This window comes from Glycine max, chromosome 13, assembly GCF_000004515.6.
Source record: "Glycine max cultivar Williams 82 chromosome 13, Glycine_max_v4.0, whole genome shotgun sequence".
Lineage (NCBI taxonomy): Eukaryota > Viridiplantae > Streptophyta > Magnoliopsida > Fabales > Fabaceae > Glycine > Glycine max.
Window position 1 is genome coordinate 28,234,439 of NC_038249.2, and position 242,798 is coordinate 28,477,236.

A 242,798-nucleotide genomic window follows, 5' to 3' on the forward strand; every position below is an offset into this window, starting at 1 on the left:
TTTCCCTGTTTCCTTCTGCAGGATTACGGCTAGTTCTTGCTGTGCTCTATTCCGCTGGTGGAAAGAAAAGCTGTTTGTACTTGGCTTTTTTTGTTGTTGGTCATAGCCTTGCAGTGCCTTTGCCACTGATACACTTAAAATGAGCAAACGTACAAGATTGAATAAATGTGCAGGTGTTATTTTATTTCAAGTTCTTCGGATACTGTGGTTGACGTGAACAAGGCTACAAGGCATGATAGCATCTTCGACTGTCACGAGACTCTCGCCACTGTGAAAAAGTTTCATCTTAATTTGAGGATTTTTCTGGCTTTGGATGGCCCTTGTTCCTAGCACCTTCTCCACCATATGATGAACTTGCTTATGAAAAAACCATATGATGAACTTATTTTATTCTAGTTTCAACAAATTTTGATATCTCTTACTTTTAATTTTAAGACGTGTTTCATAATTTTGAAGTTTTAAATAAATTTTCATTGTTAGAGTGTGTTTTTATCTTATAAAACCAATTAGGTAAAAATTGTTCCCTACAAATTGGACAAGCATAAGGGAACTGGACATCGCAAACAATTAGGTTTAATAACAATAATTAAAATAAATTTTAATGTCATCTTAAAATGTGATTTTAATTCTAATTCAATTATATAAAATTGACTTGTAAGGTACAGATTATCTTCATTGGTATATTTTATTTGAACACTTTTGTTAACTTCACACTATTCTTTTGAATTATCAACTTGTGAACTTGAATTTGTTGAATGGATTTGATTTGATAAATAAAAAATTGCTTTAAAATGAGTTTAAAATTATGTAAATAATCTTTCAAAACTTTTCTTTTAAAAGTGAGTTTAAAATAAAATTTATTTATTTTTACTTAATGCAAAAGTTGCAATTTATCACATATACTCAAATTTGAGTTCAGAGACAAAATCAATTTTAAACTAACAAACATATTGGTACAATTTACATCCTTTCAACATGATTCTAAAGATATAAACGTGTTTTCAAACATGCATGATTTTTAAACAAAGAAATTTTAATAAAAATACAGTCCAATTCAACATAAGGTGTAGTAGGCAAAGAAAAGAGAATTGCTTGGGGCACCCGGCAAATTTCCTAAATGTTGAAAATATGGGAATTTTTTGTTATAAATAGCTGTAGGATTTTTTTATTTCTGCAACGTCACTTTTTTTCCATAAAATTTTTGTAAGTCAATGTGCATTGCTTCCGTTAAGGACTGTTTGGAAGTGTATTTGTTCTCCGGTGGTGTACATGCGTTGGTGAGGAGTATACGGTGGATTTTGGTCGATTTTCGTTGCCGGAGAAGAAGAGGTACGCAAAAAAGTTACGGATTGGCGATCCGTATGAATCACCAATCCGTATGAACACATACGAATTGCCAATCCGTATGGATCATACGAATCACCAATCCGTATGACTGTTTGTTTCTCCTAAAAATGTCATACTTTCTTCTACAAATTAGGTCGTGAGAAAATGTGTAATTTATTACAGTGTCTACTTGTCTCATATATATATAGATGGTTTTCACTAAGATTGCTTCAATTTTTTTTAAAAAAATACAGATGCGTGCACAAGGTTTTTGTGGAGTGTTGTCAACTACACCAATGTGGTGTCAAACTTTATGTTGCATCAGAATGTGTTGTCAAGTCTGACAATGTCGTGTCACGCTTTATCTGACTACGCATGCATCTGATAATGTGTTGTCAATTCTAACAACGATGTATCATACATGCGTAATTATTTTTAATTGTTTCATTTAATTTATGTATTAACGCAACAATTAAGTAATAATTTATGATAAACAGATCACAACAGTTTATATCAGATAATGATTAAATTTAAATAAACAAGTGTTAGTGTCCATAATTAAATATATATACAAAAATTTAAAAAGCACAAAATAAATAAATTCCCAAAAATTATAAACTGAAAAACTACAAAGTCAAAGTAAAATATTATCCGTTCGTATGCCGCCTTCGCCTGGATCTATCGGCTACAGTTGGCTGGCCAGTGTAGCGTCTTGCGATGCCCACACATTCTTCAACAACAGTGTAGGCTAATGTTCCTTCAGTCAAAATCCTCAGGTTCAGTAGTTTGTTCAACCTATCAGCAATTGCTGCAAAGTCCTCCTAGTAATTGAAATCAAACAAACATAACAATGGTTAATAATCAAATAATAAACAAAGCAAAAAAATAAAAAATAAAAAATATTACCACCGCATGTCCAAAATCATGTTGATCAATGTGTGCCTCAGTAGGTGCCGCTGCCGCCATCGGTTGCTGATACATATGTGCGTCAACAAATTCTTCATATTGCTGAATCGATGGTACTCTAAGAGGATCCCCTGGCTGTGGCAGATAGATGAATGGGTGCGAGATCACGTAAAACCAACCCAGATAATCTGGCGAACAATGGCCAGACACTGCACATAATTACCCAACAGGTGCAATGTGCTCACCAAATTGCATTCATCTATCATCAATTTCTGCAGTAGACAGCGAAGACACAGCAGGGTGTGGTGGAATAGTCTGGATGTAGCCGAACTGTTGTACAACCCTCTCCGGTCGGTGGATGACCGTCAAGGGGCCCCATATGAGATGGCCAGAAAACAATGAGATGACCTCAAATTCTCTAAATGAATGGTGGTCACCGTACGGAATCCAGCACACCGCGTCAAGGGTCAGTCTATCCAGACGCCTCCGATACGTGGCCACAAGCAGTGCCTTGCCAGATGTCCAACGAAAATGCTCGTAAATCAAATACTACATATTTTTTACAAACATATTTATTAAAATACACGACAACATATAATAAAAAACTTCAATTTAAAATTTTTCGTCAAATCTTAACTAACCTGTAACAGAGTGATATATCCTGCAAGCTGCCTCGCCGTGCTCTTCGACGCATCATTTAAATTATCATACATGTGCACAAGTGCAGCAACACCCCAAGCGTAACCCGCACTCTGCGTCAGGTCACGCAATGCATCCAAGAATACCAGGTGCACGTGTGTGGCACTCTTGTCAGCAAATAGTGTGCATCCAAGGAGATGCAACAAATACGCTCGCGCTGCTACAATCCACTCACATGCCTCAATCTTCAGCTCATACAACTCGCACAGTCACGATAGTCGCACATAAGACCCGTGACAGTCAATGGTCTCAGCTCTAGCATCTGCAGCACTGACCTCGAGTAACTCCACCAACATCTCGACTGCTCGAAGTTGTGGAACGCCCCTACAACAGGCAAGGTGATAGTCACCTCTCTGACGAGCAAATGGAAACTGCTTGTTTCCTTATGCCAGCGTTCCACAAAAGCAGACATTAGTCCATGATCGGCTGTATCTAGGGAATAAGCAATCAAAGGATCAAAGGACTCAGTCCATTGGCCACCACAAGGCCTTCAATCTCTACGGCAGACCTCCCGAACTTAGCCATCTTCCTTCCATGGGAAGATAACTTCAACTTAGGACGTTCTTGGAAACAATATTACGAATGATGTAAACAAATAATTAACTACTCAACTATGTTCTTTATGTTTTTTAAAAATTACATACCTCTCCATTCCACACACTAAAAGCAATGTGATTTTGAAAATCACTCAGAACTGATGTGTCATGGGGTCCGCCTAGAAAACCCTCAATATCAGTAACACCTTCTTCAATAGGTGCTTTTAGCTGCTCATTGACCAATTCCTCTTTGGTCGTAGGAGGGTCCTCCAAAACAATTTGTCTCTATCTACGAGCTGATGTAGTAGGCCTTCGTCGCTGGGGGACATCATCGTCACTCTCGTCTCTCCTCCCCAACACCTTTCCTATTGTGCGCCTTAGAGCGCGACCAAGACCTCTAGTTCTAACCATTATTTGCATAATAATTATCCTATTATTTATATTAAATGGCCCAGACTTTAATAAACGATTCCAATCATTTTTAATTTTCACATCAAAATTACTTTTTATAACTAATTTTAATTAATTTAAATATAGTGTTATTTTCCAAATCTTAGGTAATCTCATCTTAGTTTTAATTTGAAAAATCTAATATAATCTTATTCTTAATTTAGGAAATATAATCTAATCTTAGTCTTAAATATAAGGTTAGACAATATTAAAAAATATAAAATATATTAAAAAAAATAAAAAAAACCCAATGATCCGTATGGGTTTTTGTCGGCACACCGCCATTTTTTTTGGCAAGGCTACCAAATAAACCAGCAACAGTAGAAACATACACCAAAAAACAATGAAAACACAACAATATCATCACGCAACAATGAAAACACAATAATATCACCAAACGCCATTTTGTCGACAAAACTCCATTTTTTTCGACAAACATACACCAAAAAACAATGAAAACATGGCAATATCACCAAAAAAACAAATACATAGAGTATCATCATGCAACATACGAAGAAGAAGAGACGGGAGGATCACTAACCTTGAAGAAGAAGCGGCACCAACAACAACGATCTCACAACGGAGGAAGACAAGCGATGCTCACACCAAGAACACAAACGCTGCTCACCGGAAGTGGAACAAGCAGCAACAAGCATCGCGCTCACAAGAAGACGAAGAAGCAAATGCAAAGTGGAAGAGAAACAGCACCAACAAAAGAAGAGAAGATGAAGCAAATGAGCACATACGAAAAGTTAGCCTTTTATATAATTAAGGTGAAGGACATTTATGCCCTTTCACCACACCTGCTGGGTGCTCCAGCAAAAACGTTGGGTGCACCAAGTAACACTCCAAAGAAGATACACATGCTTGCTGAAGCCCATTTAATGGTTTAGAGTAAATCCACCATCCAGTGCACTTTTAACTCATAGCAGCAAAAAATAAAAGTAGATGTTGCAGACAAAGACTACCCCACAATGTCCTAGAGAAATTTATGCCACCGATTCCAAACAAACATATATTATTTTATGAGTTTAGTAAAATAATTTTATATTATTATTTAATTATAAATCATTATTAATATGACTTTTAAAATAATTATCATAAAATTCAATAATTTTATCATACATGATGAGTTGTGATTGAATGATGTTATAAAACTTTTAGTATATAATCATTTTTTTCTTCTTTTATAGGTGTAAAGTTTTGATTAGATAAAAGAACCCCATCTTATAAGGTTAAAGAAGAACACAAACTATACCAAGAATTTATAATAAAGTAAAAAATTCCTTAAAAAAAAGAATTTAACAATAAAATTAAACATATTGTCTATTGACAAAAAATCTAAAAATTGAACCCAAGTTACAACTAGTATGAGCAAAAGACTCGACTAGATCTATCAAGTCTAGTTGCATTCTAAACAAACACTGAAACTAACATTACCCCGATTCTTATTATTCAAAACATGTTTTTTAAACAACAAACGAAGGTTTTGTGCCATGCGAAAATTCTTTCAATCAGAAATTTATGTTATGCATACAATATGCGTGTGTCATCTAGAAACTTTTTAGGGCATTAAGGGTTGCTGCACAAATCCTTTGTGATTTTTGTTGCCACTCTACACATTATGCAAACTGCATAGATCATAGGTGAAGATGCGATACGTAATAGTATAATCATGAAAGCTTCATCACATGTTTAATTAATTATGTGATTTTTTATTTTGAAATTCTATCACCGCGTACGACTTTTTCATTTGATTAAAAAAACTTATGTATACTTTAAAGTTGCATGGTTTCCTTTTATTTAAAATCTAAGTTGTTTTAATTTATGAAAGGATATTGATTTTTTTATAAGTGTTTATGGAAAAATTTATCCGAAAATTACATAAAGGGTTTCATTTCACATGGAGCAAATGTGGTTGGGATGGAGAAAACAATGCATCACAAAATGATGAAACACAAACATTTAGATTCGTTAAGGTTCCTATATTCCGCTTGACAAAATGTTAGAAAGACAATGCCATTGCTTGCCAGGAAATTCAATTAGTTATTTAGGAAGGACATATCAGTAACAGAAATAGGATAATTATTACGCGCTAATTAGAAATTTTAGTGAGCCAATACTAAAAAAAAAAATGTTTTCATGAAGATGACGTTCAAAAAGTACTTGAAGATTGATCTGAGTCAGTTTTGTGAATCCTTGCCAAAACAATCCAAAGAAAAAGGAAGGTTTTCTTTTAGAATCATTTGCTATGAAAAGAGTAAAAGAGTATGTAACTACCGTGTAACAAAGTCGTGAAATTAATTGATGATAAATCATTTAAATTATCGTCAAAAGAATGTTTTTAACTATTTGTTATTTTTTTATAACTTAAATATATAGATAATGATGAAACAAAAGTAGTTTGAGATCATTCAAAAATAATTTTTTTGAGCTAGTTTTCAAATCAAAATAAATTTAAAATTAAAGTAAGATTAAAATGATATTTCAAATGGATGAAAAATAAAAAAAAATAAATTAAATGCTCAATATATGTATTAGAATGAAACATGTGTCTCACTGCAGAAAGTGATAATAACAGTCCTACTTAAAAACATTGTTATTTAAAAAAAACACTAGTTCAGTAAAAAAAAAAAAAAAAAACTAGTTAAAAAGATCTTGTTGAAGAATAATTTCTACAAATATTATCATTCAAAATAGTTATTCTCATTTTATACAATGATGATGTTCCAATTCTCTTTGCTTCATTAAAAAAATGTCTTGTTTGTTTCACAATAAATGTTTAAAACTTTAAAATATATAACTAATTTTCAATAATTAAAATTTTCAAACATAACCAATTATCAATAAATTATTTAATATCTTGCCTTAAATATTTATAAAAAATATCTTTAGAGTTGAACTGTAATATTTTGTGAATATAAAAAGAAGTTGAATATTTTTTTTTGAACATATTTGAAGTTGAATATAAAATATTTAATACCTTAAGTGTTAAAGCAATATTTTTAAATGAATTATATTAATAAATTAAATATTAAATACATTAGAAACATTTAATATTTTTCATTTAGTTATTTATATTTTATTTTCTCAATCAATATTGTAAATATATGCTTAGAATTAAATGTTTCATAATTAATTTTATTTATATTTTTGTTATTATATTATATTATATGTGTGATGTATCCATCAATATGGTTAATGATAAATATTTATCAGAAAACTTATCACCTTTACTTAAATTTTTCCTCTTAACTAACATTTATTTTTATGTTGGCATCTCTCCATTACAATATTATTTATTATATTTCAAACTTGTTCTTTTTTGTCAATTGTAAAATTTGTTATATAGATAATATGTAATTCTTGATAGTATAATGTGATATAAAAAAAAGTTAGTAAAGTTTGTTGTACAAATAATATTTCTTGGTAAAATAAGGTGATAGAAGAATTTCTTGGTAATATAATGTGGTAGAAAAAAAGAGAGAGATGAAACTTGATTATATTTTTGATCCATTTTACGTATGTAATTTGGATCCTTGCTTTCCAATTGTTGGAATTATGTCCTTTTAAGTATGATAATTCTACTATTTTGATCCTTCAATCTATTTTTTTTAGTATTTAACAAATTTTATTATTATTATTATTATTCTTTAATCTCAATAGAACTTTACTGTTCAGATATGGAGAAGAGAAACTATATATATATGAGAAACTTAGTCTTCTTATAACGGATTTTCATTATTTCCTAACAGACGAATAATGACATTTATTCATTTGAGTTTAGATCATCTAATTTAGTTTTCTTAATTTGATCACATAAAATAAAATTCATTAATGATACATGACTAATATAATTGTCTTATAATATTAGTGCACATCAATCAATTATTAGAATAAAAATTTTGATATATATATATATATACACGAATTAATTATATTTTTTAGAATTTCTAGTATTAAAATTATGAAAGGCCAGAAGTGTAATTAAGTTGCGTCACCACACATATATTTTGATAGAGAAAATAAAAATAAAAGATTTTTTAAAATTAAGACAGAGGACAAGAGATGTATGTCTCACGTAATATTTCTCATTTTCCTTTTTAGTTTAAGTTTGATAGAGTTAAAAAAATAATTTAAATTTAAGAATAATAACGTAGATCTCACCTAATTTTACTTATCATTTGATTAATTTTTCACAATCTTTCTTTCGTTTATATCAAGAGCATTAGCAAACACACCCGTAATCACATGTAGCGATGTACATGAACCTAGAAAAAATACACACGTGGATGTTTATCTACAGGGATGCAGCTTCTGGGAATATGTTGACCGAGTCCGTGACGCAAATCTTGTCACTACAGTTACTGTGACGCAGGAGATTGCGCAACAGCCGTTGACGTTAGAGTCTTTGCCTTTCATTTATTATTTTTATATTTCCCGCTTACTTCCCAGTTTCCACACTCCTAAAAAAACCCTGTTTTCTTTTTCTCCTCTTCCTCACACCATGCACCAAACAAGCCCCAACGGCACACGTCACGCACCGCCTCCCGCCGGAGCAAGCGGCGGACCCAGTGGGGCTGACCACGCCAACGTGGTCAAAATGGTTTCGGAGAATCCCGTGATTGTGGTCGGGGCACGTGGGTGCTGCATGTGTCACGTGGTACAGAAGTTGTTGCAAGGCCAAGGAGTGAACCCTCCCGTGTACGAGGTTGACGAGGGGGACCAAGCTGACTTGGCCCGGGAGCTTTCGCGGAATATTATCGGTGGCAGCGATGATAATAGCGGTGAAACGATGCAGTTTCCGGCGGTGTTCGTGGGCGGAAAGTTTTTCGGAGGGCTGGAGAGACTAATGGCCACCCATATCTCAGGTGAATTGGTTCCTATTCTGAAAGATGCTGGAGCCTTGTGGCTTTGACTATAGTCACTAATTTCATCAATTTTTTTTTTTATTTTTTTGCGTACAACGACGACAGTAGATTTAAATTTAAAATTCCGTACAAATTATTACTTAAATCATCCATCTCTAGACCGATCATAGTGGGTTTAATTTGCCTCTCAAATTTGAACATTTCATCACATTTTTAATTATGATAGTTAATTAGTCAAGTTCTCTTTATCATGATTATTGTTGCTAGCATTTTTTAATTTTTGGAGTGCGAAACTTATATTCAAATTTTTTAGATAAATTGAAATAATCTTGCGCGAGGTAATATATGTGTTTAGTGGTTGAATTTGTTGTAGTTTAATTAATAGCTTCGAATTTTGAATATATAACTAACTTAAAATTTCAAATATCTAGAGAATTTTTTTTTGCCATATAGTTACGAATGAGAACAAAATTATCTTAACAAAGAATACATTAACTTTCTATAAAGTAAAATCACTATACAAAAACAAAATTTTGTGAAACAAACTATTGTTTTATTTAAACATGAAAGTCAGTTTTTAAAAAGCAAATGCCAAATAATATTAACCGTTTCTTAATGGTCAACAATATTCTCTAACTCCTGAATGCATATTATTATTTACCCCACACTTCTTTTTAGAGTTGTTGAGAGTTTTCATGTATAAAGTGCAACGTATTCGTAGTTAAACATTGTCTCTATCTCTGCAATGCAAGGTAACATTAGGTTTTTTTTGCCCAGATAGAGTATATCTTTTGACCAGATAGAGGATGTTGAAACCATAGTTATGTTAATAGTATAATTATAAAAGTATTTATGCGTAAAGTGCAAGTAACGGTGAAAATTTTCTTCAAAAAAAGAAAGTTGACAGTGAAAAAGGTGATTACTAGCTAAGAGAAAATCCACGATACTATTATCAATTTATTTATTTTTTATTTAAGAAGACCATATGCATAATATATATGTTGTTTTTGTAGTTTAGAAAAGTTGATAATCACGTTATCGACTTAATTATTTCTAATTTGTTGAATTTTAAAAATCCATGGTAACATTATCAATTTTTTTTTGTTTGAAAATAGACAATGATATTGGCAAGCCCGAAAATTTATCTAGATGACAATTTTAGTCCCTGACTTTAATTACGTGTGATTTAATTTAGAACCGAAATTATTCAAACTCATGTTATATTCTCTTTCAGCTAAGCTGGCAGGGAGAATACTTTGCATGCAATCATCTTCTAAGGGAAACAGAACATGTATTTTAGGCATCAGTTTTATTGATCGAAAACTAGAAATTAACCATCAATGCTGTATTATCAATTACCCATGCCATTCTTCCAAAAGAAAGAGTGAACAGCCAAATTCTAAAAAGAGTACTCAACAAAAATTTAGGAAACTTGAAAAGAAAATAAAAAATTGTAAAAAAACAACAAAAGTATTGTGGATGTAGAAAAAAAATTCTTAGAAGAAAAGACCTCCTAAAAATGATTAAATCATAGATATTCTACACCTATAATATAAAGTAACAATGTGAAACTATTTCCCCAAACATCATGTAAATCCAATTGTTTCTTTCCACTCGATCTGTTTGGTGCTGATGATTTTGCGTGGAGGGGCAAAGACAATGTGTGTGAGAGAGTTTGATTGAGATGGTTTATGAAAGAGCTGCTTTTTGTTTCATGGGTTCCACAATAAAAAATTTCTCCCTTGTGTATCTCTTTCATGGGGGAGAAATTATACGTTGGTCAATATTGTAGTCTTGGTCGATACTGATATGACACATGACACATAACAAACTTAAAAGAACCAATTAACTTAAAAAAACTCTCGTCGCTTTGCCATTGTTGTACCAAGAAGTAATTTTGATATAATCAATTTAATCACATATTATGTTTACGATTGATATATATTTAAATGACTACATCGAAACTCGAGTCCCTAGCCTTTCAGAATTATGATTCATCGTCTCGTTCCTCTTCGTTCTCAAGTAATGTTCAGCAACATTGATTCGTCCAAATCAATCTCCCTCCGAATCAATTCCTCATCGAAATAACTGTCATTCTGTCAAGGAGAGGCATTTAGCGAATCAGTGTGGTACTGTCTAAATCCTCTAACCGATTTAAATATTCGATGAGAATATCACATAAACTGATAATTGGAATCTACATCTATAGGTTCAACAATGTCAATTATAATCTTCAATTTGTGGTTGCTATGTGACGATCACCAAAAATCTGGACAATGTAATGATTGTGAGACCAATTGACGATTAGTAGAAAGGCAAGTAACTTTCCGACCACGTGAAAGAGTTTAAATTTCTAACGACGGGATAACCACGCAATTATTTTTGGAAATTTGATATAATCGTAAACTGATTTGTAAAAGATACATGGTTAGTGTCATTAATTATATCATATATTAATTTTGTAAAGATATATGGAACAAATTGATTATATCAAAATTTAAAGTTCAAATTACATCCCATAAAAAAAAGTTAAATTTAGATTTTAAAGATATGTCTATGAGATGTGACGTTGCTATTGGCAGAGAGGACAACTGACCGACATGTTGTTTCGGACATATAGTATTTCTTTCACTTGAGTAAAATGCTTCATACATTTTGACCTTTATGTCCTGTTGGATTTCTCTTGGCATGCATGAATCTTAGCTCCATGTGAATAATTGATTTTTTAAATTGTACAGTGAAGTATTTACGTAAATCCAAACTGACTAAAATTGATTCAAACTATTTGGGTGGAGTCATTTATCTATTTTGGTCAAAATCGAACTAATTCGATAAAAATTATTCATATTCGGGTTGAGTCACGAGTTTAAATCTATAAATTCGTTGATCTGATTCGTGAATCGTAATTAAAATGTAAATTTTATTATATATATATATATTAAAAACTAAAAAAATAATTTGACAATCAAGGAAGGTATGATAATGCATTATTTCCTTTAGTGCTTTTAATAAAATAGTAACAATCTAATAAGTTGGGACATAAATCCACCTCGTCACCGTAAGAAACCAAGAACATGTTGCTTCCTTTCCTCCTCTTCTATTCTTTAACTCTAGGGTTACAAAGTTTCCCTTTCATACTTGTCGACAGTCATGTGGTCTTGATAGAGTGACACTGTGCCACCACACAACATTGTCGCGCCCAAGTCTATGTTTTCGCAGATATGCAAATAAAGATATATACTGTGCTTTGCAAGTGGTATTAGAGTCTGCCTCCTTTAATCAAGAGCAGACTCTAATACCACTTGCAAAGATGATAATTATTGATGAACTTGTCTTTATGTTTGTTGAAAATGAAGGCTTTAAGAAGTTCATGGGATATGTTCAACCTAAATTTAAAATTCCTTCTCGTGTCACTATTGTTAGATATTGCATGCACGTGTTTAATGATGAAAATGAGAAGTTGAAACACGTGTTGTCTGCAAATAAAAAAAATGATTTCACTTACTATGAATACTTGAACGTCAATTCAAAATATGAATTACATGTGTGTGATAGTTCATTACATTGATGAAGGGTAGGAGTTGAATAAAAAATATTAAAATTTTGTTTGGTTTCTGACCACAGAGGTGAAACCATAGGGATAACCCTAGAGAATTGTTTAAAAGAATGGGGAATTTCAAAACTTTATTGTGTAACAGTGGATAATGCAAGTGCTAATAACTTGACTATTTCATATTTTAGCTAGAGCATTAAGTGTTTGAAATTGAAATACTTTGTTGAATGGAGAGTTCATGCATATGCGATGTTCTGCTCATATTTTGAATTTAATTGTTAGTGGTGGATTGAAAGAAATTGACCTATCCATTAGAAAAATAAGAGTTGCATGTAAGTTTGTGAAGTCTTCTCTAAGTAGATTTGCAAGTTTTAAAAGGTGTGATGAAGAAGTAAGTGTATCCACTAAGGCCATGTTAATACTTGATGTACCAACCAGGTGGAACTCTACTTATTTGATGTTAGATGTTGTTGAAAAATATGAGCATCATTTTATCACTATGAGTATGTTGAGGCTGCATATGTGTTAAATCTCATATATAGTGAAGGGAAAGAATATCCCAAAGAGATTGATGGGCAACGTGTTCGTGCTTTATTAGTTTTTTGAAGACTTTCTATGATGCTACTTTTTCTTTTTCTGGGTCATTGCAATGTTACTGCTAACACTTTCTTTAAGAAGCTGGTTAGTATTCAAAAATCACAAAATAAATGGAGGCATAGTGATGACTTAGTAATGATACAAAGGATAACAACAAATGTGCAGTTAAAGTTTAACAAATATTGAGAAAGTGGTGGAATTAACTACCTTTTGCTTGATGTTGTTTTTCTTGATCCTCATTACGAATGTGAGTACATTCAATTTTTGTTTTAATCATATGTGTGGTGTTGAAAAGAGCATAAACATGATGAAAAAATTGAAAGACCTTATTCACAAATTGATTCAACAATATGTACTAAAACATTTCATTTCTCATTTTAGTAGCAATTTAGCCCATTCTAGTACAGTGGCTTCAAACATGACCTCACAACATAATGATGACAAATGTGGTAAGGGTGATGATTAGGATGATAAATTTAGAATGAAAATGAAGAAATGAAGGATAATGTTGAAGATGACCACGCTGAGTTTGACATTTTGAATTAGTGGAAATTGAAATCATCCAAATATTATATTTTTTCCTGTATGGCTAGAAAGATATTGACTATTCCTGTATCTACTGTATCATCTTCTGAGTCTGCATTTAGTACAAGAGTAGAATTCTAGATTCATTTTGTAATTTCTTGAGTTCTACTACTGTTGACGCTCTCATTTGTGCCCAAAATTGACTTAAATTTACTAAGCAAAAATGTTAATGACTTGCAAGTTAAAATAAATGAAGCGAAAAAGATTGAATCAGGTGTGTCATCTCTTATTTCATTTTTTATATTTGTATAAAATATCAATTAATTTACATGCTAATAGGGTTGTGCTTAAATTTTTAGAGTTGTTTGATTTAACTTTAAATACTGCAAGTATTAGGACTCCAAGTGTTGGGATTATTAGTGTTGAAACTTCTTAAGGTATTACTTTAGGTACATTGTTATTTGTTTCACCTTTTTTCATATTTTTTTTTACCATATTTATAATATTAATGAATCATATTTTATTGATTTGTTTCAACAAATGTGGGTGTAGCAAATCTAATTGAAATAAATTAGTTTATAAGAAATAATTATGTTTCAGATTATTATAGTAAATTTCGTTGAAGAATTTTTTGTTTTGATTTGTATTAGTCTATTTTAGAATATTATGTTGATGGTGTTAAATAAATCAATTTTACTATTTTCAGACATTTGATAATATTGTATTAATTGTATTGGATATTTGAAAGAATCGTGATATAAAATGTAGTTTTAAGGAAAAAAAATCAAATTTAAATGAATAATTCGTTAGTTCAAATCGAACCAAACCGCTCATGAGTTGAGTTAGATTTAAAAAATATTATTAAAACCGAACCGATCAAATTTGATTAAATTGAGTCCTAAATTTATAAAATTGATTCGAATTCACCCGCCAACACCCTACATGTGGGAGTTTCAATAATCGATCATTTGACTTATATTAGTTGATTATAGGTAGGAAATTAAAAGACTATATATTGTCAAATTAATCAATAAAATTAACACTGGGATAAATGTGTGTTCCTATTTTGCTAAGACTGCAAGAGTAATTTTCACACATTTTTTAAACTTCTTCTTTTTATTTCATTAAAATTAACCAGACAACTTTATCATTTTATTTTCATCCTATTTTCCTTTTCTTTAATTATTTTTCTTCTATTTTTATCTAATTTATTTCTCTGCTCACAACCAAATAATCGGTTCAAGATCAGTTGAGTTTTTCAAATTGTGATGATGATCGATACGGATGACCTAATTGCTTCATAAATATTTTCTAATCGGCGATGTTAAAAATAGAAAAAAAAACAAACTAACATGGTCTATTTAAATATTTATATATTTTAATTAGTGATAATTAGAGTAAATGAACCCTTTTAATAATTTGCCAATTCTCAACTGGGTCACATCTTGTGGCAAGTTTAGTGATTAATATTTTTTTTTTCGTTTTTCTGTTAAAAAAAAAGAGATGTCTTTCTTAAGGAGAAATATTTATCTAAATTCATTGTACTCAGTTTCAATTCATACAAAAAGTGTATAGAACAGAGGATTAACATATAAGGTGGGGATTAAATTAATTTAAGAATAAATTTTGATAAATTTGCTTCACTTAATAACTTTTTACATATATTAAATTTTAATAATTTAACTATTAATATATTTTTTTAACTATACTATGCAAAATATTTATCGACTTTGTTAATAGAATCTAATTAAGTACTTTTAATAGGATTTTTTTTATCAATTTTTTTCCATATATAAAACTTGAATACAAAATCTTATTTAAAAATATTAAACTGAATTTCATTCAAACTAATAACTTGTTAGTAACTATTAATATTTGATATTACATCTCAATGGTCATACACGTAGAATTTAGACAAATTGGATATTTGTAGTAAGCTAATCTCATGGTTGACATTTACTTATATTTTATAAAGATATACAATAAATTAATTTTATTTAATGAATTATTAAATAGTTTTGAAATTTTACACTTTATCTATTTAATAAGAACTTTTAATTTCATAGTTGGATTGTTGAAGTTTTAAATAAAAACTATGAATCATTGGTAAGGTTTTGAATTATCTAATACTAGAGTTTTTTATTGCATGTGGAATTCACTTTTCTCTTTTCATACTATTTTTAATATTTGATGACATTTTTTTTCTTCAAATTAATTTGGTTTCATAGTTTTCACTTTTATGTGTTTCAAATAAAACAAGATTCACGTATTAAATCAGTAAAAAGAGATTTAAAATTGTGTCTAAATTGAAAATGATTACTATTTTGTAAGGATGATATAATTTTAAATTTGAGAGGGTGTTTAACAAGATTTCTGAAAAGTTTATAAGTTAGTTGACCAAAATAAATATTTTTAAAAATAAAAGACTAAAACAAATCTTAATTTAAAAAGATAAAAACTAAATATATGTTTTAGTCTTTTATTTTAAGATAAAACTTTCGTTAAAATTTAGGTTGTTTATCTTGATTTGATGTCATTCAATATTTAGAAAATTCAATTATGCAAATGGGACAGTCTAAACTTTATATTATATATTTTATTAAATAAATATCAAATATTATATTTACTTCGTCAAGTAGTTTAAACGTTAATTATAAAAAATAAAAAATAATGTATTTACTGATAGTATGAATATTTTTTTATACTTTAATTATAAATTATTATTTACAACAATTATTTTAAAAAGATATTTAAATATAACTTTTGATTGGTTATAGCATAAAAAAATATTTTGAAGCTAAATATCTACTAAATAATTTAAATTGATAAAAAAGTTACCCAAACACGAAATGAGGGAGGTTGAAGTTAAGCTTAAACCCGTTAACCTTTTATTTTTTATTTTTAAATGCTTTGCTTTATGACCACGGTGTGGTCCTGCGGAAACAAATAGAGGGAGAAATGAAGAAACAAAGCATACTCTCTCTTTTTCTCTGTTATCCTTCCTTTTGTTTTCCCTCCCCAATTTTAAAAAGCCTCGAAAGAAAAAAAAAGTTTTTTTTCTTCTAATTTATTAAATCAGAGACGAATCTGACTCCGTTAACTTCCAATATAAAAGAATTCTTCCGCTAAATAATTACTCCCCACGCATTTCAAAGATATCATTATACAATAATTAACAATTAAAAAAAATAAAATTTGTGAAAACCCAGACATAAAGAGAAGAAGCACTGAACTGAAAAGGAGAAAGAGGGAAACAAAAAAGCCAACTCCGAGAAAACAGCGAAAGATGCTCAAGTATTTCAACCGAGGCAGGGACAGCCCCGCCGCCGACGCGTCACCGCCTTCCCCCGCGGCGGCGACGCCGTCGTACTCGTCATCGTCGGCGTCTCCGGTGACTGGCCCCGCGAGGCCCATTCGCCTGGTATACTGCGACGAGAAGGGAAAGTTCCGGATGGATCCGGAAGCCGTCGCGACGCTCCAACTCGTCAAGGAGCCCATCGGCGTCGTCTCCGTCTGCGGCCGCGCGCGCCAGGGCAAGAGTTTTATCCTCAACCAGGTGATTTTCGCAATTGGAATGAAATTTTCTTCGCAGTTGGGTTTGGTAATTAGGGTTTTGTTACGTGGATGGTTTGTTCAGTGGTAATTATTAGTGTCTATGCCACAGTGTGGCTTTCTGTGATCAATGTGTCTGGTTTTGATTAATTTTGGGACAACCGTTTTTTTTTTGTTGTTGTGAAGTTTTTGCTCAGTGTGATTTTTGTTATAACATGGTTTGAATGCGAGATTCGAAACCTAATTGGAAGGTTTGGGGACGGTTCTTGACTGTCTAATAGGCTAGTGGTAAAGTGGCTTTGTGATGTTGAGAGTGTCTGATCGTTTGCTTATCTGTGTTTAACAATTAGTTTGTGGATTATTATTGTTTTCATTTAGTTTAAGTTGAAAATTTGGGTGCCAAATTCTGTTGCTAATTTCTAGCACTTGTGGAAGACAAGTGCTTTGGGGCTTCTTTTTGTTCCATTTACTTGATACTTGATTGAGTCACCGAGAAATTTATTTTACTGTAACTATTAGTTTTTGTCTCAATATGAGATGTAACTTTTCCGCTTTCTGCAAGTATTGAAATACAATTACTAAATAAGTGAGACTTTGTTAAATTGTTATTATAATCTGTATTGTGTCTTATGTTTTTTGTATTTCAGCTCTTAGGAAAGAGTAGTGGATTTCAAGTAGCATCAACACATCGGCCTTGTACCAAAGGGCTTTGGTTGTGGAGTGCACCTTTGAAGAAGACTGCTCTTGATGGAACAGAGTACAGTCTCCTGCTATTAGACAGTGAAGGAATAGATGCTTATGATCAAACGGTCAGTTTTCCAAATGTTAAGATATATGCTTATTTTCTTGTGTACAAGTATGTAGTCAATTTCTAATCATTGCTATCTTGTCTTGCTCTGCAATTTGTTTTATTATACAGGGCACATACAGCACCCAGATATTCTCACTGGCAGTTCTTTTGTCTAGCATGTTCATTTATAACCAGGTTGGCACAACCTTACTTATATGTGTTTCTTGGGTTTTAGATGTCATGATCAATTTGCGAGTTTGTTATAGAGCAATGCGTGAAACTTTATTCCTTCTTCTCCTCCCAGCTTTTGTGAATTTCTTGCTGCAATTGGAACACTGATGCTATTTTTTTTGCTCAGATGGGTGGTATCGATGAGGCTTCCCTTGATCGTCTTTCTCTTGTCACCCAAATGACAAAGCACATTCGTGTTAGAGCATCTGGAGGAAAGACTTCTGCGTCTGAACTAGGACAGTTTTCCCCAATTTTTGTTTGGCTGTTAAGGGTAGGTTGTGTACAATCGCACGTGTTGGGCAAAAATATATGTCATAATTGTAGTGATGGTATCTTAGCATACTTTGACTGTATTGTATAGTCTCATTTTTTAACTTCATTTATCAATCCTCTTGCTTGCAGGACTTTTATTTAGACCTAACAGAAGATAACAGAAAAATAACACCCCGTGATTATCTGGAAATTGCCTTGAGGCCAGTCCAAGGGAGTGGAAAAGATATAAAGGCTAAAAATGAGGTATTAATTTGCTCCCTATTTTAGTACATCCAAGAAGAAATTGAGATATATCAATAATGTGAGAATGTTAGGATCTTATTAATTAGGTTTAATAGTCTCATGTGTTTGGCCTTCAGTGGTAGTTTACTCATTCCACTTGCATGACTTGTCTTGTCTTCTCTTTATAGTTCCCTTTTTTAATAACATTATCAAATAGGGAAGATCAAAGGAATATGAGTGACAAGAGATTGGCAAGTATACAAAATCGTACATTGTAAAGAGTGTTGTCTTAGGTGGTTTATCTCTATTTGAGTTAAGAAATAGGATTACGCACAATTATGAATGGCAAATAAAAAAAATAAACGAAACAATTAAAAAATCACAGAATTTTAAAGAAAGATTGTAATGCAGACATTACCTCTTTCAAAATTACATTTAGAGCCTCTCCAATGCCTGAATATTTGACGATTTTGAAGTTCTTTACTGAGTTGTACAAATTTTGATTAATTAAGATCGGTTCTGATTGCCAATTTGATTTGCTTTAATAATAAGTCCTAAAAAAAATCTGAGCACAACACATCAAACTCTGTAAAATTGACTACTGAATATGGAATATTTGATACGTTCTTGGACCTTGAAAGTAATTTCTTCACTTTGATCATTTAGGATATTAGTAATCTTCTACTCTTGAACCTATGCTACAAATTCCATCAATTTGGCATTCTTCTAATTTGAAATGTTGTCCAACAAGAATACAATATTTTTTGTGCTCTGATTGCTTTCTGCAGCTACATTTTTCTTTTACTTCCTGTCATCATGAGTTGCAAACATTTTTGAAAATACATTTTGCAAGCTTTTATGACACATTAAAAAGTGGAAAATATGAACTTCATTTTCTATCTGGATTCATTAATTTTTTGACAAAATTATACTATAGATTCGAGATTCCATTCGGGCTTTATTCCCAGACAGGGAATGTTTCACTCTTGTGAGACCTTTGAACAACGAAAATGATCTACAGCGACTGGACCAGATATCAGTAAGTAACCTATCACAGCTGGCATATTCTTTTGTAGTCATTTTGTTGTCTCTTAACTTTTTTGATATTTTATCTTAAATATGCAGATGGATAAATTAAGAACTGGATTTCGAGAGGGCCTTGATTCTTTGACAAAGTTTGTTTTCGAGAGAACAAGGCCAAAACAAGTTGGTGCAACTATGATGACTGGACCTGTATTGGTCGGTATAACTGAATCTTATCTGAAAGCACTCAACGAAGGTGCCGTGCCTACAATTTCTTCCTCATGGCAGGTTAATCTTAAATCTTTAAATTATGATTCTGACTAGAGTGACAGAAGAACGGATTTAACTGTAAAGAATTCTTTGGACATATTTAAGATTTTGGGTTTGGCCATGCGGTAATAAAATGTCATTTTAGTGGATTGTTGCAATTGCATAATATAATTTTTAGCCATCCAATGTTTTATTTTGCTTTTTACTTCCCTTAAATTATGCTTGAGAGTATTATTTTTTAAAGATTTAGCCTACCAAGGTAATAAGATGACTGATAAAACGCTGATTATTGATGTTACTTGTCGTAATTGGCAGTATCCGGAGGTGGATGTTCAATTAGCAGTTGAAGGAAATTTCTTTTTATTAATTGTTCTAAATTGTATGCTGCTTTGATTCCCTTTTAACGTGAATGATTACTTTTTTCTGACACTTGAAGTTATTTTTCTGTTTATATCTACAAGAATGTCTTTTGTTGTTCTTGCCAAGTATACTTTATCTATTAATGAAAGGAGAAACTTGGCATTATGCAGGTTTTTTGTCAAATAGTTGCTAGAATATGGGAATGAAATTTGATAATTTTATAGCATGCCATTTATTCTTCTTGACTTTTTTGTTTGCTCAGTACTGGTTTTATTTTGTTTGCTTGCAGAGTGTCGAAGAAGCTGAGTGTCACCGGGCATATGATTCTGCTACTGATGTTTATATGTCTTCTTTTGACCGCTCAACGCCACCTGAGGAAGTGAGTAATCTATTCTATCTGCTTGAAGTAAATTATGATTATAATTCTTTTCCTTTCTGATTGCTATGCTTGCAGGTTGCTTTGAGGGAAGCACATGAACAAGCAAAACAAAAGTCAATGGCTGCTTTTAATGCTATTGCCATAGGAGTTGGTTCAGCCAGGAAGACATATGAGGGGCTCCTTCTTAAATTCTTCAAAAAGGCATTTGAGGTATTGTATATTTTAATTGAGTGGGATTGACTGATAAAAGTTAATGTGAAAAAGTATGTGCATATGCCAGTAAGTATAAAAGCATAATTATTTGTTGGCTTAGGTGTCTTTCCCCCGCTTTTTGGTTGGGTTGATAGCCTGGTAGTAGTTTGTTGGTGGCAGTTTATAGTCATATTACTTGAAATGGAGTTTTTTTTTTGTTATTATTTGGTGCATGTGTTCACCTTTAATGTCATTTGCTTATAAGTACTTGGAGGATTTTGTACGATAATTGTAAGATAATTTTGCCTCTTCTGATATATTTTTTTATGCCTCTGGTCTAGTTGAGAGAACCATCTAACTTATATGCTTTAGTATGTCATGCTTGATGTTATTAACGTTTTTGGTTAACAGGATTATAGGAAAGATGCATTCATGGAAGCAGATCTGCAGTGCTCAAATGCTATACAGTCTATGGAAAAAAGGCTGAGGGCAGCTTGTAATGCTTCTGATGCAAAGATTGATAATGTTGCTAAGGTAATTGTTGTGACCCCCCCCCCTCTTCCCCTCCCATGTGAGAGCAGAATATCTTAATTATTTCCAATCAAAATTACTTCCCTCAAACCCATACCAAACAAGTCCTTTAGAGAGTACATGGTCCTCCCCTGTGCCAAAATCAAGGTGGCTTTATTGGAATGATAAGATTCTTTAATGTCTGTTTGATGCAGGTTCTTGATGCTCTTTTATCTGAATATGAAAAAACTATTCAAGGTCCAGGGAAATGGCAAAGACTTGCTGTTTTCTTACAACAAAGGTTTGTGAAGATATCTTTTTGCAAAGTTTTCTTTGTGTGTGGGGTCTTTTTTGTGACTTTTCTAAATTAATTTTCATGTTGCTGTCAATAGTTTTGAAGGCCCTGTGCTTGACCTTGTCAAGAGGCTAATAGCTACCATCGAATCAGAGAAGAGGTCTCATGCTTTACAATATCGGTCTATTGAAGAAAAAGTGGACCTTCTGACAAAACGGCTGGAAGCCACTGAAGGTGAAAAATCCAACTACATTAAGCGATATGAGGATGCCATCAATGATAAGAAGAAACTCATGGATGAATATAAGAATCGCATAACTGACCTGCAAGCTAATCGTCGCTCACTGGATGAGAGGTACTCTAGTTTATTGAAAACACTAGACTCTACCAAGCAGGATTCCATGGATTGGAAAAGAAAATATGAGCAAGTCTTATCGAGGCAGAAAGCTGAAGAAGATCAAGCTAGTTCTGAAATAGCAGCCCTCAAGTCCCGGAGTGGTGCTGCTGAAGCAAGGTTGGCAGCAGCAAAGGAACAAGCTCAGTCTGCTCAAGAGGAGGCAGAGGAGTGGAAGCGGAAGTATGATATCGCCCGTAGAGAAGCACAATCTGCTTTACAGAAAGCAGCTAATGTGCAGGAGCGCACAAACAAGCAGACACAATTGAGGGAAGATGCTTTAAGAGAAGAATTTTCTGGAACTTTGGCTGAAAAAGTGAGCTCACTCTCCTTCCTGATTTTCCTGCTCATTTCTTTTATAAATATCTTTCACTTAGTTTTGCTATTACTTAAAGATCTGTAATGGTTTTAAACTTGGGTTCTTATTTGTTCCTCCTTCCTAACTATGCAGGAAGATGAAATAAAAGAGAAAACTGCAAAAATTGAGCATGCTGAGAAGTGTTTAACAACCCTGAATTTAGAGTTGAAGGTGAGACTCTTGGCTTCTAAGAAGTTCTCCACAGAGCATTATTATCAAGTGCTCTCAGCAAGACAAGATTTATATTATGCATGTGTATAATGAATTCTGTTTTATATTCTCGATATATATTGTATTATTGTTTATTTCTTATTTTATTTTGTCTTTTATAGTGGTCATGCACTTGGGTGGAGGCCTGAACTAATACATGGTTCCTGCTTTGTAGCTTTTCTGTCTTTTCTCCCTTATGATTTCTTGTCTCGTGTTGCATCTTCACTTAGTTGTTTGGCTGGGAATTATAGATGGTTGTTAAGACTTTAGGATTCTAAACTCAATTTTATGAAGTGCCGTGGTGGAATTTTTTAACTGGAATTGGTTGAAACAATTTACCCACCATTCAGAAGGAATTGTTTTAATGCCTCAAGTCAATTTGAATTCTCTTCATTTTTTTTGTCTACTATAATTTTTTTTGCTCAGCAAAAATCAATATTATATATGATATCCAGTACTAGGTGTACTGAAAAAACAAAGATAAAAGCAATACAAATATTATAATATGCATTGTCTACTATAATATTATATGCATGCTCTGTCCTTTTGGGACTAAGTGCTGCATCTGACCTTGCAGGCTGCTGAATCAAAGATAAGGAGTTATGATACAGAAATATCCTCACTGAGGATTGAAATTAAAGAGTTGACTGAGAAGTTGAAAGCTGAAAATGCTAAGGCTCAATCATACGAAAGGGAAGCAATAGTATTTCAGCAGGAGAAGAACCATCTAGAACAGAAGTATCATACCGAGTTCAAAAGATTTGATGAGGTCCAGGAAAGGTGTAAAACTGCTGAAAAAGAAGCTGCAAGGGCTACTGAAGTGGCTGATAAAGCGCGGGCTGAAGCAGGCATGGCCCAGAAGGAGAGGAGTGAGATGCAGAGACTGGCAATGGAAAGACTGGCACAGATTGAGAGGGCTGAGAGGAGAATTGAAAATTTGGGGAGGGAGAAAGATAATCTGGAAGCTGAATTACGGAGAGTAAGGGATTCAGAGAAGGATGCACTTACCAGAGCTGTGAAACTAGAGGAGAAGGTGCAACAGAGAGAGAAGGATTTAGAAGCCCTTTTGGATAAAGATAAGACACACCGGCGAAATAGTGCCCAGATTCTCGAACAGCTTCTGGAAACAGAACGCGAAGCACATGCACAGGCGAATAACCGGGCGGAGGCTCTCTCTCTACAGTTACAATCTGCACAAGCCAAAATTGATTCTCTCCATCAAGAGCTGACTAAATTTCGACTGAATGAAACTGCATTGGACAGTAAACTAAACACTGCTTCCCATGGTAAACGTATGAGGGTAGATGACAACATTGGTGATGACATGGATGTAAGTCCCAGAATTGTAAAGGGAACCAAGAGAACAAGGAGTACATACTCACAACCAGAAGATGGTGGTTCCATCTTTGAGGGTGCTGAAGAAAATCTTAGTCAGCGAACAAGTGAGGAGGATTATAGAAAGTTTACCGTACAAAGGCTTAAGCAAGAGCTGACAAAGCTCAACTATGGTGATCAGCTGCTTCGGTTGAAGAATCCCAACAAGAAAGAGATCATTGCTCTGTATGAGAAATGTGTTCTTCAGAAGTCATAGCAAATTTTGAAAAGCACTTGTATTGGCATGGTGCATGTTGTTTCCCCATCTGGGTTGGTCTAAATCTCATTCATTCCATGGTTGCTGACATAGAGACTAGAAATAATGTGTGATAGTAACTTTCTGAGTGATTTTACATTTGGGGTGTGTTTTGCTTGAGTTTACTAGCAATGGTTACATGCAGGCCATAGAAAATTTTGATGGCCCGGTCTTTTATTTGTTGATTGCTTGAGTTGTATTTAATACATCTGTATAGTTTTATTTTTTGTATTAACATTGTTTGCATATTAGATGAGCTAAATTTAGATTTTTATTTTATTTTTGTGAGCTAAATTTGGCTTCTGTGTGCCTAACTTTATGAAATGATTGTTTCTGAAGTAAAGATTGAAAATGCTCAACTGACGCTTTATGGACTAATTTTTTGTATTAATTTTTTCTGTGTGACTAATTTTTTCTGTGTGCCTAATTTTTTGTGTGACTAATTTTTTCTGTGTGACTAATTTTTTCTGTGTGCCTAATTTTTTGTATTAACATTTGCGTTTCGCTTTATGGAATGCCGTCTATTTTTTATTTTTTTTTATCAGAATGAATTAGAGTAAAGAAACAATTAGAGGGGTTCTTAATTTGAATTGAATTTTAGTTTTGAAAAGAATAATTATCACATACAATCATTTTATTTTTCATAATTCATTTTTTCAATCAATTTGGTTTATAATCTATATTTGATTCAATGATTTGAGAAATTATTAAACATAGATATTAAACCAAATTAAACCAAATATAGTTTATAAATTTTCTCCTACAAACTTTTAAATAAAAGTTATACACAACTAAAATGTTAATGGTCTTAGAAAATTGTAAGCACCAACTTTGAACAATGAGTTCAAAAGAAGTATTATATAGTACAAATGATACTCTGAAACTACATATGAAACCAAAGTCTGGACTATCTACCACAAATCCACAATATGAAACCTACATTTCTTAAAAAAAAAGCACTATCAACTACCGAGCAAATAAATGCATAAAACTAATTTATAGTTAAAGAAACCTAACATATTAAACTAAACAATAACACCAAACCAAGTTAATTCAAATTTGTCCACATTTCTATTGAGCTATCGTATTACGTTAAATTTAATATATTACATGTCTATACTCAAAAAATTATTAATATTAATTGTATTATTTATTTCTTGTAAATGAAAAAAAACAGCTATGGCCTTTGCTTTTAGCTCCTATTAATTACCACTATATAATTGTAGATTTTAAAATATTCTTAAGATAAAAGTTATTTTATAATTCATCATCAAAGAATCTGATTCTGATGAACCGGATTATTCTTTTGCACCCCAGCAAAGAAATCCTGTGTAATGTGGTAAAAAAAATTGCATCAACAATTTGTCAAAGAATCTGATTCCTTCACCATTTGTTTTTCTCTATTCATACAATGACTGGATTAATTAATTTCTTTGTTGGTATTGCAATACATGTATGTGGCATTAATTAATATGATACTTATGATTATTTTTCAGAGGCTCGGCCAAAGAGAGCAAGTAGCTAGTCATCGGCAGGCTCGTTTCTATATGCATTCGAAATTTAGAATAACTCAGTATAAATTGCCATAGTCAATTAAGCTTCCACGAAATATAGGTGCCATGCTAGTTTTCTATTCAAACAGAGGAGGCACTTGCATTTTGTGGTTCTAAACAGTAATTAATGTTGGTTTTTATATGCATGGATAGTTAATATTATTTCCATTGTGATTGGCAGAAATAGATATGAGTTGTTGAAAACATCTAATGGAGTGAAACTGCAACAGAATGAGAAGGCATTGTCAGACAGCATAGAATCCAGTGACACTGCAGGGCATGATACTAACCATGTTCCAAAAGAAGAGAATGGTCTAACCATTCCCTTGCATAACAAAATGTAGCAACAATGTTAGTTTAGAATTTTTTATACTACTACTTCTACTTCTGGTCCTATATAAAAAACAAAGTACTATTGTTTTTGCCCTAATTATAAGAAACGTAGGACTATAACTTATAGGACTACTTTATTGCTACATTTTAACCCATACCATCTCTTAATGAAAGTGAATGTATTTATTAAGCTATAAAAAAGATATACTCATTGGTTGAAAAATTATCTTTTGAAAAATAATTCCCTCTTAAACCCTTTAATGTTATGGATAGTTTTAAAATAAAATTAAAATTTATGACAAATTAATCAATCTAACTACTTTTATTGATTTTGATGAATTAGATAATTATTTCTTGTATATACGACTAGAGGTAGTATATTGTAACTGAAAAATTATGAATTCAAAATTTGACTTGAGAGTTATATTTTGATAATATTTTTTTGACAATGAATTTAATTCAGAATTTGACTCGAGATTCTCATATTACTTGTTGGTTGGGAGAAACTTGAGAGTACTTTGCACTTAGTAGTGATTGCAGATTGTTGAATGTGTGTATCAACAGTTGCCTATCATGAGTGTTTAGGACTGTTTATTTTATTTTCAGTTATTGCTTTTTATGATTCCTTTCAGTTACAATAGTTGTTATGTTAGTGGTTATTGTTTAAGAAGTCAGTTATTGTTTTTATAATTTCGTTCAGTTACAAAAATCTCTATTTAAACAAATTATTATTCAATAAAATGTGTGCATTCATCTCCTTTTATTCTGTGAGTTAAGTTTTTTTTCCAACAGATTAGTATCAAGAACCTTCTTCTTAAGAGGGACCTGTGAGTGAACCGAGTGAAACCCACCACAAAAAGCCAAAATACCTTGCTTCAATTCATCAAAAAGATGGATTCTGAAACACCGTACACAGCACTAGCACCACCTGTGTTTGATGGTGATAATTATCAAATCTGGGAAGCAAGAATGGAGGCAAATGATCTCTGGGAAGCGGTTGAGGAAGACTACGAAGTTCTTCCTTTACCAACCAATCCAACGATGGCTCAGATAAAAAATCAAAAGGAGAGGAAAACAAGAAAGTCAAAGGCAAGAGCTTCTTTATTTGCTGTTGTCTCAAAAGAAATTTTCACTAGAATAATGACCATCAAATCAACATATGAAATATGGAGTTTCCTCAAGAATGAATATGAAGGAGATGAAAAGATTAAGGGAATGCAAGCCCTGAATCTGGTTAGAGAATTTGAGATGCAGAAAATGAAGGAGTCTGAAACAATTAAAGAGTATGCTAACAAGCTTCTTAGCATTGCCAACAAAGTAAGATTGCTTGGTTCTGAATTTCCTGATTCAAGAATAGTTGAAAAAATACTGGTGACTGTCCCTGAAAGATTTGAGGCTACTATTACAACCTTGGAGAATACTAAGGATTTGTCAAAACTTACCTTGGCATAACTTGTAAATGCTTTGCAAGCCCAAGAGCAAAGAAGAAGAATGAGGGCTGATGATTCTGTGGAAGGAGCATTGCAAGCTAAATTACAAATTAACCAAGGAGAGAAAAGCAAGTGGAAGAAATACAAGAAGAAGAATTTCAACAAACAAGAAGCAGCGGCTAACACTAGCAACAAAAGTGGAGATAACAACAAAGGATTTCCTCCTTGCAAGCACTGTGGCAGAATGAGTCATCCTCCTTTCAAATGTTGGAGAAGACCCGATGTTAAGTGTGAAAAGTGCAACAAGTTGGGGCATCATGTGAGAATTTGCCAAATCAATCTTCAACAAAAGAAAGAGGCTCAAGTTGCAGATCAACAAGAGGAAGAGCAATTGTTTGTAGCAACTTGTTTTACAAGCAGTAGCTCAATTGAATGTTGGCTAGTGGATAGTGGTTGTACCAACCACATGACCCACGATCAAGAGCTTTTCAGAGAGTTGGACATTTCACAAGTATCAAAAGTTAGAATCGGAAATGGTGATCTTATCACTGTTGAAGGAAAGGGAACTGTAGCCATTGAAAGTTGCACAGGTACAAAATTAATTTATGACGTTTTGTATGTACCTGAGATTGATTAAAACTTGCTAAGTGTGGGACAATTGGTTGAGAAGGGGTTTAAAGTCATCTTTGAAAATAAGCATTGTTTGATTAAAGATGTCAATGACAAGGAAATTTCCAGTATCAAAAAGAGAGGTAAAAGTTTCTCATTTGATCCACTGAAGGAGGAGCAAGCAGCCTATCCAGCCACTGTAAACAGTACAGAGGCTTGGCCAAAAGGTTAGGCCATTTTCATCATGCAGTTGTGCTGAACATGCAACGCAAGGAGTTGGTTCATGGCTTACCTCACTTAGATTCTAAATTACCAAGTTGTGAAGCATGTCAATATGGCAAGCAAGCAAGATTACCCTTCAAACAATCAACCTAGAGAGCAACAGAGAAGCTGTAGTTGATTCACACAGATTTGGTCGGACCTCACAGGACTGCTTCGCTTAAAAAGAGTAAATATTACATCATCTTTATAGATGATTTCACCAGAATGTGCTTGATTTATTTTCTCAAGTCTAAGTCAGAGGTTGCAGGTGTATTTTGGAGATTTAAGCATTGGATTGAAAAACAAAGTGGCTGCATGATTCAAGCTTTGAGGTCTGATAATGGCAAGGAGTACACTTCAGCATAATTCACCATGTTTTGTGAGAAAACAGACATTGAGCATCAATTAACAGCTCCTTACACCCCTCAACAAAATGGGGTTAGTGAAAGAAAGAATCAGACGATAATGGAAATGGTCAGATGTATGCTTCATGAGAAAGGGTTACCTAAGGAATATTGGGCAAAAGCTGCAAACACTGTAGTATTCTTGCTAAATCAACTTCCCACCAAAGCAGTAAATAGGATGACTCCTTTTGAGACTTGGTATGGTTATAAACCTTCCTTGAAAAATTTTAAAGTATTTGGATGCTTGTGTTTTACTTATGTGTCACAGATTAAGAGAGACAAGCTAGACAAAAAAGCTAAACCTGATATCTTTGTGGGATATAGTTCAGTATCTAAAGCTTATATAGTTTTCCAACCTCACACAAGGAAAATTCTGTTAAGCAGGGATGTGTACTTCATGGACAATGAGAAATGGAGCTGGAATGATACTGAAAAGATGCCGATAGCTGACCCTTTGCAAAATCAAGATGAGTTAATTGACGATGCACCTGTGAGAGGCACTAGATTGCTCTCAGATATTTATGAAAGATGCAATGTAGCAGTTCTAGAACCTGCAGGATATTGGGATGCAAAGTAGGATCCAAAATGGAGTGCTGCAATGCAGGAGGAGGAGGAGCTTGTCATGATTGATAAAAATCAGACTTGGGAACTCGTTGAAAGGCCTGAACACAGAAAAGTCATAGGTGTGAAGTGGGTGTTTAGAACAAAGCTGAATGCAGATGGCTCAATCAACAAACATAAAGCAAGGTTAGTAGTAAAGGGGTATGCTCAAATTTTTGGAGTAGATTTCTTTGATACTTTTGCTCCAGTTGCAAGGCAAGATACCATTAGGATGTTGCTAGCTATTGCAGCACAGAAGGGATGGAAAATCTGCCAACTTGATGTCAAGTCAGCTTTCTTAAATGGATTTCTAGAGGAAGAAATCTATGTTGAGCAACCTGAAGGTTTCCTTATGAAAGGACATAAGGACAAAGTCTATCTATTAAAGAAGGTTTTGTATGGTTTGAAACAGGCCCCAAGAGCCTGGTACAACAGGATTGATGAGTACTTATCAAAACTAGGCTTTGTTAAAAGTCTTAGTGAATCCACTTTATACATCAAAAAGGTGATCAAGCTAACTTCATTGTGATCTCTTTGTATGTTGATGATCTCTTAGTCATTGGCAACAATGTTGAACTTATTCAGCAGTTCAACGATGATATGATGCAAGTCTTTGAGATGACAGACCTAGGAGAAATGTCCTATTTCCTTGGTATGGAGGTTAAGCATATTGAAGGTGATATGCAAAGGAGATCCTGAAGAAATTCAACATGGAGAGCTGTAAAGGCATGAACACTCCTATGTGTCAAAAGGAGAAGTTATGCAAGGATGATGGTTCAGAACAAGTGGAAGAAGCACTCTACAGAAGCTTAATTGGTTGCTTAATGTATCTCATAGCAACAAGACCGGATATCTTGTATGCTGTAAATGTACTTTCAAGATTCATGAATTGTGCTAAAGAATCTCATTTTAAAGCAGCAAAAAGAGTGTTTAGGTATGTCAAGGAGACTTTAAATTATGGAATGAAGTTCAGTCAATCACAAGATTTCAAATTGCAAGGCTATTCTAATAGTGATTGGGCAGGGTCTTTAGATGACATGAAAAACACCTCAGGCTATTGTTTTAGTTTTGGATCAGGGATGTTCTTTTGGAGTTCCCAAAAACAAGAAATTGTCACACAGTCAATCGCTGAAGCAGAATTTATAGTAACCACAACAGCTGTTAATCAAGCCTTATGGCTAAGGAAAATGCTAACTGGTTTGCCCTTGGAGCAAGATACAACTACTAAAGTAATGGTGGACAATCAGGTAGCCATAGCCATCTTTAAAAATCCAGTTTTTCATGGAAAAATAAAGCATTTTAGCATCAAATTATTTTTTCTTAGAGATGTACAGAGGGATGGTGCAGTGTGCTTAAAGTACTACAAGACTGAAGACCAGCTGTCAGATATCTTCACCAAAGCTCTTCCGAGAAGCAGACTTGAGTTACTGAGAGAGAAACTTGGACTTGCCAACCACTGATACAAGGAGGAGTGTTGAACATGTGTATCAGTAGTTGCCTATCATGAGTGTTTAGGACTGTTTATTTTATTTTCAGTCATTGCTTTTTATGATTCCTTTCAGTTACAATAGTTGTTATGTTAGTGGTTATTGTTTAGGAAGTCAGTTATTGCTTTTATAATTCCGTTCAATTACAAAAATCTCTATTTAAACAGATTATTATTCAATAAAATGTGTGCATTCATCTCCCTTCATTTTGTGAGTTAAGTTTTTTTTCCAACACAGATTATCATATACTATGGATGATGTAGAATATAAGTGTCATAACTGAAGATGATTACTAGTCCCTAATAGAAGCTCTATATCCGGTTAATCTAATTTGTTTTTTGCTTCTAGTAAATGTTAGCAATGACTTGAGGAAGGTTTATATGGTCCCTTAATGCATGGCCAAGATTTCCGTTGCAGCTGCTATATGATTGATACTCAAAATTCTTTTCAGGTGTAATAATAACCTTAAAATGCTAAATTTGTCCTATATATGATGATGAGGGAAGCTCGTTTGATACAAATGAATGACTTACTAATCTACATGACATTTCAATGTTGGGGCTATTTGTCTTTGTAGCACATACTTTTTATTCTCTTGCACATTTGTAATTGTGCTGAGGATAGAATGTGAAGAGTAAAATTAGGAGAGAAAATCGTCTATGCTCTGACAATGTAGAGAGTTTTTATACTATCATCCAAATTGCTATGTATGATAAGTTTATTGACTTTTACGAAAATTAGTTAAAAGTCATATCTGTCATAACTTCTGATTGGTTGACCATATAAAAGTCTCCCATCAGTGCACAAAAATTAAACTCAAATTACTAGTAGAGCATACTATGCATTCCTAGTAGTTTAAAAAATGCCAAAAGAACAACAGTAGCCAAGATAACAGGTATAGCAACTAACTTAGAAATTCGTCCCTTGTCCTTCCTTATCATCAGCCCTTCAATGATGGGGTAGTTGACCGTAATTATAAAAACTGCTAGGAAAAGCTGCACAAACATTTTGTCACAATCACCCACCAATAACACTCTGTAGACTCCTCCAAAGAAGCAAGATATGTTGATAGTGATGAGGGCAAGCATTGGCACTACAAAGATATTTGATGCTTGGAAGTCATATTTATCCATTTGATATAGCACAGTCTGTTCATCATTCCCTAATTTATTAGTTGGCAAGAAACTAGCTTCTCTTATGCCAACTTTCTTTAGTAGTGCATCCAAACATCCATATAGATGGCAAGTAACTGATTTCATCATCCATATCCTCTGCTCATTTATCCACTTTTTGAGTGTTCCACCAGTTAAGAAGACTTCAAGTAAATGTTTTAGAAGAGCTGATAGAAAGATGAATGAAAAGATAATGAAAAATGGGTCTGAAACCTGTTAAGAAAAAAAGAAAAAGTAAAAAAGTTTCAGCATTATACAAGAATGTGAGATTGAAGGGAAAATGGTGGTAAGTGAGATAGATCATTATTGTTGTTACCTTAGGGTACAAGGGTATTCCATTTAGTAGACAGAGCTGAGGGATAGTAGCAAAACACCAAAGAGGGAAACAATAAAGAGGGAAATATGTGAGCCATGCTAAACATAGACTCTGGAGAAGTGGCATCTTTGAAAGCCCATATGTAAGGGGGCAAAACCTATTTATACCATTTTCAAACAAACCACTGTACCATCTAGTGCCTTGGATTAGTACATCATTCAAATTTGTTGTAGCTGAACCTAGAAACTGTGGCCTAGATGGTTCACAGAAAACTGAAGTCCATCCATTACAATTCAAGATAAATCCAGTGAGGTAGTCTTCTACTACACTAACATACGAGAAACCAACCTGCAACCGTTCGAAAAATATGCACATTTTTTTTACTACAAGAATTTTGATGTAATAACTGATTTAGGAAACAAGTCTATTTACCTCTTGGCCCCATTTAGTGCCAATTTCATAGTTACAAGAAGCCAAAAAGTGAGGTTCTTCTAGTAATGCATATTTCTGACCAGATACCAAATCACTTGTGTAGTTTTGATTAAGTGATCTGATGAATTCGTTAGATGAACCAAAGTATTCTTTAAGTTGCAGCAGATCAGTTCCTAACATTCAAAACACGAAACAATAAAAATTATGGTAGCCTTGACTCAACATAAGAGCATTGTTCATTTGTAAATGTCATTAAAATCTTGTGTTTTGGAAGCAACTAGATAGATAATAGTGTTTAATACCTTTCCTTGCGAAGTTTCCAAACAGTGATACCCTTTTTATATAAAAGCCTGTACCTGAAATCACTGGTCCCATAAGCCCATCCATACCTTGCCATTGTAGCTGAAATTGTCCATATAAATTTAGTTATACCAAAGAAAACATTGCAGCATCTTATACAATGGGGGACATGAAAAAATTCTAAAGGCATGTTTTGATGTCCTTACTGTAAATATTGATCTTAGTTGACTATCATAGATGTCATTCTTGCTAATGTTGTGAAATTTCTGAGGAAATTGAACAAAAGCCAAGGAGGAGGATATCTTTGGATCGAGGTGAAAACACATGGCATATCGAGCTGAAGTTGGATCATTACAGAACATGTCACAGTCTAGAACTAGAATGTATGGAGAATTACTCATCACGGAAGAGACGCGAAGCTGTGAGATTATTAAGTAAGATGGGAAAGCATTATTACATTTATTGTGTTGTTGAAGAAATTTTTGTTTATACATGTTTGGCAGATAAGAGAAAAGTATATTCATACAAGGACATTGAGTGCTCCAGCCTTGAAATGGTGGGGATGAGAAGGCTTTTTCTCGCGAGAAACATAAACAAGGAGAGGCATTTTGACATCATCTACATCATCAATGATAGTTTCTTGCATCACCTGTAAAAATAAGATTAATTAACCAAATTGCTTAGATGTATTGTTTCTCTTGGCAGTGAATTAGCACATAAGTTGAAAATCCACATCAGTTTTGATTGATTTTATTGCCATATATATAATAGTAACTTATTGAGAACACTAGCAGTTCAAAGAAGATTATGCCTATCATGTTTAATTATTCTCTATCAAACAAGATAGAGAAGAATAACGTGTATCAAGCCAGATTAGATAAGTTAGAGGAATAAAGATGGTTTATAACCACGAATTCTGTTTCCTCTAGTCAAGTTGGTCCAATCCAATGCTTAAGCCAAAATGTCAAATGCTAAAACTATACTGCATGCACTAGTGATAATATATAGCCAAACGCTATTATACCTCAATGACAGAAGGGTAATCTCTGGAAAAGGTTCTATCTTTTCTGAAAGTCTTTATCTCCTCTTTAAAAGCCTCGTACTTTTCCTGCATATAGTTATGCTACTATAATAATGTCCGTAAGATTTTATTACTTTTTTTTATCTATACAAATATATTACTTTATTAATTTTTAATTTTTATAAATAAAAAAATTGTTTGTGATCCTTGTAAGTTGTAATATTCAAACTTTTTTGTTGGTTTGAATGCACAGTTTGTAGAAACTTTTTACTGTAAGAGGAACTAAAAAAAATGAAAATTTTAATTTGATGGATTGAAAAAGATAGACAAAAAAAAATAATATTAAGCCTTTGAATAACCGGAAAAATCAATGAAACCAAGTTCCCTCATATGGTCAAAACCTTGATCTTTTGCTTATCTTCCATGTACACACTACTCCTTGCAAAATCACCATCATCATTATCCTTCAAAGCAGAAAAGTAAGCCTTGGGACACCTGAAGATATAAGATGGGTTGAATGGTTAAGGGAGAAGAGAAGGAGAAAAAGTTCATGGGGTTGATCCTCTGCTAACAAAAAAAATGAACAACTAACATTTGTGAATAAAAAAAAAAAGCCTTAGGGCACCTGTTCTTTATTTTGTGCCTTCTACAAAATGGAAGCCACCACCTAGCAAACTTCCAAGCCTCCCTCACTCCATGAAGAATCAATGGAGACCCTCCATCATCCGAAACATACACATGAAGTTTCTGAGGAGGGTAATCCAGTGCCATGGCTGATAAAACTGTGTTCATCACATCCAAAGTTGGTTCCTTAGTTGCATCAGCAGTGCATATGAACACATCAATAGCAGGAAGCTTGTGATCCTCCGGCAATCGTTCCGGGAAGACGGACCGCGAAACGGGACGCCAACGAAAAGCTTGATCAAGGATCCAAATGAAGGAGAGAATGATCTCTGAAGCAAAAACAAGTAACCATGGTAATAACAAGTGGCTTTCTCTTGTTTCTGAGGGTTGGAAAAAAAAGCATAGTCTGTAATAGAACAAGAAGGCTAGTGCAGTGGAGTGGAGTAACATGTGTAACCTATTGATGATAACTAACAGGTTTTGGACATAGATGGTATTCAGAGGAAGGGTCTCCATTTCTTCACCTGCATAAGATTAATTTGTCTACTCTAGTTCCCTTGACTCTCCTTTTGTTATAGTTCTATTCTATGTTTGTCTATATAATATTTGAGGCTTCTTTCTGTCAATTTTAAGGGCATATTTGTGTCAATTCCTAGAAAAATAATATTCCTACTTGCTCATCTCTATTTTTTTATCGTATATTATAGGATAAGAAGATAAGAAAAGTTGCTAAAACAGTCTTACGTGAATTAAAAAGGTTTTGAGTTGAGAGACAAGAAATCTTGGTGGTGGGATGAAAAGGTTCAAGAAAAGGTTAAAAATAAAAGAGAATGTTTCAAAATCTTAAAAGCGCACAATAATGCTAAAAACTGGTTAAGGTATTGGAATGCTAAGAATGAGATACGAAAGGTGGTGCATGAAATATGATCTAAAGTATTTGAAGAGTTTTACCAGGACCTAGAGACAAGAAAGGAGAACATAAGATATATAAGCTTGCGAAATATAGAGAAAAGAAGACAAGGGATTTGGATCAAGTGCATTATGGATAAAATAGAAAAAGTTTCGGTCACGGATAAGAATGTCAAAGAAAGGTGGGACAATTATTTTTATAAGTTTTTTTATGATTGACAAGGTTCGAGTACTAATGTGGAGAGGCTAGAAACTCAAGAGGAGGAAAGAAATTTGGGTTATTACGGCTGAGTTCTAATTGGAGAGGTTAAAGAAGCCCTTAAAAGGATTGATAAGGCCATAAGGGTAAAGCTTTTGGTCTGGTATCTCATGAGTCATAAGACAAATCATGTTCCTGGATTGTTTTGAAATTACGTATACGTAAATTAATACTAAGTTTAAAAGTTTGTGTTTGAAATGTCAACATACAAAATGCGTTAAATTTACTCAATGTATCAGACAATAGCATATAAACAATGAAATTTGTAGCATTTAACTGGATTTTAAATATGTACCATTGTAAAAATATGATGACAAAATATGCAATATTAGGAAAATATGACAAAATATGCAACATCGTGAAATTTAAGAAACAAAATGTGAGAAAAATGATAAACAGATTTAGGAGACAATTGAATGTGGGATAAAATTTGAAATTTGGAAGCAAAATTAGCAAGTGGGGGCAAAATTCACAATCAAGCTAATCTTTCGGGACAAAAATTATAATTAAACCTTTTATATTTAAAAGAAAAATCAGCTTCGGCACTTAAGTTTGTCCTCGATCGTTTTTACAACATTACAAATTGTCCCATATTTTTATGGTCAACCAACGAATTTAACACATGATGAAAGGTTGGAATTTGTCACTTTTTTAAACTTTGAGAGTAAAATTCGCAAAAGTAAATAAGAGGAAACAAAAATCACAACAAAATCAAAATTCGAGGGCAAAAATTTTCAAGTAAGCCAAAACAAAATATATGATGCTTACGGATTGGTAAGCCAAATCAAAACAAAATAAAAAAAATTCGGGACAAAATGGCTAAATTTTCTTCCTGTACCCAACATTTTTTCTAATACACCCCGCAATAAAAGAAAAAACTCAAAAATATTCTTACATATGACGCATATGTATTGATAATCTATATGAAGCTTACTGTATTAGACGTTCTAATCAACAGAGTTAATAAATTAATTATGTTAAAAAATAATTAGCATCGATATATATACCACTAAATTTCTAATGTATATTTAATATACATATAAGTTTACATAATAAATTTTGTAATAATTAATTTTGATCTAATAATATTTTTTACATATATAAATTTTAAATATAAGTTTACATATAAATTTAATAAAAATTTATATATGTATAAAAATATATTATTAAATCAAAATTAATTATTTCAAAATTTATTATGTAAACTTATATGTATATTAAATATACATTAGAAATTTTAGTGTTATATATATTGATGTTAATTATTTTTTAACATAATTGGTCTATTAGACCAGTTGGTTAGAGTGTCATGTTAGACCTGTATGAGTTATTAATTTTAAATTATTTCATAAAATATATTGTTATTAATTTGTATGGTCCATATGAATTACATATTGACCATATAGAAGAAGAAGTAAAAAATGATAAAATTAGAATTTTTTAAAATATGTTAGGTGTAAAAAAAATTTATTGGGTGAAGGAAAAATAACAAAAAATGACATGGAAACTTTGTTGTTGTTACTTATTATCATTATCAGACCCGCCCAAACTTGAATTTGAAAATTCACTAATTTAGACCAATTGCAACACGCAGCGGAGCTCAAAAGTAAATGATTAACATAGTATATTTATAAAGTATGATAAATCACTTCACTTTCAAGAGCATATATTATTATATTTATAAAGTATGATAAAGACGACGATTCGATCACTCCCCTTTCAACTCTTTAAATTGGCTCATTGTCACTTGTTAGACTAGAACCAGATTCATTTTTCATAGACAAACAACATATTCTTATCCAGAGAAGACATATGGTACATAAACTTAGTTTATGGCTTGAAATCGAACACGTTTACCTGCCAGCATAGGGATACTTCGTTTTTTAAAACGGTTCTATTTTTATTGGATTAAGGCACTCCCCTTTCATCTCTTTAAATTGGCTCCTACACAAACAACATATTCTTATCCAAAAATATTCCTACATGCTTTCTTCTTCCTTTTAAGTTTATTTTTTTTACAGTAATGCATTCATTTGTTCATTTTCGTCGAGGTTAAAGTGTTACGGAGGTACGTTAGTAAGTGATGATTGTAGTGATGTTTGATTTGATTCTTAACAGAGGTACGTTATTGTTATTTTTATTTTATTTTATGCGTAAAATATGGATTAAAGAATTCGTAAGTTATATAAAACTTACAATTGTTAATCCGTATAACTCAAACGGATTATTTAATTCATATAACTCATACAGATTGTCAATCAGTATGAGTTATACGGATTTATAATATTATTTTTAATTAAAAGAAATATTTATTCTTTAAAATTTTATTAAATTATAAAGATGTTAATATGATTTTTATAAAAATTAATGAGTACACAAAAATATTTGTTTATTTGAAATGTAATTAGAATTATTATTTAAATATTTTTAAATAAGTGTAGCTTAATAATTAATTTGTAAGTATTTGTTTTTATATTTTGGAAATGGTATTAATTATAAAATAATTTACACTTATAATTTATTTTAGTTGTTGTGGTCTAAAATTGATTATTTTTTGTGGTTATAATTTCATGAATTATAATTAAGTTGAATAATATAATCTATTTTAGTACATATGGTTAGGTTAAAATTTTTTAATCTATTATATGGTTATCAATTTTAAGTAGAAAAAGTTGATGTTATTGGTTTTTGATATATAGAGTTATCAATTTTAATATTTTATAATATTATATGCAGTAAAAAATTGCTTATGGTTTTGTGTGATAGTATATATATGGTGCGGTTAAGGATCGTTTGTTTGTGATTGAAATTTTTGAATGTCTTGTTAAGATGGACGAAAATCAATGAATATATAATAATATAATGTTTAAAGAAGTTGATATAAATAAACAAAATGAAGACGAAACTGGTGTGAATGAAGAACATGTTGATTGTTTTGGTCTAGACATTGTCATCATCAGGCAAAACAGTGTCCAACTCCCTATATTAGTAGAATGCAGTAGCACAAAAATTTGATGATGTTAAACGTAAACTATGTTGATTTAAGTGAAGAGAGAAGATTTAGTTGTTTATGTAATTGTCATGTACTACAATAATATACAGTTGTTTCATTGGAAATTCATATAATTATGTATTATACTTTATGTTCAAACGGTTTAGGATTACTATAATACCTAGGGTTTAGTGTTACGTCACCATATTAGGGTTAACTTACGTGAAAACCAAGGTTAATGGTACGTCACCAATTAGGGTTGAGTGGTACATAAAAAAGGATGGGTTTTATCGACTAGGGTTTAGTGTTACGTTACCAGTTACAATTTAGGGTTAATTCGAAACTTATTAAAAATTTTGTTACGTGTGGAATATAGGGTTTATGGTTTAATTCACGACCTATGATATAAGCAGTTCGATAGTAATATAAAAAAGATTTCAAATAAAATTGGTAAAATAAAAATATTGTTAAATAAAATAAAATGATAAACATTGTCTACACATTTCCTAAAAAATTCTAAATGTTTTCATGCGTCTTCCATGTGCTGCCTTCGTCGTGACCGCACATATACATTGTGATCCGCAGTCACACCTCTAGCAATCCTTAGGCAATTTTCTATGACATTGTATGTTTATGTGTTTTCAGTCACTATCCTTAGGTTGAACAATCGTTCCAACTTTTCAGTTATTGCTTGGCAAACCTCTTATGACATTCACAACAACGGATAAGGTTTATACATATTACATGTTTAAATAAAATGAAATTCAGAGTTAAACGGATATATATGTTACCACTGGATGTCAAAGCTGCTCCACATGAAAAGGTTCATGTGTAGGTGCTTCCTCCATCACTGTTGCCGCCACAAGGTATTGAGAAATATCTAGTTCCATATATGTTTCATCTTGCACGACAAGTGGATGTCTGACTGGATCCCTAGGTTGTGCCAGCCTCATGAAGGGATGTGAAATCATGTAGAACCAGTCAATGTATTCTGATGCACACTGTCCAGGCACAACACAAATCTGACCTACCGGTGCAAGGTACTCAAAGAAGTGCATCCATCTGTTTTCAATATTTTCTAAGCATAATCTTGAACCTAGAGAGTGTAGAAGAATAGTCTGAATATACCCAAACTGCTGCACAACCCTCTCTGGTCGGTGTATGACAACAACAGGATCCCATCGGATATGTCCAAAAAACAAAGAAATCAGCTCAAACTCTTTAACCACACGGTGATCACTGTAAGGCATCCAACAAATACCATCAGACGTCAATCGATCTAGACACTTCTGATACATCGACACTGGTAATGTCTTCCCAAAGGTCCAACGGTAGGCACGTGGTTTCCTTTCATGATAATCCTCAGCAATAATAGCCTCAGCAACAGATGAAAAATGCTTATAAATCCAACACTACACATATTTTCAAAACAAAAAATAAATAAATCATACAATAGTCAGCATCAAAGAACAAAAAAAATTAATTATAATTATATGTAATAATGTGATATATTCGACAAGTTGTCTGTCGCTGCTCTTAGACGCATTATTCAAATTTTAGTACATATGCACTAAGACGATAGCTCCCCATGCGTAGCTTCCACTCTGGGTGAAGTCTCAAAAGGCATCTAAGAACATCACATGCATGTGTGTTGCACTCTTGTTAGCAAAAAGAGTGCAACCTAGCAAATGCAACAGATAAACCCGAGCTGCTATAGTCCAGTGTGCGACATCACATTTGCTATGATAAATGTCTCGTGCCCATGATAGTCATACATATGCCCCATGACACTGTATTGTCTCAGCTCTCGCTTCATATGCACTCACTTCAAGTAATTCCACTAACAGTAACAACCTTTGTCAACATAAAGAGTCTCAAAGCTATGGAGGCGCATGTGATAGGGAGATGAAGCAAAGAGGCCACATCATCGAGGGTGATGGTCACCTCTCCTACAGGAAGATGGAAACTGCTCCTTTCCTTATGCCACCTCTCTGCAAAAGCCGATATAAGTCCTCGATCGCCAGTGTTCAAGAAACATGCTATCAGAGGACTTAATCCCGTGGAAGCAACTAACCCTTCAATCTTTGCAACAGGCTTCCCAAATTTCTGAACCTTCCTTCCATGGGAGGATAACTTCAATTCAGGACGTTTCGGAAAAAAAATAACAATAATAACAAATACTTATTAAAATATAATTTATTTAAAAATATAAATACCTCTTTAGTTCAAACAATGACTACAACATGTTCAACATAGCGAGTTAGAACTGATGTATCATATGGCTCGCTTGGAAAACCCTGGACATCAACAACTAATCCTTGAGGTTGTTGGAAGACCTCGTCGGCTGCGTCATCCACGTGATGAACATCCTTAGCAACAGGGACGACTTCATCTGAATCGCGATTATCTTCTCTCCTCAAGGTTCTTCCTATAACACTGCCTAATGTCTGACTGAAACCTCTGGTTCTAATCATGATCTGCACATTTAAACCATTATAGTATTTTATGTTAAATTTCAAACAATACTTCAATCAATTACTATTTAATAAATAATAAATAAATAAATTCTTTTTTTTTATATATTTTCAAAATTTATTTTTAATTAATTTTATGTAATCAAAATAACTTCTTTATTAAAAAGCAACTTAAAAAATCACTACAATTAATTAATTAAATAAAATAAGAAAAAATATGTCTCCTTGCATATTTTTTTACAAAAAAACTAATATATAATAATTATAAATATATTTATAATTAAAAAAACAATAACTATTTCAAAACAAAAATGAAAATAATCTATTCTTTATTTAAATAGATTAAATATTTAAAAACAACATTCTAAATAATATATTTATAATTAAAAAAATATAACTATTTAAAAACACAATTCAAAATAATATATTTTAATTAAAAAATATCTATTTCAAAACATAATTCAAAATAATCTATTTTTAATTAAAAATAACTATTTCAAAAAAATAATTAAAATAATATATTTATAATTAATAAACAACAACTATTTCAAAACAAAAATCATAATAATATATTTATAATTAAAAAAAATAGCTATTTTAAAAAAATTTATATTTACAATTAAAAAAACAATAACTATTTAAAAACATAATTAAAAATAATATATTTTTATTTTAAAAATAAAACATATAAATTAGGTAATCTGTGTGACTTATACGAACACCTAGCATCACCCAAACTTAGTTTATGGCTTGAAATGAAACACACTAAAGTCATAGTAATTATGTATATGAACTTAACATCACACTTTAATTCGCTCAGATTTATGGGTTTTACTTTCACTTATATGATGTTCAACCTTCTCATTCATATATGACATGAGACTTCATTTCAGACTTGTACTCTAACAATCTCTCTCCCTCAAATGTGAGTCTCATCCACATGATAGTCTCTTCCTCGAGTAAAAATCATTTTCATCTACAAGTATTTCTATGGTGACCATTAGAGTCTCATATTTTACTTTTATGGTTGCTCATAGTGCATTGATGTAAATCTTTCTGATGTTTACCTTCTTCAGTTTCACAACAGAACTCAATCAGTCAATGTTGTCTTTCCTTGCGGTTGCATTATTTGAACCCAAAGATAATATTGCATGTAGTTTATTATCATTTATTTATTTATTATCTTTTTTATACATACATATATTAAAGATATACTAAAAAGAAACTTTTTGTTGTCCCTAAATTATATATATAAAATTTATATAAGACATGAAAAATGGCATAGTACGCTGCTAGTGTGTTATTTTGTTACAAACATTTAGCATCGTCACTTGATAGGTCTCTTTAAAGTAAACTAGCCTATGAGAAAAATAAGTATAGGTGTATTTTCATACTTTAATGACTTAATTGTATTTTTAGTTTCATGTGTATCATGATTATAAAATTGTATAATCATGATTTTTTAGATTCTAATTACATTAATCGAGTCTTTCAAGTTTTCTTTTTCCATGTATATCATTGCAATTGATAATTTAAATTTTCTACCGTGACTTCAAGCGGTGAACCAATGAGATGGTACTTGCAGAAGAAAATGCTCTAATGTTCAAGGTAGTTTAAATAATTAAATCCTAATAGAATATGTCACTTATTGAGATGGACGTACTAAGCTTGAGGTTATATAAAGTTAGGGTAAGAATGAGTTATAGTTGTGTGATAGGAGCATATGATTTCATTTCCTTCCTAATGGAATTTGTTTAAAGTGGATCCTGGGCACTCATGACATTAGGCCAAAATATTCCAAAATCAACATGGAGGTTTTGATCTTCTAGTTGGATTCAGGCAAATCCATATTAGAAGGAGACCATATCCCAAATGCCCTAGAGTTCTTGTTTGGATTTATTCTTATGGGGCTTATGTAGAACAAATTCCACCAACTTGGTACTTTCTTTTCAAGAGATGCTAAGGTGATTTTTCTTATGGGGCTTATGTAGAACAAATTCCACCAACTTGGTACTTTCTTTTTAAGAGGTGCTAAGGTGATTTTTCTTATGGGGCTTATGTAGAACAAATTCCACCAACTTGGTACTTTCTTTTCAAGAGGCACTAAGGTGATTTTTTTGGACGGATCAACTCTAACCAATTGAATTAATAGACCAATTATATTATAAAATAAATAATGTTGTTATATAACACTAAAATTTCTAATGTATAATTAATGTGCATAAATTTAAATAATAAATTTTTTGACAATTAATTTTAATAAAACTCATACGAATTATTTAATCCGTATATTTTCTATAAATAAAAAATATTTACTATTAACAAAATTAATTTATTAATAAGTTAAAAAAACATTTTTTGATTTTTTTTAAAAAAAAAAACACTTACGTATCACCTAATCCATATGAGTTAATGTCATACGAATCACGTAATCCGTATAAGGTATACGGATTATATAATCGTAAAAATAAAAAATACTTAAGGGCATTTTTTGAATTTTGTTTTAATGTTGGGTGCACAAGCAATATGCCTTGTGCACCTAGCAAAGCCCAATGTATCATCGTGCGATAGGAAGATACCCACGTTGTGTTAGACTCATGAAGGGATGAAATATCATGTAGAACCACTCCATGTAGTCTGCTGCACACCGTCCAGGAGCAACACAAATCTGACCCACCATTGCAAGATATTCAGAGAAGTGCATCCATTTATCGTCAATCTTCTTTACAGATAAAAATGGAACAACAGAGGTTAGAGGAATGGTCTTCACATAATCAAACTGTTGCACAATCCTCTTTGGTCGGTGTATGACAATAGATTGACCCATCTGATTTGTCCGCAAAATAATGAGATCAACTGAAATTTTTTGAATGTACAGTGGTCACCATAAGGGATTTAGGACACAACATCAAATGTTAATCTATCCAACCACTTACATACGTCGACATTAGTAATGTCTTCCCAGACATCGAACGACAAGCACATGGTTTTCTCTCATGATAATCTTCAACAACAATACAAGAAGCAACAGTAGCACGTGGTTTCCAACATTGCACATATTTAAAAACAAAAAATTTAAAATAATACTCAATATAAACTACAAAGATGTAGCAACGATGTCATATCATCGAGGGTGATAGTGACCTCTCCCACGGGAAGATAAAAACTATTAGTTTTCTTATGCCACTTCTCTACAAAAGCAAATATAAGTCCCTTATCACTAGTGTCCAAGGAACATGCAATCAGAAGACTTAATTTTGTGACAGCCACTATGCCTTCAATCTCTTGATCAAACCCTCCAAATTTCTCTATCTTCTTTCCATGGGAGGACAACTTCTACTCAGGACATTCTTGAAAATTAAAATTTAAATCATTTCAACTTAAATAAAAAAATAGTTATGAAAATATTATATATTTTTTGAAAAATACTTCTCCATTCCAAACTGTGACTGCCACATGATGAACACATTCCGTCAAAAGTTGTGTATCATGGGACTTGCCTGGAAAACCCTGGGCATTAACAACTACATCATCAGCAACTGGCTCTCGAGGCTGCTCATGAACCTTATCAGCTGCATGATCCACATGCTCAACATCTTGAGCAATAGGTGCAAATGTTGTCAGCCTTCGCTGCTAAGGGGCTTCATCCGCATCACCACTAACTTATGTCCCTAAGACTCTTCTTATAATCCTGCCTAAAGTTCGACGCAATCCTCTGGTTCTAATCATAATATGCACATTTAAACAATAATAACAATTAATGTCATCATTCAAATAATACTTGAATCAATTACTATTTAATAATTCATAAATAAATATTTATTATTTTTTAAATAAATTTTTTATTACTTTTATATATTCATAAATGAATGTATAAATTATTTTTTAAAATTTATAAACTTCACATCACTAATTCTAGTAAACTTAAATTAATGACCAAAATTTAAGTACAATTTTTGTTCTTTATTTTTAATAAATGACTATTTCATTTTTTTAGAAATTAGTATTTCAATACTTTTAAATATTTATAAACAAATGAAAAAATTTTAATTTTATACTTCGAAATACTATTTATATAAATATTAGTGTAATAATATATATACAACTATATCAATAAAGAGATTTGTACTTTATAAATTTTGATTTTCTTGTTAAACTAAATTGTGAAATATATACTAATAAAAATTTGAAATTTAAGATATTTAAATTTTTTTTATAAAAAAACCATTTTAAATAGCAAATATAATTAAATTACTTATATTTTTTAAAATAAATAAATAAAAATAATATTTATACATTCATTTTTAAATAAACAAAATTCTTAAATTATTTACTTGTTGAATAAATTATTTACTAAAAACCAACTTCAAAAAACAAATATAATTAATTAGATAAAAACACATAAAAAAATATTCAACAATATTTATTTATTAAAAAGCATTTTATCAACAAAAATATTAATTTTTTTAATTGAAAATAATTTATTCAATTATTATTTTACTAAATATTAATTTAAAAATATAAAAGGGAAATCCTAATAAATCATACAAATTAACAATTTGTATAAATTATACAAATTGTTAATCCATATTTTTCATACGCATTGCTAATTGTTAATCCATATTTTTCATACGCATTACTAATTCGTATGAGTTATATGGATTGTTAATCGGTATATTCGACATGGATTGCTAATCTATATGCAATATATGGCATTCCAATCCTTCAAATGTAGCATTCACACAACATGAAAATGAAGATGAAGACACTCATGGCAACGACAACGATGGATAGTGGCGGCAATGATCGGATGCACCAACAACAGGGTGTTGGTGGAGCAAGAAGAGGAAGCGAAAACAAAGAAGGGGGCGCACCATCAGGGTGGAGGGTGAGGGAGAGGAGAAGAGAGAGGTTTTAAATTTTTAAGTGAATGACATTTTTGTCACTTCACTTAAATTGCTAGGTGCACAAGCATTTTTGCTAGGTGCATGAAGCAATTGCCTTCTTTGTTTTAGTGTGTGATTCAAGCTCTTCTTTGGGAAAAAAGAATTTGGTTGCAAGTGGTTTTTAAAACATGATTCAAAAGTATTAAGGTATTCTAGAGAATTTTTAAATTAAATTTATCTCGAAAAGTATAAGACACTAATAAATTGGTCTTGAAAAAATGAAAAATCCAAATTTATTCCCTGAATATGTAAAAAGTAGGATCATTAGTTTAAACCTATAAAACTAAAAATCAAATTCATAAGATCATTTTTCTTAGTTTTGAAAATAAATATAAAACTGTTTCAAAATTAAGTTAAAAATCAATTCAATTTCATTTTTACCGAAACACATTTTATTTTGAAAATTTCATTTGAAAGCCAATAATAAAGAACCCACAGCCACCCCAAATGGGGCCTAAGATGCTTCACCAAGTTTTAAAATAGATTTCATAATATAACAGAATTCAAAATGCTTCATATAGGTTCAGAAAATAAATATAAAATAGAAATCAAAGGATTCTACAAGTTAAGACTTAAGGACTTTTTAAGGGGCTCCGTTAATAATGACAAAATAGAATTGAAAACTCAAGTTCATGACTTTATAAGCCATAAAAAAATAATGAGTATAATTTTGCATACTCCACTAAATCACGTTGCATAAGCACTGGACTAAAATTTCATACTGGAGTCTCTCAGGTCTCAACAGCAATTATATATCAAACTAGATGGCCATCTGAATTATGCAGGAGGCTACCATACTGTAATAGCAGGATAACCTTCCACCAACTCCTTAGTGGGTATCATGGCATAACAAATCCTCTACAACATATCTCAATTGCATTTCTCAACATAACCATAGACTGAGCTGTGAGGCACAAATGAGAAATGCAATTTGCATACTTCTCATAGCATAGTATACATGACTGCTGAACACATACTGAATATAAGGATCTCACTCTTGCTATAAAATAGCATTTCAACCCTATAATCCTTTTTATAGAAGCTGGTTCAAGGAAAGCAGCTTCCTAAAACCCTACACTACACAAGTCACAAGTAAGACCTTCTGCCTAATGCAGATTATGCAGTACAAGTCCTCAACCCTCATCTAAGAATAGAAAAAACATTAACCACCTAGCAAACTGATATATCATTCCCTGCGAGTAGGAACTAAATTTATGAAGACCATGCCCTATGTCAGCATACTTACAAACAAAGCAAGTGATAAGAGACTAATAAAATCAGCATTTTGGCCTATTCCTCCATTGGCATTTTGGCCTTGCCATTCTGTTGTTGCTTCTCTACAATGTACTCGCGGAGTCTCTCAGCTTTTTGCGTCATCAAATCGATCATCTCTTCAGTCTCATCTATGATCTGTTTGGGCAAGTAAACCTCCAAGAAATCAAACCAGTCACCAAGTGTCATCTTATTCAAATCAGGCCAATTCCCATCACAAGCCTCTTCCACACTATTCCCATCTTCACCCTCCTTCTGCAATTCCCTCTTTCTCCCTTTCAAATCAGGACAATTCCCATCATCTCTCTTCAAGTTCCCCTCTTCTCTTCCATCACAAGCCTCTTTCACATCATTCCCATCTTCACCTTCCTTCTCCAATTCCCTCTCTCTCCCTTTCAAATCAGGCCAATTCCTATCATCTCCATTCAAATTCGCATCTTCTCTTCCAATACAAGCCTCTTTCACACCATTCAAATCTTCATCCTCTTTCTCCAATTCCCTTTTTTCAGTAGCACCCCTCTTTCTTCCTTTCAAATCAGGCAATTTTCCAACGTCTCCATTCAAATTCTCCTCTTCTGTCCCATCACAAACCTCTTTCAAACCATTCAAATCTTCACTCTCTTTCTCCAATTCTCTCTTTCCAGCAACACCCCTCTTCGTCTTATTCTCAACATTACCCTTCACCGCACGCGTGTTCTTCGGATTTCGCGTCACGCGCGTCTTCTTCGGCTCCTCTGCCACCGTGGCATCCGAATTCCCAACGCTGGAATCAGAAATCTCAACCAAACTCAAATTCCTAGTACTCTTCGGCTCCTCCGCCTTCTCCACCGGAATATCGTCGTCGTCATTGCAAACCCTAACGACACTCCGCTCTCTGTTCACCTTCCTCGTTACCCTAGCAGGTGGAACCACGCGCTCACCATCCGCCTCCACCACACTCGCGTTCTTCACCTCAACGCTCTGAGTCTGAATCTGAATCTGAGTCTTACCCTCTGGAGCATCGAAATTCTCAACAACAACACTCGAATCCTCCTTAGCCACACTCCTTCCTCTGTTGGTCTTCCTCGTAACCCTAGCAGGTGGATCCACGCGCTCAGATTCCGCGTCCACCACACTCGCGTCATTTTCCTCAACACTCTGAACCTGAATCTGAACCTTACCCTTCAAACCCCTAGGTTTACCGCGTCCGCGTGTCTGAACCGGTTCAGTCGGAGCCGGGACCGGTTCGGTTCGGCCGCGGCGAGTAGGGTTTCGCCGCGGCTGAACCGCGCGTTGTTGTTGTTGTTGTTCGCGAGGAACGAAGATGACATGGATGGAGGTGAGTTCTCCGATCTTAATAACGGAGTCGTGATGAAGCGTGAAGGGGGTGTGGGGAGGGATTTGGGATCCGTCCAAAACGGTGCCGTTTGAGGAATCCAAATCGCGGAGGGTCCATTTGTTGGATTCGGTTGAGATGGTGAGGTGTTTGGAGGAGATGCCGGAGTCCTTGATGGGGAGATTGTTTCCTTTGATGACGCGGCCGATTCGGACGGCGGTGCCGGGTTTGAATTCTAGGGTTTTGCCCTCGCCAGGGCCTTGCAGGATCTCGAGTCGCAGAGTTGGAGCTTCTTCTTCTTGTTCTTCCATTTTTGGAGAAGTGGATGAAAGTGAGTGAGGTTAGGTTAGGTTACCGTTGCGAATGTCAGATGAGGAGAAAAACAGAAACACAATTGTTGCGAGTTGCCACCTTGTTCTCCCGCCCACCCTAAATTGAAAATGTTTCAAATATTAATTTGAAAGGATTAATTTATGTTTTTATTTTCTGAATTTTTTTAATTTTTATTTTCAGTGTTTAAATAAAAAATTGATTGATCTTTATACTTAATATTTTCCTCCTTTGATACTCTTGGTCACTTCTGGCAAACGTTATTGTTAATTGATGACATTCAAAATTTCACAATGTTGCAAACTTTACTCCCTATTTTTTTTTCCCACAAATTTTGTCTCTAATTAACAAAACATAATGGATTTTGTCCAAACATATAAAAATCGCCTCAAATTAAGACATTTTTGGACATTCTTTTCTCCTTGAAGTTTAAACAGCTAATTTAAGATGATTTGTTATTAAGTGTGGCATTTTTTTTCTATGGGAAAAAATTACAATATTTTGTTAATTAGAATTGGAATCCATGCAATGCATGATTTTTTTAGTAAATGAAATAATGAAAAAAATATTTAAATATTTAACAAAAATATATTAAAAAAAAGTGCAAACGGTCGGCTGTTGGACAGTTTATATATATATATATATATATATATATATATATATATATATATATATATATATATATATATATATATATATAGATTAGGGGATAAAGTTAGTGAATTTTTTTGGAAGAGTAATTCTGCGACATTGTAAAATTTTAGAAAAAAAAGTGAAATTTTAGAAATAAAAAAAGTCAATTACGTTTACAAAAAGAAATATTTTACAATTTCCTTACCAACTTCTCCTAACGCAGGGTTCCAGCGCCAACTACACGTGTCACCCCCTCCATCAAAATTCCAAAAAAACCCTACGAAAATTGTTTCCACCACTTTCGATCAGGGTGGGAAACCTTTATAAGTCTCCCACCTTGGGAAATATATCTTACACCGTTAGGTCTTCCAATTTATAAATCAATGGTCAAAATTTATTTCTTATTTTTACTTTCTTTTTCTTTTGTTCCCAATCACTTTTCTAATTTTTCCCTCGACAGCGACGACGACGACCGCGTCTGTTCGATCGGAGTGGGTTTTGAGTGGTTGCCGAATAGTTCTGAATTGGAGAAAGAAGGATATAGAGGAAGAAGAAGGATAGGTTGGGAAAGAAAGAAGAACAAGAAAGAAGAAAGAAGAAAAAAGAAAAAAGAAAAAAGAAAAGAAAAAGTAATCTTAGCCATAGATTTAAAATCAAAGAGATCTAAGGGTGCAAGATAATTTTCCCACACGGTGGGAGACCCTATAAAAGTTTCCACCCTAGTCTGTTAAATATTCTCTATTCGATTCGAAACTGGCACTCGCTTCGCTTCGCTTCCACAGCCCACGCACGACGATTCTTGCTTGAATCACCCGAAGCTATAACACCAGATTCGATTAACTGACCTAGCGATTGATTTCAGTGGAATCAGATGATGCTGCAACGGCGAAGATTATAATTCCGCAGCAGCAATGTTTGAGGGACTGGTTCATCAGTTGCTTCTCGGTTACCTCGGTCGGTATTTCAAAGATATCCAGAAGGAGCAGCTCAAGATTAGGCTCGGTACGTTTCTCACTCACTCGCAGTGCTTCTTTACTAATTATCTTCCCTATTGTTTTGATGCTTAAAAATACGTGCTGGAATTACCCTGGTGTTTACATTGATGCTGAGTTAATTTTAGTAGAAACTCAGTTTGGTCCTCTGACAATAATTGCATGAAATTGTTGCTTCAGTGTCAAATTTTGACATCGCATTGGTGAGTTTGATGCTTAAAAGGTTATGGAAGGACCTATTTGATTTCAAAAGTTGGTGCTTAAGAATCGTTATGATGTGTTTAACTGTTTGTTGTTGTTAGAGGACATAACCGATAACACTTGTATATTTGAAAGGCCAGAATGGATGTTTACTTGTGTTAACATACTATTAGTTTGTGAGCTAGTGTACTGTTGGTGGCAATGCACGTTGCCGGTCTTACAATGGTTGAGGATGTAAAGTTTCCTGAATGTGAATGTTTTTCGTCATATTTTTTTCAACTTTATGAACATTATGCATGTTTGCATGGTTGAGTACATGTGTAAATGTGCTTAATTTTGTTTTACAAGTGGTTAACAGTAAATTGCAGACAGTTATCAATTATCAATACATGGTTTAAAGAGTCATGTTTTTGTTATTGAAATATTTAATGGTTGTTAAGTTTATGCCACAAGTGGTTAATAATGTCGTGAGGTTATTGACCATCACATGTGGTAAGTTTCATGTGTAAGTATGTAAATATATATGTCTGGGCTGTGTCGTTGCTTTGTCAAAGCCTAAAAAACATAAAAAAATTGGACACTGCAAGAACGTGTCTGGCACGTGTCTGTCGTGTGCCAGTTTGGGAAACATGTTAGACACCCCGACACCTTCTTCAGTCGCCTTGTCTGTGCTTCATAGGTTAATAGTGTCATAAGGATTATGAAAATGTCTAATAATAGTTAACTACTTGTGAAACCATGTGTGTTGGGTGGAAGTTGGTTATGATTTCAGGGTGTACGATAATCAATATTTGATTAATTCTTTTCAATGTGCACTTTTGACTTATAGTTACTTGAATCTTTCAGTTCACTATTAAAATAGTATGATTTGATGTGATTTGGCAAGCTATTGATTCGTATCATAAGATGAATCTCAAATGACTTTGAAACTAACAAACCAATGTAATTTTGTGTCATTGATATGAATCAACAAATTGTTATTTTTCTTTCACCAATTCTCATTAAAGAAATTGAATAGTCATATAAGCTTAAATTGTTAAATGAAAATGAATTGAAGGAGCACAACTGAACTTATCGTATTTGATTATTCAACTTTCCACTACTATATTTGTCACTTGTTCATTTGATGGATGCACTTTTTTTGGCTCTTTCATTGCTTTGTTTCCATTCTTTCAAATTAGAGGCTTCACAAACGTAGATATAACTAAGAATTTTGTTTTATGAGACTTATGGTTCAATAGTTTTTATCTATTTCTAATTTAAAGTTATTACTATATATCGTCTATATGAAATATTTGAGGTTGTTTTTCCTTGTCTTAGATCTTATGTTTCTATACAAATTATGATTCACAATTTAAAAATTAGCATGGTGATTCACGATTTGATAACCAAGCTTGGCTATAATCATGCTGTGCTTCCATTAGGCTATTTTATTGATGGTTTTTGGTGAACTGATTTTTGACTTGACATCTATTGTTGCATAGAGGAAGTACTATTGGAGAATGTGGAGCTGATACTTGACGCATTTGATTATCTCCAACTTCCATTTGCACTAAAGCAAGGTATATAGCAAGTTCATTCTCCTACAAACATTTAACTAAATTCTTCCATATATAGTTATTTTTGATTGAACTGGAAGTTTATTAATAAATAAAAAGTATACAAAGATAGGAGGGTAATATTTCCTCCACAAGAAAACTAATTACAATGAACCAGAAAAACAGAAGTCAAGAGTAACAGTGCATAATAGCAGCCTAGTGCCCTGATCTCTGGGAAAATCTGAAATGGCAACCCCATATGAAGACCTTGAGCAGAGCATCAAGGAGAACTGGAGAAGCTAAAACTGTATCCTTTCCCAAAAGATTTCTCCATATACCAAAAGACCTTGAAAAACCTAAGCATTCTTTTCCAACTTGACACAACACAGATTAACAAATGCAGCTCATTTCCTTAAAAATCTGGACCTCTTTTTTCATTCCATATCCTACTTCTTCCATTTATAATTATAGTATTATACAGTTCTGCTTTATTTTTTCTGATGAAGTGATTGATTGAAAGAGCTGGATGGAAAAATTCTTGTGCAGAGGAGCTCCTATTTTTTCTTTCCTAACAAAGCTTGAAATTTTTGCTAGGTCGAGTTGGGAAGTTAAGCATAAAAATTCCGTGGAAGAAGCCTTGGGACCCCATTATAATCATTTTAGAGGATGTCTTTATTTCTGCATCACAGCGAGGCGATCAAGAGGTATTTCTTAGTTTCATCACTGTGTCTAAGCTTCTGTTTCAAAGGTGTTGGCTACCTATGTCTATTGACTTGTAACCATTAATGAAAATAACAAAGAGCAAATAAATTTTAGTTTCTCAGTCGTATCATTTGCAGCCAAACTTTTTGTTATGTACTATATTCCCTCCGGTCTGAAATATAAGAAGAAAAAACTTTTTTCTTGGTCTCAATTATAAGAAAATTTCAACTAACTTTACCTTATTTAATGCTATCATCTCTAAAATACCCTTCATTTAATTAAGGTGTTAATTTCAATGACTCTTTTTTATTCCTAGACCAAGTTCCAATGAAGGGTAAGTTGGGAAAAAAGTTACTTTTTAATTGAAATTGCTGCAATTAAATGTAGTTAATTAATTTTCTTAGTTAGCGTGAATCAATTTTTTTTCTTATATTTGAGACTGGAGGGAGTATTTATTTTTATCATAGTACACTTTATTAGCAATTCTGTGTTTTAATAGTGGAGTGCTGACGCTGTTGAACAAAGAGAATTTGCTGGAAAAAAGGCCAAGCTAGCAGCAGCGGAGTTGGGAAAATTATCCAGAAGGGTGTGCGGTAAGCATTTAACTTCTACTTGAAGTGTTATCCTTCGGCCCTATGTTCAAATATATTTTAAGTCATTTTCTCTGGAAGAAAGCAAATTGAAACATTTGGCCCTGGAGATTTTCCTTATCCAACTCCAAACAAGGCTTTGGATTTTAGCAAACCTTGATTTGAGAGATAGGGAATTGATTTAGAACTTTGATAGAAGGCCTCAAGAGGGGGTTACCTCTGTATTCAAAGAAGTAAAAACTGAAATTTTCTTCTGTATGATATCAATCCTTAAGCTCCATCTCCCTCTACCTGTAGTTACAATGCCTTGACATATTCAAGCCTTGATTTCTGTCTGTTGTTTTTTTTTTTTTTTTTTGATTTCTGTCTGTTGTGAAAAAGCATTTTCATATTCATTTCTTAACATAAATGAGGGCGAACCTTAGTGCAAAAGTAAGGTTGCTGCCCTGTGACCTGACTCATGAGTTCAAACCCTGAAAACAGTTTTTCTTCTTGCGGGGTTAAGGTTGTTGTGTACATCTATGATCCTCAACCCTCACTAGTGAGAGCCTCATGCGCTGGGTTGTTTTTTATTCTTTACTTAACATTGACCTCCTCTCCTATTGTGCCATGATAAGTTTCCTTCCCAATTCCAACATATTTTAGCTGTCAATCTTCTGTTAGGACTTCTCTTTTATTAAGCTTAGGTTCTCAAGACAGTGAAGGAATTTCAATTTTTTCAATGATATAATATAAAACTTATCTGGCCCAACTCGATCCCTTCTAATCCTTAGAAGGGAGGAATGAGTAGTGATCAATCCTTATGTTGTCAAAGAAGACATGGGTACTGAAAATAGTTATTGTTTATCGATTAATCTGTTTGTTTGGTTTTTGTTCCCTATAAAAAAATGATTTGGTAACAAATATTTTTTACTTTGTTGCGTCCTTTACTAGAGAGGATAGTAGGATACATTATCCTCCGCTGGTTTTGTGCGTTTCCTCACTGTCCGACACCCTCTTTTGAACACACTCTCTCTTATTGGTTGAAATTTATTAGGAATCACAATTTTGTGGGTCCAACATCTTATTTAATGATTTTCAATAAATTTCAACCAACAAGAGAGTGTTCAAAAGAGTGTGTTGCTAGCACTCCTCATTTAATAATCTTCCACAAGATTAAATTTCAGCTTTCTGACCCATAGTCTTGTACTAATCTGTGTACTGATTAACCTAATATTAGGGTGAAACATTTGTATATTTGGTTTTTATTAATAGCTTTTTTTTTTCCTGCAGGTAGTCAAGCTGGGCAATCGTTTATTTCTCATGTCACTACTAAGGTAGGATTATTTTATTTTTTAGCCAGGAATTATTGTTCGTTCTGCCTAGGCTGGTTTCTTCATGTTAATCTAATCTTGTTCCTTGTACGTGTCTAGGACCAAGCTCCCTTAAGCATGTGTTGTTTGGTCAAGCCTAGTAATGGTTTTTATCTGTATCATGTCCCTCATTTAATGTACTTAAAGTGTGAATAGATCATAGACTTATTGTACCTGTACTGAAACTTGATTTTTTAAGGATTATGGATGCAGCAAGAACCAAACACTTGGCCACATGGTCAAAGAGACTCTAATACCATGTCAATGACTATCTCTCTTATAGCTTTTAGGTTGCTATGTATTGACGTAGGAATGGTTTTTAAGTTTATCTTCTGGTATTGATCAACTGTTTGTAGTTGTATCGGATAAGTCTGTTGTTTTGGTTTTCTTATTTTGGTAATACACATGCACATACAGAGTTACACATGGTTAAATCTATCTTTTAAGTTTCTTTTGCTAGACCTTGGGTGCAAAACGATTAAAAAATGAAGAAAGAAGAGAAATTTTAATTTAAATTTGGTATAAAGATTGGATTGCCATTGTGCAATGCTAGTTACTATTGAGTTCTATTTTTCTGTTTGTTTGTAGTTTTCTGTTTTAGTAGTCTTTTTGTGGAAGATATTTTATCCTCCTATCTGTGTAATATTTTTATCTCTTATTGAATTTCTTTTTCTATATAAATAACACTCACATTTGGTGTGACTAATACTTTATACCAATAACCATTAATGCCTTATTCCTTTTCTTTCAGATCCTTGACAGCATCCAAGTAGACATACGGAATTTTCACGTATTATACTGTGACATGCAGAATGATCTGGTATGTTTATCTTTTTCATATTCCCCTTCAAATTACCTAGGTGTTGCATTTTGCCATAAAACTATATATTTTAAGGATTTGCCTATTAAGGACTAACTTTGATTGACACTTCAAACCGAATATTCAACTCTTATTAAGGATTTTATATGTTTTTCCAGGGGCATATTATGTTTGGTTTGAAGTTTACTAGCTTGACCATGAAGCAAAATCTTATTGGGTAATGCTTGCTTACTTTCATCTTATAATTGGACCTTGTTTTTTGTTGAAGATTTCTAAAGAGGTTATTCTGGATCTCTTTAAGGGCTGTGGAATATTCTGTTTCAATGTTTGCATGATATGGGTTCTCTGGAATATTTGGTTTGAAAGTTGGCTTCATTTATGGTGCCCTACAAGTTACAGAAAGTACCAGTACACCTATTCTGTGGGTGCTTATTTTTATGCCTTCTCATGTCTTACTTAACTAGGCTTTACTACATTTTTTTTAAAACTTGCATCCCCTTATAATTTTTCTAAATGTTCACCATTTTACCTCCATTGAAATTCAAATTCAATTGTAACATTTTTTGGTATGGTTAATGGAATTGTATTTGAAATGTTCCTGTCCTGTTTCAAGTTTTATCTGTACCCAGAAGGAGATTGCAAGTGACCAAATCCAAATCAATGCAAGTGGTTGATTGAAATTTTCTTAATGGGAGAAACAATGTTTTGAGATGTCACTTTATGTGTCAACTTAGTTTTGACTTATTTATTCTCCTTATATTTCAGATCTTCAAATGGAAGGGTGAGAGTTGGCCAAGAACATAAAATTGTAGAGGTTAAGGGGCTGGAATTTTATTCCAGAATGTTTCATGGTTCAATGGACTTGGTAAATATGAACAATATGGGTAACTCTTATTCAGCAAACAGTATTAGATCGGAAGGAAAACATTACTATTCTATACTGGCACCGTGTGATGTAACCTTAATTCTTTCGGTAAGGACATCTTGAATAGAACCCCCTCTTTCCATAATTCCATATCAACCTCGCATCTTACTGTTGTTTTATTTATGATTGTAACTCACTATTAGAAAATGAACTGTAACTTTAGATATCTATATCTATATTTACAGAGAGAGACAGTGTGTATGATCTTCTCATGGTCTCTTTCGAGGTGTTTCTTTGTTAGGCATGCAAAGCAATAGGCATGCCCTGTTACATGATTCAATATCTTAGATTTTAGCTGTTTTCTTTTGTAATTTCCTTGTCAATAAATTTTCCTTTTCTATAATAATTGTAAGTTGTAGCCAATGTTGTTTAAATCAAGAACCTATCTAAATTTGAGAAGGGAGTGAAAAATCATAAATCACAGAATCGTAGCACATGGATTGTAAGATCCTATCAGAAATGCAAAATTATACTTCAAATATTCAAATGCATAAAAAGTAACATAGTTGACAAAAATAACATTTAAATCACAACATTTAACTAAAATTGAAAATTCATAATCATAAGATCTCATAAGATAGTCCCAATGAGTGGTTGCCACCAGCCCCAAGCCCCAAAACTTGAAGACTTTTTTTGGCATGAAAACTGAGAGCGAAAAGAGAGAGAAAGCAGATATTATTGAATATCTCAAAAGTTAGTTACAGAGAGGTATTTATAGACCTCTGAACTGAGTACTGAGTACAAAATTGCTAGGGAGAGGTGCTGTTAGCAAAAGCTAACAGCCCTTACAAAACTGTTTTAACAGTTATACAAGTATATATTCTAATAAGAGAGATAGAAACCAGATCACCAGCATGAAGATGGCAATGAAGTTAGAACACAAGGGTGGATATTAGAATACAGTGTTCAATGTCTTAACGCAACAACAGAAGGCAGATAGTGGAGAGAACAAGAAGGGAGGGAGTGGGAGAGATTAGAGTGTGTGAAGAAACAGAGAGTAGGGCACAACTGCACCGGTGAGGGAACTAGAAGGTTTTTTTACCCCAACCTGAGTCTGTCATAAAAACCAAACCGCAAAACCCAGTTTTACTCAAACCAAAATTGTATAGCAGAACTTGTTGATCCCACGATCTTACAAGCATGATCAGATTTCACTATGATCGCAGCAGTTTATGTCTTTATGATCATATGTTTGATCCAGCAGACATCCCTTCAAAATGCATAAGAATGTGCAATTTTATGATCTTAACCGCGGTTTTGACAACAACTGTAACTCTATTTCTTGCAGTTTTTTGCAAGCACTGCAACCGCCTTTTATATTTACTGCATATTTCCATTAATTGTGCAGTGGAGGTGTATTGCATTCCCCTTATTATTTTTATGCATAACTTTCTGGTCAGTATTCTTTTTAATTACTATTAAGATGATGAGAGGCTTTCTTGCTGCTTAAGCTTTTCTTTTTATTCTCTTTTCTAGGATAACAGATTGCAAAAGCTCGATGACAATACTCCTCAGTATTCTGTCACTGCTGAATTGAGTGGTTTGGTTGTTACTCATTATATGGACTTTTGGCAATTTTACTGATATGTTGCTGTCCTACCTATATTTTATATATAGTTCTAATATTGTCTCTATTTATCAGGTTATATCCTTAGATGAGGTTCAGTTACAGCACATGTGCCTTGTGTGGGATTATATCTGCACTTGTAGATTAAGAGAAAAGTAAGTTCATTGCTAGAAGCTCGACTTGAAATATGAAGAAAAACATTGAAATATTGTTTTCTTGTTTTTCAGAGTGTACAGCAAGGGTCTATTTATATAGCCTTGGTCATAAAAACGTATGCTAGGATTATGGGCATCAAAATTGAGCCTGATCACAACAAATAATGAAATCTTGACTAATCAATCTTAATAAGGAATAAATTAAATTAAATCTGTACAAAGAAAGGAAAGAAGAAATAAACACATCAATGACATGCTGCGCATGCTACAACTAGCTTGGGTTTTTTATATTTTGGAGGGCTGCACCTTAGGTGCATTGTACTTTCTTTCAACAGTACCCCTGGTACTGTTAAGTTTATCTAATAATATATATTTTCTGCCTTCCAAAAAAAAATAAAAATGAAGTACCTTCTGGACATACCTTTGCTATACACACACACATACACATATAGAGAGAGAGAGAGAAGCAAAATGATATTGATATACATGAGCAAGGAAAAAACACGGGCAATTATTATACTCTAATCTTAATTATTTTTCTTTATAACAATTTTAATTTAAAATTGAAGAAACTCTTCAGCAGAACAGAGAGGTTCCCTACTTTGCTATTAAAGTAAAAACCTGTATTAGTCTGTCCCATTTGCCGACTGCAGTGGTTGGAAGCTGATCAGTGGATGTGAAGAGTATTTCCAGTCATTGTCTGCTCAGTTATTCTATATGATATTGATAGTACAGTACCCTTTTATGAATTGCAAACATATTCATTGATTTATACTTTTTGTCTATTATAAAATGTGAAAATGTTGATCTAGGAAGACTTGCAGTTGCAACAATTGTGTAATTCCTGTGTTCTTTATAAAAGCTAGATCCAACTTTGGCGCTGATCGTGGACAACTTGCACCATTCAATTCTTATCTGAGTTGGAGCTAAAATTGGTTTCAGACTTCCTGTTGTTATGCCTAATAGTTTATCAGAAGGATTAAATACTTAATACTTGTATCAGTGACTCAGGATTTTGCAATTCCTTGATAGAGCTAAACTGGTTTCAGACTTTCAGTTGTTACACTTGATAACACAGGGATTGTGTAAATACTTGGTACTTGTGTCAATTATTCTATATGTTCCTGTAAATCTTTGATTTTCCAAATGTAATTAATTTGTTGAAAATCACCTTTCTAGGATCAGCATGATAGCTATTATTCTAATTTTATGTTGGCTTTCAGTCAATTCTTGCTCTTTAAATGAAATTGTCCCTTTTATATAAAAAGTTTAGTTTGAGGTTTTTCAAATATTCTAATCATTATATTATATAGGTATGGTCGCTTTCGTCCCTGGCATTGTCTTTTACCAAGAAAATGTGAAGGTTGGCAAATATTTTGGTGGCACTATGCACAAGAATCAGTCCTTTCTGATGTTCGTAGGAAATTGAAGAAAACATCTTGGAGATACCTTGGGGATCGATTGTAAGTTCATGTAAAGATAATTTTACTCAATAAAGGCTGTGTTTGATTTGATTTCATGTCGTGTCACGGTGGATGCCAATGACCTGTGATAGTGGGATTGGTGTTCAATATGAATGTGTGATTTGTGTAAAACACACTCAAAGTAGTATATGAAATTGAGAATTTTTTGTTGTATAATATTCAATGTATGCTTGGCCTTTTGGTGGGGTTGTGGTTTTGAAGTATTTCTTCACGTTTTATTGAAGTAATATACAGAGAAAACTAAATGTAAATTGTAAATCTGTATTGAAAAGGTAAAGTTGTACATACAAGAGTTTAAAAGGGCTGTCCAATCAACCACTTTGCACATGAGCAAATACTGATACCCTGAAATAAACCAATGTTTTATCATCTGCGAATTGTAAGTGTGAAAACATAACTTCCTCAGTTCTAATTAATAGACTCTTGATCAAACCACTATCTATAGCTCTGGACAGCATTGGACCCTAACTTGTCTGTTGGATTTGTTTATTGTACTTATTATGTATTCTACTTCAATCTTTTAAATTTTTGTCTTCCTTTTTTCTACATATAGGGCATGAAAAGAAAGAAAAAGGGAGTATACCTGATTTCCTTCTAATTTGTGTTGTTATGCAGTCTCTCCTTGACATTCATCTACCTTGTCTTAGTAATTCTTTAAGTTTCCTGGATGCAGAAGTTTCCGACGGAAATATTTGAACTTGTACAAGGCTAAGTTGGATTTTCTTCAACAAGAGCAGGTGGTTTCTTTTCCCTTTTCTTTCTTTGGAAATATAACGTGTTTCGATTTTATTTCTAGTGATTTTTTTCCATTTTTAGTCCGTTAAATTTATAAAAAATGTTTTTCGTCCCTAGTGAAGGACTAAAATCATGTTGTGTTTATTAGATGAAGGGACTACATTCAAATAAAATTTTCATAGGGACTGATGCAAAAAAGTAATCGGCCAATTTAGTCCTTGAAATTGGCACTTGGTATCACTTAAGTCCTTAGGTTTAATGAAATGTAAAAAATGTCCTTAGAAGTGTAATTTGTTTCTTCTAAGTCCCCAAATCTAACCACTTACTGGCCTTTTGGTCCCTGGGCATATTATTACTTAAGTCACACGTGTTGGACTAATGGGAGTGACAAATTATAGTTTTGGGGATTTTTTGAGAATATTCTTTGATTCAAGGACTAGTGTGGCTACTCTGGAAATGACTGGTTACTCTTTCAAGTACTAAAAACATTTTTAAGCCTTATAATTATAGAGATGCATTTATACTTGCAAGAAATACATTTAGTGTTTGCATGTAGTTTTTTTTTTTGATCTGCAAAAATAATATTATATATTAGATAAGTTTCAGTACAAGTCGTACGGTGATTTTTACAATCACTAATGAAGTCTCCCATGTGGTGGTTTGGTTCCCTAATACAAAACTAACCATGAGGGATTAGAGAACCAAAACTCTAAGTATGTATATTGGTGATCCCTATCTGTGGAGCTATTTTCCACTAATTACAAAACCCCTCTGATATGGCTTGACCATTGATGAAAAGGATTGCTTGTAGTTTTAGAGTATGTAAATACTAAATAGTGTCAAAATTCACTCTATAGGATAACCAGAAAATATTTTATGGTAATTTGGATAACTGATATATGCAATCTTTTTCTCATCTAAATAATTCAGCCTCACTACAGTTTAGACACATGAATTTTGTCATGTGTCTTCTGTTATCTTTTCCTTTTAGATGGCATTTGAGCTTGATGCAAGGTAACTTATTTTGTGGTTACCTGGTGGACCCAATGCCAGCATTTTTTTTAATAAAAAAAACATGCTTAAACTTTGGTCACATGTTGCTGCTATCTGGTCATTGCAGCAGCTTGAGGCACTTTTTTGGCCATCAGCTTTCATTGTTATGGCTACCATGCACTGTCATTTGTTGAGATGTCTGGTTGACAACACCTCCAACTAATGTGCCCTGTCTAGATTGGCTTGCAGTAGGCCACACGTTGTAGAAAACAGAGATCTAGGGTTCTAAGAAAAATGAGAGATTTGGGAATTTTGGCACTATATAAACTGATTAACTGCATAACCAATCTCAGGATGAGTAATTGTTACATATTAAAGAGCCCCAACTATAGATCTGTAAGTAACAGGATCATCGAAATAATCAGATCCATAACGGGTTAACTTGAGATTAGCTTGAAGAGGAGTTGATATGCCCTTGGCAGTATCCATATCAGCCCTTTGCAAAAGATCCCAAATGTACTTAGCTTGTGTAAGAATGATAGAACCTGAAACTGTGTGCTTGACTAATATGCCAATATAGTAGTCTAGATCACCAAGTTGAAATAGACTTGAGAGCAAAAATTTCATTCAACTTAGTAATAAATCCTTGAACCATAGCGAAAGAATTTCATGTGATTATGATGTCATCAACATAGGTGAGCTATAACATCAGTCTTCTTGTAAATCAGTAAAGAGGGATCACATTTGCTCTGCACAAATGAAAAACTTATCAGTGTTCTGGTTAATTGTACCATCATGATCTGCAAAATTGTGTTTTCCAATAAATTTCAACCATTAGGAGAGAGTGTGTTCCTAGCATTCTCTCTTCACCAGACACAAAATTTGTCACATTGTTGAAACTACATAGAGAATCTTCATTCCTTTTCTGTTTTTTGGGGCCGATGCCTTTTTTACTTCTTGCTACCTTAGTAATCAAATGCCTGTCTCTGTCCTTAATAACTTTGTCTTGTTTCCTCATCAGTATTTCAATACTTTTGTTAGTTAGCCTAATCTACTTTTCAACTCATTTTGCTCAAACAATTACCTTTAAAAAGTCATATTTGGGAAGGACTCATTTGTGATAATCAAGTTGCACTATATTATGCCTCGAATAAAATGTTTCTTGAGATGTCCAAAGACATTAAGATTGATTTTTATTTAATTATAGTGATTTTATTTGCAGACATTATCACTTGTTTGGTTTATTGGTTTAACTAATCATTTGGTCCCTATTCAATGCTAACTTTTCATTTTAGTCCCTATACCTAAAAACTCGACATTTTGGTCCCTATACGAGTAATTTTTATGTTTTAGATGCTGTTTTTAGTTTTACAAAATGGAGGCATAAGGACTTAATGATCAATTAAACCTTGGTTACTTAGGTGACTTGTTGGGATATGTCTTAATTAAATCTTTGGGACTCGGGAGGTCCTTGAATAAGTTACACATAAACAAGCTTGATAAATAGGACTTAGATTCATTGCAGATGCTAATGGAATCATGTAATTGTGGTAATTAGGATAAATTTGATTTGTGTCTTGTAATTTTTTGTCTATACAATTCAGCTTAACCATGTTGTTTAGCCAAATGGATATATATGTCTCGTTTTCTCTTTTCTCACCACATTGTTTTGAATGTTAATTTTGTACTATCCTGTTAATGATTAGATTTGTGTTTATTAGCTAGTTGATGATGATGTTCTTCGAGATTTGGAGCAAATGGAGAAAGAATCAGATCTAGATGATATATTAAATTATCGATCTGCTGCAGAATATGAAATGCAGGTGAGTATGGTACAAGTTATATAATGAAAACTAAGCATTCACTTGTTTTGTGTTATTTTCCTTATTTGACTGGCATATTTTGGTCAACTTTTACATTGAATGCATGAAGCAATGCATTTTGAGATGTGTGATTTGTTTTGAAATCTTGTCTTTTTTACATTTACAGGAATTTCTTTCAAGGTGTTCTATGCCTAACAATGGCAAGATTAACAATGATATTCCTACAGAGAAGTCTTGCAATGATGAACATACAGTAAAATCTCGGGGATGGTTGAATTGGCTTTCTCGTGGTATGCTTGGTGCTGGGGGAACTGATGATTCGAGTCAATTTTCTGGAGTTGTGTCATATGATGTTAAGGTACATGCACTTGTTTATTAAACTATCACATTATCTTGAGGTTGGCCCTTAGTTATTGATATCATATTGCTGCATGGAGCAGATGACTGCAAAACTGCTAGAGGGATGGCAGGTGGTGGATGACCATTATTATGATGTTTTGAGATTCACATTAAGTAATTTATATTACACATCTATAAATGCTGAAAAATAAAAAATACCCCAAGTTAAAGAGGTATTCATAATAAATGATCGAAGGTCAGAATTTGAAACTAAAGTACTAAACACACTACACACAAGATAAAGATGAAACACCTGTTTCATGTTGGAGTTTGCAATCAAACAAAAAAGAAATGAAGCAACAAAGCAGGGATGTTGAGACAAACTAGAAAAAAGGGATAGTGGAAGGGCAGGGCTGTCGAGGTCAATGGGCGTGTTTAAAACTGTTATTCGGTTGAAACAGCCAGAAATACTGCAGAACTACGAAGCACCTATAACTACATTTGCTTCACGTATATGTATCAAATACTGACATTAGGTATCAGTGAAGTATCCCCGCCTTTAAAAAATGTTATTCTAACATAGCTACTTTTGAGACATAGAAGCACGTATAAGATAGAAATATAGAAGCATTGTCCTTCGATGAACTAAAAATAGAGACTATCCTCTTCATTGGTGATACTTAAGAAAGGAATGAGATTGATATCATTCCTATTTGTAGAAAATAGGAAGTGGTTTATGATGACAATGATGCATAATTTTAATTTTTGTTTTAATTGTGTCCTAAAAGTATACTCTTAACTTGGACTTGCAGAATTGCAATTATATTTTTTATATATATCTTAGTATTTATCCTACACGTATTGTATCCTATAGATAATTAGGTAGTGTTTGGCCCAACTTTTTTGAACTTTTTTTCTCCTTCTAAGGAGAAGCTGGGCCAAATGCCCTTTCACAAAAAATTCTAAAGGAAAAAGGAGCATACCAAATGTATATTAGGAGAGTGAAATATACTACTTAATGAGAGGAGAGTATTCAAATGAGAGTGAATGTAACGGAGAGTGGAGCAGTGAGATCACTGATAGATTATACGTTTATATATATATATATATATAGTTGAAACAGTGTAAATATAACAGTACCTCTTGTACTAATCTTATTATTATAATACAAATTACTTTTTACTGATAAAAAATATATATATAAAGAGTTGAAACACTAATAAAGCTATTTGATTGCAAATGTAATCATTTATAGTATTTAAAATAGCAATAACAAATTATAAAAGGAAAGTTAAAAAAAAATGATACTCAAATTTAAAAAGAGAAAAAAAACCATTATTATCTGAACAAAGAAGACTATAGAAAGGGAAAATATAATATTTATCTAAAAACAGAAATTGTCATCATCTAAAATGGGAAATACAATAATAGTTATTTAAAAAAGATGCCACTATGTTTACAATGAAAACGATTAAAAAAAAGTATAAAAAAACTATAAAAAAGAAGAAAATATTTTATAAAAAAACAACTCTTATATTTCTATTTCCAAATTAAAATGGATAAAAAACCCTAATATTAAAATTTAGAAAAACTTAGGGGGGGGGGGGGGGGCAAGGCTCCCCCCAATGCTCTACACAGTTTCGCCGCTGGATAAAACAGAGTAGTTAATAGGCCTAGATGTATTAGATTTGATTTGAGGGGGTTTTTAATCAAAGGGAGATGTTTCTATTTCACTTTTAAACAGCTGGCAGAGGCTTGAGAGTTACAGATAATTTAGAAGGCAAAATGACCAGTACGAAAGGTGACAACTACCAGAGTAAAATAAATATTTCAAATTAATCCTAATTCAAAAAAATGAGAAGCTAGAATTTGATTTTCTTTGTTATTCTGTTAACTCAGGATAATTCCAAATGCGAATGAATTATGAACATCAACATTTACTGCATTGTGTAAATATCTGTTTGACAACACCAAAATTTGAACCAAACAAGCAAATATTATTTTTTTATTATAGTATGACACTTTTCAGTTAACGGTTGCTGGTTTCTTGCAGGATATATCTGAAGCAACTGAGTTTCATCCTCTAGTTTCATCTAGCTTTGATGTTGCTGTAAAGCATGAATTATGCATATTTTCAATCAAGTTTCAGATTCATCAGATTTCTGCAACTCTCTGTAACAAGTATTGTGCTCTGTTTTTTTTTCACAGGCATTTTATGATAATCTTTTTGTCTATATTCTATGGGAATGGTTTATATGTTTTCACATAATTCATGTTAGAGTAATGCTCAGTTCAGTTGTGCAGTATGTGTAATACTGTTTAATGTAGTGTCGTTTGCCCAGCTGTTAACCTCACAGTTAGAACTCAGTCAGGAATCTGAGTGAGATCACTTACTGTATTTGAAAGAACCTGTTAGAGGTTCTTTCCATTTTAATTGTAGTATAGTAAAATCTCTGCTTTGTTGTGTTTTTATCCCCTCCCCCCAATTTTCTCTTACTTTCTCACTTTATTGGTGGTTCTTATTTTTATCAATGCAGCACTTTATTATTAAGAAAAATGTGGACTTATTTTCAATTTTTAGGATGCTACTCAATTTTTCATTTACTGAACTTTGTCTCTCTGATCATTGTTATGTGTGATATGAAATAAAACCCATGTGCTAGCACTATTTAATAGTGTCAACTAATTTTTTTCCCCAATCTTTCTCTTATTTTTCTAAGGAGGCACAATAAAGGAATTGCAGAAATAATTATTGAAGGTGGAATTGTCGAGTCTAACATCTACAAAGAACGTGGAATTGTTATATCCAAATTCAATTCTGGGAAAATGGTTGATCTAAGCAACAAGACAGTCGTTGTACATATTGGAGGGGTATCATTCTTATAATTTCTTTTGTTTTGAATAAATATGACAAATCAATTTTGGGAGTTTTTGCCATCTTTTCCTTAATAGGTAGTATTCCGATTTCCATCTTAGTCAAGTGGTTCCTAATTTTATAATTTCTTCTATATTCACTCAACCTCTGTAACCTTCTCATTTCTGTAACAGTTATTATTGGCTGTTGGCATTTTATTGCCCAACATTCACTGCCAGAGAGCATTGTTTAGTTTTATAGCCATTGGGTAGACTTTTTATTTCAGTTTGATAGGAACTTTGCCATCACAAATTAATCCACCTTGTGTGATTCCCCTGGATTCCTAAACATTATTTCATTTCATTCACCACTATGTAAGATAAAATCAAGAATCAAGATACCTAAATTATGCAACTTGTGGTATAGAGAAGGATAGAACAGAAAGCTAGGAACTTTAAGCAGATAGTTATTATATTATATTATATTATTTCAATTTCAATTCTATTGACACTAATGGTGATATTCTTTGATTTGCAGCCTGTCATTGAAAACAACATACTGGACAATTTGGATAGTTGTTGCAGCATTCAAGTAAATTTTTCTTCTCATGGAGATATGGACGTGTCAGTGAAGGTACCTGACAGTGTGTCACTGATTTGATGATGTGTCTAGTGAGGGGAAAGGCATAGTTATGCGTGTGTAGGTTGTACATGTTCAAAGCATAAATGTCCTGTTATATAACTTTTTCTTTTCCAATCTTGTGTTAACAGGGAATACTTCAACAACTTGAAGTGACAGTTGATGCAAATATTTTATCAAATTTGTTAGAGTTTTCTGATGTCTTTACATCCTTCAAATTTCTTAATGAAAGGGTATGCACTATTTTTTATTGATGTCCTGTTTTATTATTGTTTTTTCTCGTTCCCTGTTTTTAGTATTGTTCAAGTTCTAGCAGTCAATAATATTTTAAATTTTCAATGTGGGATTGCTTTATGTTCTTTACCTTTGTTAAGATAGGAATTTGTTTGGAGGAAGCTGTACCCAATGCAGGTGCAGATCTCTATATTTTTATTTAGTAGATTAGGCTATCAATGCAATGTAGATGATGCTGGAACATTAATCACATGGGTAATACATCCTCTCAAGTTGGATCATGAATGTTAATTGTGTACAACTTGTTATATAAGTCCTTGCTGAATATTTTCCTGAATAAAGTGGCAACTGACTTCAATGTGTTTTGTTCTTTCTGAGAAAGGTTTAGAGAATATTAGAATAGAAATTGTCTGAATTACTTGAGTGAATAACACTAAGCAGTCTGGACAGTTTATATGCACTAATAAATAATTACAACTTATGTTTACAAGACAATTAATAATGGTGGTACTTCCTAGGTGCATGAATAACTTTATCTATGTGTGCCAACTAGAAAATTAATTAGGACTATTTTGTGATACTCTTCTCAAGCTGGAGCATATAAGTAAAGCATACGAAGTTTTGAACAAATATACTGAATTTGGGATCCCATGAGGGACTTTTGGAAAAAGTTTGCTAGTTGATCATTTGAACTAAAAAATTCAGTGATGACTTCCGTAGAAAGGAATTTCTCAGACATGATGATGATCAATTTCTATATGTTTAATTCTTTCAAGAAACTTAGGATTTAAACTATATGCAGAGCTGCTTGATTATCACAATCACAACATAACTTCATTTGTTGGTTATTTCCATCCTCCAAACTTCAATTCTTGAAGTTGTTGAATCCAAATAAGCTCACAGGTGGCTATAAGCATGACTCATATTCTGCTTTTGCACTAGATTGTGCAACTATATTTTGCTTCACTCTTTCATTAGCCAATATTTTCACCAGCGAAGACACAATACTGTGTGTGAGGTGGAACCTATATCAATAGATCCTGCCAATCTGCATCACAATAACTGCGTGTTTGTCTGTGTTTTAGTTTTCAAAAACTAATTCTTAGAGAGCAAGAGTGGGGGGACTGTGTGAAAGTACAAGCAAGAAAGTTGAAAGTAGAAAACCAAAACAACTTATAGATGCTCTAGTTTTTTTTTTTTTTTTTCAAAATCTAAAAAGAGATATTACTATCAGTTATGAAAACAGTTTACAGAAACTGCTCTTACCAAACAAGTTTTTTGTTTTTACTAACAAAACAATTTTCAAAAACATGAAAACAGACAGGCCCTAACTTAAGTTTTACTGATTATCTGTACCACTTCATGCCAATAATCAGTATAAATCGATCACATGAGTTGGTTTGCTACTACAATTGCACAAGAAATATCTGTTCTTGTAACAGTGATATTTCTCATTGATTTTCTCAATATCCTGATCTTCAGTCAAGACAGGGGTGGAAGTTCTGGATTCATCAGAAACTGATGGAATCTGTAGCCCTTGATGTCAGTTTTAGTTTGCTTTCTTCAAACCAAAAGGTTTCTCATCAAGTTTAATGAGAATGGTGTGAGAAAAAGATACTGGTGCAAAGTAGAAATTGTGACATGAACTTAGTGTGAGGTGGTATTGGGAAAAAACCAAGCCCCACATTGGTTTGAGATAGTGTCGAGATAGAGTATATAAGTGAGGGACAACCCTCACCTTACAAGCCCGTTTTGAAGAGTTGAGTTAGGCCCATAACCCACATTCTAAGAGGTAGGGTTATTTTCTCCTGAATTCTGGACAGAGACAGAGTTTGATGTTGGTGAGGTCATGGTTAGGATCAATAAGCTGTGATATCATATTACAAGAAAAAGAAAATGGAAGAAAGTGTGGGAATATAATAAAAATAGTGGACAGAAATTGTAGTGCTTTCAGACTAAAGCTAAGCTGCTTTATATTCCCCTTGTTAATGTTCAAGTGGCTTACAACAATGTTGAAGTATCTTTACCACTCGAGATGTATCAATGTTTGGTTGGGAAATTAAATTTCTTGTCTGACTCTCACACAAGGCCAGATACTGCATTCACTACAAGTTTGGTTAGCAAATTTATGCATTGTCCAAGAGAAGTTCACTTACATGGCACTTATAGGATTTTGCAATCAAGGGAACACTAGGAAGAGGAATTTTATATAAAGGAAATGTTAATACAATCCTTGAAGCTTACAAATGCCTGACTATGCAGGGTCAGTAACTAATAGGAGATCCACTACTGGATATTGCACCTTTCTTGAGGAAACTTAGTAATTTGGAGAGTTAAAAAACAGAATGTTGTGGTTCAATCTAGTGCTGAATCTGAGTTTAAAACTATGGCACAAGGTATTTGTGAATTAATTTGGTTGAAAATTATCTTAGAAGACCTGAAGATTAAATAATAGGATGGACTTATGAAGCTTTAATGTGATAAGTCGGCAATTAGCAAAGCTCATAATCCTGTTCAACATGATTGTATGAAACAAATTGAATGGGATAGGCTTTTTATCAAGGAAAAGCTTGATTGTGGTTTGATTTGTACTCCATTACGGTACCTTCACAGTTGTGAATCACTGAGCTAATTTTTGAATCGTGAATAAAAAATATGCAAAGTTAGCCAATATTAGAATAATATGACAACTGAATCAGAACTTATGAAGAGAATTTTTTTATGAGATTTGAATCTAACACAATTCACAATTCGATTCAGAACTTATGAATTGAATCATAACAAATTATTAGAGAATATAGTATTAACTGATGCATTGTACTCTCTTGGGGTCAGCTACATGGTCTAAATGACAACATTGGGCTCTATCTGATAGTTAAGCAACATGGAGGGTTGTAGTCTATAGAGTAAATGCTAATGTTTTCTCTATCTCATTGTATTTCCTGTTGGAGGATTTATTTGTATTTTGGTGTTAAATTTCTGTTGAACTCCAGGTGCTGTTGTCACTGAATGGAATTGAAAATGACAATATTAGGCTCCTATCCAAAGCAGAGTAAGCTGTGCTTTGGCAATTACTCGTAACATCTCTTTTATGTCGAATCTCCTGAACAATAATTGTAACTTCTGGGTTTCTTTCAATCTGCAGATACATTTCTGTAAACCATAAAAAAGTTGTGTGGGATGTTAGTATTGTTGATGTTTCTGTTAATTTTCCTTGGAGAAGTACAGCATCAGAGTATAGCAACTTGGTAACTCCTCTATATTTCAAAGCTAAATATTTTATGTGTCCTGTTTGATGACCTCAATGGAAAAATTAATTTAACTGTGAAATAAAAAGTTGTGCCATCTTTTCTTGCACTGTGAATAGGAGTGGCAATTGCATCCATTTATTTACTAACCTTCCAGCTAACATAAATCCAATCAATCTGCCCAATCATAAAAATAAAACTCAATGGATTGGATCAACAATTATTACTAGATGATTTATAAACCATCTATCATATTCTTTAAATCAACTGGTCAAGATATTGGATAAAAGGTGGTCATAGGAGTAAGGGGCCTGTTGCAGGTTCTTCAGAAAACAGTTCTCATGAGACAAATCTTAGAGAGGTAATTTTTGTTGACAAGAAAGGAACAGTATGTGGTGCTAGTATTTGCTTATTTATTCACCATACTCTCCTTGAAAGTTGTCATTAGCATTTTTTATATTACACTTCGGTTCCTAATAATTTTTTCCTTTTTATGCTTCTTATTGATGATATTTTTGCACAGGTATTGAAGTCAAGATCTTTATGCTGTAAATCCACAAATAGTCTTGAGTCTTTTTCTTCAAAAGTTGAGGAGCAACCGTACTCTCTGAAGAACTTTTTAAATTCAATATCCACATCTGGGATTTGTTTAGGCATCCAACTTCAAGATCTATATGATTATTTTGATGTTACACTAAATGATTTTAAGGTAAGGCTTAGTCCATATGTAGTTCTTGTGCTTGTTTTTTACATTTGTTATTCATCCTTTTTATCGTGCTAACTATTGGATTGCTTCTTGTTACTGCAGATCATCATGGTAAATTCTGACCAGTCACAAAAGGTTTATATTCTTGAGAAATTTAGTGTTTCGTTCTTCCTGGCACTTTGCATGATCCCAGATGAGTCCATTTTGAAGCAGTTAGAGGTGATTAACTTGTCACTTATCAGATATGAAGTAAAATTACTTGAACATACACTTTACACAAACTTGTCTCCCATGTAATTTTCTGTTCTCTCCCCCTCCCCCTTCTCTCTTGATTCCCAATACTTCTTAATTTCAGGTTTATGTACTTATTGAATCACTTAAAGTACACTTCTCTCCTTCAATATACGGTGCATTCATAGAATTGACGAATCATCTGGGTACATTGCATGTAACGGGTGAATCTGGAGTCTTAAATTCCCCTCATCCTCCCAATATTGTTTCAGTTTTGCCAACATATTCTACTTTTGGCATATCCATTGTTTCAATAATTGATTCCATTGATCTTGATGTTGACCTTGAAGATAGTGGAGATAACAGCTCAAAGCTCATGGTTTCCTTACAAAAAATGGTCTTACGGTATGTTCATCATTATCCATTTGGCTGCCTTCCATGGGGGCATTGTTTATATTTTGACATCAACTGTGCAATTTGAAAATCAGTCTTCATTCTCCATACTTTTATTAAGTTGTGATCATTGAAACTTGTACTTTGTTATTGAATTCATTCTGTATAGTGGGGCTGTTCTTGTACGTGTCATTATTGTGCTTATTTTATGTGAAAACTACATTATTGCTTAAAGCTCTCATAATTTTCTAAGATCATATACTTTTTTTTTATCCGCAAAAATAGTAGATATCAGAGGTAGAGAACTGAGAGAATAGAGAGAATAAGAGAGAACATTGAGAACATGAGAGGGAAAAATTGATATTATTGCTTCTGAAAAGTTAATTTGAGTTAGTTACAACTAAGGTATTTAAAGACCTCTTGAACTGAGAAACTAACCATAACTAACTCTAATTAATCCTAACTAACTTCTAACAGAATGTAACAAACATAAGTCTGATGTTATGAAATAAATAGATACCATCAGCACCTACAGTACCCTGAAGGAACACTTTATTGGTCCCCTGTGATTTCACAAGACATAAGTGAGCATGAAACTCAAAGAAAATAACATTATCTTTAGCAAATTGATTGACATTTAACAAATGCTCAAACCGTCACCATTTCTTATATAAAAAGATGAAGAACCAGTATCAGAAATGCTTAGACATGGCAATGGGGCGGGTCGGGTACGGGTATTGTCTTCCCAATCCCTTACCCCGACTCCTCAACATATCCCCATACCCGTACCCGATACCCGACGGGTTTGAGTTTATTGTCCCATCCCCGTACTCGTCGGGTATCGGGTATTCCCAATCCCGTTCCACACACCATTTAGAAAAATATATTTTTTTTTGTAAAAACAATATTAAAAATTTGATTTTAGAAAAAAATAAATTGATTGTTAAACATTTATTTTTAACTACTTATATATCAATAAATTTATCATAACGTGTGTGTCTACATAAATAGTTAAGAAAATAATATTAAATTATGTAAAAATTCTAAAATAAAATTAACTAGTAATAAAAATTATATGTCTTTTGATTAAATTATGCAAAAATTCTAAAGATTTTAAGTGGCGGGGCGGGTTCGGGGTTGAGGTCGGGACGGGTCTAATAATCCCATACCCGTACCTGTACCCGACTTTTGGTTATCGGGGAAAACCCGAACCCGAACCATACCCGGTCAACTCGGGTATTACCCGTCAAAGTCGGGACGGATTCGGGCGGGTACCCACGGGTACGAGTTTTCTTGCCATGTCTAGAAATGCTCAAACCTTCACCATTTCTTATAAAAATCTGATTAGGTCCATCAAAATGAGACAACTGTTATGTTGAGATTCGCCAATCACATGGAAACTAGCTCCAAAATCTGGAATCCACTAGCTTGAACATTGCCATGAGATGCTGAGGTTGTAAGCATAACACTAGGTTGATTAGTTAGCTGTGCAACAGATTTGGAGCTAGGATTAACCCTAGTGTTTGAGGACCTAATCGAACCAACTGAATACGGGATAGGTTAGAGTGTAGTTGGATCAACAAAAGTGAGTGACTCGTGGGGTTGAAAATTCATATCAGATCGAAAATGGCACACATTGGTAGTGTGACCATACTTGAGGCAGATTTGACACTGAAAGTTGGCAAACCTGCCTCCACCTGCCAGAACCACTGTGACCAACACCGCGATCAAACAAAGTGTTACGACCACCGTTACTTCTACCATAACCTCCTCTAGAGCCACCAAAATCATTACCTTTATATGAGCTTCCATACGAATAACCTTGAGTGTAATTCAGGGAGGAGACGCAAGCACCTGAGTGTCTCGATCTCTGCAATGGATGGTGTACATTTCTTGCTTTCAATCACAGAAACTACTGGCGCATAACCCGAAGGTAGACCTTGAAGAATAGCATTGATATGCTCCCCATGGCGTACCGGAACTCCAACACCAGCAAGCTCATTGACATAGCCTTTGATTTTGTGAAGCTACTCGTCCATTGTTTTCCCTTCGGGTGAGATAGCACGCATCGCGGTCCGTAATTGGCGTGCCCCAGACTTGGTGTGAAGGCTGAAATGCTCGGGAATCTTCTCCCACACCTGATAGGAGTGATTCGAGCCTAACACGCGTGAAAGAACGAATTTCAAGAGCGTTGATTGAAGCCAAACAAGGAGTGTTTGATCCTGTACTTCCCATGCTTCATATTTAGGATTAACATGATCCATGATTCAATCATCTTCTGTGAGAAATTGAGGCAGAACGACTGGATTAACCACAAACCTCTGCAGCTTATGCGATTTGATGACTGGCTTGACGTGTTGTCGCCAATGTAGATAGTTGGAATCATCCAATTTCTCAGCTATCGTCGTCGGAAATGAATGCAACTAAAACCTTGAGACGTGGAAGCCATGGATGTGAAGGTGCTCGATAAACTGAAGAGAAGAGCTTTTACGAAGAAACAAGCTCTGATACCATATCAGAGTTAGAGAACTGAGAGAACAGAGAGAATAAGAGAGAACATTGAGAACAAGAGAGGGAAAAATTGATATTATTGATTCTGAAAAGTTAATTTTCACAGTTATGTATTTACATACTCTAATAGTAGAATATATTAATATGATAAAGCAGTACAAGGGGTACTATTATATGTACAAACATTAGTCTCCCATGCAGAGGTTTGGTTCCCTAATACAAACTATTCAGCACGAATTAAGGAACCAAAACTCAGACTGTATAGGTTACATAGATCATCCCAGCACCTAATCCAAATTCCCCCTGATTACAAATCGTTCTCTGATATTGCTGGACCAATAGTAGAAAGGTATGTCAAATCCTTTCTCGAGGTTTTTCAGCCAGGTCCAGCAGAAAAATATACCATCCTCCATCAGTTTGTTGACATTGAAGTTGCCATTTAAAAAGAACTATCTATTTCTGTGGTGGCATACACACCATGTTAGGGAAATCCACCAAATGAGTCATCGCTGCGATTTAATACCAGGAAAGCTACTGCAGAATGAGTGCTGAAGAAAGTGCTGTCTTGGATTCTGCGGAAACACTCCTGCCATGTTTATCCAAGATAAGGATTCCCTCCAAAGCGGCATAATTTTATGGCAGCTGAAAAACAGATGGGCTGCCTCCTCATCCTCTAAGATCGTATACTTGTTTGTCTATTTAAAAGGCTTTAAACTTGCTGGCATTTACATAAGTTTAGACTCGTTAGTCTATTTAGCAGTAGGTTTGTCGGCTTATTTAATAACTAACTGAATCTTTACACTAGCAGTAACAGAATCGTACTAACTAACAACAAAGGCTAACTGAATTAACTAACTTACTAACTGAACTAACTAACTAACTAACTGACCTAACTAATCTGTTATCACATATCTAATGCTAGAGAAGTGCTGTTAGCAAAGGCTAACAGCCCTTAGAAGTACACAAAATTACAAAACTGTTTATTTAGTTAAACAACACATGCTCTAATATTCTAATATCCCCCCTCAAAACCTGGAGGCTGTGTCATAAATACAGATTCTTCAAGAACCCCATTTAAGAAAGCATTATTTACATCAAGCTGAAATAGCTCCCACCCATGTGACAGAGCAAGGGTAAGAATAATACTAATAGTGACAGGTTTGATTATAGGAGAAAAGGTCCCATGAAAGTCAAAGCCATGAACTTGATGAATCCCCTTTGCTACCAACCTTGCTTTAAACTTGTTGATGGAACCATCCACATTTTCCTTTACTCTGAAAACCCACTTGCACCCAATAGCCTGTCTATTAGAAGGTAAAGAAACTAAGTCCCAAGTTTTATTTTTCAACAAAGCATCATATAAACTGTCCAGCACCTTGCCATGTGTCTTCTGTTGGGTGCCGGACAGTAAAAACTATTGTTTTTTTTCCACTTTTTTCTTATAAAAAATTCTAACTCTGATTTTCTTAAAATCCGTGCAGCAGCACGGGTCCACACCTAGTATAAAAGTTATTCTCCGCTCCCAGCTCCCATGAGAGATGAAATGTGTTGCACAAAACTTCAATGTAAATGAGCCTCTTAATGGTGGTGATGAGTAATGAATGGGATTTTGAAAGACTTTTTCTTCTATTTCTTTACAACTTTTTTCTGTCAACACCCTATTATTGACTTTATAGGGATTTTGAAAAAATAATTGAAGTTTGCACCCCTCACAAAGCAAATTATAGATGTTCCCTTAGAACAAATCTTCAGATTTTGCTTTACTATTTGCAGGTATGCTTCTTCAGAATTTCAGGAGTTATCTCTCAGTATGAAGTCTTTAATGATCTGTGCTTGTAAAATGAAGGAAGAAAAAGACAGCCAGGTTGTGCTTTTATCGGGAAATTTATCTTCTCCTGGTGCTGCAGTTGGAGAAGACTGTGTTTCTGGACCAAATATTGAAGTTGATCAATATTCTGATGTGGCTATGCTGGCTGATGCATGTTTCGCTATGCATTATGAATCTTCCAGAACTGATGTGCTTTGTCATAAGATTTTTATGTACTTAAATAATGCTGATATCCACTGCTACCCACATATTGCTGGACTGCTCATTGGATTCTTTCATAGGTTGTCTGCCTATAGTAGCAGTTTTGAGAAATCCTCTGCCAGTAATACTGTTGACATTTCAAAAATTTTCTCAAGTTTTGGGTTACAGAAGTTTGGCTTCTCAAATTATTTTGAATTTGGTTTCACTGATTCTGCTTGCATTCCATTGGATTGCTTTCCATTTGTAACGATTCACAATTCTGGTTCTCTTGGTAATCTAGAGAGCGCACTCGTACATGCCATTCCTGACTGGAGAAAATATTTTATCCTGAGGGACAGAAAAATCAAAAGTTCCAATATAAATATGAGGAGAGGGTCCAAATTTTTCCAGGTCTCTCCCTCAAAATCCAAATCTGATTTTGTATATTCTCATGAAACTGGGATTGCGAGCACCTGTGATATTTTTTCTACTGAATTGCACCTATTTGGAATAAGAGCACATTTTCATGACTCATCATGCATTATTGGGACAATCATGGTGCCTACTTCTAAGTCTTCTCTATTATTTTGTGAAGACAGTATGGATATATTGTCTTCTTCTGAAGGATTGGCTCTTACATCATCTTGGGGGCCGCAAAATTTTCAAGATAATCTATGGGGTCCCTCTTCACCAAATTTGTCTCCTATTTTAAATGTACGAGTCAGGAAAGGACAAAATATATCTTCAACTATTGATTTGGAAATAAGCATTGGCATTCAGCATGTCTACTGCATGTTACCTTCCGAATATCTCTCCATTATCATTGGTTACTTCTCATTATCTGATTGGGGTGGTGCTTCTGGTGACCAGTGTTTCTCTGACGAGCAAAGTGATACAGATGTAAAAAATGAAATGAAAATTACATATAAATTTGAAATCTTGGACTCCAATCTTATTTTTCCAGTGGTAAGTAATGACCGTCAGTTTATAAAGATTGAAATGCCACAGCTTTATTGTAGTTTCATCGAGAATTCTGGTGTTGATGAAGTACTAAAGAACATCCCTCCTGAATGTTTGGTTCCTATTCATAAGCTTGCAAAAAGAAATGATTGTTTAAATGTATTTGGGCGAGACTTGTTTGTATCATTCCTTCTTTACAAGAATGATTTGCTTGGCTTAGCAACAGTTGAACGGAATACGGAATTTTTAACAAGTGCTTTAATTGCACCCATAAATGCAGATGTTTGGGTCAGAATTCCAGTTGGTGGCAAATCTAATTGCAAAAGTACTTCATCAATATGTTTCATGACAAGCATCAGCAGTTGTCATATTGTTGCAGAAGGTATTTTTTTTTCTACTTATTTTGGTCATCTTCCTCCCCCCTCCCCCCCTCCTCTATTTTCTTATTCATGTACTTCCCTACTTCTATACTTGTTGGATCATGTAATTGTAATAAATAAAATTTCCTTCAATAACAGATAGCCACTTTTTTGATGGATGCATGGCCATATGGGATGTTATTGAGGAATTCTCCTCAGTTGATGATCAATCCAAATGTTTCAAATCAGATGTTCTGCAATTCCTTAATTCAAAGAGAAGTTTAGAGGCAACCCGAACCATTTCTCCAACTCTGATGGCCTCAACTATCATGTCAACAGAAGTTAAATGTTGCGCACAGTCTTTATTTATAAGCTTCCATCATAGAAAAGAAGATTTTGTGGAATTAATAACCAAGGGTGATTTGGGGTTTGTTTGTTCTGCATCCTTAATAAATGATTCCTTGGTATGTTTAGATTTGGGTTTCTCTTCCGTAGTGTTTTACTCTCCACGTGATTCTATTTTAGCAAAATGCACCCCAACTTCCTTTTCCATGTCAGTACTTAGTATCTCTTTTTCTCAATCTATTGGTGGAAAAAATAAACTTGACCTTTGTCTTTCATCCATTGATATTTGGCTTCATTTGGCTGAGTGGACTGAGGTTGTTAAATTCCTTAATCATTTCCGTTTACATTTGGAAAGAACTCCTGTGAATGCAATAACAAATAGTTTGTCCGTGGATGCTTCTAATTCTGTAAAAAAATCAACAGTTCAACATAGTTCAAGTTTCCTTGATTCTGAAAGCACCTCAGCACCTTTTACTTCACAAGAGATTGAGAATGATGTCTTTATAATTAAGTCAGAAAATTTTTGTATTACATTTCACATCCCTGTTTGGGTTGGTGAGGAACCTCATGTGGAATTTCAGCATTCTCAAGGTCTCAATGTGACACCTTTAAGTGTATCTTCTGATATAGTTGAAGAAAAAGATGCAAAATTTCTTACTGTTTCTTTCAACATGAATGGTTTTGAATTAGTTATAAGAAGCAGAGATATCCAACTGACGTCCAAAATGGAAAAACTTAGCAGTGTAATAATGATAGTTGAGAATGGAAGACATACATCTTGCCCACTGCTTGATGTAATTGAGGTTCAAGTGGATGCTGTACTCTGTAAGAATCATACGAACACCATTGAGCTCAATGTGGAAATTGCATGTGATAATTCAAATGTATGGATTTCGCATCCTACATTTCATTTATGGAATGCTGTAAAATTTGATGTTCCGGAATCAGGACCTTCTCAATATTCAACTAGTGGCATTACTTTCAAATTCCAGATGAGGAAGGTTTCTATTCTACTAACAGATGGAAGGGTATGTTGATATCAACTTACACTACTTTGTACTTCATTTTACTGACATTTAGTTCATCAATGACTTACCGCTTGATTTTCTCTGTTTGGTTTATCATTCTAAAAATATTATTTCCTATATATAATAAAACTGTTACTAAGTTTTTTAACTTTCATTGAATGATACTGATTGAAATTGAACCGTGGATTCATACACAGTTGATATTGAGCCGAAAAAACTCTTACCAAGTGTTTTTTGTTCCTTGTAGTGGAGCTACAATGGGCCTGAGCTGGAGATTCTGGTCAGAAACATCTTGTTTCATACAATTGCAAGTGGAAAGCACATGGAATGTTCTGTCAATGGTGATCTTCAAGTAAACTACAATAACATCGAAAAGGTATATTTAGTAAAATTACCGTCACATACCATTGTTATTGTTTTAATTCTTTTGCATTAACAACTTGCTTGCGGTTGTGTTGTGAATTGAAGGTGTCATGGGAGCCTTTTATTGAGCCTTGGAAGTTTGTGTTGACATTAGTCAGGGAACAAGAAATGAGTGTTATGCCGAATAGGTCCGTTTCAACAGATATCATTCTCAAATCTACAACCCAGCTGAACATTAATATTACAGAATCCTTAGTAGAGGTATATAAATTTTTGTTCTCTCTCTCTCTCTCTCTCTCTCTCTCATATATGTATATAGAAACCTGTTATTTTATGACTTTCCAAATAATCTCTTTGCAGTCAGTTTATGGACAACTTCGGAATTAACTAGTTCAGGTTCTTTGTTTTGGTGACTGATCATTTTGATAGGCTTACAATGTAATTGATAATTTTTTTCTCTATGATAATTGAAAACTAATTTGAAGTATCAAGCATCAGCCCGTCCATTGGCCCTGTAGGCTGCAGCTATAATAGTGTAATTCTGTTCAAAAGTATAAAATAATTTTTTTTGGCATATTAAATTTATAATGAAGATTCCAGTTCTGTTGTTTTTTTTGTTTTGTTTGTTTGCTCTTTAATTAATTCGTTTCCCTTGAATGATTGAATAAGTTTGACTTGAAGGGATGGTCGTAGTCCCTACTTTCTACTATTGTAATGTGCCAAGCTTAATACTATACTTTAATATGGAAATTTTTGTTTTTCATCTTTAATTTAGACTTATAGGCTTGCATGGTTTGTTTTACTGTTGTTTAAAAAATCAGATTTCAATATTGATAATCTACAGTTGTCAGTTACTGCTCTGTTTGGTGGTTTTTAATATCTAGTATTTGTAAATGAAAAATGACCCAAATTTTACCTGTGAGCTTTGTTTTTTGCAGTGTCTTTCACGTGCTACAGAGATGTTTTCTGATGCCCTGGGTCTTATGGTATTGGATGATCATGAAGGCAACAAACTTGTGCATTCACCATGTGCAGAATATATGTGTACTAGAAAATGTGGTGCTCCTTATGTTTTGCAAAACTTGACTTCTGTGCCTCTTTTATATCAAGTATTTCATGGGCTTGTCAATCCTGATGATCTTCATGATTCTGATGAGAATCATGCAAAATATGTGCAACCAGGTTCTTCAATTCCGATATACATGGATGAAAATGCTGAACAGCAACTTTCGCGTTTCAGGCCTTCTCATTCTTCTGATAGTTTAAATGAGCCAAGGTCAAATGGATTTGCTCATCATTATATTACTGTGCAGCTTGAAGGAACTTCTAGGTCATCTGGTCCCATTTCAATGGATTTGGTGGGACTAACATGCTTTGAGGTTAATTTCTCCAAGACATATAATGACACTGCTGAGGATAATAGTCTGAATACATCCCCTACTTTTGTTGTTCCGGTTGTATTTGATGTTTCAGTGCTGCGCCATAGCAAGTTAATACGAATATACTCCACTGTATGTACAAATTGGTTATTTGTTTATCACAATTAGCTGGACATTTTATTTACACCATTCATCCATTTTACCGTCCTTATTAGTTAGCTTTATGATGTACAGGTTGTACTTCTAAATGCAACCTCTACCCCTGTTGAGCTGCGGTTTGATATTCCATTTAGTGTGTCACCAACGGTACACGATTTTCTCCTGCTATTTCACATCTTCCATTGCTAGTGGATTGTTATTTTTATGTGATATACTTGTATGATGTATCATTTCATTACTTCAGTTATTAGGTCCAATACAACCTGGGCAGCAGTTTCCACTTCCACTACATTTGGCTGAAGCTGGCTGTGTAAGGTGGCGACCAATGGGGAACTCTTACTTGTGGAGTGAAGCTCATAACCTCACCAATCTTCTTTCAGTAAACAGCAAAGTTGGAAATTTTAAATCTTTCATGTGCTATCCATCTCATCCAAGTAGTCGTCCGTTTCGGTGCTGTCTATCAGTTAAGAATATTAGCTTGACTTCATCTGGCTGGCTGAAAAATAATGTCCCTGCAAATGATGTAAAGAAGCACTATATTCATCACTTGATCTTAAGTGCTCCACTAATAATTAACAACTACCTTCCTAAAGAAATTTTGTTGATCAGTGAGAGTGGTGGGGTAGGCCATACTGTGAGAGTTTCAGAGGTTTGTGATAGTTGTTTTATTTTTATTTGTTTAGTTTTTTATTTATTTTGTTTGTTTTTGTGTCTGTGTATTACATCTGTTCATTACAGTGGTGCAGCATTCTAAAGACTTCCCATATTTTCTTTTTTTAGGTGGGAACTTCTGTATATCATATTGATCCCTCACATGACCTAGGACTGGAGATCTGCATTGATGGATTTAAATGTTCTAATTTTAAATTTCCTCGTTTAGAAACTTTCTGCACAATGGCAAAGTTCACTGAACCCAAGTTTTCATTTTCTGAAACCCTGATATTTGAACCAAATAGTTCTAATGGTAATTGATTTATTTGTAAACTTTTGTCTTGTATTAGTTTTGTGAATGTATCCTTAAATGTATTCTCTTGCTCTTACCTGTAGGCCCAGTATATGTTACTGTAGAGAAAGTGATGGATGCTTATTCTGGTAGTAGGGAACTCATCTTTTTTGTTCCCTTTATTTTATATAACTGTATGGGTTTTCCCCTGTGCGTAACGGAAGCCACTGGTGAAACCAATGAAAGGGAATTTGTCATTCCTTCTTATTTTGACGGAGGTGAAAATGAAACATTATCATATAAAAAGGATGGTCTTTCTTTGCTTACATCCAACCGTGAATTACCCGTGGAAGTTCCTCATAACCCAAGGAGTTATATGAAGAATCATACCATTTCTTACAGAGAGGATGGTAGTGCAAACTCTATTGGTAATTACCATAAGAATTTGGGAAGGCAACACAGCAAAATTGATTCTATATTTCGAAATTCTTCTTCAGGAAAATTGAAGAGTATGCTGAGCTCGAAGATCCAGTCCACTTGGAAGGATTCAGGTTCTGGTAATCATGAGCGTGAGAAGGTTCAGCCATGCATTTATTCTCCAAGCCCTGATTCCTCTGTAAATGATGCTTTTGTTAAAGTATGTAGATGTTTTTCTGAAGATGCCAAGGAACAGTTGCCATATTCTCTGTGGTCAAATCCATTTTCTCTGCTACCACCAAGTGGTTCAAGCACTATCCTTGTTCCTCAGTTGACTTCAAATTCTGCATTCATTCTAGCTATGACATGTAACTCAGTTACTGAACAATATGCTGGGAGGATAAATGCAATCACTTTTCAGCCTAGGTACATATGGGTCTTCATGGATATTGTTGTATTGACCAGATTTATGCACCCTTTAATTCAAAAGGATGTTCATATGAGGATGTGTGTTGTAGTTGAAAACCATTCTTTTGCCTTGTGATGAACACCTTTAGCATGACAAATTTCTAGACGGATTATACATAGTTGTTTATATTAGTGTGCTTCCTTCTTGTAATTATTGTTATCTAAATATGCAGATATGTAATCAGCAATGCATGCAGCAAGGAAATATCTTATAAGCAGAAAGGCACTGATGCCGTGTTTTATTTAGGAATAGGAAAACATGATCATCTTCACTGGACAGATACAACCAGGTATGTATCTTGGAAAGTTTATATTGTCTTTACTTGGACTAGTTGCTTGCTACCACTATCAAAGAAGGTTGCTTTCAGGCACACTTTTCATACTTTTTTGCATTTTATCTTTATCTCATTTTCCCACTAGTTCAAACTACTTGTATTCTAATATGACACAGGGAGCTGCTTGTTTCAATTTGTTATAATGAATCTGGATGGCAGTGGTCTGGAAGCTTTTTACCAGACCATCTGGGCGATACACAACTGAAAATGAGGAACTATGTTTTTGGAACTTCAAACATGATACGAGTTGAAGTGCAAAATGCTGACATATCTATGGGAGATGAAAAAATAGTTGGAAACATCAAAGGAAACTCTGGGACCAACTTGATTCTTTTGTCAGATGATGATACAGGGTATATGCCATACCGAATTGATAATTTCTCAAAAGAGGTCTGTCTCTTGTTTCAGTTGCATTACTTCAGTAGTTAGAATTCTAGTTGAATTGTTTTCTGATCCCTGAAAGGTTACTGCTTTTATAATAAGATTTAGGTTGTTTCCCTATGTTGATATGTATGCTAAGCTTTCTCTAAATTATCATGTGAATGCATCTATCTTAATACCGAAACAACAACAAAGCCTTATCCTCCTATGTGAGGCCGGCAGTACATGGATCACACGACGCCTTTTGGCTTGGTTGAAAATCATGGCTTCAGGAATATTATTTATCGTGTGAGGCCCAAGTCAGGCCCAAGTCAGGCCCAAGTCAACTATATATGTCTGTTTTCTTTCAACCACACCATTTTGGTGATAAGTGTGGGGGCATATTAGTCTGTGAGAGATGCCATAAGAAGTTAAGAGAGTAGAGAAAGGTCTGTATTCACCCCCCTCCCCCCCCCCCCCCCCCCAAATCAGATTGAATACTCTTGATTTTAGTGTTAAGTTGCAATTCAACCATAGACTTGAAAGCTTGAAAAACAGAAATAGTTTCAGCCTTGGACTTTATAGGAAATATCCAGATGTACCTAGAGAAGGCATCAATAAAAGAGACATAATATTTATAACCTGCATATGAAGTCAAATGAGAAGGTCCCCACAAATATGTGAAAATAAGCTCCATTGGGGAGTAAACAAAAATAGAAGTGTGAGATGGTAATCTATGAGATTTTCCCACAGAGCATGAAGAACAAAAACTTGTGAAATTTTTATTTGATGGAGAAATGTTACAATGATTGAAGACAAGTTTCATTACATGACCATTAGGGTGACCTAACCTAGCATGCCAAAGATTAGCAGTACTAGAAGAAGAAACTACACTAGAGTTATTATTAACAATAACAACTAAACTAAGGAAGCCAATATTTGAAATTGAGGTTGAGGTAGACAACAGCAGAGGAGAGTTGTCTTGAAGCTTGAGATTATGAAAGGAGTAAACTCCATCAGCACCAACAACACCTTGAAGAAGGATTTTATTGGTCTCCTGAGATTTCACAAGACACAAGTGAGGATGAAATTCAAAGAAAACAGAGTTTTCTTTAGCAAACTGACTCACACTTAACAAATTTTTCAAAATTGAAGGAACATGTATTAATTTGTAAAGGTTAAATGTAATGCCAACATCATTAGGGGACACAAAGGAAGAGTAACCAACACTAGAGATACTTAAACTTTCTCCATTGCCTATGAAAATCTGATCGGGTCCATCAAAATGAGTGAATTGTTTAATATTATGTGATTCACCAGTCACATGAAAGCTGGCTCCAGAGTTTGGAATCCAAGTAGAGCCAGCAGGACCACTCCCATGAGAAGAAGAATTTGTGAGCATAACACTGGGTTGACTGGGGTCTGGAATAGCAGCCTTGGAATTAGGATTAATCCAGGTATTGGAGGCTCTGGCTGAACCAATGGAGTAGGGAATGGGTTGAAATGTGGTAGGATCAAAGAAGATGAGTGACTCATGGGGCTGAAAATTCATATCAAACCTAAAGTGGCAAACATTGGCAATGTGTCCATATTTAAGACAAATTTGACACTGGAAGTTGGCAAATTGACCACCACCACGTCCTCTGTTAGAGTCACCACCACCACGTCCGGCACCTCGATTAGAAAAATCACCGCGACCACCGCCATGGCCATATGAACTTCGGGAACCACTAGTTTTATAAGAATTTTGGTGCGAATAGCCTTGAGTGTAGTTCAATGACGGAGAACTTATCACCTGTGCATTTTTACTTCCAAGGCATATTCCTCTTGTCTAGAGAGAGAGAGAGAGAGAGAGAGAGAGTTTTTCCATGTCAATAAAAATCATATGCAAGAACTTGTGATATAACATCTTCTCTTATTTCTACTTCCAAGTCATATTCCTCTTGTCTAGAGAGAGAGAGAGAGGGAGAGTTTTTTCATGTCAATAAAAATCATATGCAAGTATTTTCCTATACTTTGGTACCTTTTCATCAACCTCGGTAAAAGGTAAATGACTTGTTTTCTAGACCTTCCTAAAAAATCTCGTTGAAAGACTTAGTGAGCTTGATAAAACCGTTTTCTCCAACACACTTTCAAACTTCAATAGGGATACCTTTTGGACAAACTACTTTACCACTATCCATCTTCTTAAGGGCCTTTTTAATGTCTCCAATCTACGATAATAAGCCAAATTCCATTTGTCCTCTTAGATTTCTATTCCTTCCATATTAGGATCCAAACCTTGACCATCATTGAAACGTTTATAAAAATAATTCCCCATCTCTGATATCATGATTTGTGACCAAAACATTCCCTTCATCTTTAATGCATCTTACTTGATCCAAATCTCATTTTTTTCTCTATTTTTGGTGAGCTTATATATGTTACACATTCTCCATTCTTTGTTCCAGTATCTTTGTAAAACTCTTCAAATGATTTAGATCATGCTTCATTCAAAGTTTTTTTTCTTCTCATTCTTAGCATTTCAATACCTTGCCCTGTTTTCAACATTGTTGCACCTGTTAGAATATGTTATTTTTGTTTTATGTGGTTGGGCCTTAAGCCCAGTCCATTTGTCTTTAAGTCTATATCCTTGTATTATATATTGTGACCAATGAATGAAAAAGCAAGCAATTCACAATGTAGATCTTTAGTTTTTACAGCACCATGCAAGATTTTAAAGTATTTTTTTATCTATTACCTTGCTTTTTAGCATTTTCCTTTCACAGTTTCTCCACCAAGATTCCTTCTCTGTTGGCCCAAAACCTTTTGAAATGCATCTATCTATCTCTATACATAAGAATTTTCTTTATCATTCTATATCAGTTTATAGGTGCAGGTTTAGTAGAATTAGACAAACATTTCAACGAAATATACTTCTCCAGGAAATGAAACAGATTATCAATTTTTGAAAATTTATGTTCTAGTGAATACAAATGTCAATATTGGATTATTAATTTATATTGAATTTAATTTTTTTAATTTACAAAACCAATTCAAAAGTCATTCCATTTATTTTACAAAGCATTAATTGTTCTTTTACGACACCGCTGTGTATTGCATTAATAGACAAAAAATTATGAATGTGCTGGTTGTACTTACCTTGTGCAGTTACTAATGTTATGAGCCAAAAAAGTTCTTAATCCCGTGTTGATTGAAATTTATTGTGTTGTTCTTGGTACTTTCTAGAGATTGAGAATATATCAGCAGAGGTGTGAAATGTTTGACACAGTCATTCACTCCTATACTTCTTGCCCGTACACCTGGGATGAACCCTGCTATCCTCGTCGTCTTATTGTGGAGGTAAAACTTTTTTCGTTTAGAAAATGGAAACTTCAAATTACTTGACGTTAAAATGATAACCAAAACTGAAGGTACCTGGAGAGCGAGTTTTGGGATCATATGACCTCGACGATGTTAAAGAATATGTGCCTGTCTACCTGCCATCAACCTCTGAGGTACCATTTTACATTTTCCACGTAAAAAAATATATATGTTTTGACATTATGTTCCTTTTGTTCATCATTTGTATAGTGCAAATCTTTAACAACTATCTTTTTAATTTCTAAACAGTAAGAGTGGTCTATTTCCTTTCATTGGATGATTTTAACATGTTGTGTGTTCAATAATTGAAATTAATAGGGTTTTAGGTATGGAGTTGGGGGGCTGGGAGGAGTGGGGGAAAGAACAAACTCTAAAAAATAAAATACATGTTGTGTAATGGTGCAATACAAAAAAAAAAAAAAGTAAACCTTATACGCATAAGACTCATTCCTAATTAAATAGGGAAACAAATTGTTATTTGGAAATATGGAGACTATTTCTCAGAGGTCATGTTAAACTGTTTTGTGATATATAATCATGATATTATGAGATATCCTCCAAATATTCTGACTTCCTATTTTCTTATTCTGCTATTTGGTACTTATTAGTATTACAACTCATTGGTTCATTCTCTTATGATGAGGGTATCTCCTTTTTTCTTTTTGTACTTATTACCTCTTAGCATGTAATTCATTATTCCTTTGTGATTTACATAATGAAAAGTTCTACATTTAGAATTGTTGGCTTGGCTTTTGTTAGATGTCTTTAATTATGGTAGTTAGGCAATACAAGGATTTACATAATTATGGTAATTAGGAATTAGATTTAGGATATCTGTAATTATTACCCGTGTTTACATGATTTATATAAAAATAGGTGCATTGCCTATGATTAAAATACAAGTTTTTAAGTGACTTTTTTCTCCCTCTTTGCACAGTATCTGTTAATGATGAAATAACAACAGAGAATTGTTCCTAAGAACATCTGTTTTTAGTAATTATAGGAGAGGTTTTGGGAGCTGATTTAACAAGCTGATCAGAGCTATTCTGTTGACATGAATGATATGATATTTTAACTTTGTCTAAATACAAGTTTGAAGTCTGTAGATTTGATAGATACAAAATTCTTGCACTGAAGTCTAGGTTCCACGATTTCTATATTCTAATGTTGGCTTATGCAAATGTTGATTTCAGAAGCCTGCGAGGACTTTCTATTTATCAGTGCATGCAGAGGGAGCAACAAAGGTGATTTAATAGTAGTTTGATTTCATCTGTGACCTGAAAAATTACATTTCTTTCCTTCATGTGTGTGTGTGTATATATATGTATATTTTTTTTTTCAGGTTCTTAGTGTTCTTGATTCAAATTACCATATCTTTAATGATGTGAAGAAATCAAGTGTTCCACTTCCTACAGAGAAAAGGTTATGTGATCACAGTCTAGTTAGGGCTTCAGAATACAAGGAGAAAATATCAATTTGTGTTCCATATATTGGGATTTCTTTGATTGATTCATACCCACAGGTAATTGAACTAGCAACTTTTTTATTTTATTTTTGGATCTCTTCTCCTTCATTATTTCTGTTAATCATAATTTTATTTCTGTAGGAATTGCTTTTTGCCTGTATTAAGGATGTAGAAATGAATCTACTGCAAAGTTTGGATCGTCAATGTCTTTCCTTGCTGATATTATTCATACAAATTGATAACCAGTTGCGCTCTACTCCATATCCTGTTATGTTGTCCTTCGATAGTGGATACAGATCTGGTCATGTTGATCATATGAAATCTAGGGATGATGGTACGAGAACAAGAATTGAAAGTTTAAATCAAATGAGCAGCTCTTCTGTCCCTGTGTTCTGCCTAGAAATATCAAAGTGGAGGAAAAAAGACATTTCATTTATTTCATTTGAATACATAAAATTGAGGTTTCTATCTTCTAACTTTGTTAAATATGTACATTTTACTGTTAATGATTTGATTTTTCTGTTGTTTTTGTACTTTAAAGTCAATGCTTATCATATTATGCTTAATTCTTGCAGGATGGAAGATTTCCGTCTTGAGATTGAACAAGAAGTCATATTAAGCTTATTTGAGTTTTTCACGAATGTCAGTTCAGGGATGCAATATGGAATCATGCCATCTTCAGATCCCTATGATGGAGTGTCACTAGAGAATTCATCCTCATTTGTTCAAACTAGTGAGAATTTCAGATTAAGTGCTCACCAATGTTCTCCAAGAATTTCCCCCATGTTCGATGAAAAATCTAAAAGGATTGCATCTTTACCTTCCGTTGTTCCAATTGGAGCCCCATGGCAGGAAATTTTTCTGTTGGCCAGAACCCAGAAGAAAATTTATATAGAAATGCTTGAATTGTCACCAATCAAGTTGACTTTAAGGTCACTTGCTCATTTTTTTTTTCCAACTGCAGTATTCAGTTTTCTACGTATACTTTTTCTGAGAAATATGACATAAACTATACATTTGCAGTTTTTCCAGTGCCCCATGGATGCTTCGGAATAGGATCCTCACATCCAAGGAATTTCTTATACATGTAAGTAGTATTCTATTTCACTGGTAGAGTACCAATGAGAATGAACTCACTTATAAAGTGGCTTATTTTTTAACAACTTATTATTAATAATTACAGAGAGGCCTTATGGCTCTTGCTGATGTTGAGGGAGCACATATTTATCTAAAGGATTTAATCATTGCACATCATATGGCTAGTTGGGAATCCATTCAGGAGATTCTAATTAGGCATTACAACCGCCAACTACTTCATGAGACTTACAAGGTAAAAGAACAATTTATATTTGAAAATCATGTATCTTCACTATTCAGGCTAGAAATGTTAATTATGCATGCCTGCCCAAAATTCATTAAAATATTGTGAATTATCTATATGTTCATTCTTTCTATTGATGTGGTCATTAATGTAGCTCATATCTTAATAAATTTGAATTGGGATTAGAACTTTTTAGTTGAAAATATTTTGATCTGTTCCTAGTTGAATGATTAATTTCCTTACATTCAAGCATTCAGCTAATTGAATAGTAAGGTTGCAAGGAAACATAATGAGCTAATTTTTGTTGAATTATTACTATTATGGCTTAATGTATTGCATTAAACAATCCAGTTTCACATCTGTGTAACAACCTTGTATTGTTTCCTAAATTTGAAGTTGTTTGGTTCGGCTGGTGTCATTGGAAATCCCTTGGGTTTCGCGCGGAGCATGGGGCTTGGCATTAGAGATTTCTTGTCTGTGCCTGCAAAGAGCATTGTGCGGGTAAAAGTCCTATACGCTGGCCCTTATTTATTTACTTATGATATCCTTGCATAACTCACTATTTTATCATTATTGGTTCAATTTACAGAGCCCTACTGGACTTATTATGGGCATGGCTCAAGGCACCACTAGTCTTTTAAGCAACACAGTGTATGCTATTAGTGATGCAGCTTCTCAATTCAGTAAAGCTGCACGCAAGGTGTTTCTTGGTTTGATGTAATCAATGTTTGATTTATAAGATTTAGTGATTTACTTTTTTTAATCATTGCTAGCCTATTTTTTCTAGGGTATTGTTGCATTTACATATGATGACCAAGCGGTTTCAAGGATGGAAAAACACCAGGCAATTGTAGCTTCTGACAGTAAAGGTGTAATTAATGAAGTTTTAGAGGTATGTCAATTATTTCATGTTTATTCTTTCCAAAAAATGTGAGCTTTCATTGGTGCATCCCTTCCCCTTTCCACAGTGTGGGATGCCCAAAAGGAACATTGACAGAAAAGCATTTTCTCTTTACAATGGGTTTAGAGATGACACATGCTAGATATAAAACCATCCATGTTCTGGTTCATTATATGGTATGGTATCAGAGATTATAAAGTAATTGAGAGTTTGATATTTACTCTTCCCATTCTACTTAAAATGAAAATTTGAATTAAGCACTAGATAGGAAGGGCATGCAAAAATGTAACAAAATCATTCATGTGGATTTGACAAGTTATCAGATTCTTTATGACCATGTGGTGGAGAGTCCAATCATTGTTTCCCTTATTCTTCTAAATAAAAGTTAACTTTCAGACATCTGAGGATATTTCATTTATGACAACACTCAACACTGTCTACAGAATTCTTGGATGGGCGTTGATGTTCTACATAAAAGGATGTGAGATACTTGTTAAACTTTTTGGCTGCTCCCCTTCCTACTTTTGCCATGCCTCATTTCCTCTCTCACTTTAGTTAAGTGTGGATGATGCTTTGGCTATGTAGGTACCGCAAAAGATAACAAGAAAATATATATAAGAATGAAACAAATATATAATTATAAACATTGGGTAATAAATAAAATAATAACCAATATCCTAATTACCATAATTATGTATATCCTAGACTGGGCCCGTGACAAGAAGCCTGAGATATAGTATCCCAATAGTTGACAATATCTAACACTTCCTGTCAAGTTTAATTTCAAATTCATCAAGCAATTTTAGTATGTCATCAAACCAGACTTCCTCAGATTCTTTGATGAGTTCTATGTTAATGGAGTCTTCCCGAGGGGTCTGAATGCATCTTTCATAGCATTAATCCCGAAGGTAACGGACCCTCAAGTGTTGAATGACTACAGGCCTATCTCACTGATAAGGTGTTACTTACAAGATTCTTGCTAAGGTGTTGGCTAATAGAATGAAGAAGGTTATGTATTGCATCATTAATGAACGACAGTCAGCATTCATAGAAGGCAGACATATGCTCCATAGTGTGATGAGTGCAAATGAGGCAGTCGAAAAGGCTAAAAGATGTCAAAAACCGTGCATTGTGTTCAAGGTGGACTATGAGAAGGCATACGATTCGGTGTCTTGGGAGTATCTGATTTACATGATGAGGAGATTGGGCTTTGGTTCGAAGTGGATTCAATGGATACTTGGATGTCTAAAATCAGCTTCTATCTCGTTATTGGTAAATGGAAGCCCTTCGACTGAATTCTTACCGCAGAAAGGGCTAAGACAGGGAGATCCGCTATCACCTCTTCTATTCAATATTACTGCTGAAGGATTGAGCGGTCTAATGTCAAAGGCTATTGAAAGAGGGCTCTACAGGGGTTTCTTAGTGGGCACAAAGAAGGTTGAAGTTAGCATGCTCCAGTATGCAGATGACACGATATTTTTGGGAGAGGCAACTATGGAGAATGTAAGAGCAATCAAAGCAATATTGCGTGCTTTTGAGCTTGCATCTGGGCTAAAGATAAATTTTGCTAAAAATAGCTACGGGACCTTTGGTGTGTCGGATCAGTGGACTTATGGTGCATCCAACTATCTCAATTGTAGATTGATTTCTTTTCCTTTCACATATCTTGGCATCCCTATTGATGCCAATCCCAGAAGATGTCAAACTTGGACCCTATAAGCACTAAATGCGAGAGAAAATTAGCGAGATGGAAACAGAGACATTTGTCTTTTGGGGGGAGAGTGACTCTCATAAATTCAGTGCTAACATTCATTCCGATTTATTTTTTCTCATTTTTCAGGGTCCCCAGACAGGTGGCCGGCAAGCTAGTCAGACTACAGAGGAATTTTTTATGGGGTAGGGAGGCTGATCAAAACAAGATTCCTTGGATCCGGTGGGAAACGGTATGTTTGACAAAGGAACAAAGAGGACTGGGAGTGAAGGATATCACTTCGTTCAATGTATCATTGCTGGGAAAGTAGAAATGGGACCTGTTTCAGAATCAGGAGGAGACTTGGACAAGAATTATTGAATCAAAATATGGAGGGTGGAGGAGTCTAGATGAAGCTTCGAGGGCTAGCACCGAATTCTTATGGTGGAGGGATCTGAAGATGGTAAATCATCATTCACATTAGGGACAACAGCTGAATAGGTTGACTTTGTGGAAGGTCGGGTGTAGAGACAAGTTTAAATTCTGGGAGGATAAGTGGATAGGTAGAGATACTCAATTGTCAGAGAAATATCCAAGATTATACATCATATCGGCTCAGAAACACCAATTCATTCAGCAATTAGGAGCTTTCAATGAAGAAGGGTGGGAGTGGCAATTTCAGTGGAGAAGACCATTGTTTGATAGTGAGATAGACATGATGGTCGCTTTCCTTCAAGAAGTTGAAGGGTTCAGAATCAGGCAGGATTTGCACGATCAGTGGATCTGGACTGCAGAGCCAAGTGACAATTATTTGGCTAGGAGTGCTTATAAGGTAACTAGGGAAGGCATATCAGGTGAGGGGCAGGATGAAGGGTACAAGGATTTATGGAAGCTCAGGGTACCATCAAAAGTGGTCGCGTGGAGGTTAATCAAAGACAAATTGCCAACCAGAGACAATTTGAAAAGGAAACGGTTGAGTTGCAGGAGTATTTGTGTCCTCTTTGCAGATTAGCGGATGAGAGTGCAAGTCACTTATTCTTTCATTGCAGTAAAGTTAGCCCTTTATTGTGGGAAGCGGTGTCTTGGGTGAATCTGGTGGGGGCCTTCCCATATCATCCGAGACAGCATTTTATACAGCATATTCATGGAGTGTATGAAGGATTGCAAACAAACAGATGGCAGTGGTGGTGGTTAGCTCTGACTTATACTATTTGGAAGCACAGAAACAACATCATTTTCTCCAATGCCACTTTCGACGCTCATAAACTAATGGACGGCGCGGTGTTTCTTCTATGGACATGGCTCAGATGCTTAGAAAAGAATTTCACTCTTCATTTCAATCAGTGGTCTTCAAACCTCAAAATTGGTTTTCTTAGGACATGAACATAGGAATATAGTCTACATTCCTGTTCATTTACCTTGATGTGGGATCTTTCAGCTTATGTAAGGAGGATATATTTCAGTGTGCAGGCTGGAAAAGGGGAAATGGTGCCAGAAGGAGGGCATGTCAATGGCATTAACTGGAAACAGGAGACAGTTTCTGAAAGAAAAAATTGGCACTGATGAACAATGGGTCTACAAGGAAGGCACATAATAGGGTTGTCTCTTGTTAGGCTCTAGATACCATGTTGAGGGGAAGAGAAACTATTGGGGGAAAATGCCCTTCACACAAGGAGGATCAAATTATAAAACACATACAAACATCATAAATAGAAGTAGTGAAGACACGAGTTCAATTTAATGTGGTTTGGAACCTCTTGCCTGTGTTCACAGGAAAATCTCAACAAATATTCACTATCTCTCATAATGGCAGTGGAGTTCTCCAAGAGTCGAGATTCATTCCACTACCTCATGGATTCCCAACAAAAACATAACAGAATTGTGATTTTAGGGACTGCTAGGAGAAAAACAATAGGAGAGGAAGAATAATTCTTGTATATTATTCAGGAATAAAAGATTTACATATATAGGCAAGGCTGTCAATTACATAATAAATGCAGAAAGGAAAGTAAAGAAAAAGGGATCAGATCAAATCAGAGATTTGATTCTAACCCAAAATAATAATCAAATAAGATCAAATTGGAATAATCTGATCTTGATCCTAATTATTCAATCTTCTAGAAAATTAATTCCAAAAATAAACATCCAGCTGTCTAATTAATTCTTAATATAGACATACAGCTGTGAACAAGAATCCATGTAGATAAAAGCATAATTATAGATATCCTAATTGCTTGATTACAGTAATTATGTAGATCCTAGAATAGGCCCATGAAAAGAAGCCCAAGATACAGTATCTTTAAATATATAACAATATCCAACACGTGCAGAATTTAAAGAAAAAGCCCCAATACACCTATTTCCCTTTAGAAAAGTCCAACAACAATTATGAGCTTGATATTATTCCATAATACAAACTGAAATATTCACTGAAGTGTTCATTTTATAATTTATATGAAGAACCAATAAAATTAAAGCCTTAAACAGTTGCTAGCAAGAACCATTTTATTTTTAGTGTGATGTTGATCCTAACTAGCATCTCCCTTGAATTATATAATATCATGTATTAACAGTTGAACTTGATAAAAGTGTGATGCTTAACCTAACTAGCATCTTCCTTGATTTTTTATCATGCAATTTTTGTTCAACTTTTGTTTTATCATGCTTAACCTAACTACTGGTCGTCCAATATAGTGCGATACTTTGGCTATTGAATTTCTTTAGTTATGTATGGGAAGGGTGTATCTGAGTTTTCTCAGTTTTGTTTTGATGGGCTTTTATTTTACTATGTTTTCAGATGTATCAACCACCAGCAGTACCTCTGGTGCTGCTTTGTTTCTTTGATTTATATATATAATATTTTGTGGCCCTTCAAAAAAAAAAATCTATTCCTGCTTTCTATGTATAGGAGTATACTGTACTCCCATACTCTGTATTGTTGTTAATGTTATTATCTGAATGTTTTTTATATGTTTTTGTTGTTATTAATGTTATTTCTGCTCACCTACGTTGTTTACAGGGACTCACAGGTCTTCTCCAGTTTCCTGTAACAGGAGCCGAGAGGCATGGTCTTCCTGGTGTCCTCTCTGGTGAATCAATTTGAATGACTTGTTTTGAAGTCTCTTATAAATTTCTAGCAGCATTAAGAATTGCCAGTAGCAATTGTTGCTTGAGATGGAATATTCTCTTTGCTTTGCTACTGACTGCTTTCTTTTTCTTTCTTTATTGAAGGTGTTGCATTGGGGATTACAGGACTTGTGGCTAAACCTGCTGCTAGTATACTTGAAGTTACGGGAAAAACTGCACTCAGTATTAGAAACCGTAGTAAACCCAGTCAATTAAGACTGCAACACTTTAGGGTTCGGCTTCAAAGGCCACTGTGCCGTGAATTTCCATTAAAACCTTATTCGTGGGAAGAAGCAGTTGGAACGTCAGTACTTGTGGAAGCTGATGATGGTTTAAAGTTCAAAGATGAGAAGTTAGTGGCTTGCAAAGCCCTTAAAGAAGCTGGTAAATTTGTTGTCATAACAGAAAGATTTGTACTCGTTGTTTTCAGTGCAAGTTTGATAAACTTAGGGAAGCCTGAATTCCGCGGCATCCCTGTTGATTTGGAGTGGATAATTGAATGGGAGATTGGATTAGAGAATATAATACATGCCGACTGTAGTGAAGGGGTTGTACACATAGTTGGTAGTCGGCCAGACTCCTTATTGAGGCAAAATCAGCATTCTCCTAAGGGTGGTAGTGGTGGCAGAACCAGATCTGTGCGTTGGAACCAATTTGCCACTCATCTTCCATTTCCTCAGACAAACTTGGAACTAGCAAGTGAGGAAGATGCAGCCAATTTGTTACAGATTTTATTATCTGCTATTGAAAAAGAAAAAGGTAAAGCATGGGACGGTGGGCGGATTCTGCATCGATCTAGAATGAAATAGGTTCTCAAGTTTAATTATGTCTCTGTTCTAAAAAAATTTAAATTCTATCACAGTACAATGCAAATCTAGGGGGGTCATAAATTGAAATTTCCAAGCTAGATGGCTTTGGGGACGAAGAGGAAACTAAAAAGCACCTACATGTCTCCATTCGCATTTGAAAGGGCCTTTTTTCTCCTCCGGGTATACATTTTTTTGGTGCTCTTTACAGTTCTTGGTTCAGATTCATCTTGGATGACTTGTTTGGCTTCCATTCCGTTCTCTTTCCTCAAAACCTTCCAGGTTTATAGAATGAGCAAACATGGAAGAGGGAAGAAAATTTTGATGTAGCAATTCAACGACATTGAGCATAGAAGTTAGTATACTTTCTCCTAGTTATGTTTTTGTACAGTACAGAAGTATATGTATATTTTGCTGCTGTCATTTTTCTCGGGGATGTTAATATTACCAACGCTTGTGTAAATATTATTGTTTTGGTTTTTTTAACAAGTCCCTGTGGTTAAATCAGTTCTTTATTTTCTGAAGCAACTATTAACTGTAGAGAAATGCTATTTTGGAACCCCCTACTATGTCACGATTGCATCACATATTGATAGTGTTTGACTCGATTTTTTTTTTAACTTCAATTCTCCTAAAAAAAAAGTGGGTCCAAACATATTCGGAGAAAGGTTCTTAAAAATTAAAGAGCTTATTTTTTTTAAAAGAAAAAATGAGAAAAATGCTTTTTAGAAAGAAAAAAAAAAAACCAAGTGAAGTGGCTTTAAAAATAAATTGCACATTCTGTGTTTTTAACCTCTCTTCCTCTCATATGGAACTAACCAATGCGAAATGGAGCAAGATTTTTTGCCTTTCAAGGAACTCTTTAACTTTTCTTTTATTTTTAAAGTTCTTATTTTTTAAGTTTGAACTTATAAATAACTCGTATTACAAAAACTGAGTCAAACATAGCTCAACAGAATATAGTTCAAGGTTCGAATTGCAGTTGGAATAGATATTTACATTTAGTATCTAAGTATTTATGAAAACGGATACTTATATAGAAAATAATTGAATAGGAAAGATGTACATAAATAGATATAATCCATTATTTAGTTAAGAGGTTGACTTTGAAAAAAACTATTAAATAACTTTAAGAATAATAGTTTATCCAGAAACTCTATTATGAAAAATTCTTGTTAGATTAGTTAATTTAGTGTTGGGATGTTACATATTTAAGTGCTCTTCTCTTCTCTAGAAGAGCCCAAAAGTTTTAAGAGTGACTGTTCGGATAATTTACAAAAGTACTTTTTTATTGTTAAAATTACTAAAATTAAATTAAATGTTTAAAATAAATACAATTAAAAATAATAAAATATTTTGTCTTTCACTAATAGAATTATTTTTATTTTAACTTTATATATATAAATATATATATATATATATATTCTTTAATTTGTATAAAATATTATAATTAAAAGGTTAAATTATATCCCATATTTTTTAAAAATGATATAATTAGGCCCTTTACACTTATAAGGTTCAATTGGATTAAAGGCTTTTTAGGCATGTGTGTGGTTGTACAACCAACCTATATGTTGAATTCTACACGATTTTAGAAACATTATTTCTGAAACAAATTCCCTCTTTTCCTTGTATCTCATTTTGAAGGATTTGCAAGGATTGCACCCTCATCATGTTCTTATTAGCTCTATTAGAGATTTGGCTGCTAGGGATTGAAACATTTCTTTCAAGCACACTTACAGATAAGCCAACCAGTATGCTGATTGGTTGGCTTAAGCATAGTGATCTTCATCTCTTTGTTATGTTTGGGACTCTTTTCCATCCTAGCTTTCTTGTTGTCTTGTTGAAGCACTAGACATCGCTTGTTGTCTTGTTCAAGCAATAAAAGGAAGGATATATAACTGATTTTGATTTTGGATATGGTTTGGTTTTGAATTGAGCTTGGATTCTAATGGAGGAAAGGAGAAAACTAGAAAAGAAAAAGCAAATGTAATTTTTGGAGGTTGTTAATCGTCATAAATTGTCTATTTCATTTTAACAATGTATTTTTTTGCGGTTCAAAAATAAATTGTCACTAAATATAATAAAAAGAACGTTACGTCATCATTAATTGTTTATGAAAAAAAACTGGTAAAAAATTTGTTTAAAAAAACTTTAAAAAGTTCAAAGGTCAAAACATATTTAACCTTAAAAAGAAATTAAAGATGCTAATGTAGTGTTTGATATTTATTGGTGTCTAAATATTATTTCTCTCTTTTAAAAAAACTGTGTGAATTTAAGAAAATTGATCAAAAGATTATTTAAATTTATACTTGAAAAGACTAGTAAAAGAATACTTGAAAAATAAGTATTAAAAAATCTAAAACATATACTTAATAGTAGATGACATATGAGATTTAAAAAAATTAGTGTACCAGAAAGTGTGCATCTTTGTAAAGAAATATAAAGGCTTTTATGATGAACAAGTACACAACAGAAGTACGAGAATTTACCTTACATTAACTCACTCAAAATGATGCATTAAAAAAAAGGCATTATTGTAAATAAGGTTTCTAGAGAATAAACAACCAAAAATCATCAGTGGATCAAATGGGTTATCCTCCCCAATAATAATAATAATAATAATAATAATAATAATAATAATAATAATAATAATAAAAGTCATGTCTTATTATTTCTTTCACCTTATCATCCCATATATAGAATAAATACATGCTATTACGTATATTGAAATTAATATAAAAAACATCAACATCAATATATGGTCATTGTCACTACTATAGAATTCTACCAAGAAAGTTCTTTCATCAATTGGAGCTATTTTCTGTCCAGCATGGCTTTGGTTGCATCCATTGCTAATCGAATGAAAGAAGAGCTATCACCTTGCATGGCCAAATTTGGAATAAGTTGAGCTGAACTTTCCCTATTACTACGACCACCTAATTGGTCATAATTTATGAAAGAAGGATTGTAGTAGTCCATGAGAGCACTTGCATTATTACTTCTAGGTATTATATTATTGTCATCATCATTATGGACACTAATTTGGTTAGACATCAATCTTTCTTCATCATAAAGATCCTGCTTTATAATGGAATTATTACCACATTGTCGAGGTTGTGTTTGGTAGAAAATCTTTGAAACCACCAACTCTCCATCTTTCTCTTCTTCGCTAGTACCAAGGTGGTATTGATGCATCACCCAATTGGTCTTCTCGGGCTTCTGTTGTCTTCCATAGTTGGTGTAGAGGACAAGGATTTTCTTGAAACCCTTCACAGCACCACCTACGAAAACTGGTCTTGTTTTTCCTGTTTTGTGCCACCTTGTCTCGCTTCCTTCTTTATCAGTGTGAACCTTTCTTCTTTTCCTTGTTCCGGTTGTGTACGCTTTAGATGGCCTGTGAAAGAAGTGGCGGATTTGTCCATCTTTGCTTACACCTGCAATTCTTCACGGAATATTAATTAATGTTTCATATATCTTTTATTATTGCGAAGAGAAACTCGATCTACTATAACAGTGCATGTATGAGATTTATGCATGCATAAGATGAAACATATAGGGAAAAAAGAGATCATAGTCAAGAATGCAAAAACAACATAAAGATCAACATGACAATTCGAGGATAAGGTAAGGTAAGTAAAACATAAAGAAGAGAGGGTTACGGAAAAGGTTGTTGTTTTCAGAAAGAAAAAAAAAGGGGGTTGTTTTCAGTCCTAAAATATTTCTTCCACGTGCATTTATGAAGTATATATAATGCGTACGGTTTGCAATCTTTACATATGAGTACATTAATATATGGCTTTGGGGTGAAGACATGAAAAGCTAAATTGCTTCTCCAAGACTTAGGTTTTTTTCTTTTTTCTTTTTCCCTTTTGATATTTATAAGCCTCAACAAATGATAAATTAAAATCAAAATCATTTGGTCCCCATTGTTGTCCCGTTTTTATCTCCTAATAAAAAAACGACGCATTAGCATAAAAGACTAATATATATAAGAAAAGGGTGTTTCATTTTAATCACACGTCTTTTTTCAATTAAAGGGATAATAAAAAAGAGGAGGCATGTGGTTTCAGTTCCAACAAGTAATCTGAATATCAACTATATGTCATATATACTAAATCACGCATGCAGGTCTCATTATAATATAAATTCAACCCAATAATAATAAAGAATATATATGTTGGAAAGAATATATCAATTGAGTGTAATGCTTAATTTTTTCGAAATATTATTGTTCAAGATTAAGGGAAGGCATTTACATTTACTTGCTACATGGCTAAATGTAAGATGAGATGCCACCATTGAGTTTGGTAGTCATTGACAACACGAATAAAGTATTTTTTTTTCCTTGTAACAGACTAGAACGAGTAGGTTAACAGATGTGATTCTTCTCCCATTTCTTTCTCGATTTCTTTGAAGACAAAGAGTGACACATAACTCCAATGGACAGAAAATTTTAGTAGCTACGTTATGAATACAAGAAAAAAAAAAACCAAAAGATGAGACATTTTTTATTTGAATGGTAAAATATCTTATTCAAGGGTATCTGTTTATTTTCTCCCCTAACTTTCACAAAATAACATCCCGCTCCCCCGGGGAGTTTCATTTAATTTTTAGAATCTCTTCCATAACAACTATGGAATTTTAAAACCAATAGCAGATTATCATAATGTATTTACTTTATTTGTAGAGAGTTTGGTAGTCATTTTCAACTGCCTTAATTTTCTTCAGCAAACTTATTTTCATCACTAAACGTATGTTTGTGTGACCGTTCTCAAACGATTCTCCATTTTACCAATATAAAACATAACAATTGTGTTATTTCTACGATTTATGTATTGGAAAGAGAAAAAGTTATTTGCAAAGTCTTGTTTCATGCAACACATCAATCTGATTCCTTCAGCAAACTTATTTTCATCACTAAACGTATGTTTGTGTGGATGTTTTCAAACTATTCTCCATTTTACCAATACACAAAACGCTTAAAGATTTTGTTATTTTTGCGTTTTATGCATTGGAAAGAGAGAAATTTTGTTGCAAAGTCTACACAAACATACGTTAAAGCCGTGTTTCACGCAACACACATCAATCTAATGGCTCTAAACGGTATTTCCACACCAAGGTTATACAAAACCATTTGCAACTACAATTGAGTTCACAACATAGTTTCTGGGGTTGTATTAGTTTGCATGCAATTTTTCATAAAGTCAAAGGTTACAATAAAATTATTATGAGTAATTATATTCATCTGGATTGAGAGTAGAAAGAAGTGTGTGATAAGAAGAAAAGAAAAGAAAAAGGTAAAGAGAAAAAAATATAAATGTAATATATGACGTCAACGGAAAAGGAGATGATATATATATATAAAGAAGAAAATATGATGGAAGTGAGATAGATGATAAGTTTCCAATTATTATCATAACTGTAATCTAAAACCCGTTTCCAAAAATACCAAAAGCATGACGAAATTAACAATAAAAAAAATTGAAAGCAAAAATAAAATATCAAACACCTGGAAGCTTTTCTGGATGAGTATAACAGATCCCATTCTCTCCTTCAAGCGTTGGTATGAACTCATCAATAAGTGGATGAAGCTTTGGCACATCAGAGAATACCTTTGCTTCCAAATGCTCTAATATCTCCTGGTCATTCGGATCAAACTTCACCCCAGCTGGTAACCCCGGCAAGTCATTGATTCCAGTCTATTAATTCATACACAGCCCAAAGAAATTACAAAAAATAACAAATTAAAGGAAAGGTTTAATAAAATAAAAAACAAACATATGGTGGCGAATGATCAAATAAAAACCCCATCTTCATTCTTCAGTACCTGATCTTGGAATTCAATGTTATGACCACATGAGGGGCAAGTTATGGTGCGAATTTCAGTTGGTTTTCTGTGATGATCATGAGTAAGAACAGTAGTGTTATTAGTTGAAGTAGGAGTAATAGCTGGTGCAACCAGTTGATCAATTCCCCTCTCCTCATCTGAGTCATTGCACCATGTCATCTCTTTTTCCTATGCCCATATATCCCAAAACAGATCCTTAATTTCTTTCACACCACCTTACAATAATATAACCAAGGAGGGAAAAAGAAAAGAAAAGAAAAAGTTAAACACAAAAAAGAATATCAGAGAAGGAGCAACAAAAAAAGGAAAAGATAAGTTAAAGCTCATACATACCCTTGTCTCTTTCAAAACACGTTTTTCCTGATTCACCTCTTGTTTTTGGTAGAGATAAAATCAATTCTATTAGTCTCCCACTTCTGCTTCTTCTACATGTATTCTCTTTGTATGTTTCAACTAGCTAGGTTAAGTTGGTTTTCTAAACTGTTTTAACAGAGAGAGAGAGAGAAAGAGAGGGCAAAGGGTATAACCAATAATTAAAAGAAAGGTGGGACTCAAAAGTGGGTTCTACATATAGAAAAGGATGCTTGGACGCCAAGTTATCTTGTGTCCCCGTATATACGATTGAATATATCAAGGACTTAATTATAAACTTGCACTAATTGGCTTAATTATCATACATGAAAGATTAATTAGACTGGCTAAGGAAATAAAATTAACCCTAATTATGTGAACAATGAAAATACTACAAATAAGAACCAAGGAAAACAAAAAAAATGTAGAAATTAAACGGTGGTAGGTAAGAGTGGAGATGGGGCAACCTGATTCTTCTTAGGACGTTTCACCTTTTTTGGAGAGAGAGCATGTGTTTGTGTGTTAGGAGTTTTGATGCAGTGTCGAATTAGAGTGTCCTTAAAGCCATGTAAATATCCACAGAAATGTACATACAAACCGACAAAGAACGTAACATAAAGAATACGTTTATGATTTATGTATACACATCTTAATTTGCACCAACCAACAAAAAAACACTATATACCCTTTTAACCCCTTTCTTCACGTAGACTTCTTAAGTAACGGATGTCTCTCTCTTTCTCTTTGTCTCTCCTCTTTCTTTCACACTCGTTCGCATACACGCTCCCTACACGTTCTTCTGAATTCCAAGTTCAACAAAAATGTATCCTAATTTCATACACAAGATATTATATAATTAATACCAAGGTGACCGTGATTTAATCCACAATATCAACATTTTTTTAACTGTTTCTCACCATAATGCGACAATAATTGAGATTACATTAGTCATATGTATTCGTAATTTATTACAATATTAATAAACACGATAAAACCGCAATACGACCACGATGACCAATATTTAAAACCTTGGTTAATATTATTCAATATTTCAAATAATTAGTACTAAATCTTCATGTTTTTTCAACAAGGTTTTGTTGATGTCACATGCTTTGTGGGGCATATATGAATGTCGCAATCACTTAGCATCTTATTATTATTTATAAAATTCCAAGTGATTATAAACTGGTGTGTGAAGCTTGCTACGTAAGTTGTTAAACATTTTCACTGATGCCACAGCCTGGTGTGCCGTTTTTGTCAGTTCACTATGTAATTTACGTGATGTGGAAATGATGCTAATGGTTTTGAGTACACGAAGAAAATTAAAAGAAACAAACACATCTTAACATAACCCTTCAAATTAAGAATTAATTTGAATAAACATTTTTCTATATATCAACCGACACACGTCTTTGCCGGCTTCTCAAAGAAGCTAGGCAATATACAAAACTTAGGTATTAATTAAGCTCCAGCTGGTTTTGTTTGTATTTGTTTTTTTTATGATAACTATAACGTTTGGGGTTACGGTTTTAGGGCTTTTTGAGAATGTTGTTTTTCCATATATATGTACACGTATAAGTGCATAATGTCCAGTTGTCTTACAGTTTCTGTAGATAAGGATTGTTTGTTTGAGGAGGGAAGAGGGAGTGAAAAAAGGAGGAGAAGAATTCCTTTATACCAAAACGTGATATGGGCCATCGAACACGAGACATGGCATGGAAACTGTCATAGGAACACCACGTAAATTAGGGCACCTTTGTTGATTTGGTTTTGGGCATAGACGCGCGGGCTTGGCCTATACGCATTTCCATTTTCTAAAATATAAGCATTTGTGTTCATGTCAAATAAAACACATCAGCACATTATTGATATTAGTAAAACTGGACTCAAATTCTTCAAAGATGAGATATTGTGTTTGAGTCGTATCAATAAAATAAATTAAGATATAATTAAAAAAATAGATTTTTTTTATAAAAATTAATCATGAGCAAAGTGAATAGATATTTCACCGTTAGAAATAGGTGAAAAAGCCAAAATGCTTATGTAAGGAACAAAACTTTCAGTAAATAAAATGCTGTCCTATTGCTCTTCAAAAAAAAATGCCGTCCTATATGGTAAACATTTAAGTGAAACTCAACAATAATATACCATGAAAAAAGCAAGGATAACGCGAGTGTATTTATTGTTAAAATACTTTAAACATGTTTTTGGATCATTTTCTTTAGATTATTGGATTTGAATATTTGAAATAATATAATCCAATAATATATGGCTCCTCTATTACACAGTATTATCTATAGATAATTTCTTACAATACATTTTACAACACTACTTTTTTTTTTCTTCTATATATCTGTGTCTGTTATATCACTCGTCCAAATTTACATTTCTTTCTTTTATCTTTCTATTTCTCTGAATTTAAGACTTTGTTATCAAAAAATAATAATTTATTTTAAAGTATGGGATACACTTTAGAAAAAACTGTAGAATTACATATAATTATTAATTTGAAAATGCAAGGGTTAATATTTTAATAAAAATATATGTGCATATAATAAATTATGAAATTATTAACTTATATTTTTAAAATTTAATTTCTAAAATATATTTTCGCATTTTAGAGGAGCCATACTTTTTAATCCATTATCTTTATTAATTGTAGGTCATAATGCATGGAAAGAGAAAGGCAATGCCGAATGTAGTACCAACTGTTGAGCCCTAAATGCTTACGCAATTGAACGATTACAATGTTGACCCGATGACTCCTGGTCAGTCAAGGTTGAATATTGTTGGAGTGTTGGACACAGGTTTGAGTTATAAAGCTAGCTTACATAATTAATTTTGAATTAGTATTTTTATATGTATAATGCATATAATTAAAAAATATATAGAGATAATATATATCTTTTTGAAATGTATAATTTGGTTGAAGCCAAATAAAATTATCATGAATCTTAAAAAAAATTATGAATATTTAATATAATTTTATATAGAAAACTCGAATGTGAGACTATTAATTAAGTTGAAGGATAAATGTTTATTTTATATAATAAAATTTATAATAAATAAATATTTTAAATATAAAAATATATTATAATTAATTTTCATAATAAATAAAAATTTCTGAACTTATGAGTTATATTTTATACTTAATTATGAAAAATAATTTATATTCTAATACAGATGTATTTTTAACTATTGATCATTTTTTAAAATAAAATACTGAAATTTAGTTTACAAATAAATATGAAAAGAACAAATTGAAAGAAATAAGAGATCAAGAAATTAAAATCCCTAAAAGTATTCTCATTGAAGAAAAATTCTTGAAAATAATTATGTTAATTAATAGCTCTTAAAAATATTATCATTCAAGATAATTATTCTAATTTAATATGTAGAGAGGAGTACTCTCATTATTATCAAGAGGTGTTCACAAATTAGATTGAATATAATTTGATTAAATTTTGTCAAGAGGTTTTCACAAAATTATTTGATTTAATTTTATCAATTTTTTATTTTATTTTTTTGGTGAATTTTTTTTTATTTTATATTCAAATATAATTTGATTTGATTTAATTAAAAGCAATTCAAATTGAATCAATTTTTATTTTATTTTTATAGAAAGTAACAAATAAACTTTGGATTAATGTTCAATAAATATATATTAAAAACAAATTTAAATTATTGAATATTTTATCTCTAATATGCTAGTTATTACAAGTCTAACATTAAGATATAATATTATTAATTCATTAGCAAATGCATCAATTTGTCACAGTAATATTAAACGGTAAGATAGAATGTCGAATCCACATAGACTTTAATTGTACTTAGAGTTTGTATATACCAAGTTTTAAGCAAATAAATGACTAAAACAAAATATTTTCAAAGTGATAGTGCAAAAATATAAACTTCAACCATAACCAAGGATAAGAAAGTAGAGCAAGATGTGAGAGACAAGAAAACAAACACTTGCAGGTGGAAAATGATATTTGGTGTTGATATTTGTGGTAATGTTGGGTGTTTGGCCTACCAAAATTACTTTTGATGTAATGTTAAGGATTTTTCATCATTTAAAGTTATTTCGACTATTATCTTCATCGACTAAATTACTATAACCATAATTTCTCATGTAACAGAGCTTAAATCACTTAATTTCACTCATAATCTCTTAAGAGTTAAACCAAGTAATGTGCTTTAAGAATAAAGATGCATAAATAAGACTATATAATATCATTTTATCCCTAGACATGGATTACCTAGAAGTTCCTTCAAGTTATTAGGGTAAAAATATTTCCCAATTATTAAAACCATATAACATATATGTGAATGGATGATCAAACCATAAACATAGATAGGAAGGAATAATATTGAAATAAAATTAAATGGACAGTAAAGACCATTATATCAAAGAGTGTTTGGTATTCAAGCTCTCAACAATGGGTAATTTAACCTCTTATAGTCATGAAATGCTCAAAAAACAAAAGATAAAACAAAGAAAATGGAAGAAGAAGAGCTCCAAAGTGAGTGTTTTTCTCTATTTTGTGCCCTTGCTGACCAACTCCCTCCAAAAGCACAATGTCACCTTTTTATAATCTTCAAAATGTTGTACAATCATGTTTTTCAAAAATAATAGTGTGCACATGCAAAGTACAGTTGTCTTAAGTGACCACGCACTAAGTCTCTCAGCGCGCTTATCACTCATGCTCGATAAAGCTGGCTTCCAGCTTGGCTTCACACACTAAACATGCACCAGCGCACTGCTCTAATTCTTCAACATCTTCAAGACTTCTGCTACTGTGTCAAAATTCTATAAAAAAAAATAAAATCAAAGCACTGTACAATCACTAACTTTAGCATTTTCGAATTAAAAACTTAGAAGAAGTTAGATTTCTATCTTTTTAAGTCAAAAGAAACATTAAAAGAGAATAAATTAGATAATTGATTTGTAATTTAAATGTACAAAGTAAGTGTGCATAGCAATTATCAAATATTTTACATTCAAAATATGAGGAAAAAATATAATACTATAACCTGCAGTATTTTTAAGTTACAAATTTTAACGTGTTTGCTCATATTATAATTTATTTTGTAACTTTTGTTATGATATATCCTATAGGGTTTTAAATCATGAAAAAGGAAATTTTAACATTTATTTTTATGTCATTCCTTACGTTTACATTCACTTCATTTCTTTGTTTTTCTTTCTAGACCAACTAATTTAATTAAGAAATTTAGGACTAACTTTCTTAGTTGGTAATGGTTAATATGGACTTGTCTAATTGATGCCAAGTAAAAATGGGTTTAATTAACCCCATTTTTAATGACAAGTAAAAATTATATGTTTGAAAATAGTATTAATTAACTCCATTTTTCACTTGGGTTCAATTGGAAAAACCCTTATCAATATTGGGCAAATCTCTTTCTACAGGGAAACAATGTTGTCTCTTTCTTGCAACTATTTGACGGGGGAAGAAACAACAAATAGATTCACATAAAGGTAACACCGTGAAGACTAAAATTGATGGCAATTGTATGATGATAAATTTGTGACATATGTAGATTTATATCAAAGATAATTTTTACATATTTTTATGCATTAATTTGATGGAATTTTGTGAGCAAATAACCCAATTAAAAAGCATTTTTAAGTGTTTTATATTTAGAAAATCTTAAATGAGAAAGAATATGATTATACCTTATACCTGATTCCTTAGGATTTTCCAAGTGCTCGGGTACCCGGTCTGTTCGTAGAGGGCTTCCGGTGTAGTGTTGGCAAACAAACATAGGAGACAAGTCACCCAACACAACCTTTTACCTTGTTTTTTGGGGCCAATGCAAAATTGACTATGGCTAGCATTCAAGATGTGTTTTGTAGCACCGAATAAGTTTAAGTGTGAAAAAAAATATGAACTTTGGGTATTCTTTGACTTTTCTAGTGACCAGAAGCGAGGGATAGCTTAAGAAATCATTAACCACCATTGAAGATTGAAGAAATAAAAAAAAAGGTTATTTGAAGATTCATGATCTTCTCTTCATCTTTATCTTCTTTTTTCCTTCTTATCTAAGTTTCTAATTTCTTTAGGTTAATGTTAGGATGAATCTCTGTTTTTTTAATCATGGATGAAACTATGTTTGAACTTGTTCCCTAAGAGGAAGGAAACATATCCCAACTACATTCAAGTGTAAAGTGTCCTTCCTAGGTTAAACGACACGATTTATATAGGAATACGTCTAACCAAGTAACCTAATTGGTCCGGGGAAACTTATCCAATAGTGGTGCAACCAACTCCCAAGATCCTTGGGATCACCTCATGAACCATTTGTAAATTGGGGACCAAGGTCATTAAGCGGCAAGCATAACTGATTGAATATCTGGTAGCCCTAGTGCATCGGTCGGGTACCAAAAGCACTATCTGGTACCCACTCTGGGCGGAGGAAGTGAAGTGGTACAATGTCTTCCAGTTTCAAGTGCATAAACATGAAAACATCAAGTATTAATAAGGTCATTTTGTCATTGATTGACGAAGTGGTACAAAATCTATAATTGATTTCTAAATTTTGAACATTTTTTAGGTGACTTATTACATTTGTGCTTACTACTTCCACTGATTGACTTTCTTTGAGATTAATTTGTAATTTGAATTGCAATTAGAAATTGCGATTTGAATTGTTCTAATCTAATAATTCTTGTGCCTAGGAATAGGGTTTGAATATATGCATTCCCTTGTAATTTCTTAAACATAATGCTTGCTTCTAATTGCGCTCGCTTAAGAAATTAAGGATCATATAATTGGCAACAAAGGGATTAATGAATTAAATTAGAGAAATTACATGTCAATTACATTATTAGAAGGGATTTAGGAGAAAATGAGATTACACTACGGGATAATAGAAATGATTTTGATACCTACATGTCTTTACTTATTGAATTTTCTTTTAACCAATTATTTGCACTTGTTTCTCATTAGCTTTAATTAAAACCTAAAATCAAAAACCAATAATAATTCGTTTCCTGTTATTTGATTAACAGAGTAATTAATTGATTGTGTAAGCGTTAAACTTACAAGGTTCGAAGATTATTATTTAATAACTTAATTTACTAATTTAGCCATTATAATTTGTTTAAATTAATTTTTAGTTCTCTAATTTATTTTTTAGATTCAATTTGGTTCTCTAATTTTTTTGTTCAATTTAGTTATCTAATTTTTTAAATTGATTCAATTTAATTCTTCAGATTAAATTATATGAAATCACAATTTATGATGATTCAAAATCGTTATTGAATAATTTTAAACCACCACAAAAATATATATTTCTCATAATTAATTTTAAAAATTAAAAGAACAAATAAAAAAAATTAAAGATTCAAATTATAAAGAAAAAACTGATTTAACATTATAATTTATTAAGTGCTTAATTTATTGCTGGTAATTATGAGGTACGAGTATGACAAAGTTCGATAAGGAAACTTATCTATAGGAAATTGCCTACATATATAGGCGAAGTCTAGGTGAACCAGCTTTTATGTGGTTTATCATGTACCACAATTTTTAACCCTCGGGTTAAAATTAAACTTTTCACTTCTCTATAAATATGTATTTATGGTAATTGAACTTAGGTATTATCTCTCATAAACTCAACATATAATGTGAATTCAGCTGCATCTACTTAATTACCAGCATATTAAAAAAGGAACTCTAGGAGATATGATATATAAAAATAGGGAAGAGCGGAAGAATCCATAAAAAGTTAAAGTCCAAAATTGTTGTTGGTTCAATGTAATTTACAGGTTCTTTGACTCTTTTGATTCATAAAAATTAATTAATAATATTATATTTTGATACTGGCTCACCTTATATATACGACTACATAATTTTCAAATTAAACAAATTAAAATCTTAATTTTAGATTATTAACCTTAAGAAAACAAAAAGCTTATAATAATGATATGAGTTTGTGAATTCAAATTCATCCATGCATGCCACATAAATCTGTGTAAGGTGCAAAAAATAAAAGTGATCCAAAAGAAAAGGTATTGACCATAACATGTACGATTTTATATACTATACTACTGTCCAAGAACCATAGCCTTATATGCTATAGCCGTATATTACAATTTAAAACGTCATCACTCATCGCTCCACAGCCCATGCTTCGGTTTTTCCTATCCTATCATCATAAAAATTTCAATGATTTTTCCTTTGAGAATCGCTCCTACCCTTAATAATTAAGGGAAAGTTAATTTTAAGATCAACCTTTTGCATATATGTTTAGGGGCCGACAAGAAATTCGCTTTCATTGTGGGTCATTTTCGAAGAGGGAAAATCAATTGGTGTGGTCATTAGCATATAGGCAACACAATTCATAAAAAGACAACGAAAACGCAATTATTGAGTGTGAATGCAAGACTTTTGCTTCAAAAATATAACTATTGAGTAGTAATTTGTCAATTGGTAACTTTGTATTTAGAGATAGGTGCATGGCCTGCATGCAGTGCAGTCCTTAGACCAGTGTGCTGTGCATAACACAGTTTGTGTGGCAAGGTTTAAACCAAACAAAATATAGTTCTCTTAATTGTGGATTTACGCGAGTTAAACCGTAAAACTAGCTCGTAGAGAAATGGCTTTAGTTTGCAACAACTAACTCATTTACCTATATGAAAAAACATTTCAATTTTTTAAAAACTATATTCTTAAAGTTAAAAAATAAAAACAATCAACTTACTCATAGACCATTTGAGTTAGACCACAAATGAGAAAAAACCGCACTCGTATGTACACAAACATATACATGCATCTTACTATAAATATATTTTATACTTCTTTCACTCTTTTTTATAAGACCCGATTAATTAATTCATCAAAATTTTTTTAAAAAAAATAGTTAATTTAGTTTATAATATATTAAATCTATTTTAAATTTACATATTTTTTTTCAAAACTACCCTTAATATTAATGAAATATACTCTTATTCTTTTTTCAATGTTTTTTATTGACTATAATTCTTTTAATCTCTCTCATCATTAAAATATGTATTGCTTTAATTTTTATTGGCTATCTATGTGAAATGGCAGAGTAAAATTTCAAATAAAAAATCATACAAGACAAAGTTAGACTCCAAAGAACTTAAAGACATTAATGTATTCCACTTATGATTTGATGAACTTAGAAATGATCCAAAATTAAGGATATTTTTGTAAAAAAAAATAATAAAAGAATTTAAAATAAATTTTTAAAAATTATTCGTGGCCAAAATATTGTGGTTGAATTTCAAATGATTACGAACTTTCCCATGCATACATTCGATTTTCTTGGGTCTGATTTCAATATGTAAGAGCAATGAATTAAGTTCACACAAGATGTTGGGCCTCCCTAGTTTAGTTCAGTTAGACTCTCGGGAGGCAGGGAAATTCTGTTTGGGACTTTGTTATTCTCTGTTAAATTCACACAATCACACCCTAATATTTTCTTTATTTAATTTTTTATACAAAAATAAAAAAAAAACAAAGCTTCTGTGAATAATTTACAATAAAAATGTGTTTTCATTGTGTTATTAGGGAGTGTAACTTTTGCAATTCACGAGAGAAACAATTTTGTTATGCATTGTGAAGTCACGCCCCTAATAGGCTAATATCAATTATTATATATTGAAAGCGTGTTTGTATTATGTAGTTTTAGTCAGATAGATAATGAAAATATTTTTTTGTTGTTTATTTCAAATAACACACAGCATATAGAAATATGTATCCTTCAAGAATATAATTAAGAAAAAGGGGTAAGCTGATTGTGAAATTTTTCCTATAAGATAAAATAAAAATCCATGCATGAGAGAGAAAATGTAGTTGAAGTAGCTAAAACAAAGTCAAAATATTCAATAACTTCAAGAAATAAGAGACACAAAGACCTAAAGTTATTTCAACAAAAAAAAAATAAGTTTTTAGTTCAAAATAAAATATGGAAGTGTATGTGTCATTACTGACTATATAAACAGGAAAAATAGCTGGATCAAATATTAATTAAAAGTATGCATTATGATCATATGTAAAGTAAATGTGTTCAACTTTTTTTTTACTGCAAATGTGTTCAACTTAAAACTATATACGTATACACATGGTCACCGGCATAAGAATGCAAAATCTGCGTCCTTTATTTGCAGTATTTATGGCACATGTTTTGAATAATCAAAGTCTGAAAAAGAAAACACCTATACACAAATTAAAATAAAAGGCTGATTAAAACAGAGACCAGAAAAAATAACAAAAATCTAGGGTCCCTTTCCCTTTCGTCAACAAAAGGATCCCCACACCAAAGGGAACCATAAATTGACAGAAGTTGCCCTAAATGATGAACCTATTTCAACGTTCCTATAACATGATTTTGAAATTTCTCAACCTGTCATAGCTTGGGTACAAAGTCCCTCATTAATAGGCAAAACATCCCATGCGAGTAAAACTTGTAAAGCTTATAATATATAGTTTACACTTTACAGATCAGAAGTGCATACCAACTTTTTTCCCATTTGGGTAACGGGTATCCGTCCGAATTGTCCAAAAATTGAAGGCAATTGCTCCTATCAAATTGAGTATTGGACTTCATAGTGACTCCGAGACTCACAACCAACAAGAAAAATTATTTAGTCTAGAATCACCACATGCATATCTATGGTCTTGATCTTGAATCATTTTCACACGATATCTACTCAAGTTTTTAAAATTAACAATACTCAAATATGTGTCATGTGAAAATTCGAAGAGATCGTCCAGAACCACATGAGAATTTCTCTGATAATCATATGCACACTTCCATCTCTATATTGTTCAAAATAGTTGTCACTTGAGCAATGGAAGGCCTACACTTCCTTGAATTACCAACACAAGCTGAAGCAACTTTGGCTAATCTAACTAGAGGCTTCATGTCAGAAGGAATCACCAACCTAGCATCCAAAAGTTCACCAAAACTCGTTTCCTTGATCAAAGGCAATGCCCATTTAGCTATCAATCCTTCCTCACACCCTCTACCACTTAATAGCTCAAGCATGATCACCCCTAACCCATAAACATCACTTTCCTTGCCAGCACCACCCCCTTCTTCATTCCAATACTCATCATCCACATACCCTACTAGCCCTCTCTTTTCTCGGGGTGCCAAAAAATTGAGACCATAATCACAAATCCTAGGACAAAAATTGACATCAATTAAAACATTTGAGGACTTGACACACCCATGTACAATGTTTGGTGTCGCCACTTCATGAAGGTACTGAATCCCTCTAGCTGCTCCAGACGCAATTCTGATCCTCTTGTTCCAATCCAAGAGTGATGCACCATTAACATTTTGATGCAAATAGAAATCCAAACTCACCATTCTCCCAAACTCCATCACTATGATCCTCTCGCCCGGTGCTTCGGAGAATCCTAGGATAGAAACAATGTTGGGGTGTTGAGCTGAAGAGAGCCATTTCAACACTGATGAGAATCCAAATCCTGCATTGCTCAACACAAGAACGGAATGAATCCTTTTCACAGCCACAAGTTCTCCATTCTCTTGTACGCCGGCATACACGGTTCCTACGCGACCCTTTCCCAGAATTCTGCTATGGTTGAAGCCATCAGTGGCAGCATGAATGTCCATCAATGAGTATGCACGAGCACAATGCTTCACAGCAAGTGTTTCTTCGGATTCAACCGGTTTCTTCTTGCACACAAGATAGAGAACAACAGCAAGAACAAAGAAGGATATAGATAGAGTAACCATGACCACATCATAAGCAATGTACGTGCCATGGTTCATTATTTTGCTACCCTTTTTTTTATTATTTTGGATGATTCAAGATGTTGCACAATTGATTCAATTTCTTTTGGTTGTGATGTTGGAGTAATTGAGTGGTGAAGAAGAGAATAGAGGTAAAGGAAGAAGGTGGAAAAAAGGGAAGAGATTGGATTGTTTTTGTCAAAGAGAAGTGTGGAAACTAGCTTATAATATAATGTGATTCAAAGTAGGTGAGAGATCAAACCGTTGAAGTGAAGGTTGAAAAAGAAAAGAGTGGATTTGTTTGACAAAAAAGGGTGGATTGGTGAGAAAATTGAGAAGTTTATAATTGAATTTAGCTGTGGCAGTTCATTGTTGGCTGCTCAGCCACTCTGTTTTAATTACTGAAAGGATACTTTAAAATGACACGACATAGTGAAGATTTTAAGGATACGACTTATATGTCATGAGAATGTCGGTTTGAATCTTCTTGTGAATGTGAGTATGTTGTTAATAAATAATGTTTATGCAAGTTTAGTTTGAGTCGTCAAATCTGTCTCAGTTTTAAAAGAGTTCAATACTTATTTTACCTAAATTTTATACAAAAAATGATATTCTATACTATTTTATATAAATTTTACTCCAAACTTATTTTCATAATAAATTTTTTAAAACATAAATTCGTCACTTTAAAAATTTATTTTGACCCAAATTACTTTTATTACTAATAATCCAAAAACGTACTCAATTTCCAAGAATCAATTCCAGTTTCATATTGAAAGTGAAAATAATAAATAATTACTTCAATTTTTCAGCGTGATTTTAAAAAACAAATAGGATGTTTGGATAACACCAATAACAATTCTACTCCTAAAAATTAAGGTGGTATAATGAAAAAGTAAAAATTATTATGAATCTAATTCAAACATATGAAAAATTGATTTTAGTATCTATGCCAATACGCTTTATCAATTTTCACGAGAAGATAAAGTTTTTCCTGGGTCTAGCAGCATAGTGTGGGATTTCTGATAGATTATGATTCCCAAAATATGTTAGTCGTGAAAATTATATATATTTTTTGAAAAGAAAATATTTTTAAAATAGTAAAGGAATTTTCATGGTTCTATTAATAAATAAATATTTAAAAGTGAGACATAAAATTTATTTTTGATTATTAGTTTTTTTTTTAAATAACTAAGTTTGTAGTTTTTAACAATAGAAAATTGTTTTATATTTAATACAAATTATGATAATAATTTTGATAAATATATCAATTTTAGTTATAATAATATTGTAATTCATAAGATAATAGAATAACTTTTGATATAAGTGTATTTGATTTAGTAATTAGTTTGTAAGTAATTTCGATAATAATAAGAAATAGAGATTAGAAAAGTAAAGTTTTGAGAAGAAATAGAAATCGAAAAAAGTCAAGAGTTTAGAGATGTGCACTAGAATGAACATACGTGAATTCATAAAAGTTAAGAATTGAATACATACATCATGACTTGTTGTACTTTTATCAATTTAGATGATAGGCATGTTGGTATTTTGAGAAATTAAGTGATTATGTATCAATCTCCTGAAATTGATAATCAACAATTTTATTTATCGATTTACAACACTAAATATTAAATTACATGATTTCGACACATGTACAACAATATTTCTAAATACATATATCTAATATTAGTCATTGTCTTTGTGTAACTTCTCTACAACACTTCGATTTGTCAAAAATACTTCCATTCGTCTTAAAACAATTACATCAAAATTTAATTTTCATACCTTACTCAAAATTTACACAACTAAAATAACACCTAAATTCAACAAGAGGATGTGATCATTCAAAGTAATCCAATTAAGCTTAAGGTTTATTAAATGATTCATTCTCTGTTCCTATATTTTTGTACCCGAGTGGGATGAGAGGATATAATCACCTTTATTTTCTATCTTGAAAGTTCTCTGTCCCATCAGTTACAAAGAATTTACAACACGCAAGCAGTAGAGACTAGAGAGCAAGGTGAACAAAAAAATAGAGAAAACGCAAAATCACTAAAAAAAAAACTAAGCTGAAGAAAGTTTAATTTTTATTTTGGAATTACCTACTTTTTTATGCCAAAAATGAATCAGAAGCAAGCACCATTGAAACCAGATCTGATACATCTTTAGAAATACTACTAGTACATCTTCTAACACTTTTTTTAAAATACTTTTTCATAATAAATTGAAATTCACATAAGTTTGAAGTAAAAAAAAATCATATAATTATTAGTTTCTTTAGTTTAGAATGAAACTCTAGAAATGGGAAACAAATTTACATATTTAATTAAATCTGCATAAATATCAAACGATAAGAAGAAAAAAAAAGATTAAAAAAGAGAATATTAAAAAGTATGTTAGCATATTTTTTTTCAAGAGATCTTGTGGCACGTCTATAGTATTGGCAATATCGGTCCTACAAAAATGCTAAAGCAATCAAATAGTTGGTAGCTTGTTATTATTCGGATATCACCATCTCTTCCCATAGAAGGAGTTGACCTATACCTTAAAACCTTTACTTTTTGTCCAATTATTTTTCTTTAGTTCAAACACCTTTAAATGCATAGTTGAAACAAAAAATAATGACAATTATTGTTTTAGTTTATCCGATTTAAAGCTTGCAAACGGTTAGTCTAACATACGCTAAATCCTTGATTTCATTTGGGGCTAGAGAAACCTACAAAGGATGAAATTTTCATTTCTGTAATTTCATGTCGAACTTAGCCTTAGACCAAGTTCTAGATCGAAACACATAGTTGCCCCCCTCTTGTGGCTCCATTTACAAATTCGATGTGGGAAACTTATTTGAAACGCATAGTTAGCCCCCTCTTGTGGATGCATTTTTAAATTGGAAGTGGCAACTTGTCAAAGCTCATGTTTGTGTTGGTGATCAGCACCAACTTGTTAACTAGTGCTAGTGGTAAGCAAACTTATTTGGAATATAGGAGTGTATAAAAAATCAAATCAAACTGATCAATCTAAATATTAAAACTCTCACTATTTTGAGAGGAAAAAAAATCATTTTTTATAAAATAGTTGGATCGATTCAATTCTTCAAAAAAGCGAATCATATATTTGTAATGGATAACCGTATTTAACTGAATTATTTTATAAAAATAGTTCGGTTAATCGAATTGTGATTATAAAGTTTGATCTTTTTCAAATGACATGCATGTCTTTTATTTTGGCTAATTTATATACAGGTTACGCACGTGCATGTCTGTATGGAACCATTTATATTGTCAGCTCATGGGCAAATTAATAAGTGCAATGCATTCTATTTTTAAGCTTGTCAGAACTTGTTTCTCTCTTACCTAAAAAAAAAGTTTTATCTCTGTTTATGTCTCCAACTATTAGGAACTGTATTCAGTTAAGTTGCAATTATGAGCTTATATAACTCTGTTACAATAAGAAAACTGAATGTAAACTAACTATATATCTAACTAGTGTTAAAGGAACTAATTACAGGTTAAAGTTAAGCTAACCAACTAAATGGCCAACTTAACAGAATACAGTTCCTAATGCTAATACCAACAAGAAGTAAAATTAGGGAATTAAATACCTTGTCGACATAATAAAAAAAAAAAGGTTTGTTACTATGTCCCCTATTAATATAAATTAATCAAACCATTTTTATAAAATGTTTTTAATTATAAGTACTTAGTTAAAAATTTAATAAGACTATAAGGACCTAGAAATTAAGTCAACCTATATCATATGTTACCCAAATTGATTTGAATTGTGGGGGTCGAAGTCGAACTGATAACAGTTGCTAAATGCATCAGCTATAGCCTCGATGCAGGGAAATGGCCCAACTATATTATTTAAAACCATATATAGACTATATGGCCAATATGTTTCAGATTAAAAAATATTTCCTTTCTGTAAAAAAAAAAGAAAAAAAAAAAAAATATATATATATATATATATATATATATATTTCCTGGTCTTGTTACAGTCTAGTAATGAAAACTATATGGATCTAAGAGAAAATACGGTGTTGCTACGCGCATCATGTAAATTCCTGATACACCCACCCAATATAACTTGCCAATTCTTATTTTGTTCTTCGATAAAATTGATACGGATCGGGTAATTCCTAAGTCTCATACGAATTAACTAATCAGTAAATTTTGTGCGTAATCAATTAAGCTAATATGTCAATTATATTATAAAATAATTAATGTTACTATATAACACTAAAATTTGTAATATATATTTAATGTACATGTAAATTTAGATAATAAATTTTGTAATAATTAATTTTGATATAATAATTAATATATTTACATATATGAATTTTTATGAAATCTATGATTTTTATTTAAAATTTATATATGTAAAAAAAATATTATTGTCACAAAATTCATTATCTAAATTTAAATGCACACTAAATATACATTAGAAAATTTAGTGTTACATATGGAGACATTAATTATTTTATAACATAATTGATTATTAACTTAGTTGGTTAGAGTGTTGTATTAATAATGCGAAAGTCACTCGCGCTGTTGTATTGGGTGTATCAGCAATTGTGCTGGGTGCACAAAGCAGCAGCGTGTTATATATGATCAAAATTTCATGGGCCTGGTCTAGTGTTATATATGTCTTCGAAGGCGAGTAATTAATGTTGGGGTGTTGTTAGGTGCACCCAACATATTTTCTTAATGTCCAAAATTCTTAATGTCCAAAATGTCTTTAGCTTATTGTTCCTTTGTAAGTTATTTTTTATGATTGAGTGGTGATCTGCAAGCAGATTTTTCACATACAGATTAACTTTATCCGTATAATTTATACGGATAAAGTTAGTCTGTAAGTATGAAGTTGATCTGTATGGTTTATATAGTTCATCCGTATAAATCATACGAATGAATTTCATCTGTATTGGTTTTTTAGTTTTTTTTTTATTCTTTAAAGTTTTATTTTTTTTAATTATTAATATGTTAAATTATTCACTTGTGCATTAAAAATATTTTTGTAAAAAAAATTTATTAAAAATTTTTGTAATAAATATGATAAATTTTGTAATAGTAAATATTTTTTATTTATAAAAAATATACAGATTAAATAATTCGTATGAATTATATCAAAATTAATTATCATAAAATTTATTATTTAAATTTATGTACGCATTAAATATACATTATAAATTTTAATGTTATGTATAGTAACATTATTTATTTTATAATGTAATTATCTCATTAACTCAGTTGGTTAAATCATTTTCAAAAAAAATTTTAAAACAAATTAAATTGGACTTATAAGGATCATCTTGATCCATATCAGGATAAAATTGGAAAAATGTCAGTGCCCTTAATGCTGTTAAAATAAAATCTAAAAAATCTTGACTTTCTCTAGTACTGGGGGTTCAAAAATATTATCGATCACGTTTCTCTTAGTTATTTTTGTATTCAGATACGCAAGGCTCTTATAGCAGGATTTGGTGGGGGCATGTTTTTTTGTGTGATTTTAAAACAGATTTTTTAAGGATGATTTATTGCGTTGCATATTCGAGAGCTATTTCTGAATTTGTACGTTAATCTCAACGCTGAAAATGTTTGTCTAAAGTCTAAACTTCATAGTGAGCGATATTGCTCATTCAAATCAGAAACAAATATTTTTCTGCTGTTTGAATTTAATGATCTGCATAACTTGTAGCATTCGCACCAAAAAGAAGTTTGTTTATGCAACTAGTAGCATAACTTTTGAAAATAGTACTATGGTAATTCCTGTGCATTTTTTTGTTTATTTAACAAATATGTAGATTTGAGGTATTCCAACGCAGATACAATGTATGTACCTTTTTATCGTAGTTTTTCTTTTTGGGTACATATATAAAGGAAAATACTATTTGATACAATCCAAATTCGTATATGTACGAAAACTTTTGTTACCACAACCGCCCTTTATTTCCTCAAAGATTATATTTTTGAATTAACGATTTGTTAATTTTTTTTAATTTAATATTCAACCAATAATACATTGACTGATATTTTTGTATGTTTGACAACCCATTGAAAGCACGAAACGGAGGTTGTTGGCCAAAGCATCTCTGTTCTTTCTTTTGCCTTCATCCGTTAAATCTTTCTTGAAACACGGGCGGCAGGTGACAGCATGCTCACCGGCAAAACAAACATACTTAGAGTCTTTGTACTGTATAGCATTGCTGATATATAAATCAAACCTACTCACCAAATTTAATCTAGGTTATAAAATTGGAAACATTTTCCATTTAGGATAGGTAATAAATTTAATCCTATAATAAAGGATAAATAGTACTGAATAGTTAAACTTTTTCCATGACCTAAATTAAAACTATTTTCAACCAACAACTGAAAATGACACAATTCACTCAATCAAGGTAGTATTCATAATTGAAATCAAAGTAAAAAGTTAACAACTCCAAATATAAAACATATAAATTTAACCATCTTTGCTCCTAATTTTTTGAACCTGAATGGTTGTAAAATAGCGCGATCTCACAAGAACGTTCGTAACTTAAACTACCAAATCCAATTTTAAACTCCAAAAGTGTTAGCTCAACCAAGCTCGATTTTGTTTTGGTTTAAAATAGTAAGTTAGTTCGAGCTCGATTTTGTTTAGTTTATTTGATATTTTCAATTGAAGTTCCAAACCTATTATATTTGCTCTATTAGGTAAACAAAGACCAATTGTCTCATTAAAGAAAGATACAGATTCTCAAATTGTGATCCATGTTCATTTCAAATTCCTTGAGACCAAGGCTTATAGTGAATCAACCGAATTTACATGAGTTATTTCATCGTAATTTTTTGAATATTCAACTAATATAGACTGGTTCATTTTAGTAGCAAGTCAAAATTGACAATCCTACTCAACATATTATGGATGCTAGGTTGAATGGGTCTAAGAAAATCAAATAAAAAAATATATAAAAAAAAGTATAATGAAAAAGAAAAACAAAAAGGGAATGGAAGTTTCACAAATGATATGGACAGTCATTCACGGATGAGAGTGAGAGTGAGAGTGAAAGCATAACCACTTAGAGGCCCATGTGTAAAAAAAAAGGATTAGTCATTGGTTGTTGATAGCATTTTATTTGAATGACCAAACTATTGGACGGAAAATTTGAATTGCATGAATCCCTTGGGAACAAAATTGTAGTGGTACGTTTACGAATAATATGGACATATAATAGTATACGACTGAGCCACTTAGCCACGGAATGGTCCTACATCCTCAGCATTTATGACTCATGCATTGTCTTGGCATTTGGCTCACTGGTTTTCAAAACTGCATGCATGATTGGCTCTCACTGGAGTCATTCATTAAACAAGATCCATGAAAAGCTGTGTGAATTATATATGGTGCATTTGGCAGCAATTACGGAGCATTGTAGTAGCTACAAGCCATCAGACCAAAAAGCCACGTATAATATTTACAAAGCAAAACACAGCCAAAGAAACACAACAATCGCAGTGATAGCAACAGTGTCACATTTTGTTGTTGGTGAATTGGTGCTTTCCTACTCTACTGAGAACTTTAAAAAGTGGAGTGGTTAAAAGGTTCAATGTTTTGTCTATCTTACAATAACTTCGTTTACCTTTCTCCAGACAGTAAAGTTGTTTGCATATAAATAACCTCTACATAAGAACATGCACAATTCCACTGCCAGATGCAGCAAAAGTATCACTACCACATCTTATCATTCGTTTGTTTGGATTTCCATTTCAGTGTGTATTTGATTTAAGTATTTCTTGTGTTCGTGTTGAACGTAATTTTAATAAGAGGAAGCTTTGGCGTTGAATGTGGTAAACGCCAAAACAAACATAGCTTCAGGCTGTCATTAAATCATGTTCAACCCCAAAGCTCTCTCTCACAAAAATCGCTTGTTCAATGTGCTTTGGAACGCATGATTTGTGTAAAACAAACACACTCACAAGCACAAAATGTCTGTTTGCACACCTCAATGCACAAAATAGAGAAGTAATAACACTGGTAAATTTTTTTTTTTTTTAAAAAGTAGGTTATGTTCAGTTGAACTCTAACCCAAAGACTCTATTAGTCATTTTCCGAATGGATATATAAATACCCATCACCATTAATCATTAACAAATAAAGTAGAAGGGAGCCCAAATAGACCAAACAAGGAATTTAAAGAGAGGGCCCAGAGACAAGCTTGCCTAACAACCTCATTCACTCAGATCTTTATAGCTGTACCCAGCACACTTGTTTGAGCACCGTGAGAAGTAAATTCTCATGCTGAGAACAGTCAAAACATTTAAGCTGGAACATCTAGAAAATTATAAGCATTTAAGCATGGCCAGGCTATAGATTCCCAATTTAGGGATGTCACCTAACATGAGTGAACTGAAATTACAGTAGTGTGCTGCTTATAGAATTTTGAAGCTGTTAAAGGGGGAAAGCATAGCTTGGCCAGAATTTTTCCTCTACCTTAATTATAGGATTGTATTTATGTGGTTTCTCAGATCCCCATTTCAGATTCTTCTTAAGGTTCAAGGACAACTTTTATTTTAACCGGTGTTATGAATATAAAGTATCTCCTAATTTTATCAATGATTAATTTCTATCAAAGAATTGATCCATCACTTTTAATAGAATTTCAAAGACACCTTTCTAGAAACAAAAAATTAAAAAAAAATATAATACAGAATGTGGAAGTCATTGTCTCATTGATATTGCAATTTTAAAACTCCCCTGGATCATGCCATCGTCAGCTAAAAGTCTTTCTATTAAATCTACTCCAAAAAATAAACTTTTTAACGATGGAAATATCATTTCTGAATACAATTTTGTGATGCAAACATCAATTTAACGTTGGTAGGGAAGATTCTTGATATTGACATACTTTATAGGGCAAAACATCAACTCCTCAAGCCTCTATTTTCAACCCCAAAAAAAATGCTATTTTCTAATTTCTCTTTTCTTTAGTCAACTTTTGTAAAGCAAAGCATGCGCGGAAAACATGGAGGGAAGTTGGCTCTTATAGTAAAAGAAAAGCTTCGAACTCCCCCTTCCAGGATCATCAAATAGTCCAACCCTTGCAAGTCTTTCATTAAACAACACTTCCATGATCCGAGGCATCGTCATAGTAATAAGGGGATAACTTTCCATCTTTCTTTGCAGACTTGGTTTGGTTCTCTGTTCCCACCTCTTGCAACATCTTCACCACTCTTCTCATTGAAGGCCGGTGGATAGGAAGAGGACTAGTGCACATGAGTCCAATGTTGAAGACCTTGCAAATCTCTTCTTTGAAACAAGTATCAAGCCTTGGATCAATTAAATGGTCCACGCCTTTCTGGTCCAAGGTTGTGCACACCCACTTAACCAAGTCTTTCTCCCCAAATTCAGGGTCCACGGGGCGTTTTCCAGTGACCAACTCGAGTATGACAACCCCGAAACTGTATATGTCGCTCTTCTCGTTCACTCTAAGTGTATATGCATATTCTGCAGGAGAAAAGGTTCATGTTAGTTTGGCTCCAAAGAAACAGAAATGCTTTGACTGCAAAAGAAAATCAAAAGATGCTAGACAACCTGTATCAACTACCTAGAGCACGTATTATCTTACATCTATATTCTTGTTGGCATTATACTATAATACTATTACTAATACAAAGACGAGCGCTATAATGCCAACAAGAACAAACCACTTGTCACTAAGCAACAAAAACATTAAAAAGTGTTGCCCATGCAGGAAACTACCATCGTGATTTGTAGGGTCTAAGGAGGATAAGATGCAAACCCTTCTAGTTTTAGCAGTAATGGACCAACAATCAAATTACTCTAATGACCCGCCACAAAGCCATAAACGATGAGTTAAGCACAAATGCAGAAGTACTATTGCCAACTAAATGTACCTCAACCTCATCGGAACATGATGAACAGGAGAAAATTAAAAATATGAAACTTCTGTCAACTAACCTGGTGCAATATAGCCACAAGAGCCAGCAATGACGGACATGGATTTAGCTCCTTTGGGCGTGGTTTCAACCGCCTTAGCTACTCCAAAATCAGCCACCCTCGCACCAAAGTCCACGTCCAACAGAATATTGTTAGATTTCACATCTCTATGAACAATTGCGGGAACACAGTCATGGTGCAGATAAGAGAGGCCTTCTGCAGCATCCACAGCTATCTTGTACCTTGTTGGCCAATCCAACAACCCTCCCTTACTGCTATGAAGCAAATCACCAAGACTTCCATTAGGCATATATTCATAAACCAAGAGCTTGCAATCCCTAGTGGTACAGCAACACCACAGCTTAACAATGTTCTTATGCCTGATTTTACCTAAAGTTTCAACCTCAGCATCAAAAGCATTGTCCTGAACCCTACCACCCTTCTCAACATCCCCACTCTCCACCTCCTTCTTAACCCCTCCCCATATCTTCTTCACAGCCACAACCTCCCCACTGCTAAGCACAACCTTGTAGACCTTCCCGGACGATCCGCTTCCAATCACATTATCCTCATCAAGACAGTTCAAAATCTCATCTTCACTAAAACCCAGCTTATGAAACGACATCAACGTCCATTTCGACTTATCGATAGCCCTCTTCGAGTCCTGGAAATTCTTGTACCTAAAGTAAAACCAAACCACACCAACAAGGAAAACCAAAGTGGCAACAACAAAAATCGTTCGAAGCAGCCAAACATAACCCACACTCTTCTCCTCACCCCTCCCATCACACAACCCCTTCAAATCCCCACACAGCCCAGGATTCCCTAGAAAACTAGACCTATACATATCCTTAGCCAACAAAGGAGGTAATTCACCGGATAATCGGTTATAAGACAAATTGAGCTGATTCAGCTTCAGATTCTGCAACCCGTGAGGGACTTTCCCCAAAAACCGGTTTCTAGAAAGGTCCAGAAAATTCAGCACGGACAAACCCCCAATCTCATCAGGAATCCTCCCACCAATCTCATTGTTCGCCAGATTCAAATCGTTGAGCTTCTTCCAAGAACGAATCCCTTTCGGAAGCTCCCCAGAGAGCTTATTTTTATGAAAATCAAGAATCCCAAGCTGCCCAAGATTCACAATACTATCAGGAAGCGAACCAGTGAATTTATTATCACTAGCTGAAAACTCGACGAGATTCTCCAACCACCCAACCTCATCGGGAATCGTTCCCGTGAAGTTGTTCTTGGACAAAATCAACAGCGACAAGTTCGCAGCACCAGCAATGGTCCTCGCAATGGAACCGGAAAACGAGTTATCAACAAGCTCGAGCAGGTACACGTGCGGCAGCCCCCAGATCCCCGCGGGAACCTCGCCGGAGAGTCTGTTAAAACCGAGCCTCACACGTGTCAAGCTCTGGCACGTGCCGAGGCTCGCCGGAATCTCCCCGGAGAAAAGATTGTAAATCACCAGAAGCTCCTCTAGCGCCCCCTTGTCACACAGCGTCGCCGGAATTGGCCCCCAGAACTGGTTGCTCGAAACATCAAGCCACCGGAGCGGCGAGTTTCTCCCGAGATTCTCCGGTAACTTTCCGGTAAGCCGGTTACCGAAGAGCCTCAATTCATACAAATTCGGCGAATCAGCAATGCTCGCCGGCAACTCGCCCTCGAAGCGATTCTCGTAAAGGTTAAGACTCTCCAGCGGCAGAGAACAGAGCTCCTCCGGAATCCTTCCGGTCAAGTGATTCATGGAAGCATCGATGAGCCTCAAGTTAGTGAGGTTCCCCATTCCCTTCGGAAGCTCCCCGGAGAGCGAGTTGTTATACAACTCGATCTGTCTCAGGCTGGTTAACTCGGTGAGCGAACTCGGAATGGAACCGTAGAGGTCGTTGAGCGCGAGGTCCAAATCCTGTAGCTTTCCCAACCTCCCGAGGGAGGTTGGAATGACGCCGACGAGGTTGCATTGCGTTAGCCAGAGAACTTGGAGGTTCGTTAGGTTTCCGATCTCCGGCGGGATCCGACCGGGGAAAAAAGGGTTGTAGCTTAAGTTCAGCATCTTCAGAGTACTCACATTACCTAAGGAGGAAGGGATTGTGCCTTCTAGAAGATTCGAAACGAGGGAGAGAACTTCCAGGTTCTGGAATGTTCCGAATGAGTCAGGGATGGGGCCGGAGAAGTTGTTGCCGGTGAGGTCGAGGTAGCGGAGATTAAGAAGTTGCGGGAGCGTGTTTGGGAGTGGGCCCGTGAGAAGATTCTGGGAGAGGTCGAGGTGGATGAGGTTTTTACAGAGGGAGATTTCTGAAGGTAGGGTTTCGTTGATGGAGTTGTTGAACAGGTTCACAGAAACGAGGTTTGGGAGACGACACAAGATGTTAGAGAGGAATGGGCCTCCGATGTTGGTGTCGGACAAGTCCAACTCCGTTACGGTGGTGTTTGTTGCGGCGTCGCAGGTTACGCCGTACCAGTTGCAGGGAGTGGCGTCTCGTGAGTTCCATGAGGAGAGTTTCGAGTCTGGGTCGTCTAAGGAGAGTTTTAGCTGGTAGAGGTATAAGCCTTCTTGGTTCAGACACGACACCAACGTCGTTGCTAGTGAGAAGAAGAGAATGTAGACTATGATGATGATGGAGAGTGTTGTTTGGTTTTTTGGGTTTGTCATTGCAAGAGAAATTGTTGCGTTGAGTGTGGGAGTGGAGAGTGTGGGTTCAATTTATTTACTTTCCATTGGAGGCTCAGAGAGAGAGAGTGTTTGTGTTTGAGTGCACTTTGGCACGCAGAGGAGTGAGTTGGCAGCACGAGACATTTGTAATTGTAATTGCTTTTTTTGTGTGTGATTTTAATGTGGTGTTAATGGGAAAATGTGATTATTGATGATGATGATAATGTGGGGAGAGAGATACGAGGGGTTGACGACAAATGACAGTGCCTATTAGTATCTAGTTCTTTCCTTGTGGTAACAAGAGGACAGGGTCTTTATCCTCTGTAATAACCTCCAACGATAATGCTAAGCTAATGCTACATTTTAGGGTGACAATTTTTTGGGGGTCGTACTGTTTTCAAATTGTTTATTACGAAAGTGATAAATCAGGAAAAATTATGTCAAGATGTATTCATTTATTTTATTTTGTCAAGATGTATCGAAAATCGTGGTAGTCTAATAGTAGAAATACTAACAATACTTCAAAAAAACAATACTTAAAAAAATGTTTCTATTAGTAGTATAAGCCTTTAATATGGGTCATTAGTCGTTTGCAATTTTTTAAAAGAAAATGATAACATTAGTCATTTTACCAAGTATTGTTCTAGTCCCGTTAAGCCTGTTGAGGTCTATGAGAGTAAATAATTATTTGTTATCTGATCATAGTTCAATCTCTCCCACTATTCAAGAACTTTCTATATATACTATATGCACCAAAGTTCATATATATGGGTGTAAAATATTGGATCATGAATACAATTCATTAATAACAAACACTATGTAAATCCAGGATTAATAACAAAATGAGTCATATAAATAAGCTTAACATATCTTAAGTACTTCTCTAAAAAAAACATATCTTAAGTACTACACGTACAAGAGCTTGACTTGCAAGAGATTACCAAAGATTTTCCACTTCAAGTATTTCTCATCACCTTGAACTGGTGTTGTTGAACATAAAGGATGACTGTAATTGGGACAACTTATTTGTGTTTTAAAAATTCATTGGGAAAATTATGAAATATAAATAATTATTTCCTCAAAACAAAATAAAGTCCGTAAACCATGGTTTAGTCTAATAGGAACTTTTTCATTTCTAAAATCCAGTAAAATCGTGTTAAAACAACTTAATTATGGTTTTCTCGAATATCTTATTTATAAATGAAATTTAATTACATTCTTCAAATTAAGGTTTTGTGTATGCAAACTATAACCCAAATATCATATGCACAAAAGACTTTCATAGAATGGTGTGATTTGTGAAATAGTAAATGTGGTGACTTACAGAGGATAACACAAGTCTATTGGTGAAGTGTATGTAACAACTAAAAACCATTTCAAGTTAGTTTTGGACAGATAAGAAGAAGATACGTTATTGGTGTTTGATGTTAGTTACAACATACATATTGTGATGATGCTAGAAGCCAAAATTTCTTCCGCTGAGAATCATATCATTCTTTTATTAAGAGATTTAGGTATCACCTTTTCGTGTGGAGTTAATACATATGAGTTGGACGGCAAATTTATAGATTCGAGATGCCTTTCTATGAACGTTGAAATGTGTTACTTGTTGAGTTATTTGAGTGTGAAAAACTGAAAACTATATTTATGTCTTCCTGTTGAATTAATATGTTGTTTGTTAATTAATTAGTAGTTTATAGTTTTTCAACGTCCATTAATATAAGAATCACATAAAGTTTCATAAATAGCAGGAGAGCAATAAAATACTTTTATTTCTGGTAAAAAACTTGAGGTACTTACAAATATACTCCATCCAATAACTGATTATAGAGATGTTCTTTTCCACCAAAATGAAAAGCTAGCCATTAATGTCATTACGTTAAATTCGTAACTACTACTATATACGTATACACCTATTAAAAGTTGTTAGCAAGTCGTGTAATAATGCGTCAATTCTATTTGTACATTTTTTATATAATCCACATTTAATACCCTACTCCATCACCATGATATGACCATAGGTAGCCCCGGCATTTTCTTGAAGTTGTTAGATAGTAGAATATGCTTTGTAGGTTCTTCCTGCAACTTCTTATGGTATGCAATAATAATTAATGCATTCCTAAAATTATCATTCACGACATTAATTTCCTAAACGATCAATTTGTTATTTAAAAAAAAAAACTGAAAAGAAATGTAACTTTGACTTGTAGTAGTATTTTGAAACTGAATCATTAGACCACGCTACGGTGAACCACTTATTGATGTGATTTATGGTAGTCCATTGATTAATAAACACCTTTTGTTTTTGGTACAAAAACAACTAGATATAATACTCAATATTGAAGGATTTAGATTAATAGTTGGAAGTTTTGGGCAGAATTATTATTAATTAAATTTACTTTTTACAACTTAATTGGATTTGATAAAATTATTCATTTTTAGTTTTATGTAATTTTAGTTACAATAAAGATCTTTGGATACCCTTATGCTATTAGATACCTTGAGAGAGAGAGAGAAAAAGTAGAGATATAAATCATGATAGATGACATGAATTGATAGAAAGGGAAAGATAGAAAAAAATGTTAAATAAGTGGTTATGATACATGAATGTTCATATATCATTATTCTTTTGATTATCAAAAGTTTTCCAATTAGGGATTGAAGCCATTTTGCATGTTTTGATCAGAATTCAGTCCTTTGTTGAAGATTTTTGAATTGCAACGACAAAATTAATCCTTGAAGATTATGAACTCCTTGGTATGAATCCAAAATCCTCCTATTTTTTTGGATTATATAAAAATGACATGAATTCTAACCACCTTGAGCTCTGTTGTCTGGTTTAGTACTTCGACGACTCTCTCAAAAACCTCAAAATCATCCTAGCATCCCATGACTTGTTGTGCTTTGGCTCTAGTGTCGCATGCTGTATGCTCATCTAAATTGTTATTTGAAAATCTTCGCCTTCTCCTCGATCCCCCATTCCTAAGCAGATCAAAAGTTTCACTCCCAAAACATATAGAGACAAAGAAACCCTAAAATAACTATTTTAAGGGCTCTATTTCTTGATGATTGAGAATCAAAGCTTTCAAAACCAAATATTTTGCAAAATCAAACTCTAATTGGGGAGATTAGAAATTTAGAACACCAAGGAGGGACAAAAGTGGAAATGGAATTGTGAGGGTGGTTTTGGCGGGGGTGGAGCCAAGATGACAGGGTCGTGGGGTGGGTGAAAATAGTGTCATGTGATGATGAATGAGGATTAATCTTTATAAAAATAGAAGGGCTTTTTTTTATGGATTAGGAGGGTTGAGTGTGGATTTTATCAATCTGAAATAGGGAGAAAAATATTTTTTGGGGGTGTTCTAGTTGTCATAAATCACTTAATATCTTTGTCAAGCATTTGCTTACAATTCATAGCAACTAAAAAATTGAGTCTCATTAGACAAGCCAAAACATGTTTTTCAAATATTAATTTTTGTTACTTGCAACTTTTTTTTTAAGTGTTTAGTCCTTGTAAAATTAAAATATATTATTATTTAATCGGGAGCTAGGCTCGCTTAATCAAAACCTAGCTACAAGAAAAATTATAATATATTTTAATTTTAGGAGTACTAAAAACATAAAAAAAAACCATAAGAATGTTAATCAAACTTTCCCAATTTTATAAGAACAAAAAATATATTTTAGTGTATAAGTAATTTGGATTCTTTTAATCATAAAATTATGTGTTTTGTAAAAGTTTATAATATCTTGTTTTTGTAAAAATATAATATATTATTTTATTGTCTCCTTATTAATAAGTGGATCCATCTATTTTTAGTGGAACCTTTCCTCCTAATCATATTTTTTTGGCTTAAATATATTTATAGTCCTTATAATTTAATTTTTTTCTTATTTTTTTCATCCTTGTAAAATTATTTATTTATTTTAGTCCTTGCAAATTATATTTATTTTTAGTTCTTATAGTGCTTTAGACAACATTTTTCATTGTCCAAAGTGTTATCTATAGTTGTTTAAGAACGAAAAACAAAAAAATAGACTTAAATATATTTTTTATTTCTATAATTTAGTGTTTTTTTCATTTTATCCTTACATTTATTTTTCGTTTTGGTCATTACAAAATGTAATTATTTTATTTTTTGTCCTTAAAGTACTTTAGATAATATTTTTTTTTCACTTCAAAATACTTTTGTTTACTGTTCAAAGCACTATCTAGATTATTTTAAGGACTAAAAAAAATGAAACAATCATATTTTGCAAGGATTAAAATGAAAAAAATAAATTTATAAAGATAAAAATGAAAAAAATATATAAAATTACATAGACAAAAAATGTATTTAAGCAAAAACATACATAATTTATAAGAACTAAAATAAAAAATATATTTTTATAAGGATAAAAAACAAAAATAATATCAAATTATAAGAATTTTAAAAAATTAAACCTAATTTTTTATTCCCATATTGAATCTTTGATGTTTCTCAAAGGATTTGAGTCCAATTTCTTATCAGACCAACAACATGTTATATACATTTTCCATATCTATAAAACTAAATATACTTATTATCTTATTTAGATTTTTTTATCAAAATAATATATATATATATATATATATATATATATATATATAATATTACTCATAAAATATTTGGAGAGGAAACAACATTACTTTTGAGTTCAAGTGTAACGCAGAAAAGAGAGAACAGAGAGACTAGAGAGTACTGTCAAATTTGAAGCGTGAGCGAGTCACGCATGACTATAGAACTCTGACGTTTATATTTCATAGTCAGACTCGGAGACTTTCAACAAAACGGCAATTGGTCAATTTCTGAAAACGACACTGATTTGTTTCTTTTTCTTCTTTTACTTTTCAGTTTTCACAGTTTCACTTTCACAGCTCCTTCTCCCCCTTTTTGGGTAAATCAAATAGTGTTTAAACGTATTTTCTATTTTCACTTACAATTTGTAATCAAATTCCTTGTCCATAGCCTATTTTAATTATTTTAATATTTTTTTTATTTTAACTTTATTCTAATTATTTTAATTTTATACTATTTAAAATATATTTTTATCTACAAAATAAAAAAATCATATTATAAACATGTTTTTTATGCAATTTTATATTTACAAAAAGTCAAATAAATGATTTTGTTAAATAATTTGAATCAATAACTCACCAACTTTTAGAAGAACTCAACTTTTAACTACTAGTAACAATTTTCGTTAAAACATACTTTTTTAACATTTAATTAACTTCTAGTTATTGTTGTGAAATATAATATTCATCTTTCAGCCAAGCCATTGTTTTAAAAAGTTTCTTCCTTAAACTCTAAAGCCACAAATTATTTGAAAAAGAAAAAATTAAGTATAATCAATAAAAATTGGTCTAATTGGTAAAAAATAAACTCATATAAAAAAAAAACTTGAATTTGATTCTCACTACCAATATAAGAATCTTATTGATAAAAAAAATAGATAACATATATTAACTCTTATTTAAAAGTTTAGACCTAAATCTCTTGTTGAACTTAAGCATGTCAATAATACACATCATTTACATCGGTCTCAAAAATAAATCATTAATATCGTTTATGAAAAATTGATTAATATAATCCCCATTCAAGATGATAAATACCATAAGACAAGCAACTTAATCAGGTCAATTTATAAAAGAAGAACATGATCAAGAAGTCACCTCCCCAAAACAACAATCAAAATAGACCCAGACGTTCTAAGATTCCATCACCTGTGTTACAATATGTTCATGAAGACATGACAGGACAGATAAGCTATAAATCTTCATGATGAAACGTTACGTCATTTGTAAACCTAGACATTGTAGGATATATTCCAACTTTTTAACTTTTAATATAATTTCTTATGTCGATTTTATTGTGAACTCTCAAAAATTCATTTTTGTCTCAAATTTATCATAAACTCTCAAACATTTAAATAAATAATAATAATTTGACTGTTGTAAGCAGAATAAAAATGAGTTATGTTACTCATACAACACTTCCAGTGTCTAGCTATTTCTCTTTATTATATCATTTATTGTATCTTGGGCTTTTCTTTCCTCTCTAATTTATTTCTTTTAATTGTATAATTTATCATCATACAAATAACATTTCTTAATAAAAATTCATGAGACCAAGTTAATTTGATAAAGTAAAAAAAAAAAAAAACCTTAAAGATCGAAATCACACACAATTAATTGACATTAAGTGTTTAAAAATGGAACGAGTTGCTAGTGCCTCCTAGCAAACATCCTGAATTCACAGGGTACGTATCAGCTGGGAAGTTCAGTGTAATCACTTTTCAAAAAAATTGTCAATCTGAAATGGAGGGTCTGTGCTATTTTCACCGAACGCCGCACTGAAGAAGCAATGTGCATCAGAAATTGCAGTCTCTGTGATATAGTAATGCCTCTGAACACTTCAACCTTATGTTTTGAATGTAAATTAACCAAGTTGGTAAGATTACAAATGGTTTCCACCAATTTTGACCTTGAAACTGAATCTACTTAATTTTATTGCTTTATCGATACGCCAATGGTTAAAATTCAAATGCGGAGGCTGCAGAGGTAGGTGAATCTAATATAAATGTATAACTAGAAATGAATTCCCTCGTGACTTTATTTAATTTGGCTGAGTGTGTCACTGGGTTTTGTGGGGCATGGAGAAACCAATTAAGTATCACGCACAAGCTCAACCACAACATTTAAAAACATGGGGCAAGTTGTTTCTTGCAAATAAATACTAATGAATAATGGGGGAAATTATTATAAGATAGCAAAATTGTTGACCAAATTAAATCACAATTCATCTCTATAATTATATATTTTTTTTAATTAGTGTAAACAATTAGTGGATACTAATAATTCTATCTTACCAACCAATAGTTGACATAAGTGATAGTTACTTTATATGTTCCTTAACCAAATGATTTAAAATTTAAATCTTGATTCATCTTTAAGAATAAAATAAATTATATGGAAAGAAAAATACATATCTTGTGTATGCTCGAGATCTTTAATGAATATTAGTTATGACTTTTAACAGAGACTACTTTATATCAATATCATGATTAAAAAAAATTATATTTTTTTTCAAAACTATTTATGTCATTAATATTTTTCTCTTTTATTTTGGTATGGACTTTTTGTCTATTCAAATTAATTATTTATCAATATAATTAATCATAGGTATTTTAACCTAAAAATATTTAATGCAAGGAATAATATAAATTGTGTTATAAAAATGAACGAGTATCACTTTTTTGTTTGAATGTTATAAATAAAATCGAATGGAGGATATATATTTGAGTTTGAAAGGATATTAATTGGAGTCATCATTTTAAGGAAAACTTCTTCATAAGTATTTAAGAGAAAAAATATGAAGGATAAATGAATTAATTTTTTTATAAATTAAAATTAATTTATACACCTTAATTTAGGAGAAGTTAAGTAATTTTTTTTATTAAAGTTAAGTGTATAAATTAGTTTTAATTTTTTTAAAAGAAGTTAAACTTAATTTACTTTTTTTTATTCTCTTATAAGTAACTTTATCTAATCAGGGCTTAAGTATTAGAGTTATTTTTTTTTTTTGAAAAAAAAAATACCACCAACTCATGTCTTCTCTCTTATTGGGATCAAGAAGATGGACAACGCTAGGTTTATATAGTTGACCAACGAAAAAACAAAAGGCTCAAATTGATTCTGTTGGTCAACAAGAAGTCAACAACCACAGCTTTGATAGCAATTTATTCGCTCCTCTGATAACCATCTGTGTTACTCTTTCTTTGCTTTCCGTGAAGTTCCTTTATTTGATCATGTATCCCAATGGTAATGGTACATCTTTGCTTACTCTACTCTTTCTTACTAAAAAAAATGTTTTTTTTTTCTCTAAACCTTCTTAATTTTTATTAATATTCCTCTTTATTTTGCATGATAAGTAGTTTTTTCTTTTATTTTTTTTAAGGCATTAATAAATATATTTACTTTTTCATTAAATATTTTCTTTATAAAATAGTAGGATTGGAAATACTGTGTCTCTTTACATATTTTAAATAAAAAAAGATTTAAAGTTTTAAAAAGGTTACTAATAACGTAAGAATAGTGAATAATTATTAAGAGAGAATAATAAAAATTTTAAAACTAATAAATGATAAAATTATTTAAAATTTATGGACACGAGGTATTTTTTTATCAATAATATAGATTATTAAGAAAAACTGTGGTGCCAAAAAGATAGATGGCTCTCAATATTACGATGAAAGAACGGCATCCGAGATCACTCATTGTCTCTAATTAAGGTTCTGACTTGAGGATTGATCTTATAGATTAATTGAAAGTATTATAAAAAAACAATATTTAATTTTTAAAAATAAATAGTAACAAATATTTTGAAACATATTAAAACACTAAAAAAAAACACTACCTGAAAACAAAACACTAAAAAAGACATGTAATATTATAACACGATAGAAGTACTGCAATACATGCAAATTAGGATTAATTTGGGTAGCTTATGCACTTCTAAGAAAAAAATAATTCCATAAGTTTAAAATAATTTATGCACATTTATAAAAATTATCCCGCCTTTTAAATAAGTTATATGAAAAAAATTTACAAATTAATTTATACTTTACTTAATTTTAGCTATTGGAAAAGTGTTTTTGAATAAACTTATTCAAATAAACCCTTAGTTATTTTTTGGTGTAGATATATGCAAATTAGTCCAAGACGCATTTAGTCAATGTAACTAGCTAGTCGAATTTTGAGATAAAATATTAAATTAACTCTGAGCATACGAAATTCTATAGCAATGTTTTTTTTTTTTTTTGAAAGACTATAGCAATTTATTTAAGCACTCCTTAATTAATTGTTAGTTGGTGGTTTGGCTTTGTTAATGCACCACCGAACATAATAAAATCCACCTACCTCCAAATTTATTTCTTCGAATAAAGCCTACAAGGATTTATGCAATTAAACATCATTAACTAATATGGTAGATTCAAAATTATTCTTATATTTAAGGGGCACCATAATTCTCACAATTCACTGTCAAAATTTCCCAAGTGGGTTGTTGCTACATTGCTAGGATGGTATAATACACATCCTTAAGAGGTCCCACCGCAGTAATGTAGCCTAACTACATATATAATACGGATCATAACTTTATATCATATCCCAATATTTAAAATCGGGGATAATAAATAATTGCTGATGTTTCTCTCTTCTGATAGATTCCCTCTTCTACTAAAGACATGTTGGGTCCAAATAAGACTGCTGCATAGGACACTTGAGTTTTTTTGGTTGACATTATAATGACACTTTTGGTTTGGTAAGTGGAAGAGAAGTGTGATATATCTAGGCACTCCTTTGTTTATGAGTATTTATATCTATTTGTATATACAACATTAAGTATTTAACTGTATTACAATAAATTTATTTTGATTTCAGGTGAGGGAGGTAAATAAATTCTTCAAATGAAGGACGTATTTAATTAAGCTCTTTTGTACCTATAAGGTAAGTTTTTTTTTTTTCTAGCAAAAGATCATTAGAATTAAAGTATTTTTAAGTTTCTTGTTAAAAGAAAGAAAGAAAAAAAACTGTAATTTCAAATAGTTTTGAGAGCAACTATATATATATATATATATATCAAAAACAAAATAATGTTTCAATTGATCATATACTATTATAAACACAAAAGTTATTCAGAAAAAAAAAACAAGTTATATACAGGCAAGTTAAATAGGTTATATAAAATATGCTTTTAGTTTTATACTTTTGATTATATTTAATTTTTTTCTTATATTTTAAATGTTCAATTTAGTTTTTTATATATTTTTATAAAACAATTATTATTTTTTCAAACTGAATATGATATAAATAAAATAAAGGACTAAAAGTATATTTTGATCTATTAAATAATAAATACTAAGGAGTGAGTTTAACTATGATGAAAATATTTTCAATAATTCACACACTATTTTTCTATGCATTTTCTAATTCCCTTGCATGCTAGAAAAAAAATATATTAGGAAAGTAATGTGTGTGTTGGCCGATTCAATTCATTTAGTATTGACTGAAGTCAACAGCAACACTTAATCATAGGATTTCTACACTATACCTATGGATAATAAATTAAACACATATCGACTTGAAGCAAAGTTATTCTGTTAAAAACTGAAACAAAGAAACATTATCGTGCCAAGAAATTTATCTCATCTCAAACTATTATAAATACAAGTAATGTTACAGTGCTAGGTAAACATTTAAAACACATCTGTCATTTAGGTAAAATTAATATTGACTTGAGCATAAAAATGTACATGTACTCATCCAAGTCCAGTGCATCTCATTCGTGTTATGTTATAGTAAAACACTACGGTCCATACTCTTTAGACATCATTTAATTTAATGAAGAACACACCTAAATCAAAACAATTGTAATGTTCGGTCAAATTCAACTGCTCTACCTAGCACAACTCTGATTCAGATTTGATCAAAACTCACATGCAAGTTTTAAGTCTACCACTAGTAATTACTTTTTTATATAATTATTTTATGTGTTTTTCACCTCTTATATATAGTTATAAAAAATAAGAATATGATGTTACATATGGCCAAGGTTTACCACATCATAAAAGTAAAAAGAGGCCTGAGACTATTTAGAACGAATCTTCTTTTCACGAATATATAGCTCTCTTTTACTTTCATGAACATGCATGGTTAGATAAAAGACTGTTTTGCATATCAATTATGGCATGTCACCCGCGGGAAAACATCCAAAGGAAACTCCAAGTCATCTTATGACTACTTGGCGTGCATTTGACCATGAGCTACCCAGCTACATGCCATAATAAAATAGGCTTCAAATCTCATAATAATAAACTATGCGTCTTTTTGTCACGAGCTTGACTATATCTAACATGCACAGCAAAGTTGTCTGGCTAAGACCGTGTATTATATATATATATATATAATCATATATATACAAATATTTTATCATTTTAAATATTTTTTTTATCAGATCATAAATCTAGCTTATCAGGACAATGATGTTCATGTAACACTTTTTTATATATATACTTGATGGCATGATGCTACTTGTCTTCCTGTGTTGCGAGCTAGCTGCGTACGTACGTGTGTGAAAACTCGAGCCTCCTTTCTCTCTGTAGTCTTTTGTTTGGTCCAAGCTAGCATTGGTTATGATTTTGTGTACCGGTGTATGAAGAAATAATTTATGAGTGAAGTAAACGCCTTTTACGCTTTATACAACATGCTTGTGGTAATTAAAGAAACAAGAAGAGATAAAAAAAAGCGTTTACTTTGCACACTAACTAGACACATTCTTTAATTGAAGGGACTGACTCCAATTGAACTTGAAGCTTGGAACAATCGATTATGAATTTTGAAGCATATTTTTTAATTCATCATAAATATATAGGATCATGTAAAATAACATAATGTGTGTTTTTGTTTTCTTCGGTGTCCGGGGGTATATGAACTCAACTTTAACAATCTAACAGTCAAAGTTTGTTTTTTCCAGAGTAACTTTTGTACTTGTTCTCGTTCATATAATTAAGTTCATAACTATGATGCAAAAATTGATTTAGTCAAGCCTTTCATGTCTTCTTGAATCTCCATGTCTATGGGGATGGTGCTAGTTGTTAACTTTGAAAGTAATAGTGTGCACTCTAAGGTCTACATGTGTGTTTGGGTGACAATGGTCAAGTGTAATTGATTAATTATTCGTAGTGCCTATGAAGCATGCAGCGCTTGTGTTGCTTCCGATTTTTCACATACAATATGCAATTCTGGAGAGCCATTGCCAAACCAAACATGTCATAAGTTAGCAAGTAAATCAAACAAAGTGATAATATATGAAAAGAGTGTCATCACCTTGATAATAATATACATACTCTATTTATAGCACTCAAATATGAGTGAGTTAGAATTATAACATTTGAGTCTAATTATGAGATAAATTTAAGACGTATTTAAATATATCTTTGGTTTCTATAATTTAGTTTTTTTTTTTGTTTTTATCTCTATAATTTTTTTTTCATTTTAATTATTACAAAATATATTGTTTTATTTTTCACATTTAAAATGTTTTAAATAATACTTCGAATAATAAAAAAATCCGTTAAACAGTAAAAAATGTGTTATTTAAAATAATTTAAAAATAAAAAATAAAACAATCACATTTTATAAGAATTAAAATAAAAAAATACTTAATTACAAGAACTAAAAATATATTTAAATTTAAATTTAAAGTAGAGTCAACCGTGTTAATTGTTTAACAGGTTTATTGTTTAACAGGTTTAGTGTAAATATTTTTTTATACAAATATTAATAATTAATATGTTATGTTAATGAAAAATTCGAACCAAAAGATCCCAACCATAAGATCACCTGGCGTAAGCATGTATATATATGAATAGTCTGGGAAGCATCACATGATGCAAAGTCAAAGATCGATGTATTTAAATTGATTCCTTAACTAAAGAAGGGTAATTGGACAACTTTAAATATTCTCCATTCTATACACTAAATTAGGTCTGATAGTTAAACCCTGAACAAACAAAGATCAAATGATCATATATCGTTTCATATAATCAAGACTCTAATAGAGAATGACAATATGCAATTATTGAGAAATATTATCTGAAATGAGCTTATTTTGTAAAGTAAATAATTAAACATATAAAATATGTTTTGGAATTTCGAAACCAGTGCCACTTAGTAAAATTTTATGATTTTTTTTCAGCCGAAGTAGAACAATTTTGGTATGATCCACTAAACTGACAATTTTATTATTAGACTTTCAAGTAATAAATGATCAGAGTTCGATTCAGATCTTAAAATCTAGCATTTTATTCTCTTAAAGTATTTTTTTAATATTTTATTAAAAAAATGTTACATGAAAATAAATAAATTTAATGTCTAAAAGTGTAGAAAGAATTTGTTTCTTTGTCTTTATTTTGTAATTTGTAACAATATACGCTCAAGAGATTTTAAATTCTTCAGCTTGCTATAGCTCTCACTAACTCAACTAAAGACAATCAAATTATATTTAATTAATACTTTTACCTGTAAATTATATTTAATATTTATCATCATGTCATTGCTACAAGTGAAACTTAACCAAAGACTCCTATTTTGTGAATTAAAAAACGTGATCACAAAAGAAAATCTTATTAAAGATTTAGTTTATCAAATTTTTCATCAGATATTAATTATCGATAAAATTGATAAATATTTTACACTAATATTATAAAGATTTTTATTTAATATTTATAAGATAATATTTATAAGAATGCCCAAGAGAACTTAAATTCTTTGGCTTGCAATGAAGTAACTCAACTGAAAGACAATCAAATTATAAAAAGGAGAGTTCTGTGTATTATCGAATTTAGAAAATGGAAAGTACAATTAAATGATAAAATTTAGACTATTATATTAGAGATTGACTTTATCCATTTGTGTCTTCACATTTTAATTTATTCTTGACTTCTGTAGACACATGATGAGGTAATGCTAATTCTCATTTAATTTATTAATCTAATTATTGCCTTTCACAGAACAGTAAATCCTCGCGACCTGTTTAACTTAATTTGGAAAGGATCTCACTATAAAATAAGTAATAATGCTCTACATTTGTTTTAGAAGTGTTACTGTTTTGTTGGAGAACATAAAAGGCTAGGCCATGAGTTAAGTTGACTAGGAAGTGAAGTGAAGTGAAGGGCATCCATTTCCTCAAAATGTAGTAAAACAAACAAGAAAATTTAATTCAGTTAAGTGAACATGATCTGGTATTCTTATGTATCAAACAAAAAATATAGTAAAGCAAGACCTTCCTAAATCATAAATTCACTCCTTTTGTACGATACTAATTAATCTACACTAACTTTTAGTTTTCCCCAATCTATATAGTTGTTACTTGTGGTCCAGACTAAATAGTCTATCTAAAGCACCTTCTTTAATGATGACTTAAAATCTTCTTCATATTCAAGTTAAAATAGAGAAAAAGATTATAACTGGTTTTCATTTTGATTTGCTTAATCATCAGATGATAAATATTTCAGTGGTCCAACTAGCAGAAATCAACAAAACACTTGACTGATTCCGAGATGAACCTTCCTTACTGTTTCATACTGATAAAACAAATTGTACCAAATTATAATTAGTGTAAGGCCATTTTGAAGAGTACATAGCAGCCAGTTTCACTAAAATATATCAGGAGCTACATGGTATAGACTATAGACTATATAGAGTATAGTATAGACCCCAGGAAAATGATCTGTGGGGCCAACAATAAAGCTTTTATAAATTGTGAGAAGGGTGTGACTCTGATAAATTATATATTAAGATAGACAAAGTAGCAGAATGCGAGTAAAGTTAATGGTGGATCCAACCCATTTGAGTTTGTTCCAAACCACACACATTATTGTCATCTTACACTTCAAGTCCACCTAGCTTTCCCTCATGCCACCATCTCCCACTTTTCTTAGTGTCACAATGCTTTCTCTTTCCAAACCGTGTGAAAAGGGAGTACTTTGCAGCCACTTTGGGGAAAAATATTTTCCCACTGTGGAAGTGGCTTTTTCAACTTTTAGTACAAACCCTCTAGTTTCCTACTGCTGTGAATGATTAGTGGAAGCAGATTTGGGGAAGATCCCTGTGCATGTTCATTATTTTAATCTGAATAGTTTAATATAAAAATGTTTGTAGAGCTCATTCTTTTTTACATGAACCAATTATAAAATGAGATATAGTTAGCTGTATAGTGTAGATATTCCAAGCATGACCTTTCACCAAATGTTTTAGTAAATGATTAATCATGATTCATATGCATATTCTAGGAACTACCACCCTTCTTCTTCTGGGGCCTAAAGAGAAAGGCTATGCCAAAATAAACACACACACACCAACTCTTATATAATTACTTTAGTTTCTCTTTTTTTTTTTTCATGATTATTTCACATATTATGCACCAACCAATTAGGGTTGTTTTGACAAGTGTGGAATTAAGCAAGAAGTTTCTCAGTTAATCACAGACAGAATCTCTCTACGCGTTTGAGGTTTTTTTATGTCACCGCTGAAGTGAGAGTTTAGTGATTCAATTGATTAGCCAGCTAATTTTTGTGCATGGATTATTATTATTGTTTTCACTTTCATGAGAAAACCAAAGACCATTGTCATTTTTAACAATCATTATGAAATCAAGTCTGGCCAAGACGGTTATGGTCTTGATGCTATTTTGATGTATTATCGTCAAGAAAATGATGGGTCGGGGACCATGAATTGTTTCATCATTGAATTGCCTACCTCGTGTCAACTTCTGCGTCAAGAAAATGTTGGATTATATATATATATCACAAATTGGCAAGGAAAATAAAGTTCTTCTCGGTGCCTTAATTAGGTGGTAGCATTGGCATAGCGTATGATTTTTTTATTTATTTTTTATGTTTAATTAGTGATTTGATTCCTATAACTCCACAATCTTTATGTTTTGGTTTTTATACTTCAAAATTATTTGTTTTAAACTATATATACTTTTTAGTTGATTTTAATCCATACAGATAAATTTTGTTAATACGTTTTAGTTCCTCCGATTTTGGATGGCTGAGACTAAAATGAATTAAAATATAATATATGTATAATAACTATAATGAGTAGTTTCTAAATATAGAGATTAGAATGTAAATATTTTATACAAATATAAGAATAAAATAACTGATTAAGTTCTTTTAAAAATGAGTATAATTAAGTCGTAATTTTACGTCTTAAAATACATTTTTGATTTTTATAATTTAGTGTTTTTTTTGTATTCCTGTAAAAAAAAACTTCATTTTAATCTTTATAAGATGTATTTATTTTATTTTTCATTCTTAAAATATTTTAGATAACATTTTAAACATTAAAAAAAATACTTTAAACAGGGAAAAAATGTTCTATATAACACCTTAAAGATGAAAAAAAACACATTTTAGAAGGAATAAAATGAAAAAAAAAAGATGTTTACAGGAAAAAAATGAAAAAAAAAACTAAATTATAAGGATAAAAAATATAATTAAATCTAATTTTACTTTGTGGCTCAGAATATCGGATTTGACGTAAATGATGAGCATTTTCTAATCCCATCACCCGATGTGTCCCAATATGGGACTCTTCCATGTGTTATGTGACTCATTAATAAAAGTGATAAAAAAAAAATTGTGCTAATGATGTCATCAGGGAATTAGTGTCCCACACACAATGTTGCCCCAACCACTTGGCATTTGGAAAGTTAAAGAGTCTATGCTACATACATCCCAAGTTACCATTCAAGATCATAGACTACAAAATCAACTTTTTTATAAAATATATGAAAGACATTGGCCTAAACATAGGTACAAATGAGAAAACCATAAATAAGATGGTGAGGCCTACAAATTTTCCTCCATAACAAAAGAAAAAGCCAATGGACATTAATTAGAGAGATAATATATATCATACGAAGGTTCAACAAGCGACAACATCCCAAGATGGACAAGTGATTGATAGATGGATACCCTAGGCATGTGTTCTTTGTTACTTGTGTTTTGCAACTATCTATCATATCCATCCAGTCACATGTGCTGGGTAGAATATATAAGAGAAAGTGGAATTGGGTGGTAGGGGCATGATATGGACTCCAGAACACTAGAATATATGGCTCTATGTTGAATTGGCCAATTGGGTCATCCAATGCTAAAGCCGAAGGTTAAAGACTTAAAGCACTTATACTTGTTCAAAAAAGAGACACGAGCCAAAATGAAGAAGAAAAGAAAGCATAAGACGTGTTGGAATTTGGAAAATGGAAGCCTTTGCTATGTACATGTTAAATGGTATTGATTCCTTTTAAATCATTTCTATATGACAATTCCCCAAAAATGTAGTAGGGTCTTCACCTTTGGAACGAGTACTAGGATTGTAGGACTCAAGAGTAGGTGCTTGTAGACCATTCATACACAAACTGAGTGGCGCATATTGGCGTTAGTATTGAGGAGATTTTTAAGATGTGAAAGTGTAGGACATTGCATGTGAACTAGTTGTTTTGTCATTACTTTTTTTTTTTTTTGTTAAAGTTGATCCATTTCTAAATATACATTTGAATTGAAAGACACGAGGTTGAAAGGTTTATGAAAAATAAAATAGGGAAAAAGTTAAATTATTCATTTTATCATTGTAATTTCTCTTATTTTAAGTTGGATTAATTGTAGTTTTAATTTGTCATGTATCACAATTATGTGTTTTAGTCACACAAATTTTAATTGTGTCAATTTTTTAGATTCTTTAAGTATCAAGGAAACCAAAATGTAATTAAGCATCTTTTTTTTTTTAAAATCTATAATTAAGCTTTTTAAGTTTTAATATTTGTATGAGAAAACAATAATTTTTTTTTTCACGCGTATAAAAACTTAGACTCCATTTGTAAGACAAGAAAATGAGTGGAAGGAAAAGGGGAGGGATGGTAATATAATTATTAAAAAAAAAACCTCCTTTGATATACAAGAAAACAAGGGAAGAAAGAAAAAAAAAAAGTAGAAAGACTCGCTGAGATGTTTTTTTTCTTCTCAATTTGGAGAGAAAGAGAATAAATGCATGTTTAAAAAAATAACTTCACTCCCTCTCAAATGTTGTTGGTTGCGTTCTGAAGTATTTAAAGAAATTTCTTTCATTAACTTAGATTTGAGATCTCCAAACGAGACCTAAACATGCACTAAGACAAAGTTAAATGGTATAAAGATAAAAATATCATTATTTCTTTTAACAACTTAAAAATACTTCCATTTTTACCTCTTTCTTTTTTTACATCACTTTTTTTTTCTGTTACTTTTTTTTTCTTTGCCTTTTCCTCCTAGCTAACGCCATAGCACATTTTCTACCGGTGTAAAACCACTGGGAAAAAAATCCGGGATGACAAACCACCACACAAAATTAAATGGAGTTTAAATCTTATAATTTTTCAAACTAAAAGTTAAAATAAAGATAATGACATAGGCGAAATAAATAGTTTAAGAAAATATTGTCATTGTCAAAGGAAAAAGAACAGGTGGACATGATTATATGCATGGATGCTCTGTTCATGTTACGTGGTGCAAATACTGCATACCAAATATTATTGTGCATACGCAATCAAATGTGGGTTTCCTTTTTCCCTTTTGAATCCTCAAATTGAGGGAAAAGTCCACAAACAAACTAATTGCTACAAGAAACACAAAGTGAAACCGATTGAACAAAAGGTTCAGGGTGCCAATTATTAGGGAGGGGAAAAGGTTTCTCCCTCATGATTTTGAATGGCTATTGCTCTATCAACATGCTTAATTGTTTGTGCTCCGTAACGTAAAATACTGGCCAAGCTTTTCACAGTCCATGCAATCCATCATCACTTCACCTACACTTGTTCTTTCTCATTCTCATTATTAAAATCATTGAAGTTGAAAGTTGAAACATCCATAAGGGTTATTGGAGTGGTTTCTATAGATTCGTCATAAGTCCTAGACTAGTAGCAAGGGTTCATAAGGGTCCATTTGGTTGGGTCCAGTAATTTCACAGTGTTGAAGACATAATTCTTGAGTAGTAATTAAGGATAGTAATAATGATAAATCGTTCAAATGCCTTGTCTAATTTTATTTTCGGTCAACTTACATCATAAAATATTAGAGTTCATTTGGTATTTCCTTTAAAAAGGAAATATGGTATTACGTTACATATTTTATTTCAAATTAATTAAAATCATATGAAAAAGTACGAAGTTAACTAAAAAAAATTAGATTCATAGTTTTTTTTATATAGAAATTAGATTCATAGTTAAAAGTTGCAAATTGGGATACTAAAATTAAAAATTAAATTCATAATTTTTCAGTTAACATTATATCCTTTTTCACACAATGCTATTTTTTTTTTTTGAAATAAAATATGTATGGTCGTATCATCGTTCTCCTTTTGTTTTCTTTAGACGGAGGAAGTACTAAAATACGGCAAAAATTACTAGCAACTGTTAGATAAAAAAAGGATTTCATAAATTACTATGAATAAGCCAAAAGCAAATGTATGAGTGAATGATTTTACTTGGCCATTCTTACCTGGGAAGCAAAGTCTGAAATTACTAAACCTTACAGGGGAGCATCCTCATGATATATGATGTTGCTATGTGGAGAGAGAGAGAAGAAAGTATATCATAAGTATATTATTATGTGTTCCCAACAAAAAGAAAAGAGCGTCTTTTAAGATGAATATAAAACGATGACTTTGCGATTAACTTTTTGGTTTATTTTTGTAAAAAAAAATCAACTTTTTTGGTTTATTTTGCATATTTTCACATCATGTGATTCAATTGATAAATGATTATTTCAGCCTAATTTTAGATTTAAGGTTTAAATATATAATTGTGCTAAATATTCAGAAAAAATATATTTATAATAATTCTATCTAATTCTAATATAATTATTTTTAATAAAAATATCTTTTGAGTTCTAAACAAGAATTTTTGCATCATCTAATAGGTTGAACTCATGTGCATACAGAACTGAAAAGTCAATACACACACCTAACCCCAGTCAGATTCTGCACTCTAGAGTATATTATTCGCTAAAGATTCTTCCACCGAAAAAATGGACAAAACAAATAAAAGGTTATTATAAGGCATCAAGAAAAAATAAAGCTGCATATTCAAGCGAATTAAATTAATACGAGTACATGTGACGAGAGTTTAAAGTGTTTATACCTGTAAGTAGAACACTAGTAGTTGGGATTTTTATGGTCAACGTACGCCTTTTACACATAATCATGGGAGTATTTATACAAGTAAATGGAAGAGTTTTGATAGAAGAAAATATGAAAAACTATGATTATATAATTAATTTATGACATTCTCTTTAGAATTTGTTCAATTGGATTCTTACGAACAATGTTCAAAGCCAGCAAAGAATGCTATAGGTAGGAGGGGACTGCAATGGCAGAGTGTGACAGTAGTGATTATCTATAGAGGCTCTGATACTTAAGTATGATTCTGGCAAAGTAACACGTAATGTATAATATACTACGCATGCATATGGGAAAGGGATGTTTGTTGATTTTTATAGGCATTGAGAGACAATATGTCTGGTAAGAGTCTTAGTGTGATTTATTCACCTATTATTAATGGATAATAATCATAATATTGCTAATGTAAGGTTGGCCTAGGGTGAGACTATTAAAACTCAAGCTTTAGATCTATTAATAAAAAATTATTTGTTATTAATTTTTCTTAAGTAAAAAGATAAATATGTAAGTAAAAAACTAAATCTATATTTTTCTTTAAAGTGAACAAGTTTTGGCATATTCAATTGTGGTGTGTCAAAAAGTAATTGAACTCCTCATCGATCACTAGGTTTTAGCATAACTTAGAAAAAAGATCAAATTATTTGCAAATGAAATTAATCACATTATATCCTCATTAAAAGTAATTAAATGTTGGACATTTATGAAATTCAAACATTAGTAATTTTAAAGGAATTTAAAGCATAATTTACCCGATTTATTATATGAAAATGTACCTCATTAGAAATGTGACACAAAAATCTAGGGAAGAAAAAATAATATTTCATTTTTTAATGTGTTATTAAATGATCTCATTAAAAACCTTATTAGAAAAAGTTCGATAACAAAAGTTGAGATTAAGAAAGAAAAAAATACAATATATATAATGACACTTGAGATATGAGTTAGTAAAATCCAAAATTGTAAGCATGATTTTCAAATGAAACAATAAGAAGTACCTTGGTAAACAAATTTACTTAATTATCATGTTAACGAATTTGTTATAAAATTTATATAACATGTAATATCTAATTCAACTACTTAGAAATCTTAATTAACCTTGTGAGGCCCACCATATTCTTAGTGGATATCCCAAGTAGCAGTTGAAAAGAATGTTACCAAGTTGGTAACTTTCCTTTTTCATCCAAGTACTTAACAAATGGGACTACGAGGTAAGCATTCTAACAATACATTAATAATTAAACACCTTGAACCATAACTAACTTGAGCATAAGAGTTAAATTGTATTTTTTTCCCTCACGCTTAGAGAAGGTCAAACAATCAAGAACTAAGTTAATCACAAGAAAAAGATCGACCTATTTAAAACCATTGAGAAGCATCTCGGACAATCAATGTATGATAAGAACATAAACATTTTTAGGGTATACTAAATGATTTTTTTTAAAACATATTTTATTCTATTAACTTTAATGTATTTTTTTCTTTTTTAATCAATACATGTATTATTTTCATATAAGATGCTTAATAATATCTTTTAATGAAAATAAAGCACATTTGTCTTATATGTGTAATATTAAGCCATAACTAGCAACCAAGTTCATTCTCGATTTGACTATTGTAATTTTAATGTTTCACATGATTAAGTGATATGGTTGTTATAATTTTTTTTCATAAATAGTCATGAAATGATTCCATCACCTCATAGTAATCTAACAATCTTTGTATAGGTAGAAATTATATCTTACTAGTAAATTTACAACAAATAGTACATCACGATCGTATATGATCTGAAAGATATATATTAGTACTCTTATTCCACTTGGATATGATACTTTAGAATCAAGTATTTCTTCATCATTTTGAAAATATCTTTGTTCATATCTACTGATTTTATAACCATTGAAGTGCAAAATGAATCCAACTTGTTCATATAGAATTACTTTAATACTTTTACTGTACAAGTTTCTTGATGCATAAAAGCTCCGTTTTTTCAAAATATATATTCAATTTGAAAATCAAGGAAAAAATTTATTCTTTTCTAAATTCTTGATTTGAAATTCTCAAGTGAAGTACTAGTATTTCTTTTGTAAGAAATATATTTTTCATATAATATTTTAAAAAGGAACGGTCATTTAATTCTCTGTGATGATTATTTATTTTTAAAAATAATGAAAACATTATATATATGGTCCCTACTTAATGTCATTTTCATGTTACTGGTGTCATACTCAAACCTCTAGCTCTTGCAATTATCACGATGATTATTGCCATCAAAATTGCAACAAGTCCATCTCACCACTATCCCAATCCAATGCCACCACTAGTGTCATTGTGAGTTAACTTACCCTCCACTGAGGAAACTACTTCGAAAACCATCACCATTCACCACCAACACTTCAATTTCAGTTGCCACACTATTCATTTCATTATCATCACTACCATAATTTCTATCATTACCACCACCACTTCCATACATCATCTAAGCATATATAACGACGCTATGAAGTTTTTGTTCGGTTTTTATATGAATAGTATATTTCATTATTTTCTCATTCTTATCCCCATTTCCCAACTATAATTACTCTAGCCAACGATTTTTTTTTCTCACCATGCTATGGTATGAAGTTTGTCATTGTCAAAAGCAGCAACTAAGACTTATTATCAACTATAAGTGCATATAAGGTGAATATAATTCTCCTCTAATATAATTACTACTACTTATGTCACTCATTATTATTGATTAATCTACTTAACGTTACACTACAAATATACATGTACACCAAATGAATGCCATGAAAATTGAATTTATTTTTTCACTATTCTAAGATATTGCGCATAGTAAAACTAAAAAAATATTTAGAATAGCCAATAGGTGTGTACGTGTGAGAATAATATATGTACACCTTCCTTAGTAAGAATCAGTGAGACTAAACAGATGCTGTGGGGAACAGACAGAACAAGACCAGCTTTGGTACTTGTTGTTGCTAAGGACAAAACCAAAGGTACCATTTGTTTTGATGATGTTGAGCAGCTCAACGAGACTTGGTTGGAAACACATTTTGGCATGATTGTTGGGAGGAAGTTCACTGGCTAGTTCCTTTGTCAATAATGTTTTTTTACATCTAGAATTTAAATTTTGTCGTCTGTTGTGATTTTAGGAAGTGTTTTTTGACGTGTGCATACAAAAAACATAAAAGAAATTAAGAGATAACAAAATTATTTATAATCTCATATGTAGTGTGTCAATTATTTGATGTGTTCAAATGGCTAGCTTTCGTTACCAGCTTTTTTGTTTTGTCCATACCATCAGCCGGAGTATAAAGCCCAATAAGTTGAATGGGCCTGCAGATGGACACTAGGAAAGAAGTCGGGGCCTAGTTTATAGTAAAACAGGCTTACTTAAAAGCCCAATGAAATTTTCTCTTCGTGGGCGTTAGGTTTCGAAAGTTCAAACTTATCCTGTAATTGCGTATACGCATATTTCTGGCCCATGATCTTCTCAACTATCCCCCATTTTTTTATTTATTTTTTAAAAAATACTCTTGATGAAAATTAATTTCCGCTGTATATCTGGACAATATTTTATCAACATAATACCCTGAGTTGGGTCCTTTTAGATCTTTGAACTACCCTGGTTAGATCTCCATATTTTTATACTAAGCTTATTAACGTATACTTAACTTTTTCACAGATTCATTAAATTATTTATTTTATTTAATAATTTATAATATATTTAAATTAAAATATACAATAACCAAATAAAAATGAAAATAATTCTTTTAATCAATCACGTGATACTCTAAATCTAGTTACTTTCTATGGAAGTAATGTATTTAAGCAAAAGTGCCAGATTAAGATTTCCTATTCCTACGTGGAACCTCTGAATACATATTGTATATCATGTGCTTAATTATAAAGCAAAAACCTATGCAAATCCCAGTTTCTTGCCATTGCGTCACAGCAAAACATTCCCTCTGTCACCAAACTTCACTCTTAAGAAGTTACTTGTTGAAATCCCAAGCCTTATCTCTCTTATCTTCCGGAAACTCGTATATTCGTAACTATCACGTATGTTTTAAAAAAATCACAAGCACCGCACCTTCTGTGACCTTTCTTCTAACTAACTTTAGGCCCTGATGAAACCAAGTACCACAAATTAAGTTAAAAGCTGATTCATCAAGTTTCAGTTACTGTTTCTTACAAGTCATGACTACACTCCCTTCCCTCTCTTTGGTTCTACTCAAATTAATTAGTCCATTATCATCACAATGCCTAACTATATGGTATAAAATAAATGCAATTTTAACAAACCTATATGCTTCAAAACAAACAGCTGATCAAATGAGAATAATACAAAAGGAAGCAGAAAAGTTCTGTGGTCAATAATGGATGTTATAGTTCAAGAAGACATGTATATGTATAATAATTCCAAGAATCATGATGAACAAAAGCTACCACTTTTGCACAATATTATGGAGGTGCCAGATGATGCAAAGAGAAGCCTCATTCAGAGAGCCATGAGTCAAGCATTTCAAAGCACAGCTCATTTGGCGAATCTCTTACCAACTGGCACTGTTCTCTCTTTCCAATTTCTGTCTCCAATTGTCACAAACCAAGGAAACTGTGACTTGGTTTGCAAGTTCATGACTTCTATGCTTGTGGCTCTTTGTGGAGCCTCTTGTTTCTTGCAATGCTTCACTGATAGCTTCAGAGATGACAAGGGGAACGTTTGTTATGGGCTTGCCACATTCAGGGGCATGTGGGTCATTGATGGATCAACCACAATTTCACCTGAACTCGGCGCGAAATATAGATTGAAGCCTATTGATTTCGTGCATGCTGTGATGTCAATTTTGGTTTTTGCAGCAGTTGTTTTGTTTGATCAGAATGTAGTGAGTTGTTTCTTTCCATCACCTTCAAATGAGGCACGGGAAATCTTAACGGTGTTGCCTGTGGCCATTGGGGCTTTTTGTAGCATGCTTTTTGTGGCGTTTCCTACACAGAGACATGGAATTGGTTTTCCACTTTCAACAAAGTAAAAAGTTGGGTCGTTTCTGTATTTATTTGTATGGACCATTTTCAAGAGTGCGATTGATTGGGTAATCAATTCAATTTTATTGTTCTGTAACACATTATATGTAAAAGGAATTCAATTGAATTTCATTGTTACCATGATAATGGTCTTACTGATATTAGAATTTATAAACTCTACATATTATTTAAATTTCTTACTACTTGCATCTCGACCGGGGTTCATTCCATGACATCTAAATAAGATTGAATTTAATTTTATTCTATTAAATGATTTTTTATTTTTATTTTATTAAATTAGACTAATTTAATTGATAACACTATTTAAAAAATTTGTGGGAGAGAATCTGAGTGTAATTCTCACATAATACATTTTGGAGAGGAATAAAAAACTTGAAGTGTAACTAAATCTGGAACTCATGATTAAGGACCTGACTTTCTGCTGTCTTTTTTTGTGCTGTTCCGGTGTTGTTTCTCCAAAATGATGTAGTTTTGATTTAAAATGACGTCGTTTTGAAAACATAACTTTCAAAATGACGTTGTTTTGGAGGGACAACACGAAAAGATGACAGCAGAGAAACCAATTTTCAAGATTAATTCTACACTTGACCTAAAGGATCGAATCTTATATTTCGGGATTTTCAAAAACACTAATTATGGTTGTTGAAAAAAAAAATCATTTTTGTTTTTTACCGAGGGATAAAAATGTTAGTCAATTTATGGAATTTGATGAGGGGATCGGATTCAATTCTCAACATGGATTCATCCAAAGGGTAACCCTTTACAAACTGACAACAGACTAGAAAGAGAATAATTACATGTGGACCTAACTATAGACAAAGCTGGATCTATATACATCAATTCCATAAAGATAAATAAATACACAGTTCTTTGTTTTCCCTGTTATAATCTATACATCAACTTGACATTTTAGGCACTGATTCTAATCCATCACTTCTTTCACTAGCTAGTAGTTCAAAACGAGCCGGTATACTAGTTTGTTGGCAATAACATCTGTATAGAGACCCCTATGCATGATTTATGACAGATTCAAGATTCATTATCATAATTCCTTTAATTAAAATGAACATTCATGTGTGTGTATATATATATATATATATATATATATACTTTCTGCAAAGATAAGATTTACTGTTAATTTATTTTGTCATCAGAATACTTCAGCATTAGCTTTCCTTTAAAACCCAAACAGAGGAACTGTGTCAAACAGTTTCTTAGCTTCCCATAGCCATCATACGCACGAAGTCAGGAAGCAAACACTTGAAGAAAACATTACGAATAAACAAAACTACGAATGCTATAACTTGTCTCAGAGTTTATCCATGCAAGTACTTATGGCAAGTTTAGAAAAAGTGCAATTTAATTCAACAGCCATTTTCTTTCTTAAGTCTTTACTAATATGGCCGCTAACAGCTTAAGAAATAAATATAAGTATGTTCACACGAACAAATGTCAAGTTGTTTATTGAAAGTGTGATATAACTTGTGGAAGTTAATACAAAAACAATATGCATTTTAACTTTAGAAACGTCACACAAATAATCCAAGCGTTCCTAATTCCACTAGGCACCTATATCACTCGGTTGTAGGTTGGAAATCTTTAGTGGAAAAGAATTTGTAACTTGAACAGAAATTGAGATTAAAATTTAAGAAGAAAATTATCATTGAAATCCATAAAATAAAACGCATATACATAGGATTATAACTAATTTAAAAATTCCTAAAATATCGTATCTCCTATTAGATTGATTGAGATTTCATTAGTTACCTAACATAATTGAAAGATAAAAATCTACAGCAATAACAAAGAGTCAATATAAAACTTGTTAAAAATTTAAATTTTGAAATAAGGCAAAATCTCAAAATTCAAGCACTCTTCCTTGAGATTTGTCATGCCAAGCTTTAACTTCATGAATTATAAACTTGATTTTGGAAGCGCTTTAGTATCAACAAGTTGCACATTAATATCTTGGCCTAAATCACTGTCATCATAGTTATTTAATTTAACTCCATGCCAATTTTTGTCATCTAAAGTGCATCTTGCATGAAATCTAATGATCCCAACTTGATGTGACCAATCTTTTGTGCTAAACAGCATTTGTACAACACTAAGATTTTGATCTAGTTTTACAATAAAAGAACATCTTTGAAAATCTTGACTGATATAGAAATTATCTCCTTTCCTTTGACTTGTACAATTTAATCATTTCCGAACTTGACTTTTGGTTGAATTAATCTACAAATAGAGATAAAAATTGATATACATTGGGTAGCGTGTAACCATCATCAACGAACCAAGTATTCAATTCATGTGATGCCATAGATAAATGTTCATCATCAATTTTGCATGTTGTTCTGGTTGCTGATGAGATCATTTTTTCTTGATTATGTAATACTTTTTATTGTGTTTCCAGTTCCAACGCCAACATCAACTATGAAATGGAGGTCTTCATAAACAAATTTACAATCTCTCAATGCCAACCTTACTACGTCAGAATAATCACTTTCCATAGCATCATTGAAGGTCTTCATGAGTGGGATTTTGATGAATAAAATCCCAATAGACTCCTTGACCTAATGCGGTCTCAAAGATAGCGTGGTCATCTCCACAAGTCCATTTCCCAAATTGATGCTATGAAACAATGTAGCAACTCAACCATGGAACATAAACATTATAATTTTGACATCAGACTTTTTCTTACACTTATATTTTAATAATTCTATTATTCTTTATCAAATTTAATGATTGCAAAGAATAATTGCAGCCATTTTTTTAATTTCAAAATTTTAAAAATATTAAATTAGATATTCAAACCACATAAATATTTTTTTCTCTCAAAACACAACTCTTTCCATTTTACTAAATCTTTCTAAATAACTACCGAGTGAGTAAATTAACTGGCGCGGGATTACAACCAGAAAAAAGAATTGGGACAAGATTATTTTTACTTAATTACTAGTCTTTATTTTGAGTACATGATTAAATTATACCATAAATAAAATCTCTCTAAAGTCGTTCAAAAAAAAATCTCTCTAAACAAAACATTTTATTTTATTGAGTCAACTATTCCTTAATTAATAAACCAATACAACTTTGGATAAAAAAAATGTAGAAACCTCAGATCGAAAAGCAAAGGTCAAGTTTAATTGAGTTGAGCGAATATGTGAGAGTGGACGAAAATTATATTTTTGAAGTAATTTGAATTAAACATATATGAATATTATAAATTATTCGAACCATAGTCAATTTAATTATCTGATATTCATTATGATTTTGTGACACGTTGCTATCCCGTAATAAACTCTATATTTTTAAAAAAAAAAAAATACTATATACCTGCTCGAGTTGTCACTGGGCACTCCTGGCTCCGTGACATCTTTACATTAGTAACAAACACACAATAAGTTAACAATTCCACTTACAAAATAGTCAACATACAATGCCACATCCATCCAAGGCCTCCAACCTGAAGCAGGTTGTTTTTTCAAGTTGAACACCCATGCCACATTTCTCATACACCATCATTGATGTTTTTATTCCTCACAACTAATGATAACACAAGTTAATTAAACTTATTTATGGTTTACTAATTTAATTTAATTTGATTTGATTTCGACTACGCAAAAAAAGAAGAAGAAGCTTGGATCACATACAAAAGTGACAAAAAACAAAAAGGAAAATCATCACATTCCCTCCTCCCACTTTTTTGTATTATTAATGTTTATTTAAAGCATATATAGCCTTTTGGTGAGAAAAAGGAGCCATTCCGTGACATTAATTACAGTGATTGAATAACCTCCGTCACAACTTTTCCAAGCCATACATAGGAGAGAAAGAGGAGGCGATAAGGCCTAGATTTGAAGAAAAGGGAGCACACATATACTCTCGTGTCTTCACCACCAATCATCCACTCCACCCTAGAGACAAATCTCTCCCCAACAGATAAGAGGACCCCACCTATCTCTTCACTCAATCCACATCCTCCTCTCACCTCCCTCACACTATCCTGCTCCTTCAACATCTCTCACCCTCCTTTCTATCACCCCACACATCAACGGCAACCACAACATTTAGTGTCGTGGGAGATTCTTCTTCAACTAATAATATAGTCAAATATTTGGAGCCATAGTTTTGTCATCTACTATGATCTTTATATATAAAATTTCCCATCTTGAACGTGATTAGATTTGTTAAAGATTTTATGTGGACTAATAATTTGAATAAGTTAAAATACATAAATAACCTTTTCCTTAGAGTTAATACAAATTATAAGAGAGGTACACTCGACTCTTTTACACTGCGAAGCACCAGATCCAAACCCCGAAAGAACAAAACCGTAACTAGAGCCATAGGTACTAAAACGAGAAAGCCATATCTCTTTCTCACACAGACACACTCTCTTCTTCTTGCTATTCCTTCCTCGTCATGGAGTCGCGAGTGCTGTCACGCGCCGGAACCTTGTTCTCCCTCCCTCACCTCCGCAAGCTGCCGCGGGAGGTCGGCGCCGGCCCCTCCCTCGTCGCCGTGAAGGCCGTGGGCTCCGTGGCGGACGGCGGGAACCTGATTTGGGGGAGGCAACTGCGCCCAGAGCTCTGCTCGCCGGCGCTGAAGAAGGAGGCCGTCCTCCTCCGGCCATGCCTCGCCGCCGCCTCCTCGCCGGCCGAGGGCAGTGATTCCGCCGGGTGAGGTCCGTTTCATCCGTTCTGACTCAGCGAACTCGGCCACGTCACTCTCCTAACTAATGTCATTCAATTTTTTCATTTTTTAATTATTATTATCACAGAGAAGCAAAGGTTGCTCCGGCGGGGTTTTTCGAGAAGTATCCGGCTCTGGTGACCGGATTCTTCTTCTTCACGTGGTACGTCACGTGACTCTGTTCTTATTACACGCAAAAAACAACCTATGATTGTGTCGTGTGCTCCTGTTCTGTGTCTCTTACGTTCCCTAAGCTTAAACTTTTAACCACTTAACAGATAGACTTCATGTGTGGCTGTGATCGTTCCGAGTGTTGAAATTACGGTTTTGTCCTTTTCCTTTTCTGATGCAGGTACTTCTTGAACGTGATTTTCAACATCCTTAACAAGAAGATCTACAATTACTTCCCCTATCCATAGTAAGTTATAGCGATTATGTGTATTTTCAACTTTGTGTGGTGTTAGCTCATGAATTTCATGTCTTGATGTTAATTGTGATTGGATCCGTGAAATGTTATGCGCAGACATGTTTCTCTGTCCTTTGTTAACGTCGGTTGTTAAGTGAATAAGGTTTTTTTTTTTTTTTTTTTTCTGAATTGTGAATAAGGTTAATTTAAGGAAATATCTCGATTTCGTGTTTCTGGATTATTATATTTTGCTCTACAATGACTCTTTGGTAGTGTCTGTGCAATGAGTTAGAACCTACTGAATTGAACTGAACGTAATTAGAGTAAAACATGGTATAAGGGTAAAAATTATGTGTATTTTAATTAGTTTTAATAAAATTGAGGATAATAAAACAAAACGTTTGCTTTCTGTTCGATTGGATTATTTTTTTCTTTTTTAATCCAAGCACACTACTACTAAATTGACACTCACACTTGGGAATAATAGCTAATATGGTTTTGCTTCTGAATTTTTATAATTCATTAATGAGTTTAATTTTTACACATTATTATTATTATTATTATAAAAAAGTATACAGTCCATTAATTTGAAGTTGTGTGTATGGTTTTTGAAAGCGTTACTATTTTATTTTTTTCTTTATTGAAATCGTTATTATGAACGGTAATAATCATACAATTTAATAAACCTAAAGGATTGGGACAATGATTTAAAGTCCCATTCCCTTACATGAATAAAAATGATTAATTTAGCGGAAATTTTTTTGTTTGATTCCCATTGTGTGTAAGATTTTCTTGAGTCGGTGGCACACATCCATGATCCTCTTCCCCAAGATAAAAAAAAATCCGTGATCTGAATTAGTACCTAGTGTAAAGTCCCACTGCATTGAGTGGGATCAGTGAATTAGTATATGACCTAGTGAAAACATCCGTGAACACAAAAAAATACAATGTAATAAATATTTAGATTGCCACTCTGTGTAAATTAAATGCTTCATTAATATGCATTAATTTAAATGTTAGCCATATTTGAATATTATAAATAATATTTTATCCTGCATTTATTAGATATTAGATTATTATAATTATAAATTATAAATACAAACAATAAAAAAATATTCCCGATTTTCTCGTTGACTATGTTTTTTTCTTTTGTTCCACATAAGTTTTATTTTTATTTTCTTTTTGTTCAGCATCAGTTTTGATTTTAATTAACTATGCTTTTATGCAGCTTCGTATCGGTTATCCATTTATTCGTGGGTGTGGCGTACTGTTTGGTGAGCTGGGCCGTGGGACTTCCTAAACGTGCTGTAAGTCAAGTTCAATATTTCCCAGCCCAGAATCCAAAAAAAAAAAAATCACATTGCTAAGTTCCACTTCACGATTTTTATGGATTGAACCTGTTAATCGATTAACAAATTGCAAATTTTCATTGAATCTACATTTTGTCACACTATCTATAGTTTCATAGTAAACATGTTAGAACATTTGAATGACTTAAATATGTTTTTTTCCTATAAGTTAGTGTGTTTTTTTTGTCCTGTAAGTTTATTTTTTCTAATTTTAGTGGTTGTTTTTTTTTAATTTTAATACCTGTAAAATATTTTACTCATTTTTTAGTCCTGTAAGTTTATATTTTTTCAATTTTGGTTCCTAAAAGTGTGAACTTATGGGGACTATAAATGAAAAAATTAGTATCTTAAAGGTACTAAAATTGAAAAACTTAAAACTTAGAAGAACTAAAAATAAACTAAAAAACTTATAGGAACCAAAATTGAAAAAATATCAACTTACAAGGATCAAAAAAGGAACTTACATGGACGAAAAACATATTTAAGTCTATTTGAATTAAAAAATGTAGATAAAAAATTTCTCTCAATTACTATATATAAATAGTAATATACTGATTTGTAATGTGGCATATGGTTGGTTCTGTAGCCTATAGACTCCAACCTACTGAAGTTGCTCATTCCGGTGGCTGTGTGCCATGCATTAGGCCACGTGACCAGCAATGTCTCATTTGCTGCAGTTGCTGTTTCTTTCACTCATACCATTAAAGGTAATAAAAGTTTATGAGATATATACGTGAAACTATATATATATATATATATATATATATATATATATATATATATATACACGTATCTACTTTCTAACATTAATAAACTTGTGTTTCAGCTCTTGAGCCATTCTTCAATGCTGCTGCTTCACAGTTCATACTTGGCCAATCAATCCCCATCACTTTGTGGCTGTCACTGGCTCCTGTTGTTATTGGTAACATCCCTCTTGTTCATTCAATTGAGATACGATTCCTTTGTCCATTCTTGAAAAAAATGTTAGCAACACATTTTCAATCACTCTCTTTCCAATTGGCTATAATTCATATGGGTCCTAGTAAACATGTGGATCTCATTCTCCATTTAGTAGGTCCCATTCTCAATCTCAAACTATTGATAGTGGGATCTAAATTGAATTTCAACTGATAGATGATAGTATGTTGAAAAGAGAGTTTTGTTCTTTCATTAATGCATGAACTTTTTATAGGTGAACTGTCAAGGTAAATATTTGTTTCGGTTTATTGTAAATAGATTATGTGACAATGCAGGTAATATTTGTACATTTGCAGAATATTTAGTCAGTGGAACTTAACATAATCTTGCATATCATCTAATATACAGGTGTGTCCATGGCATCTTTGACCGAGCTCTCATTCAACTGGGTCGGCTTCATAAGTGCTATGATTTCAAACATTTCCTTCACGTACCGAAGCATCTATTCAAAGAAAGCCATGGTTATCTCCTATGCTAGATATACACTTCTAAATTTGTTTGAATTTCTGATTTCCATGAAATTACTTTTATGTCTTCAACTCTTCATACTATACTGACTATTGCTCTTTCATATTATTATTAAATAACTCTTTGTGCAGACTGATATGGACAGTACCAATATCTATGCCTACATTTCCATCATTGCTCTAATTGTGTGTATACCACCTGCCGTAATTGTGAGTGAAACCTGTCTAAATTCCCCTTGAAAATTTAATTTGTATTGTCGATTTTATATAATAAGTTGCTTAGCTATTGTTTTTGGCATTGCATCCGTGATCAATCATTATTTGATACCACAGTTGGAAGGGCCCACACTGTTGAAGCACGGCTTCAATGATGCTATTGCTAAAGTAGGTTTGGTCAAGTTCGTCTCAGATCTCTTCTGGGTTGGTATGTTTTACCATCTCTACAACCAGGTAAATCCTTCTTTTTGATGCAATAGTTTAAATTTTGGATGAGTTTGAAGATTACCTTCTACTTAAAAAAAGGTATTTAATGGAAAACATTACATGTAATATGTTAGGATTTTAAGAAACGACTTTTCATTTAATAGTTTTGATGTTTAAATTCCTAAGAGAATGTATCAGCATTTTTCTATACTAAAATGTTGTTTCAATTAATTTATTTTGTCCTATTTCCACCTGGGAGGAGTTTCTTATTGACTATTGTTGCTCATCTATTAAATTCCTTTCGCAGAAACACAATATCTTTTGAGTTTGAGTTTGATACTTTGATATACTATCTGTATAAAAAGATTTACATCATCAATTAATTAGAAATTATTTTAGATATGACTTTGAAAATAGTTATTATAAAAGTTAACAGTTTTATCATGCATAAAAATTTATGATTTGATAACAGATTGCACATTCTAATTAAATTCATATCCTATTCTAAATTGGCAATGATATATATCTACATTTTTTGTCGCCATAGGTGGCTACCAACACACTGGAGAGAGTGGCTCCTCTCACTCATGCAGTTGGGAACGTACTGAAACGTGTATTTGTCATTGGATTCTCTATTATAGTCTTCGGTAAATATCTTTATCTCCCTTGATTGCTATTAAACTTTAACTTTCAACAAGTGTTTATTTATTGCTTTTAAACATTCTGACTGGGTAATTGCTTCATACAGGTAACAAGATTAGCACCCAAACTGGTATTGGAACAGCCATTGCAATTGCTGGTGTGGCACTCTACTCGTTCATCAAAGCCAGAATGGAGGAAGAAAAGCGAGTGAGTATTGTCTTAATTTATTTGTACCATAACTGCATATTAAATTGGTTGAAACTTGAAAAGTTATTGTTCATTCGCAAGTATAAACCACTTTCTGCGTAGATGCTTTATAAGTCACCACTATATATACTAATATACTTTTGAGGAGTGTCACTATATTTTCTAACACATTTCTTGATATACTCATTTATTGATTAAAATTTATTGAAAATTATAAAATAACTAATGAAGCTCATTAAATTAGTAGGAGTAAGACTTGCACAATTTTGTGTTTTAAATAAATTTCAACTACAAGTGTGTTTAAAAGAATGAATTAGCATTTATCTAGTTTTACTTTTCCACCAACGAATGTTATTTTCAGTTTTCTTTTTTACTCTTTTCTGGGTCGCTGGTTCGTTTAAGCATAAATTGTTGATCACAATTTTTTTAATGAGTGCACCTTTTTTATTTTTTTGGTAAGATTGAAATGCACTTTGAATGGATTTTACCTCAACCGTGGTCTTCAAAATATCTATGGACCACATATATAGCAACACGAAAATACAATTAACTGACACAATTTTCTTTTGGTTTTCTTGTCAGCAAGCAAAAGCAGCATAAGAGGAAAGTCGTCAACCTGGAGGATGTCTTGCACTGTAAATCACCACAAATTTCCTTCAAAATAATTGAGTGACTGGTTCAGTGTTGTACTATCCTTGTGATAGCGCCCTTTTATTTTTCCTTCTATTTTTGTCAAATATTTTCTTTTTCCTTTTTTTCCTTTTTCTCTCTTCATTCAGAAAACAATGTCTCGCTGCTGATTATCAGTCTTCTCGTGTTGACTGGAAAATGTCGTACCCTTGATTCCCATAAAGAGCTATTGAAACTATTATATTAGCTGAAAAATGATCAGCAATCTACTGCAGTTGAATCAACTAGTAGGTTCAAGTTCAATAGTCATGTTAAAAAAATCTAGGCTTGAAAAGATCATTGCAGATAGAAGAAAATATATAATTGATTTAGAGAATGAATCTGAGGGAAATATTATTCTGATTGCATTAATTGAATCCAGTGGTGTACCCTGTTTGATATAGACATGTTACAATGACAGATAAACAACTAATGGAAGAATAAGTGAAATAACTCAACAAAAAAACTTTCTCATATAACTTTTCTAAAAGATGAAAGAGTTTTTACAAATTAACTGATGCAAAAGTTAATTTTAATTTGTGGAGAATCTCATTTCATTTTGTGTTTCTTATTATTTTTCTCCTAGAAATATTTTGGGAGAAGTTTATTCAGATAGATCCAACCTGTAAGATTATCTTGATTGCGTTCCGATGATGCTCTCGAGGGAAATGTATGAACTGGCAGACTTTATTTCCTGAGAAGGATAATTTATGGTCACATATCGATAAAATGAGGGGTTAGGCACTGAAGCTCAACCATGAGTAGAAAGCTAAAGACCAACAATATGGATTAGATTGTCATAAACATAAACTAGGATTACAATGTTGGAAGAAGCAGTGAACTTCACAAAACAAGGAGTCACATTTTAGCTACAACAAAATCATGTAAAGCTTGACACAACTTGTGAAGCCAAGGAACTTGTTTAAGTAGTCTATAAAGCACTTTTTGGGTGGCTTACTTACACACCAATGATTAGGAACTAGTGATAAAACTCGAAGGTTGAGTCATGTAGATTTGAAGGTAATCATTCAAAAAGTACATTGTTCACATCAACTTGGTGGACATGCCAATCAGAGGAGAAATCAGTACTAAGAATAATCCAAGTCAAATCATACTGGGGATTTGAACTTTGAAGGAAATCCTTGTCAATTTGTCAAGCTTTATGTTTTCGAAAGGTACCACCGAACATTATGGTTGGTTCTAAATACTTACAACCAATAGCTGTCTTGTTAGGTGATAACTCAATCAAGGTCCATGTGTTGCTGTGAATCAAGGCAACCTATTGTTTTTTGCATGGCTTGAAGCCATTCAGATCTACCTTCGCCCTATTGGTCATGAGATGAACATTTTTGGATGATTATGATAGTTGGTCCTCTAGATCAGAAGAGGAAAAATGAGTAGATAACTTAGTGGTATAATGATATTAGTAAATGACTAGCATCTATGTTAGTAGATGAGGAAAAAATGAGTCATTTACTAGCATCTATATTAGTTGCATCCATATTAGTATCAGTACACATAATTGAGAGTGAACGTTGAGAGAACCTTGGCGTGGAATGTAGAATAATTAGGGATGGAGAGAATAATTGAGAGGGATAGATGTGAAAATGTAGGGGAGAAAAGGATTGGTGGGAGACTTTAATGGAAGAAGAGATTCATCAAGTAGTTCTATAACATGTCTTGAGACATAAGAGGATTCCATTTGGCGACACGCATACATGACCTTTTTATGTTATGTACTCTATGGTGGTGAGATAATTTGTTTTTTAATTAATAAAATGTTACTTTATTAGTTTTGTTAAGATTTGAACATATGGCCTTCTCTCTCTTTTCTTCTATCTTTTCAACTATTGGATGAGTCTTATATCTTTATGGAGCAAATGTTACTTTTATTAGAAATGTTAATGAATTTTTTTTTTTATCCATCGTCATCTAATGAGTAGATCGCAAGAATAAAAATTGGATCTGGTCTAATAAACATATTCATGAAGAAGAAAATTACTCGTTAAGGATTCTAGCTTTGGTTTGGATATCTACTCAAAATTTTAATATTGTTATTTAATATGAGTATAGGTATATGAATATCTTTATTATCTATCACATTTTGAATGGTATTTAATATAATAAATTTAAAATAAAAATAATATTACAAAAATTATTGTGCATAATTTAATGTGTTATTTAATTTTTCTTTACTATGTATTATTCTATATTCACGATAACGATTGTAACTATAACTGCAAAAAGTTACATAAGTTATAACACAACCAATGTAGAAGTCATTTTTCTTATACTTATTATCATTATCATCCATGTCAAAAAGTCAAAATCACCTATTTCTAAAAAATAGTTTTGAAAATTATCTAATTTGATATATAATTTTACAGAATCACCTAATTTAATAAAAACGTTCTAGTTCTTCTTAGATTGCATATGGTTGCTATCTAAAAAGCCTATAAAAAGGTCAAGCCCTTTCTCACACAAGTTTGGTTATATGCAATTTTGTTGAGTCAATTTTTATTTTTTTTTATTTTTATTTTTAAAGCAAGCAACTTTGGGCTCTTATTTTAAGGGATATCATCCATTGACACTAAGTATAAATTTATAGGACTTACACTAAATATACATTGTTAGTTTAAGTTAATCCTATGATTTATAATATCTTAATAAATTTAGTAACTCTTACATAAAATATGACTATCAATTAGTTAACTATAATCAATCAATTAGATTATTTGACTATTTTTTTTTAACTATTTATAAAAATTATTAATAAAATAATGTTTTATACAAATGTTCCACGTAATAAAGTCTATATTTTTTCCTACTTATTATATACATCTTTTTACTGTTAATATAGGTTAAAAAAAATACTACATAATGCTTTTGCAATGCATAAAATAAAGAATACAAAATAATAAAATTTATAAATAATTTTAAATTGTAATTACATTATACGTTTATTTTTTTAACGAGTCAAAAACAAACTGTTGTCATGCAAATAATAAATAAAGACAAATAAATATATACTTTACTGCATGAAAAAATAGTAAAAGTATATTTCTGTTAATAATTTTGATAAATAATTAATTTGAAAAATCAAATCAATTAAATGATCTAATTTATTAATTAAAGGTAATTAACTGATTATTATTAAATTATATTAAAATTGTTATATTTATTAGGATATTATAAATCATAGGATTAATATATTCTAACGGTGTAGATTTAGAATGAATTTTTAGACTTAAATGGATCCTATCCTATCACTTCTTTTAAACTTTTTATATAATAGGACTTACCAAATACTTGTTTTTTTCATTTGATCCTCATCCTCTCATGACATGAAGGGGCAAATCGGGCAATTAATGAAAGGCCCAAAGAAAAGCCCAATTCTTAGGATGTGGTCCCAGGCAACATAGGGGACCCCACAAAACATAAACGTGAAACATCAAGAGATCCCAAATCACTGAAAATCAACGAAACCGAGCCTCAGCTGAAAACGAAAAATCAAGTTTTTAAGAACCAATCCGAAGCAGAGTCAGCAAGCAACTCATTCCTCTCTCTCCCTCCCTTTTGCTTCGTAAACCAAAAACCACACACACCACAATTTGCATTTTATTTAGGAACAAAACAAAAACAAAGCAAACAAATAAATTAAAATAGAAAATCCCAGACAAGAACCTCCGAAAAATGTTCATCAAAATTAATACACCACTTTGAAAGAAAGAGACACACAGGCAGCAAACATTTAATCTTAGATAAGATAGTTTTACTTTTACTTTTAGCCAAAATGAAAATCAAAACCAATGCAAATTTTAGATATTAGATAGAAATCTAAACTAAAGGAAGATTTAAGATAAGAAATAATAAGAAAGGCATATTTTTCTTATCTTTGGCGTGTTATTGATTTTATAGCGTTCGTTAAAGTCCTGTTTGACAGGAACTACAAAACACACCCCACTCTGACACCGTCCGTTCACAAAAAAGAGAACCCAAATAAATTTAAAAAGAAAAACGGATTATTATTCGACGAAGAAAAACATTTAAAATTTAAAAAGAGAAATTATTATTATGAATGAAAGGTGGTGGTGGAATTATAGTAGTAGTAGCAGTCAAGAGCAACAACGAGTGTTGTTGTTGGTTTATTATTTTTGTTTTTCGATTATTAATATTCTTATCTTACTATTGTTTTTCTTTTCTTTTCTTGGTTCTTTTATTCTTCTTCGTTGTTCTATCTTTTCAATCTTCACAAAATGCTCACAGCTTTTATATTTTACCCTTTATCTATTTGTTGATATTGTTTTCATCCCTTGTGCCTTTTCATTCCTTGGCGATTACGAAATTGGGGTTTGATCCAGAGAGAAAGAGAGAGAAAGACATAAAATTTAAGGAAGAACAGAGATTGATTTTCCATAGGAACCCTAATTTTCTCTTTCTTGTTCTTTTGGGGTTCTGCAATTTGTGTGGGGTTTTGTGAAGCGGTGATCGGAAAGTCTCGATCTTTGATCGGTTTTCGTCGATGGAGAGCGAGGCTTGTTCAGAGGGAGAGAATAATCTGAAAAGGGGTGGCACTGATGATGATAGCAATGAGAATAACAACAACAATAACAATAACGGAAGCAGTGGAAAGATTGTGAATTGTAATGAGGGGCAGAGCAAGCCCAAGCGCCAGATGAAAACCCCCTTTCAACTTGAAACCCTCGAGAAGGCTTATGCTGGTTCGTTCTCTGCACTGATTTTTGCAATTTTTTTGTGTTTTTGTTTTGTTTTGATTTGATTTTTTGAGTAATTTTTAAATTGGGGTTTATTTTCTGTTTGTTTGAGGGGATGTGGTTGATTTTGTTATGTTTTTTTTTTTTGGCTTGATTAGTGGATAATTACCCTTCGGAGACGATGAGGGTGGAGCTGTCTGAGAAATTGGGGTTGTCAGATCGACAGCTTCAGATGTGGTTCTGCCACAGGAGGTTGAAGGACAAGAAGGACTTGCCGTCTAAGAAGCCACCGAGGAAGGTGCTGGCAGAGCCATTGCCGGATTCGCCAAGGGATGACCCTAGGTTGGGCCTTGAGCTTGCTAATGAGTATGGATCCGGGTCCGGTTCAGGTTCCAGCCCGTATGCCCGAGTGGAGCCCCTGAATGTGGCTCCTCTGGGTGTGCCTGGTTATTATGAGTCCCCACAGGCTAAGTTGGAGCATAGAGCAATTGCTTGTGTTGAGGCGCAGTTAGGGGAGCCATTGAGGGAGAACGGACCAATTCTAGGAGTAGAGTTTGATCCATTGCCACCAGATGCCTTTGGGGCACCTATAGGTATATATACAATCATAGAAACTTGTGATCCTTATCTTAACTTGTTAACTGAATGTTGCTGTTTCTTTTATCTTGTATGTTGTGTTTTGCATTTCTTAGGTCCTGATTTAACTTGGCATGCTTGAATTTGTTTATCTTCCCTGCATTGTTTCTCTAACTAGGCATCTTGAAAAATTCTGACATAGATGTGCTTTATATTTCATTTGTGTAACTTTCATATATGGCTTTGCTTTCCATCTTTAGGGGCGCTACTTTCTAATTTAAACAATTGCTAGAAACAATAGGTAGAAGTTGTCTGTGATAGGTGCATGCACTTTGTTTGGCTGCTGACACTCCTTGTTGTATATTTCTTTTTTGTAACAGCAGTTACAGAACAGCAGAAGCTACCTAGTTTTGCCTATGACAGTAAAATATATGAAAGACATGATGCTAGAACAAATAAGGTTGGTTTTCTTTCTTCTATAACAGTGTAATCTTGGTCAATAGAATGAAACTTGTCTTGTATTGCATATTGATCACAAATTTGGAATTTTGGAGATAGCTATGTTGATTGAGCACCTGTTTTAAATGCTTGTCCATTCTCTCAGTGTATAGGTGCGTATTCATTTAGTTCTGATGCTGTTTGGTCTTTTACTTCTTCCTGAATTACCGACTGGCAGTACCAGCTTGAAACAGGATACCTGGAAATTTTGTTTTTGATGAAATGGTGAATTTGTATTTTTTACTTAGATGCTAATTTTGTACAATGGAAATGGAAAAGGACACTGGTGGTAAGGTTGGAGGTAGCCTGAGCTTTCATTGCTTGAGTTGTTAATAGCATGTGTATATTTTGGTGTTTTTTTATCAGCAGATTTTAGTGTTTGCTTGGTTAGTATATCTTTATGATGTTTAGTTTGAGTGTCTTTTATCTTGTCTTGATGTGCAGATTATCATTTTAAATGCTCATTCAAATTTTTATACAAATGATCTTCAAAGTCTGTGTTTTCCTTTACAGTACGAGGAACTGGAAAACCTGCTGCTATTCTTTGTTTAAATTATTTGTACAGATGGCGATGCTTATTTTTACTGCTTAGTTCCTTTATTTGTGTTTTGAATTGAAATTGAGCTCCTTCATTCTAGGCTATGGCAAGGACATTCCGTGACAATCAATTTCTACCAAACAAGTCTGCCATTAGGTCTGATGCTTCTGGACAGTTCAGCCAATCTCATTTACATGATCTAGTGGAAGGTTCTGTCAGAAATCCTCCTTTTGCACATGGAAATGAACATCTACCTAGAATTCATGCTACTAAAGGTCATTCTTCTCGTGTTCGTCTTTTGTCTCAACAAGACAAGCAATTGATTCCCTATCAATCTCCTTCTCGGGATGATGATGTTGCCCCCCAAAGGGAAATGTACCCAAACATAGCTAATGTTGGAAAGAACTCTCACTTTACTGATCACCAAATTGTTGGGCCAGAAAATCTCCATGCTCTACATAGTGGACAAGTTTTGCATAACAATGCAACACGGATTGAGAAGAAACGAAAGGTATCTTAGCAATCTGTAGTAGTTAATGTCATAATTTTGCTCTGTGTTCAACTCTTTGAATTATTCACTATATTCTTTGCAATGGATGATTTTATAATTTTGACTATATTTATGTAGAGCGATGATGCCCAAGATGTTGAAGCCCATGAGATGAAAATCCGGAAAGAGCTTGAGAAACAAGATAACCTTAGACGAAAGGTTTTATTATTGAATTCAGTTTAGCTTGCTATCACAAAATTTTATAGGGGTTAAAAACGAATCACATTCACATTCTTTTAACTATTCTCTTTTTCCCCTCCTTTTGTAGAGTGAAGAGCGGACAAGAAAAGAAATGGAGAGACAAGATCGTGAAAGAAAGAAGGAAGAAGAAAGATTGATGCGTGAGAGACAGCGAGAGGAGGAAAGAGCAAGACGTGAGCAAAAACGTGAAATTGAGCGAAGGGAAAAGTTTTTGCTGAAAGAAAATTTAAAAGTAATCTTTAAGCCTTATGATGATAACCTTCTTTTGACTAATATTTAGACATCTGAGAATATTTAATAATTTTCACATATTTTATCTTAAAAGGCAGAGAAAATGAGGCAAAGAGAAGAGCTTCGCAAAGAGAGAGATGCAGAGAGAAGGAAAGCTGCTCTTGAGAAGGCGACTGCTCGTAGAATGGCCAAGGAATCTATGGAACTTATTGAGGATGAACAACTGGAAATGATGGAGTTGGCTGCCTCAAGCAAGGGGTTCTCCTCTATTGTCCATCTTGATTTTGATACTCTGCAACACCTTGAGTCATTTAGGGGTGAGCAATTTTTTTTTATTTCTGTTTTTAATTGTACACAATTGGTTTCTTTGGGCGTTCAGTATTTATTTGGAAACTAAAAGGGGGAAATGAATTTCTACTTTAAGTACTGAAACTTTATTCTTATATTGTAGATTCATTGAGTGTTTTCCCACCAAAGAGTGTAAAGCTAAGAAAACCATTTGCAATCAAACCCTGGATCAACTCAGAAAATAATGTTGGCAATCTTCTCATGGTATGTTGACATCATCTCTTCTGCTTCTTTATAACATGCATAGTGTACAAATTCCTTAATTTACCACTCATCATGTTCTCTATTCTGCTCTGGTCCTGACTCCTGACTGATTATTCTTACAGTTCCTCTTGATTTGAAATAGTAGATTAATGTTTTTGTGTCTGCTTGTATAACATAGTTAAGGACTTAAGGTTGTTGAGGTTAAATGTTGTGTGTATGTTAGACTAAGATCAGGTTAACCTGGATATTTTCTTTTGGTCTTTTCCTAGTTTGTTCTTTTATCTAGTTTTGATATTGCATTTGAAATGGTGAATTATTGGGCATCTATTCTTCTGTGTTCTATAATTGAAAAGTTATTTTCCTGTTATCTCGTTGGTGTGTGGAGCTTGTTTGCTGAATCAGCAGTTTTGTAGATGTACTGATTTCCTTTCATACTTTAGATAATTGCTGGAATTAAGGCTTCTAAATTTAAGGTTTGAAAGCTGTACTGGTCTATTTCAGGTTTGGAGATTTTTTATTAACTTTGCTGATGTTCTGGAGTTATGGTCTTTTACTCTAGATGAGTTTGTTCAAGCATTTCATGACTATGTAAGTCAGTCTGGACTTCGCTGGTGATTTCATGCTATCAGTTTAACTATTTTTTTGTGCACTCTTGCTCATTCTGGGTGTTCAAATCATTCTATCCCAGGACTCAAGATTGTTGGGTGAGATACATGTTGCTCTTCTTAAGGTGATAATAAAAGACATTGAAGATGTTGCAAGGACACCTTCTACAGGATTAGGAGCGAATCAAAATGGTGCTGCTAACTCTGGAGGTGGCCATCCAGAGATTGTGGAAGGGGTAAGTTCAATGTTTTCTAGAATTTCTTTTTTACCTTTTTCAGAGAAATAGTAGTTTTATTTAGTGGAGTCCAGTCTTATAATTTTTTTTATGTCAGGCATATGCATGGGGTTTTGACATACGAAATTGGCACAAGCACTTAAATCTGTTGACATGGCCAGAAATTTTCCGACAGCTAGCATTGTCTGCTGGATATGGACCACAGTTGAAGAAAAGAAGTATTTCATGGTCATATGCAAATAATAAAGACGAGGTTTAGTTTTCTTTATTTTGATTTATTATTTTCAGATGCAGCTTTAAAGATTCCTGCGATACATGAATACCTCCATAGTTTAATGATTTTAAGACAGTAAAATACAATTAAGATATAATTTCAATTTGTTGATTTCATTTTTAGCAATTTTCTCCACCCTGAACATTTGGAGACTTTTGTTACCATTTTTGTTTTGCATGCATTCATTTTATTAAACAATTAAATGCTTTCATATGTGATTGGGGGTCTTAATGTCATTGTATCAAATAAGTGGATTAAAATGTATATTTAAATGCAGGGCAGAAATTGTGAAGATATCATTTCTACACTTCGTAATGGTTCAGCGGCTGAAAATGCAGTTGCAAAAATGCACGAGAGAGGTCTGTTAGCCCCTCGAAGATCTAGACATCGATTAACTCCTGGTACAGTTAAGTTTGCAGCATTTCATGTTCTCTCGCTTGAGGGTGAGAAAGGATTGAATGTACTAGAACTTGCAGAAAAAATTCAGGTGAGTTGCATGTCCATATTATGTAATCTTTTTTATTGTCAGGTTTAGTCTTAAATTGTTATGTCTCTGATCAATCAGAAATCTGGTCTTCGAGACTTGACGACCAGCAAGACACCTGAGGCATCGATTTCTGTTGCTTTAACAAGAGATGCCAAGCTTTTTGAAAGGATAGCTCCATCAACATATTGTGTACGTGAGGCATTTAGAAAGGATCCTGCTGATGCTGAGTCCATTCTTTCAGATGCAAGAAAGAAAATTCAGATATTTGAAAAAGGGTTTCTAGCTGGTGAGGATACCGATGATATTGAAAGAGAAGAGTCAGAAAGTGATGAAATTGATGAGGATCCTGAAGTTGATGATTTAGTAAATCTGTCAAGTGCTAACAGAACATCTGAACAGTGTGATGATTTCTCATCAAATGGAAAAGCAAATTTGGGTCATAATGTTGAACTTCAAGGTGAGTTTGATAAGGATCTACCTTGTTTTCCTGAGAGTGGTTCCAAGAATGCTGATGCTCCAATTGCTGTAACTGGACAACCTGGTGCTGTTGAAGATCTGAATGTTGGAAATCTTGGTGAAGATAATATGGAAATTGATGAAAGCAAGCCTGGAGAGTCATGGGTTCTTGGGCTTGCAGAAGGAGAATATTCTGATCTCAGTGTAGAGGAACGTCTAAATGCTCTTGTTGTGTTGGTTGGTGTGGCAAATGAAGGAAATTCAATCCGTGTTGTTCTTGAGGTAAACTTTTTTCCCTATAATGTATGTATTATGTCCTTAAGTTATTTTTTGTATTTTGTTTATCAAATTGACATGAGAAGTTGTTCAGGATCGTTTGGAAGCAGCAAATGCTCTGAAGAAACAAATGTGGGCCGAATCACAAGTAGATAAAGTTCGTCTAAAAGATGATACTTTCAGTAAATCCGATTTTCCATCTATCAATGGGAATAAAGTTGAAATACAATACTCTTGTCCGGTCATGGAGGGCAAGCAAAGCCCATTGATTGGCATTAATATTGGCAACAACAACAATAATAATAATAATAATGTGCCCTCTCCCAGCATTGCAGAAAATCAAAAAGCAGTTTTTGGTGCACAGAGCCAGTCTATTGAAAAGCACTCTTCTGCTCAAGATCTATGCACTGGTCCAGATAACCCTCAGACTCAGTCACTTGGACAATATTCAAAAAGGTCACGTTCTCAGTGGAAATCTTATATTTCCCACATGGCGGAAGAGATGTATGTCTACAGATCCTTACCCCTTGGGCAAGATCGCAGACGTAACCGTTATTGGCAATTTGTTGCATCCGCTTCTTCCAATGATCCTGGTTCTGGCAGGATATTTGTTGAATATCTTGATGGCTATTGGAGGCTTATTGATACTGAAGAGGTAAAACTGCTTAACTGATTGGCTAGCCAAAGATGAAAATGTTGAGTTATCTTTGGTGCTTTTTTATCTTTAATTGCCAATAACTTGTGAATTTAAGTGTAGCTTTATGCTTCGTCTTAATTGTTATTGTTTCTTAAACCAATCCTCTACAGGCCTTTGATGCACTTCTGAATTCACTCGATTCACGTGGGATCAGGGAATCTCATTTGCGTCTAATGTTGCAAAAGGTTGAGAGTTCCTTTAAGGAAAATGTTCGTAAGAATACCCAATGTTCCAAAATTGGAAGCATAGGTGAAACATGTGTTAAAAATGAAGCTGATGAAACAGATTCCAGTCCTGATCGGCATACTGGATCTGACAGTCCTAGCAGTACCCTTTGTGGCTTGAACTCTGACACTTCAGAAACTTCATCATCCTTCAAAATCGAGCTTGGGAAAAGTGAGAGTGACAAGAAATCGGCCTTGAGAAGGTATCAAGATTTTCAAAAATGGATGTGGAAAGAATGCTATAACTCATCTATATTGTGTGCAATGAAATATGGGAAGAAGAGATGCAAACCTCAGGTTGTCATGTGTGATATCTGTCTCAACCCTTATTTCTTTGAAGACTCCCATTGCAGTGGTTGCCACCGGACATTTCCCTCAAATAGTGGATTTAGTTTTTCTAAACATGCATTTCAATGTGGAGATAAATCATCGAAAGATATTTGTATTTTGGATTCTCTTCCCTTGCGGACAAGATTGCTGAAGGCCATGCTAGCTTTTATTGAGGTGAGTTGATGGTGTGCTTTACATTCTTAACGTCAGGCCTATTGCTTTCTTCATTTAATTTTAGAATGTTACTTTTTAAGGGATATATTATATTCACATTCTGATTTACAGGCATCTGTTCTGCCCGAAGCATTAAAATCAAATTGGACAGAAGATATTAGGAGGCATTGGAGTGTGAAGTTGAGTAAATCATCTTCTATTGAGGAACTGCTACAGGTTTGCCATTTTTATTAAAATTTTATCTTCCATATCTTTCCAATATTTTAAAAATTAAGAATCAATATCTACTGTCATTTCTAAATTTAACAATCCATTTTTCAGATATTGACCCTACTTGAGAGAGCATTGAAGCAAGACTTTTTATCATCAACCTTCTCTACAACAGGGGAACAGTTGGGTTTGAACAGTATGTCAAAGAGTGCTGCACAAACCTCTACTGATCCTGAATCAGTTGCTGTACTTCCATGGGTTCCACTGACCACTTCAGCTGTGTCTCTCAGACTTCTTGAGTTTGATGCATCCATTGTCTACGTACCGCATGAGAAACCTGAACCTTGTGAGGAGAAAGAAGATAGGGTATACATAGTGAGTATATTTTATTTTTCCTCATCTTCAATTAGACTGCTTTTGCTCAACTCTTAATTTGGTATTACCTTTAAAGGTTGCCTATGATGAGTCATGCTGCCATTTTATATTTTTATCTCAAAAACAATGAAGATGAACTATTTTGTCAAGACATTCACCAAGCAGATTGGATGTCAAATTTTCTGGAAATCAAGTCCCTTTTGTTAATATTATGGGGGCAAGGTGTGTTTGTTTTGCTGGAAATTTCTTGTGTTCACCAGTTTGCTTTCTTGCAGAAGCTTCCTTCAAGATATAATCCTTCTAAATCTAGTAAAGTGGCTGAAGCAGCAGACTTGGACCGTGATGAATTCATGAAAGTTAAATCTGCTCCTGTGAAAATAGTGCAAAGCAACAATAAACGAGGACGAGGGAGCCGTGATAAAGGACGGGGTAAAAAGCTATCTAAAACCAAACAAAATACTGGCCGCCGTGGTGCTAAAGTTGCTGGGAATGCAGGTCAGAGGATTAAAAAACAGGGAGTGGGATCACAAGGACAAGCTGGTGGGCGTGGTCGCCGAACAGTTAGGAAAAGAAGAGTGGGGAAGAAGGCTGTTGAAGATTTGTTGATGGGCCATAGGGATGCCAGTCATAGCTCCAGTATTGGTAGAGAATCATTGAGAAGCTTGGATGATGACTGGGATGATGAAAAGGCAAGTCCCATGACTCCCATCCACATGGGGGCTGCTAACAGTAATAACAGCATTGAAGAGGTTGAATCTGATGACAATGTCGAAGCAATGGAATCTGATGACAATGTTCAAGCAATGGAGTCTGATGACAAAGTCCAAGCAATGGAATCCGATGACAATGTCCAAGCAGCAGAATCTGATGACAATGGCCAAGCTGTGGAATATGATCAAGGAAACTGGGAAATAGGTTTTAATGGTGCCCCCAGCAGATGGAGTAGGGATTTGGTAGGAGGAATTAGCGATGAGGATGAGGATGAGGATGCGGAAGCTTCTGAAGATGACAATGACAATGGCATTGGCATTGAAAACAATGAGGAGGTGGATTCAGAGGCAGATGCTATGAGTGAGGAGGGTTCAGATGGTACTGCAAACAGAATTGTAAATGAAGAAAGCTCAGACTCGGATGTCTCTGAAGATTCTTCTGATTAGAACATTGTTTTTTTAAGGGAAAGGATCCTCGAGTAACATTTATTTTCTCAAAAACTTAATAATGGAAGAAATGGAGAGAAAAGGAAACAGAGGATCTTTTCTCGTTTTTTAAGGCTGCGTTACATTTTTTCCCCCAATACTGCAGCCAGCTTTACAACGTACCTGAGCTCCAAAGTCATGGCAAGGCTTCATAGTTCATACTAGTTTTATGGTTGAGTAGATTAATAGTGTATAATAGGATATATAAACCCGCCCATTGCGTGGATTCTTAAAAAAAAAATAAAAAAAATTAATATCATTATACAATCAATAATTCAAGAAAACAATTCAGAAATTTGCTTCTTTCTCCCTACCAATAGATATAGTAATGATCGTTAGATGATATACTTGGACATTAATTGTTCATATAATCTTCGGCTAAAGCCCTTACACGGTATTTTCTATTTAGCAAGTAAAATGAATCTGATAATTATATATTTTGTAAAATTGGCCATCGGTCATGGAGTTATGCTACAAATAATAACTTCGTTCATTTTTCTATCAACATGCATTTCCAAAGAGCAACTAAGACTATTGCTAATTGAATCCGAATCTCAATTTATACAGTGTGTCTCAGATTGACCAAAAGAAACAATTTTCAAACAGCCATGTCCTTTAGCGTGCTTGTATAATAATTTAGAGTCAAAATGCTGTTAAGCTTCAGTAGTTGCTCTTTTATATATATGTATATATATATATAGCAGCATGTTTTGCTTTGAATTTTGTATTTGTAGTTGACCTTAACAATTGATGACTTTTTCTTCACCTAAGAAAAATGCCATTTCCAAGTCTTTCGAATCTTTCAAACAATGTTATTTGTCTACACGTTGGAAAAGAAAATAGTAGATAAGCACAAGTGAGAAAAGGAATAAATATGAAGGAGACGAAGTGGTGGTGTGGTAATTCAGTGTAGATTGTGGATTACAAACAATTTCACTAAAAAATGGTGATTCAAAAGGTGGGTGATAACTGGTTAGAGATGGGGAAAAAAGAGTTCTCGTCGATTTGTCATTGATCTCGAATGATTAGTTTTGGACTTTTAAGAGGTTATTCTGATTATAAAAAAAGTATTATTGAGTTATTAAACTAAATAAGAGAAAAGTTAGCGACTCTCTTTCTAACACTCTCAAAGACTCTATAATTGATTAAAATTTATTGAAAATTATCAATTTTAATAGGTTTTGCTTCTCATTTAATATAAATCAAAGGAATCATTAAATAAGAAACCAGATTTATCAAAAAAAGTGATTTCCCATAAATTCTAAGCCATGGAGAGAGTAAGAGAATCTCATAGAAAGTCTTGGTGTCTTTTCTAACCAAACAATAATGAGACTGATATATTAAAGGCTGACCACCCCTGTAGTTCCTATTACACTTATTTGGTCTTATTGAACTACTATTATGAGATAAAAGGCAATTTGCAGTTAGTCGTTTCTTCTGATGCAGAATAGTTCATTGTACATAATTGGAAAGATAAAATTCCTTTGTCTCAGATGATTTGATGATCATGTATTAATCTATCTTGCTGGCTGATTCACTGCATGCTGAGAAACAACTTAAGGCTCCGGAGGAAGAGGTTCTTCTAGTTTGTCATATAGATGCAAATATTAATAGCATTTTATTTTCTGAATTTCATTGAAGTTCAAATGATTTTAGAAATAGGCTTGTGCCTAGTATGTTTGGGCTATATCTTGAGAAGGATCAACTTTCATCTCCAGATTTTAGAATCTAATCCAGAATATGCTGAAAAAAAGGATGGAAGAGGTTACTTCACAAGTTGAACAATATTATATCTAGGCCATTGTCTATTATTTTTATTGTTATCTTCTTTCATATACAAATTGATATATTACCTGTGACTAATATTTACTGAAGCATAAATTCAAGATCATCTATATATAGTCCTGAGATTTTCCCAGTGTAACAAGAAAGCCAAGGTACAGTGAGGAGGAGACTTTGTAAGAGTTTAGAAGTGTTGAGAAAGCAACTGAAAATATTTTGCTAAGGAAACCAAGTTTGTTGAAATACACTATTCAATATTCAGTGAGGGGAGTTATTACTTTTAAGCTTAACAGTATAAGATAATCAAAGGAAAAAAAAAAAGTGTCATCAATGCCAATTGGAAAAAGGCATTTCTTCATAAAAAAAAAAATTGCTGGGCTCGGAATCATGAACTTTGTTGAAGAGAAATTAATTGTCTGCATATTTTAACAACTGATGAATTGGTTTCCTTCCGGGAAAGACTTCATTTCAATTTATTTGTGCAATTCAAAGTCATGGATGATTAATTTCAAGATGTTAACAAATCTTTATAACTTTTTCTATCATCTTTTGATCCAACGTACATGTTTTCAGGCTTCTACTCTTAATTACCTTTCCAGTAATGAGTGCATGCATGTTACTCATATCATGATTGCTGAGCAGACAATGTTTTTTTTTTCTTTTTATTACAAACGGGGAATGTCCACCACACTGAATTTTATAGTGACAATTTTTTTTTCTGACTTGTGCTTGGAGAACATTTGATTTTTTTATTGGTGGTTGGGGACAGATGTAACTTTGAGTTTGAGCTTTGACGGTTTACTGTTATAATAACTTTTGTTTTATCTATATAAGAATAATTTATCAAGGTAAAACACATGATTTTGTTCTTTAAATATACTAAGTGATTTGATTCTCTAGTCTGCATATGAATTTTTTTATATGGGCAGACAAAACTCATTTCGATAATATTAGCGTTTCAAGGATTTATCTCATGACTTCTAATTATATGAAAATCATGTTTTTAATAAAAAAAATTATTAGACAAAATAATTGAAAATTACAAAACTTTTTTTTTAAAAAAAATAATAAGAAATTATTATGACAATGCCTTATACTTTGAGACTAAAATGATACCCATTCTTCTAAAGATATAGAATTGAGTAATGTTACTCGTCCAAAAATATTTTGACAGAATTCATTCCGAATTTGTTAAGACTTTAAGGGCGATTATTGAATAGGTGAAAATGGTGTTGATAACTTGAGAATGACAAAATAAGTGAATCCATTCTAGCAAAAGTTTTTGGGTGAGTGCTCCAACAAAAGTTTTGACAAAAGAATTTTATTCAAATGATATTATCCTATTAAATTAAATGCAAACTTTCACACCGTAGAGGCTTAGACTTTGTTTGTAGTTAATAAAATAAAATATTGTATCCTTTCATGCCCCCTTGGCTCTAGTCCAGAAGTCTTGTGATATGAGAGGGAGTGGAAGAGTGCTTCTTCCTCTTTGACTTCACTTTCGATCTCTTCCACCGGCCTTCATTTTTTCTTCCTATTTATAATCTATTCCATTTGGAAAGATGGCAGAAAGTAATCGAATTTCCGCCAATTGCGTATTCTACTTCTCTTCATCCAAGAAGAATAAAGGGTAAAAGGAAAAACAAAATTAAGGAAAATGGATAAGCTTATTATGTGTGAACTCTGAAGTGAATTCCTCCACATCAAACTATTATATTAATTTTCCACTACAAAAGACAATACTACTAATACTCAAATAAAAATAAAAACATACAGCTGCATGCGGCGCACTTTCAAACCTTGTTACCTGATTTTGTGCTGATTTATTGCATGCAATATTTTGATGTGTCATTTTGTTGATTTCATATAATTTTTAAAAGAAACCAAGGGGGTTGGATAGTGGTCACCAAGCTGATCCATAAGGTGCAAGTGTGGTAATACTCCAATCAAAGGTCTCTCTGTCTTGAATCTTTGAAAGAAAAAATAAATCTTAGAATGGGAGTGATAAAAACAAATAATTATTGTTACAAGTTTCCTCAGGATTACCTCCGAAAATAAACAGAACCTATGGACAAGATAAAAAAAATGTATTTTTAAAAGAATTTTTTTACTTGATTCATTAATATAAAAAAAAAAAAGGCTTTATCTTCAAATCACTCTTATATGATATGAAAAAATGTTAGTTGAATTTGCTTTTGTCATTATTTTAGAAAGAATAATTTCCCATATATGTTCATTACAACTTACAAGAGAATGGAATTTCTTTCATGATTATGCGAAAATAAAATTAGTTTATTTAATAGAATATTTTTTATTCATAATAAAGAAATATTAATTATAATACAAAATATTTCAGTTTTGAAAATTTTTAAATTAATTTAATTTATAGGGAAAAAAACGAAAGTAATTTACAAATGTCTTGTTACACTTAATTTTTGTTGATTCATTTATCGAATAATTAAGAGAAAAATATTTATTTCATTTAATATAAAATTAGGTAAAATTGTTTGTTGCTTAGGCCTATGTAAAGTATATACTAGTAGCCCCAATATACTATTGGCACCCTATCTAGTAGCATTAGAGTGTCATGTGTCTCTATTCCAACCCTTATTCACACATTTAAAAAATGACAAGGAACTTCCTTTAACTTAAGTAAAACTTTAGTTCAGATATTTTGAATTAGAAATTATTCCTGCCAAAGTTATGTCTCTTTATGTGAGTCCATCTAATTAGATTTGATTAGTTGGAGTGCAAATTACCTTCATACCATGAGATTATCTGCTCAAATTATCAAAATTTACTACATAAAAGTTAATTACTTTTTTCTTTTAGAATTATTTGTTTCCAAATCATTTTATCAAATAAGAATATGTTTAGTGGTTAGGATAAGATAATTATCCTATCATGTTATAATTTATTATTTATTAAGTGATTATGATATGATAATATTATTCTCTCACTTATCATATTTTATTATTCTAGTGTTTTCTAACAAAAGAGTTAAATTACCATCAATAGGATAGAATAAGAGTTCTCTCATTATATATATTTATAATTAGATTGTGGACAATAAAAAAATAAATTCATAAATTTATTTATTATTGTTTAACAAAAATTTATGTGAGTTGAGTCTTAAAAATTCGTCAGATCAAGACAGAACTCAAAGATCAATGAATACCTACAAAGATATTTACATTGGTGATAAGAATCAAATACACATCCTCTTATATACATTCTTATAAGATATGAGTTTGTTTTTTATTAATTAAATCAATTTTTTTGACAACTTATTAAATTCACGAGTCATAGTAATGAACTAGAAAATTTTGAAACCTAAAGTAATTGCAATTATCATGTCAATTACATTACCCTATTTTGAAATAGATATATCAGACTTTGCTAAGCTAATGCTGTTTTCTTTCCTCATCTAGTATAGGATTGAACATTGTAACCAATTTACCCTTTTCTTTTTTGGCGGTGGGCTTTAGACTAGTCAAGTAGTTGAACTTTAATCTCTTTCTCAATTTTTTTTTTTCAGATGAATTGAACTTTACACTTTTACTTTATAAAATCATCGACAACCATGATTATAGGTACACACTCTCCCTCTCTTGCGGGGTCATAACCAAGAGAAAATAGACATTGGGTGTAGGCAGAGGCAGACACGGTTCTACACATGAATATGACATGGAAGTTTCTTACCGTCAGTTTCTCCTTTTAGACAGTTCTTTATTTTATATTATTATTTAATTATAAGTCATAATTAATATGATTTTTTAGATAATTATTATAAAAATCATTAAATTTACTATATATATGTGAATGTAATTGAATTATCCTATTATGTTATAAGTATATAGTCTTTTTTCTAACTATATACAAAAACTGAAATAGCATAAAGAAAAAGTCACCAGAAAAAGAAAAGATTTCTCCCATTAAAAAACAAATAAATTCACATTTAGATTTTATTTTCTTCTGTTCAAACTTGAAAAACCAGAACATGCAAGATTCTCTAGGCAACCTACTAGGCTTTTTCTTTTCCCATTTTGGCTACTGCAACAAAATCAGTTAGAAGCTGATCCCCAACTTACATACCCTTTTTATGACTGAATTAAGAAAATTTAGTAACATCATCATATTCACCCTCCCTAATTTTTTCACGTGGCTGATCCGTTGGAATCAACTCATCAAGGAAGCATGGACTCTTCCAAACGGTGACTGTCTCAATGTCTCTGTTGAACACATAATTTTCATGAATACTTCCAATACTCCTCTTTCTAATTAATAATTTTTATTTTTAAAACATTCATACAAATGCAATAAAAAAATCCATCAATCAATATGTTATTGAACTAATTGAAATTAGTTCAGTCTCCTTAAACAAGTTCTTAATTTAAACTTTTTAGAAAAAAAAACATTGAGATGAGATATTCACATACCAGTCGAATACTTAAACAAATATTAGTCATTAACATAATTAATGATAATTTGTACTAATATGATGACCTCAATTGAAAATATTTTAATAATTAAATAAATTGTAACATAACATTTTATTATGTTTATATCAATTTATACTCATTTTAAAATATTAATTTTTCTTGTAATTTTTTTTGTGTGCATTCTATTAATTGTATGCAACATTGTAACCATGTTTTATTTTATTTTTAAATTTATCACACTTCCATATTTGTGTCATATTGTCTCCGTACTTTTTAGGCAGGCTTGCATGACACAAACAACTGCTTCCTAAAGAATTAAGCGGAAACATTGCATTTTAATAGAAATTTTTCATTGACTGAAATTATGTCAATATTCGATTAATATGTATTTCAGTTCTCTTTGAGGGCATAGGCTTGAAATTCTATAGCCTATACCAGAGTCTCAGTTTCTTTGTCCTCTTTATCATGCTTATCAAAGACTTATTTTCACTAATTGAAAAATTAAAGTTTAAGGAGGAGTAAGATTGTTTGATTAAAAACAGAGAGAAAAAGGAAAAGGTAAAGAAATGCAAGTCAAACTCAGTGCCTACCCTGCACTAACTTCATGTAGCAAGGAATTGAGAGTGACTAACGGACGCATGCACTTTCACAAAAGGGCACTTAGTAAACGCGTTCGTAAGGATCATGAGTCATCACTCTTCACTCATGTGTGTAGTAAAAGGGTTAGGTGCAGTCCATAATCTAGACAAAGCATAGAGGGGCACATGGTGTGTGCACCAAATGCTATTATTTTCAGTTTTTCCATGACCCACCCACTCCACAATTCACGCATAATTACTCGCCCGGCCCTTCCTTCTCTTGCTCTGGTTTTCCATACTACCCTTGTGCCCTAATCATCGTCCAAGCTTCAGCTTTTTCATATCACATCTGCATGCCCCACCATTTAAATAAGTCATACTAATGTACAATATTGACACATTGATAAACACAATTTATTTAACAGCAGAGTTCGCGTTTAATTCTCTTTATGTGTAAAACTAATTTAGGTAAACGACAATCATACATTATAGATAAAATTGTTTTCTGATTCAGTAAATTTACGATATTCATAATCTTTAATTCAGGAAAAAAATTCATACTTAAATTCCAACTATCTGCAGTAATCTACATTGGGATTTTCTTTGGCAGGGTTAAGAGGGTATGAATATGATTACTTTGTTCACAAAAAGGCTAAATATAAAAGTTAATTTTGGGACATATTTCTATCAATAGGCTTAGTTTATAGTGCTATTTGCATTAGGGTAACAATTAGTGTGACGGGTTTTGGATTACTCCAATGAGGAAGTTTTTGTACATCAATGTTATTTAGAACGAAACAGAGTAGCACAAAAAGTGTTCGAATTAAAATCAAACAGAAACACTAGAAGACAATGTGACCATTCTAGAAAGATAATTGAATAAAATCATCATTTAATAGTTACATAAACTAGGTCCTATGATGCTTATTACGGGTTTAATAGGTATGCATAGTCAATAAAAACGTTTTCACTATGTGATTTAATAAAAATAATTATCTTTTGAATGTATTTAAAGATAATTATTATAAAAATTAATATTTTTTTATACGTAATAGTGTATTTTTTGACAAAATATAATAGTGTCTTGAGTAAAAATCACATGTATGTTTTACTAGAAATAATCATGATAGAGTGTGTTAGGATTATTATGGGTATTTATGATAACTGTATATTCCGAATTTAAATTCAAGATTTAGCTAAATTGGAATAATTTTATATTAATTAATATAAAAACTTTGTGGTATTGTTGATAATAGTTTGTGATTGAATGATTGCAATTTGTTTTTTATCTGCATATATTATTTATTCCACTTACTAGCTGCATTTGTACATAAGTACATTCTATGATGCAGCTATAATCAATCATGGGTTTGCTTAGAAGTAACGAAATAGGATACAGTTAATTAAATGCTGAGCTCAACTTGGATCAGGTTAACAAAAAAGCTAGGATTTTTTTGCTGAACAAGATTTGCAATTCATAATGATGTTGCTTTCCATAAAGAAAATAAGCAGAGTCCTCACTCCTCAGTCCGGCCAAGAGTAATATAATATAATATGACTAACCAAGGAAAAATAAAATGGCCCATTTCAATCACCTAAAGTTCCCTATGTGGGGACCACAATAATCAGAAAACCCTCCTCTCACTAGAAAAATTGAGAGTGGAGAAAGAAAAAAAAAAAGGTTCAAGCCCCTCTATATAAAGAAACTTAGACAATCAAAGCTACTCATCAGTATACATTGTCTATTCCATCTTCCACTCTTTCACACTCACCTATGGCTCCAATCTCAAAACTCATTCCTTTCCTATTCTTAACAACCCTTTTAGTTTCCCTCCAAGTTAATGCCAGAGACAGCCAATTCTTCAGCAAAGTCACCCCTCTCAACAACAACATCAAAGAGACTGAGACTCCCAAAAATGAAGGCCAAGTAAACAAGCCAGAACAACAACCAACATTCATTCCTGAAACTGAAAACAGTTATGGCCTATATGGTCATGAGACTGGTCTGCACCCTCCCACCACTACAACAACTAATGCTGCACCCTACACCACCACTTACAAGCCATACAAAACTACCACAGCTGAAGAGGACACTGCCAAGTACTCCAACAACAACAACTTCTACAGCTTCAAGAAGGATGGCTACAACACCAACCAAAATGAGTTGAGTGAAACAACAAGACTCACAGGCACTTCTTACACCAACAACAACAACTACTTCTACAGCGGTAAGGATGCTTTTGCTAAGCAGAATGAATTGAGTGATACAAAGTACACTGAAGGTGGATACAACACGGAAAATCAGAACAGCAACAACAACTACTTCTACAACGGCAAGGATGCTTTTGGTAAGCAGAACGAATTGAGTGACACAAAGTACACTGAAGAAGGATACAACTCCATGGAGAATCAGAACAACAACAACAACTACTACAACGGCAAGGATGCTTTTGGTAAGCAAAATGAATTGAGTGACACAAAGTACACTGAAGAAGGATACAACTCCATGGAGAATCAGAACAACAACAACAACAACAATAAATATTACTACAACAACGACCAAGCCGCCAATGAGAAATACTTCTACAACAACAACAACAATGATGATGCTGCCAACAACAGGTATTACAAAACCAAATCTGTCAACAGCAATTACAACGGCGAGAGGCAGGGTTTGAGTGACACGAGGTTTATAGAGGGTGGAAAATACTTCTATGATGTTAAGTCTGAAAAGTACAACCATCCAACACAATATGGTGGCTCAACCAGAGGAGTTAACTCAGAAAATTGGTCCAGCAACAGAGGTTACTTTGGCAACAACAATGTGAACTCCATGGAAGGTTACCAGAACCAGGAGGAGTTTGAAGATGACCAAGAGGACTTCGACCCTTGAGCTGCAATCATGATTTTGTCAAAGTGAAGAGTTCATTTTGCTTTTGATTTAGAGTATTCACAGTGGGTGATCGATGTTTTATTGTGCTTTTCATTATAAATTACAAAACAATGTTAAAGGGTGGGTAGTAGGATATTGAGGGGTTTTACTTAGTGGTAATCTTGTTAAGTTAAATCTTGCTTTTGGAATTGCACAGTCTATGTAATGATGTGAAAATATGGCATGTAGTATCAAGGCATATGTGGCTTTTGCTATCAAACATGTTCTAGTTTTGCGCTTTTTTCACTAAAAAAGAGCAATATTCTCGTTGTTTTTCTCTTTAAACCAGCGAAATTTGAGGATCAAGGAGAAAGGAAAAGGGAAGCATAGACAAAAGAATAAAACAAAAAAATACAAATTTTCTAGTTTTAAATCCGCATTGGCGGTCCATCTTGCCTTACCTACCAACATAGATGATCATAGATACCATTTTCAAAACAGTGTGAGGGAGCACCACACTATTGAAGTTGAGTGATAAACATCTTTTTTGTTATTCCTTCCCTTTTGTACCAAAATGGACAAAATGAAGTCAATGATTAGCTATGAGTAACATATTGTAATTCAGACAAAAGTTTTCGTATATGACAAAGTTTATAGAGTATCAATTTCTTATCAAGGTTGCTCCTTTCCATTTTAATTAAAAAAAAACTCAAGGTTTATTGGAGTAATATCTATGTTGGTATTCAGCAATAACCTATACAAGCTGCCTAGAATCAACACTTGTAGGTTCCATGCCAATGATGCAGAGCAAGATTAGAGCTTTCTCATGAAATTATATACCGTTCACTGTTTCTTGGTGGATTAGTTATGCACTGTAGTTGAAGTAGTCAATGTCATCTATATCTGCTTCCTCCAAGACCTTTGATACTCCCTTTTTGCCAAAATACATTTAATGGGACAAAAAACTCTTCAACAGTGTATTTTTATTTTCATGAGACTCAAACCGAAATCTTACTCAAAGGGGAATCACTTGGAGCAATGGACAATGGTGATGTAGAGTACGATTTGTTAATTAGGATAAATAAAATGAAAATATAGGAAACTATTATGACTCTATTTAGATAAAAAAAATCATAAATATATATATATAGCAAGAAAAATAAACTTTTTAATAAATATATATATAGCAAGAAAAAAATAAGAAATTAAAATAAAATAATTTTTTTTGCATAAGTTAAAAATCAACTTATGTACTTAATCATTATAGATAAATCTTTTTATCTAACTTCTCTAAAAAATAAAGTTAATTTTAGTTTATGAAAAAGTTCAGCACATATTACTTTTTTGTTTTCTTATCTTTTAATATTTTAGAAACACTAAAAACATATTTTATACATTCTTTTAAACACTCTCTTTTATTTACTTAAATTTAATAAAAATCACAAAGTTTTATAAATTATACATTATATTTAATAAATTTCTCTCTTAATTTTATAATTTTTTAATAAATTCTAATCAATAAAAAAAAACATGTTAAAAGAATATCTTCCTAGCACTTGTTCGGATAGTTATATATCCACTCATGTGTTCAATGGTAGCTTCTGAGAGATAGAAAACAGTAAAGGAATAGATCACCCTTTGGCCTTTGGCACAGTCTTTAGACATAAATCTAGGCCAATTTCTGTCGAGTTGTTGTGAATTTTCCCAGATGTGCCCAAATCAAGAGAAAGAGCTACCATATTAATTATTATTATTATTGGTCTGATCTGCAGAGGCATAATAAATGGAGTAATTGTTTGTTCAAGTTTATCAATTACGCTTTCTTTCTTCCGTGATTGACGGTCTAGCAAAAAATAAAGTGCTTGTGTTAGTTTGCACTTTATTTTTATCGTAAAAAGGTCGTTGTGATTTTAATATTTAGTAAAACATGGCCGGAGAAAAACTACTTCGTGTGGCTCTTGCATAGACTCGTTAAATAATAAATGAGGGAACTAATTTTGCACAACACTTAGAGCATCCTAGGAAGCATGTAAAAAAAGTTTGAGCTATTTGCCTATTACAGTGTACAACTGTACAAGTCAATACGATTTCGTGTTAACAAGTGTTCAAATTGTATGCCTTTGCTTGGAATGTGGCATCTCAATGAACAATGGAATAATAATATTCATAGATGTAGATAGTATTTTTTTTTAAATTATTTTTTTATTCTATAACATTATTTATCAATTTTTATTTTTATTTTTTCCTTTTTATTTCTGTATTCGTTTTTACCTCCTACACTGAAAAGTGAATTGTATATCTGTCATATTTTTTTCCTATAATTTTCTTACTTTGGATACTGCATGCATGTTTTAGTATAGTGCTAATGAGTTAACTAGTTCAACTAAGGAGGGGTGAGAATGAGACAGAAAGGGAAAGTTAGTAGTGGTTGAAAATGTTAGGTTTCAGATTAATTGACGCCTAACCTAAAGCACCTAACTCATTTGAGACACGTGAGGGGGCACCGAATGCCTGGGAATAAATAACCATAGATGGCATTAGGGAGTACTATGGTTTTTGAAATCGAAATTCGAAATCTTACCTAAAATTGGGAGGGGAGTAAAAAATTGTAACTCGAGAATCCAAGAAAGAGGGTAATAAGATACTACATTTCCTTACATAAAATATTTATATATAATATTTTTTTATTCTTTAATTTGTTATATAACATATTATGTTTTTTTTAGTTTATCATATTATTATATTATGTTATTTTTAATTTTTAATTGCATTTCAATATTATTATTAATATTATGTTATGTTTTACATAATAAAAAACAAAAAAAAAGTTAAATTGGACTCAAATTAAGGCCCAAGAAATCAAATAAAAAAGGAAACAACGTGTGGGCTCAATTTCCTTGAAACCCTAAGATCCATCAATTTCTCTCCTAAGTGCTAAGTGTCGCCCACCACTGTTGTGATAGTCCAATAGCAAGTGCAACCCTAATTCCTTATCACAAAGGTCGTTTGGTGGCAACACAAGTCGCAACACCATGTCCAGCGGTCGTTACAATTTGTGAAAGTGCACGAGTCAACATACTAGTTACATTATAGAAAGAAAAAGAAAAAAAAAGTCATCAATAAAGTGTATAATAAATTATTTCAATTAATTACAACATTTTATATAAATTTTTAGATCATGCTAATTTTGAGTATATATTATATTTAATAAATATAGTATTTTATTAAAAATATAAGTTTTTATTATTGTAGCATTTAGTGCTACTAATGTAATATCTCTACAAATATATAAATAAATAACATCTTTCTTATATAGTATGACACATTATTTTTATTTAATTATTTTTAAAAAAGTAGCGTATAAAATTTATTTTAAAGAAAAGAACAATTCAAATGTATATAAATATATAGAAATTGATACTTGTATATACATATAATGTTTTTTAAAAAATAACAACAAAAAAAGTTTATATTGTTTTTTTTAAATAAAAATAAAAATATCAACCCAATGCAGACAAGTTTTCGTTGTGTTAAATTCTTTTGAATTTATTTTAAAAAATAACACAATGGAAACTTATTTATGTGCTGTTAATTTTAATCGATGGAAACATATTTTTATCCAGGTATTTTTTAACAAAAGATCAAAAGGGTACTTTTGTCTTTCTACATTGGTTGGGGTTTAAATAGTAACTTGAGGTGCTAATAGCAGGACACATATGTTAATTTGTTGAAGCTACTTGTTATGCTGTGATTATGATATATTATGTTTGTTAAAGGTACAACTTTGTTTTTATTAGATCGACCAATGAAACACTATTAAAAAAAAGGCCTTCTACATCGGTTTTAACGGTCTTTCTACATCGGTTATGACGCGTGGTAGTAACCCGGGGTCGTTGAATCACAACATCAATTTTATGATCGTCTTTGAAGGGCGACTTTTCTACATCAGTTGTCTAGCTACAACCGATGTAGAATGGGTAGCTTTCTATAGCGGTTCTAAGGTTGAAATCGATGTTGAATGGGTAGGTTTCTACATCGGTTATCAGTCAACCGATATAGAAAATGAAAGGTTTCTATATCAGTTATAATTCAACCGATGTAGAATGACTACATATGGTAACGTGGCTACATCGGTTATCAATCAACCGATGTAGAAAATGAAGGTTTTTACATTGTTTATCGTTAAACTGATGTGGTATGAGGAAATTTTCTACATCGTCAAAATAAAATTTTGCTTAATAATTTGAATTGTTTTTACTTTAGGTTGATGCTCCTTCAGCATATGTGTGTGCTGGTAGCAGGATATATGATGCCACTGAATGGTATATCTGTCAGGTAATTTAGTTTTTTAATCTTCATATTTTGACCATATTTCATTTAAGAACTCAGTTGTTAGATGTGTGTGCGCGCGTGTTTGACATGCTTGAAAGAATTTGTTTCAGCTCACATAAGATACCATGCAGGATTGTCTGTTTGAAAAAAAAAGTTTTAAATATTGCAGCATAGTTTTGTTCTGATTTTAAAAAACTGTTCTCTCTAGCAATGCCATGTTTCATAGTGATATAGGCATATTTCTCTAGAGTCTAGATATGTAATCTCTATTTTAGTTTGTCTGGTTTGCATGATTCACTGAATAGCTTGCTTAATGAGACTTGTATGGAGATTAAAGATCCACAAGGCATTAATGATGAACATATTTATTGCAAGGCATGAGATGTCCAGCGAATACTCATAAGCCAAGTTTTCACGTGAACACAAATTTAATGTCCAAGCATAATTTTGGCAAATGAACTAGTTCAGGTCAAAGAGGTGGGCATATGCCAACACCCAATATCGAAGAAACCATGACTGAGGAAGAATTATTTGAGTGGTTACAGAATGCAGTACATGCGGGTGCATTTGACAATTTTAGTGGCACTGCAACAGAGAGCCCATCTCCCAAATCTGGAAATGGAATGAAAAGCCTCTGTGATCCATGCTAGTGTATCAAATTAACAACTTACAATTAATTAAGATGGTAGCTAGGATCGAAGAAAACTAATGGGCCAAACCAGATTCTCATTTATTTGGTTTGAAAATTTGGCCAAGGCCTCGTAGTATTTAGGCTATTTTCGTGTCTCAGCTCTCTAGGTCTAGAACAGGAAACCATCAAGCATGTACAGAGGAGTTCAACGCAGGAAATGGGGGAAATATGTAGCAGAAATTAAAGACCCTAAGGAGATTTGTAAACTTACCGGTACGATGACCTAAGCTGCGAAGACCATGGCGGGTCACAGCAACTACACTTCTGGGAGATGCCATACAGGTCACAGGCACGGGCTCTCTCACGTACTCACAGCACGAGCTCCACTGCACACAATGGGCGTTGCCGAGAGAGCGAGGTTTCAAGGAACTTTCAGGGGTTTGAGGTGGGTTTCGAGAGAGCGAGGTTTCGAGGAACTTTTAGGGGTTTAAGATAGGGAGAGATGGGTTTGAGGGAGAGCGAGGTTTGAGGGAAACCTAGGTACAGACTTTGCGAAGGGCACAACAGAGAGAGGGGTTAGAGTTAGGGTACAACAGAGAGAGGGGAGAGAGCGAGGTTCAACTATGTTGTGGAAAGAGAGAGTAAGGTTCAGCAGAGAGAGGGGTTAGTGTATGGGCCACGCGCGTGAGGAACAAAGACAGGCTTATCAGAGGACTGTCGTTGTCTTGCATTAAGGTAACATTCTAAGGCGGTTATTTGTAACCGCCTTAGAATGTGCGACTTTAAAAACAAAATTTCTCTCCCTAATTACAAAAATGCCACCGCGTCCTATACTAAAGCGGTTCTTTAAGAATCGATGTAAATCTCGCGTCTTAAAAAGCTACTTTTGTAGTAGTGAAAGCACAAATTTGTTGCAACTATTATTAAGGGTTTTCCAAATTTTATCACTAATATACTTTCTTTTTATTTATTTATTTTCCAAAATTACCCGAATAGTCTTCATTTGCAATAGCACTTTCCCTCTTCATTTGGGAATTGCCTTTAAGTCAGTCAGATTACAATTTTTTTTCAAAAGATCATAATATTTCTTCTTTACACAACCACAAGAATCTCTCAATGCAACAGCACCCTAATAATTTTGTTTTTGTATTCACGAGCTGTTGCAATTTCAAAGTGTTCTAATTTTTATGTGCACTAAAAATATATTCAAATATGCTTTTCTAAATTGGCTCCATTTGTATTCGTCTTAGCACTAGCGACCATAATTTTGTGTGCACATTCACCATACATAACATCATCACAACTTCTCTTTCTCATAAAGATAAGATTTTTTTTTTTTACTCTAACCCTGACCCTTTGTTCACATCACAGCGAAAGACACAATTGCATAGGGAAGGCAAAACATAACTAATTCCACAAATTTCACAACATAATCCAAATTTAAAGTACAATGAGAAAGAAGAAACAACGCAAATACAAATTGTCACTGCATCATGGACCATCGTATAGCACAAAACCATTTTTGAGCAAGGAAATTTTCTCTTTCATAACAAGTGTAGATACTAAATAATTACATACAAGATCAAAGTTAACACTTGAAGATTTAGAGTTAGAAGTTCCTCCCCCACTATTTTCTAGAAATTCTAAGGCTTGTTGACAGTAGAGCAACAAAAGTAGAAAAACATTCATTTACGGGGAGAGATCCATTGAGAGAGAAATGAAAAGGAGTGTATTTTTTGAATATTTGGGAAAGGAGATTTAAAAGGGGAATGCAATAGTAATAAAAGAGTGGAAATAGCACAAATCTTATTATCATCTTCATTAAACCCATTGTTATGGACAAAAATGAAAATCTTAATTACTACACTAACACGTAACTCCGGCTCAACACAAACAAAATTTAAAACAGGCTAATAACAGTTGATTCGTGTAACTGGTATTAATGTAACAATACTTAATGTAATACTTCCTCTGATCTTAAATGTAAAAAAATATATTTTTTTTTAAATTAAGACTATTTCAACTAACTTTATTATCTAGGGATGTAAGCGGGTGTGGGTCGCCCTCGAATTGACCTAAATCAACACAAACAGTTTGAGTTGAGTAATTTTTGTGTTTGGATCAAACCAAAATCGAACCAATCAAACCCATTGAATTTGGGTTAGGTCATGGGTTTTAATATCTAAATCCGCTGATCCAGCCCGTTAACCCGTTAAATTTTTAAGAAATCAAATATTATTGACTATTGATTACATAGACTTATCGACCTGAATTGAGTAAGCATCAACACATTCCTAACCTTCAGGATGAAAGCGACAAGGGTTTGATTTATTAAAACAACTGCAAATGGGTTTCTAAGAGTACTTCGAATATATTTACAAAGGGTAGACCTTGTAATGTCTCATTGGTTTTTATAGAAAAAAAAGTGTTTGAAATTCATCCTCACTATGTTTATTGAAACTCCTTATCTCGAATATGGTATGCTTAATTTTTCATTCCTCATGGATAAATAGATAGATATGAGTCAGTGGAGTGGAGGGGTGTGATAGCATCATAAAAATTTATTTTTAATGGAAAATCTAACAAGAAACTGTTGTGTCCGATTCATTTAATAAAAAATTTAACTTATAAAAATATTGCATTTTAAAAAAGAATAGACAAAATTAATATTTTTATACGTTGATTCAACTCAACCCAAATCGTTTACAAATGAGTTTGTTTGGGTTGGGTTTCATTTTTTTCTTAGAAAACCAACTCAAATTAATTTGTTCAAATTTAATTAGGTTTGGTCATGGGTTTGACCAAACCCAACCCAAACCGACCCACTTACTTCTCTAATTTTATCTAATACTATTATATTTAAATATGCTTCTTTTAATTGAGTTGTTAGTTTCAACGATTATTTCTTATTCTTGATATCAAGTTTCAATGAAAAATAAGTTTGATGAAATTTTTTTAATTAAAATTTAATGTAATTAAATATGATTAACTAACTTTTTTGGTTAGTGTGATATATTTTTTTCTCCTTAAATTTGAGACCCCAAGGAGTATTTGTTAACCCAAAAATTACTAGTGAATTAAATTAAAACATACTCCCTATGTCTGACCATCTTATTATAATTGTCGTGTAAGAAAAAAAAGTGTCCTAATATAATTATTATTTTAGTTTTTCAATGTAACATTAATTATTTTTTCACTTATATCTCTTTTATATTAATGATAAACTACAAAATCTAGAAATGAATAATCATAGTGTAAGATAAATTTTGTAAAATTAGTATTCTCATCCATTTATTACTTTCTTTTAATCTATATAACACAATCTAGGATGACTATTATTTTGAGATAGAAGAAATGGTATATTATTTTAAATTGAGTTTGATGTCTATATACTGACGGTGTAAAATAATTTACATTGTCATTCAATTACAAATTATTATTTAGCTTATTTTAAGATAATTATTTTAAAAACTAATAAATTTATCATACATGATGATGTATTGTAATTAAATGATTATGTAGAAAATTTTACACCATCACAATACATAAATTTTTCTCTCTTTTAAATTTCACAAGAGAAAAAGGAGAAATTTGGGATGCCTCCTTAATTCTTATATAGTCTATGTATTTTTAATATTTTATTTATTTAACAAGTATTCTGAAGACATTAGTAGTTGTTTTTTGTCTTTTTTTTTAAAAAAAAAATTACATTCTTGTTTATCTATTGGATTATGGCTGTGACACAATTTTGAAAAATGGAAATAAGAAACATCAAAATCATTCAATCATTGCGTGATGCTGAATTGAACAAAGATATACATAGTCCATATACGTTGTTTATCATCGGTAGTCATTGCTTCTACTCAACCATCTCATCTCATCTATACCACTATATACTTACAAATTAGTATAACATGATGACATTATTAAGAGCCCAAAAAGAGTGCGCAAAACGCGATGTAAGACCTCGTTATCGTCATAATTAAGATTAGTACTCCACCATATACCAATTACCAACTATCCTTAACCCATAATAAATGTTGTTGGATCCCATGGAATTTAATGAAGAGAAACACAAGTCCACGTGGAACCATTTCAATGGTACAATAGTGTAGGAACAACGTTTGGCTTTTGCGTTTATGGTACGGAGTAGGGGTAACCCACGCTCCTTGCCTCCTGTTACAATACCTTTCCATCTAAGCAGAAATCAAATTTTATATAAAATTAAAATTATAAATTAAAAACTAACGGTTAGAAATTGATTGATAATAAATAGTTTTTGAACAAATAAAAACTAACTAATTTTTTTACAGCATAAAAACTAACTGTTAGAAAGTAAATAAAAACTAAATGACAGCAATTTACAACAATAATTACGAAAATAAAAGAAAACCGAGGATATAAATATTTATTTTTCTTTCTATTTTAATCAATCAATTTTAATTAATTCATAAAATTAAAAAAAAAAGGTTTGTCAAAATAATTTTATAATCTTAAATTTAATGAAAAATTTAAAATTGTACTTATTTAAAAAATCAATAATTTATTTAATTTCTCTCTTCTCCTTTTTTTACCTTTTTCAATATTCTATTAATTTATCTCTTCATTTATGTTTCTCCTTTTATTGATTCTCTCAAAATAGTAATGTTGGTACAATCACTTACACCGGAAAAGTGAAAAATAAAACTTATTGGAAGGTGTATAATAATTAAACTTGATTTATTAAATATAAAAGGTAAATTTAGAAGAAAAAAATATTGAATTCTTCATAAATTTTCAAAAGTAGCTTATATAAAAGAATATTTTTTTTTAAGGTGTATAAAAGAATAACAGTAACTTGGAGAATGTGATTTAAAAAGACGAATACGAGAAGTATATAAAAGAAACTCAAAAGTTATTAGATTTACTATTGGTATCTTTAAGAATACTCATTAAGGAATGTTAAATAGGTTCTATTAAGTATTTAAAATTAATTGAATAAATCAAATATTAAATGATATTTACGTCCTTCGTGTTCCAACTTCGTTCTCGTCAAAACCTTTGAAATAATAAATTGAATTTTGTTTTACTTAGCCAACATACCTTCAGGACATTGACTAATATTTGCCAAAGTTATTTTACAAGTATTTTAACTTGATTATAAATTTATAACTTATTTGAATAATTTATAAAATTATTTAACCAAAATATAAATATGTACTAAACCAGCTTATTTTATTAACTTGTGGCGTTTTTGTGTATATGTTTTATAGGAACATTTGAATTAATAATTTATATCTTATTATAATTTTATGATATTTATTTTATTTTAATAAAACATTTATCTTTTAATAAATAAAAATAATAATTCAGAATTAATTAAAAAAATTAAAACGTTTGGCACCTGAACATGTTTTTGTCGACAAAATAAAAATAATTATATAATTTTTTTTAATTATTTTATATTTATTAACTATAGTTAATTAAATAAATTTACTTAATACTTTTAATTTAATAAACTGGTTTAATAATTTCCAATTAAAAAACAAATGTTTTCGCTTATGATTAACTTTTCAGTTTTTAATTTATTTAAACTTTAATTAACTTATCAATTATTTTGTTAAATATAAATTTTCCAATAGTTTTGTGTCGAACATGCACATATAAAAGCCAACAATGAGTTTATGTCCATATCTTTTACTTATTTATAAGGTTCATTATAACGGAAGTATTAACCTCACTTACATTATTTTGTGTGACATGTTTCTCCACTTGTCACACTAGTTATTTGTAAAAATAATTGAAAAAGTGAGTTGCATATATTTTGACTTCAGGGTAAAATGTTTTTTTTCCTCTGCAATTTTTGAAATTTATTTGTAGTTCATTTAATTTTTTTGTCTATTTTTGGTCTCTTTAAATTTGAAAGGCGTTATATTTGATCTTCAAGAACTATCCCAATTACTTTTTGTTCACATGTAAAGAGCTATTTAAACGGGTTTGAGAATAAAAAAATAGTTCATTTTAAAATTAAAGAGATGAAAAATGGGCATTTTTTTTTTAAGAATTAAACTTAAACCAAATTTCGGAAATTTAAAGAAAAAAAAATAGCCATTATGTTATTGGAGTAAATGTTTTAATAACATTAAAAAAATACCTTATTAGAGAAGGAAAAGGAAGCTCTTAATATAGTCATACATAAACTGACAGTGGATTTGTGTCCATATCTGTTTTCCCTTTCATCATAGTATAGTTTTTTATCTGTCGGCTATAAGAATAATAATCAATTGGGTAATTCATTTTCATAAATTCATGATTCGTCCCATAAATAAGAGACACCAAATGCAGATAAACTTTCTGTAGCCATGTGCATGATTCGGCAATCTCTAGATAACTATTAGAACTCATCGTCATCTGCTCCGTTCTAGTAATTTAATTCTACTCAAAGTTAATTTTATGAGTTTAAATTTTAGAAATTAAATTAAATGCATTTTGAAGATAGATTTAGGTTATATTTTTAGTCATTTTAATTTAATAATTTAATATTTAATTTTATATGAGCGATGGTCAAGTTATTAAGAGTAATTCTTAATAGAGTTACTTCTTAATAACTCTTGATATATATATATATATATATATATATATATATATATATATATATATATATATATATATATATATATATATAAATTTCAACGATATCTAACCGTTAAATTAAAATATTCTATTGAGTAGATTGGGTTCACAAAATTTTATAAAGCTTGAAAATTATTTGATACTCCATAAAAAAAATTAAGATATGATATTCTTTTCTAAATTATAAGTAAATGTCGACTATAATATTAACTATTTATAAATGCTCGATTTATCTAAAATTTGGTGTGCAAATCATTTGAGAGAACATCAAAATATTCAACTGTTCGATTGTGAAAATTTAATATATCTAAAATGTCAGTTCAACGGCAGTAGGTAAAATTTGCATGTTTTTTTTTTAAAAAAATATAGATAAAATATGTAAAATTAATTTGTAGAGAGTAAAATTTGTCAAAAATAAAAAAATTATGAATAAAAAAAATATAATTAAGCCTAACAAATTTTATTATGCAACGTTAAATTATTAAGGTTATATTCGATAAAATATTTCACTATCTTTTATTTTGTTTTTTCTAATTGAAAATCGGTTGAATAAATAAATTTTTTTAGTAACGTCTTAATAATTTTTAGTGTTCTTTTGAAATATTATTTGAAATAACATTTTTTGAAACATTAACTTTTATATTTTATTTCAGTTTTATATTTAATATGTTTATTATTTTTTTTACTTTTTAAAATAAATCATAATTTATTTATTTTTCTGTCATTTTATATTTTTTAACTACTTCAAAAATTAGTTTTACTATACACTTATTTAACAAATTAATTTTTCACCTTCTACCTATTATTATCAATTAATTTTTCAGCTTACAATTTATTTTATCAAACATAACCTAAATTTGTGTTATTAATAATATAAGTAAAAGAAACTATTAGTCATCCATTTCTTTTTTGTTGATGTATCTTTTTTTTTATCTCTCATATAAATTATTCTTTTTATTTCTTTTTTCTTATTTTCATCCTATCACATATTATATCTATCACTTTTTTCATTCAGCTTCTTTTTTAATTTCTTTCTATCTCTCTTATTTTCATCTCAATTCATCCCATTGGGGTGGATGAATATCATAACCCATAATAAAGCTCTATTTTTTTACAGCACAATAAAGCTCTATGTTATTCGCCCGATTTAGGTGCATATAACGTCTGGCACTGAAAACCCCGTCACTTCTACGTATAAACCAATTGCATTTTATCCTTTTCAAAGTTAAAAAAAATGTATCTGAAAATTAGTTAATAATTGTAGGATAAAAAATAATTAATAATTAGTTCATGATTTCATTTGATATCGTAATTTTAATTACTTTTGTAATTAATTATTTTAATACTTTATCCTCGTTATAAACTCAAACAAAAAAAATTGGCATAAATTATGGATGTTTCAAACCATTTTATTTCTTGTTTTTGTTTTTTCACTAGTAGGAATAAAAATAGATCATGCTAATAAGTCTAACCTTGCGTCCATGACACCTAACCTGTATACTTTATTGTAGAGAAACTTGTATATATACTTATTGTAAGTTTCTTTAATTCAATTTATAATCGTAACCTGATTAAACTTTTCTTTTTTTTTAAAAAAAAAAGACTGATTATTTAACTTGATTTTTTTTTTAAAAGGATTTGTTTCGCTCACAAACAAGCTTAAAAAGCTTATCAACATGAGTAGGGTCTAAAATAGGTTGGCTCATCATGTTAGTAAACCTATCAATATAAATAATATTCTTTTAGATATAACAACAATAATAAAAATGATAATAAACACGTTAGACTACAAGATTTAAGAGATTTTAAAATCACTTAAAGCTAAACCTTTTATTTAAATAGACTTTAAAGAAATTTCTAATATGACTTTTTAATGAATGCCATGTCATGCCATACCCAGGCTAAATTAAACAGCAGAGTTAAATTTTGAAAGGTAAATATTAATTTAATATTTTCAATTGATACTAAATTTTGTCACTATAAGAAAAACAAATTAAAGATCATGACCATGGCATTTGTCAATCAATCAATATAATTATTGATATTACGGAGAAAAGAACAATTTAGTTCTTGACTTTTGCAACTAATAATTAATTAATTTCCCACTTCTATGCACAGAATCAATTTGGTCTCTATCTCAAAATTAGATATAATATTTGCTTTCATGCATATAATCAATTTGGTCTCTGTCCCAAATTTAGATTAAAATGCTAGGGACCAGATTAGTTAATAACCCCAATTTCAATCACTGGATGATTATATGTCAGATTGGAGATGAAAATATCTTACTATTTTCTTATTATGTATGCCTTGTTTATTTTTCCCCCTTCTCTATTGTTAGTTGGTTTAGGCATTATTTACTTAAAATCCGGAATAAATTAAAAAAGTATATATTTTTACTTCAGAATTTTCACTCTAAAACTTTCACTCTATTTTAGATCGATTTATATAGGAACTTTTTAAATATCAATAAATAATTAATCTAAATAAATTCAATCTTATTAAACAAGATTTTGAGTTCCAATTCGTGGACGATAAAAAGTAATTAAATTTTGGAATAAAAGAAAATTTATAAAATAATCCATCATATTTTTATAAAAATTAATCATCAATAAAATTAATAAATAATAACTCACACTAATCTCATGCATTAAAAAAAGTGTAAATCATTAAAAAGTTCATCCATTGACCAAAGTATATAACGCTGCTGATTAATTCCTGAAACATCATTAATTAATTGGTGTAACAATTTTGGTGTGGAAAATTAATTTTCAACTCAAACAATCAACAGGCGATGTGGGACCCGGAGTCTTAAATGTCTAACGTTTAAGGAAGGATACTATTACACTAGTTAGGAGACACGTAAATTCTCCTTCGGTTTCTCTGCAATACAAAAATTTCAGTTTTTTTTCTTTCTCCGTGATCATCATTTTGTCATCAACTTCTCGGTACAGGCCACAGACAAACCATGGTTTCAGAGGTAATAATAGTTCACTACCCTTTTGCTTTTCTTCTGCCCAAATTATAACTAAAAAGACATTCAAAATATGTCTTCTTTTCTCCATTTTCTTCTTCCATTCGGCATCTCTCTTTTCATTCTCATTCTTTTTTTCAGTTTTTTTTTTCTCATTTATATCACTGCAAAAGAACAATACTTCATTCTGGGTGTATTATTGCTTCTTGGACTGTGAAATGTTTATATGTTAATATGTTTTTAGACCGTCAAATGTTTAAATTGGAATTGATACTGAATTTCTATGCCTCTGGTTTTTCTTTGTGTGCGTGGTTGTTAATTATATTCTGAATTGTAAGCAGTCTTTTGATTCCATGAATTATAGAGGAGTCAGTTTGTGAAGCACATATATTTTCTGTAGTTTTTGTTTTTTGCTTATAAGAATTAATCTTGCGAGTCATATTTGATGGAACTGGGAACTGAGTTTCTGCTCTAATGTGAGCCTCTAGTTATTTTCCTGGAATTGGTGGCTGAAATTAATCTACACCATAATGCAGTTATTTGTGTGTGTGAGTAAAAAATTTCCTTTTCCAGATGGACTAGCATAATGAAAAGAAAACAATGTCTATGATCAATGTGTGCACTGTAAAATTTGTACTTTCCAGATGGACTGACATGAAGAAAAGACCCCAATAGTGTCTCAAGTTAGGACCATAATGTAAGTAGTTGTGGCCATACGAATTAACATTTCATTTAAACCCATCAAATGTTTGTTGTCCGAACTTAATTGTAAGAATGCGGTTTGAACTGTAAAGCCAACATGTCATCTACTAGAAGTAGAAAAATGGTACACTACAGAAGATGGGGTAACAAATGCTGATCCCTTGTCTGGAAGATTACTATTTCATAAATTTGGCAACTTAGAGAGTTAAAGCCAGGAAAAGGGTAGGTCCAATTTTAATTTTTTAGCTTAGAATGTTAAATTAGATGGTGTAGGAACACGGTGTCTCTTACATAAATGTCTTTGTCGCTGAGGAACAATTATCTGTAAAACCATTCATCTATGGTTTTGACTCACTATTCTTTTCATTTGATATAGTATGTAACAAGATATGGAAATCTAGCAAAGGCACATGATGTGGGCCAAATCCAAAATCGAAAGTAGCAAAATATTTTAAAAATAATGTATGGTAAGGGTGGGAAATAGATCTGGGAAATTTCTGGAGAAATGAGCCCATACAAAACCACACTGAATCGTGAACATGATTTTTAAAGCTCTACTAGTGGACACACCACTTAAATCGGAATTATATAGACAGTTTAATCACCATGGGTTTTATCTCAGTTCTGTTTCCTTTGATAATTCAATATATTTTGCTTTTGAAATTAGCCATTAAAAATAGAACCTAGTTGCTGAAATAATTAGGCTTGTAAAATATGACTTGAAGATTCATGGTGGTCAGTGACAGAGTTCACTGTCTGACTTAGAAGCCAAAGGGGGGGTCAGAAAAAATTATGTGGGTTCTAGAATCTAATGACACTATCTTACCAACCTCACTTTTGAGATGATTCTTTTGACAGATATGCATGCTTTTTGGTTATTTGAAAATAGATTTTATGATCTTCCCTTTTACTTAGTTTTTTTCCTTTATTTACATCTATGTAAGGGAAGAATTACATTGTGATATCAGCAAGACTGAAGGAGCAAAGAATTAACACCACGAGGAGGATGGTATAGAACAGCAATGTAATGTTAGAATTTGTGAAAGATTTTCATGAAAATTACACCTGCTGAACTTGGACAGCAATGCAACTTCCATATTGTTCTTCCTTTCTGTTGTTTTAGCATACATATCATATCACAACTTCTTCAATTCAGTACAACCTTTTTTTTCTTTCAAGCTTTTGTTTTGTAAGTTGAACTTTACACTTTCTTCATTATCCAAAATGGGAATACTTGCCATTAACTGGACAGAAGTTTGATAAAGAAGACGCTCAATCAGCCAAGTCATAACTTTTGGCTGTATGATTTAAAGTACTTTACTACAGGAAATGCCAATTTATTGATCATAATTTTCTCTGCCACCTTGCTTTTGTGGGAACTCTTGTGACTGTTCTGCTGATGTTACTAAAAATGTACTTTGTATAACCTTTCAGTAAGCACTTAAACTTGATTTATATTTGTAATGCTGCTAATTTTTTTTCCCTTCCATCAATTTTCAGAATGATGAGATGCCTATTGGATGGCCATTCGGTCTTGGCTTCTTGAATATGAGATTTAGAGATGCAGAGTCCCTCCCAGCTGCCCCAGTAGAGCCACACTCAATGCACATTCCATCCACCAGTTTTTCCTCATTCTCATCCTCCAACCTTGACACTGAGGTAATCTGAATTCCCTGATCCTATGTTTCTTTTTTTTTTTTCTCTCTATTGATTGGATATAAGGCTTTTTGTCACTTCATTAAATGAAAATAACTATGGAAAAAAGAGAAAGGTATCTAGTAGTAAGTTGTAACAACTGAAGTTATAAGTTCAAGTCCAACTATCTAAGGTAACTTTACAGTACTTTTAGTCAAAGTGTGCCCAAATGAACATATTAACGACTTATTTCTAAGCAATAATTGATAGAATCTATGTTATTATGGAAATGAATTCTGTGCAAACCATGTGTGGCTGACATTTCTTTCCATGTTTTACAAAAGATGAGAGCATGTCACAAGCCATCAACTTGCCACAATATTGGTTTAAACTCTTTAGCATTAATTTAATGTAGACTTCAAAATTGTGAGAACTATCAATTTCCCAAAGTAATGTATTTCATATAGATCCTCAGAGGCAAGCTGAACCTACATACATTTAAAGAAAATTATAAGTGACATGAATTTTTATATTTTTGTCCCCTCTACCTTTATGATTTTGAACCCACTACCTCATAATTACTGTATATTTTTCTAGCTAATAATAAAAACTATACATTAAAAAGAAATAAGGCAAATTGACCCCACTAACTCAAGGTCCTGAATCCACCACTAATATGAGGCTATGTGAAATAAATGCTTTCTAACTGTTTTCTGTGTTGGAACAACCAGTCCACAGCATCTTTCTTTCAAGACAACAGTGTATCCCTTGGCCATCTAATTGGATTAAGACCAGGTGAGAAGGGACGCTTGTACTTCCCAAACACACTAAGATTAGAAGAAACGGAGAAGAAGAAAACATTAGCAAATTGTTCATGTTCTGATGATGCCTCTAAAGTAAAAGAAGTGGATATGTCTCGTGGCATTTGCATACCTATACTACTTGAAGCCCTGCTCAAGATTAGCAAATGTAAGAAAAGTTCAAGTAACTAGCATATATGATGGTGTGACACATCAAATATTTCGGTGCAAACTTGTCGCTTGCCTCTAGTCAAAATTAACAAATTATTTTTCTCTCATTTCAGACTGATTTTCTTATTAAATGATCCATTTTAACTTTCATAAGTTTGTTTGTTGTAACTTTGTTTTATTTGAGACTATGAAAATATAATAAAAAAAGGGAGTTGAGTGTATTTTATTATTCTGATCTTTTAGCACCATTCTATAGAGTAACATTTGTTTACCCAATGAACTACTTTGTACTACTTGTGATCTTGCCAGCTTTAATTTAGAGTTAGTTGTAAAAGTTTGTGCTCCAAACGTGGATATCGTGTACATAAATTACATAGATGTTGATTAATTGGCAAGTGAAGCAAATCCTAATCATAAAAGTAATAATATAATAGCGGCAAAAAATTATTATGGTTCCTTTTGGACTTTAGGGATTCTCGTGAAGTATTAGTTCACAAGTCTCAATTTTTTCACACCCCTCTCACCATCCCTCAAGACTTTCTTATAGTTATAGTCTTTAATAAGAGGAAAAAAAGACACATGAAATAAGTTGGCCATATCAATCAGGTGAGACTCACTTATCTTGTGTCTTTTTCTCTCCTAGGGGATAACGCAGTTATTATAGGATTAAGTCTCTTTCACTACACTCCATTCACATTTTCATCTATGTCTCTCTACCTCTCTCAATCTTTGCCACTGTCTTTTTTTTTCACTCAACTTTTTATGCTTGTTTTATGTGGATATACTACTCTAAATGAGTGCAAAAGAGTAATTTTTCTAAATTCACAACAGTCATTGCTATTTGGATATTGAAATTTTAGGATTAAAGGAAGTGCTAAACAATTTTCAACAAAAGGGATCCAAATCGAAGTTAGGATAAAGCAAACACTAAAAATGAAACAACTTTGACAAGCTTATCAACTTCAACTTAAAATAAGCTTCCCTGTCAACAACAAAAAAAACTTAAAATAAGCTCTAATTCAAAGATTGGTGGCAGAGTTTCTTACAAAAGAAGATCAATTTATTATTTTTTTCACTGTTTAGAATAAACTGATTTCCTAGTTTAATATAAATGAAAAAGGATTTTAAATAGAGAAATGATATTCCAAACAAACCATACAATCATAGATTTTTTTCTTTTCATTAAAAACAACATGCGTTCTTAAATTTTGCTGAGACAAAGGTGTTTGTCACAAGGAGATAGAACATATACCAAATTTTCAATCCTATACATGCACAATAAAATAATTTATGAGTGGCCAAATTACAAAAGCATTAAAACAGTATCGGAGAACTTTATTCCTTCAAATGGATTCACTTGACTGGTCTCGGTTTAGTTAGTCTAATGTAAGGTCTAAGTACTACAGGTCTAATTAGAACAAAAAACAAAATGAAAAACACTCAAATGTAGAAATAGAACTTAGATTCAACATAAACTTTAATACAACATTCAAGTCAAGCCACATAGATAGAGAATTTCAGCTACTTGTTGTAGAAGGTAGACCCTCTCGTTAAATTTTCATATGACATGTGAAAAAATTGTGTTTAACCCTCTTTTCTTAAATGTACATAAATTTTAATATGAGCCTCACCTATATAATTTAAGAGATGGGTACTATTTTACATAATATAATCATGTAGAAATTCAACATGAAAGAATGTATTCCCTGGAAAAGAGGAGCAGCACAAAGGTAAACCCAAAATCCATGGTTCAAAAACGAGAAATATATATATATATATATATATATATATATATATATATATATATATATATATATATATATATATATATATATTATAACCTTATTTTATCAATTTAAATTACTTTGTTTCTCTGTTCTGAACGAATTATACTCCATCATCCTTAATTATTAGACATAGTTGACTAATTTACTTATTAAACAAGTTAATTAATTTAGTTATTAGCATTAAATTTATCTAAAATTATATATATTTTTAAATTTATCCTTAATTTTATTAAAAATTTATTGATCTTTTTCAATCTTTATGAGAAAGAAACAGACAATTTAAAGTATTTAATTAAAAATAAAATACACAAAAGAGATTAAATGAAGTCTTATTATAAAAAATGGCAAAAAAAAATTGTTGATTATGTCTTTAAATAGGAAAGGACGGAGTAATTTTGATTTCATATTTTAGATATTACTTTTTCCTCTATAGTGAACAATTATTATGTGTATTTGAATCCATAATTTACTGGAAAAAAAAAATCCATATTTCATGCCCTCCATAGATGAAAATATTGTCCCACGAGATTGGACCCATTGAAGCCAACAACTGAAGCAACTTCAAACCTAAAGTCGGAAATGAAAAAGCCGATGAATCAGAGAAGCATGTTTCGGGACTAGCCCGGTCCCTGTTTCGGGATCAATCTCAGAAGTATGTTCTTGAGCAATTATTAAAATTCTAATCTTACCCGTCTTCTTCTTCTTTGTTTCGTTGTTATTATACATCATTCTTCATTTTGGCCGAACTCCTTGTTTGTTGTTGTGGTTGGTTTAGTCGAAGTGCATTGTTGCGATAATTTGTTCGCAATTCATGGTTGTCGTCATGGTGTGTGTTGCAGTGTAACAACAGAGGAGGTAATTTTTTTGTGTCTGTGTGTGCGAATTTGTAATCTGTAAGGTTCATACGGTTTCGCAATCCATATGGATCATACAGATTCTCATTTTGTATCATTCATATGGATTGTCTTCAGGAGGCAACTCCACAAAATGGTGAAGATGATCGAAGGGATGAATGAAGGGGAGAGACTCATGACAACACAATCGGGATTCGTAAATCTGTAAATGAATGTTGTGTCACGAGGGAGGAGAGGCCATGAGTGTATTTCAATTTTAAGTGAAGGATAATTTGGACATTTTACTTTAATTGTTTGGTATAGAAGAAAATCATCTGGTGTAAGAAGAATAACTCTTATTTTTTGCACTCTCCAAATTGCTTATTGTACTTTTTATATTACTTTTGAAATGATCATTTTGAAAGTAATATGGGAAGTGCAAGAAGCAATTCCATTAGAAAAAAAAACTCATATTACTATACTCAACGTGCTTTTAATTGTTCATGTTCTTATTCTCATAATTAAACACATCTATCTTTAATCACTTTTAGTCTTTATGAGTTTAGACAATAAAACAAAAACAAATAACATGCATAAAGACTAAAATAAATAAAAACGGGATCATAAGAACTAAAATGAATAACTTTAAATATTGGAATTACAAGATATTGTACAACTATAATAACTAATGAGTAATTAAACTAACCATAATACAGTAGCTTTTGAGTTCAGACTCTTGACACATTCCTTTAAACAGATTTTCTGTAATCAACTAAAATTTATTACTTGGGCAGTCTACGAGGGTCTACAGTCAACAGCTTTATCATCATTCAAGCCAGCCTAGCGAAGTCTCTAGTGCGAAAGATGGTCCAATAAATTTTCATGGCCAATTTGATAGTGACTAACTCCATAATAGACAATTATGATTTGGTTTCCTATAACGAGAGGAGAAAATGAGTACAACGAAGAAAACGTCCGAAATTATAATGTCATAAATTTATCTCATTTTTAACAATTAACAGTTATACCTACCCATTTTTTTCCTCTGAAATTACATCTCTCAATATAAATGAGATAAATCCCAACAAGTCCTAATATAAATATAATGTTGCTTACTGTCATTATTACGTGCTTCTTAAAAGAGATTTATGTTTGAAAGATATAGGTGCTTCTTAGTTGATTGATAGATATGATGTGGAAAAAAAATACAGAAAAAGTCCAAATATTGTTCTTTATTTTTTCTAAAGGCCAAAATTCGAAGACACAGGTGACAAAAAATCCTGCAAAAACTCAAGACACTAGTTCTAGGCTCTGACATACACTAAAAAAAACATTTTTACATTTCGCAAGCCATATATATACAAGAGAAGCAACTCTTGCCAAAAGGTCAAGATTTCCAAATGACATCTACAAAAGAGAAGAGCAAATTTTTGCATCCGCACAACAATAGCAATAAATTCATACATGAATTGTTTTTTATTTAGTCAGAACAACACTTCATAGCCTTTTTTTTTATTGAGAAATATTAATTGGTTAATTTTGTTATAAATATCAGTTGAAAAAAATTTGAACCCGCGTCCTCTCTTCTTCCTTCAACCACACCTTATATCTCCATATACTCCGTAGTCATTAACTGGATGATTGTGATTATGGGGTCTAATTTGCAATTTAACACATTACAATATTCACACTTATCCTTAGTTGAACACCCACTTGTCTTTCTCAGATTGAAGAACTTGCTAGCAAAGATAATCGGAGCTTGATCCGAATTTTGTCCATATACTTGTTGCAAGTAGATATACACGAAAATGGAGAAACATATGGATAATTATATTAACAGAATATTATACTTTTCTTAGGTTCATTGGATACAGTTGCTCACATAGATGGCAAATCTTGATCACTCACACAACATTGTTCAAGTGACATCAACTTAACCCTAAAAGATGTCAAACATGTTATAGGAAAATACCAGCCAACAGAAGTAAGAATGTATATACCAACCCATCCATCCACCAACAGTTATGTTTTTTACCTTCACCAGTATACATTGTATCATAAACAAATCATAAAGTCATACTTGCACTCTTCTGCATAATCACTCCTCAACCACGTTCACCAATTCATATTCAACCAGAGATAGGTTGTTTTCCTCTTTAACTATGAATTTTGCAGAATCAGTGACCTCAATGCGGCCCCATTTGTCAACAGCAAGCCTCATTGATCCCTTAAACATGTCAATCTTTGCATTACGAAGAATCACAGTGTTGTCGGTTTTCATTATGTCAACTGCAAGTAATGAGGTAGGGAAAAAAGTTACATCTTTATCTTACATAATAGAACATAAGCTAGGGTCTTATCTAACACACCCAACACATACCATATATCAAGTGTTACCAATCAATAAAATCTTGTGAGAGGTAACTTATACTAAAATCACCTGAAACTTATAGCATAATTGACACATGATGCAGACTAAGATCAACGATACTCATCTTAAAACAGCCAATAACTAGTTTATTGGCATGTCAAATTCTTCAAGAAAACAAATTTAGAAACAAACATCACTCTCTGATTACAAAGTTATGATATGCAATTTCACAAACACATGTCACTGAAATAACTGAATAAAGCTAAATGAAGAGTAAGATCATGGTAACACCAAAGGATAGTAACTGATTTGGATTTTAAAAAAAGAACTAATAAGCCCCAATCCAATCTAGAAACATTCAAAGCAAAATTTTTCCATCGAAAAAGTAAAAAAAAAAAACCCATTCAAAGCAAAGCACAGTTACTCCCTCGAATGACACGAGCAACTTGAGAAAGCATGCAAAAATTCATCCATGAAACATACGCATTCTAATCCCACAGAGTCAGCCACTTCAGAATCAAAATTCCAATCCCCATCCCGAAAAATACCCACTATTCGAAACACAATCCCACAAGAACAAGAACACCGCAGATCAATTTTGAGAAAATAATTAAAATAAAAGGTGCCCGAGTGAAAAAGTTTTGATTTTTAAGAAAGTAAAAACAAAAAAAAAACGAAAAGGGTTATGATGGGGTTACCTTGTTCGTTGCGCGCGGTGAAGATGATGGTGCCGGTGTCGTCGCCGATGAGGCACTCGGCGATGAGAGTGGGGCGAATGTTGTGCGAAGAAGAGGGTCGTCCCTTCTGCAACACAGTGTTGGAGGACAACACCTTTGCAACCAGAGTGTGACCGTTGGTTCCCGGTTTCAGCTGATCCACTTTGGTGAAAACCGGTTTTCTCTTGGCCGGTTTCTCACCCTCTTGCTGCTTAGTCGCTACTGAAGCCATTTTGCGGTTTCTCTGATGAATGGATGCTTGGGAATTCGCTTTCCTCTTCTTATATTCTTTGGACTGTGGCTCTGTGTAGTGTGTGGAATTTGAAGAGATGTGAAAGAAGGAAAGAGCATTAAAGGCTTCTTCTTCAAGTGGCACTTCAGCTTTCACTTTTCTCTGTTGGAAATTATGCGACACGTCGTTTCGGAACAGAATCGCCCAATTCTCTCACGTGAGTCGTGACTAGGCACACTTTACCTATTGTTCTCGGCCCACGGAGCCCATGACTAGTTTCAAAAACAAATCATACCTAAAATAAAAATTTAATTTATTTATATACATTCTAAAATAGATATTCAATAGAATTTGATTTTTTTTCCACGTTATTTAAAAAAAACGTTTTTTTTTTAAATCCAAAAACATTTCTTTTAGTAAATATAATTCATTTCAAACTACTCTCAAAGTAGGGAGGGAAAGTGGACCAACTTTCAATCCATCATAAGTGAGGCAAGTGCAGGTTGAACCATTGAAGGAAATGGGTTGTGAAACATAATTTACCTCCTCCTTTGGTGGGTTGGCAGGTTTGCCGTCAAAAGATAGAATATTGGGTTGATGGATCAACAAGTTACTTGATTGATTCGTTAAATCTACAAAAAAAAATTAAAAGATCATCTTAATACCCATCAACCCAAATAATTTTATTTTATTGAAAAAGTCATTTTATGTTTTATTTGATGTTATTTCATTATAAACAATCTCTTGAACTCATATTAGTCTTTAAAAAAACTAAAAGGCATGTTAATGAGTTAATCAGGACAACCAGTCCCACTCCACCTTCAACCTATCAAGTATTGGTGGGTTTGTGAGCTGAGTCATCTAATCCACCAAGTTGTTTTTCTGGAGAATTGATTTGGTGAATTTAACTCATTTTATCATCCATCTTAAAATACTTTTATTCCCCTCCCAAACTTTTATTAGGTTTACCATATGAAACTTACGTCTTACCTAGGAAAAATAAATAAGAGAAAAATGTATATACACTTTTAGTATAAAACACTTTTACACGTACAACCCAATATTACTTTGTGTCATGATATTTTTATTATTTTAATTAAGTTAAATAAAAAATAATTTAAAAAAGAAAACAAATCACACGTTATTGCAACTTTTATCCAAAAATAAGGGAGGTTGGAGCGGAAAGCAGAGAAAAAGAAGAAAACAAATGTAGAGAGATAGTAAACATAATAACTAACGTTATAAGAAAGAAAGAGAAATACATTAAAAAAAATAGTACAGTGTTGAAAAGAAGAGTACAAATAAGATAAAAGGAAAATTAGATATGCATTTATAATTTTTCTTATTTTTAAGATGAAGAAGGTTTACAAATTTAAGTCTACCAGATGACAAACATTAAGTTGAGGTAAGAAATAATTTTTGTAATAGTTTTTTTTATTTAATTATAATATATTATTTAATTATGAGTTATTAAGTATGGTAAGATTATTCATTTTGAAATAATTATTTAAAAAATATATCTAAAGTGATTTCTAATTAATTAAAAGCGTCAAAAATATTAAATTGAAAATACATTAAAATTAAACTCTTGTTTATTTTTTAAGTAGGATAAGAATATTGACTTTTAAAATAATTATTTAAAAAATATATCTAAAATAATTTCTAATTGATTAAGAGCGTAAAAAAATATTAAATAGAAAATACATTAAAAATAAACTCTTATTTTTTCTTGTAAAATATTCTATGTATTATGAGAATATAAACTATTTTAATAATTTAAAAATTACACACCTCATAAGGTAATCCTTAAAATTGGCATTTCAACATTTGGTATTTTGGTTAGTATCCATAAGTAATATTTTATATTTGAACATCAATTACATTTAATATAATGGAAAGCATACTAATGTTCAAACCATTCTTTTAGTCAAGGATTTTCTTTAAAAAAAACATAATAAAATATGGATTTTATCATATTTGTGTTATAATAATGTAATATTTTAAAATACTTATAAAATAAAGTAATACGAAATAAATTATGTAAATTAATCAATTCTCTACCAAACTAGAATACCTTTCAATATAGATATTGATAAAGACCAACGAACAAACTGAGAATAATCTTGCAATTTGTTTCATTATATTACATCTGAAATTGCATTTCACTTTTCTCGTTGACGTACTTAATTAATATATGGCAATTCAATTCTAGGGGATTTATCCTATGGTCAGGACTTCGTTAATCAGTGGAACACTAATCTCCATTAAGACGTCTTATCAAGCTTTCGACAAGTTTTTCAAGTAAGATTTAAATTAATACCAGTACTTTACATTATTTGAATTAAGTGCATAAGTAATAATAATTATTTTTGAAGTGGAAGTGCATAATAATTAAATTGAAATAGTTGGAGTCGCAAAAATAGAGTAGAGTAAAATAAAATAAAAGAGGCGGCAAAATAGTTGTAACCACAAAATAATCAATGAATATTGAGCAAAAGGAAACATCACCGAACAAACCAAGCGTGTGTGTATCTTAAGACAAAGTCTGACATCAATCTCTTTTCATTTGTTTAATAATCTCAACTTTGATGCTAACCACAAAAACACAGCACAACACAACTCGTTCCATTTCAGTCGGCAATTCTGGAAAAAGTCAAATCATTCTGGAATTTTCATTCATTTGAGAGAAAAGAGAAAAACAAGTGTTCTTTGAATCTGTTGAAGGTGGTGATTTGATTTGATTTGAATAATTCACATAACCAATTCATCTATTCATTATCTCTCCGATCTTTCAATGGATTCTGACTTCTGGACCTCGCGTCTTGCCGCCGCTAAACGCCAATACACGCTTCAGCATCACCATCCAAACTCTCACTTAGGTTCGTGTTGATTATGTTATGGAAATTCATGTTTTATAATTTTGAGGAAAAAAAATCATCTGTGTTCAATCAAAATCTGATTTTTTGCAATTTTGATCATCTGGGGTGTTTCAGATCGGTTGGGAATCGATGATTTTGATATGGAAGAAGAGGTGAGACCCGATTTCCCTTGCCCCTATTGTTATGAAGACTTTGACATCGCGTCTTTGTGTTCTCATCTTGAAGATGAACATTCTTGTGAATCAAGAGTCACGGTAGGAGCCTGTTCTTTCTTATCTCTGATTTTCATTTCCTTCCCATGTTGCAATTTAAATCTATGTTTTGTTCTTTTATGTTGATTGTTCGATTCAAAAAAGAAAAAGAAAAAAAAAAGAAATCTAGAGCTAGATTTTCGTTTCTTTTACTTAGAGAAATTGGTAGCCTTGATAGTAGAGTTGTCGGAAGATTAGTATTTTCTTGGAAGCATGTTAGCATAGTATGTATAGAGGGAACCTATAGAGATTTGAATTTTATTTATATTTCAATCTCAGAAGAGTTCTAACAGTATGTATGGAACCGTGGTGGATCATGTTGAAAAACCATGGCAGCCTTAAACTGTGATACTCTTTGGGGTGGAGGAAAAATCGTGGTGGCACCGTGGTTTCAACATGATTCCAAACATACAAAAAACATGTAAGGAAATGAAGTATTTTTCAGTTATTTATATTTAGGATCTTGGACTAGTAATCTGCTATAGGTTCCTGACATGGTTATACATTTTTGGTAGAAGGTTTGCAATTTAGTTCTGATAACTCAAGAAGTGATGAGGGAAATTAGCTCGAAAATGTATGTAATTGATTAATTTAGAACTTTGTGGAGGAGGAATTTGCATGTCGAGAGGACTTGTTGGTTTAGTTGTAAGTTTGTCATTTATCATAATGACTACATAATCAAGGATCCAAAGGTAAGATAGAAAGAAAAGGGTTCAAGGGCATAGAACACCCTATATAATAACCTTTTTCTTTCTGCCAAGATATTCTTCGAGCATATGGCTCCAAGGAGAATTGTTTGTCTCTATCTAATTCTTTTTAGTTGCCCTTGTGTATTGTATGCCTATGCTCAAGTCATATATACAATATATCCAAGATCGTCCAGGAGGTATGTTCTTAACAACTACTTTTTGTGACAGGAAATGATTATATATCATTTAATAAAAAGTAACCTGTTGATTGATGATCTTCTGAATCCTAAATTGTAAATGTTACCTGTTATTAACAATCTTGTGATCATTGGTATGGGCAGGCTGCTCTATTAGGCTTCACTTCATTATGTGTATGTCTGCATGTGCATATATTTGAAGAATCTGTTTGAATGAACTATATAAAAGAAAAAATATAGAATCTGAAGTACTTAGTTTGAATAATATGTACCAATAAGCTATATAATGGAAAATGAAGAGGCTGAAGATCAATGATTAACCAGTGTCTTTATTGTGTTTGTTACTTTAATCCCTGCCTCAATGATTGAATGATCTCTAATCTGGTTATGGTAGTCTGATATGCTTTGTTTTTCTGGGATGCAGATTTGTCCTATATGCTCCGATAAAGTTGCACGGAACATGTTAAGTCACATAACGCTGCAACATGGGCATTTATTAAAGATATCCTTTGTACTGTTATTTTTTATTGAATATTGTTTAGCTTGCTCAGATAATGGGTTGTTTCTCAAGTGAAAATTGAAAAACTTGAATTGCTTCCCTTAACTGAGGATTACTTACAGAGAAGGCGCAGGTTAAGAAGAGTTGCTATTCCAAACAGTCAGACATTGTCCCTTTTGGGTCGAGATCTTCGTGAGGCTCATCTACAGGTGCTTCTTGGTGGTGGAGGTGGTGGTGGATACCGGTCAAATAGTGTAGCTGCAGCCGTATCTAATGCTGCTGCTACTGATCCATTCCTATCCTCATTTATTTTGAACTTCCCTGCTTGTGAAGCTGAAGAAATTTCAAAATCTGTGGTAACAAGTGCTGAGAATTCTTCTGCCAAAAATGCGACGCCTGAACATATTTGGAAATCAAGGTGCTTTTTAATGAATTTTGGCTCCCTAATCAGTATTCAATTAAATGAGATTTTGGAATTCGTTAAAATGTTCACTCCCTCAAGTCATCATGAAACACACTAATCAAAATGCATTTATCTGTCCAAACCCTTGTGTTGAGTGATTATCCTCTTAATATATATGATTTCCATCCTGCTTATTACTTATCCAAAATCTAGAACATGTCTCAAATATTGGCCATGCTACGGAATTGGTGTTGCATTTTTTTCCTATCAGAGCTCAACTCAGAATTATTTTTTACATCATCAAATGATCAGAATGTAATGTCAGGGTGGGAAGAAGCATGATTTGTTTGTGACCTTAATAATGATCTCTTTTCTTCATTCATCTAGGAACAGATAATAGTTCACTGTAGTTGTGTATTTGTGTGGATAAACTGGACACATTATTCATGCATAGTGTGCATGCTTCATCATTATCCAAGAATGATCTGTGTATCACAGCTTTGATCTGTCTCTTTATGCAGTTTTGGTCCCTCCTTGAGTACTGAAGAGCGCGAGAAACGGATGAGACAAGCTGCTGGGAGATCTGGTTTTGTGCAGGAACTGTTTCTTTCAACTTTGTTAGGTGAATAATGGAAGCTGTAAGGTGCTTTCAGAAGAATAATCAACACGAGATCCATCGTTAAGGATCTTGAATGAAGGATACCTCTAGTGGGATTCGTTGGTTATCTGACAATCCATGTTATAGACTAATTTTGGTATATTGTCACAGCTGCACCTTTGACATATAGTGCTGAATCTGATCATAGTTATCCTTTTATCCCACCCTTGTAAGTTGTAAGCATCTTAACTGGAGATGTATTACTATCTGAAAACAAAAAAATAGAAGTTTTCTTGCTTATGGAAAGACCTATTTTATTATATTGGCATATTATGATTCCCTTGACTCAAGAGAACTCCAGGACCCTTATGCTCCCTCTCAAGTGGAATCTGATGAAGAAGTTGGAATTTTCTCTTTTAGATAGATTGAAAAAAAAACTATTCAACTAATGTATCATTAACTACTTTTCTATGCACCATAAATATGCATTTGGATTATTTAATTTAAAGAAAATACCTTTTTATAAGTTACTTATAATCACTTCTTTGAAAATGTTTTCCCCTATAATTTATATTTTCAATACATGTACTAAATGGAAAAATTGGTGATGTTTGAGGGAATATAAATTTTTGTGGAAGTGTGACATTATGGCCTTAGTGAGCTTACATACGTTTAAGTATGAATTCTTCACCAACTTCTTGTAGAACTTATTGTATTATATTCTCTTTTTAATGTAAAAAGTTAAATTAATCATGCGATCAGAATCAGGTAGGAGGAGCACTAGAAAATACAAGATATGTAGTCGTTTATCATGTAAAAATGTTGAATTATTTATAGATACTAAAGCCTACAAAATTCGAATGACAATGAAATCCATCATGATTGCTGCTTATTCTCTTAACTCATCTGATACTTTGATCCGTTTAGAACATCTAATGTGTAAATTAACTTGATAAGAACCATATTCCCTATCATGCCAAGAAAAAACAACGAAAATTCACTGTGGACGTGTAACCCAACCATGAATGCTGGGGCATCTAGTCTTTTGATATTTTTTTTAGTGTTTGAACCATGCATGAGCTAAAACAAAAGAAAGAAGAAGCTTGAAAAGTTGTTTATTACTTTATTGGTTGTCATTGACTCAATTGTAATATTAGTTTTGTCTTATTCGCCCATAAAACTTGATGATTTGTTTCCAGTCTCCACAAACTAAAGAGGTCTTAACAGTTGACCAAAACACAAAACTGGATTGGGTATATTTGAACAGGTTATTGGAAATTATACACAGTGTAAGTGTGAAACACACGGATGTCGGCATTATTAAAAGTTGCAAATTAATTTATGATTTGCGTGTTGAATTCGCATTATATTAGTACTATTTTGACAAGAACTTCTAGATGGTAATGAATGTTTAATGATTACTCTATTGTTCATATTTATAAGTACTTTGTGTTGTTTTAATATTCACCCCTTTTATACCTTAACTTATTTAGATTTTAAAATAAAAAATATTCAAACTGTCAACAATATAAAAAATATAACATCGCAATAATTCTTAAAAAAAACAACTAAATTGATACAATAATCTAATAATATAAAATAAAAAAGCCTAAAGAGAGGCACCTTCAATAAAGTCAAACGGGTATTATTTTAAAAATATAAAAGATATTCTGTTTTTTTATTCAATCATAATTTTCAACTATTGTTGACCCTAAAATTATTTGGACTTATTTAACTTGATAACCTATTTGGGCTAGGCGATTAAGATGATCGTCAAAATAATCATTTCGATTGATTGATATCTGATGACTGATATCACACGGTTTATAGCCAATGATTAATATCTGACAATATCCTAATAGCATTGACCGAGTTAAGATCCATTAAAATTGAGTTAATAATTCAAGATTTTTTTTTTATATTATAGATAATAAATAAGTCATTTTTATTTAAAATTAACAATTAGCAAAGAGAAGAAACACAAATTTTCTTTCTTTTCCCTGCTTGAGTATGGTTCAATAAAACCCTGTAAACTCCTCCTTTCAGAGTTCATATTAGGTGCCGTGCTGTTATCCTTCTGTAATGTAAAAAATATTCTCCTCGGGATTATCCAGAATTGCTATTGCTCCATTAGTCTGTGAATTAATATGATAACAATTTAGATTATGTTTGATAAAATATTTAAGTTAATTTTTAATTATTTTTATTAATTAAAAAGTTTATTTGATTCTCCAGTAAACACTTCTTTTAAAATAATTTCTTTGTAATTTTTAACATTTTTAAAATAGTAATTTTACTAAATACTTATAATTCAATAATTTAATTTTTTAACTTCTAATTAATTTCATCATACATAATCTTAATCATAGTGCACGAGATTGCTGTTATCACTTGTCACATTGCTGCAAGATTTTGCGTTATACTTAGTTGTTAATAAATGAAAGCTAATCTCATTTTACACCTTCAATAGCTGGTAAATTATTAAATTCGCTGTAATCTTATTTGCCTTATGAAATTTTAGCAGAAAACACACAAGATCACAAAATCCTCAGGTAAACGAACAAAACACAACAGTTTTCAACTAGGGAAAAGGGTATCATATCTTAATCCCATATTTACAAAATTATCATTGTTTCATATTCTAAGACATTTTTTATGAATGTTGTCGTAAAAAAATATTTTTTCTAGTTCCGTTCCTTTGAAACAGTGACAGTGTGGACCCCATTCTCCATAGAAGCCTTCACTTCATTCACTTTTGCATTCTCCTGTAATGTGAATCTTCTCATGAACTTACCACTGCTACGCTCCACGTGATGCCACGTGTCGTTCTTGTCTTTCTTCTCAACGTTCCTCTCTCCGCTTATCTGAAGAACCCTATCATCTTCAATTTCCACCTTGACATGTTCCAGAAAAATCTGGTTTCGATTTGGTTGATTGCACACTTTCAGATAGTTCGAAAAACTTCTGGACTTCTTGGAGAAGGTTCTAGTCTTCAATAGAAGGTTTCTGTATTTTTTATAACCGAAAAAAATGTCAACAATAATAAATTAATAAATTTCAAACTATTAGCGGTATTAATAATTAATAACTACCGTGTAATATAAATATTTTTTATATAATTGAATTTATAATAAATATATAAATATATTTAAACATATAAAATATATTTTCAATTTATAATGTAATATATTATTATTTTTAATTAATTACCCATATAAAAAATAATAAATTGTTTTATATATATTTTTTCAAGTTAAAAATAAAAATATTAAAAATAATAAATTTACCCATATAAAAAATTTAAAAAAATCATCTTAGTAAAAAAATCTTAAAACCACTCTCATTTAAAATAATTGTTTTTTATATATATATATATAAAAAATAAAGAGAGAGAGAGAGGGGAGAATTAACCCAATTATCCTTAAAAATAATAATTAACACAACAATAACTCTTAAAAAATTGATACAAGAATCTAATAGTATAAAAAAATTAAAAAGTAAAAAGATACACTATAATGACAAACGAGTATTATTTGGAAAATACATAAGGTATTTTCTTTTTTTCTAACCATAAATTTAAGTTATAAAATTAAAAGAGAATAAATGTTATATACTTATACTATCATTTAATAATAACAATTATATATAATAAATTTATTAAATTTTATAAATTACTTTTAAAATCATATAAACAATAATTTATGATTCTACCACATAAAATTGGATCACGTTAAGTTCAAGAATTAAAAACCATGATATTATTGTAAGTAGTTGTGGGATTCAATAATTTCCAAGTATTTATAAAATATGAGAAACACTGAAATTGACAAGAAAAGTTATCAGGATTCATGGTCTTCAATCTTGATTTGATTTGTAATTTCTGGATCTTCAATTTTATTCATTTCTTGATCGCGTTTTTACATGTGTTTCATGAATTGATTTTGTTTGCTCCAAGTTCTTGTTTCTGAATTCATTCACTTAAATTCTTGATTCATAAATAGTAGTTTTCCGAATACAGAAGTTGAAAGTTTAGATGATGGCAACATTCACATTCGATGGTTGCCATGCCACTGTAGGCGGTGGTGGCATCGGAGGAGTGCTAGTGGGGAGGTGAAGTTTTTCTACCTCAACACCATCGAGGATAAATTGGAAAAGAATGAAAAAAAAAAAGAGAGAAAAAGTAGAAATCTCATCCATCTAATACAAAAAGTTATATTAATAATCTTATAATTGATGTCACTTTTGCACCATGCGAAATGATAAACTTGATCATAAGATTAAAATTCTAGTGCTTCTCTTTTCTTTCTTCTTTCTTCTTCTTCTTCAATTTCATTTTACTTCATGTTTACATTGTTAACAAAGTAATTAAACATGCACTAAACCTCCCCCACGGAGCTAGTAGCATGAAAACTGAGAACAAAAAAACATTTATACAAGGCAAACAAAAAGCATCGTTGGTGTGACTCCTATTTTCTTGAAATCTAATGATCAATACCTTTACAAACTTATAAGTTACAAATTGCAGAGACAAGTTGGATTATTAATGGATTGGATGTTTTGAGCATAATGTTGTGTTGTTGTTTTAAATGATGTTTCGGAAGGTGAAGAGGATTATTAGCGGACAAACTCTCTGTTCCTTGGATTTACATGTGGATATCATTTTACCTGGGAGAGATGTTTGTAGAAGAGAAATTGTGCCAAATTCTTGTTTCTGTTTTTTGAATGAATTATATTGAAAAAGTAATTTACACCCACTCATATATAACCTATTTTCTTATTATATACTAATGATAACTTTGTAAAAACTTAAAAAGAGTGATTTCTTATTATCCAATAATTCTTTCTCGCCCATTTAAGAATAAATTTTTAGAAACGCAGTATATTTTTTTCCTTTCCTTAACTAGACACACAAAAATTGAATTGAATTGTGTTGTTCTTGTTTCTTCACCTATTTTTACTTACGTATTACAAGTATCAATATAAGAAGTCCATCCTAATTCAGATAATCAAACCAGATTTCTGTGTAAAGCCTCAAATTTTCAGATGTTATTGTAGGGTCTTTACAATCTAAGTTTATGTAGTTAGTGATCACCACGCTCCATCCCACCTTTAAATTGTCTGTGCATTTGTGTATTAAAAATCCAGAGGAAAAAAAGTTGGTTCTAGTCTTATTTTTCAATTTACTCTTAAACTATCTGAATCTGCTGAAGAGTACAGATAAAGATATATATTCTTAGTTTATGGGAACACATTAGACGTCTATTAATTCACGTTAATATGGAATATTGTATATATTCTTAAGAGTTTCTCTACTATAACAAATGCAATTGGCCAAATACAATTCACATTACACAATCTATTTGGCACATATCAGACACTAGATACACCGAAATTATATATTCTGAACTCTGAAGGTAGGACTTTATTCACATGAATTACACAGCCACACAGTTATCAATCACTGGAGCAATTACAATCCACAATGCATGCATGGAAGATTTTTCTCAAAGGCACACAAGACAGAAGACACTTATTACAACAACAAAGGATAAGCTCACGATTTTCAACCATAACATGGATCAACCAGAGATTTCAATGGCCTTGACATCAGGCTTCTTAACCTCTTCCTTAGGAACAGTGACAGTGAGAACCCCATTTTCCATAGAAGCCTTCACTTCATTCACTTTTGCATTCTCCGGCAATCTGAACCTTCTCACGAACTTACCACTGCTACGCTCCACGCGATGCCACGTGTCGTTCTTGTCTTCCTTCTCAACGTTCCTCTCTCCGCTAATCTGAAGAACCCTATCATCTTCAATCTGAACCTTGACTTCCTCTTTCTTCAGCCCTGGAATATCAGCCTTGAACACGTGTGCCTCTGGGGTTTCCTTCCAATCCACACGAGTGCTCACGAATGCAGAATTTTCAGCAGAAACAGAAGAAGTGGGAACATGAAAATCCTTGAAGGGATCCCAAATGTCGAGTGAGAATGGATCGAAGACGTTGCTCCTTCGGGCACCGAAGAAACCTGGAATCAGAGACATCTTTTGGTTTTTCTTAGCTGAGATTAGAAACTGGGGAGATTGTAATGAGATCGCAAACAGGTAACTTTTTTCTTCGTTTGATGAGGACGAAGGGGATACGCGAGGTATTTAAAGGAAGTGAAAGGATGATCTTGTATGTTCCAGAAAAATCCTACTTTTTGCAATTTGGTTGAATTCACCAGTTTCAGATGATTCCATAAAAACGTCTGGAATTCTCCACACCATGTACGAAGGTTCTTGTTTACTACACATCATTATATTTATTTTTCTTCCACTTCTGGACATCATTCATAAATACATTAATAGGTTTTTCCTATATTTTTCATTATCATATAGAAATTCTTTATACCTATAACAATGTTTCAAAGTAGTTATTTTCGTAATGCACTTTCTGAAATATTATTTTATTTTACTGTCCAGAATATATAAATACGGAATAGAATATTGTTTTGTTTTTCAAAAAATACTTTTTGAAATGTTAAGAAAAATATCTAAAAAATTTCAAGCAGAACACTGAGACCATAGAAGAGGAATTGAAGTGGAGAAAATATATATTACCTCTATTATAAAATAAGTATCACATTTGATAAAATAAATCGTCCCAAAATAAGTATCATATTTAACTTTTCAATATAACATTAATGATTTTTTTTCTATCAATAATTCTAATAAATATTACTTTAGTTTTTCAATCTAATACTTCTGTTTGTCTCATAAAAAGTATTGCATTTGAAAAAAAAAATTATCCCAAAATTAATATCACATTTGATTTTTCAATGTAATATTAATTATTTTTTTTTACTAATACTCCTAATAAATGTCAATTTAGATTTTTTAATATAATATTAATATTATCCTTTTTGAACTTTTTAATAAGATTAGTTTTGTAAAACTTACTCTCTTTCTTTTATTTATTAGATTTTCTTGGTCTATGTAAAACAATCTATGACAATATTTATTGAGATGAAGGTAGTATTAATTCTATTCTCTTTTATCTTTTTAATAAGGTTAGTTTTATAAAACTCTCACTCTATTTCATCTATTTATTAACTTTTTTTAGTTTGTGTAAAACAATCTAAGACGATTCTTACTATGGAACAAAAGGAGTAATTCATATTGGTCCTTCACTCCGAGCACTTTGACTTGGTCCACTACAACAACTTAAGTTTGGAGGATGAAAACATCCTAACACTAAAGCATAAAGCAAGCAAGGGAAGAAGGGAGACTAAAACAAGAGATTGAAGGGGATGAAGGAAGTGAAAGAAATATGAGAATGTGATGAAAGAGAAGGAAAAGTGTTATTGCTATGAAAAAGGAGAGTGTGTTGTTGTGCTGAAAAAGGGAGTCCGTGAGGGAGAAGGTTTGAATATTATTAAAGTAATTTGATTTTAGAAGAAGGGAAGGAGTGTACTTAACAAAAAAGAGAGTGGAAATAGAATAGCCTCATAAATATTATTTTGGTCACAGTATAATACAGCCAAACAAGTAGAACAAAAGGCCGAAGGGATCCATTAAAAGCCCAATTGTAGAATTCTACTATGCCTAAGCCTAACTCCAGATTTTGGGTGTCTTTTAGGACCATGAATTCATCATCAATTCGTCTTTTAGATAAAGTTTAAATGATTAATATTATAAGAATAAAAACCATAGACCCTTGAAAAACAAGGTTAATTACAATTTGAATTAGCTAAAATTGTCAACAAGTAAAATCATCAATCTTAAGGATATTTTGACCATAAAATTAGAAGGGCAGGGCCATGATGTGCGTTGCCAGAATGGTTTTAAAAACATTGGAGTCAAAAAACCAAACCACAAGAGAAACAACAATAAAATTAATATCGCCCTTCAGTACACGCCAGTGAACATTGTCCAACTGAAGCAAATGAACATTTGCAAAACAAGGGGAAAAAAAAGACAAAAAAGAGAATGCAAACATTTAAATTTATCGTCCTTCTGCAACATAAAAAGTTTAGCACTATTCTTTCCGGACATATTTAAAGGCCAGGTAGAATGTAACCTCTAAATATTGCACCATAAATAGGCCAACGGCAAGTATAGGAAACATTATTATTCCTTATGTTTTCTTCTCTTTGCTTTTCCTTCATGAGAATGATCCGGGGACATGGAGGAAATGCCAGTGCTGTGACCATGTGAGGCCTCGGACAAGTTGGATTTAGATTTAGACGCATGTCTTCGTTTTGAAATACTAGATGGCTCACTAGCTTCAGTTAGAGAGCTTCTCTGTCTGCTACCTTTTGATGAAGCTGCTCCACTACTTTGCATAGGAAAATATCGAGATGAAGTTGTCCCTGTGACTCCAGAAGAATTTCCATGGGCATGTTTTGCGTTAGTTGAATTGAGATTTTCAAGTTCTTTAGGATCAGAGTAATGGACAGTGGAAACTCGCCTTGAAATCTTTCCTGCAGTAGAGTAAAAGAATTCATTTCTCTTAGTGCTTGAACTTTGATATAAAATTAAAAACCTGTGAGTAATAAAATTTAGAAGTACTAATATAGCATTCCCATGAACCAGTCATCTAAAAGGGAGAGAAAAAACAAAAATGGAAGTGAGATCCGCGTGAATCCAAACCACAGTCTGAAAAACATCACTAAAGAAAAAAAACAACACTGATCAAGTTCACAAGTAAATCATTTGCTACTCTACATACAATTTAACTTCCAATGTTACATGAATATTGGACTTATATTCACATACTTCTGTTAGGAATAACAACATTGGCAGAATGAATTTAGCAGAAAATTCAAACCTCTGATCAGAGGTTTCGTGGTGCACGCAAGGATAGAAAACACACTTGAAATCCATCAAAATTACAAGCAGATGCAGAAGAAATGGGTTGGTTGGTCAGTTTGGCAGAGATAAAGACCAACTTCTAGAAGTTTTTCAGAAGCTACTTAAAGTAGCTTAAAAAAAAAAAGAGAAATATGGCCTTTTTAAGGCCCCGTTTAGGGTGGTTATGGGTTTCCATTTTTTGGTTTTAAAATGCAATTTCAAAACAGAAACACGTTTGGCTAAAATGGGACTGGGTTGGTTTTTTAGTTCTTTTCAAAATAGTTTTCATCCCATTTCAAAAACAAAAAAAATAGGTTTATGGGTTTCTGTTATTGGTTTTACCCTAAACCCAAGGGACTGGTTTCTCCCTTCACGCTGCTTGCTCTCCCCCTTCATGTTGCTCTCTGTCCAACTTCCATAATCTTCTCTGTTGATTCTAGCCACCCACCGTCGGCCTCCTACCGTCGTTGTCTGCCTCCCACCGCCAGCCACTTTCTCCCCCAAAGATCGTTCTCCTTCGCCACCTCTGCACTTCCCTTGGCTCACCATAACTTTGCGAAGCCATGACCCAAACACCTTCACCGTCCTTCGTCATCTCGTTTTTTCCCAATGCGGGTCAGCCACCAGCTGTGGCAGCATCAAACCTTGCAACTTCGTCTTCTTCTGTTACGAAACGACATTGCCACCCTTCTCTAACATCCTCGCTGCCCACCACCACCGCACGTTTATGCATCACCGATGACGCCAGATCTAACTCAGATCTGACCTAGCGTGTATGCAAAACCATCGGTTCTGCTGCCACCCTCGTCGTCACCTCTGCTGCCGATTGCGACATGGTGGGATCAAAGTCGACGCAGCGCATTCCATGCTACCACAACGGCAAAGTAATCAGGGTTGGGTTTGCGGCAAGAAGAATGGAGAGTGCACTCGGGAACATGTCTTGATTCTTGTTGATTTTGGGTCTAATTTTTCTTTTTGATTCTTGCTTGAGATCTTTTGATTTTTAGTATTGATTTCTTCTGAGATTTTTGGTTTCCATTATTGATCTTCATTTCTTGTGTTGATTCCTGTTTGATATTGTGTAATAATGTTTTTTGAGATCTTTTGTTTCCCTTTTTTATTCCTGTTTGAGATCTGTTGATTTTTAGTATAGATTTCTATTGTTAATTTCTGAATTCATGCAAATTCATAAAGAACATTCAATTTTCTTAGAGTTCTGAAAAATTCATAAATGTTGATTTTGAAATTGATTCTGAGGTTCCTTTTGTATTTTACAACAGTTTTCAAAACTAAGGTTGAAATTAAAAATTCAAAACGAAAACTGGGTTTGATTTTCAAATATTTTAAAACTGAAAACGAAAAACCACGCCGAACAGGACCTAAGATTCCGAGTTTTTTAGAAGGTTAAACAAAGTAATACACTAAAAATTTAAAAGTGGTTCAAGAAAAAAATAAAAGCAATTTATTGAAAGAAAAAACTGAAGCAAATAAGCTCTTTCGCAACTCATTAACTCAGACTATATTAGGCTGAAAAAAACACATTGAGGCACTAACTCTTGGATGTTGCATTAGGTACATCCAACATCATTGTAAAAAACTGTACTCAGTCTACTCTTGGGGCGCAACTATATATAAAAATATTCATTAGACCTAAGTTTGCAAAACAAGCCACTGCCCCATCTTCATGTCCTAATGACTTGAGATTCTACCTCAAATAATAGTAACAATAAATTGAATCATTCTCATCGAATTCTTGCATTGAACATGAAATGAAGGAACAAGAAAGATTGATTAAGGCTACCATGTTGCCATCATATTTACCTTACTGTGATTATCATCCTTCATATAATAGTAACAGGAGGAGATTCAAACAAAAAATAATAATATCAATGGATGCATACCTATTTTTGGTTCTGTAGAGGAAACAAAAACTGTTTCGTCTGGCTCCTGAGCAGAATAGCTTACAAAATCATATACTTTACCTGCCAACATAACATAAAAATTAAGGCACTTGCAAAACAATCATATTCATATCACAGACATAAAAAAAGGTCATTTTGAAGATCAAGATAAATATATTGAAAGAGAGATCATAGCATTGATGTTGCCACATCTGATTCACTTTATTTACCTGACGAATCCTTGAAGCTGGCTAGTTTACCATCATTATGAAGAGTGAGAAACAATTTCTGCCCATGTATGTCAGATAAAAAATCCTGGCCAACATCATACACATATCAAGTAAGACAATAAGGACAATGATTAACATAACATCAAGCAGATGCTCTTCCACCATCTATATCCTAGATGGAAGGAAACCCGGCAATACAGATACCAGCACATTCAAATAGAACGAAATCTAAAAGTAATTTATATTATCCTATAATTGTAAGAGGGGAATAAACATCAGAAAATTGAAAGAGGTATTATGTAGGAATGTAGTTATCCACATTCCTTGATGAGATCTAACACAACAAAAACCAACATGAAACGTTTATGGTGAGTTTTAACCCAACCAAAACAGAATCTAAAACAAGAAAAAATAAGCTTAGTAGAGACTTGATCAAACAGAAGTTTAACTGTGATGTCGTGACTGAAATCAACAGGGAAAAGGGATACCCAAACAAGAACTATTTTTTTTTAACTTTGCTTGATATCGCACTTGATTTTTTCACTATTGTAATGATGATGATAACGATATCAATTCTTTTGATATATTTTTTTACATTTAGTTGGCAACAGTAGTTGGGATTCAGTTCAAAAAGAAATAATCAAAACCATAAGCATAAAGACAAACTTACATTGGAAGAAGGCAACTTAAGAAACAAAAGCTCGGTTGAGTCAGTCAAGTTAATGAGTGTTTCGTTGCTGTCTTCCACGTACTCCGTGGAAGGCCTGTAACCTTCTTTGCCCTCCAAATCCACCATTGACATTTGCAGAGCCTAAAAAACCCCAACCCCAAATAGAGAGAAACAACAGAAAATCAAAATACTGGAAAATAGTAAACTATTCAATTCAAATGCAAATAAACATGGTCTGCTATCCATGGTAGTTAAACTCAAGATTCTACCCCGACTCGGAAAGGGGTCACAGAATCGTAAACTGAGAAATCGTAACTCGAAACGTAAGATTCTACAAGATTTATAAAATCAAAATTTATGCAATATGCTATTAAATTCTTATATATACATCTAACATGGTAAAATATGACAAAAAAACACTTACATCACACATCATATACTTAATTAAGCTTAAATTCATAGTCAAATTCATAAGCATAAGTGCATAACAAATTCATTGGCTAAACAAACCACATTCAGAATTCATAAATGACAAAAAAGGAAACAAAACAACTTAAAATACTGCACTAATGCTTAGTAGCAAAAGTCCAAAACACAAGACATGAACAACTACCTAGCAGAATAAAAAAAAACAGAATTGCATAAAACAGAGCAATTGAACACACCTGACGCTGCTTCGCGCAACTGAACGCGCAAGAGAAGAAGAGTTTGTGCCACGGAATCCCACTCCCAACGCCGTCAAAACCGGCGCGTTGGCTCTCTCTCCCGTCCTCGGAACCCCACTCACGGCGCAGTTGAGCGTTGCTGTGCCTTGTTTTGATGGAGACCGGAGAGGTTATGAGTCTCGATTCAGTTTTGGGGCTTTTCACGTTTTTTGGGCTACTATTATTAGGCTTTTAACTTAAGGGTGTTGCTACGCGCACCATGTAAATTGATGGTACACTCCGCATAATTTACGAAATTCTCATTTTATCTTTCTGTAAAATTGATATAGATTGGGCAATCCATAAAATTCATACACCCAAATCAACCGCGCTCAAAAATATGTTTTACAAATTAATGACCCAAGCAGAAATTAAACATGTGACTTTCGCATTGTTAACACGATACTCTAACCAACTTAGCTAATATATCAATTATGTTATAAAATAATTAATATTATTATATATAACACTAAAATTTTTAATGCATATTTAATGCACATATAAATTTAGATAATAAATTTTGTGACAATTAATTTTGATATAATAATTAATATGTTTACATATATGAATTTTTATGAAACCTATGATTTTTATTTAAATTTTATATATGTAAAAAAATACATTATTAGATCAAAATTAATTATAACAAGATCAAAAAATACATTAGTAGATTTATGTTAATAAACCTATAATTTTTATTTACAATTTATATATGTAAACAAATTAATTATTAGATCAAAATTAATTATCACAAAATTTACATGCGTATTAAATATACATTAAAAAATTTAGTATTACATATAGCAACATTAATTATTTTATAAGATAATTAGCCTAATTGTATTTTCGTCAAAAGGGTAATTTCATAATAACATAAAAAATACCCCATGTGAGAAGTGCAATTAGCTTTTCTGATAGTGCCAATAATAGTTTCCAAAAGAGTTTGGGGCTAAAATATATATAGTCCAACTCAACCATCAGAAGCTAGTCCACCTTGAGCCAGTAAAATCTTAGATCCACCAAACTAAGTTTGGGCTTAAATTTTTGTAGCCCAACGCAATTCATTTATTGGACTTATGGAGTTAGCTCATTGTCTTAAAAATAAAAAGTTTGCAGTATCAAGTCTCACCTTCCCTGTAAGTATGGAATGAAATTCTCCTAACATCATGAAAATTCCCTAGAAATCTATAGGAAACAATTGTGAGCATTATTTAGCACTTGGGTGGATTTTAATATTTTTTTTACCTGTATTTTTTTTCTCACAAATGCCTATATGTTGTGTTGCCTCATTCTTAGGCATTATAGAATTCTGAAATTGGGTCTTTTTGTGGGCACTTTTTGATGTTTTTGTTTAAGTTACTGTACTGTGGGCCACAAAACGTATAGATCAAAGTAGTAATAATAATATTGATTAAATGATATATATATATATATATCTAGAAGGTTGTAGAAGACTAGCTAGAACGTACGTATTCGTGTGGAGAAGTCCTGAAGTTTATCGAATCATCTAAAACTGCTAAAATAGCAAACAACATTATATTGTAAACAATATTTTTCTGGAACATACAAGAGTATCCTTTCACTTCCTTTAAATACCTCGAGTGTCCCCATTGACATCATCAAACAAGAGAAGAGTTACAGAATTTCCTGTTTACGATCTTATTGCAATTTTGCAACTTTCAAAGCTTATTAGCTAAAGTAACATCAAAAGATGTCATTGATTCCAAGTATTTTCGGTGGCCCAAGGAGCAACGTGTTCGATCCATTCTCACTCGATATGTGGGATCCCTTCAAGGATTTTCATGTTCCCACTTCTTCTGTTTCTGCTGAAAATTCTGCATTTGTGAACACACGTGTGGATTGGAAGGAGACCCAAGAGGCACACGTGCTCAAGGCTGATATTCCAGGGCTGAAGAAAGAGGAAGTGAAGGTTCAGATTGAAGATGATAGGGTTCTTCAGATTAGCGGAGAGAGGAACGTTGAGAAGGAAGACAAGAACGACACGTGGCATCGCGTGGAGCGTAGCAGTGGAAAGTTCATGAGAAGGTTCAGATTGCCAGAGAATGCAAAAGTGGAGCAAGTAAAGGCTTGTATGGAAAATGGGGTTCTCACTGTTACTATTCCAAAGGAAGAGGTTAAGAAGTCTGATGTTAAGCCTATAGAAATCTCTGGTTAAACTTGGTTTCACTGAAAATCGTGAGAGCTTTTAAATTTGCTTTGTTGTAATAAGTGTCCTTTGTCTTGTGTTCCAATGGTGATTTTGAGAAAGATCATACAATTGTGCCTTGTGTTGTTGTGCAAGTGTAATTGAAGTGAATAAAAATTAACACCTGCTTTCAGAAAATTTTGCTGTGTGTCATTGTCATCGAATATGTGAGGTAGGCAAGAAATAGACCGTGAAAATAATATCTGACATTTGGCTAATTGCTTTTGTTATGCTGAGACACTCTATGTGAAATAACTGCATTTATCATGTTCCATCTTCTTAATACAAGAAGTCAATACCAATGTCTTACCAAATTAAGATAACAGGTTGATTTGGACTCATCAAAGTGCAGCACTAAAGGGTTTTGTTAACCAGCAAGTTCAGAGCATCATTTAAGTAATTAAAAGAAAAAAATATTAAATATATAAATCATAAGATGATATCAAAAAATTCATGAACAGTCTCTTCATTTTTTTTCAATAAAAATATTTTTATTTTAATTTTTTAAAATAATATCCTCATAACATTGGTTTAACTCCCAAGTTTAAAATTTACTAGTGCTAGATAAATTCTCTAAGATAATGTATAGATAAAAATAAGATAAATTAGAAAATTTTTAAGGAGAGATTTTTTTTTTATAAAAATTAGGTATATGTATTGGTTTTAGTTTACAGAGAAATATAATTTATATTTTCTTTTTGTGTAAATATTAATGAAAAAAATTATTCAAATTCAATTCTAAATCTTAATATTTTTTTTGACAGAATTCTAAATCTTATAAAAACTTGATTTTGGAAAATATAATAATTGTAAACAAATTTAATATCATTAACAAAATAATGAATTAATTACAGAAAAAAAATTAGTTAACTTTTTTCTTAATAGGTATAAATTAATTATAAATTATAAGCGTTTTATGTGTAGGGACGGAAGAAATACTCAACTTTTACTTGTATATTTAAATTGAAATATAGTAAATTAATTTAATTATGTATAAAAAAGGTCTTGAAATACAAAAAAAAAACAAAATTTCACAATTAGATTAATAAAATTTAATACAATAAAAAAATATAAAAACATTACTCTACTTAAAGTAACTTTGAAAATAATTTGATCATTGGTCATTTAAAATACACACGCATAATTTATTTTTATGGTTTTTAACTAGTAAAATAATTTGTTACAAATATTTTAAGATAATTAAAAATTAGATGTTACATCATTTAGTGGAGAGACTTGATGACAAAAATAAAAAATCAAACAAAAAAAATATTAAAGAACAAGATGAATGAAATAAAAGTTTAAAAACTTAAAATTAAAGTTGGTGAAATATTAAGAACTGAAAATATTTTATATTAAATTCAATTTTTTATTTATTATTTACCTAATTAACCTTCTTCCCAGTATTTACATAATAAACCCCTTATGATTCAAGGTGTGAATTCGCATTGAACAAACCCGAATTCACACTGTATTTTTTTTAAAAGAAAAATGCTATAAATTCAGATTCTCTAATCCAAATTTACAATGTGGTTTTTTATTTTGCTTTTAAAAATAATGTTAATTTTTATTACATTTTTAATTTATGCTTTGTTTTTCATTTGTACTTAAATTTTATTGGTGATGCATAATTTTAGTTTTATTTTTTGATGTTGTAATTATTAAGTTTGAGTTAGTTTAGTATTTTAAACAACGTCCAATTTGATTGTTGCTCAAAGTCATTTGATTTTGACTGAGTTAAAGAGTTATTTTATTTTGAACTTCATTTAAGTGCCATAGTTTACATATCAATAGAGTTAAAGATACTAATTCATGTCTTGGATTAGTGCAAAAACAGTTCAAAATCGTTCCTAAAAAAATATTTGACACCCTTATAAACAAAAATATTTGATCAGCTCAGACACCGGAAAAGTCGATCAGTTTAAAACAAGAATAAAAAAGTTTGATAGCATTTAATCCGTTTAATTGACCAATTCAACGTTTCCAGTGTCCGAGCTGATCAAATGATGAATGGGAATGGGAAGGTTCCAATTGGCAATAGTCCCGTTGGTTTACATAGATAAAAGGGATGAAATTTTATGTGAAAGTTCAACCTACTTCCAAAAGCTGTCAAAGCATATTTCCGGCACAAGCAATGAAAAACAATGTGCAGCATCGTCTGCCCATATGTAGATATTAATCCACTTCTAAAACATAAGAACTAAATAAATTTGATACTAAAACATAAGGTATTGAAAGTACTAAATTCATTAAAACATGATTGCAAATTGTCCACATTCATAGCTTTTCAAGGTCCGCTAATGGACCCGGGATGCACACACACACAAAGTTCAGGAACATAAAAAAAGAAAAGACCAGATTATAGACTTTCACATACTTCAGTTCACACCAAACAAGGGACCTGCAGACCATTCTCAAACTCAAAACCCACCACGAAGACGCAAGACAAGGTGAAGAGTAGACTCTTTCTGAATGTTGTAGTCAGCAAGAGTCCTTCCATCCTCCAGTTGCTTCCCAGCAAAGATCAACCTCTGTTGGTCTGGGGGGATACCTTCCTTGTCCTGTATTTTTGCCTTGACATTATCAATTGTGTCTGAACTTTCAACCTCCAAGGTGATAGTTTTTCCTGTCAAAGTCTTCACAAAGATCTGCATACCTCCCCTCAGACGAAGGACAAGGTGAAGGGTAGACTCCTTTTGAATGTTGTAGTCTGCCAGCGTGCGTCCATCTTCAAGCTGCTTCCCAGCAAAAATCAACCTTTGCTGGTCTGGAGGAATACCCTCCTTGTCTTGGATCTTGGCCTTCACATTGTCAATTGTGTCAGAGCTCTCTACCTCCAAAGTAATGGTCTTCCCAGTAAGAGTCTTCACAAAGATTTGCATACCACCGCGAAGACGGAGCACCAAGTGGAGGGTAGATTCTTTCTGGATGTTGTAATCTGCCAAGGTTCGGCCATCTTCAAGCTGTTTTCCAGCAAAAATGAGCCTCTGTTGGTCTGGTGGGATACCTTCTTTGTCTTGAATCTTAGCTTTGACATTGTCAATAGTGTCAGAGCTCTCCACCTCAAGGGTGATGGTCTTTCCAGTGAGGGTCTTGACAAAGATTTGCATGCCACCACGAAGACGGAGCACCAGGTGGAGGGTGGACTCTTTCTGAATGTTGTAATCGGCAAGGGTACGGCCATCCTCAAGCTGTTTTCCAGCAAAAATGAGCCTCTGTTGGTCTGGTGGGATACCTTCTTTGTCTTGAATCTTAGCTTTGACATTGTCAATAGTGTCAGAGCTCTCCACCTCAAGGGTGATGGTCTTTCCAGTGAGGGTCTTGACAAAGATTTGCATGCCACCACGAAGACGGAGCACCAGGTGGAGGGTGGACTCTTTCTGAATGTTGTAATCGGCAAGGGTACGGCCATCCTCAAGCTGCTTTCCAGCAAAGATCAGTCTCTGTTGGTCGGGTGGGATACCCTCTTTGTCTTGAATCTTAGCCTTGACATTGTCAATGGTGTCAGAACTCTCCACCTCAAGGGTAATTGTCTTTCCAGTCAAGGTCTTGACAAAGATTTGCATCCCACCACGAAGACGGAGCACCAAGTGGAGGGTAGATTCCTTCTGGATATTGTAATCAGCCAAGGTTCTGCCATCTTCTAGCTGCTTTCCTGCAAAGATAAGCCTTTGTTGGTCTGGTGGGATACCCTCTTTGTCCTGAATCTTAGCCTTAACATTGTCAATGGTGTCAGAGCTCTCGACCTCAAGGGTGATTGTCTTTCCGGTCAATGTCTTAACAAAGATTTGCATTCCACCACGGAGCCGGAGCACCAAGTGAAGAGTGGACTCCTTTTGGATGTTGTAATCAGCAAGTGTACGTCCATCCTCAAGCTGCTTGCCAGCAAAAATGAGACGTTGCTGGTCTGGTGGGATCCCTTCCTTGTCTTGAATCTTGGACTTTACATTATCTATGGTATCTGAACTCTCCACCTCAAGGGTGATTGTCTTACCAGTGAGTGTCTTAACGAAGATTTGCATCTACATATACAATACAGTCAACAAAATAAATGAATCAGTCACCAACTCTTTATCATAACCATTAAAATGTTCATGAACAGAGAATGGAAAGACAATACAAATCAGAGAACTGAAAGCAAAATTATCCAACATTATATTTACAGCTTAAAAAAATTGAAAAATTAGTCCATCAAACCCTCCCAAACAATATAACAAGGAAAACCAAGTTACAAAACTACATGTGCAGTGATATACAACATAGACAGAATTAAAGCCAGGACAAAACAAAAATACAACAACGCTTTTGATAACTCGATTCCAATAAATAAATCAATCAGATTGATATCCAAAATAGACGAGGAAAATACCTTTAACAAATCTAAACAATAGAGATTTTACCTGTATACAATACACAATACATGCCCCAAGTTCTGACAAATTAAATATATAACCTCATAACATCAGGATCACTTTCAATCAACAAATAATTTGAAACAAAGCCAAATAATCAACAAAAGTTTCAAAACGGATACCAGGTTGCGTAATTATATAGACGGTAAAATCAAAGACACGAAAAAAAATCCAGATCAAAATTCAAATAGCTCGACAGGTCCGATGATCGATAAAAAAAAAAAGCATAAAACCCTAACAACCGAAATCTTAATCGAAAACAGAAGAGGAGCAGAAGGTACCTTGAAAGTTGAAAAGGTAAGCTAGGGTTTTCTTTCTTTCTTTCTTTGCTACGATAGGATAGGATTAAATATTTGGATTGATGATGATTTTGGTGTGGGCTTCGCTTTTATAGCAACGCAAAGGCACCTCTTTCAATCACGTTGTGACACGTGGACGAATTGGAACCACGAGCCCACGTTGACAGGGCAACTGGCTTATGAGTCCTTTTCGGCAACTAATAGCATTTTTTTATCCGTCGCCAACTAATAAGATGATAAACATTCTAACAATATTTTAAATTTATTTTAAATTTATTTTAAAACTAAATATTTTTTAAGATTTATTGACCTTTTTAATATATCTCACAATCTCTTTTTTTTTTTGGAGAATTCCAAGAAATCCAAGAATTGGAGTGTATTTAATAAAAAACGATTTATTTTATCAAAATGTGACACTTATTTTAGAATAGAGGTAATATATATTTTCTGCACTTCAATCCTCCTCTATGTCTCAGTGTTCTGCTTGAATTTTTTTAGATATTTTTCTTAACATTTCAAAAAGTATTTTTTGAAAAACAAAACAATATTCTATTCCGTATTTATTTATTCTGGACAGTAAAATAAAATAATATTTCAGAAAGTGCATTACGAAAATAACTACCTTGAAACATTGTTATAGGTATAAAGAATTTCTATATGATAATGAAAAATATAGGAAAAACCTATTAATGTATTTATGAATGATGTCCAGAAGTGGAAGAAAAATAAATATAATGATTTGTAGTAAACAAGAACCTTCGTACATGGTGTGGAGAATTCCAGGCGTTTTTATCGAATCATCTGAAACTGGTGAATTCAACCAAATTGCAAAAAGTAGGATTTTTCTGGAACATACAAGATCATCCTTTCACTTCCTTTAAATACCTCGCGTATCCCCTTCGTCGTCATCAAACGAAGAAAAAAGTTACCAGTTTGCGATCTCATTACAATCTCCCCAGTTTCTAATCTCAGCTAAGAAAAACCAAAAGATGTCTCTGATTCCAGGTTTCTTCGGTGGCCGAAGGAGCAACGTGTTCGATCCATTCTCACTCGACATGTGGGATCCCTTCAAGGATTTTCATGTTCCCACTTCTTCTGTTTCTGCTGAAAATTCTGCATTCGTGAGCACTCGTGTGGATTGGAAGGAGACCCCAGAGGCACACGTGTTCAAGGCTGATATTCCAGGGCTGAAGAAAGAGGAAGTCAAGGTTCAGATTGAAGATGATAGGGTTCTTCAGATTAGCGGAGAGAGGAACGTTGAAAAGGAAGACAAGAACGACACGTGGCATCGCGTGGAGCGTAGCAGTGGTAAGTTCACGAGAAGGTTCAGATTGCCGGAGAATGCAAAAGTGAATGAAGTGAAGGCTTCTATGGAAAATGGGGTTCTCACTGTCACTGTTCCTAAGGAAGAGGTTAAGAAGCCTGATGTTAAGGCCATTGAAATCTCTGGTTGATCCATGTTATGGTTGAAAATCGTGAGCTTATCCTTTGTTGTTGTAATAAGTGTCTTCTGTCTTGTGTGCCTTTGAGAAAAATCTTCCATGCATGCATTGTGGATTGTAATTGCTCGAATGATTGATAACTGTGTGGCTGTGTAATTCATGTGAATAAAGTCCTACCTTCAGAGTTCAGAATATATAATTTCGGTGTATCTAGTGTCTCATATGTGCCAAATAGATTGTGTAATGTGAATTGTATTTGGCCAATTGCATTTGTTATAGTAGAGAAACTCTTAAGAATATATACAATATTCCATATTAACGTGAATTAATAGACGTCTAATGTGTTCCCATAAACTAAGAACATAGATCTTGATCTGTACTCTTCAGCAGATTCAGATAGTTTAAGAGTAAATTGAAAAATAAGACTAGAACCAACTTTTTTTCCTCTGGATTTTTAATACACAAATTTAAAGGTGGGATGGAGCGTGGTGATCACTAACAACATAAATTTAGATTGTAAAGACCCTTCAATAATATCTGAAAATTTGAGGCTTTACACAGAAATCTGGTTTGATTATCTGAATTAGGATGGACTTCTTATATTGATACTTGTAATACGTAAGTAAAAATAGGTGAAGAAACAAGAACAACACAATTCAATTCAATTTTTGTGTGTCTAGTTAAGGAAAGGAAAAAAATATACTGCGTTTCTAAAAATTTATTCTTAAATGAGCGAGAAAGAATTATTGGATAATAAGAAATCACTCTTTTTAAGTTTTTACAAAGTTATCATTAGTATATAATATAATAAGAAAATAGGTTATATATGCGTGGGTGTAAATTACTTTTACAATATAATTCATTCAAAAAACAGAAACAAGCTAGAATTTGGCACAATTTCTCTTCTACAAACATCTCTCCCAGGTAAAATGATATCCACACGCAAATCCAAGGAACAGAGAGTTTCTCCGCTAATAATCCTCTTCACCTTCCGAAACATCACTTAAAACAACAACACAACATTATTCTCAAAACATCCAATCCATTAATAATCCAACTTGTCCTGCACCTTGTAACTTGTAAGTTTGTAAAGTTATTAATCATTAGATCTCAAGAAAATAAAGTCACAGCAATGAAGCTTTTTGTATTAAAAAAATAGGAGTTTCAGATAGATGTCACACCAACATGATTTTTGTTTGCCTTGTATAAATGTTTGTTTGTTCTCAGCATGTTTAATTACTTTGTTAACAATGTAAACATGAAGTAAAAGAAAATTGAAGAAGAAGAAGAAGAGAAAAGAAAGAAAAGAGAAGTTCTAGAGTTTTAATCTAGTGGTCAAGTTTATCATTTCGCATGGTGCAAAAGTGACATCAATTATAAATTATAAATTGGATGATGGCAACCACCGTATGTGAATGTTGCCATGCATCATCCAAACTTTCAACTTCTATATTCGGAAAACTACTGTTTATGAATCAAGAATTTAAGTGAATGAATTCAAAAGCAAGAGCTTGGAGCAAACAAAATCAATTCATGAAACACATGTAAAAACGCAATCAAGAAGTGAATAAAATTGAAGATCCAAAAATTACAAATCAAATCAAGATTGAAGACCCATGAATCCTGATAACTTTTCTTGTCAATTTCAGTGTTTCTCATGTTTTATATCTACTTGGAAATTATTGAATCCCACAACTACTTACAATAATATGTATGGTTTTTAATTCTTAAACATCAAGATTGAAGACCCATGAATCCTGATAACTTTTCTTAAGCTTTTCATATCTAATTTAGATCTCAAATTATCATGTACGTGAGCATAAGAAATACAGCCAAAAACTCTTAAATGTTGGACTGATGGCTTGATTCCACTCTAGGCTTCTTTGGGTGTTTTGTCCTTCACCACTAGCGTTGGACTGCGGTTTAATACGTGCACAACCCAGTATACTGTTTCTGGCCAAAAAGTTTTAGGCACTTTTTTTTCCAAATAGCATGCTGTGAACTAAATTCATGATTGTTCGATTCTTCCGTTCTGCAACACCTTTTTGTTGCGGTGAATATGCAACTGTTAATTGTCTTTGCACTCCATGCACTTTGCAAAAGTTGTTGAATTCTTGAGATGTAAACTCTCCACCACGATTTGTGCACAGTCCCTTGGGTGACATATCTGTTGCTTTCTCAACATGTAACTTGAAGCTCTTGAAAACAGTAAAAGCCTCTGATTTTTCTGCCAAAAAACAAACCCAAGTTTAGCGGCTGAAATCATCAATAAAGGTAAGTAAATACCTTTTCTTGCTATTTGAGGTTGGTTTAATTGGTCTGCAAATGTTTGCATGAACAAGCTGCAAAATCTGTGAGCCTTTAAAACTTAAGCAGTGGTAAACCTTCCACCATTCCTTTTTGTTGCAGAGTCTGCAAGCCTTTAAAACTTAAGTGCCCAAACTTGCAATGCCACAGTTGTGCTACATCTTCCGTAACTATGTTAAAACAAGTGGGTGCTACAAGCAAAGAGATGGCATGCAAGATGAACATCCGATTCAATGACATATTACATTTCATAATCAAACCTTTGTCTGGATGATATATTTTGCATTGTCCTTGCTAAACAAATTGTTCTTCAATTCTGGAACATAAAAAACCCCCGAGATAATGCTGATAACTCCATTTACATCAATTCTGATGTTGCCTTTTCCATTAACCACCATGTTCGAATTAATTCCCAACTTCACTGAATTTGAAAAATTCTCATCAAGCTCAGAAAAATATTCCTTTTTTTCTGCACTTATGATTACTTCACCCAAAGTCAAGAAACCACACATCCGTCTTTTGTTGCTTCTTTTCTTTAATATAAACCATTAATAACATGTGTTCTTCACTCTCTGCCTGACTTTCTGCAAAATTTGCCACCTCTTTCTTACATTCCCATTGAAAGTGCCTGAGCTTGTGACAATTATAGCATTCCACAGTTGCTTTATCAACATTTTGCCTACTTCACTCACGACCTCTACCTCCAAAATTCCAACACCCTCTTCCGCGTCCAGCAGGACCAGCATATTGGCTACCAAGAGTCACCTTCAGAGCATGTTCTTCTTCATGGACAGTATTAGTCATGCGTTGTTCATGCACAAACAAACTGCTCTACAACTCATCAATTGACAGCATACTCGTATCCTTGGATTCTTCAATTGAACACACAACATAATTGAACTTTGGTGTCATTGACCTTAAAACCTTTTCCACCACAGCAACGTTTTTCACATCTTCACCATTGGCTTTCATCTTGTTACTAATGACAAGAATACGAGCAAGGTACTCATTCACCAATTCTCTTTCCTTCATGTGAGCGGTTTCAAACTCCTTTCACAAAGCCTGGAGATGATCACGCTTGACTCGATTTGTTCCCTCATATTTTTGCTTCATGGAGTCCCAAATACTCTTTGATGTATCTCTGTTGATTATAGTTTCCAAATTTGAACGATCTAAAGCCTGAAAAAGATAGTTCTTAGCTTTAAGATCTTTCAATTTCTGCTCTTCTTAAGTTTTCTTTTATGCCTCGGACAAAGTGACACCTTCTGCTTCTGCAGAAACTCCATTTTCCACCACAACCCAATACTCCTTTGAGCGAAGAAAATTCTCCATAAGCATTGCCCAATGACTGTAGTGACCATCAAATTGTGGCATTGCTGGTTGAACAAAAGCACCCTTTATAGCCATTGTCGTTGCCTAAATCCGAGAAGATTGTTGCTTTTATAAAGTCCCTTGCGAGACTCGGATACCAAATGATAAATTTAACAGTAACATGATGGAAGCTTGCTTGTGGAGCTTCTATGGAGGCTGAATCTTTGAGCTTCAATGAGATCCTTCAATGGTGATTTTTCACCATGGAGATGCAGCGGAAGGCAAAGGAGAAGAGGATAGGGGAGGCACCATCCACTAGGGAATAAGCCATGGAAGAAGGAGCTTCACCACCAAGATGAGCCTTGGATAAGAAGCTTGGAGAGGATGCTTTAATGGAGGAAAAGAAAGAGGGAGAGAAAGAGAGAGGGGGGAGCACGAAATTGAAGGAAGAAAAAGGGAGAGAAGTTGAACTTTGAGTTGTGTCTTACAAGACTCTCATTCATCAAAGTTACAACAAGTGTTACACATGCTTCTATTTATAGACTAGGTATCTTCCTTGAGAAGCTTTCTTGAGAAAAATTCCTTGAGAAGATTCTTTGAGAAAACTTCCTTGAGAAGTTAGAGCTTAGCTACACACACCCCTCTCATAACTAAGCTCACCTCCTTGAGAAGCTTCCTTAAGAAGATTCCTAAAGAAGCTAGAGTTTAGCTACACATACCTCTCTAATAGCTAAGCTCACCTCCTTGAGATGAGAAGCTAGAACTTAGCTACACACCCCCTATAATAGCTAAGCTCACCCCCATGACAAAAAACATGAAAATACAAAAAAAAGTCCTCACTACAAAGACTACTCAAAATGCCCCGAAATACAAGGCTAAAACCCTATACTACTAGAATGGCCAAAATACAAAGCTCAAACGAAGGAAAAACCTATTCTAATATTTACAAAGATAAGCGGGCTTATACTTAGCCCACGGGCTCGAAATCTACCCTAAGGCTCATGAGAACCCTAGGGCCTTCCCTTGGATCTCTAGCCCAATCTACTTGGAGTCTTCTACCCAATGCCCTTGCGGGATAGGATTGCATCATAACGTAATTATGTGAGAGAGAGATCTTGAAAGGAATGTTCTCAATGTGTATATCTTATGGAATGGAAAGCATCAGGCTATGAAATAGCCATACATCATAGAGAAAAACAGAAAAATGTGATAATTCAGGAATTACTGCTAGTAGACTCTAAACTGACAAGACCCATTTAAAAGGAAATGAATCCCTAATAAAGTGGGATTTTATTTGACTTATTCCTAGCATACCTAATAATTTGAGATCTAAACTAGATAAGAAATGGTTGAGGTGTGTTTTACTCGAAATCATCCAAGAATCAAAGGCATACAGGCTTTATGATCCTATCTCACAAAGGATTATAATAAGCAGAAATGTGGTTTTTGAAGAAAATGAAGAATGGGAATGGGAGAAACAACATGAGTCAACTGATACATGCGAGCTAGAATGGGAAGATGATGAAAAGGTTGTTTCCAAAGAATCTCCTGTAGAAGAAGATGTTGCTGATGCACAACTGGAGGAGTCTCTTGTCACTAATCAAGAAACTTCTGAAGGTCTTGTGGAAGGAAGGAGTAGAAAGAAACCAGCTTGGCTAAGAGACTATGTGTCTGGTGAGGGGCTGTCAGAAGAAGAGGTTGCATTTTTCTCAACATTCTTTGCCTTGTATATTGCTGGTGACGACCCGCTCAATTTTGAAGAAGCTGTGCAAATTGAAAAATAGAGAAATGCCATGGATGTAGAGATAGCAGTTTACTTAGCATTCTTTGCCTTGTATACTGTTGGTGTCGACCCGCTCAATTTTGAAGAAGCTGTGAAGATTGGAAAATGGAGAAATGTCATGGATGCAGAGATTGCGGCGATTGAGAAAAATGGCACCTGGGAATTAATTAATCTGCCAACGGGAGCTAAATTAGTTGGAGTAAAGTGGGTTTACAAGACTAAACTCAATGAAAAGGGAGAAGTTGACAAGGTTAAAGCAAGGTTGGTAGTGAAAGGATATGTTCAGCAGTATGGTGTAGATTACAGAGAAGTTTTTGCTCTGGTAGCTCGTATGGAAACTGTACGGTTGGTAATTGCGTTCGCAGCACAAAGAGGGTGGGCTATACATCAACTAGATGTGAAGTCTGCCTTTTTACATGGAGAATTAGTTGAAGATGTCTTTGTTGAGCAACCTTGTGGTTATGTGTAGAAGGGGAATGAAGAAAAGGTGTACAAATTAAAGAAAGCTCTTTATGGGCTTAAACAGACTCCACGTGCTTGGTACAGCCGCATTGAAGCATATTTTGTTAAGGAAGGTTTCAAAAAATGTGAATATAAGCATACTTTTTTTGTTAAACAAAACAAAAGGGGCAACATTCTCATTGTAAGCTTATATGTTGACGATCTTCAATTTACAGGAAATGACAAGTCGATGTTTACTAAGTTTAAGAACTTGATGATGTTTGAGTTTGACATGACTGATCTTGGTAAAATGAAGTATTTTTTGGATCTTGAAGCCTTGCAGAAATCAAGTGGAATCTTTATCTGTCAAAAGAAGCATGTTGAGGAGATGTTACAACGGTTTGGGATGAATAATGCAACTCAGTTCAAACTCCAATTGTAACTTATAAGTTTGTAAAGTTACTAATCATTAGATCTCAAGAAAGTAGATTCACACCAACGATGCTTTTTGTATTAAAAAAAATAGGAGTTTTAGATAGATGTCACACCAATGATACTTTTTGTTTGCCTTGTTTAAATGCTTTTTTGTTCTCAACATGTTTAATTACTTTGTTAACAATAATATCTGACATTTGGCTGATTGCTTTTGTTATGCTGAGACACTCTATGTGAAATAACGGCTGCTGCCAGAAAATTTATCATGTTCCATCTTCTTAATACAATAAGTCAATAGACCAATGTGTTACCAAATTAAGATAACAGGTTGATTTGGACTCATCAAAGTTGATTTTAGTTTTGCTAACCAGTAAGTTCAGAGCATCATTTAAGTAACTACAGGAAAAGAATATTAAATATATAAATCATAAGATCATATCAAAAAATTCATGAACAGTCTCTTTATTTTTTTTTCAATAAAAATATTTTTATTTTAATTTTTTTAAATAATATCCTCATAACATTGGCTAACACCCAAGTTTAAAATTTACTAGTGCTAGATAAATTCTCTAAGATGATGTACAGATAAAAATAAGATAAATTAGAAATTTTTTAAGGAGATATTTTTTTTTTATAAAAATTAGGTATATGTATTGGTTTTAGTTTACAGAGAAATATGATTTATGTTTTCTTTTTATGTAAATGTTATGAAAAAAATTATTCAAATTCAATTCTAAATCTTAATATTTTTTTGACAGAATTCTAAATCTTAAATTTAATAACTTGATTTTGGAAAAATATAATAATTGTAAACAAATTTAATATTATTAACAAAATACTGAATTAATTACAGTAAAAAAACAAAAATTAGTTAACTTTTTCTTAATAGGTATAAATTAATTATAAATTATAAACGTTTTATGTGTAGGGACGGAAGAAAGACTCGACATTTACTGGTATAGTTAAATTGAAATATAGTAAATTAATTTAATTATGTATAAAAAAGGTTTTGAAATATATAAGAAAAAACTAAATTTCACAATTAGATTAATAAAATGTAATACAATAAAAAAATATATAAAAACATTATTCTACTTAAAGTTACTTTGAAAATAATTTGATCATTGATCATTTAAAATACACACGCATAATTTATTTTTTATGGTTTTTAAGTAGTAAAATAGATTGTTACAAATATTTTAAGATAATTAAAAATTAGTTGTTACATTTTAGCGGAGAGACTTGATGACAAAAATAAAAAATAAAAAAAAAAATTTAAAGAACAAGATGAATGAAATAAAAGTTTAAAAACTTAAAATTAAAGTTGGTGAAATATTTAGAACTAAAACTATTTTATATTAAATTCATTTTTTATTTATTATTTACCTAATTAACCTTCTCCCCAATATTTACATAATAAACCCCCTTATTATTCAAGGTGTGAATTCGCATTGGACAAACCTGAATTCACACTGTATTTTTTAAAAAACAAAAATGTTATAAATTCAGATTCTCTAATCCAAATTTACAATGTGGTTTTTTATTTT

At 32.4% G+C, this 242,798-nt stretch overlaps 21 protein-coding genes across 30 annotated transcripts; 12 read left to right on the forward strand and 9 right to left on the reverse strand.

The window, feature by feature from the left end:
* The first annotated feature begins 8,363 nt into the window (after nt 1–8,363).
* On the forward strand, nt 8,364–9,268 carry LOC100781748 (glutaredoxin-C9). Its single transcript, XM_003541472.4, has one exon. The coding sequence runs from the start codon at nt 8,425–8,427 to the stop codon at nt 8,833–8,835; it is 411 nt and encodes a 136-aa protein (XP_003541520.1). The 5' UTR covers nt 8,364–8,424; the 3' UTR covers nt 8,836–9,268.
* A 7,229-nt stretch (nt 9,269–16,497) lies between these two features.
* On the forward strand, nt 16,498–24,387 carry LOC100808644 (guanylate-binding protein 1). The gene is made up of 14 exons (XM_003542669.5): nt 16,498–17,019; nt 17,663–17,824; nt 17,935–18,000; nt 18,164–18,307; nt 18,439–18,552; nt 19,469–19,570; nt 19,657–19,842; nt 20,474–20,563; nt 20,639–20,773; nt 21,167–21,289; nt 21,481–21,566; nt 21,658–22,270; nt 22,406–22,483; nt 23,100–24,387. Exons 1-14 carry the CDS (start codon nt 16,750–16,752, stop codon nt 24,111–24,113), a joined length of 3,183 nt encoding a protein of 1,060 aa, XP_003542717.1. The 5' UTR covers nt 16,498–16,749; the 3' UTR covers nt 24,114–24,387.
* A 2,542-nt stretch (nt 24,388–26,929) lies between these two features.
* LOC102667141 (uncharacterized) lies at nt 26,930–27,490 on the forward strand. Its single transcript, XM_006595309.1, has one exon. It carries the CDS (start codon nt 26,930–26,932, stop codon nt 27,488–27,490), a length of 561 nt encoding a protein of 186 aa, XP_006595372.1.
* Nucleotides 27,491–31,529: 4,039 nt separating this feature from the next.
* On the reverse strand, nt 31,530–35,871 carry LOC100809188 (cellulose synthase-like protein G2). Its single transcript, XM_003542670.5, has 9 exons — nt 34,696–35,871; nt 34,472–34,565; nt 34,074–34,157; nt 33,576–33,698; nt 33,256–33,468; nt 33,052–33,151; nt 32,750–32,922; nt 32,318–32,665; nt 31,530–32,214 (listed from the first exon to the last, which is right to left on the reverse strand). The coding sequence occupies exons 1-9, from the start codon at nt 35,208–35,210 to the stop codon at nt 31,654–31,656; spliced, it is 2,211 nt and encodes a 736-aa protein (XP_003542718.1). The 5' UTR covers nt 35,211–35,871; the 3' UTR covers nt 31,530–31,653.
* An 11,137-nt stretch (nt 35,872–47,008) lies between these two features.
* On the reverse strand, nt 47,009–49,296 carry LOC102667282 (uncharacterized). Its single transcript, XM_006595310.2, has one exon. The coding sequence runs from the start codon at nt 49,170–49,172 to the stop codon at nt 47,565–47,567; it is 1,608 nt and encodes a 535-aa protein (XP_006595373.1). The 5' UTR covers nt 49,173–49,296; the 3' UTR covers nt 47,009–47,564.
* Nucleotides 49,297–50,111: 815 nt separating this feature from the next.
* On the forward strand, nt 50,112–97,141 carry LOC100783352 (uncharacterized). Of its 6 annotated transcripts, none has more exons than XM_041008187.1 (48): nt 50,112–50,826; nt 52,502–52,579; nt 53,150–53,259; nt 53,757–53,850; nt 55,120–55,163; nt 55,951–56,019; nt 56,178–56,236; nt 56,785–56,992; nt 58,421–58,489; nt 58,587–58,666; nt 59,980–60,129; nt 60,824–60,887; nt 63,600–63,701; nt 63,868–64,059; nt 66,094–66,221; nt 66,761–66,911; nt 67,432–67,527; nt 67,665–67,766; nt 70,761–70,819; nt 70,913–71,015; nt 71,539–71,724; nt 71,824–71,940; nt 72,077–72,357; nt 76,630–78,206; nt 78,343–79,556; nt 79,804–79,932; nt 80,025–80,180; nt 80,858–81,430; nt 81,533–81,604; nt 81,702–82,106; nt 82,238–82,421; nt 82,505–83,243; nt 83,459–83,575; nt 83,737–84,010; nt 87,209–87,322; nt 87,394–87,477; nt 88,537–88,587; nt 88,686–88,865; nt 88,950–89,269; nt 89,384–89,740; nt 89,832–89,895; nt 89,992–90,138; nt 90,526–90,630; nt 90,719–90,829; nt 90,917–91,021; nt 95,740–95,809; nt 95,952–96,605; nt 96,709–97,141. In XM_041008187.1, the coding sequence occupies exons 1-48, from the start codon at nt 50,736–50,738 to the stop codon at nt 96,738–96,740; spliced, it is 10,467 nt and encodes a 3,488-aa protein (XP_040864121.1). In that variant the 5' UTR covers nt 50,112–50,735; the 3' UTR covers nt 96,741–97,141. The 6 variants fall into 6 exon arrangements, with proteins under 6 accessions (XP_040864121.1, XP_040864122.1, XP_040864118.1 ...); XM_041008188.1 differs by having other exon boundaries at nt 50,115–50,826; nt 82,505–82,810; nt 82,898–83,243; nt 95,952–97,141; XM_041008185.1 differs by having other exon boundaries at nt 50,169–50,210; nt 50,285–50,826; nt 95,952–97,141.
* A 2,160-nt stretch (nt 97,142–99,301) lies between these two features.
* On the reverse strand, nt 99,302–103,047 carry LOC100783888 (NAC domain-containing protein 73). The gene is made up of 4 exons (XM_003541475.5): nt 102,837–103,047; nt 102,483–102,718; nt 102,165–102,354; nt 99,302–100,089 (listed from the first exon to the last, which is right to left on the reverse strand). Exons 2-4 carry the CDS (start codon nt 102,660–102,662, stop codon nt 99,470–99,472), a joined length of 990 nt encoding a protein of 329 aa, XP_003541523.1. The 5' UTR covers nt 102,663–102,718; nt 102,837–103,047; the 3' UTR covers nt 99,302–99,469.
* A 9,753-nt stretch (nt 103,048–112,800) lies between these two features.
* On the reverse strand, nt 112,801–115,131 carry LOC100809726 (serine/threonine-protein kinase-like protein ACR4). Its single transcript, XM_003542671.4, has one exon. The coding sequence runs from the start codon at nt 114,645–114,647 to the stop codon at nt 113,646–113,648; it is 1,002 nt and encodes a 333-aa protein (XP_003542719.1). The 5' UTR covers nt 114,648–115,131; the 3' UTR covers nt 112,801–113,645.
* An 8,571-nt stretch (nt 115,132–123,702) lies between these two features.
* Nucleotides 123,703–126,603, reverse strand: LOC100810256 (receptor-like protein kinase HSL1-like). The gene is made up of 2 exons (NM_001252781.1): nt 124,569–126,603; nt 123,703–124,094 (listed from the first exon to the last, which is right to left on the reverse strand). Exons 1-2 carry the CDS (start codon nt 126,601–126,603, stop codon nt 123,703–123,705), a joined length of 2,427 nt encoding a protein of 808 aa, NP_001239710.1.
* Nucleotides 126,604–151,318: 24,715 nt separating this feature from the next.
* LOC100784415 (protein DMP4) lies at nt 151,319–152,179 on the forward strand. Its single transcript, XM_003541476.5, has one exon. It carries the CDS (start codon nt 151,387–151,389, stop codon nt 152,038–152,040), a length of 654 nt encoding a protein of 217 aa, XP_003541524.1. The 5' UTR covers nt 151,319–151,386; the 3' UTR covers nt 152,041–152,179.
* A 4,178-nt stretch (nt 152,180–156,357) lies between these two features.
* Nucleotides 156,358–162,105, forward strand: LOC732611 (triose phosphate/phosphate translocator, chloroplastic). The gene is made up of 12 exons (XM_003542673.4): nt 156,358–156,735; nt 156,837–156,911; nt 157,101–157,166; nt 158,383–158,461; nt 159,090–159,210; nt 159,330–159,425; nt 159,830–159,942; nt 160,081–160,158; nt 160,282–160,398; nt 160,919–161,018; nt 161,120–161,220; nt 161,803–162,105. Exons 1-12 carry the CDS (start codon nt 156,479–156,481, stop codon nt 161,818–161,820), a joined length of 1,221 nt encoding a protein of 406 aa, XP_003542721.1. The 5' UTR covers nt 156,358–156,478; the 3' UTR covers nt 161,821–162,105.
* A 3,467-nt stretch (nt 162,106–165,572) lies between these two features.
* Nucleotides 165,573–175,412, forward strand: LOC100784945 (homeobox-DDT domain protein RLT1). Of its 3 annotated transcripts, none has more exons than XM_041008190.1 (18): nt 165,573–166,610; nt 166,763–167,197; nt 167,561–167,640; nt 168,317–168,727; nt 168,845–168,925; nt 169,035–169,199; nt 169,293–169,515; nt 169,650–169,750; nt 170,252–170,338; nt 170,439–170,591; nt 170,689–170,844; nt 171,143–171,352; nt 171,431–172,090; nt 172,179–172,739; nt 172,892–173,509; nt 173,621–173,725; nt 173,831–174,094; nt 174,373–175,412. In XM_041008190.1, the coding sequence occupies exons 1-18, from the start codon at nt 166,412–166,414 to the stop codon at nt 175,249–175,251; spliced, it is 5,388 nt and encodes a 1,795-aa protein (XP_040864124.1). In that variant the 5' UTR covers nt 165,573–166,411; the 3' UTR covers nt 175,252–175,412. The 3 variants fall into 3 exon arrangements, with proteins under 3 accessions (XP_040864124.1, XP_006594307.1, XP_006594306.1); XM_006594244.4 differs by having other exon boundaries at nt 165,583–166,610; nt 167,564–167,640; nt 174,370–175,412; XM_006594243.4 differs by having other exon boundaries at nt 165,585–166,610; nt 174,370–175,412.
* An 8,403-nt stretch (nt 175,413–183,815) lies between these two features.
* On the forward strand, nt 183,816–185,278 carry LOC100811327 (protein E6-like). Its single transcript, NM_001317489.2, has one exon. It carries the CDS (start codon nt 183,867–183,869, stop codon nt 184,983–184,985), a length of 1,119 nt encoding a protein of 372 aa, NP_001304418.2. The 5' UTR covers nt 183,816–183,866; the 3' UTR covers nt 184,986–185,278.
* Nucleotides 185,279–199,383: 14,105 nt separating this feature from the next.
* LOC100811852 (uncharacterized) lies at nt 199,384–202,928 on the forward strand. 2 transcript variants are annotated; one of them, XM_003542675.5, is made up of 3 exons: nt 199,384–199,519; nt 201,716–201,874; nt 202,582–202,928. In XM_003542675.5, exons 1-3 carry the CDS (start codon nt 199,508–199,510, stop codon nt 202,840–202,842), a joined length of 432 nt encoding a protein of 143 aa, XP_003542723.1. In that variant the 5' UTR covers nt 199,384–199,507; the 3' UTR covers nt 202,843–202,928. The 2 variants fall into 2 exon arrangements, with proteins under 2 accessions (XP_003542723.1, XP_025980819.1); XM_026125034.2 differs by lacking the exon at nt 199,384–199,519 and adding an exon at nt 199,550–200,210.
* A 4,335-nt stretch (nt 202,929–207,263) lies between these two features.
* LOC100306493 (uncharacterized) lies at nt 207,264–208,868 on the reverse strand. The gene is made up of 2 exons (NM_001248907.3): nt 208,511–208,868; nt 207,264–207,730 (listed from the first exon to the last, which is right to left on the reverse strand). Exons 1-2 carry the CDS (start codon nt 208,758–208,760, stop codon nt 207,540–207,542), a joined length of 441 nt encoding a protein of 146 aa, NP_001235836.2. The 5' UTR covers nt 208,761–208,868; the 3' UTR covers nt 207,264–207,539.
* A 2,686-nt stretch (nt 208,869–211,554) lies between these two features.
* Nucleotides 211,555–214,308, forward strand: LOC100812399 (protein DEHYDRATION-INDUCED 19-like). Its single transcript, NM_001281957.1, has 5 exons — nt 211,555–211,639; nt 211,754–211,893; nt 213,201–213,278; nt 213,392–213,693; nt 214,200–214,308. Exons 1-5 carry the CDS (start codon nt 211,555–211,557, stop codon nt 214,306–214,308), a joined length of 714 nt encoding a protein of 237 aa, NP_001268886.1.
* Nucleotides 214,309–219,517: 5,209 nt separating this feature from the next.
* Nucleotides 219,518–220,518, reverse strand: LOC100812935 (17.5 kDa class I heat shock protein-like protein). The gene has a single exon (NM_001254024.3). It carries the CDS (start codon nt 220,318–220,320, stop codon nt 219,856–219,858), a length of 465 nt encoding a protein of 154 aa, NP_001240953.1. The 5' UTR covers nt 220,321–220,518; the 3' UTR covers nt 219,518–219,855.
* A 1,608-nt stretch (nt 220,519–222,126) lies between these two features.
* On the reverse strand, nt 222,127–226,758 carry LOC100814011 (uncharacterized). Of its 2 annotated transcripts, XM_041007822.1 has the most exons (6): nt 226,679–226,758; nt 226,577–226,642; nt 225,912–226,052; nt 225,242–225,326; nt 225,012–225,092; nt 222,127–222,740 (listed from the first exon to the last, which is right to left on the reverse strand). In XM_041007822.1, exons 3-6 carry the CDS (start codon nt 226,041–226,043, stop codon nt 222,388–222,390), a joined length of 651 nt encoding a protein of 216 aa, XP_040863756.1. In that variant the 5' UTR covers nt 226,044–226,052; nt 226,577–226,642; nt 226,679–226,758; the 3' UTR covers nt 222,127–222,387. The 2 variants fall into 2 exon arrangements, with proteins under 2 accessions (XP_040863756.1, NP_001276266.2); NM_001289337.2 differs by having other exon boundaries at nt 222,135–222,740; nt 226,577–226,732.
* Nucleotides 226,759–228,233: 1,475 nt separating this feature from the next.
* On the forward strand, nt 228,234–228,918 carry HSP17.6-L (17.6 kDa class I heat shock protein). The gene has a single exon (NM_001360350.1). The coding sequence runs from the start codon at nt 228,327–228,329 to the stop codon at nt 228,789–228,791; it is 465 nt and encodes a 154-aa protein (NP_001347279.1). The 5' UTR covers nt 228,234–228,326; the 3' UTR covers nt 228,792–228,918.
* Nucleotides 228,919–231,052: 2,134 nt separating this feature from the next.
* Nucleotides 231,053–233,667, reverse strand: LOC121173310 (polyubiquitin). The gene is made up of 2 exons (XM_041008191.1): nt 233,515–233,667; nt 231,053–232,843 (listed from the first exon to the last, which is right to left on the reverse strand). The coding sequence occupies exon 2, from the start codon at nt 232,841–232,843 to the stop codon at nt 231,242–231,244; it is 1,602 nt and encodes a 533-aa protein (XP_040864125.1). The 5' UTR covers nt 233,515–233,667; the 3' UTR covers nt 231,053–231,241.
* Nucleotides 233,668–234,323: 656 nt separating this feature from the next.
* HSP17.5-E (17.5 kDa class I heat shock protein) lies at nt 234,324–235,324 on the forward strand. Its single transcript, NM_001249269.2, has one exon. The coding sequence runs from the start codon at nt 234,522–234,524 to the stop codon at nt 234,984–234,986; it is 465 nt and encodes a 154-aa protein (NP_001236198.2). The 5' UTR covers nt 234,324–234,521; the 3' UTR covers nt 234,987–235,324.
* Nucleotides 235,325–242,798: the final 7,474 nt, after the last annotated feature.

Bases quoted from the DNA above. Each gene is read 5' to 3' on its own strand.
- LOC100781748 (XM_003541472.4), top strand. From the start codon at position 8,425: ATGCACCAAACAAGCCCCAACGGCACACGTCACGCACCGCCTCCCGCC.
- LOC100808644 (XM_003542669.5), top strand. From the start codon at position 16,750: ATGCTCAAGTATTTCAACCGAGGCAGGGACAGCCCCGCCGCCGACGCG. The intron at 21,290-21,480 runs GTAATTGTTGTG...TGTTTGATGCAG, and splicing joins AGATTGATAATGTTGCTAAG to GTTCTTGATGCTCTTTTATC. The intron at 22,484-23,099 runs GTGAGACTCTTG...CTGACCTTGCAG, and splicing joins CCCTGAATTTAGAGTTGAAG to GCTGCTGAATCAAAGATAAG.
- LOC102667141 (XM_006595309.1), top strand. From the start codon at position 26,930: ATGGATTCTGAAACACCGTACACAGCACTAGCACCACCTGTGTTTGAT.
- LOC100809188 (XM_003542670.5), bottom strand. From the start codon at position 35,210: ATGGAGACCCTTCCTCTGAATACCATCTATGTCCAAAACCTGTTAGTT. The intron at 34,158-34,471 runs GTTTTGACCATA...AACTATATGCAG, and splicing joins AAGATAAGCAAAAGATCAAG to GAAAAGTACGAGGCTTTTAA. The intron at 33,152-33,255 runs GTAAGGACATCA...GGACAATTTCAG, and splicing joins AACTAAGATCAATATTTACA to CTACAATGGCAAGGTATGGA.
- LOC102667282 (XM_006595310.2), bottom strand. From the start codon at position 49,172: ATGGAAGAACAAGAAGAAGAAGCTCCAACTCTGCGACTCGAGATCCTG.
- LOC100783352 (XM_041008184.1), top strand. From the start codon at position 50,736: ATGTTTGAGGGACTGGTTCATCAGTTGCTTCTCGGTTACCTCGGTCGG. The intron at 71,941-72,076 runs GTGATTAACTTG...TCTTAATTTCAG, and splicing joins CCATTTTGAAGCAGTTAGAG to GTTTATGTACTTATTGAATC. The intron at 87,323-87,393 runs GTAAAACTTTTT...CCAAAACTGAAG, and splicing joins CTCGTCGTCTTATTGTGGAG to GTACCTGGAGAGCGAGTTTT.
- LOC100783888 (XM_003541475.5), bottom strand. From the start codon at position 102,662: ATGACATGGTGCAATGACTCAGATGAGGAGAGGGGAATTGATCAACTG. The intron at 102,355-102,482 runs GTACTGAAGAAT...ATGAATTAATAG, and splicing joins ACATTGAATTCCAAGATCAG to ACTGGAATCAATGACTTGCC. The intron at 100,090-102,164 runs GTGTTTGATATT...GAAGAATTGCAG, and splicing joins TCATCCAGAAAAGCTTCCAG to GTGTAAGCAAAGATGGACAA.
- LOC100809726 (XM_003542671.4), bottom strand. From the start codon at position 114,647: ATGAACCATGGCACGTACATTGCTTATGATGTGGTCATGGTTACTCTA.
- LOC100810256 (NM_001252781.1), bottom strand. From the start codon at position 126,603: ATGCTGAACTTAAGCTACAACCCTTTTTTCCCCGGTCGGATCCCGCCG. The intron at 124,095-124,568 runs GTTAGTTGACAG...TTTCTCCTGCAG, and splicing joins TTGTGGCTATATTGCACCAG to AATATGCATATACACTTAGA.
- LOC100784415 (XM_003541476.5), top strand. From the start codon at position 151,387: ATGGATGTTATAGTTCAAGAAGACATGTATATGTATAATAATTCCAAG.
- LOC732611 (XM_003542673.4), top strand. From the start codon at position 156,479: ATGGAGTCGCGAGTGCTGTCACGCGCCGGAACCTTGTTCTCCCTCCCT. The intron at 158,462-159,089 runs GTAAGTCAAGTT...TTGGTTCTGTAG, and splicing joins TGGGACTTCCTAAACGTGCT to CCTATAGACTCCAACCTACT. The intron at 159,211-159,329 runs GTAATAAAAGTT...CTTGTGTTTCAG, and splicing joins TTTCACTCATACCATTAAAG to CTCTTGAGCCATTCTTCAAT.
- LOC100784945 (XM_006594243.4), top strand. From the start codon at position 166,412: ATGGAGAGCGAGGCTTGTTCAGAGGGAGAGAATAATCTGAAAAGGGGT. The intron at 169,751-170,251 runs GTATGTTGACAT...GGTCTATTTCAG, and splicing joins ATGTTGGCAATCTTCTCATG to GTTTGGAGATTTTTTATTAA. The intron at 170,339-170,438 runs GTAAGTCAGTCT...ATTCTATCCCAG, and splicing joins TTCAAGCATTTCATGACTAT to GACTCAAGATTGTTGGGTGA.
- LOC100811327 (NM_001317489.2), top strand. From the start codon at position 183,867: ATGGCTCCAATCTCAAAACTCATTCCTTTCCTATTCTTAACAACCCTT.
- LOC100811852 (XM_003542675.5), top strand. The intron at 201,875-202,581 runs GTAATCTGAATT...TGGAACAACCAG, and splicing joins CCTCCAACCTTGACACTGAG to TCCACAGCATCTTTCTTTCA.
- LOC100306493 (NM_001248907.3), bottom strand. From the start codon at position 208,760: ATGGCTTCAGTAGCGACTAAGCAGCAAGAGGGTGAGAAACCGGCCAAG. The intron at 207,731-208,510 runs GTAACCCCATCA...CATTACTTGCAG, and splicing joins CACCGCGCGCAACGAACAAG to TTGACATAATGAAAACCGAC.
- LOC100812399 (NM_001281957.1), top strand. From the start codon at position 211,555: ATGGATTCTGACTTCTGGACCTCGCGTCTTGCCGCCGCTAAACGCCAA. The intron at 213,279-213,391 runs ATATCCTTTGTA...ACTGAGGATTAC, and splicing joins AACATGGGCATTTATTAAAG to TTACAGAGAAGGCGCAGGTT. The intron at 213,694-214,199 runs GTGCTTTTTAAT...CTCTTTATGCAG, and splicing joins GAACATATTTGGAAATCAAG to TTTTGGTCCCTCCTTGAGTA.
- LOC100812935 (NM_001254024.3), bottom strand. From the start codon at position 220,320: ATGTCTCTGATTCCAGGTTTCTTCGGTGCCCGAAGGAGCAACGTCTTC.
- LOC100814011 (XM_041007822.1), bottom strand. From the start codon at position 226,043: ATGTCAATGGTGGATTTGGAGGGCAAAGAAGGTTACAGGCCTTCCACG. The intron at 225,093-225,241 runs GTAAATAAAGTG...TTATGTTGGCAG, and splicing joins CAGCTTCAAGGATTCGTCAG to GTAAAGTATATGATTTTGTA. The intron at 222,741-225,011 runs GTATGCATCCAT...ACTCTACTGCAG, and splicing joins CTCTACAGAACCAAAAATAG to GAAAGATTTCAAGGCGAGTT.
- HSP17.6-L (NM_001360350.1), top strand. From the start codon at position 228,327: ATGTCATTGATTCCAAGTATTTTCGGTGGCCCAAGGAGCAACGTGTTC.
- LOC121173310 (XM_041008191.1), bottom strand. From the start codon at position 232,843: ATGCAAATCTTCGTTAAGACACTCACTGGTAAGACAATCACCCTTGAG.
- HSP17.5-E (NM_001249269.2), top strand. From the start codon at position 234,522: ATGTCTCTGATTCCAGGTTTCTTCGGTGGCCGAAGGAGCAACGTGTTC.